The 264,968-nt window shown below is 36.3% G+C and overlaps 11 protein-coding genes across 28 annotated transcripts in view; 7 read left to right on the top strand and 4 right to left on the bottom strand.

The window, feature by feature from the left end:
• Positions 1–7,160: 7,160 nt before the first annotated feature.
• Positions 7,161–25,324, bottom strand: LOC117322916 (leishmanolysin-like peptidase 2). 2 transcript variants are annotated; one of them, XM_033877881.1, is made up of 18 exons: positions 25,207–25,324; positions 24,125–24,200; positions 23,410–23,778; positions 22,921–22,999; positions 22,602–22,656; positions 21,438–21,593; positions 20,975–21,103; positions 20,633–20,711; positions 19,677–19,825; positions 18,946–19,017; positions 18,656–18,758; positions 18,189–18,258; positions 12,495–12,582; positions 11,327–11,422; positions 10,659–10,784; positions 10,000–10,093; positions 8,177–8,264; positions 7,161–7,320 (listed from the first exon to the last, which is right to left on the bottom strand). In XM_033877881.1, exons 3-18 carry the CDS (start codon positions 23,708–23,710, stop codon positions 7,191–7,193), a joined length of 1,815 nt encoding a protein of 604 aa, XP_033733772.1. In that variant the 5' UTR covers positions 23,711–23,778; positions 24,125–24,200; positions 25,207–25,324; the 3' UTR covers positions 7,161–7,190. The 2 variants fall into 2 exon arrangements, with proteins under 2 accessions (XP_033733772.1, XP_033733773.1); XM_033877882.1 differs by lacking the exon at positions 24,125–24,200 and having other exon boundaries at positions 25,207–25,317.
• A 3-nt stretch (positions 25,325–25,327) lies between these two features.
• LOC117322917 lies at positions 25,328–27,118 on the top strand. The gene is made up of 2 exons (XM_033877883.1): positions 25,328–25,599; positions 26,614–27,118. Exons 1-2 carry the CDS (start codon positions 25,374–25,376, stop codon positions 26,703–26,705), a joined length of 318 nt encoding a protein of 105 aa, XP_033733774.1. The 5' UTR covers positions 25,328–25,373; the 3' UTR covers positions 26,706–27,118.
• A 2,927-nt stretch (positions 27,119–30,045) lies between these two features.
• On the bottom strand, positions 30,046–58,161 carry LOC117322915. The gene is made up of 16 exons (XM_033877880.1): positions 58,063–58,161; positions 55,106–56,035; positions 52,340–52,414; positions 51,218–51,330; positions 50,475–50,502; positions 49,531–50,134; positions 48,294–48,444; positions 46,060–47,234; positions 42,547–42,598; positions 42,141–42,227; positions 40,683–40,885; positions 39,978–40,131; positions 38,659–38,766; positions 37,728–37,834; positions 36,821–36,932; positions 30,046–30,934 (listed from the first exon to the last, which is right to left on the bottom strand). Exons 2-16 carry the CDS (start codon positions 55,968–55,970, stop codon positions 30,593–30,595), a joined length of 4,176 nt encoding a protein of 1,391 aa, XP_033733771.1. The 5' UTR covers positions 55,971–56,035; positions 58,063–58,161; the 3' UTR covers positions 30,046–30,592.
• A 3,242-nt stretch (positions 58,162–61,403) lies between these two features.
• On the top strand, positions 61,404–80,554 carry LOC117322914 (basal body-orientation factor 1-like). The gene is made up of 11 exons (XM_033877879.1): positions 61,404–61,554; positions 63,723–63,839; positions 64,221–64,344; positions 64,714–64,923; positions 65,675–65,755; positions 66,162–66,232; positions 66,515–66,728; positions 67,670–67,941; positions 72,449–72,601; positions 77,924–78,106; positions 78,937–80,554. Exons 1-11 carry the CDS (start codon positions 61,508–61,510, stop codon positions 79,064–79,066), a joined length of 1,602 nt encoding a protein of 533 aa, XP_033733770.1. The 5' UTR covers positions 61,404–61,507; the 3' UTR covers positions 79,067–80,554.
• Positions 80,555–88,028: 7,474 nt separating this feature from the next.
• On the top strand, positions 88,029–102,032 carry LOC117322913 (DDB1- and CUL4-associated factor 5-like). The gene is made up of 10 exons (XM_033877878.1): positions 88,029–88,386; positions 91,827–91,970; positions 92,821–92,857; positions 94,408–94,547; positions 96,333–96,462; positions 97,055–97,268; positions 98,345–98,411; positions 99,014–99,132; positions 99,454–101,938; positions 102,007–102,032. Exons 1-9 carry the CDS (start codon positions 88,110–88,112, stop codon positions 100,759–100,761), a joined length of 2,436 nt encoding a protein of 811 aa, XP_033733769.1. The 5' UTR covers positions 88,029–88,109; the 3' UTR covers positions 100,762–101,938; positions 102,007–102,032.
• Positions 102,033–104,799: 2,767 nt separating this feature from the next.
• Positions 104,800–135,742, top strand: LOC117322912 (vam6/Vps39-like protein). Its single transcript, XM_033877877.1, is given in 27 exon segments — positions 104,800–104,990; positions 105,848–105,916; positions 106,185–106,249; positions 107,273–107,315; positions 108,261–108,355; positions 108,544–108,615; positions 110,093–110,131; positions 111,736–111,828; positions 112,506–112,689; positions 113,922–114,042; positions 114,382–114,499; positions 114,731–114,860; positions 120,691–120,833; positions 122,950–123,009; positions 123,011–123,085; positions 123,842–123,983; positions 125,408–125,494; positions 125,775–125,848; positions 126,858–126,956; positions 128,009–128,126; positions 128,685–128,813; positions 129,923–130,025; positions 130,573–130,618; positions 131,399–131,548; positions 132,051–132,185; positions 133,241–133,332; positions 134,321–135,742. Coding segments are annotated over 27 exon segments (2,637 nt in total). The 5' UTR covers positions 104,800–104,917; the 3' UTR covers positions 134,403–135,742.
• A 19,042-nt stretch (positions 135,743–154,784) lies between these two features.
• On the top strand, positions 154,785–229,302 carry LOC117322910 (spectrin beta chain-like). 15 transcript variants are annotated; one of them, XM_033877863.1, is made up of 48 exons: positions 154,785–154,913; positions 168,310–168,464; positions 174,192–174,343; positions 174,567–174,740; positions 175,024–175,196; positions 187,616–187,731; positions 189,807–189,919; positions 190,951–191,138; positions 191,499–191,681; positions 191,816–192,073; positions 192,620–192,758; positions 193,255–193,420; positions 193,869–194,113; positions 194,796–194,996; positions 195,260–195,376; positions 195,916–195,993; positions 196,895–197,059; positions 197,340–197,542; positions 198,177–198,273; positions 198,573–198,701; positions 198,953–199,069; positions 199,409–199,684; positions 200,064–200,153; positions 200,982–201,059; positions 201,504–201,530; positions 204,813–204,985; positions 205,247–205,337; positions 206,019–206,165; positions 206,350–206,613; positions 208,195–208,325; positions 208,550–208,736; positions 209,387–209,419; positions 211,140–211,340; positions 212,178–212,386; positions 212,609–212,813; positions 213,276–213,539; positions 213,829–214,184; positions 214,563–214,701; positions 215,211–215,295; positions 215,541–215,632; positions 215,785–215,889; positions 216,490–216,617; positions 217,368–217,486; positions 220,783–220,902; positions 222,003–222,107; positions 225,791–225,884; positions 226,442–226,649; positions 227,452–229,302. In XM_033877863.1, the coding sequence occupies exons 2-48, from the start codon at positions 168,338–168,340 to the stop codon at positions 227,605–227,607; spliced, it is 7,224 nt and encodes a 2,407-aa protein (XP_033733754.1). In that variant the 5' UTR covers positions 154,785–154,913; positions 168,310–168,337; the 3' UTR covers positions 227,608–229,302. The 15 variants fall into 15 exon arrangements, with proteins under 15 accessions (XP_033733754.1, XP_033733755.1, XP_033733752.1 ...); XM_033877864.1 differs by lacking the exon at positions 222,003–222,107 and adding an exon at positions 224,697–224,783 and having other exon boundaries at positions 220,780–220,902; XM_033877861.1 differs by having other exon boundaries at positions 220,780–220,902.
• LOC117324560 (zinc finger protein 862-like) lies at positions 165,414–167,585 on the top strand. The gene has a single exon (XM_033880478.1). The coding sequence runs from the start codon at positions 165,414–165,416 to the stop codon at positions 167,583–167,585; it is 2,172 nt and encodes a 723-aa protein (XP_033736369.1).
• A 1,729-nt stretch (positions 229,303–231,031) lies between the features above and the next one.
• Positions 231,032–246,040, bottom strand: LOC117322908. 3 transcript variants are annotated; one of them, XM_033877857.1, is made up of 8 exons: positions 245,914–246,040; positions 243,115–243,223; positions 242,234–242,567; positions 241,436–241,657; positions 236,701–236,815; positions 235,653–235,698; positions 232,883–232,937; positions 231,032–232,576 (listed from the first exon to the last, which is right to left on the bottom strand). In XM_033877857.1, exons 3-8 carry the CDS (start codon positions 242,547–242,549, stop codon positions 232,308–232,310), a joined length of 1,023 nt encoding a protein of 340 aa, XP_033733748.1. In that variant the 5' UTR covers positions 242,550–242,567; positions 243,115–243,223; positions 245,914–246,040; the 3' UTR covers positions 231,032–232,307. The 3 variants fall into 3 exon arrangements, with proteins under 3 accessions (XP_033733748.1, XP_033733749.1, XP_033733747.1); XM_033877858.1 differs by lacking the exon at positions 245,914–246,040 and adding an exon at positions 243,312–243,329; XM_033877856.1 differs by lacking the exon at positions 245,914–246,040 and having other exon boundaries at positions 243,115–243,402.
• A 2,080-nt stretch (positions 246,041–248,120) lies between these two features.
• LOC117322909 (spectrin beta chain-like) lies at positions 248,121–251,392 on the top strand. The gene is made up of 4 exons (XM_033877859.1): positions 248,121–248,244; positions 249,277–249,370; positions 249,799–250,006; positions 251,228–251,392. The coding sequence occupies exons 2-4, from the start codon at positions 249,288–249,290 to the stop codon at positions 251,342–251,344; spliced, it is 408 nt and encodes a 135-aa protein (XP_033733750.1). The 5' UTR covers positions 248,121–248,244; positions 249,277–249,287; the 3' UTR covers positions 251,345–251,392.
• A 4,231-nt stretch (positions 251,393–255,623) lies between these two features.
• LOC117324559 (apoptosis-stimulating of p53 protein 1-like) overlaps positions 255,624–264,968 on the bottom strand; it is a 16,710-nt gene continuing 7,365 nt past the window's right edge. Inside the window, 8 exon segments of the mRNA XM_033880476.1 lie at positions 255,624–257,336; positions 257,877–258,076; positions 258,695–258,861; positions 259,278–259,381; positions 259,383–259,412; positions 259,920–261,718; positions 262,111–262,311; positions 262,612–262,885. Of these exon segments, the coding sequence (XP_033736367.1) occupies positions 257,292–257,336; positions 257,877–258,076; positions 258,695–258,861; positions 259,278–259,381; positions 259,383–259,412; positions 259,920–261,718; positions 262,111–262,311; positions 262,612–262,885 (2,820 nt within the window). The 3' untranslated portion in view covers positions 255,624–257,291.

The raw sequence follows: 264,968 nt of genomic DNA, 5'->3' as shown, positions 1-264,968 counted from the left end.
AGAAAATCTGTGCATGCTACAAAGTTGTTTACATGTGCGTCATACGGGAACATGTGTAATACAACGTGTGTAATACGTGTGTAATACAACGTGTGTAATACGTGTGTAATACAACTGTGTAATACAACGTGTGTAATACAACGTGTGTAATACAACTGTGTAATACAACGTGTGTAATACAACGTGTGTAATACAACTGTGTAATACAACGTGTGTAATACAACGTGTGTACTATTACGTGTGTACTACAACGTGTGTAATACAACGTGTGTAATACGTGTGTAATACAACGTGTGTAATACGTGTGTAATACAACGTGTGTAATACAAGTGTGTAATACGTGTGTAATAGAACGTGTGTAATACAACGTGTGTAATACAACGTGTGTAATACGAGTGTTATACAACGTGTGTAATACAACTGTGTAATACGTGTGTAATACAACTGTGTAATACGTGTGTAATACGTATGTAATACAACGTTCCAAACACGTGTGTAATACGTGTGTAATACAACGTGTGTAATACGAGTGTAATACAACGTGTGTAATACGTGTGTAATACAACTGTGTAATACGTGTGTAATACGTGTGTAATACAACGTTCCAAACACGTGTGTAATACAACGTGTGTAATACAACGTGTGTAATACGAGTGTAATACAACGTGTGTAATACGTGTGTAATACAACGTGTGTAATACAACCTGTGTAATACAACGTGTGTAATACAACCTGTGTAATACAACGTGTGTAATACAACCTGTGTAATACAACGTGTGTAATACGTGTGTAATACAACTGTGTAATACGTGTGTAATACGTGTGTAATACAACGTTCCAAACACGTGTGTAATACAACGTGTGTAATACAACGTGTGTAATACGTGTGTAATACAACTGTGTAATACAACTGTGTAATACAACGTGTGTAATACAACTGTGTAATACAACGTGTGTAATACGAGTGTAATACAACGTGTGTAATACAACTGTGTAATACAACGTGTGTAATACGTGTGTCATACAACTGTGTAATACAACGTGTGTAATACGTGTGTAATACAACGTGTGTAATACAACTTGTGTAATACAACGTGTGTAATACAACGTGTGTAATACAACCTGTGTAATACAACGTGTGTAATACTAAACGTGTAATACAACGTGTGTAATACAACTGTGTAATACAACTGTGTAATACGTGTGTAATACGAGTGTAATACAACGTGTGTAATACAACGTGTGTAATACGTGTGTAATACAACTGTGTAATACGTGTGTAATACGTGTGTAATACAACGTTCCAAACACGTGTGTAATACAACGTGTGTAATACAACGTGTGTAATACGAGTGTAATACAACGTGTGTAATACGTGTGTAATACAACGTGTGTAATACAACCTGTGTAATACAACGTGTGTAATACAACCTGTGTAATACAACGTGTGTAATACAACCTGTGTAATACAACGTGTGTAATACGTGTGTAATACAACTGTGTAATACGTGTGTAATACGTGTGTAATACAACGTTCCAAACACGTGTGTAATACAACGTGTGTAATACAACGTGTGTAATACGTGTGTAATACAACTGTGTAATACAACTGTGTAATACAACGTGTGTAATACAACTGTGTAATACAACGTGTGTAATACGAGTGTAATACAACGTGTGTAATACAACTGTGTAATACAACGTGTGTAATACGTGTGTCATACAACTGTGTAATACAACGTGTGTAATACGTGTGTAATACAACTTGTGTAATACAACGTGTGTAATACAACGTGTGTAATACAACCTGTGTAATACAACGTGTGTAATACGTGTGTAATACAACTGTGTAATACGTGTGTAATACGTGTGTAATACAACGTTCCAAACACGTGTGTAATACAACGTGTGTAATACAACGTGTGTAATACGTGTGTAATACAACTGTGTAATACAACTGTGTAATACAACGTGTGTAATACAACTGTGTAATACAACGTGTGTAATACGAGTGTAATACAACGTGTGTAATACAACTGTGTAATACAACGTGTGTAATACGTGTGTCATACAACTGTGTAATACAACGTGTGTAATACGTGTGTAATACAACGTGTGTAATACAACTTGTGTAATACAACGTGTGTAATACAACGTGTGTAATACAACCTGTGTAATACAACGTGTGTAATACGAGTGTAATACAACGTGTGTAATACAACTGTGTAATACGTGTGTAATACTAAACGTGTAATACAACGTGTGTAATACAACTGTGTAATACAACTGTGTAATACGTGTGTAATACGAGTGTAATACAACGTGTGTAATACGAGTGTAATACAACGTGTGTAATACAAGTGTGTAATACGTGTGTAATAGAACGTGTGTAATACAACGTGTGTAATACGTGTGTCATACAACTGTGTAATACAACGTGTGTAATACGTGTGTAATACAACGTGTGTAATACAACGTGTGTAACACGTGTGTAATACGTGTGTAATACAACGTGTGTAATACGTGTGTAATACACAACGCGTATAAGATGCTTCCTCACACGAGTAATACAACGTGCATTACACGTGTGTGATACATATGTAATATAGCGCTCCTATTCGATGTATTTTAATACATGTGTTAGGGTGAGTAGATGTGCTTATATAGCGGTTACCATTTCATGTTATCACCGAACCATCGCCACATGTATAGGTGATCAAGTAACATTTCCCGTGACATTTTGAGCTGGCACAGCGGTAATAATGTAATATAACTATCCTTTAAATTCGGTTATCATTAACAACCGTCAATCACAGCAAGATGTGTAAAGGTTTTAGAGAGTTATTATAGTTTCCTGATGGTACCCATCATCTTAAAAATATTGTTCGTTAGTTTTGTTTGTTTTTAATTTGAATCCAATTAGCAAAATACATCGTTATACTTTAAATTTTACTCTACGCCGTTTTACTATAAAAGAAATAATTAAATACTAGTTTTTCTGTAACTTTTTAGCAGAAAATACGGCATCTAGTTGGAGAAATTGATTGGATACAAGGAGATGCCTATATCGTCTGGTAGTCATAGTGATAATTGTCAGACAATTTCCCGTCAACCAAAGTATTCAAAAATTTGATGCTGTTCTACGATACATTTGTAGCAACATTTGTCTCAAAGAGGTTGTTTTCCGATGCCGTCTTGGGAATATTGGCGTAATGGTCACGCAAGAAAAACACTTTATCATCACGTGATATTTTCCCCATGACGTATCACAGGCGTCCGATAGTTAGAGAAGTGGCTATTTTTATTTCTATGAAATATTGACCAGAAGCAGACGCATGTGGACATATGTACGTATTTAAATCTACCTTATTGTTTTCATTAGAAATACGAATGGGAAAAATAATGGGTTACTTTTGGCATATTTGATTCCGACTTTTGGCGGGATTTGCCGAGCTTTTGCGATTGGATTAATACAACTGTTTCGCTTCAGGTTACAAATCCGTCATCTTTCGTGACTATAATGGTTATAAACTTTCATAAATACTATCGTTATATTCCTTTAAAAGCAATGTATGCTTCAGAGCAAATATTTCATGATATGCGTAAGCGTGTGAAGTCTTTTCTTGAGTGCTTATTGATTCACCAAAGATATGGTTGAAGCCATCACTGTGTATCTATGCTAACCTGGACATAACGTACACTCGCTCGTAACCACTTTTCCGTAAGCCTGTGTCATATAAGCATAATCTGTTAAACCCGATATGAAATACCTGTTCCTTTCCTTATGCATTTCTATGTTTGTATATAAAATAATTCATAAAATACAAGTAATTTTGTCAAATACCCGATATTTCCACTAGTGACATGCATAAGAAAGAACATCATAATGCTGTGTTCCATCTCGTAACAATATAAAGCCTAAATGGTGATTGGTCTTTGCATGGGTTACAATGTGTTGTGTTTTATAATACACACGGCGATGTACTAATTACTGTTCATGTTCATATTTAAGTGGTAATTTTATTTTAGCGCGAAGCATTGCACTGAATCATGATTGGTTAAAAGTACTGTTCATTTATACTGTTTTCATTAAAGATTAGCTTGGATGAGCCAATTCATCATTGCGCTCATCTCTTAAAATTTGTTTCAAAGTTTAAATGCCTTAGATTTGGTTTTTGGATTTAGAACTTCTCTTGTTTGGTTAATCTCGTGTTCCGACATGTGCAAAACTACATCAAATCCAGCAATAAACTTTCTTACACACCTGTGTCTATGTTAAATATGCCTATCTCATTTTTTTCATGTGATGTATTTGTATAATGGAAGAGGGCGTACATAAGTTGAAAAACCTAATATTTTGTCTCAATCTAGTTGGCAATAAAATATGTTTAAAGTCAAGTTGAAAGTAAAATTTGGAAATGTGCTAAAACGTTTAGTTTAACAAGTGAAGTGTTTTATTTCTACATTTACAGATCATTAACGAAAACATTGGTCTATATATATACCTTCCAGATATTTAAATATTTATTCAATTTACGTTAAATGACACCATTTTTACTCAGGAAAATGGGATTTTAATCACAATGATTGCCCCCCAATTATCTCCCTGTCATCCACTGTCCCGAGTTTTGCTGTTTTGTGGGACGAAATGGGCCAACTGCGGAGATAAACAAAAACATTTGTCATGACACCATCTAAACTTGCCCTGTTACTTTTAAAACCTTATGCCATCTGTTAACCAACTATGGTGTTTTCCAAATAACTACAACAGGAATTCGGCAAATGAATATCGACTGCAGGGATTATTAAGAAAAATATAATGATATTGTTCGTCGTTTATCTACTAAGCATGTTTAACTGTTCCATGTTCTATGTCTGTATGTGAATGTTGTTAATTTATTGTGTCGTAATAAAGGGGCGGATTGCCTCGAAAATTTGTGTAATTGTTCACGTAGTAATAACGACAGTACAGACAAGTAAACTGTCAATTCTTTTAGGCAATCAGCTCTTTTATCAAGCTAGTGCAATACTCTGAAGGTCCTGGTTCATTCTGTGTGATTTAGTGTGGCGACATTTAAATCTTACGTACAATTCTTTCAATGCGCTGACTTTCAGCATTAAATATAAAACAGATATTGTATCGCTTCAAAAAAAAGAGAAAGAAAGAACATTTATTATTGTTTACTACATCAAGAAGCAGTAAACTGTGATCTTGAAATACCATGTTAATTTTAATTTAAACAATAAGGTTATCAATTTTGAATTAAGGAAGATTTGGTATGAATTAGGGAAGATGACATGACATAGTATCACACCAGTGTCCCTCCAAAGACCTGAGAGTTGGACACTTTTTTCAGTTTTAAAATCTTTTTATTCATCCTTTTGCATATTATAAGTACATGGAATACATAGAAAAAAAAACATCAATTATAGATACAGTTTTACAACAGCACTGGATCTGCATATAATATAAAAAGGTTAATGAAAGTAGCTATTGTTATTTATTGATTTATGGCATGTACTTATATAAGGCAAGTAGTGAATATCGTAATAAAACAAGAAATAAAGGATTTTTTTTCTTATTATTTACAACATTTAATACAGCTTTCACACTCACTTTCACACATTTACTGAATGCATGTATATATATATACTTATACAAATAAAAGGTGTATTTTCTGTAAGAGAAAAAAAATCTATTTTATATGGACCATTTATTTTCAAACTTATTGTACTCCATCTTATTTCTAAATATTACTTTTTCTATTTTCAGGTAAAAATCTAATTCGTTTTTGAATCCATTTATATTAGGAAGACAGTTTCTAAGTTTGTAAATATGAAACTTTGCTAATAGAAGTAAAGTGTTGAGATATTTTAACTCTTGTTCCTTGGGTAATTTACCCAATATTACATCAACATTTTGTAGTTGTATAGTTCTAGTTGTCTTATTGTATATCCATACATTTTTAAATCATCCCAAAAGTTTTCAACTATTCTGCATTCCCAAAACATATGCATAATTGTTTCAATGTGACGGTTGCAGGAAGTGCAGAGAGCGGAGCCTTTTATGTTGATCATATGTAAAAATTTATTTCTACTAATTATTCTATGTATTATTCTGTATTGAAACCATTTAAGTTTACAGTCTATGGTGGATTTAAATGGGATGATATTAATTTTTTTCCACCATATTGTGTCCTTCACCAAATCAAGTTCTTCTGACCATTTAGTAATGTATTTGTTGTTTGTTTTGACATTCTGAGAGTTGGAAACTTGTTATAGGTTATGTTGTATTGCTTGTTGTCAGTTCGAGTATGACACCTTATGGTGCATATAGCCCACTTATAAATATACGTTTGAAAAGGAGAGAAAAACTTCTGATGGCTGGTATCATCAAAATTTGTTCTTTTAATATATTAGTCTACACACCAGACTTAAAACATATCGAAGTTGTCCAAAATATACCATACTTTTAACATTGTTGTCCACGAAACCAGATTTTTAACATATTTGTCTCTAATACCAGACTTTTAACATATTTGTCTCTGATACCAGACTTCAGAGGCTGTGCAGGTAGGACGTAAGAATTGTACCTACTGCCCTCTTGATCACTGCATGATCGTAAGAGGCGACTAAATTTGGGATCTTATCTTTTCTTTCTTACTATCTTTTTCTTCCTAATTTCTCCCTTGACAATGCCTCACTTTTGGTCTTTACTTGAGCATTTGCCCCTGTGAGGAAGGTTTTGGGTTCTGTCCCCTGGTCGAGACATACCAGAGTATTTAAAAATGGTAGTTGCTACTCCTGCTTAGCGCTCAGCATATTAGGAGTTGGACGACTGGTTCACCTGACGTCAGTATAATGTGACCAGGTGTGGTGTCCTGCTGTGTGTCTTCGGCAGTATGCCTCAGTGAAGTAGCACTATAACTAGGCAAAAAATCCGGCCTATCACAAGGAGACTTAACACAAACATACAGCAGCCTCCCAAAACACACATATACACTCGATCACCACACGCATGCATATCACACGCACAGGGGACAGTCCTTAAATGACTTTAGCTGTTGATAGGACATTAAACAAATCAAACCAAACCAACCAGACTTCAGAAGCAACCATGGTTTTTATTTAACTTTATTCAATGAAAATATAAAACAAAGTTCTGTAATTTCTTTTTTATTTAATTCTGGTCATAATATACAAAATGAGACTCTGAAGCACCAAAACATGAACATTATGGAATGAAGAATAGTAAGTAATGTCTGTAGTTTAAACTTCCTTGTAGAAGCAGACGATACTGCTGTATATCCCTTTGTCATCCTGAAAACAAAAATGTTTTTTTTCAGTAATCCTGGACCTTAAATCAAAATTCAATTTAATTTTCAAACCATACAGTACACATAACACACAAAAGCCCAATGGGCCTGTATCACTCACCATGTAATGCAACATTAAGGTCTTTTATGCAGATACTAAGTTGATTACTAATTTATTGAAATATAAGATTAGACTTGTTTTATTCATTTCAATCAAGTTTGTAGCTGTTTATTCCACATTACTACTGGCCCAATATCGGGTTTCTGGGTCTCTTGGTTATTGAGAAAGCTTTGTTTAAACAAGAGACCCAATGGGTGAATGCTGCAATTCAATACAAGCTCACTTGTCGTTTAGGGCAGGCAAGCTAAAAATTAGCCTATTTCACCTGCTATTTGACCCCTATTACCTTGAAAAAAGGTCGAGCCATTCATTTGAACAAATTTTGTAAACCATTACCCTAGCATGATACAAGCTCAACATCAGATCTCTGTGCCTCTTGGTTACTGAGAAGAAGTTGTTTAAAGATTTTATCCCATTTGATCCTGTGACACTGAGTCATTCAAGGTCATTCATTTGAACAAACATGGTAGCCCTTCACTCCAGCATGCTACAGGCCAAATACAGAGTGTATCAGGCATCTGGGACCTCTTCGTTACTAAGATGATGTATTTTAAAGATTTCAGCATATTTGACCTCTTTGACCTTCACTTGGTTGCTGTTAGGTGAATACTGTACCAATTCAATTTTAGCTACATGCATGAACACTTCTTGAAATCATTTCACAACTCTAAAAGGAAATACAAATTTATGTTTGATTTTATATTATGGACAAATTGTGTGTTGATAATGAAACACATACTGTAAGTCGACTGATTTGGTAGATGAAATACTGAGATCTGATGAGGTCTTGCTCCTAGTAGTAGTTGCAGGTGTTGTGGAGGTGCTGACTGAAAGTAATAAGAAGTAAATGAGTCTTAACAGTCACCTGAATTATTTCAGCAAATTTGTCCCTTTTTGGCCCCTTGGAATATGTCAAGGCCATCAGACAATCACACAAACCATCGAAATGACATCCCATAATGATAATTCAAATCAGGAATGTATTATTTCGAATGACAAATAAAACATGCTCATCACAAGGCACATAGGGCCTGCATCACTCGTCTTGATATTTCAGTAATCATGGCAAAATACTCGCATTTAAGTTATATTACAAATATTTTCATATGTTTTTAGTTGTCTCTCTAATCTATACCACATTCAATCTCATTTCTCCATGAAAGGTCAAGACCAAATTTCATCAAATTTCATTCAATTGTTCGACAGGACTAGTACAGATTTAAAGGATTTACCTCAGTTTCCCTAATTGGCCCCAATCCCTTCTGGCCCCAAGAGAGCCACACCCTCTGTTTACTTTATGCACCATTTGATCTCCTTTGGCCAATAATGCTCCAGACCAACTTTTATCAAAATCAATACATTCTTTCATAAAAAGTAACAATTTTAATGGTTTATCTCTTTTTCCCTATTTGGTCAGTCCCTCTTTCCCCAGGAGAGCCATACCCTCTGTTTAGACAATATTAGATCTCATTTGTCCAATATTAGTCCCAACTAAATTTCATCAAAGCTATTCAGGCGTCCAGGACTACAAGTAAATTAAAGATGGAGGACGACAGACGGACACCATGCCATGCCATAAGCTCACTGGCCTTCCAAAGATCAAATTCATGGTTTTGTCTGATGTTGGTATTGAGAAGAACATTTTAAAATTTTAATTTTGACCCCACCCAGAGCATACAATCAAACCATCATACTAATAATTCTAACCAAGTTTCCCAACTTCATATTGCATGCTACAGGACCTCGTGGGCTTTCTCTGGGTAATACGGTCTCCTCTCACAGTAAAACAACCTCACATGCTTCCACATAAACCCAACAAGAGTTATTAATATAAACTGGTATAACTTGTTTTCCAATTGTTGTAAAAATAAAGTTTACAACTAAAACTTTCATTATTTTTGGAAACCAAACAAACAACATAATTCTGGTTGATCATACATCTCCACGCTTCTATAGCAGGAAAACCTTCGACACTGTAGTCTGCAGAAACTGAGGGAGTGATATTTCTGCTTTCCTTTAGAGACATACAAGTTTGTTGGTTAAGAGTACCAATGAGAGGAATGACAAGTGCAATCAATGATTGCGAAAGCTCACCGGCGGCAGCAATCACACTATGCATTCATTTTTTATGCATGTATAAGCATGTCATTTTGAAATTGTACGTCACATAATATCGCTCCTAGACCTCTAATGGATGTATAAACCAAATAAGAAGGGTGTGGACTTACAAGCTTTCCAAAACTAACCCCTAAAATCTTTAAAACTGGGTTTTTGTGTCAAAAAAAGTAAGTCCACTAAATGGTAAAATGACGAAAAAAAAAATCACAAATTTGTTTTACATGATTTTGCCATACCAACACTCCTAGACCTCTAATGAACGTATAAACCAAATTAGAAGGGCATGAGGTGTATACTTTTGGACTTACAAGCTTTCCAAAAACTTTAAAGTTTTGGGGTGGGACGCCGACGCCGGGGTGACAGCATTAGCTCTCGGTTACTCGTAACCGGTGAGCTAAAAATAAATCCCTCAGAAAAATTCTGATTTTACAGTATATAATTTACCTTGTACTGTTGTTATAGCAACGGTCTCCTCCATCAATGGACATACAATGTCTCTTACTTCAGGACACTTCACATAGCCATGGTAACCTGACACCTATCAGAACGGAGAAAATTAATTAACACTGTATTACAACTTTACACAGATACTAAGCTGATTACAACTGTATTCAAACATAGAAGTAAGCTGGGTTTATACATTGAAATCAATTCTGTAGCCCTTCATCCCAGTATAATACAGGCCCAGTTTCCCCTTGGTTATTAACAATTTTTTTTTTTTTAAAGATTTAAGCATATTTGACCCCTGTGATATTTAAAGTAGGTCAAGGTCATTCATCTGAACAAACTTGGTAACCCTTCAATCAAGCATGCTACAGGGTTCAATATTAAGTCCCTGGGCCTCTTGGTTATTTATTAGTTGTTTCAAGATGTTAGCCTATTTTAACCCTGAAGACCTCATCTTGGTTATTCATTTTAAGTTTAGTAGCCCTTCCCCCAATCATGCTAATATCGGTCACTTGGCTATTTGGTTATAGACGGATGGATGGATGGATGGATGATGGCTAGAGGCTTGGACAACGGTCAGATACCACACAACAGAATCAGCTCATTTGCCCTTCAGGCAGGCAAGCTGAAGGTCACTGTAAGAAAAGGTGACTTACATTGATGGTATCACCATAGGGACAAACGATCCAGTCTGAACTCTCAACTCTGACGTGCAGTGTTTGGTTGAGGTCACATCTGTGTTGTAAGCATATTCCTTCCAATGATGAGACACTTTCGTTTTCCTACAAATTATAAAGACCTTATCAACATAATTTTCGTACTAAGTATATCATTTACAAGTATCGAAACTGACCATCAAAGCAAGACCCATCAAACATACTTATGACAAAACAGGGAGAAACGTAATTCACCCAAGTGCCCTAAATTTCTGGTATACTTCCTGGCTCTTCATCTAATCCAAAGCTCCGTCAGCGGAGTAACAGAGGCTGTCAAAGACTATATACCATACATACCAAACCGATCTGGTCCTTTAACACACAAATCACTTGTAAGAGAAAGAATGGCTTTGATAAAAAAAAAAAAAAAAAAAATCACTCTAAAATGATCTGATTAATATAAATAGCTAAATAATGTATGTCTGAAATGTCTTTCATGGGTCAACATAATGTGGCAGAACAATTATTTGGTCATTTTAGTCAAAATTCTGGACTGGACCTTTCCCAGTTTAGACAGAATGCCTAGTGGGTAATTTGTTTATTTTGAGCCAATATTGGTTATTAAGCTTAATCTTACTTATATCAGGTCACTTACTACACGAACTTACCAACATTGTGAGGTTTGACATGAAGCACAGACTACACTCGCTGTACTTTTCCATCGTTGATGTTTTCATGTTGTTATTAGTCTGAGAACATTGGTCCTAAACAAAGATACAGCATTATATAACACATTAGGAAGTCATCTACTGTAATCCACCCTATTTTTGTGGTGACTTAATTTCATGTTTTCATGCCTCATCTACTGTAATCCACCCTATTTTTGTGGTGACTTAATTTCATGTTTTCATGCCTCATCTACTGTAATCCACCCTATTTTTGTGGTGACTTAATTTCATGTTTTCATGCCTCATCTACTGTAATCCACCCTATTTTTGTGGTGACTTAATTTCATGTTTTCATGCCTAACAACTTTTTCAAGGCCATTTAATTTCACGATTTACAATCATAAAGACCTACAGTATCTGTTATTGAAACTTTTCTTGAGACCATTTCATTTTCGTGAATTTTAATCACTCATGAAATATGCAAAATATAATTGCACACTAAAATAAGTTAGTTTACAGTAGTAAACACAGAGACATGGCAAAATCACTCTCCCTATAAACCCTCCCTATAGTCTATAAACCTAGATAGTATACAGCCATGGCAATTCAAGTATGCTTGTAGCTTCCTTTTAAAAGCATTTATGTTTTCAGAAAGCCAGACTGTCCTTGTTACTGATTAATGATTTTGATACATAAGTGAAATGAAAGTGAAAGAAATAAGTTTCTTTTATTACTCATGATAAATATATTGATAACTTTGAGAAAATGTGGGGAGCAGACAGGGGGAGGTTATAAAGCCTAATTAATTATTTGTGTCAGTGCAGTTATTAAATGTGGAAATTTAAACTCTGAGAGTCAGGGAGCGAGTTGTTGAGAATTAACAGGTGTTGAGTGCGACCAGGAGGAGTAGACAAAGGCTGGTGTGGTGTCAGACTGAGAAGATGTACCCAAGTATGAGAATTGAATTCATGCTTTGGACATATGTAAATTGTTGCACATATTTTACTGTAAATAATCCGTACATATGAAGAAATGGATTATATCAGCATTAAAAATACTACTGGACTCTGCAAATGGCTCTGTCACTCTCAGATATCAAATCCTTGTGTTCACAGATAGATTAAGGATAAATTCACTTAGAGTGACCTCCCTTTTCTGACAGACTTACCCCCTGGTCAGTCTCCACTACACCACAGTGTCTGTCCACCATCCTACACTGACCTTTGTCCATGTGGAGATAGTGACAGGATTTATGTCTGTAAGAGTCATGCATTTTTAAGTTATGAACTTCCCATCACATGAACATTACCCAAATATATAAGTATAATTACATGTATACATAAAAAGATTTATCAAATTGTACACAAAATGAAAATTGTTATGCATTTACATTCATTCCATTCGTTCACCAAAGAAACATGTTTAAATGTCAAGATATTGACCCCTAATTGTACAATTTGCAACTGTCATGTTGAAATTCCAAGATATTGACCCCTAAGTGTTGCATATCTTTAGATTTTTTTCTTCTTTCATGACAGCACTACTAGATGATGGAATGTTCTTATCAAAGGATTATTGATTGAGAAAATAATACTGTAATTATATCAACGTTAATATTTCTAACGCCTTATTTCGGATAAATGACGCTCATTTCCCAGCATATTTACTTCATTAGTATACATAACGGCATGTCATGTGATTGTTCTGGGCCAGTGAGCTTCCAATATACAGGTCGAGGAAATCACTACATCTGGAATTAAACAGACAATCATGCAACAAAATGATACCCACAATGCATTTTCCTGATCTAAGCAATCTCTCATGATTCTAGTGTAGTCAAATGCACTGTTTTAATATGTACATGTATTTACAATACACAAACACATGCAGAAACATGTTTTAAAAAAATCAGTTCTCATTTACTGAAGGAGGTTTCAGACCAAATTTGGTCAAAATCCATTCAGTCTTTCATGACTAGTAGTGACGTTTATGAATATTGATGGGGCAATTGATGGTGCACCACTGCATAAACTCATCAGTTCTTTGGAACAGGTATGGCCTGATGGTAATTTATAAGAAGTTGTTCAAATATTTTAGCAAATTCAATCCCTGTGACCTTAAAAGTAGGTCAAGGTCAGTCATTTAAACAAACTGTGTAGCTCTTCATTTCAGTATGCTACAGGCAAAACATCAGTTGTTTGGGCCTCTTGGTCATTGAGATGAAAGTCTTTTGAAGATTTAAGCATATTTGACCCCTTTGACTGTGAATGAAGGTCAAGGTCATTCATTTGAATAAACTCTGTAGCCATTCTCCCAAGCATGCCACAGGTCAAATATCAGGTCTCTTGGCATCTTGTTTTTTTAAGAAGAAGCTGTTTCAATGAACAAATTACCCCAGAGGGATGCTGAGGCCCATATTTCAATCTTCTCAATCAATCTTAAAATTGAATAAGCACAAGGGAGTAAGGGGAACCTACACATCCAAGTTTCAGAAATAGCCTAAGTACTTCACAAGAAATAGCAATAATAAACTTCAAATATCAAATCCCCAGATGGCAGTCTGTCGGTCACTTTTTTCCAATCAAAAGTCAAAAGTGACTGGGCAAAACTAATAACGAAACGGAACCTAAATATAAAGTTCGAGAAATATCCTTCCAATAGTTCTCAAGAAATAGTGATAACAAACTTCAACTGTCAAAATCAAAGATGGCTGCCTGGTGGCCATTTTGTTTTCTAGATCAGACTCAAAACCAAAAGAGCACCACCAGGGACCAAGAGAAACCTACATGTGTGAAGTTTCTGTAAAATCCTCCTGGTTCTTCAAAACAATTGGCGATAATAAACTTCCACTGTCAAAATAAAAGATGGCCACCTATCACCCTTTTTGCTTCTGGAATATGCTTGGTCCCTAGTTGTGGCCATTTGACTTGAGTGTTAACCTACAATCCTTCCAATAGTAAAATCTTTACAGTACGTCTCAAGAAATAATCTCAATTTCAGAAAAGTTCTAGTTTCTGACTGCAGTATGTCTTAAGAAATAATCTTAATTTCAGAAAAGTACTAGTTTCTGACTACAGTATGTTTCAAGAAATAATCTTAATTTCAGAATAGTACTAGTTACTGACTATCTGGTTCTGAAAAAGAAATGAAATTTCAGCTAATTTGACTGTTTTTGACCCCATGCCTTAGTCCCTGAGGATAGGCCTCATCACTGAACAACATGCCGGAAGCCGATAGCATGCTATCTAATGCAACAGGAGTAAGATGTCTAACCTAAAGACACAACCATGACAGCGAAGATAGTCTGTGGTCTCAGCTTCCTGAGAAACACAAACTGCCCTGGGCAAGCTTCCCTGCGAACAGCCAGGGATATACTGAGGCACGGGATCTGGATTTAGTATGCAACATGCTGCTATCCAGAAAACTCATGTTAAGGATTTGGCAATTACAGGGTTCTCTGAAGGGATGCTGTACACGTAGAAATCTTGCCTTTGGGAGACAAACAGTCCTCACAAGGCCATGCAGTGTTAGTTACTTTAGTCAGTCAAGTTTTAATTGAACCTCTACACATGCCATACTGAAATAAAGTAAAAGTATGGGGAAAAAAAGTACCAAAAGGCACGAAAAAATACTTTTTTTTTTTTACTTATTTCCAAAATGAGTCAAACAAAATACAGAAGTACAAAAAGTATTATGAAAAGTTAACTTTTAGCACATTTTCAAATTGTTATATTAGATTATAGAAAAAGCACATATAGTACACAAAATGTACATTAGATCAAAGTACTGGAAGTCCTGTAAACAAACATTATTGTAAAGAGGAAAAACGGCAAACTTGTTAATTTAATGATTGGAAGTTCTTTTGTTTTGAGGTGGTAATATCTGAATGTATAAGGATGTAAAATGGTAAATAAAGCTGATGTATATCAATGAAACTAATAGACGCTTGAAATACCACTACACACTGCAATATGGCCAGCAGGACTAAATGTTGAATTAGAGGGCTAGTATCTTCAATGCAGAAACTGACAAAGGGCATGTACTTTTACTGTAGATTCAACCATTTTCAGAAGTACTTAGAAATGAATGCTATATTTCTTAACTATTGAGAAGTAATGCAAATTGTACCCAGTGGACACAAAACGTTCGGAGAACGTCCGGAAAACGTCCTATTCAGGTCACAACGTCCGGGACTTTCCTACAACGTTGTGAGAACGTTTCATGTCAAACGTTAGTACAACGTTAGCTTTTGACGTTGTAACAACGTTGTAACAAGGTTTTAATGCAAACTTTGTGTATTTGTTGTTAATTTTAAACGGCTTGTAAGTTTACACAAATGCCAAAGACATACCGAACGAAAACATCAAATTTCATGATAAATTTAATTATCTAATTGGCTCGAAATTTTATTTGTCAATAATGAATATGTTTAGATTAGTTTAAAAGCAACCTACGTCGCCTATAATGTGCCCTTATAATATAATATCGATCATTGATCCTTTTCTGATCCAATTTTGCTGTTAGACCTCCTTTTATACCAATAAATGTGATCAAACTCGAACTTACGGGGTTACGATAACAAATCGGTGTTACCTCCCTTTATGTTGCAATATATATCCGTCAGGGGGCAATAAAAACATTCACATTCATTTCAAAAACATTTTTTTAAACGACTTTAATTTCAGTTTTAACTACATGAAAATATCATGTTTTGGTTGAAACCGTTGCAATTTTTTTCGGGAAAAGAAATAGATAGAGAGAAGAAAAAACAGTATTGATATTTGCGCGGTAATTTTAACTTCCAGTTCTTTTGTTCTGCAAACACACGTGGGCCGTACACACACACATTTCAATCGGACTGTTGACTTGCTGTACTGGATTATGCATTTGCTTTCAAAATAACATATGGAATCAGCTTTCTTCCCGAATATAGATCAGTAATTCAAGGTAAGTTCTATATGATTTGTATTTTGTTTATTACACTGCGTTTGATTTTGTCTTGTGTTTATTTACAAACAGATCGGACATGTTATGATTTATCTTCACCTACGTACGTACAACGGATGTACGTTTTTGGTATCACCGGGCATAAGTTTAGTTTTACGCATATTTGTTAACCGAGCACGTTATGATATATTGTCGAAAAGTTTACGGTATATCAATAATTATTGTTTTGATTTACAGATTAAATGGTGATAACTGGATGCACCGAGGTAATCAGAGACATCAGATAGGAGTGATGGGAGGAGTGCAAGCACATGGACACATGGAAATAAAGACATTAAAATACTGTATAAAACAACTTGAGTCTTTGTTGTACATAATAGGTAACAATAGTAGAAATTGAAATAATACGACATTGTGACAACGTCTATACAACATAAATAAAACGTTGCCACAACATAACTCAGTAACGTTGTGGTAACGTTGTGGTAACGTTGTATGAAAACGTTCCCCAAACTTTCATTTGCAACATTCCTACAACCTAAATGCAACGTTGCATCCTGACGTAACTGCAACGTTCTCCAGACGTTGTGTGCCCACTGGGTAACAAGAATTCCACGGAAGTGGATGTGTCGTCTGCACAGTAAGCTAGGATTTGAATTTTAAAACAAGCAAGCACTTCCTATAAGAAAGTAATGCATCAAGTTTGAGTTTGATTGGCCCAAGGGATCTAAAGTTATCGCAAGAAAACCTATTATCTATTCATAGTAGCAAGGACCTTTGACCTTTGAACCTGAAAAGCAATCCTAAGCAATAACTTGTGGTAAGGAAGCACTGTGTGAAGTTTGAGTTTGATCGGCTGAAGGGAACTTGATTTATTGCATGGAAACCAATTTTCTATTAATACTTACAGTGACCTTCACCCAAGCACTTTTGGAAAGGAAGCACTGTGTGAAGTTTGAGTTTGATTGGCTGAAGGAAACTTGAGTTATTGCATGGAAACCAATTTTCTATTACTAATAAAGGTGACCTTGACCTTTGACCTTTGAACCTGAAAAGCAAGCACTTTAAGTAAGGAAGCACTGTATGAATTAAGTTTGAGTTTGATTGGCCAAAGGGAACTCAAGTTATTGTACGGAAACCATTGTGCGGACGACGATGACGGCACCGACATAGTTATACCTATATGTCACCTTTTCAAGGCGACACAAAAATGTGTAAAATCTATTTACAAGAAAAGGCCCATAGGCTGCAACAGTCACCATTCAGAGCAATAGGATGGTATTTAGATTTTTCTTATCCATTATTAACAAGGCATTGCAGGTGAAACAATGTACTTTTAAGGATGGCAGACATGCTGGCCATCTTGGATTTCATAAAGGTCACTCGAGGTTCTGGAGTGAAGTAATAGATATTTTACTTTCAGAATGTTTTTAATAGATCTTTAGAAATTTCATATGTTTAGCAATGACAAACTTCAACTGAAAAGTTGTTTTCTCATCATTCTACAAATGAAATTTGAGGAGATCTATTCAGAAATAGAGGTAACAATAATTGTTTTCAGGCAGAATGAAGGCAGGCCATGCACGAAAGGCAATTTGAATAGGCCACCATCTTATGATGGAGGGTTAAAAAGTACATTGGATCTGTTGGTTTGCCTGGTAAAATACAAAAGAAAAAGTTTATTTTTTTCATATTTTCCTAAAAAGTACAAATTAGTTCCTACCAAAACTGGCTTAAAAGTGTACAATCTTTTGGTATGGGACATGCTGGTCACACGTGAATTATTTCACATCTGAAAACATACTTATTTCAGTATTAATGGTATTATGACAATGTCATGCTGAATTACTTTGATTTAATTTATTTTAGAAATTTTGACAAGCATACACATTTCTAGTTTTACCAACTGACTTACTTTCCAGTCTTACAAAAGAACTTAGAATCTTTCTGACAACTCTCAGGTGACCCAAATTTACACCCACCATCTGTTCGAAGGAAAAAATGTCATTCAAGTGAATTTTCAACCTACTGATTATAATTTTCCAGAAAATTGTGTTTCATCATACAACGAACAAATATATTCTAAAAACATCAACCGGCACACCCGGGTAGAAGTCTTGTTCATCATTCTATATCAAACTCAAATCAATAACGTGAAAATGTCTTAAAATATAATGGTGCTATCTGATGACCTTGACCTTTGATATGTCAGTGTTTAAGAAGGAATAGTCATTTGAAGAAATTGTTGACATATGGACGAAAGATGACCAATAGATGGACGGACGGACGACAGACACCACAGTATGGCATAAGCTCACCTTGATCCTTCGGACCGAGTGAGTTCATAAAATGTAAATATTCATTTGAGTGTGCTAAACTTACCTTTGCCCCACTGATAGAGTCCAGCTTGACTATAGTCCACCTTATACCATCCAGTGTCCTCAAAAAATGCCAAGGTCAATGGGTCAATCACTGTTTGATGAGCCTGAGAGAAAAAAAAAACAAAGTACAAATTTGTTTCTATCAAAACTAAATTAAAAGTATATTTTGGTGTACAATTTGTTTGGTATTGGAAATGCTGGTCACAAGTTATTTCAAACCTCTAAACATACTTATTTCAGTGTTAATGGTATAATGTACTCACCATCCCTACAGCACAATTGTGTACTCACCATTCCTAATTTTGGGGCCATAATAGAACCATACATTGACTTCTGACTCCAATGAGACAATACCACTCCGTTCTGTAAAGTTGAATATTACTGATATCTAAGGTTTACACAATCATCACTTCAAAAAAGTTACAAACAGACTGGTTTTACAGTATATTAATGTTAATTTTTATTACATTTTTACCAGTGAAATATCAAAAATTATTCATTCTATAAAAGTGATATCTTTCACTAGTGAAGAATATCATATTTTTCACTAGTGAAAAATATCACTTTTGCTGATTTGACCAATCAAATTAATGATTAGAAAATACCAAAATAATTGACCAATCAGAAAGCCCAACATATATGTCAGCACCTGGACAGGGGAAACTACTTTTTTTGTTTACAAATTATCGCTGTAGTCCTAGTTAGCATACCGGGTAGGTTTTTCATTGATAAAAAATGTAATAAACAGAATATCTAACAGTGTCTTCAGTAAAACCAAATTTATTTCACTCGTGCGGCTAATATTTTGATATTTTTCACTCGTGCTGCGCACTCGTGAAAAATATCAAAATATTAGCCCCACTCGTGAAATATATTTGGTATTACTGAAGACACTGTTAGATATCCTCTATATACTTTACTGCTCTCAGTGATTCAAAGATGATCTTTTATAGATATATATAGGACAACCCAATGAGCATCTTATTACAAATCTTTGAGACGTCTTGTTGTGGACACCTTACCTCCACCTGTAGTGGTACCCCAAACCTCTCCTCTGTCCGACAGCTGAAGTGTTCCTGAGCACGATTTATGACAGCTGACGTGACTAGACGTGTCACACCGTAGATTTGTCGTACCACGCGTGACTTACGTCGAGGACATTCTCCACCAACTGTAACACAGATTTACATCTCCATGCTAAACGCTCTCATTTCGTTATAACCTCAGTAAACCTACCAAGGACTGTCCAATACAGATCTATGTCTATATGGGCTTTGATATTTGGTCGGATCATTTAATTTCTTAAATCAGAATAGATATTATAACCGGTCTGATCCAAACCCTATCTATCTTGAAAACCAGTCAACACAGTCAAGGTCAACAGGTCCACAAATACAGTACCAATGTAAAGGTCTTGTCACGCGGAACACATAACTCAAATATCCAAGCTGTTTCCTTACAGGGAGTTTCCTACAATTTTTCAACTGGGTCCTGGGTCTACTGAATTGGGAATTTCTACGCGACAAAATGTGACATTGGGAAAAACAAAAAATAGTGAAATTTATACAAATTTCAATTTTCCTTTGATGAATATTGCCTTTAAATTATTTCTGGTTTCATTTTGTTATCTATAGCTGTTTTTTTTATTTTTCAAAGTACCTTAGTATAGGTCTTTGTAGATAAAACTTACATAATCATTCAAAAGTGACCTCAAAATTGGGAATTCTTCAATCAGTGGCAATTTGGGAATTTTCACAAGATTTTTTTAGGGGAATGGGTCCTTTTAACGGACCCTGTTTCTATTGTAGGAAAATCTTTGCCTTACAAGTATAAACACAACACTTTAACCGAGCTGTCTATAGATGCTGTCACTGACACCAATGATACCTGGGATATAACAATAGCTTCCCTAGACTTCGTCCCAGCGAGGTAAAAAGTGATTCTGAGCTGAATTATAATAGATTTTGATTAAAATTACCTGATTGAGAGCAGTCCCTAAACTTGTCAAATAATCCTTTGGAAAATCCAAGTGCATGGAATAATTCATGGACTACACTCTGAAAAACAAATAAAATACAAAATCAACTGTCTTAAGGAGGTATGCTACATCACTGAGAAATGGTTCTGCATTGTAAGATTTTCACGGAATAAATCTGAACGATATATTTTTCATGAATGTTATTTGGACAGGGTTCACATGCTTGAAGGGTAAACAACAATTGATTAATTTGAATACATTGACTTTATAACTCGATCACAAGACAGCTTTAACACACTGTCAGACAACATGGAGTACATTCCAGGTTACATGTAACAGTACCATGTATACTTTTTGCTGCGTCATGTTGGTAGCTCTGATGAGGTACGGACAGAAGTTGATGTAACCTGCTATGGGGCGATCATACTGGTCAAGTTGACAGTATCCAGCGTAGGCTAGTACAATGTGGTTCTACAACAAAATAAAACACAATGGAGCTCTTTCTTAGTATTAGGTTTATGAACCCAGACATCGAACTACCAAGTTTAAGGGTCAGAGTTACTCATGCCTGTTATCATATACAACGAACAGTGAATCAGTATCTATATATTCTTCATCCCTAAAAGGTGGGCAGTGTCGGTTTCAACAATATTCCTTTACTTAACATTTGTCGTAAGAAATACTTAAGCTGAGTTCTGCAAAAATTATGAAACCTAACACTGACAAAACCAGACCATGGCTATAGGCTTAACACAGTCACCTGTATCATATTTTCCAAGATAGGGCCTTTGTAGGTTAAACATACTTTCTTTTGGAAACATGTCCTGGTTGTCTTTGCTGTGATATATAGGACTGTGTCAGCATCCGGGACGCCCTCACCCGCGGGAAACACCTCCTCACCCTCCGTACTCTCCTTGTTAACTCTCCATACACTCAGAGACCCCAGGTGAGCCTCTGGAATCTGGAAAATAAATCATGACAACAGGATCCATGGACCTGCATTGCTCACCTCATATTCACTTCTTTGATATGATTCTCTGCCTTTCATTTGATCAAAAGAACATGAATAGACCTTGAATAATCCTTTCAGAAAGTTAATCAGAAGTCTTTCATATGTTTGAACAAATTTGACCTCTGAGACCTAGAATACGCTTCAAGAAAATTTCTTTTATGCAAACTTTGATGGCTCTCTACCAGGAGAATATCATGAATCTTAAAGGTCTTTGGATTTGTGAGAAAGAAGTCATTTGAATATTTTAACAAATTTGACCCCTCTGACTTAGAATATGGTTCAAGGTCATTTCTTTTCACAAACTTTATGGTGCTCTATCCTATGAACTTACCAGCCACGTCAATATCATGATCTAGGCTTTTTGTTTAACCAGAAAATTAGGTATTTTTTAAAAAGTTTTAACAAATATGACATCTGTGATCTTGAATATGTGTCAAGGTCATTTCTTCTTGAAAAGTTTGTCGAGCTTCATCTTAACAACCTATCAGACAAATATCATGATTACAGGCCCTTTGGTTTTTGAGATGACATTATTTAAATGTTTTGATAAATTTGACATCTGTGACCTTGAATATAGGTCAAGGTCATTTCTTTTCCCAAACTTTTTAAGGCCTCTTTCCCAACCAAATATCATAATTCTAGGCCTTAATCTTGCAAACATAGTGTTGAAGTTCAATTGAATTTCAAACACTTCATCAATGGCTGATTATGACGGAATGAAATAGTGTGTAATTATAGTTTGTGGTATTTTCTTTGCAGGTAGGTAAAGAGTCCAAATGGGCCTGTATTGCTCACCAGCTCCTAATCCCAACATACTGCAGGCCCAATATCAGGTCTCTAGGTGTCTTGGATTTTGAGAAGAAGCCATTTAAAATGTTTAGCCTAATTGACCTTTGTGAACTTTAAAATATTTTACCAAGTATCTGCTTTTGTATAACTTATTGGCTTATAACGTACCTTCACAGCATCGTGACAATATTCCTCTCTGTAGGTCTTGTCTAATACGGCACACCTGTAAACAAAACACATTCATGAACAAATGAATTCCTGTATGATTTCCATATACATATATATATGTAGCTTTAATGAAATTTTCAAAAGCTTGTTTTGATTTAATGTGCTATATACCACAGGCAGCTGTAGTGGAGGGCAAGTACATATGTAAATGAAGGTACATGCATATGCCTTTTAGAAAAAGCATAAAATATTACATTTAAATTACCAAGAAAAAAAATCATGGGGAAGTAATGTTCTGCGTTTATCATCATACACATACTTTCCTGCATTTGGTTCTTTATGCCAAGTCCTTTGACACCCAGTCCTCTTAAGCAGCAAACTACCATTTACTGGTACAACTGTAAAGGAAAAATGACGGCAAAAGCATAAAAAACAAATTCCTTTAAGAAATTTACATCACAGTCCACTGATTTATCTGACACATTTTGACCTTACACAATTTGATTAGATTGATTACTTTGGTATACCTATGAACTTAATGAAGTCTTCAAATTTTATTTATCCAAACTCAAAGACACATTTTAATGATTCAGTATTTAAAAAGTTATATTGGGTTATTGACATGCCCCTATGCAGTTATTATCTTAAATATACTGGAATTTGCCGAAAAAATCTTACTTTATGTACACGTCCAATGACATCGCCATGACTGGCAGCATGAAAATATCCACACCACAAACAGATTGGAGGCTGACTAAGCGAAAATTTCAACGCGTTAAAATATCCACTTTTACAGTATACAATTTACCTGAAAATGTATCTTCTATAAAGTTGACAGCATCAGTCAGAGCTTTGTTTATTCTGGCTTTTTCCTGCTGTGTCAGCTCAAAGTCAAAATCAAGCTTGAAAAACTTCAGTCTAATTGGCTTGTAGCTGAGGTTGGAACTGGTCGACCTTTTTGATTTGTGGACATTCTTGGCCAACACACGTTCATGGTAAGCCACCTGAGATTTTACTGGATCTGCTGACTGAACTTCATCATGAACACAGCTTGTGTATATGCCATGTGTCAGGGTAACTATTATGATGAACATGTGACATTTCATCATAAATTTACACAAAGACTGAAGATGGATTTAATCAGTGTTTCTTTCTCATCCCTCTGATTAAAAAGATACTGAAAGAATAAAAGATAACTTTGTTTTATACACAAAAATAATCTCTGGTACCTAATGAATGAATGATTTAAATATTTACTAAGCAGCTATAATTAAAGTTACTATGCAGACATTAAATCATCCCCCTTAGTTGGTTATAATTATGCACTGTCAATAAGTAATTGAAGTAGGAAATCTATACTGTACATCTGAACCACTACCATTAAGATGAAGATAAAACTTACTGTATATAGTTTTTAAACACACAGACTTCACAACATGTTCAGAAAACTACACATCTATATCTGTTGATCTTGATGAGTTTTAACAGTATAACAACTAATATGATCAAATATATATCCATACCCTGCCTAATCTGCTCTCCAATGACGATGATTCACACCATCTGTCAGAAATCGTCTGGTCAGCTACATTTTCACAGCTGTAACAACATGTATATATGCAGCTGGGTTTAAAATGTTATTTTCTATACTGTAGGTATTCAGATTCTTACATATGCATGCCCATTCACATGCTTTTAAATCCAAATATTTTTCTAATTTACCATCCTATCATTACCGTCAATTCTTCTCTTAATAATATGTTAACACATAGACTACATCACAGATTATTTTGTAATGAATACTACCGGAGTACCTTACAATATAATTATTTCCAACATTTAAATTTGCTGAACTTGCCCCATGGAGTTTAAGGTTCATGACCACACTTCTGACATAAAATCCCTGATGATCAGATTTATTTAACCTGTAAACCCAGGGGTTCTTACGAAGCGACTACGGTAATCACACCTGGCCGTATATGCCCAGGGCTACTGAGGCAACCGTCTATTCACAGGTGCCTGACTCGTTTTATAAAATAATAACATATATAGTACATATAAATGAGATCTCATTTATATGTACTCTATATGTTATTATTTTATAAAACGAGTCAGGCACCTGTGATTGAAACATGTACCTACCCCCTCTGAAGTGGTACATTGTACATGTAGACTATGTTGTTACATATAGGGTAGGTGAGTTTGCAACACTAAAAAGTTAAAATCTCGAATGTATTTTTAGATTTCAAGCATAGGAGTACCTTTGTAAATGTCATATGGTTACCCATAGAAAAGTATGATTTCGTACCGGTTACCTATTTTGAGATAGATGTTGTAAACGAACAAACCAGTTTGGTTTATTAGGAAGAGTTGGTAGGCCTTTGTGAATACAAGAGTGTTCCATTTTCAAAAGGAACACAGGTAAAACCATAGCTTATCTTGCAAACACACTGGTGTTTGTACAAACTGTACTGGAAGTCGGGTCATGAACCTTAAAAAAGTTTTTTAACTGAAATCTTTGTATTCCATGACTGCATATGGAGTCTACGTTGAGATTATTAGTCAAATATCGTTTTCATCAAGATTGTCGTGCATTTAAACTTACGTTTGGATAATACTCAAATCGGTGTGATGTGTTTACAACCCAAAAGTTACATTGAAAAACAGCCAACCACACGAAAGAAAGCAAATCTGAGTGAAATCAGTTTCGGAGTATTTTTCATTTAGTGCGCATGTGCAGTGAAAGCACCGATATCACTTCCTGTTTGTAGGATGGAAATGTCAACATCCAACGAAGTGAAGCTGATTCTGTGTCTTAGAAATGGTCAGCAAGTTGAATTCGTTAAACCAGGCGGCGTAACAAATGGCGATGTTGACTTTGCTACATTACACAAAGCTCTTTGCTCTGTACAGCAAGAATCAAATGAGTTTTTAACTACCATCGTTGAAGAAGAAAAGGCTTGTGCACGTGGTACCAATCTGGCTACAACAGGGGAAGGTAAATAAGCTAAATTGTGATTAAACACCATTCTTATGATAATTAAGAATCGTCCTGGTATTTATAAAATGTAGTTTACGTTGCATTTGTTCCAGAAGTTATTCTGGTATGGAAAGTCATTAAATTTAATTGTCATGGTCAGCATCATTTTGGTGTTCCTTTCCAACCATAGGTACTATTGTAGCGGAACTGGACAGGGTCGATCATCGGTGACCAGGTAGCTCAATCGGTAGAGCATCCGGCTAGTGTTCGGAGGTCCTGTGTTCGAACCCCGGTCTGGCCGTGTATTTTTCCACTCCTACTACATTTGGTGCCTGTGACCAAACCTTGTTTCAAGTGAGGTGAATACTTGGCAAGGGGATACCCGAACCTGGGTTTCGAGTTGTTAGGTCTTCAGGGTCAAATACTTTAAAAGGGAGGGAAGAGTTTAGAGGAACTGGACCGGGTCGATCATCAGCGACCAGGTAGCTCAATCGATAGAGCATCCGGCTAATGTTCGGAGGTCCCGGGTTCAAACCCCGGTCTGGCCGTGCATTTTTCCACTCCTACTACACTATTAGCCCGAGTTTCCTCTGGCCCTGACACCATGTCTGGTGCCTACATCAGACATGGTGTCAGGGCCAGAGGTAACTTGGGCTAAGGAACTATATGTTTCCTACATGTACGGGATCGCAGGAAACATTTACCTTCACATCACTTATACAATTCATTATTATTTTCATATATTTACTTGATCCACCCAGAGACGTTATATATTTGCAGAACACAACATCAACCATCTGTCAAAATGTCAAACATATCTGTTTCATTAGACAGAGGAAGCTATTTGTGCTTCTCTTGAGATGTCTTGAAATACTTAATAAGTACTAGTTTACAATATAAAATGTACCATCGTCATTGTTTCATATTTCCATATTCTTGGTCTTTGAATCTTCCTTAAACTTACTGTCAGAGATAAATTCTTAAAGATTAGTCATCATTTACACAGTTTTTGCACTTTGTTTTAATTTTCAGATGAAGAGGATGAGGAAGATGATGAGGAAGACGATGATGGGAGTGGCGATTCTTCATTAAATGGACCTGTGGAAAAGAAACAGAAAATTTGAAACTGAAAAATGATTAGATATCTTTCTTGATCGATTATTTGGTGCCTGAAGTCCATAAAAACTTTAGAACCTAAGAAGGCTTGAAGATGGATTTGATTAGCATAATAACTAATAATAGTGAACAATGGATACAAACTTGTGTCATGAAATCCATCTTCTGCAGAAAGTCTACTGAGATATATGCTGTCACTATTGTTTTATAATCCTTTGTGAAATTCTGCTGGATAACAATGCATCTTGGTAGCTCTCACAACAAGGCAGTGTAAATCTGATGGAGTGGTCAACGATTCTCTTAGAATTTGGCAGTGTGATTGATTGACTGGTTGAATATCTTCGTTGATGTGTAACTTTATTTTTACATCCTTATACTTTCCAATTCCAATTAAAAATGGACGAATACTCGTCAAAATTCATCACCTTTCGATTTGGCTACATTAGGAATTATCTGCAGCTAGAGTACTGTTTCAAAATTTTCTCAACATGGACAGGTCTTCCTTAGCCCATCTTCACAAAGTTCAGTTTCTTCCTCATGTTGATAGCAATCATCCTTTGTCGCCTTTGTTATATCTTAGTGTGTGGATCAGGTGTCGCAACAAACTGATCCATGTACAGGCGGGAACTGCCTTACACTAGAACAGTTATCTTACCATGACAAATACAGTGCACATAAAACAGGGCCAAACTATTAATTAGTGTGATATCAATTACCAGTCTGTCATGGCTCTGTCTGAGAATTAGATAATTAGTGACCTTAGGTTGCAGTCACATCAATTAAATTATCCGGTAACTTTTAGTCTGGTAACACTACAATAACTTAATATGCCAGGTTTTTCTATCTAAAACCAGAGGCCCAGAGGGCCTGCATCGCTCATATTACAAATATTTTCCTACTTTTTTAACTTTTTTAACTGCTGCATTTTTAAATGTGGACAAAATTATGTCAATCTTGAAAAAATGAATTTAAATAATTTGTTTTATTTACTCCATTTGCCGCCTCATTTCAGCCTCATGGGACCCACATTCCTTATTTATACAATATAGAATCTCCTGTGGCCAATAATGCTCCAGATCAAAATCCATTTGGCTGTTCAAGATTAGCAACGATAAAAATAATTTATTTCAATTTCCCCTATTGGTCCCTGCCCATCCGGCCCCAAGGGAGCCACACTCCCATTTATATGGCAATGGATCTTCTTTGCCCAATAATGTATCAGACCATTTAATCAATATCTATTTAGTCATTTAGAACTAGTAGAGATTTTCAGGATTGATCTCTATTTCTAATATTTGGCCTGCCCCTCCATCCCCAAGGCTGCCACATCCTGCATTTATATGAAATGGCATCCCCTTTCCCCAATAATACTCCAGGCCAAATTTCATCAAAATCCATTCAGGTGTTCAGGATTAGTTGCAATTAAAATGATATGTTGAAGGATAATAGACAACAAAAGGACAAGGGACGATGGACGCTGCTCCATGGTGCATGCTGAAAGGCCCTTCTAGCCAGGTGAGCTTATAATGAAGAAGACATTTCTGAACTCATCAGAACAGTTACAAAAACAAGATCAACTCCCTGTGCCCTTTGTGAATTGAGATGTCGTTTGTAGATTTTAGACTATTTGACCCCTGTGACCTTGAATGTATGTCAACGTCATTCATTTGAACAAACTTGGTAGCCCTTCACCCCAGCATACTACAAACCCAATATCAAGTCCTATGGCCTCTTGGTTATTGATAAAAAGTCGTTTAAAGATTTATGTTTGTTTGTAGGACAAGGTCATTTATTTGAACAAACTTGGTAGTCCTTCATCCAAGTATGCTACAGGCTCAAGATCAACTCCCTGGGCCCTTTGGGTATTGAGGAGTCCTTTCAAGATTTTAGTCTATTTGACCCCTGTGACCTTGAATGTAGGTCAAGGTTATTCATTTGAACAAACTTAATAGCCTATCATTCTGGCATGCAACAGACCCAATAACAAGTCCCTTGATTTCTTGGTTATTGAAAAGTTGTTAAGATTTTAGCATATTTGACCCCTGTGACCTTGAATGTAGCACTGTAACAAATTCAAGAGTTAAAATCCAAGATAACTGCATTAATATTTTGGCCTTTGTTTTCCTGATCAGTCTCAGAATTGAGCCAAAAGTAAGGCCCAAGTAAAGGAAACAGACATGAAATTTAGGAAAGATTCAAATTGCCCTGTGTCCGTGGTCCGTCATCCGTCCGTCCCTATGTAAACATTAATTGTTATCACTATTTCTCAGAAAGTACTGAAGGGATCCTCTCAAATATCTTATTTAAGTTGCCCTTGGTCCCTAGTTATGCATATTTCATTTTGGGATCAGTCAGAAAACAATATGGCCGACAGGCAGCCATCTTTGGTTTTGACAAGCAAGTTTTTTATCGCTACTTCTCAGAAAGTACGGAAGGGATCTTTCTGAAATTTCATATGTAGGTTCCACTTGGTCCCTAGTTGTGCATAATTCATTTTGGGACCAGCCGAAAAATAACATGGCCGACAGGCAGCCATCTTGGATTTTGACAGTTGAAGTTTGTTATCTCTATTTCTCAGAAAGAACAGAAGGGATCTTTCTGAAATTTCATAAGTAGGTTCACCTTGGTCCCTAATTATGCATATTGCATTTTTGGACCAGTTGGAAAACAGCATGGTTGACAGGCAGCCATCATCGATTTTGACAATTGAAGTTTGTTATGCTCTTTCTCAAATTTCATATGTAGGTTCCCCTTGATCCCAAGTTGTGCATATTGCATTTTTTGGATTGATCAGAAAACAACATGGCCGTCAGGCAGCCATTTTTGATTTTGACCATTGAAGTTTGTTATCGCTATTTCTAAGAAAGTACTCAAGGGATCTTTCTAAAATTTAATTTTGGCCGTGTTTTCTAGTAGGCTAAGGTGGCTTCCTATCAAATTCGAGATAAAGTCTTTTCATTTTACTTATACTGCAAGTTACTTTACAGATTTAGTACTAGTATAACAAAAAGCTCATAAATTAGGCAATCTAGGACAAAAAGAAATTATTAAATACATTCAAAGAAATAAACTTGAGCATATACAAATCACTATAGGAATGGATCCACCGACTGTTTTAAAAGTCTCAACTTTTTAGCCAATGCAGTTCAGGGCTTTGGAGGCATGGTTGTACCTGGTGACCAGTAAAACAGGGAAGCATTTCAGAACAGAAAGAATGGCCTGGGTCAAAGACACCTACACCATGGCCTCAATCCTGATGAGGACTCAGTGAGAGAGTCCAGACCTCTTGCTTGTGTATAGATAAGCATACACTGTTATATACTTACATACAAAACAACAAACCGACTTAAGAATTGTACAATTTATTTCTTATATCATCCTTTGTTCAGTTAAAAAGATAATGTGATCAAAAACGTCACAATTCCTCCATTAGCGAAATTCATTATCTGCAATAGACAAATTTAACAGACATGCATGGAAGAACCTCAATATGATTCAATATGGATGTTTATTTAGAACTGCAAAATGTGAAAATGGTCATTTTGCAATATATTTAATGAGACTTCATTTAATTCACCGACGTTAAAAAATTTATTTCTGACAACACAAACACTAATCGTCATTGTTCTTGGGTTTAAAAAAAAAAAAAAAAAAAGGTGTTTAAAACGTTCTGGCCAATGGTCTCTCACAACAGATTCTACAAAAATCTTTCTGGATGAATAATTAGCTTTCCAGAAAGGTCCGTATATATTGTTACCGTTTTTACGGACAACTGTCCATTAGACAGACTCTGCTGTAGAAATTCTGTTCAAAGGTTGGTACTTTATTAGCCTTGACCAATGGTGGGGCATGTTGCATTGTAACGAGATCCAGTCCTCTCCTAGAGTAATTAATGCTAGCTAACCACATTTGCTTGGAACTGTTTGGGATGTAACAGATGTGTACTGAACACATTAATATCTGTTGTTGGGTGGATAATGGCAAGTTTCTCGGTAAACTGGTGAACACTCATAAACTGAACAGAGGAACTGTCTGAGATGTCTACTCCTTCAGCCGGTAAACCTGCCGACAGGAATGGAATCCATTCGGCCTGTGCCTTATTGTGAAGATCTGCAGTGTCATCACTTTCAGCTGCCACAGATTTGTCCTGGTCTTTCACAATTCCCCACTCCAGTTTTTTCAATTTTGCAAGTCTTGACACAACTGCCAGTACGTGGGAATTCACTAATGCTGCTGGCTGCAAGGAAATAAGCTAATCAATTATTTCAATGAAAGAATTTAGTATTGGATTTCTATAATGCATAAAGAATTTAGTATTAGATTTCCTTAATGTATAAAGAATTTAGTATTGGATTTCTATAATGCATAAAGAATTTAGTATTGGATTTCTATAATGTATAAAGAATTTAGTATTGGATTTCTATAATGCATAAAGAATTTAGTATTGGATTTCTATAATGCATAAAGAATTTAGTATTAGATTTCTATAATGCATGAAGAATTAAATTTTAGATTTCCTTAATGTATAAAGAATTTAGTATTGGATTTCTATAATGCATAAAGAATTTAGTATTGGATTTCTATAATGCATAAAGAATTTAGTATTAGATTTCTATAATGCATGAAGAATTAAATTTTAGATTTCCTTAATGTATAAAGAATTTAGTATTGGATTTCTATAATGCATAAAGAATTAAGTATTAGATTTCTATAATGCATAAAGAATTAAGTATTAGATTTCTATAATGCATAAAGAATTAAGTATTAGATTTCTATAATGCATAAAGAATTTAGTATTAGATTTCTATAATGCATAAAGAATTTAGTATTATATTTCTAAAATGCCTAAAGAATTAAATTTTAGATTTCCTTAATGTAGAAAGAATTTAGTATTAGATTTCTATAATGCATAAAGAATTGAGTATTAGATTTCTAAAATGCATAAATAATTAAATTTTAGATTTCTTTAATGCATAAAGAATTTAGAATTGGATTTCTATAATGAATAAGAATTCATGATTAGATTTTTAGCCCACCATCATCAGATGGTGGGCTATTCAAATCGCCCTGCGTCCGTGGTCCGTCGTCCGTCCGTCCGTCCGTCCCTCCGTCCGTCCCTCCGTCCGTAAACAATTCTTGTTATCGCTATTTCTCAGAAAGTACAGAAGGGATCTTTCTCAAATTTCATATATAGGTTCCCCTTGGTGCCTAGTTATGCATATTGCATTTTAAGACCTATCGGAAAACAACATGGCCGACAGGCAGCCATCTTGGATTTTGACAATTGAAGTTTGTTATCGCTATTTCTCAGAAACTAATGAAGGGATCTTTCTGAAATTTCATATGTAGACTCCCCTTGGTGCCTAGTTATGCATATTGCATTTTGAGACCAATCGGAAAACAACATGGCCGACAGGCAGCCATCTTGGATTTTGACAATTGAAGTTTGTTATCGCTATTTCTCAGATAGTACTGAAGGGATCTTTCTCAAATTTCATACATAGGTTCCCCTTGGTGCCTAGTTATGCATATTGCATTTTGTGACCAATCGGAAAACAACATGGCCGACAGGCAGCCATCTTGGATTTTGACAATTGAAGTTTGTTATCGCTATTTCTCAAAAACTAATAAAGGGATCTTTCTGAAATTTCATATGTAGGTTCCTCTTGGTGCCTAGTTATGCATATTGCATTTGGAGACCAATCGGAAAACAACATGGCCGACAGGCAGCCATCTTGGATTTTGACAATTGAAGATTGTTATCGCTATTTCTCAGAAAGTACTGAAGGGGTCTTTCTCAAATTTCATGTATAGGTTCCCCTTGGTGCCTAGTTATGCATATTGCATTTTGAGACCAATCGGAATACAACATGGCCGACAGGCAACCATCTTGGATTTTGACAATTGAAGTTTGTTATCGCTATTTCTGAAAAAGTACTGAAGGGATCTTTCTCACATTTCATATGTAGGTTCCTCCTGGTGCCTAGTTATGCATATTGCATTTTGAGACCAATCGGAAAACAACATGGCCGACAGGCAGCCATCTTGGATTTTGACAATTGAAGATTGTTATCGCTATTTCTCAAAAACTAATAAAGGGATCTTTCTGAAATTTCATATGTAGGTTCCTCTTGGTGCCTAGTTATGCATATTGCATTTGGAGACCAATCGGAAAACAACATGGCCGACAGGCAGTCATCTTGGATTTTGACAATTGAAGTTTGTTATCGCTATTTCTCAGAAAGTACTGAAGGGATCTTTCTCAAATTTCATATATAGGTTCCCCTTGGTGCCTAGTTATGCATATTGCATTTTGAGACCAATCGGAATACAACATGGCCGATAGGCAGCCATCTTGGATTTTGACAATTGAAGTTTGTTATCGCTATTTCTCAGATAGTACTGAAGGGATCTTTCTCAAATTTCATATATAGGTTCCCCTTGGTGCCTAGTTATGCATATTGCATTTTGTGACCAATCGGAAAAACAACATGGCCGACAGGCAGCCATCTTGGATTTTGACAATTGAAGTTTGTTATCGCTATTTCTCAAAAACTAATAAAGGGATCTTTCTGAAATTTCATATGTAGGTTCCTCTTGGTGCCTAGTTATGCATATTGCATTTGGAGACCAATCGGAAAACAACATGGCCGACAGGCAGCCATCTTGGATTTTGACAATTGAAGTTTGTTATCGCTATTTCTCAGAAAGTACTGAAGGGGTCTTTCTCAAATTTCATATATAGGTTCCCCTTGGTGCCTAGTTATGCATATTGCATTTTGAGACCAATCGGAATACAACATGGCCGACAGGCAACCATCTTGGATTTTGACAATTGAAGTTTGTTATCGCTATTTCTGAAAAAGTACTGAAGGGATCTTTCTCACATTTCATATGTAGGTTCCTCCTGGTGCCTAGTTATGCATATTGCATTTTGAGACCAATCGGAAAACAACATGGCCGACAGGCAGCCATCTTGGATTTTGACAATTGAAGATTGTTATCGCTATTTCTCAGAAAGTACTGAAGGGGTCTTTCTCAAATTTCATATATAGGTTCCCCTTGGTGCCTAGTTATGCATATTGCATTTGGAGACCAATCGGAAAACAACATGGCCGACAGGCAGCCATCTTGGATTTTGACAATTGAAGATTGTTATCGCTATTTCTCAGAAAGTACTGAAGGGGTCTTTCTCAAATTTCATATATAGGTTCCCCTTGGTGCCTAGTTATGCATATTGCATTTTGAGACCAATCGGAATACAACATGGCCGACAGGCAACCATCTTGGATTTTGACAATTGAAGTTTGTTATCGCTATTTCTGAAAAAGTACTGAAGGGATCTTTCTCACATTTCATATGTAGGTTCCTCCTGGTGCCTAGTTATGCATATTGCATTTTGAGACCAATCGGAAAACAACATGGCCGACAGGCAGCCATCTTGGATTTTGACAATTGAAGATTGTTATCGCTATTTCTCAGAAAGTACTGAAGGGATCTTTCTCAAATTTCATATATAGGTTCCCCTTGGTGCCTAGTTATGCATATTGCATTTGGAGACCAATCGGAAAACAACATGGCCGACAGGCAGCCATCTTGGATTTTGACAATTGAAGATTGTTATCGCTATTTCTCAGAAAGTACTGAAGGGATCTTTCTCAAATTTCATATATAGGTTCCCCTTGGTGCCTAGTTATGCATATTGCATTTTGAGACCAATCGGAATACAACATGGCCGACAGGCAGCCATCTTGGATTTTGACAATTGAAGTTTGTTATCGCTATTTCTGAAAAAGTACTGAAGGGATCTTTCTCACATTTCATATGTAGGTTCCTCCTGGTGCCTAGTTATGCATATTGCATTTTGAGACCAATCGGAAAACAACATGGCCGACAGGCAGCCATCTTGGATTTTGACAATTGAAGATTGTTATCGCTATTTCTCAAAAACTAATAAAGGGATCTTTCTGAAATTTCATATGTAGGTTCCTCTTGGTGCCTAGTTATGCATATTGCATTTGGAGACCAATCGGAAAACAACATGGCCGACAGGCAGTCATCTTGGATTTTGACAATTGAAGTTTGTTATCGCTATTTCTCAGAAAGTACTGAAGGGATCTTTCTCAAATTTCATATATAGGTTCCCCTTGGTGCCTAGTTATGCATATTGCATTTTGAGACCAATCGGAATACAACATGGCCGATAGGCAGCCATCTTGGATTTTGACAATTGAAGTTTGTTATCGCTATTTCTCAGATAGTACTGAAGGGATCTTTCTCAAATTTCATATATAGGTTCCCCTTGGTGCCTAGTTATGCATATTGCATTTTGTGACCAATCGGAAAACAACATGGCCGACAGGCAGCCATCTTGGATTTTGACAATTGAAGTTTGTTATCGCTATTTCTCAAAAACTAATAAAGGGATCTTTCTGAAATTTCATATGTAGGTTCCTCTTGGTGCCTAGTTATGCATATTGCATTTGGAGACCAATCGGAAAACAACATGGCCGACAGGCAGCCATCTTGGATTTTGACAATTGAAGTTTGTTATCGCTATTTCTCAGAAAGTACTGAAGGGGTCTTTCTCAAATTTCATATATAGGTTCCCCTTGGTGCCTAGTTATGCATATTGCATTTTGAGACCAATCGGAATACAACATGGCCGACAGGCAACCATCTTGGATTTTGACAATTGAAGTTTGTTATCGCTATTTCTGAAAAAGTACTGAAGGGATCTTTCTCACATTTCATATGTAGGTTCCTCCTCGGTGCCTAGTTATGCATATTGCATTTTGAGACTAATCGGAAAACAACATGGCCGACAGGCAGCCATCTTAGATTTTGACAATTGAAACTTGTTATCGCTATTTCTCAGAAAATAATGAAGGGATCTTTCTGAAATTTCATATGTAGGTTCCCCTCAGTGCCTAGTTATGCATATTGCATTTCGAGACTAATCGGAAAACAACATGGCCGACAGGCAGCCATCTTGGATTTTGACAATTGAAGTTTGTTATCGCTATTTCTCAGAAAGTACTGAAGGCATCTTTCTCAAATTTCATATGTAGGTTCCCCTCAGTGCCTAGTTATGCATATTGCATTTTGAGACTAATCGGATAAACAACATGGCCGACAGGCAGCCATCTTGGATTTTGACAATTGAAGTTTGTTATCGCTATTTTTCAGAAAGTACTGAAGGGATCTTTCTCAAACTTTTTTGTAAGTTCCCCTTGGTCTGTAGTTCTGCATATTGCATCTTGGGACCAATAGGAAAACAACATGGCCGACAGGCAGTCATCTTTGATTTTGACAATTGAAGTTTGTTATCGCTATTTCTAAGAAAGTGTCAGAAAACAACCTGGCCGACAGGCAGCCATCTTGTATTTTGACAATTGAAGTTTGTTATCGCTATTTTACAGAAGGTACTGAAGGGATCTTTCTCAAATTTCATATGTAAGTTCCCCTTGGTCCCTGGTGTTGCATTTTGGGACCTATCCGAAAACAACATGGCCGACAGACAGCCGTTATCGCTAAATCTTAAATTTTATATATAGGTTCCCCTTGTTTGAAAAGTACTAGAGGGCTGTTCTGAATTTACACAGATAAGTAAGACTTAGAGAAAGGGAAAAGTAGAGAAAAGATCAATCTGACATGGAACCTATAAAGATCATTCAATGGTGGGCGCCAAGATCCCTCTGGGATCTCTTGTTAATTAATCTGTTCAATCAATTTTAATTAAAAGTCAAAGAAAACAATGCTCCAGACCAAGTCTTTATTACATGTCGGAATCGGTCTTTTCAGAGATGACAGGCAGTCATTCCCGATGTAGCACAAAGCAAGAGGTCTAAGGGGCCTGCATTGCTCACCTGGATGTATTGGTGATTATGGCAAAGCACTTAGAAGTTATATTACACCCCAGCATGCTACAGACCCAGTATCGGGTCATTTAGACTTTTATGTTTAACAATTTTAGCATATTTGACTAGTAGCGATTTAAGGGAAATGTTACAGACGACAGACGCTGTGCTAGAGCATAAGCTAAACAGATCCTCGGCCAGGTGATGTAAAAATCTCTCAATATAAGCAGCGTGGTACAAATACCTTAAATCCAGATACTCACCTGACTACTTGTACTTGGCCATATGGCTAGATGACTAAGTTTTGGTAGCTGGCTAAGGGACAAATGTACCGACTCGGCAATCACAAACATCATCAATTCCAGTTTCTCCAGTCTGTAGAAAAAGTGAACCAAAATAAGGCCAAGAATCTAAATATAGAAACAAAAAGTATGTTCTACTATAAATAATGATCACTAGCCATTTAGAAAACTTATTCTGTCAGTAAATGTACAGGAAATACTCAATGACTCCAATAACTCCTGACAGACAATGTCATTAGTTCAAGGAATATGAGGTATTTCAGAAATCAGACCTCATATTTCAGAAATCCGACATTATTTGAGACATTTAAGGTAATAAGGGGAGAGGTATTGATTATCTGCAAAATAACCAACAAATCATTGGAATAAACTATCCTTTTGCTAGCCGGCAGAAGTCTAGTGGTGATTTAACAAACTTTCAGATATGGCATTAGATTATGGAAAAGAAAGATTTGTAACAATGGATTAATGAGGTTGGCAGTGAAGAATCACAATAAGCTATTCAATTAACCCTTTCTAACTAATGAAGATTATTATACACGCTCATGTAGTGTGGAATCTGCTTTTTCTTCCACTTTGTGTTGCCATTCCATATTTTGGTTTTACACAACAATTAAGAGGCACAATGAGCCTGTATTACATATCCAGGGGTTCATGAGATATTGTGGACACAATGTTATCAAGGACACCAAACACATGCACTATAATTTGGCAAATTTGACAAATTCAAGTAAGTTGAGTTCCCCAAATATTTCAAACTGACTCTCAGGTCCTTAGTTGTTTACGTGTTTGTGAAATTAACATAAAATTAGTATTCTTATAGAACCACATTGTTCAACGTAATGAGCTACGAATTGAAACCTCTTACTCTTTCATATTGAGGAGACAATCACCGAGACCAATGTCTGGTATCTCTCCACCACTCTCCAGACGCAGACACTTGAGCTGTTTCAGCTGTCCCAGGTGGAAGTAAGCCTGCAAAACAAACAAGTCAGCTGGAGTTAGTATGAACGGATGAGTAATATAACATTTCATATCAGGATTTTCAAATAAAGTCCTGCCTTGAGACCCCAACATTACACACATTAGGCCAAGTAGCATCACTAAATTCAAATCTGAGAATGTTTTTGTGAACAAAATGTATGCCTTCCCTTTTCCCTTTATAAGCATTGAATGTTTTGCACTCAATTGATCTTTGATCTTAAGGTCAAGGTCACAATTATCCTATAACAGAGCAATGCATTTCTTCAGTTGGGTGATAAAAAGATACAACAGCTTTCATTGACCATATCTTAAATGGTTTTTAAAGTATTAAATCAGCGATGAGACATTATTTGAAAACTTTGCACCTTGGGAATAACATCAAAGTGACTTTATGGCAGAGCATTACACATCAGCTTTAGGTAGCGCAAGTTTACTGCAAGATATCTTCAATAGCTAAGAAGTTATGGCCCGGAGGAAATTCCATGTATTTAACCTTTGACTTTGAGATCAAGGTTGCGATGACCCAATTACAGAGAAATGGGCTTTGTCAGTTGGTAATAAGGTTATTCAGCAACTTTCGTTATGATATCTTTCATGGTTTACAAGCTATCCCCTTGGCAAACATTGTAAAACCAGAACTATCGCCTGGACAACCATTGTAAAACCAGAACTACATAAACTATAATTAAGTTTTCCCCAGGGAACAAATGATCTATGTGAAAGACCGATGGTTTACAGAAGTCAATAAATCACATGCTTAACTGTAGGTAAGCATTTAAATTTACATCATAAACACAAAAACAAAAGTCACAAACCTCTGATGACCATGTGGAGCAGTGACCAAGCTCCAGAACCTCCAGATTTGTCAGTTCAGCCAGGAATCCGAATTCCTGATCACCCACATCTTTTAAGGATGTCAATGACTGAAACAAGGACAAAAAACATTCCTTATTGTTACATAATCTCATTACAGTGAAAACTTTGGTACTGAATAAATCTAACATCTTAGTCATAGGATCTATGATAGTCAAGTGAAACAAGTGGCCCAATGGGCCAGTATTGCTCACCTGCTTCAAATGCAACTTAATTCAAATATATGAGTAATGAGAAGTTGTTGTTTAAACATTTTTTGTACATTTGACCCCTTGATATTAAAAGTAGGTAAAGCTCAATATTCATTTGAACGAACATCCAGTATACTACACATACATTAACTTTCGCCCCCTCCCCAGGGGGAAATGCCAGACCCCAGGGTCATGAAATTAACAAGGGGCCCATAAGGCCTGCATCACTCACCTAGATTTCAGTGATTATAAATACTTTTCCCAGTTTGCCACTTCTTACAATGAACTGCAGTCAACAAATTCTTTTAAGTTTCAAAGCCGATTATGTTGAAAAGCACTTAAAAGGATTTATCTATATCATTCATTTTGGGCCCTACCCCTCCAAGTAAATGGGGATCAAGATCCATTGTTTACAAACATTAGTAGTTCCCCTTCACCCAAGGATGCTTAAGCCAAAATATGGGCCAAATCCTTTCAGTCCTACAGAAGAAGGATCTTTACAAATTTGCTATATTTCCTCTATTGGGTCCTGTCCCTAAGGTTCCTTGGTTGCTAGACTCACTGTTTATATAAAATGGATTCCCTTTCACCCAGGATGCATCAGGCCAAATATGAACCAAATCTTTTCATTCCTACCCCCTGGGGTGTCAGCCCCACCATTTGTACTTTTTTGAATCCCCACCACCTAGATATGCTTCAGTCAAATATGAACGATATCCAGTACATAGTTTTAGAGGAGAAGTTGTTTATAGCAATATAGCCAAATTACCCCTTTTTGACCCTAGAGGATCAGCCCCAACATTTGTAAAAGTTTGACTCCCTACCACCCAGGGATTCTTCTTATCAAATAAAGAAGTAGTAGTTTGATGAAATTGTTGATTGACAGATGACAGACACACATCCAGAGGATGCCACTATATGGCATAATGTCACCTTGGACCTTCAGCCAAGGCGATATAAAAAGTTGAAAAGTAAATGTTTAGACAACGGATGCAGCTCCATGGGCAGGTGAGCTAAAATATCATCAGATATCAAGCACAAGACAGACAAGAGCCTTCTAGTGTACCTACCAGTGTTGTGAGATTCTTCATGGTACCGAGCTGAGCCATTCCACCACTGAAGGAAAAGGAAGGGAGCAGAAGGCCAGCCACTCCACGCAGTCTCAACTCTCGAAGCTGGGTCAGAGCTGAGAACTTACCTAAATCAAGTTTGGTAGAAACAGACCTGCAACAGGTTTATAATGAACAAGTTACAGAAGAGCTACGGCCCAAGTCAGTAATGAATATGACATACACACAATATTGTTCTTAAAGTCAATACCTTTTAACATCATCTAAATTTCACTAAAATCAAACATCTTAGTTTCAAAGTCAATAAATGTAGTAGAAGATCTCCAAACATCAGTTTATCTGGCCAGCCAGGCTATGGATGCCTCATCTTGGCATTTGTTATTTGGGCAGATGAGCTAAAAATGCCTCAGATAACAGTTGTGTAAATTAGGGAAACCTGCTATTTTTGACAATCTATGTATAATAACTATAAGCTTAGTCTTGGCTGACAAATTTCTTGAAGTAGAGGCTATGGTCATTTCATGATTTGTTTAAGATCTGCAGAGAAGAAATGAAGTTTCTGGTGAAGACACAGAACTGTGACATGGACAGACATATATATGTAAGCCGCCAATAATTTGACAAGGGTATGTTTCTATGTCTGTTTAACAGATTCAAGTAATGAGAGAATCGAAGATTTAACAAGCTACAATATATTCATCGTACCACATTTCTTCGTTGGTCATGTCGGTTATTGTCTCCGCATTGAACACCTCCAGATACGGCATCTTCTCACTGAACATGTGTAGCACTGAAGCTGGCACGAGGCCGAAGGAGATCTTTCGCAGACACGACAGCTTGTGGATTTGTGGTATCATTTGGTGCCACGTGCGGTTCGTGTCTCCGTTATGAAGTAGCCCATGTAGGTTCTGTGTACAATGACATTAACAATTATTTGATGATGACAGCTTGAATATTTGAAGTCTGAAATCATCTCTTTTGTGTTATTTCAGTTTCAAGTAACAAAAGGCCCAAGGGCCTTATCAGTTCTGATACCTAAGCAGATGATGTTTTGATTTCAAACTAACAATTAACACTTATCATCCCTATGACTGTGAAAATAAATCAAGGTTTATTGTTATGGATAAGAGGTCCATGGGCCTTATAGGTCATCTGACTGACCCCAGTACTATTGTAGTATACATATACAGTAGCAAGTGTAGTGGTACTGACAACAATTGGGATCGTGCAAAAAATGTATGTTGCCAATGGTGGCCATCTTGGATTTCTGAGCAACCCGAAAAATAACAACACTTGGTCTGAACCATCTCGTAGTCATTTCAGGCAAGTTTGGACTGAATATCCCCTGGTGGAATTTGAGATATTTGAAATGTGTTCTTTAAAATGGCAGCCATGGCAGCCATGGCAGTAATCTTCAATTCCAAACCGACCTCAACAATAACAACACTTTGTCAGGACCATCCCAGGATTATTTCAGGCAAGTTTCAAGATGGCGTCCATCTTGGAATTGGACCAACCCCAAAAAATAACAACACTGAGGGAAGATGATCTCAGGATCATTTCTGGCAGGTCTAAGCCGATTCTCACTGGTGGAACTTCGAGAAGAAGCTTGAAACGTAAAAACTTTATGCAGAGAGGACAAGGATTGGACGAAGCACCATGGACATAGGTATGGGTTTCAGAAAGTATTTCTTAAAATTTCAAAAACTTAGGAATTATATAAACATCAGAGGAATATGCATTATGAATTTCCTTTATAAAAAGTTGCATTTTGAATTCATTTATAAAGAGTTAATGTTGTAAGAAATATTACATGAATATTTATTTCTTTAAAACACGTTCTGTTAAAAGTCATTATATAACATATAACATTTCAATAAGAGTTACAGTGACTACCTGGGGTTCTGAATGAAAGTCGTCTTAATAGTGGGGTGGTGTTGATACTGAGGTTGACTTGCAGATTGATCTTTAACTATTCGATAACGAAACTCTGTTTGATAGCAGTAGTAGAGTAAATGTGTGTACTGCCCATGTACCACTTGAAATGAATGACTATTGCTTTTAATAAACGACTAAACTTCCGAAATCGTAGTAGTTAAAACCTGCCTATTCTACCTTCAGACCTAGTCAGCCAATTTATAAATAGTCTATCCACAAACTTACCAGCGACTGTACAGCTCGTAGTAACATGAAGTCAATGGCTCTCTCCCAGTTCAGGATCTTCAAACTCTGAAGTCTCAAATTTCTCCACTGTTGACAAGACATTAAGTTATAATTAATGTAAATACTCTTCAGAAAATAAGCCTAAGTTCAAACTAACCAAGTAGATATCGGCAAAATTCTCCGGCAAAGATCAATACAAGACACAAGCACATACCTGGCATATTCAATGTAAATCTGATATGTAACAATAATGGCCTGAACAATGACATATTTATTCGTTGTCCACGGATAGGGTTCAACACCAGTAACAGGGTGTTACATAGAAACTTTACAAAGGTATGAATCTGGTTAGAATATAATTGATATAGAGAAAAAACAAAGAAATCACAAACTGTGCAATACCTACATGACTGGGGTGCATGGCTAACTGTCTCCATGTTCTGCACACCATGGCAACCCTAAACAGGAAGACAATGAATTCATGTAAAACAGCCATATAATCATTTATAAATCAACACTATTACAAATACCAAGACCAAAGGCCTTGAGAAAATCAGGCTTTGAGAGGGTAAATAAGAATCGACAATTGCTTGCATACATTAGACATTAAAATTGAAATGGGGTGTCCGGTTCTTGGATTATACATAAGCCTGAAATAGGCAATTTTACATGTTTTTATAATTAATATAACATCAACTGTTGTCAGAAATTTAAAGACTGTACCACCATCATAATTAACTGAAGATAAATCATGTCTGAAATGTTCTATCTATATTATAAGAAAAAAGAGATCCCAGAGGGATCTTGGCGCCCACCATTGAATGATCTTCATAGGTTCCATGTCAGATTGATCTTTTCTCTACTTTTCCCTTCATTTTACTAATCTGTGCAAATTGAGACATCCATCCAGTACTTTTCATACAAGGGAATCCTAGCTATATAAGAAATCTGAGATTGAACGATAATGGCTGTTTGTTTGCCAGGTTGTTTTCAGGACAGACTGGTCCAAAAATGCAATACAAGGGACCAAGGGGAACCTACATATGAAATTTGAGAAAGATCCCTTCAGTACTTTCTCAGAAATAGCGATAACAAACTTCAATTGTCAAAATTCAAGATGGCGGTCTGTCGGCCATATTGTTTTCCAATTGATCTCAAAATACAATAAGCATAATGAGGCACCAAGGGGAACCTCAAAATGAAATTTGAGAAAGATCCCTTCAGTATTTTCTCAGAAATAGCGATAACAAACTTCAATTGTCAAAATCCAAGATGGCTGCCTGTCGGTCATGTTATTTTCAGATTGGTCTCAAAATGCAATATTCATAACTAGGCACCAAGGGAAACTTACATATGAAGTTTCAGAAAGATCCATTAAGTACTTTCTCAGAAATAGTGATAACAAACTTCAATTGTCAAAATCCAAGATGGCTGCCTGTCGGCCATGTTGTTTTCAGATTGGTCTCAAAACGCAATATGCATAACAAGGCACCAAGGGAAACCTACATATGAAATTTGAGAAAGATCCCTTCAGTACTTTCTCAGAAATAGCGATAACAAACTTCAATTGTCAAAATCCAAGATGGCTGCCTGTCGGCCATGTTGTTTTCAGATTGGTCTCAAAACGCAATATGCATAACTAGGCACCAAGGGAAACCTACATATGAAATTTCAGAAAGATCAATTCAGCACTTTCTCAGAAATAGCGATAACAAACTTCAATTGTCAAAATCCAAGATGGCTGCCTGTCGGTCATGTTGTTTTCAGATTGGTCTCAAAATGCAATATGCATAACTAGGCACCAAGGGGAACCTGCATATGAAATTTGAGAAAGATCCCTTCAGTACTTTCTCAGAAATAGCGATAACAAACTTCAATTGTCAAAATCCAAGATGGCTGCCTGTCGGCCATGTTGTTTTCAGATTGGTCTCAAAACGCAATATGCATAACAAGGCACCAAGGGAAACCTACATATGAAATTTCAGAAAGATCCATTCAGTACTTTCTCAGAAATAGCGATAACAAACTTCAATTGTCAAAATCCAAGATGGCTGCCTGTCGGCCATGTTATTTTCAGATTGGTCTCAAAATGCAATATGCATAACTAGGCACCAAGGGAAACCTACATATGAAATTTCAGAAAGATCCATTCAGTACTTTCTCAGAAATAGTGATAACAAACTTCAATTGTCAAAATCCAAGATGGCTGCCTGTCGGCCATGTTGTTTTCAGATTGGTCTCAAAACGCAATATGCATAACTAGGCACCAAGGGAAACCTACATATGAAATTTCAGAAAGATCCATTCAGTACTTTCTCAGAAATAGCGATAACAAACTTCAATTGTCAAAATCCAAGATGGCTGCCTGTCGGCCATGTTGTTTTCAGATTGGTCTCAAAACGCAATATGCATAACAAGGGACCAAGGGGAACCTGCATATGAAATTTGAGAAAGATCCCTTCAGTACTTTCTCAGAAATAGCGATAACAAACTTCAATTGTCAAAATCCAAGATGGCTGCCTGTCGGCCATGTTGTTTTCAGATTGGTCTCAAAACGCAATATGCATAACTAGGCACCAAGGGAAACCTACATATGAAATTTCAGAAAGATCCATTCAGCACTTTCTCAGAAATAGCGATAACAAACTTCAATTGTCAAAATCCAAGATGGCTGCCTGTCGGCCATGTTGTTTTCAGATTGGTCTCAAAATGCAATATGCATAACTAAGCACCAAGGGAAACCTACATATGAAATTTGAGAAAGATCCCTTCAGTACTTTCTCAGAAATAGCGATAACAAACTTCAATTGTCAAAATCCAAGATGGCTGCCTGTCGGCCATGTTGTTTTCAGATTGGTCTCAAAACGCAATATGCATAACTAGGCACCAAGGGAAACCTACATATGAAATTTGAGAAAGATCCCTTCAGTACTTTCTGAGAAATAGCGATAACAAGAATTGTTTACGGACGGAGGGACGGACGGACGGACGGAGGGACGGAGGGACGGACGGACGGACGACGGACCACGGACGCAGGGCGATTTGAACAGCCCACCATCTGATGATGGTGGGCTAAAAACCTAGATATTTACTACAAGTATACGTATACGTAGGGAATCATAATGTAGGAATCTGTAGTTGTACAATATTAATATTAGTAAGAAGATCGTGGCATGACAAGAAAGTTCTCCATACACTTAAAGATTCAAAAACTTTTAATGTTATACATGTACAACTTCTTTTATGTGGTAGTGTACCAATGGCGCTGAATTTAAGACTTTCACTAGATACAAAATTAATTTTGATCCATGAATCGTGTACAGCTTTGTACGTAATGTGGCAATTCAAGCTGACAAATAACAGTGACAGGGAAAATTCATCTGATTTTAGGAGAACCTACATGTGGAATCTGAGAAAGATCCATGAAGAACTCTCAGAGAATTATAGAGATAACAATCTTCAAATGTCAAAATTCAAAATGGCCGCTCATCGGCCATCTTGTTTTGATATCAGTCTTAAAATGGAACAGGCATAACTTGGGAATATGGGAAACCACAAGTTAAAATTTGAGAAAGATCCATGAGAAATAGCGATAACAAACTTTACCTGTCAAAATTCAATATGGCTGTCTGTCAGCCATCTTGAGTTCTATAATGAGTCAAAAAATTTAAACATACAAAACTTGGGACCATGGGAAACCTAAATATGAAATTTGAGAAAGTTACATTTGCCCAAAAATGCCACAGACCAAACTTTGACACAATCCATTCAGCTGTTCAGCACAAGTAGCAATTCAAAGGAAATGTTGGTGTAATATTGTACAAACGACTGACGATAACCGAACACTGCCCCATAGCATTAGCTCACTAGTCATTCAGACGAGGTGAGCTAATAAAACAAAGAGAAAAAGGAAAATTACCTGAGCAAGTCTTTCATATTGAGATACTGGAAGATACAGAACATGCAGTCAAAGCCACCATACAGTTTTTTCACATAACACATGCCTGGGTTGATCCCAGTTCTCCACCGTGTGGAACAATGGCCTGTGTTGGCCTTGGAGTGGACTGTGGTTTGAACGGTATCACCAGTAAGGGGTTTGATACATCCGAGTGCCGAGCTGTCTGACTGGTCTGTATTGATGTTAACACTCACCTCCGGCTGAGAGGCATTTGATTTATCGTTTGTCACAGTTACACTCAACTTGGCAGTTTCTCCTAATTGTAAAGGAAATGTCTTTGGGGGCAGGAATAATTTGAGACCATCTGTCGTGAAGAGGAAAGACGAGGGAGGCACAGTTATCTGAACATTGTTAATTTTGAGTGCTAAAGGCTGCTGCAGATTTAACCGCTTCGCCACAGCACTTGGAAGCGTCAATATCTGACCTGTTTTTCCATTTAGTTCTGGTGATGGGGTTTCATTCATCAAATTTGATGCAATTGGTGGCGTTTTGTTAGAATCCACAATGATAACAGGTGGTGTTTTGGGTGCTGCTATTAGTCTTGGAGGCATCATAGATAGGACCGGTGTTCTCAAGCTCGGTGTAGTGGGGGTCGGGGAAACATACTGCATATGAGGAACTGGAGCCACCAGACGTGGCAAATGTAATGTTGATCCTGCTACCTGGGCATTTGTCAAAAGACTTGTTCCAGGAACTAGCAAGGTGTTTGGATGACTCTGGGGAGTGTTGTGGGACACTACCCCTGAAAGTGACATATACACTTTTCCTTGTACATCAGCTCGCCTCACTGGATCCGTGAGTAATGACAATTTTGGAAGGTTCTGATTGGATGGACTGACTACCGAACAGGATACATCTTGTCTCGGCCCAACTATAGCGGCCCGCACAGGAGACAAAATTGATGCATTGTGACCAGCAATGGTCGAGGGAACTTGTCGCTCCAGTATGCTAGTGCGTAAATGTTCGAGTAGGGTTGGGTTGACATCCTTCGGCGTAGGATGATCGGGGTCCACCGGTTCCTGTTTGATGACTGGAGCAGATGTACGGGGGGAGATAGGAACCGGAGTGGCTGGTGCAACTCTCATCACAGTTATGGCTTTAGTTCGTGGCTGGAGTTGAGATGGATCATAACATCTCTGAAACAAACAAATATTAGTTTAGTCTGGAGTACCGGAGGTGTTCACATTCCAGGATCACATAGACAATATAAACAATACAATAATTAATTTGTTTCTACTATCACAGACTTCCTAGTCATAATGCTGCATAAAGGTCGTTGGATATGGCATTTATCTTAATTATGTTCTATGACCAACCAGATATTTGCTGACACATGAAAATTAGGCAAAGTGATATTATCACATGTAAACGTCCCTTATTAATATTCAAAATTAGATTTTGATAAATAATTCATTATTTTTAAACTTATTAACGCAGGGACAACTACAATGTAAATGATATACCCATGGAAGTTCTTTGTTTTTCAGACTTAAATATCGGCATTTCTTTAAGCCCAAAAACTATGCAATCACTGGCTTTATGCACATATCTAAATGGTACTGTGGTGCAATCTAAATGCTTTCTGCCAAGCAAGAGGCCCACAAGTCTCAATGCCCGGCTTTTGACAGGGCCAACAAAAGGCCTAATGGGCCTGTATCACATCAAGCTGAGAACTGGGTTTAAGATCTAGGTATCAAAGTCATTCATTTGAATATCAATGCCCTAGGTTGGCTGTCATTCATTAAAGCATATCACTGACCAAATGCCATCACTTAAAAACTTTTGAATTTTCAGAAGAACTTAAAAATGCAATGCAATTACAATTGAATGTTGGTCAAAGTTCTTCATTTGAACAAATTTGGTAGCATTTTCAGTCCACCAAATTTCAGTCCAACATGCTACAGGCCCAATTGGCAATGTTTAAAGATTTTAACACATCTGACTCTTTCATTGAAAGTGGGTCAAGGGCATTAATTTGAACAGACCACATAGCTATTAATCCACTTCCTTTCACTAACATCTCCACCGATTTTCAGCTCCATGACACTAATCGATTGCTAAAGGGCACCCACATTTCTATGCAGGTATACGTAGCCCTTACATAAATCTTATACATATATATATTAAACCATAATTTCTACAATATACTCCATCACTTAACAGGTTTATAAACTGTGTTAAATCTTGGTCATTACCAGACAAGTGAACTCTTGGTTATCTGAGGGAGTGAAGGCAACACAGTGTGGGTGGAACAGACACAAACATACAACACACTGGAGACTCGGTGGAATGTTTTCCTGGCCGGGACACGACAAAGTACACAGGGTCTCTGGTCCTGTTTTTTGACTGAAAAACAAGCATAGAAGGAGTTAATTGTGCTTGATCCTCAGAACAATTATCAACAAGAGGCCAAATTGGCCTGTATCTCTCACCTGGAATTCACTTTTTGTATGGTTCTCTACATAATCCAAAGAACTTGATTCAATGACGGTACTGCATCATGGCATAAGCTCGACAAGCCCTTTGGGCGAGGCAAGTTAAAAAGTATGCTACTTATCATATAGAGGATATCTAATGGATTTTTTTTTTAAAGTTCTGTCAAAATATGCCAATGGTATGTTTTTCCACCATTCAAATTCTTAATGTTTTCTTGTTGTATAAGTTTCATTTTTGCACTCACTATTGGTTCACACCATTAGATAATTCAATAATTATGACAATTTACCAGCAGAATAAGGCATGGGTTAATTTTAAAAAATGAGTTTGGATGTGTTGAACTCGGACTGGCTTTTGATAGGTATTTCTAGAGAAAATAGCTTGATGGAAGGTACAAAAGACTTAATGGGACATCTGTTTCACGCATCTACTTCTAATGCAACTTTGAAGTTGATCAAGGTCATAAACCCCCCCCCGCCTTTGTAGGTGCAAAGCCGATTACCACTTTGTTCAAACACAAGACAAGAGGTCCATGGGCCTCGAGTTCTGAAATACATACTGAAAGATGATATTTTTGTTTTTACATCTGACCAGTGTGACCATGAAATTTTGACATATCTGTGACCCGTCAAGTAAGGTCAAGGTCATTCATTTGAACAACTACGGTAGCCCCTTCATCCCAGGATGTTATAGACATGATCTGATCCAATTCCCAATTTTGAGTTTGGTTGACATTTGGGTATGGACGGTTTCTGCAAATTTCATTGAAAATGGTTGAAGTTAAAAATGTCTATGGAAGCAAAACGACGGACAAAACAAGATGATTAGAAGAATAAGTCACTTGATACTTTTTACCTTCAGTGTTCTAAAACTGAAACTGTACACAAAACATGTCAAATGATTCAGGGTCTGCAGGCATCATTTACAAATAATCCTGAGGGTCCTTTTATACGCCAAAATTGAATAACAGTTCCAAGAAATAGCTGTTTTATTTACCTAGAATTTTGAGATGGGAGTTTGAAATACTTGTAACACCTTGGAGTTGTACTCTTTCGTGCAGTAGCTTTGAATCTCTTTACTGGGGGCATATCGGATGTGCTGGAGTCCTCTGTGTCACCATCTTGATTAGAAAAATCGGGCATTGTCACTGTAACGTCTTTGATCAGTGTCTCTGTGTAACCATGTCCATGTTGCTGTTTGGATGAATGCCGATACAAAAGATTTTTTGTTTTTGTTAAATGTGGTAGTTTCTTGTTTTTCGGAGGTCTCCCTCTCCCCTGGTACTTGAAAGTGGGTCTCATTGGTGTTATTTTCATTTTTGCATGTTTTGAAATGGTCGACACAGGTGTAGATTTTATTATTTTTTTATTTTTCTCTACTTCCTCAATTTCTTCTTCCTCCTCCCCCTCATCATCTGCTCTTTCTATCACAACTTCTGGCTTGACCAGTGGCGTATCAAATGAGGCATCTTCCTCTTTCGAAAAAGATGTTCTCCCTTTTGATTTCCCCGCATTTCGCACTACCTCATATGGAGGCTCAGATATTGGACGTCGCAGAAGTGAAAAGTTGTCTTCTGTGAAGGGAGACCCTGTCGTTTTTACTGAAACAAACAAACTTAAATTAGCTACAGATATGTACAAACCCTGGATATTAGACCATGACCAGGGAAACACAAAAAGTATTGTATAACCCGTATCTTTGAACTTTTTTGGAAAACATTTTGTCAAATAGCGCTAACCCACATCATCAGACAGGAGGCATTATTTAATGTTTTAAATCATAAAGTCTGCATGCAATACATAAGAATCTACTCGACATAAATATAATTATTGATGCTTCATGATCAGGACCAATACATGTAGACCATGTTATGACAAAACAATGGATAAATATTTTTTTCTTTTGCACATAAACTTAGTTGTCACATATGACATACTTACAGTAATCAACAATTTCTTTCATGGACCTCTGAAATGCAAACAAATACAAAATCTGATCACTTAATGATTTATCACATAATTAATTATAATTAATGATCTGGAGGAATTCAACTATTGCATTACAATTTACCAAACATGTCACTCTACTTCTCAACTTCATCAATACAACAACTCATCCATACCTCCATAAAGATGAAAAGCTATGATAATCATTGTGATAACAGGAGGTCTTGCATGATCAGTTTGGCACAAATGACTCCATATTATTCAGATTTATACCAGGGTTTTTTGGGGATGTTAATGGGGGCGCCCCATTCCCAACTGAAATTATTTCACATTAAAGCCAAATTCCCAAAATTTGCAGTTTACTCCTGTAAAAGTCTTTCCCAATTCACCAAATTTCTTCTCAAAATGAGACAAAAAGTATTGCCAAGAATTTTAAGGTTTTAAAGAGTGTTCTGGTCACTCCGATGAATATAACGTTACTTAAATGTTCCTTCATCTTTTGAAATGTCATGGGAAGGTCATTAGCCCAGGGCTCGTATGGCTGTAGTTCTCACTAGCCCAAGCAGAAAATTTGACAGCCCCAGATCTAGATGTCAGACTAGTTGATTTTTATACCCTGAATGGTAAACACAACCTTGAAACACAATTAATTCTGATATATTCTTCCATTGGTTATTTCTGATTAAGTATTAGGTATAAATGTACAAGGTTTTCAGCTCACGTTCATGAAAACTTACAAGCTTCTTTCCTTTGGGTGGGTGGTAGTAAACATCTGCTGGTGTTTGTTTAAGTCCTCCCACCGAGGTAAACTTGTCAAAGACATTTCGGATCACCACTTCTCTTCTCCATCCTTGAAAAAGGAAATCCATCAACATTAGCAATACAAACTTAGAATTGCAAAATTGCAATTGCAGAAGTCCCCGTGGATAATGCAGTGATTATGGCAAAACTTTCTACAGAAGAAGGATTTCAAAGGTATGATATAATTCAAATTTAATTCCACTACTGGGACCCCACCCCTCTGGCTCCTGGGGAGCCAGACAACCTTTAATATCAAATCAGTTCCCCCTCATTTCTACAAAAGAAGGATTTTAAAGAGTTTGCTTTATTTTCCCTATTGGATTCCAACTTTCAGGCATTTGGAGACCATACACAGTGTTTTTTCAACAGCCTATGCCTTTTCAATTGGGAAAATAATTGCGGTGTCTTGTGAATTTGGGAAAATAGCAAATAATGACAAAATACTTAAATAAGTCAAAACACTTCATTTATTGGCTTTTCTAGTCTGCCTCATGATATGAAGAGTCAGTAGCAAGCATCCTGGGTTATTACTTAGACTACAAAACAAAGGAAGTTTTCTTGTTTTCATCTTGGTGTTTGTCTACGGACTCTCTGAAATGCTTGCCTGCATGTCATTTGTGGAAAGCGCAACAGTGATCAGGATTCGAGTTACCTCCCTTATACCGTTTATACGACTAATTGAGGCCAACTTGCCTATCGCGGAAGTAAATTTGTCAGTCTACTGTTCACGTGTATGATGATCAACTATCGTACCATAATATTCACATATTCTAGGAATGAAATTCAATACAAATTTTTTTTTTTTTTAAATTGGGAAAATACAACTTTTTTTGGCAAGGGGAAACAGCCTAAAGTCGGCTGTAGATCTGGCCAACCCCCCCCCCCCCCCCCCCCCCCCCCCCCCCCCCACACACATTAACACATATTATTATTCTACAACTACAAAATCTGTAAAACACCAATATACTGATGCACATGAAAACATCTTTAAAAGATTGATACATTAACACAATGTGACTGCATTAATACACTTTTATGTGCATATATATATACCATACCTTGTTTTAATGGTAAAAGGACTTTTTCTTCATCAAAGTTCTTAGCTAAAACTTTCCTTGATGCTTTTTTTCTACCTGCAATGAAGAAAATAATTGATGATCACATTTGAATGATTTAAAAGATAAAATGTATTTTTTTTTTATCATGACTAGATCACTGGGAAGCAAATTGTTCCTGTGACCCCGAAAGAAATATCTAACCCTAGAGCCTGAACTCCCATACTTATATACATGTCAACCTCTGGAACCTCTAATGAGGGAGATCTCCTTCATTCCACCACATCCAAAATGAAGAGAAATTAAAATATGTGAAAAATATCATACAACATTTTATGTTGCACAATTACAAAATGTAGGGGATGTTCCACGTGAGCATGGGTAGGTGAAAATTACCAGGTTATTCATGATCACATTTTTTATATTAAAATTTGACAACAATTGTTGATTTTAAAGAAGAATAATAAAAAAAGAAATAAAAACAAATAACTGAATTCTTTAATTTAAAAGGTGTTTTAATCAAGTAGAGGAGCTATATTTCATGAATTATTAATGATATAAAGTCACTTGAAATCTGCACTAGATGTTTAAATTTATTAAATTATCTCCCTTCCTTTCTTAAATGAAAATTGCACACTAATTAATTGTTAATTTGTTTGTATTAAATATTACTACTAGCTATTCTGTTGTGACATAAAACAAACTTCTTAAAAGTTTCTTTTTTTTCCCTGACCAGAATTAATTGAAATTTGATTTTTGATGACATCAATTACAACTGTAGCTCGGGTCAAAGTTCGAATTTTTGATGAATCAAAAGACCGGAAGGTTATATTATAATAAGTGGAATATAGGGGTGTAACGGTTTACCGCGGTGAAACTGAACCGCAATAATATTCTTTTGGTTCGGTACACGGTATAACAACGGCAAATTACAGTACATGCACCATGAGCAGTAAATTTTTATATGGATGTCTATATTTCACTATGCACCGGCCGCGGAGAAAGCTTAAGGTAGGCCGACGATATATATAAAAGCTGGTTTCTGATTGGTCAAGCAAATTTGATGAGTCCTAATTATAATCAGAAGAGGCCTTACATTAAATTTATGTTTTGTCATTAAACCTCTATGATTTGAACTTTGTTGATTCAATTTTCTCGCTGTATCAAACTTTTTGCTTTTCTCACTATATAACGCTATTAGTTCATATATAACCTATATGATTCTGATATTTACAAATCAAAGTTTTCGATGTATCCAACTTTTGTTTATGGACCGTTAGCTATATATAGGTAATCGACATCTCCGGATCCTGATTCGAACAGAAAATTTACCTGACCATGCCACTAGAGAGGTATTTGTCATGACCCCTACGGCAAGACTTCACACCTCTCCCACCAACGCCCTGACTGTCAATAGGGATTCAATAGCGTGTGTTGTTTGCTACCAATCATGGGGTTAGGCCCAATTTATAGATTAGCTGTATATTTAATCACTCTGGTAATTTACTGGTATACGTAGTCGTCTTTGATAATTGCCAGCGCCGCTGCTATAAGAATCAGTGGTCGGTGATCAGGGTATTCTTTCACAAAGCTTTGTAACTTACGAACGTTCGTAAATATCTACGAAAAAGTTACGATTATCAAGTTCGTAAGTGTGTTTCACAAAGGTGTTCATAACTTTTTTTCGCATCTTACATCAAAATTGTACGTTCTCCTAGTAAAAATATACCACTCTCTAACTTGGAGGTAAAAAAGGACGACACTTTTGAGGTGAAAATTAGACGACGGTCCTATTCCCGAGTCCCGAACACAGATTATGAACTTTATTTTGTTCTATCAAAACAACTGTATTATTGATAAAAGATCAAATTTTCTATAAAATTCCAATTTCATATTGTTTATCATGCGGTAAAACAAACAGTAACAATGCAATTTTAACAGATTTTGCTCAATGTTCATGTTCTTAAAATAGACTGACAGTCTACGAATATGCGTACCTACAATTAGTTGCATGACAATGTGTATTTTGCCGGCATCCCTCCTTGACTTTTCACCTCGAAACAATCGCTCACAAGGCATATAGTCGTACTCTTATGCTAATTTGTAATCGAGTATGATGTCATTTTCTGTTCAAAAGGGCATGCTTGCGCTCAATTTTTAAATTGTTTTCGTAAGTAATAACAGGGTGGATATGGCGTAAATTTACGCAAGGTTTTTGTGTCTAACTTACGAACGTTCATATGTTACGAAGTTTTTGTGAAACACTTACTATTTCGTAAATGTGACTTACGCAAATTTCGTAAGTTACGAAGCTTTGTGAAACAATTCCCAGGATCGTTAATTTTACTGAACAGGTGCAAGCTTAAAGTGCAGGGCTTTTTCTCACTGACAAATGACAAAGGAAGACAACTTTATGACTCATGCCCTGATCAAGGAACAGGCCTCGAACTCACGATCTACAGCACCCAATTGCAATCGACTAGCTGGAAATACCTGCAGCTTATACCACTGCACCACATAATATTATATCCTAGTATATATGTGACAAATAAGGTAACATTATAGCATGCACACATATATATACAAAAATGAAATATTGATTTAAACAATAGATTTGATCTTTCCAATGTACAAACATATAACTGAAATATTGATTTAAACCATTAATTTGATCTATCAAATATACAAACGTAAAACTGAAATATTGATTTAAACCATTAATTTGATCTATCAAATATATATACAAACGTAATACGTCAATAGACATACCTGGACTTGAAAGTGTTCTTTTATTTGGACTCTTTACATATGGATTTTTGGCATAGTTTTGTTCACTTCTCAAGGTTCGATACCGAAGAAATAACAAACCCTTTCCTTCATCATCTTCCTCATCAGACATATTTTCATTGGAATTTTTCTCAGTTTGTATGCGCTTTCCTCGACCATACACATCAGCAGCCGTTACGATGTCTTTTTCGTTGATAACTATTCCATTTTCTTCACCATTCTCCATTAAATTATCAGTGATAGAATCATCATTAACTGTTATATCATAAGAAATATTTTCGTCTTCAGAAGCACTATCAGTTACACTGCCAGTGTTGATTCCGATATCAGCAGCGTTTTTCGTGTTACCCGATTCCGTACCTAATATTACGGGACTGTCACCTGGTTTTTCTACGGGACTGTCACCTGGTTTTTCAATGTCTTTGTTTTCTGTAGCACCACCATCACTATTAGTTTCATTCGGTGTATCTATCAATGAGCGAGTATTTGTATTTTGGTCATCCTCAGTATTTTCTGATATTGACATAGGTTGGTGATGTTCAACATTTTTGCTTGCATTGTCTTCCTTTGACATTTCAACACTTTCGCTATCATCTTCAGATAAAATACCTTCGTTGGGGTGTAATTCAATGATATCGTTCATGTCTACTGGAGCTTCATCATTATCAGATTGAATATTTTTCTCCGTCACTTCCTCGACGAGCAACTCAGGAGAGTCTGTGCTCACCAACTTTCCGAGTGATTGGGAACAGTCGGTGGTTTCTGACGCGAGTTCTGTCAATGACGTGTCCATATCATCATCGTCTGTCTGTTGCTTTTCAGCAATATTTTCATCTGAAATATCCATGTTTAGCTGCAAGCGTCTTCTTCACTTCAGATACATTCCCTTGGTTCTTCACATGTTTACATCCCCTAGGAAGAAAAATTGAATTAATTAATGATACATGTTACCTTTACCCAACTAAAGACCGAATATTAACTTATTAAGTACATTATATGAACTTGAATTATTGTGGCATTAAAGCCACTCACCATCGACAGTCAAAAGTTTGTGGTGCGTGGGCTAAACATAATTCAGTTTTCAGGCCATCATTTGTCTATTACTGCCAGCAATTATAAATTTAGATATATGACTCAAACCGATTTCCAGATTTGATATTCCATTTTGAACCATTGAACCATAATGCAAGGAAAGTTTTGGTGCATTGCACATCACAGTTTTCATCAAACAACGCGCAACTGTGAATATCCTCTCGGTGATTTAGGATTGGAAGATGATGTAAATCTCCTATCTCCACTGTACCAGATTATATTGATTATCATCAAGCCCATATATGACATAAAACCAAAGCTAAAATTGCAAGTAAGTTTAGCAGACACTGCAGAACACGAAAATTCCAATGTTTGTTGCTTGCATCTTGCATTTGGATACTGTTAGGAGAAAGACGTTCTTCCGTAATTTAGTGATGGAAGTAAATAAATAAGAATACCAGAAAAATATGGCATGAAAGTTATTATCGGTACATAAATTGGAAACATTGCATCAAAAAACGAGATCCAAGAGGGATCTGGGTGCCCATTGTATTGCATCCAGACCATATTTCATCGAAGTCCATTCAGACGTTAATTCCCCTATTGCGGCCCCACCCCTCAAGCCCATAAGCTCACTGGCCCTTTCGGGCCAAGGTGATGAGCTAAAAGTAAGATCCAACCAACCATAAAAATTCCTATAGTTACTTTGATACAGTTTGACGCAGATTCTGAAGTCTGATTGAACCTGTCTTAAATAAACAAATTCTAACAAATCATGAAAATTTTCTTCATTTGCCCTGAAATAACTTGACTGCGACTTTGAATCCTGCCTGAACCATTCTGACTGCATAATTGGAAACAATCCAACAAATTACTACATTTACTTCCGGGAAGTTCGCAAACTGTATGAAGTTGATTTTGCAAACCAATCTAAGGCAATCTTATACCACTTTGCAACAAAAAATAGGTTAAAAACTTATAATTAACCCCTGACGATAACATTCTCCATTGGTCTACTCTATGTAAAACGTATCAAAAACCAAAGTCATGAATATATATACAAAATTTCATTAAACGGGAAAGGTGTCAAAAATATCCATTAAAAAAGTTGAAACATGCAATAAAAATACAAACTGAATTCATTCTTTTATAAAATAGCTAACGTCGTTATATGGTAAACGACGTTATAAAAAGCAAGTTTACGTATCTATCGATTTCATAAACCATCGTTTACAGTGAACTTATCGTCGGACGGCGCGAAATATAAACCAAATTAGTTGTACGATAGCGAAGATAATATGAATGCATATTGTGCATTAAAACTGCAGAAAGGGAGATTATTTTTACACTGAACCTTCCATTAAGGCGCCGCCTAGTGGTGACCTAATCACGATAAAAATGTCTGCCATTTTGTTTTTCCCCAAACACAAGGCCTCATCTTGCCATTCATTAACAAACATGTGATAGAGGAGTATACAGATATAAACAAATGTCAACATGTGCCTTGTAACCTCGTGACTTCTATCACACCACAGTTGTGTTCTAATTTTAGCTATAGTATCAACACAACACATGCTAAGCCTTGAAAACCGTTCGTTTACAAATGTGTAGCACAGGAAGTTGGTAGATCGATCGTAGTTAACATGTCAGAAAAAGCAGATTTAGACTTTCTGATGCATATGTAAACCTTGTTTTCAAAGTTAATGATATATATACTTTTGGATTTCTAGAGCATGCATCCCTTAGTTAGCTTCAGCGACGACAAATAGCTAGAATTGCAGTCCACGAACTTTCATTTTTTTCACATTAAAACGCGATAACGATGTTGACAACAGACAAAAATGCATCAATTACGTTAATGTGCCAATATACGACACGTGCATTATATAGAGTACCTGCTTACTCACCTTTCAACATAAATCAACAGGTAACATGAGAACCACATGAGACAATAATGAAAATAGCGAATCTCCTAATAATCGACACGATAGCGCTTAGATAAGAAAGAAAACGGACACAATAATATCCGGAATTGGAGCAGCATCCGTAGTTCTCCCCCAAAACCGCAAGAAAACGAAAACTTTTTAAAATATACATTTTGTTGGGCTATTATGCATACACTTTTCTGAATATTTGGGTTTTTTTTTCATTGACCGGATAATACAACTGCGTTTTTTGCTCTTTTCCGGATTTTTGAATTGTCCAGTATATACTATACATGTAGTATATATGCTGCAATCTCATTGACATTTTCAAAATATACTATAAAATACATTTAAATGAAAAAATGTTTTATTTTATTTCGAATCCTTGTCCACTGACAACAATATCAAGAATTATACTTGTTTATACTAATTTTTCTATGCCGCAGACGTAGGTCTAAGAATCAACCGAAAGATTCAACTGAAATATTTTAGACTGACAGCAGCAGAAACATGCAAGATTTCTTTTGATGAAATCTACGTCCGAACAAGGATTATATGAGTGTGTGTGCCTACTTGTAATTAAATTAACGCCGAAATGTACAGAAAAATGACAAATCATAACAAATACCGTCTATTTTTTTGCGGAAATTATTGATACTTCGGGGAGAATTAAGAATTTTTAGGAATAAACACTTGAAGAACTTCGGTTTACTTTGCGATATAACCTGTCGCATTTATGTGAAGATTATAACTTTTATTATTTGGTAAAATACATATTTTCCATTAAGTTCCATTTTGACGTCCTAAACTTTATTCAAACGAAGGAATGTACCTTTAAAGGGAAATCCATACCGATTCATTTTCCTACGAATTTTATCACTGCGAGGAGAATTGAGAGTACAGAACGAAAATCATTTCAATACACCATTCAAGACTTTTCACGTCACATGATGCTTTCGTAAACCAGCATTTCTATGAAGTATTTTATTTTAAAATTAAGTGAGAAATATACTGTTTCGTGTGTGAACAAGACAAATCAAAGAGATCGAAGCGTCTACCATTGAAAGTTCATTACTGTTTTTTTTATAAGATTATTTTTTCTCTTCTTTCCCCCTTTCCTCATATTTTACTCGTATTGACAAACAATGATGTGCTTTAGTTCTTCGGTCCAATAATTGGTGATGAAGACAAAATACAAATGGCATCGGATTGATTAATTTCTCAGAAATTGCTATTATTAACTTCATCTATCAAAATTAGATGGCCATTGAAATTATATATTAATAACATTATACTTGCATGCTCCTATTATAACTTTGATTATTACTATTTTTGAAGTCCTATTATTGTAGCGTTTCGATAAGTGAAAATAGCATTGATAATACTGCGGCAGGTCCAACTACATGTAGACTGTCCCTTTACCCACAAGTAGGGCATAATTATAGTAAGAGGCAACTAAATTTTGGATCTTAAGCGACTGTTTCAAATTAGACTTCAAATAACATAACAGCAATTCTCAAATAAATTTTAAGTACTGATTAAGATATGAAGGAAAATAATAATCATTCGTAAGATATACCAGCTGAACGTGCCCCTATTCAGAAGGCCGAACGCACGTAAAGCACCTTATTGTGTATGGGGCTTGGAATGGAATTTATAAAATTGATTTCATATTGTAATATATTAATTAAAGCCAATTATCTTATCCAATGTTGTTACGGTCTCCTAAATGTTCAAAATATAAAAATCACTCCAAAAATCTTACAGAATAAGTGTCGTAAATGGAACTACACTTTGTAGCGCGGGAAGGATGTCATGATTAAATATTTTTGCCTAAAAAAATTATTTTTGCCCAAGGCAGAAATCGAGTTTTGCCTAGGCAAAAATAAAATATTGCCTATAATTTTGCCTAGGCAAAAATATTTCTGCCTAAGCAAAAATAATTTTACCTAGGCAAAATTCGATTTCCTAGGAAATAATCGAAACAAAATTATTTTTGCCTAGGCAAAAATCGAATATTGCCTTTTCTGAAATATTGTTCCCTAAGCAATATTTGATTTTTGCCTAAGCAATATTTTATTTTTGCCTTTGCCTAGGCAAAAATATTTATGGCATCCTTCCAGCGCCATAAATGGCGTTTGCTAAGAACTATGCGACACTTTCCCGCCAAAACGGACGTTCTCTCGCCGACGTTACTCCCGGATACAAAAGCGTGAAAAATGTTTTTACAGATATAATAGAAAAAAAAGCATAATGTAACATTTATGAGGTCATAACAGCAGTGGCTTTCCGGACATATTTACCTCAAATCGCTAACACGATTCATGGAATATGTACAGAAGCCAATTTTGTTATGACCTCTTGAATGCTTAAAACGTAAATTTCATTCCTTAATACAATTTTCATATTTGCATAAAATTTACATGCACCTATATATTTAATCTATGAGATAGATAAGGGAGAGGAAGAGAAAAAGAAAGAAGAGAAAAAGAGGGGATGAAGGGAGAGAGATACAATGTAATTATAAGTCTAAATATTGGGAGGGAAGTGTAGGCGCGGGAAGGATGTCATAATTAAATATTTTTGCCTAAGCAAAAATAAAATATTGCCTAGGCAAAAATCGAATATTGCTTAGGCAAAAATATTTCAGCCTAGGCAATATTCGATTTATGCTTAGGCAAAATTATTTCTGCCTAGGCAAAAATCGAATTTTGCTTAGGCAGAAATAGAATTTTGCCTAGGCCTAGACAAAAATAATTTTGCCTAGGCAAACATATTTAATTATGACATCCTTCCCGCGCCATAGAAGTGAAGAAAATTCAACTGTCATCGTGTTGTGTTTTGTTTTGTTATTAGTTTTTTTTAATCTATTGCTTGTTTTAATGAAATTTTGAACATGCAAGAATATTTCTGAATTTGAAGCAAACGACAAAAAGTAAATATGAGTCACAATTTAAGGCATTTCTAAATTCATCTTGTTGTTGTGTTTTTAATTAACCAATTCGAGATATACGGGGCATATTTTGCACGAAATCTCCTTTGTGCCACTCGCACAGCCGGTGAATCAAAACCGGCCGATCTGGCGTACGCCTGCAAGTCCCCGATGCAGAACCAACTGGCCTCGCCGGTCAGCCGACGGCCGGGTACTCGCTGAACTTTTCATTCGGAAATGACGTCATATATGGAGCATATCCGTACCACAATAATACATGATTGTATTTTTGTTATATGTTTAGTGAATAGAAAACTCTCAAATTATTTAATAATGAATAGTTGTAGTGGTCAAAAGTTGTTCTATTTAAAATTTCCTAAATATTCTCTGGAGGATATGCTGTTGCCATAACACTGTCAACAAAGATGGCCGCCAGTAGAAACTAGTAGGCCTAATATCTCGATAGTCCTACGACTCGACTATCCGATTATCATCATGCCCAAGAAGGGCAAAAAGGGAAAGAAGGGGAAGAAAGGAAAGGGGTACGTAAGAAATGTGCTTATTGACGACCAGATATACTGAATGTATATGTATTAAATTAAGACAAAACCGTGGAAGGGCGCAGCGCCTTTGAACAAAATACAAGAAGTTTTAAATTTTAGGCCTATTTAAAGGTCGGTTATATCAAAATAGACAACATGTGCTTCAATTCCTATTTTCCAACAAAATACATGTATTTAACAATTACCGTTTAACAGTTAATGGATAAAACGAATGATATTATATACATAATGAGTAAGGAAATGTACTAATGGACATAAATAAAAATAACACGTAAAAAATCCTAATGTATGACATCAGGAACACTTCACCACAGCATAAGATATGATCAGAGCATGTTTGATAAGTGTATGGAAGCATACGAAACATGTAATTATATCAAAACTAGTGACCGTATGTACCGTGATGTACATGTATACACTATACTGTAAAACTCCTCTTACTCGAATACCCCCTGTTTGTCAAACTGTTTGCAATTTATCCTGACTGCGTCCTGACGTATAAGTACTGAAAATATCTTTGTAAATAGACCTTGGATAACTCAAACCGCTATTTGTCGAACATCCCTTGAGCTGTTATGTATTTCCCTTCCTTCGTATTCATTGTATTACTCCTATATATCTACCTACTCATCGAATAGGTACCACACACAACAATTTTTTACCTGTGTCACACATGGCTTTTTCAGACCTCAGGTCAAGGCAGTCAATCTCACATGTGTTTATGCAGGTGTATGGTCAAGACTGCAGATAATTACAAAATTAATTGGTGTCATGATTACATATCTACGCTATCTAGTTTTATATTCATTAAAATACCAATTACATGTATAATTGTTGATATACATTTAACTTTCCAATACGTCAGTATTGTTTGTTGACATGTGAACCTCCAATCGCTGTATCATACCCATAAAACACATAAATGAAAATGACATACATGTATACATGGATCTATCAATAACAAGTAAGCGTGAAACACTAATTAGTTATTCTATATTTCTACCACAATGCCCTGTGTTATTCAACTCTCAGACCATCAGTTAATCATTACAGCTGTTGATTAACAATCTGTTTATACCACACGTGGTATAAACTCTGTACGCATTTCGATTGGCTAACACGATGAACTTTGACCCAAGCTGCAATTGTTATTGACGTCATCAATAATCTAATGACGTCACATCACCAGGTCCCGGACGTAACCGGTACACTTTATTTACATACGCGAAATTATACTTGGCCACATTTCCCTTTGATTCAAGCCGATATTATTGTGGTAGAAACAGGTCACACGACTCGAAATTGTTGGATATGGAATTTATTTCACACGAGTAAGTTATTTTTTAAAAGTTGCAAAAAACACTCGCTAAAGCTCGTGTCTTTTGTAACTTTTAAAAAATAACTTACTCGTGTGAAATAAATTCCATATCCAACAACCACTCGTTGTGTAACCTCTATATATGCTAACCTGTAGGACCACTACAGATGGCACTGAGTTACAACTTGGTCAAAGTTTTTATATGAACTTTCTCAAAAGTATTTAGTCATATACTTTCTTGCTATGTGTCTCATTCATTTTGACAATTTTTCACTGCATTTATTTTTGTGTCACACATGACTTTGTTGAACCTAAGGGTACCAATACAGTTATATCAAGTCATCAAATATTTAGATAACTACCACATGGTAGTTTTGTGACATAAATAAGTTCACCATGTTGAATTTTATTATTAATTATTTATATTTTCAACTTATTTTTTACTGTCAATTACCCTGCCTTCATTTTCAGTTGGAAAATAAATATCTATTGTTTCTTCATAATAATATTCAAGTAATTTGCTATTGTATATAATTATGATGGAAGAAAAATAAATAAACAAGAAACCAAATTTACTACATCACCGTACTCCTTTTTTACTTGCTGTACCACAGGTAAGTAAGTAAGTAAGCAAAAAGTGACCAATATGTTATAACCCACATGAAAGTGTCAGATTAGACAGGTTTCTGTTAGTCGGACTATGACGGCTATTAATTTAGAATGATACAGAACATGGCTAGGAGAATATATTGCTGAGTATATAAATAAATCAGTAACACATGTGTACTAAATAATGAGAATACAATTATAAATGATGTCTTACTTACAGGAAGAAAGGAAAGAAGGGAGCAAAGAAAAATGAATCTATTGCAAAGTTAGCCATCGCCAACTCTAAAGCATGGGAGGCCAGGTTAGAGGTGGCAGAAGGTGCCAAGCAGGAGTACCGGTAGGTTAAATTTACCACTTTGATTTTTGAAAAGTTAAATTGTTTAACTAAAAAATTCAGGTACATGATATTGAGCAGTAAAATATGTACCTAATTTACACTTCACTCATAATCACTCATATTAAATTATGAATATCATGTCCGTCAGATAAATGTGTCCATATCACTGTCCCTCAAATAAATATGTACATATCACTGTCCCTCCGATAAATGTGTACATATCACTGTTGCTCCAATAGATTTGTACTTGACCACTTTCAGGATAAAAAGCTTGGGTACAAGATATCTCCTAAGCTCCTGAACTTATTTCCTATATTACAGGGAGGGTATAGTGTGAATTATCTATGTGAACCCTTGCTAACTTTATTTTTATATTGACAGAGAACATGCAAAGAAGTTGATGTTGGAGAACGATGGCCTCCAGAGTACCATGTTAAGGTCGGAACAGGAGGCCATTGAAATCTTCACACTTTTACAGAAAAAAGATGAACAAAAAAATAACTCTGTAAGTACTTGTAAAAATGTTCACTTGCTCAGTTGCCACAGTAGTGAAATGGGGGCCTCTGATTGGTCAAAATTTAGAAGACATGTTATTTTACAGAAAATTGGTATAATATAGGGGTTTTGACTTCCATTTCTGGATTTAAAAAAATGGGCCACCAATTTGAAAACATGTTCAATTTTCATGAAAGGTGTTTAAAGGTAATATGAATTAAGTAACAATATTGTACTTGAATTATGGTTTCTTTAAATTTTGTTTGCTACAGCAGGTTACATGTAGTTTCGGACACTACTGTGACAAGCCCAATTAACACTTGATAAGATGTGTTTTGTGGCTAGGTTTTTTATCTAGAATATGTCTTTTGTGTTTCAGCTGGAGAAACTCCAGCAGTCCATCCGAGACCAGAAGAAGGAACATCGAAAGGACAAAGAGAATATTGTGGAGGACTTCAGTCAACAAATTAACGAGTTGGAAGAACGATTGTCTGAGCGTAGTCGTGAAGTTGACCTTCTGCAGACAGAACTCAAGCAAGTCAAAGAGTTTCGACGGAAAAGAGGACAAATGCAGAAAGATCTTGATGAAGTAAATTCATAAATCTAATACACACTAATCATTAAAGATTCAGTTTCCTCATTTTAAATTCATTTCAAATTTGTCACTAGTATTTTTCTACTGGTTGTGAATGCTCAGCATAGATGGGTCCTGTTACTTGTGCATGCTACATCTTAAGTTGGATTGGATATCTAACATGGCCACCAGTATCAGATTTAGTTTATTTCACTACTTCATATTTCAAACTTCATATTTTGGTGGTCATGGGTCAAGGTTATACAAACACACCAAAACACACACGGAGTCTGCCATATTTTGTTTAAAACGTACTGTTCGTTTGTTTGCTGGGACTATCACCCTGTGTACAGCCAGGGTCATTTTGAGGGCGATGTCTCCTTGTAGTAGTTGGTGACTACCTCACTGAACAACATATGAGAGGCCTGTCGCATGTTATCCAGAGCAATTAGGGTAAAGTGTATTTGCCAAGGATACAACCATAAACTGCCATGGGTATACAGAGCGTTTAACAAATGCACTTGGGGCCTTCACCTGAGTTTACATGGCTGGCGCTCTAACCAACTGAACTATCATGGCCCTTTATATAATGAGAAAAGAACTCTAAGGAGTTGATACAAATTATCCTTATACCCACCTTATTATGTCACATCTCTATCGTTATATTATAATCAAACGATTTGACTCTGTTTTAACAATATTTTTAATATAAATGTATGATTTGTTACTTAACTTGATTTATATTGTTCAATGTTTTACATTTCAGATAAAAGAATCTATGTACAATGCCAATCGAGATCACAAATCTACACTGTCACGGATGGAACAGAAATTTTTTGAAGAAAAGGTTTGTGATTTCTTTATTTTAGGCACAACAAACCTAACTAGTAAAAGGAACTTCTACATACACTTAACACCTTTACCTATTATTTGACAACGCACACTGTACACTTTTATAAGACAATGGTGAAGAGTATCAAAAGTATGGAAAATAATTCATAATTTGAAGGAAAAAAAAATTGACAATATTCTGGTGAAAACAACAGGAGCATGCACCTTTGGCAAGCAGCAACGAGTGCCAGATTCCATACTGGGAAATTATTTTTTGGTATAGCTTGAAATGAGAGTGTTTTGTCATAATCACTGAAATATCCAGGTGAGTGATACAATACAGGCCCTCTGGGCCTCTTGTTTGTGCATTAAAGACTTTCTGTTATTTAATATTCAGTCTTCATTTGTTTGCTATATTGTAGATGAGACTTCAACAGGAAGCAAATCAAAAGATTGCGGAATTGGCTGAGCGAGCTCATACTGAAGCAATAACGTTAGTATTGTCATCATTGAATGTATTCGAGAACAATATTTAACAAAGTTGGTCAATTTCAAGGGGCAGTTTTCCTACAGGAAATTAACTCACAGGAATTAAATCTCATGCGATGATTCTCCTATAGTCAAAATTTCACAGTTAATACTGTATATATATCAGTTACCGTATATTTCATATAGAAATAGATTAAAAAGTCCTAAATGCAATTTTCATAATTACAAGGATGTGTATTGTTTTTCAACTGGTTCCCATGGTAACAATTACTCTATATTTCTATAGGAATCTAGATGAGACAACAAAGTCAGTGTACAAGGAGAATGTCAGATTGTCGGAGGCCTTAAATTATCACATGAAGGAGGGAGAAATACTGAAGAAGTCTAAAGAGAAATTATTGGATGAAAACGAAAATCTGTCAGGGGAAAAAGAACTCAATGATATGATCGTGCAAGAAAAAGTTGTACAGACAAAACAACAGAAGGAACTTATACGACAGGTAAGTTGTACAGACAAAACAACAGAAGGAACTTATACGACAGGTAAGTTGTACAGACAAAACAACAGAAGGAACTTATACGACAGGTAAGTTGTACAGACAAAACAACAGAAGGAACTTATACGACAGGTAAGTTGTACAGACAAAACAACAGAAGGAACTTATACGACAGGTAAGTTGTATAGACAAAACAACAGAAGGAGCTTAAACGACAGGTAAGTTGTACAGACAAAACAACAGAAGGAACTTAAACGACAGGTAAGTTGTATAGACAAAACAACAGAAGGAGCTTAAACGACAGGTAAGTTGTACAGACAAAACAACAGAAGGAGCTTATACGACAGGTAAATTGTACAGACAAAACAACAGAACGTTTGAAGGGTCTTTGATGAAATTTGGTCGGGAACATTTTTTGGCTAAGGAAATCTACTGTTGTATAAACAGGGTATGGCTCTCCCCTGGGGTTAAAGGGGTGGAACCCAATGGGGAAAAGAAGTAAATCCTTTAAATTGCTACTAGTTCTGAATTACATTGTAGATTTTGATAAAATTTGGTCTGGAGCAAAGGAGATCCAATGTTGTCTAAACGGAGGACACATCAGCTCCTTTGGGTCGGATTGTCAGGGCCAAAGAGGGAAAATGGTGGTAAATCCTTTAAATCTGATCTTTTAATTAGACCAAATTTGAAATTTCGTCTAAGCATCCTGGGATGAAAGGAAACCAATAGGTTTGTATAAAGGTTGTGTGGACCCCATGGGCTTGTGGTGCAGACCTCTATAGGGAAAATTAAGCAAATTAATTCTTTGAAATCTTTCTGTTGAAATGTAGAATGTATTGCCATAGTCACTGAAATATCCAGGAGAGTGATACAGGCCCTTTGGGCCTCCTGTCTTACAGTAGTGATATCAACTGTTGAAGACATGCATTTCTTTTTGTTTTCAGCTCAATGAAAAGGTACAAACTCTGGAGCATTCACTTAGTCACATGGCTAGAGAGTTCAAAACTGACAAGAAGGCGGCCATGGAAAGGTCCCGTATTGAAAATGAGGCTGCAAAGATTGAGATTGCGAAACTCCAGAGAGTTATAGAACTCAAAAATAAAGAGATGAATAAGATCAAAAAACTTGCCAAAAACATTTTGGATCAGAGAACAGAACTGGAAAGGTTTTTCCTGGAGTCACTTGAGCAAGTTCGTCAGGAAATTGCAGCCAATCAGTAAGTGTGTAGTGTAAAACGGCATACCGTATTACCATGTAGTGCAGAAACTATCCAGACCAGTCATTATTAATAGAAAGGAATTTCCTTAATTATAACACCCCCCCCTCTGTAATTAAGTTAGAAGGGTCACTCCTGAACGTATTGTAGGTAGGAAATGCTGGGATGTTGCTATCTAGAAATAGAAAGTTAACCACTGGGAAATTGATAGCATCATACTTACCTTACAGCTTAGTTGTAAGATGTCCCTGTTGATTATGTTGTAATTCAAGATCTTGTGTCTAATCTATTTTGCCATTTTAAGGCAATATACTATGTTTTAACCAAAGATCGAGGTCAGCAGTTGATGTTGAAGAGTCTCTAGTGTCCCTTATTTCAAGTTTGACAGAGTATGTCTGATTGACATGGTCAATGAAGTTTCTGTTTTTGAAGGCTAAATGAAGTTTCTGTTTTTGAAGGCTAAATGAAGTTTCTGTTTTTGAAGGCTAAATGAAGTTTCTGTTTTTGAAGGCTAAATGAAGTTTCTGTTTTTGAAGGCTAAATGAAGTTTGTTTTTGAAGGCTAAATGAAGTTTCTGTTTTTGAAGGCTAAATGAAGTTTCTGTTTTTGAAGGATAAATGAAGTTTCTGTTTTTGAAGGCTAAACATTCGTAAAGGTGAAACTGAAGGTCTGTATGGTCTATGATACCTGTTCTGATAAGCTCTTCAATATAATCAGTTTTGTATTAAAACAAAAACAAGTCGGCCACTAGAAGGGCACTGTCTGTACCTATGGTTATGCCAAGAGTCTGTCGGAAGATCTGGTCACCAATCTCAACAATGATGTCATCAATCAGAATTCAATAATTCTCAGATTTTCAATGTACAATGAGAGCCCTAGTTATATGTTTTATGAAATATGCTCCCGTATATTTCACAACTATTTATTTTGTACTTATATCGCCTTTTGCCTTTCTTGGAAAAGGAAGCTCTCATTACAAGAGAAGAAAGGCATTATTTAAATTTGGAAATGAATGATAGTGTAAAGAGTTAAAAAAAAAAACTTTTTGAGAAAACATAATGTAAATGTGAACTTCATTTATTTAACAACTGTGAAACAAGTTATATCAATTCATATTGAATATGTATGTTGGCAATATGGAAGCGCGCAAGGGTCTTAGTGTAGAAGGATATCCCGGAATACCTGAGAAAAACCACATGGTCAGGCAGGTGACCCCGTACCTTTTTCAGATTGGGGAATTTGACCCTGATTGCGAAGGTGAAAGGCAAGTGTGTTACCACTGTGCCACCCAATCACTGTAAAGTGGGGAAAAATTAGGTTTTACTTAGAACTGAAAAAGGCCATTCAATTGTATACCAAGATCCCTCTGGGGATCTATTGGTTAGTGACGATGATGACATTTTTACAATGTAATGAATGTGTAATTTATTTACGATAATGATGACTTTCCATATTATTGAATCCATTTTGATTTAAACATATTTTATTTGTAATTTACAATTTGTTACAAAGGGATTGGGCACAAGTTTTCCAACTTATATTAAGCCCTCTCCCGGAATTGAATCCATGTCTTTGTGCCAAAGCATATTGTAGAATTTGGCCTTTTTTGTTGGTAAGTTGTATATTGTTAAACTTTTCTAATGTAAAGTGTTGCTTTACCTTGCCAAGTTTGCCAGTGGATTATATACTGAGGTTGATGTGGGTAGGTAAATCCTAAATCGCCCACCATCACAGGTAATTTGTGACCCGTGTTCCTCTAGCATGAAAATATTTTCGTGGAGTAATTTTTCACCTTCATCAATTTATATTTTAGCTCACCGATTCAAAGATGGCTATTATAGTCACTTTGTGGCAGTGCCGTCTGCCTCCATTTGTTGTACAGCTATTAAGTTTTTTTAAGCACTACTACAGCACAAATGCCAAATGGCTGTTGTTTATCAAATAACCAATGCATTAATGTAAATCATTGTCAATATGCTGAATCATGAATACTATATTTTTAACGTTAATCAAGCCAAGAAAGGTTTCATTTGACTTGCTCAAGTTTTTAGCTCACCTGGCCTAAGGGCAAGAAAGCTTATGCCATGGTGGATCATCCGTCCTCTTGTCTGTTCAGCTGGCTGGCCATTCAGCATTTTTTTTCACTTTAAGCAGCTTTTTCTCTAGTTATGCATATTATTTTTTTTGAACAATTCTTTCTTTTCCTCTTAAAAGTGCCAATTTGTTAAAAGCTGATCTGTTTGATTTAATATCAAGATGTAATAACACATGTATACGTTTTAATTCCATGTTTTAATATCAAGATGCGATAATATATTTTATTCCATCACCTTTCAGTCATATACAAGTATTTTGATCTTATTTTTATATTCTTGAATATTTTTATATCGTTATTTTTATTCTTATATTTTTTTGTTTACACACTTGACATACATGTGTATTACACTTGTGGCTTCCAATATTCTGTCACAGAATAGCTTACCATCACCGTAGTGGTGGACACCTTCAGAACAGCACAATTCAGCATTAAGTGTCTTCTCGGCTTCCCACAAAACTATCACAGCAGACGGTAACAGCTGTGTATTGGTTCCGGGTAATATACCCTCCGTTACACAATTTTTGCTTACAATTTTGAGGTCAGCAATCACGTTGATAAGTTTCATGAGCATAATATGGCCGACATCAATAATAAAAACGTCAAAAGGAGGTAGAATGATTAAAATACACACTACGCAGACATTTCATAGTTGCAATCTTATGTTTTACTTTATACTAAACATAGCCATACCATATTTGCCCTGGAACAATTTGTGTTCTTTTTCTAACATTCTGACCAAACTTTCGAATCGGAAAAAATTCTGAGAATGGTGGACTGGTGCAACATCACTTGTGAGGATTAAACGTATTGTGGAAGTGTATTTTTATACAAAATCTAGATTTCAAACTGAATTATCTCTCATGAACAGAACACAGGAAGGCATTCTTTATTTTTGACCTTTTATCTAATAAATAGAAACATGATTTGTAAATATGCTAATACTTTTTTTGTTTTAGTACTAAATTTACTAATTTCATGAAAAAATTACTCTGAAAAAATTTGAAAATTTCAACAAAAAAGATTTGATGTATGAATGTCTCCATACCTTTGGTTGCCTTACTGTATATATATATATAGGTTTCATATGATAGTTTTTGTCTAAGCATATATTGTAAAACCTACAAAATATAGATCTGTACAATACACCAGTCCACCATTATCAGAGAATACAATTTCGAAACATTAGTCAGAATGTAAGAAAAAAACTTTTTAGCACATTTCAGGAAGTATGGATGTCAACAATATAGTAGAAGATATGCTTGTTATATGAAATGTCAATTTAATGAATATTTTCATTGTCCTTCCTCCTTTTAACCTTTCATCTCTTGTATCAGCCATTTTTTGTTTGTTCATGATACTTACCAATTTCAGACCATGTGATTCCTGACCGTTATATGATGCGTTACGATTGTGCGTGATCCAGTATCGCAAAGCATCAATGTATTTTTTTTTCTATCGTTTTTTTTTTCATATTCTACACAATGAAAACATATCATTCTGCACATTATAAATGGATATTTGTGTGTATTTTCATACTTAGCTAAACATTTGATGTATACAGATATAACTGGTATTAATATTTATAAATTCTACTCCTTTGTCCATGTAAAATGTTGTGGAAGATCAAAACATGTTACATTAAAATTGTTGAATGCATCTGTATATCCCTAATTTAGTCCTACATATCAACTTGTTCCGGGTATATCTGTGGGAAGCAAAGGCTGTAAGATGGCAGGTCTGAGCATGTATTCCTACAAATCTAATGGCTAGACTGTAATGTCATTGGCTGAAACCTACCCAGGGTATTGTTTCACAAACAAAGCCTTTTAACATAACAGGTTAGGAGAAGATTGTCTGACCAAACAATAACCTTCCATAGGCCAGATATTTTTTCCTATTGCCCCACACATGACATGCCATGCTAAGCTAGACAAGGCAGATGGAAGGGGATGAAAACTGACCCCAGTTTTACGTAACTGATAAACGACAACCCTATCTCATCTCAATACTGTATTAATTGCTTAATGCCTTCATGGTATCACTGGGAACTTTGAAAAATAATTGCCTTCCAAAGACTATACACATGTCTATTGCACAAAATGTTATATGAACTAGCAGACAATTTTAACAAAGTGTGTAAGATTGGACCCTGATATTTCTGAAAACTTCAATTATCTTATGTACCTAAAATTTTATTAAGGGTCATTAACTATTTTAGACTTTTCTCACTCATGGACAAATCAGCCGTCCAAAATTTCTTTATCTACCAATTTCATCACATCAAACTTTTTTTTTGCGGAGTGTTGAGCGGGTTCGGTTTTATCATCAATTTGATCAAATGTTTTAAATGTAAACCACAGTAAACACACACTATCTGTATATAATCAACAAGCTGATGATATTTTCCAGAGCTCAATATCGCCACGATGCCCAGGGCGCATATCAAGAGAGGATGATGAAAGCGTTCTCAGGAAAGGGAGATTACCCTAGAATTAGGACGTTCAATAAATCTGACCAGAGCACAAACAGTGTATATAAGGACTTAGAAGCTGCCGAAACATTGTAAGTATCTTCATCATATGTTTGTGGTTACATTAATCTTCATCATATGTTTGTGTGATTACATTAATCTTCATCATATGTTTGTGTGATTACATTAATCCTCATCATATGTTTGTGATTACATTAATCTTCAGCATTTGTTTGGAAGTGATTACATTAATCTTCATCATATGTTTGTGATTACATTAATCTTCATCATATTTTTTTGATTACATTAATCTTCAGCATTTGTTTGTAAGTGATTACATTAATCCTCATCATATGTTTGTGATTACATTAATCTTCATTGCATGTTTGCAATTACATCTACATTAATCTTCATCATATGTAATTGGTTACATTAATCTTCATCATATGTTTGTGATTACATTAATCTTCATCATATGTTTGTGTGATTACATTAATCTTCATCATATGTTTGTGTGATTACATTAATCCTCATCATATGTTTGTGATTACATTAATCTTCATCATATTTTTTGATTACATTAATCCTCATCATATGTTTGTGTGATTACATTAATCTTCATCATATGTTTGTGTGATTACATTAATCTTCATCATATGTAATTGGTTACATTAATCTTCATCATATGTTTGTGTGATTACATTAATCTTCATCATATGTTTGTGTGATTACATTAATCCTCATCATATGTTTGTGTGATTACATTAATCTTCATCATATGTTTGTGTGATTACATTAATCTTCATTGCATGTTTGCAATTACATCTACATTAATCTTCATCATATGTAATTGGTTACATTAATCTTCATCATATGTTTGTGATTACATTAATCCTCATCATATGTTTGTGATTACATTAATCTTCATCATATGTTTGTGATTACATTAATCTTCATCATGTGTTTGTGGTTACATTAATCTTCATCATATGTTTCAAAGTGATTACATTAATCTTCAGTTTTTGATAACTCAGTAAGAATGTTGAAACTCATTCTTCATGTGACTTTAACCCGTGAAAGATATTATGAAAAAAAAATTTATTGAAATTAAACTATGTAATAATTTCAAAGAATTTGTAGTGAAATAAGCTGTCACATTTCTAAAACAAATTAAGACTTTGGCTTCATTTAAATATCTAAATGTATGTTTAGTTTTAAAACTCACAATGTTTAGACATTCCATAAGAGAGAATATCACTAATACAAAACTGTCCGAAATTTTTTAAAGGATTTTAAGAAAGATGATTTTGAGCCAGATTAAGAAATTTTCAATTTCTTCAACATTTGTATCAAGCCTGCTTTTCTGCTTTATCCTGAGAACCCCGTAATATCATCATACTAAAATCTTTACATGTAGGGAGTCAGTAATAATTGTTTTAATTTGACAATGTAAAAAATTCTGTCTGTATGTGATCCGCTTTTGGTAGATTTCATAAAAACCAGAAGATCCATTGAAATATTGCTCTTGAAGTGAGTGATTTTTTTTGGTCACCTGAGATGAAATCTCAAGTGACTTATTCTAATCGCCTCTCGTCTGTTTTCTGTCATACGTTGTGCGATGTATGTTGGATTTATCCAAGTGACCTGAGTAATATGAAGGAAGTCACTGGTTAAAAAACATAACATTTTAGCTAAAGTTACATATATGTAATAGGCGAAGTCGTGCTTCTTCATTTTTTATGAACATTTACATATGTATGATTTTTATTTAGTTGGATAACTTAGTTATCTAAATTTCATGATTTCCGTGCATTTAGATGATCTACGATCTAATGCATATAGCCACAGCTTACAGTTTACCTTTATGATACTAGTACCACACCTGTCTGATCCCATAATAATTTACCTTTGTAATACCACACCTGTCTGATCCAGTGATAATTTACCTTTGTAATACCACACCTGTCTGATCCCATAATAATTTACCTTTGTAATACCACACCTGTCTGATCCAGTGATAATTTACCTTTGTAATACCACACCTGTCTGATCCCGTAATAATTTACCTTTGTAATACCACACCTGTCTGATCCTGTGATAATTTACCTTTGTAATACCACACCTGTCTGATCCAGTGATAATTTCCCTTTGTAATACCACACCTGTCTGATCCCATAATAATTTACCTTTATAATATACCACACCTGTCTGATCCCACACAATTTTTTACCTGTCCTGACATATCAGTTGTACTTTTATTAGCTCACATCAACAAAGTAGAGAAGAGTTTTATGTTATTTCCCAGATATCAGCTTCTGGTGATTAAGAATAGTTAGTTTAGATTTGATCACAAGCGGTACTTCAACCGAACTTACCTGATAATAACTTGATCGTATCCTTATTGGAATTTGCTGATTTTATTTTTAAGTAAAAACAAGTGCTACATCATGATGCTGAGCACATGACTTGACATTTTGTAATGCCAATGAAACAAACTTAATCATATAAAAAGTCATCTTATCAAAGTTCCAGGTCAGTAGGTCTAATGTCATGGTCAAATTTTGTACCTATTAACTGGCTCACATATTGTTCTATCATTATGATTGGCTGGGTTTATTGCCCTGTGAACAGCCAGAGTCAATTTGAGGCAAATCTCCTTGTAGTAGCTGGTGACTACCTCAATGTCTAAGTAAACATTTTGTTATGACATATGAAAGTGAACTTCGATGGAATTAAACAGACAGCTTATATTACGGATAAGAGGTGAGGTATGGAGTCTGTATTTACTGTATGTAGAACACAACAACAAAGTCTTGAGCAAACTGTTTTCTTTTTTTTTATCATCTAACAGGAAGAAGGTCAAGTAAGTGCTTCAATATTGTGAGGGTTGAAATCGACATTGTAAAAATGTTATACCTCCCATTAACCTTTACCCTACAGCCATCGCCTAACATTGTAAAATATTTGTTGTGGCTTATTGAGAGAAATGTTTAGGGCAAATTCAGTAAATCATCACCAAACGCCGTCACAGAAATGTTGTAATATTTGGGCTTTACGGATTGAAACAATCAATTTTTCAATGATTACTTCATTGTACACTTATCTTGTAAATTTAATCTCAAGCCTCCAGGAATATCTGTATAGACACAAAATAAGAAAGTACCAGGTATATATATATAAGGTATTTGAAAATTGGAGCAACAAATATAAAATGAAATAACTTGTTCAATTAGACCAGCTTAATTTTAAGCTGCATGAAAATTGCTCAAAACACAAATTTGATGCTATCCATAATTAATCGGCGTCCGTCATCCAAACAGGATAGAAGATTCAATGTTGTATAGAAGAAATGTGTGAGTTCCATTTGAAACACAGGGGAGGGGTCCAGAAGGGGGAAAATAGGGGCAACCTTCTATTGTCTTTCTTTTGTGTGTTTTTTTTAAAGTTTTTTTTTGTCTGGAGCATCAGTAAAGAAAGAAAACTAAATGTTGTATAAATGGAGGGAATTAGAAAAAAAAACTCTCCACGGTCAGTGTGCAGGCGAGACGCAAAAGGGGGAAAAAGAAGCTTTCTTTTCTGAATAGATTAGGATTTTGATCAAAAGTCTTTCCCCATCCCTCTCGTTCTTGAAATGTTTTTTCCGATGATCACCGAAATATCTAGGTGAGTGATGTATGCCCCTTGGGCCTCTTGTTTAAGGTCATTTTCATATTGTAGGGATTTTTTAAATTTGTCCTCACATAATGATATGGTGTTTACCCATGTTCATTGTTGTCTCTATTAAGATACAATGTATGCTATAAATATTATAGATAATCCAAGATATAGAGGTGTTCAGTATGACAAACACGGTAAAATCTCAAATATATTGGTCATTATTTGAGTCAAAGAAGTAATATTAACGGTAATAATCTGGGTAACAATGGATCCTTGCAAAGGGTTGTCTGCAGGATATGAATTTGGCTGTAGTATGGTATTTGATTATTTTTTTTTTTTATTTTTTTTTATCGTTTTATCTATTTTTTTCAACGGTACATGTAGATATGTTGTTGGTCAGTCCATCTGTCAAGGTAGCTTTATTTGTTAGGCCTTCAAATCATGACGTACTTGTATTTTCCCGAGTTGCATTTTGATTCTCTGTTTGATTCAATATTTGAAACCTTTAACAAATCCCTTTTGAAATTAGGTACACTTTTAATCATAATGTATAGTGATGTTTTTATTTGCAGCATTTTGATTTAAAATTTTTGCCAAAATTATGGTGAATATGAATCATATAACTTGAACTTAAGTGACCTTGTAGAACATTAAACAATTAAGGCAACCAAGCTTTATTTCAGGATGTTTAGGTCATCTCACCCAGAAGATCAGAAACATCTATAGTCACCATGTCTGTGTTGATCGTTGTCTGCCATGCTTAAACTTTTTACATGTCAAACTTCTCAAGTACCATAATTGGGATTCAACTCAAACTTTCCTGAAATAATCCTAAGATGGTTCTGACCAAGTGTTCTTGATTTTTGTTTCAATCCTAAATTCAAGATGGCTGCCTTCTTGAAAAAAACATGTTTTAAACTTCTTCTCCAGTTCCACTGGTGCCATTGAGCTGAAAATTGGTGAGGATGTTAAATAAAAGTAAGCCGACAAAGTGCTATTTTTTTGCCATTTTATAACATACTTGCCTATCATAGTCTTTAAATCAAATTCCAAAAGTGACATCCTAATGGTCCTAACTACATTTTGTAAGTGGTTACTTTTCGGGTCAGTCTGAAATCAAAGATGGCACCATGGCTGCCATCTTAAAAAGCACATTTTCAAATACTTTTCCATTTCCACTGTGCCAATGAGCTACTTGGTGAGGAGGTTGAAGAAAGGAAGCCGACAAAGTGTTTTTCGGCCTAGGAGAAATTTTTATATTGCACTGGGCAGCTATGCAGCCATTTTATAACATGATTGTTAAATCATGGTTTTCCTGAACAAAACCTTTCTAAACAAATTCCACCTGTGGTATTTAGCTCAAACTTCCCTGAAACGATCCTGAGATTCTGACCCAGTGTTGTTATTTTCCAGATTGGTCAGATATCCAAGATGGCCGCCATGGCCAACCATACATACCACTATACTTAATAGTGTATGCTACAATAATAAGTACTAGGGTCTTTAAAGTCAGATGACCATTAAGATGAATGGGCCTCTTGTTTATCTTGTCTGCAGATTGTCTAACATTAAAACCAATCTCTATGTTAAGCAGTATCTTATATGGATGTCTTTTGATAGAAACCCTGTCACTTTGGCATCGAACATGTTTAGAATTGTTACATGGAAGTAGAGTACAATGCAATTCTTACAGTAAAACAATGGACTAATTGGTTTTAAATTTAACAAAGCAAAATTTCCTTTGTATTTTTTTTTAGATATGACATATCGGGTAAAGTTGACATTGGGGACCTCACTTGGGAGCAAAAGGAACGAATTCTGCGATATTTGTTTGCTAGAATGAATGGAACTCGGAAAAGAGAGGGCAACACTTTCTCTGCGCCTCCCCTCCCGTCCATCGAACAGAGACAGCACCGACTTAGCATCACCCAGGGGGATAAGTATGTAGCATTATTCTTATTCAAGAATTATTATGGAGATGTTGGCCAACATGTAGAGGTCGAAATGTTACATGATAGATGCTTTATTTAGAAATTTAAATTTTTTTACAGAAAGTTACAGGCATACATGTAAATATATATATAAGCATATCATGGTTAACCATAATCTATACATTATGCACGGACACAGGCTTACCGCATCTCATATCAGCTGTGAAACGGGTGCAGTTATGTAAGGGTTATAAATAGATTTATCACAATACATACACACAATGAGATTAGTGATCATTTAACTGATTATCTGTGACCTCCAACAACTCTTATCAGTGACCTCTGGTCTCTTGCCATATTTTTTTAGGATATCAACTATTACCTTATCCCTGGAGTAGCAACAGACCTGTAAATTATTCAGCTCCTAATAATTGTTGCATGCTTTAGCATTATTGTATTTCATTATTATAATAAAGCTCAAATTTGAAAATTAAATGGATACATTTGGATTATCATCACCTATTCATTACATGAAAGAAAAAGAAAATACAAATGGGTAAAAATTGGAGAAAAACAGGCCTAGATATTCATTTAATAATGAGACATTAACCCTTTCAACCCTAAGAAACATTAATAGACTCTGCCATCCATTAATCATTTGAAGTCCAATATGGTCAGAAGGGGTGAAAGGATTAAATTTCCTGATTCAGATTAAAAAGGAGAGGGAAGGAAAATCAAAATATTTTGAAAATAGAGAAGGGGGAATTAGTTAACAACCCTGGCGCGAGTTCTGGTTTGGTTTCCAGAGATGATTTTCTTATGTTTTATCGTGGTTTCAGGACCGAAGACGATGCCGGTGCTACCTTCCTCACCCAGGCTCACATGGACGCGGCCCCAGGGCAGGATGGTATGCCAGAGCTACAAAAGGCCTGGATGGAGCCACATCCTCCGCCTCCAGTGGCTTCATAGACATTTTTCAGGCAATCGTGATACTTCATAATGTTGATAACCCAGGAAAACATTGGAAACATCATGACAATCTTTATAACTTCCTGTTTGGTGTTGTCTAGATCTGAATCACAGATATGCTCTTGATTAAATGCCAAACATGCATGGCCTGTACATGTACTTTTTAATGGACTGGTTGAACTTATTATTTGGAGTTTGGTGAAACAAAACCTTCATTATATCTCCCACAATGAGTTTTCAACAAAAAAATTATCATAACTGCCCTTTTAACTTTTGCTGGGTGTTATTTCTTTTCCATTAAGACCATTTTTTAAGGATTTGTGTCCCTTTATTGAAATACTAAGTTAGGCCTTGTACAGGTTATCTAGGTTTTGCTTGCTAAACCTGAAAAATGTTTTGCTGAAGTTTTGAGAGATTCTGAGTATGAGTGTTCCATTTGCAATAATCTCATTTGACAAAATGAAGGACTTTAGTTTAAAGATTAAGTTAACACCCACAAGGGATATTAGTTGTCATTGAGATGACTATTCTAGGTAGTGCCAAAAATGGAATTAATTGTGATATAAAATTCTTAAAAACTTTCTTAAAATACAATATCATGTTTGCTTCTGTGTAAACTTGCTGCTGTTCAATTGAAAGGTTTTCACTGCAAGACATTCAGCAGGAATATAAAAAAATATCTTACCTTTGAAAGGAAAGATTTATAGCTTTTAGCTCACCTGGTCCAAAGGATGGATGAGCTAATGGTATTACCATGTTGCTACATCTGTCGTCCAAATTCTTCTCAAACCAAAAGGCCTACAATCAAAATATTTAAGTGGTAGGTTCCTGGGATATAGCCCAGCAAATCTGTGAAAAGAAATGCCTTTGACATAAGGTCAAGGTCACCTCGATAAAATTTGTTAAAATATTCTAACAACTTCTCACAGACCAAAAGGAATATAATCATGGTCGATTCCTAGGATGAAGCCAACAAGGTTTCCATCAAGAAATGGCCTTGAACTGTTTTCAAGGTCACAGAGGTAACATTCATAAAAACATATTTAAGACATCTTTGAGGTATATCATTGGTATTAAGTAAAATTTCAACTGCCTGCAACAAGAGAGAGATACCAAAATGGGAAAAGTATTTGTTGTATAAAATGTAACTTAAATGAGAAAATTCTGACATAATCACAGATATATCCAAGCGAGCGATTAAGGCCCTTTGGGTCTCTTGATATTTAGTTCTCTTATATGTATGTTTGTGCTATATATATATATTTGTTAGAAATACAGTGGGAAAAAGACTAATCGTATTAAGAGAGAGAGAGTGAGTGTAGTATTGTGTGTTACGACCAGTATTTATAGATTTATGTATTAATGAATGAAGAAATGATTTTGCGTTAAAAGATTGTACATCGTGATAAGACCTTAAGGTTATAAAAATACAAAAACTGCTGTCTTTTTATGTAAATAACATTTTATTTCATTAAAAATAGAAAATGTTCTGTTCTTGGATATTTTATTCAAATAAAATAAAATTGAAAGAACTGATTATGCATTACAAGATTGTGTTGTGATAAGACCTTATAAAGTTATAAATATACAAAATCTGCTATCTTTTTATGTAAGTTACATTTTTACATTAAAAATAGAAAACGTTCTGTTCTTGAATATTTTATTCAAATTAGATAAAATTAATAATTTTGTCATCCAGTTGTTTACTTGAAACTGACTGAAATTCTATACTTTATATACATGTATAGCCAACCACAAAAAATCAAAGTACTGAATGTACTGTTAAATCGAGGAACCTTGATAGTACCCTGGTAAATCGAAAGTTATTGTCAAAATATTTTGGGAAGGATATGGAAAGGGGCATGTCAGACAACTAGAGAAACACTGATGTTTTACGTTTATGAAATGGAAGATCACAATGTGTCATTATTTTTGTCCTCTTCAAGTGCTCATAATGATGACCAAATTTGCTGCATAGTAAAATGATTGCGCAATCATGTTTTTCCTGAACAGCACCTATTTTAGACTACTTCTCAAGTTCCACCAGGCGGGATTCAGCTCAGACTTGTCTGAAATGGCCTGAACCAAGTGTTGTTATTTTTCGGGTTAGCCCAAAATCCGGTATTGTTACCATGACTACCATCCTAAAGTACACATTTTGACTGGTGCCATCGAGATGAAAATTGATGGGAGATGTCGAGGAAAGGAAGCCAGATTTTCTCTTGATCCCAATACCAGATGTTAGACATTTTGAGGCCAGACGTCCGTCAAGAATTAAAATATCTGACATAATGATGTTGGTTTGGCATATGGTTGACCAAATCTTCCGTGTCAGTGGGTTTGGAAAATATTTTATTACAAAAAAAGAAAGAAAACATCAATGGGAAAACTTTCTAATTATGAGTAAAACATTAACAATAACATAGTTTACATAGAAAGACATGGAATATCAAACAACTAGACCATGACTCGAACCAAGAACCCTGAACTGTCATTGGAAACACAAACTGTTCAGGCTACAATATCAGTCTGTGAATTATTGCAACATTATGTAAATTTATTAGTCTGCATGGTGATGATAAAAGGATCAATATCAAAAAAGATTTATCAATATAAAAAAGGTTGAAAAAATGCCTGAATGTGTCTGACTGTTGACCATCAGTGACGACTAAAACAAAAGTTTGTGCAAGCACAGGCGTCTGCTTCTGGTTAGTATTAATATTTTTTATTTATTACATTTTTACCAGTGAAATATCAAAAATTGTTCATGCTATAAAAGTGATATCATATTCATCACTAGTGAAAAATATCACTTTTGCTGATTTGACCAATCAAATTAATGATTAGAAAATATAAAATAATTGACCAATCAGAAAGCCCGACATATATCTCAGCACCTGGACAGGGGGAACTACATTTTTTGTTTACAAATGATCACTGTAGGCCTAGTTAGCATACAGGGTAGGTTTTTCGTTGATAAAAAATGTAATAAACAGAATATCTAACAGTGTCTTCAGTAATACCAAATATATTTCACTCGTGTGGCTAATATTAAGATATGTTTCACTCGTGCTGCGCACTCGTGAAAAATATCAAAATATAAGCCCCACTCATGAAATATATTTGGTATTACTGAAGACACTGTTAGATATCCTCTATATATAGCCTTAAAAAAAAACCTATGCCAACCCCCCCCCCCCCCCCCCAGATCCCTCGCCAAAAAAAATTTCTGGACCCCCCCCTTTTCAAATTCCTGGATCCGCGCCTGCATTAAAGTCATTTCCTCAAAAATGGCGGAAATCTTATTTGAGATTTTAAATCAGCATGGTGAAATACAATAAATAAACATTTTCTGATAAAAATTATTTTCCTTTTCGTTAAATGTGATCAATCTGAGGAACACTTTGTTAGTGCCTTGTGTCCTAACCTTAAAGCATTAATGATAATAATAATATAGAAATATAATACTATTTCTTTCCACTTCTCAAGTCCCTGTGGGCAGGGAACTCGTGCCAATTCCCTGTGTATTTAAGGAGAGACTAGACTGGATTCGAACCAAGGGTCCTGAGCTGTAGATAGATAGTCTAATCAGTTGAGCTACAGTAGTGAGTCTGTGAACAATTCCTGCGTTTTTTCAACTTTTTTGTTTGTGTTAATTGTGCCCGCGTATCAATGTCAGACCAAAAAAAAGGGGGGGGGGGGGGTCATAAAACATATGAATGATTCTGACTATTGACCAGCAGCTATCTGGCAATCGGTTCCAGGGTATGGCTTTCAGCCAAGTCCAGTTCATGGAATTAATAGATAAAAAAAAAGTATTCTGACCGTGCTAGGGCTAAAACTGGCGACCTCTGCTCAAGAGAACAGACATCATCAAATAAAGTATAGCGGTTGGGAGTGACAGAAGAGGGTCACAGAACACCGCAGGGAAACCAGCGTTCCCACTCCTTTGCGATACAGATCATCAATGTTCTAGACCAGGACCCGCGCTGGTTCCAGAGAGAGGTTAAAGAGGCCATCTACATCTCGGCATCTAGACCCGCACTGACTCAACCAGGACGGGGACGCTACCATCTATCACCGGTCTACGCCAGCCTGATTCAGTCACATGACTTAGGATTAATCCCTGGGTCACGTGACTGAATCCCACACCAGATTAGTCTGTAGCCCCTGACTAACCACGGTTAGGGCTGAAGAAGACCACCAGATAGTGGTCGAAAGCTACCCGTGAGTAGAATTTATTTGTTGAGTGACATTGTAAAAAGATTTCATTTATTATATATTTTTGTTAATGTTTCCGCACGAATATATGACCAATATTTGGTGAATTGTTCTGGAGAAGAAGACGTTTGATAGTAATACAGCCACAGACTGTCCACCTTTTGCCTCTCCATTCGGCCCCCGGGGAGTCAGTCCAACCATTTGAATAAGTTTGAAACCCCTCCACCCAAGGATGTTTTCAGTCCAATTAAGTTAAACTGCAATTAGTGATTAAGGAGACGAAATTGTTGAAGGACGGACGACACCGTGAGATTATGTGTCGTCCGTCCGATTCGGTTGAATACAAAATGACAGAAACAAACGTTTTCGCAGTCAAGGAAACTAGGATAAATGCAACTTCTGAAAAACAAGAATTCTAAGAACACGAAAATATCAACAAATGTACCGGTCAATTGAGCAATACTACTAGGATTTCGAATCGTATCAATCGAGGACTCTGGTCACAGAAACAGAGGTTTGTAATAACAAGAATTCCAAGAATACGCAGCAAGTTGAGTGATTAGGAGGAAGACCGGCATCACTCAAGTATGTGCTTGGAATTCAGAAATACAGAGAATACAATATCCGTAAATGAGCATCGAACTTGATCGGCCCTAAAGAACTGGAGTTATTACAAGAAACATATTTCCTATTTTTAGTAACAGCGACCTTGACCTCTGACATTTAGACCGGTAAAAAAACTATCCCATGCAAGCACTTGCCGTAAGGAAAAACTAAGTGAAAAATGAGTTTGATGGGCCCGAAAGAACTTGAGTTATCACAAGAAAACGAATTATCTATTTTCAGTAACAGTGACATTGACCTTCGACCTTCGGACCTGAAAGCAGGAAGGTCTGCATGAAGATTGTGTTTGATCGGCCCAGGGGAACTTGAGTTATGGCACGGAAACCTCTGCAGTGCAGACGACCCCGCCGTCGCCGACATAGCGATACCTTTTCGAAGGCGACACAAAAACGACGCCTTATTTCTCGATTCTTATTTGTTTCGTATCACCAATTATCAATTATTTTTCGGTGTATCAAACAATTCATGATCCTTGTTGCAGGATGACATAAAAGTTTGCTTTCCTCGGGTATCTCATATAGATAGCAAATTCGTGTAATTAAACCTTCATATCATCTTGCAACGAGGGCTATTAATGCATTACAAGGTATAAGATTTATTTCTGTAATAACAGGCAACATTCGTTTCCAGAGATATTTTCCATCAAAGCAATTCTTTAACAAGAAATATAAGAACTGTTGGGTCAAGTAAGCTCACTTTTTTATATAAAGACAATAAAAAGGTTATGGACATTATAAAAAAAATCTTTAAAACCCATGATATAAGCAAAATATGCGTGATGTGAAACATATACTTATTCATGCAGACTACATGTAGAAGCAAATATAAGAAAAAGTATATATATGACCTCATTACACAAGCCTCCGAATAAATATATATTAAATGCTATGACAGATTTGTATTAGGGCATCGCAACCAATTCTCCTCGCGTGTCTCAGGTTGTCTGTCGTGCAATGATCCCAGATGACCAATACAAATTGTTACGCCAATAAGGTTGGCTATTTGTTGTTATTTTCACCGAACTGCAATGGCTATGGGTGGACTTCTTTCCAGATATGTGCTTATTGGCGATTAAAATACTGGTATATCTTGTTATCCTTAAGTACCTAATTATACATAACTTAATTAAGCTGCTTAGTTTCCTGATGATTAATGACTAATACAGTAATTAGAACGACGGCAAAGATTATCTTTATACGATATATATAATTAGCCCGAGTTTCCTCTGTCCCCGACACCATGTCTGGTGTAGGCAGATCTAGTGTCAGGGCCAGAGGAAACTCGGGCTAATATATAATGTAACACAAAGTGTCCTGACCGGGCCTCGAACTCGCGTATAGAACCGTGACCTTCACCGCGCCACCATTAAACACGATCTCATGTGCAGGGAGCAAAATTGAACATACCCCTAGACTGTCGCGAATTGGTATTCACAAACATGACCAATATGTAAAGTTTTATGTAAAACAAATGACGCTGTTACAACGATGTCAAACTTTTTTTCTATAAATAGCATAGTAATGCTGACCTTGACCTCGGTACCCTAAAACGTGAACCCATTCAAGTTATCTAAGTCTTGACCAAGGTATTAAGTTGTATCCAATTCGTTTGAAGATTAAGAAACTACAAGAGCAACGACAAAGATTTTCTTTAAATGACACTGGTAGCATCGTCCTTGACCTTAGCACACTGAAACATACCCGTGTTCAATGCATTTGCATAATTGATCAACGTTTGAAATTTGATCCAAATAGTTGATTTAGTTTCTACCTGAGCAATCACAATAAGGGAGCGTACATATGTATAGACGTGAGCGAAATGCTCTATCCCCCTACCGGCCCTCGTCTCGAGGAGATAATAAAGGTATGTTTAGTTGAACCAGTAGAATCTTCTAAGATGTATGTACTCCTCATTCAGTAAACCCAAACTCGGAAGTTTCACAATGTTGCGTGACTCGTGTTGACAGCAAAGGAATCCAACTTCCTGTACAACTAGTGTTAGATATTGATGTTTCTAAGTGAGAGGGGAATTTGATTAAAGAAAAAGAAAAACAAGAAAATTTAAAGTAAAAACTAAATCGTTCAGTAGCATGCTAAAGGTATGTTGCCGTTAATTCTTTTTCGAGTGTTTTAACTTCATAGATAGGCTAAATTCATCGCGGGACCTTTATGTTGCGGTTAATACAATTTGAAAGTGCTTGTTTGTGATTATCTGATAACCGCATAAATCATTACTCAACTCCGCATATCATATTACCAATGGTATTTCTCGGTCGCAGTTAACTTTAACTAAGGCTATTACGACAACTTTTTTAAAAGCTGTGTAACTATGACTGTTTGAAATACTAGTATAGTTGTGCTTATCGTACATGTAGGCGTGTTTATAACAAATGTATTTGTTTATCAAATAATATACGAAGAAACCTGGAAGAACTGTCGAGAAAATATGCTTGCATGTGCATGGAAAAGTGTTTCTTAATGCAAATACTCGTTGTCAGTGTCCTAGAAAGTTGTTGTGAAAAATTTCAAAGCACAAGGACCACAGCAAAAATGAAACTGTTAATTCTGACCTCTCGAAAATCCTGTGTAATATTTTCCAGTCGTTTCTTACATTACAAAATTGCACAGAATACAACAACACCGCACCATAAAGTATTTTACAAAACCGCACATTATATTACAAAACCGCACAGTAAAATACATGTATATTACAAAACCGTACATTATATTACAAAACCGCAAAGTAAGTATTTTACAGGACCACATATTATATTACAAAACCGCACAGTTAAGTATATTACAAAACCGCACAGTAAAATACATGTACATTACAAAACCGTACATTATATTACAAAACCGCAAAGTAAGTATTTTACATAACCACATATTATATTACAAAACCGCACAGTAACGTATTTACAAAACCGTACATTATATTACAAAACCACACAGTTAAGTATTTTACAGAACCGCATATTTTATTACAAAACCGCACAGTAAAGTATTTTACAGAACCACATATTATATTACAAAACCGCACAGTAAAGTATTTACAAAACCGCATATCTTATTACAAAACCGCACAGTAAAGTATTTTACAGAACCGCATATTTTATTACAAAACCGCACAGTAAAGTATTTTACAGAACCACACACTATATTACAAAACCGCACAGTTAAGTACAAAAACCGCACATTATATTACAAAACCGCAAAGTTAAGTATATTACAAAGCCGCATATTATAATACAAAACTGCACAGTAAAGTATACTAACAAAACTGCACAATATATTAAAAAAACCCGCACAATTAAGTATTTTACAAAACCGCACAGTTAAGTATATCACAAAGCCGCACATTATATTACAAAACTGCATAGTAAAGTATACTACAAAACCGCACATTATATTTCAAACCGCATGTTATATTACGAAACTCTTGTGGATTACACGTATGTACAGTGTTTATATAGAAATACAGAATTAAACTATCTACGATCCATTGCAATGGATTACCAATAAATGACACTCGATTTGTAAATTTGTTTTACTTTCCGGTTAGGGTTTGGGCGATTCCAAATTCAGGGGGGGGGGGGGGGGGGGGGGACAAGAACAAGAATATCTAACTCTTCAGAAGTATGGTGAGCCATTTAAAATATATGTATTACCAGGGACATATATATTAGTATACGTCCCTGGTATTATCAAATAAGAAAATTAAATAAGATAGTTTTTTTACTGAAGTTAAAAAAAATCACTTAATTAAGTCAAAAACTTAAATAATTCATATTTATTTCACGCTAAAATCTATTTAACTTAAGATAAAACATCAAAAATGCAAGGGGAAAAAAAGAAGAAAAAAACTTGTTAGAGGAAATCAAAAACCTTTATAGCTTAGCTATGGCTAATATATTAAAACTGCTTGCCATACAGAAATGACGTTAATTTACAATGACGATTTTATGTCACTAAATTCTAGTTCATATTTCTTCTTTCTTTTTTACAGCAATTAGATATATTGTTAAATCTTATATCAGTTCATGGCCTTTAAAAACACCATTCTAAACACCTTTGAAACAGGCCTATCATGATAACACTGTCTCAGGGGAGATAACTACCAACTTCCTCCGAAAATTACCGAAGAGAGCCATTCAGCTTCGGAATTGAAAGCTGGATGTCACCTGTCAAAACAGTCTCATATGAAAGGAAAGGGGCATCGTCTGAAAGTTTCTAGTCTTCAGCTATATCTTAAGATGCCAGGGCGTTCGTCTAAATGTGGAACAGGGATCGTTTACAGCCCTCTCTCGTATGTAGACGGTCGCGGAACAGACAAGAAGTGTAAAGAGCCCGAGCGGCTGTTGATGAGAGATCGAATTCGCTGTGCTCGGGGACTGTACCGACGCGATCTTAAAGAGCATTATGGCTGTGTCAACGCTATAGAATTCTCTCATGATGGCGGAGAATGGATTGCCTCAGGTAAGCAATGTCGATGGAACCATATTTTAATTATTTCGAAAATTTCTTGCGAATGACAACTAACAATTTCGGATGTTGACGTCATCTCGAGCCAAAACTGTTTTCATTCTTGATGTCAGATAAAAACATGAGAACGCAATATAGGATACAAATGACGTACTCTTGTTTTCATCTATTTGTTACAACGTTTTCAAAGTGACAAGCGACGATTCCCCTATTTTTCAAAAAAAAAAAAAAAAATGGTTCAGAGAAAAAAAAAAGATTAATGGGGGGGGGGGGGGGGGGGGGGTCATATGGGGCTCAAAGGGGGAAACTGAAGTTCTTTTCAGGATTACTGACCAATCACTGGGAATAAGTACAATATTATAAACAAAGTAAGGCATGCTCCTTATATTTCATAGGTAAAGGTGACTTAATTGTTTATTTATTTCTATAATGATTTATTTAGATTGACACATCGGCCAACTCGTACAGCTAGCTACTGCATGGCCATTACTGTTCGTACCATTACTGAAGAACTTGTATACAACTATTCGATTTTGGTACTATGGATATGTCCCCTCATTTAATGCTAATGTTCTTTTTTTCCCCACACCAAATGTAACGCATATATAGCTTGATGAATATTGCATTTCTGAAGATGAAGTGGTTGAATCCATGTTTGTTTACGCTATCTCCAGCTGTTCTAGTTATTATTACATGCAAGATATATTATATACAGTCAAACCAGCTCTAACGACCGCCTGTCTATAACAACCACCTGTTTATAACGGCCAATTTTAAAGGCAACCTGTCTATAGTGACCATTTTTCTGCCTCCCCTTGGGCGGTCTTTATGGACAGGTTTGACTACTTCTTTTTAATTGTGTGAAGCGTAATACGCCGGAAGGGTCATTTGGCAGAAATCGTGAGCACTGTCACTTGTAAATTATTATCTACAATGACTTCATTACCAGTAATGTAGTGCAAGACAATGCATTTTCATTAGCAGATGTCATTTCATGTATCTGTAATTAACATTAAATTAATTATAACCACTACTATAATTAATTACAATTCATCTGTACATATTAAGATATCTCATTTAGATCATATTCACACCATACCCTCTGACCTGATAGATTTTGGTGTTTACCACTCAGGGTTAAGGGTCAAGCATCACATGTACTTCATCACTCTTGTGTACAAGATATCTCTTGAACTATTACAAAGGGTCAGGATGACCGATAGCCATCATGCTTCATCTGTCGTCGTCCACCGTGCGCCGTCCGTAAACTTTTCACATTTTAAACTTCTTCTCAAGTTCCACCTGTGGGATTGAGCTGAAACTTGCCAGAAATGATCCTGAGATGGTCCTTATCAAGTGTTGTTATTTTTCGGGTCGATCTGAAATCCAAAATGGCCGCCATTTTGAAAAACACATTTTAAACTTCTCAAGTTCCACTGGTGCCATTGAGCAGGAAATTGGTGAGGATGTTAAGGGCTATTATTTTTCAGCCTCGTAAAAAAACTTTTACATGGCAGGCACGACAGCCATTTTGTAACATGATTGCGTAATCAGCATTTTCCTAAACATTATCTATTTCAGACTTCTTCTCAAGTTCCACTTGTGCTATTGAGCTGAAACTTGCCTGAGATGATCCTGACCAAGTGTTGTTATGTTTGGGGTGGATCTGAAATCCAAAATGGCCACTATAGCCGCCATCTTGAAAAACACACTTGAAATTTCTTCTTAAGTTCCACTGGTGACATTGAGCTGAAAATTGTTGAGGATGTTTAGGCAGGGGAGCCAACAAAGTGTTGTTATTTTTTGGCCTCATAAAAACTTTGACATGGCAGCCACACTGGACAATTTGTAACATGATTGCGCAATCATAGTTTTCCTGAACAACGCCTATTTCAAACTTGTTTTCAAAGTCCGCAAGTGGGATTCAACTATAACTTACCAGAAATGATCCTGAGATGGTTCTGACCAAGTGTTATCTATTGGGTTGGTCAGAAATCCAAGATGGCCGCCATGGCAGCCATCTTGAAAAACACATTTTAAACTTCTCCAGTTCCGCTGGTGCCATAGAGCTTAAAATTGGTGAAGATGTTGAGGAAAGAGAGTCAACAAAGTGTTGTTATTTTTCGACCTCGTAAAAACTTTGATATGGCAGCCATGGTGCCCATTTTGTAGCATGATTGCACAATCATGGCTTTCCTGAACAACACCTATTTCAAACTTTTCAAATTCCACCAGTGGGATTCAGCTCTTACTTACCAGAAATGATCCTGAGATGGTCCTGACCAAGTGTTGTTATTTATCGGGTCAGCATACTACAATAGTATAAGGGTCTTTAATTTAGAGTCAGATGACCGTTTAGGCCCTTGGGCCTCTTCTTTATTTATTGTATTTGTTCATCAAAGACAAAAAATCAAAAACTATAAAAATTGGTCCATCCAGTACCGAGCGTGTGATATTGATCCCCAGAGTTCTTGATACGCACAGGTAATCAGCTTATTGGTCACTTGTGGAGAATAGGAAAGGACCTTTCCTGGCTGTGATGTCATCACCATAGCAACCAGTTCAGTAGGATGTGATAGCTGGTCTCACATTCCACTGTGATGCAATGAAGAAATTCAGATTGTATAGAAAGTGTATATTGTAAACTTTTGTATGACAGTGTGGTACAATAGAATAATAATGTTGTTGATAACTCAGGGTTTGTACATACAGAAGAATTTTAAATAGGTCCGTTATGGAAGATGTTTGCCCTTTGAAGTTAAGAGATCTATATTCATAATAAAGAAAACCTTAAAAAAACATGAAAACATGTCATCATCATCTCCAATTTCTCTCTCGCATCTCCCAGACACTGCTAAGCTAGTTTGAAGAAAAAGTAAAATGGGTTGCAGAGATTTTTACTGTAAACTCAAAAGCACTATATAATACATTCAACTACAAGTGAAAATTGGAATAAAATCTTCTGTGTTCATAATGTTGCAGATGATTGGAAGCAGGTCGAAGGGCCAGGCTGACTTTCAGCCATCATGAGCTTCATCTGTCTTCCTTCATCGGCTGATAACTGAACTTCTCAAATTTCAGACTTCTTCTCAAAAACCACTGTTGAATTAAACTCAAACCTGCTCAAAATGATCCTGGTTCTAACCAAGTGTTATTATATTTCAAGTCTGTTCGAAATCCAAGATGGCTGTTGCCTTAAAAAACTTCTTTTCGAGATCCACTGGTACCAATGAGCTGAAAATTGTTAAGGATGTTAATCAATTTAAAGTTAATCTCAAGTTTCACCTCAAATTTTTCTAAAATGATCCTTAGATCTTCCTGACCAAATGTTGTTTATGTTCGGGTTGGTTAGAAATCCAATATGGCCACCACGACCAACAGTACCACTATGCTTGTTACTGAGTATGTATACTACAATTAACTCTTTCCTTTAGGTGGTGATGATCGTCGTGTTTTACTATGGAATGTCCAGAAAGCTCTGGATCACATTGGTAAACCTGCCTTCATGAAGGGCGAGCACAATAGCAACATATTTTGTCTCGCCTTCGACTACGAAAACAAAAAGATATTTTCTGGAGGTAAGACTAATCTTAAATTAAAATTCTGTCTTAAGATAGATATACTTATGCTGTCTCTTTCTCACATTTTGTTCCCTTAAACTCAAGTTTTTTCATTTCCTACTATATCTCTGCCATTTTCACTGTGTACCGACCGGTATGTGAATTTTCCTAGCTATAACAAAACATGTGGTCCTTCGTTGACGTCACTTGACGTATCAAACATGACGATTTTGATCAACAAGGGACTTGAAATGGAATATCTAGTTTAGATCATGTGACAGTTTGACTACCAGCTTCAAGGAAAATGGCACAGTGAGCTTCCACAAGATTTGTTATCTATGTCACACTGTGTAAACATGGCTACTGTTCTATTGGGACATTAAAAAAACTTGGAATCAAATTTTCTCATTTTAATTTGCTCAATTAGCCCAAAGCTCACCATGGCACAGTGTTCATCATCAGTCTATCGTCTGTCAACATTGCCTTTAAATATCTGATAGGATTTTGATGAAATTTGGTCTGGAGCATCATTGGGCAACAGAAATCCAATATTTTAAAAAAGGGAAAGGGGAGGGGGGGGGGGGGGGGGGGGGGCGGGGCGGAGTTGTGATTGACCCCAGTGGCTGAGGGGCAAGGTTAGAAAGGGTTAAATTGACCAAGATTTCAAAAATCTTCTTTTAAATATAAAGATATGATTTAATTTAATACCCGTAGATTGAGGGGTCTTAAGGTGCCTGCATCAAATATTAAATTTCATGACCTGGGGTATCATGTTCCATTTTTAAGAACTCAGGAATCGTATAATCAGTACTCAAATGATATTTTAATTAGTTAATGAATTTTATATCTTGATTACTTTTTTTTGTAGGAAACGATGAGCAAGTCATTGTACATGATATTTCAACGTAAGTATACCAAATCATACCTTATTTGGGTGGAGATGATAATAGCAGGTTGTTTGTGGTTATAAATAATGTGGGAATTTAACAATGATCATGAATTCAGTCGAGAATGTCTTCATGACCACATGGTCTGACAAAAACAGCTTTGTCTGACACTTCCTAACGCTGTATGTTTCCGGACATGTGAGACTGAACTGTATCGTAAACTGTGAAATGACATTCTTTATTCTAATATAAATGTTGGATACAGTCCAACTTCCCAAAACCAATCCTTCTCAATTCCCGTGCGTTACCTGTGGGTCTGGTAAAGTTTACAGGTGCAATGCAGGTTTACGATTTAAGCAAATTTCTTTGTCTTCATCTGGATTTAATTACCATCATTGCCTTTATATAGTGATACCATATTTAGAGACTCTTTGGAGAGTTGCCTGCCTTTATCAGAATGGAAGGTAGAAATGAAAGAGGCATACATGTACATGTACAGTGTATATACATATGTAATTCACAATAGTTCAAATATATATTATAGCTTGTAAAAAGCATAGCATGCAGTTCATAGAAAAGCTATGGATAATTCTGCCATATAAAAGCACAGCTGTCATTTGTGCTCTGAGAATACATTTTAAATGTATTTCTGTAAGCTGGTTATACATTTTTAATGTTTTTGTAACCTAACAAAATTTCTTCATTCAGTTGTAATACAGGTAAAACTAAACAGCTATCTATTTTACAAAAGTGAATTCCCAGGACAATCAACTAATTAGTGTCATGTTGTTTTTAATGATTAATCCTCTCCGAACAGCCTATGGCAGTCACATTGTTTACAAATTATAATTAAACAACGACCGTGTATTGCAATAAATGGCGGTGCACAGGACATTTGGTGGTTTTATGACAGTATGGAATGGGAAAATGTGAGGACAGTATGTTTTATAATCAGAGACATTTAAAGAAAGGAATAAATTAATTGATGTCAGATAAAAGAGATAGAATGAAAGACAGAATGTTAAGAACAGGGTGTTATTGTGAGATAATGTATGATATGTAAATAAAAGAAAGAAAGCTGAATCAAAATAAAGTTAACAAAAGGGTGTATTTCAAATGTGCAGCAAAACTTGATTTACATACAAAAACCACAATATTGCCACAATATAGCAGCATTGGTGCCACAAATAAGTGTGCTGCCTTTGAGTAGCAAACTTAGTGTGCACAGCCACAATATTGCTGCAAGTGTGCACCAGATACTACTCGTATTTGTAAGGGATAGATGACAATATCATCAGTAAATTTATGCTGGGCATTGTAATAGACCTTAAATTGATGTCCCGGATTAGGTCACCTGTAATGCACAGTAAAAGAATACTTTTAGACTTATATCCTCGTCACTTTTGTTCAGATATTGAGAGTTAATTTGCACTAGAAGTATATCTGAAAATAATCATCTGATGTAATAAATACAACATCTCTTAATATGATCACCAAGACAATGAATCTATTATCTTTTTCACTGTAACCTGTTAGTAAACCATAAATACGACCTCTATACTTTACAGAGGGGAGACTTTGGACGTGTTTACACACGAGGATGCTGTGTACAGTCTTAGTATTGACCCAAACAATGTCAGCGTGTTTGCCAGTGCATGTGATGATGGCCGCATTCTTGTGTATGACATTCGTGAACCGCCCAGCACTGGTGAGACGATTTTCTTTAGATTTCGACTTTTTCATGTATATAAGGAACAACAGGTAGTGATGAGGTCATAACATTAACTATTTTGTGAGTTGATCATGAGCTGTCAAGAAAAAACGTCAAATGAAATATTTTTTTCGGCGTCAACTTTTTCATTCAAACGACTTCTCCTCAATAACCAAAAGGTCCAGGGACTTGATATTGGGCATGTAGCATGCTGGTGTGAAGGGCTACAAAGTTTGTTCAAATAAATTACATTGACCTTCATTCAAGGTCACATGGGTCAAATAGGCTATAATCTTCAAACAACTTCTTCTCAATAACCAAGAGGCCCAGTGACTTTATATTGGGCCTGTAGCATGCTGGGGTGAAGGGCTACAAAGTTTGTTCAAATAAATGACCTTGACCTTCATTCAAGGTCACATGGGTCAAATAGGCTATAATCTTCAAACGACTTCTTCTCAAAAACCAAGAGGCTCAGGGACTTGATATTGGGCCTGTAGCATGCTTGGGTGAAGGGCTACAAAGTTTGTTCAAATAAATGACCTTGACCTTCATTCAAGGTCACATGGGTCAAATAGGCTATAATCTTCAAATGACTTCTTCTCATTAACCAAGAGGCCCAGAGACTTGATATTGGGCCTGTAGCATGCTGGGGAGAAGGGCTACAACGTTTGTTCAAATAAATGACATTGACCTTCATTCAAGGTCACATGGATCAAATAGGCTATAATCTTCAAATGACTTCTTCTCAATAATCAAGAGGCACAGGGACTTGATATTAGGGATGAAGCATGCTGGGGTGAAGGGCTACAAAATTTGTTCAAATAAATGACCTTGACCTTCATTCAAGGTCACATGGGTCAAATAGGCTATAATCTTCAAACAACTTCTTCTCAATAACCAAGAGGCCCAGGGACTTGATATTAGGGGTGAAGCATGCTGGGGTGAAGGGCTACAAAGTTTGTTCAAATAAATTACATTGACCTTCATTCAAGGTCACATGGGTCAAATAGGCTATGATCTTCAAACAACTTCTTCTCAATAACCAATAGGCCCAGTGACTTGATATTGGGCCTGTAGCATGCTGGGGTGAAGGGCTACAAAGTTTGTTCAAATAAATGACCTTGACCTTCATTCAAGGTCACATGGGTCAAATAGGATATAATCTTCAAACGTCTTCTTCTCAATAACCAAGAGGCCCAGGGACTTGATATTGGGCCTGTAGCATGCTGGGGTGAAGGGCTACAAAGTTTGTTCAAATAAATGACCTTGACCTTCATTCAAGGTCACAGCAGTCAGAAAGGCTAAGATCTTTAAACAACTTCTTCTCATTAACCAAGAGGCCCAGGGACTTGATATTGGGCATGTAGCATGCTGGGGTGAAGGGCTACCAATTTTGTTCAAATAAATGACCTTGACTTACATTCAAGGTCATGGGTGAAATCGGCTTAAATCTGTAAACAATAATTTTTGCGATAGCCAAGAGCCTCCAAGACCTGATATTAGGCCAATAGAATGCTGGAATGAAGGACTAGAAAATTTTCAATATGAATAAAACTAGCTTACAATGATATTTGAATAAAGAGGTAATCAACATAGTATCTTTAGAAATGACCTCAATCAACTTCAAAGTTTTTGAGTCAGTGGCATTTTAGATTCTGATTTACCAACATGTTTTTCTGAAATGTCTTAATTCCTAAATTACAATAATTAATTATTTGTGAAGATTTATCTACCCAGAGTTTCTGATATTGCTAATATGGCATCCATTTCTTTACCCTACAGACCCATTTTGTCTGGCTAACTACACCTCCTCCATGCATGCTGTGATGTACAACCCTGTGGACCCCCGTCTCCTAGCAACAGCCAATGCAAAGGAAGGGATTGGTCTGTGGGATATCAGAAAACCTCGGAGGTAAGACATGTAGATATTAAGTTGTTTTGTGGAATGTTTCCATGTCTTCTTAAATAGTCAGTGTGCATTTCAGTTGCATATATGGAAGTATGTAGTAATATGTTGCTTGTGTTTTGGTGATCAGCCATATATTTCATAATCTTTTGCCTTTCTTTTGTTGTAGTGCTGAATTTTTGTCCCTCCTACATCAAAATTTTTTCATGATTTTCATAGCAGTATGACCATTATATTACAACTGATTTCATATAACTCTGTTTGTTTGGAAGAAATGTTATTTTGATATTCAGTTGTTCAGTTGTTCAGGACATCTTATAAGATTTCACTATGCAGTCCGGAAAGTTTATTGAAAACTTTGGAGGCAAACCTAAATAATGCAGTATACAGGTAGATGGTATGATTTTTATCAGAATATATGCGATATGCGATGCAGATGCATTACACAAGGCGCTGAATTATACAGGTAAAACATATGTGAAACACATTAAGAGGATTAATATAGTAAGGCATAAAGACAACAGAACATTCAGGGTGACACGTAGATGTGACAGTATCATTCATGAACAGCCGATTATGACAGTTTCTTTGTTCCTAGCTGTCTGTTGCGGTATGGAGGAGGCTATGTTCAGCAGAGCTGTATGAGTGTAAGATTCAGCCAGTCGGGGGAGCGTCTGCTAGCCCTAAGACGTCGCCTTCCTCCTGTGCTCTATAACATAGCCAGCTCACAGCCTCTGTGTGAGTTTGACCATAGTGGCTACTACAACTCCTGTACCATGAAGAGCTGTACCTTTGCAGGAGACAACGACCAGGTAAGATCAATCTAAGATTCCATTCAAGTTTCTGTAGGAAGGTGATGTAGTAGTTAGTCTTACACAAGTCCAAGTTTCTGTAGGAAGGTGATGTAGTAGTTAGTCTTACACAAGTCCAAGTTACTGTAGGAAGGTGATGTAGTAGTTAGTCTTACACAAGTCCAAGTTTCTGTAGGAAGGTGATGTAGTAGTTAGTCTTACACAAGTCCAAGTTTCTGTAGGAAGGTGATGTAGTAGTTAGTCTTACACAAGTCCAAGTTACTGTAGGAAGGTGATGTAGTAGTTAGTCTTACACAAGTCCAAGTTACTGTAGGAAGGTGATGTAGTAGTTAGTCTTACACAAGTCCAAGTTACTGTAGGAAGGTGATGTAGTAGTTAGTCTTACACAAGTCCAAGTTACTGTAGGAAGGTGATGTAGTGGTTAGTCTTACACAAGTCCAAGTTACTGTATGAAGGTGATGTAGTAGTTAGTCTTACACAAGTCCAAGTTACTGTAGGAAGGTGATGTAGTAGTTAGTCTTACACATCTAGTCCAAGACTTGATCATAGTTAAACATTCTAGGACAAGTACTAGGCTGATGACTTACTCATCATAGGACAAGTTAATTTACTTGAATATGTTAGGGTTATGTGTCAAGCGGTTTATGTGTTAAGTGGTTAACACGTCGCTTCGAATCTTCACTCTCCTGTATCATACAGAGGGTTATTTCATAGAAAAATATAACTACCATGTAAATTGATTGAAACAAGAAGCTACATTTTCCTTTTGTTTCTTACTTAACAAAGTCAAATATTTAAAACTTCTTTTGAAAATCTTCTACTTGTGTTCTAAAATACCCTGGGTACTCATATTTGGTCAGTAAGTTTTTACTAAATTCAAATTTAGTTTGTAGCTTTATTCTGAAAAAGGAGAGCAATTGCTTTATAAGCATAGCATGTATGTGGCTCCCCTCGAAGTGTAGGGCTTAATAGGGAAAATTAGAGATAATCATTAATTTACCACTAGTCCTGCAAAACTGAATGGATTTTGATGAAATATGATTTCAACTTGTATCAATGTTTTTGTTTGTTAACAGTATGTCCTATCTGGATCTGACGATTTCAACCTGTACATGTGGAAAGTACCAGAGAATCTATCAAAAAGTATGTTCAAGGCCAGTCTGTTTGTGTTGCCAGCTTGGAGGAAAATGAAACCATCATTAAAATGTTTTTCAGGAATATAAATTGTTTACTTTCACAAATATATTTTTAATGACAGTTTCCCATACTTTCAAAATTGTATTTCAAACGACAAAATACATGTACTTGGTAAGAAAAAAAAGATCGCTTGTAAAAGAACAGAAATATGTTAGGTGTAATGGGTCTTTGGGAGTGGGAGGGGCAGGGCCCAATAGGGGAAATAGAAGAAATATAAGAAAGTCATTGACTCTAAATTTGTACTTGTCATTAAAGACGGGATGAAATTCGACCAAATTTGGTCAGAAGCATTGTTTGAAGAATTAAAACAAGGCCCCCCATGGGTCTTTGGGAGTGGGAGGGCAGGGCCCAATAGGGGAAACAGAAGTCTGTCTTTCCCTCTCTCTCTTTCCTCCCCCCCCCTTCATATTTTCATAATAATTGCCTTAATCACTATAATAACCAGGTGATCAATACAGGCCCTATGGGCCTCTTGTACCAGAAAAGTGTATTGCTGCATTGACTACAGTTAAATTTCTTGAGATCATGTCTCTCTCTGTTCATTTCAGGGCAATATATAAATGATGCCCACATGATACTGAAAGGTCATAGGTCAATTGTAAACCAGGTGCGATTCAACCCAGCAAATCACCTCATCATCTCTTCTGGAGTAGAAAAGGTTGTGAAGGTATGTTGACACCTATCTTTGAAGACTATCTGACAATGAATCCCTCAGAGGATGTTTTTTTTCACTGTCGGATCTCTCTTTAATTCAGTCTATAGATATTTCTAGATAAGGAGGGTTCATGAAAGATGTAAAATCATAATATGGCATTGTCTGTTCGTCAATCCGGCATAACCTTTTGTTTGTCTCCTAAAATTATTTACCAATCTTTTTGAAACTTTGTATATTTAATCATGATATGAAGTTATGGCCCTTTGTTTACTTCAGTAAATGTATTTGATTTTTGTCCGTGCAGTATTCAGTCACATGACATTTTTATTTCAGGTGTGGAGTCTGTTCGAGATGCCCGGATGTGAGGGCGGCCTTGGGGGAGAAAATCCTCCACCTCCGACTGTAGGTGAGAGATCAGTTTATACCCACGAGGAGTACATCAACCTGGTCCTTCAGAGTGGACATGTGATGACCCACGATTACTCGAGCCACTCCACCGAGGAAGACCCGCGCATGATGGCGTTCTTCGATTCTCTGGTCCAGCGGGAGCTTGAAGGCTGCTCGTCTGAGGAAGATTTGTCGAGTAGTGAGCAAGAACTGTATGAGCGAATTATTCAGTTGTCACACTCCGACATGTCTAATGGATCAGAGTATGAATCTGGGGCGGATGTCGGTCAGAGCGTGACCAATAATAACACTAGCGATGTTAACTATGAGGAAGACTCGGCATTCAGCCCGTTCAGTATTGCGTTTGCAAGTGTGGTTGCAGTTCAGACATCTCGCAGTATGGAGGAGCAGTCGTCTGGTATTTCTTTAGATACGTCATTAGACACTTCAGCTAACCAAAGTGGAAGTGTTTCAGATGGGAATGCAAACTTAAGTAACACAGATTCAGGCTCACAGAGACCAAACAGCAGTACCGGTAACACTAGGAGAAGCATCTCTGAGCTCATAGTAAAACGTAAAGAAGTGAAGAGACAGGCTAGCAAGGCTCTGAGGAATAAACAGAGAAAACGCAAAAGACCCAGATCATCTAGTTCTGAGTCCAGCGATGGAGAACAGAATAAAAATTCGACCAGCACTGGAATCTCTACTGGCCATCCAGAAAATGTGCTTTCTTCACAGAAACAAAGAGCTCAGCTCCAGCTGAAACGGCTTCAGCAACTTAGAAATAATATCTTAAAGAGTGATTCCGATAATAGTGACAACGAAGAGATTTCTGTGGCTGAAACGTCCTGCAAAGTCTTAGAGCAGAATAGTTCAGACAGGAATGTGATTTGTGCTGGGAAGGAATCGGGTGAGAAAGCTTGTAAAGAGGAAACACAGACTGTTGGTTGTAGTAAAGCAGGGACAAGTAAAAGTAACTCTGAACTTGGCGCTTATCTGCATGAAACAGATTTCAATAACCAACCCTCGACATCCGCAAAGATCGGGATTATGGGTAATTCTCATATACACAACTCCTGTGACAAAATATCGGTGACAGTCTCAAATAGCAATAATGAAAATGCACAGTGTTCAGCCTCTGAAAACTCTGGAGGCAGTCATTCCAATTTTACAGAATTCAAAAGATTCAAGAAACGAACAAAAGCATTAAAGCGACAGTATCGCCAGCATGGATCAGACAATGAGGATACATAAGTGCTTGGTTGCATGTGTTCCAAATCAGATGTCTCTTATTCCCGTCTAGGACAATGTGTTGTTAAGTATCAACGTGTTATCTATACTTATTTACCCTAGCTTTGTAATTCTTCTGGTTTTAAATTTTACTTAAAATATCTTAATTATTTCATAAAATCATTTGAATCCATTGGAAATTTTCATTGTGTGGAAGAAATATACTATAATAGTATACAGAAGTATCAGATAATGGTTGACTTACGCAGTCTGACTTGAAACACACTAGTGCTAGAAAACTTGTGATATTTGTCTGTCAGTGTGTGATATATAACATGTAAAGCAGAAGTATATGACATGGCATGTCACTAGGCCAGTTAAATCAACTGACCCCTAGTTGGGAGTGATCTCCCTTTGGTTTATGGATTGACCATGTGATCATGTGCTGAGAATGTTTCTCTATAGATTAGACCCAAGGATCTTGTATACCATCTGTGCATGCATGACTACTTAAAAGTAATTGCTTCTTGGAAATTCATGTATGGTAAATAATTTATGATCAAACTTCTGTTCTTGACCATTTCCTACATAATCAAACTATGTTCATTATATAATTGAATGTGATGGTTTCCTTGTAGTTTTGTATGAACATATATATACCTGTATTTTTCATATTTACCATCATCGGAAACCCACGGTTGATTGCACTATGCTACGCTACACTTATCAAGTGATAAGTGTAGCGTAGCGTATAGTGCAGTCAACCGTGGGTTTCCGACGATGCATCTTTACCAACTTGTAACTATCACTGTAGCTTCAGTGAATGTCCTTATTCTTTGCCTTCATTAGTATTAGCTGTTACCCTTTATCATTTGCTACTATGATTTCATTTCTTGGTTTATATTTAGAAAAAGTATGTGAATTAATATTTCTTTAGTAGGTTTAGTACAACGTGATTGTAGTTCAAAGAAATTCACTATAGAAAGTCTTGCCTCCGTATTTCATGGCTATATTGTATATTGTATACAAAATCATTTTTACCGATTTCGTATATTTACACTAAACTGCTTGTATCTTGCATTGTACTGAATTCATCTGTCTATTAATTTGCCAAGTAGGTGAAAATAAAATCATGTGAAAATTTGTGTTTATTTCTCATATCGTTATATTTCACAAATGGTAGATTCCTAAATATGTACAGGTGAAAATTAGATATTTATTTCTCATATCGTTATATTTCACAAATGGTAGATTCCTAAATATGTACAGGTGAAAATAAAATCAAGTGAAAATTTGATATTTATTTCAAATATCGTTATATCTCACAAATGGTAGATTCCTGAATATGTACAGGTGAAAATAAAATCAAGTGAAAATTTGATATTTATTTCAAATATCGTTATATCTCACAAATGGTGGATTCCTGAATATGTACAGGTGAAAATAAAATCAAGTGAAAATATTCTGCGAGAAACGTTGATTTGAGATTTACATAATTAATTATGAAAATAATTTTATCGTTATTCTTTAGTGAGTAAATTATTTCAATAATAATATTTGGAGATCTACCGACCAATGATTCTGTTCTTGCTACTTCTGTATCTGTAGCTTCGAGTGAAATGAATAGGAATATGATGTTCTGATTGGTCAATATAAAATTTATATATCATTTAGTGAAAAAGTTCACTTAATAAGGTTCATAACATTTATTAGTTCACCTGGTCCCAAGAACCAAGGTGAGCTTGTGCTATATTCTTGCATCAGTTATCAGTCTGTACATCAACCATTTTTCAAACAACTTCTTCTTAACTACTGATTTGAATACCGGTATAATCTAATTTGATGAGAAGCATCCCTGAGTGGTGAGGATTCAAAATTGTACAAATGATGGGGTTGATCCCCTAGGGGACTGAGTGGCTGGACTGAAAGGGGACCGAGTGGCTGGACTGAAAGGGGACTGAGTGGCAGGGCTGAAAACGGACAATTTAGCTTTATTGCTATCAATTACTTCTTCCCTAAATGACTGACTCCTGAGGGAGCTGAGGGGTGGGTTCAAAAGGAGGCAATTGGGTTATATTACTATGAACAACTTCTTTAGAACTATGCACTGGATATCGCTATATTTGACTGGAAGCATCCAAAGAGGGTGGGGATTCCAAATTATACAAATGGTAGGGCTTACCCACCAGTGAACTGTGGGGTGGGTCCCAAGAGTGGAAATACAGCAAAATCTTTAAAATCCTTGTTCTGTATGAATATTCAATTGACCAAAAATCACTGGGTCAAAGGTCATGGACAATATGGTTCTCAGACATTGACCCTTGCTGTTAGTGAGGGAGGTAATTAAGGTTTAGATAAATCAAAGCTAACATGAGTATTATAATTGTATTTACATTTTCAGTAGCCAAGCAGATATGGAGTCGCATAATAGTAAATATACAATATATCTATTTTGCTTCCTTGCACTGAAATCCCTGAAATATCAAGGTGAGCAATGCAGGCCCTCCAGGCCTCTCGTATATGTATTATGTCATCGCTTTGTTGGAGTCATAATGTTCTGGTCTCAACTATTTCTATGTAAGAAATTGCTAAAGAGGAAAACATAACTTAAATCTGTTTTCTTACATTGGTATCGTTTTTGAGATACACTGGTGGACGATGGATGCTTGGCCATAGCATAAAACCTTTCATTCAAATTAATATATTTACCATTGTATGGCACTGCCACTATATAACCCTACCAATTCAGTTGCGAGTTCACCAGCCTATGAACTGCCAACAGGAAGTGATCTCTGCTACTGGTAGGCGCGGGAAATTTGAATTTGAAAATTTCAAAACAAAAATCGCATGAAAAAATAAAAAATCGCAGATGGTAAATATAAGAATTGAACGGCTTTCAGTTGGCATTCATAGTCAATATGAATTCCAACTGGACAGAGGCAAATTCAACATGAAGCGCGCTAGCGCTTCATGGAATTTGCCTCTGTCCAGTTGGCATTCATATTGACTATGAATGCCAACTGAAAGCCGTTCAATGCTTAAATAAAAATAAAAAAAATAGCAGTAATTTTGATGGGATATTAAATATGGTTGCTGTCGAAAGTCAAAAACAAAATGAATTTATTGCATCTTTATTGGTTCTGTAACTTTGATCTTTACTGTATCTAACTTCTTTTTCCTCTAACAATTACGTTCTATTGATATGTGGTACTGCTTGGTATTCACAAAATATGACTGTCTTTCTGGTCAGTCCCAAAATTGAAAATGAAAATTGAAGAAGCTACAAATACATACCATGAAGTTTAAAGATTCATGTTATTATACAGAAAAGTACTTAGAAATCACCAACTTAAACTGTAAAATTTCAAATTGGTTGACATCTTTATTTCCCTATCAGTCTCAAAACTCAACATTCACCAGAACATTTGTGAAGAAGGGGTCACAATCATGGAGGCTTGATTTGAGGAAGATTCCTTTGAAACAGCGATAGCAAATTTCATTTGTTTCACTTCAAAATAATCAATTATTAAAATGTTCACACTCATAGCTAAAGCCTAAGTAGGAATTGAATACTCCGGCTTTCCTCCACTTCCAACTTCAAACAATCCATTTAAGTCCACACTGAAATGAGAAGCCAAACTTCTATTATCAAGATCATTTAGATCTATATTATAATGCATTTGTTACGTGGTTTTATTTATGTTTGTTCTCCACATCAGATAGCAGATGTGACATGTTCATGCAAGCCGCGGCTCGTGGATATAATCCCCTCATTGCCGGTAAGTGGCCTTGGTATTAGGCCTAGCAGACGATGCAGCCCGTTTGTTCCCCGCCCCTATCGTACCAATATCCGGTGTACGGGTATTTACAAGTGTTATTTATTGATAAAAACTGAAGCAATACGTTAATGATCAATATAAATTTGACCCAACTGCTGCGTTATCACATTGGATTTGCCTTAAATCATATCAAGGATTATATTAAGAAATTCAAGAAGTTTGAATAGAATTATGAAAATGCATCTAAACGGAAGTGGAACTCTTTACAACTGAGTTACAAAATTTCAGTCATGTGAAAACGAAAGAATCGTCTTGAGCACTTCTCCTATTAATCACTGTGATATATTCAGTTTACCTGTATAATTTTCACGATGTACGTTGTTAAATAGAAACCGATTGCGATGCATGACGCGTACGAGGCCATTCCCATCCTGGAGAAGCTTCCATTGAAAATCGAATCTATAGAATGTTACGGTAAATAGCTCTGCATGACATTTCCTCATAAAAACGTCATTCAGTTGTTTTTGTTGGTTAAATGTTTGGTTGATTAACATATTACCCCGATCTCTTAAACAACAAAATTCCACATGCTGACGTTTTCTTTAACCATGCAGTACAGCATTATGTGCCATAGCATGTCTTAAACTTCTATTCGGTTTGAAGTCTGTTTAATATGTGTACTGTATATATCCATTTCTTTGACCCAATAACCTTTTCAATGTTGATGTACCGTCATTATTAGATTTTATGTGTGTGTTACCCATTCCCCTGGCGGCGATGCTGACTCGGGAAGCCACTGCATGTCAGTGACAATAGACAGAGATCGGTCAAGAAAGATGATTGTTTACAGTAGTGAATGTCCGCAGTGAGCTGATTTCTCTAAGCAAGGTGATTGTGTCGGGTCGTCCTGAGGGTGTCTACACCTCGTCAAGCTGGTATACAGACATCTTATTTTACGTACCCACGCAAGACATGATCATAGACTACACTCGTTATACTCAGCATATCACAGCATGTTGCATGCATATTGTTAGCTGCGATAATGTAGCTCTGGACGACGGACGGACAATTTCTGACAGATGGCTGTCGTCAGAGCTACGATTCCCTTCCATTGACGATAGTGTTACAAAACAATGAACCTCGAAAATGCAACTAAAATCAGTTATTTTCATAACAATTTTTCTGTGTACAAGATAAGATGAATTGTTTATATACTTGATGCTTTAAATGATATGTAAATTACTGCAGAAATCACTGAAACTATATTTGATGAAGCAAGTACAACCGTACATTTAAATTGATGTACTTATATTTCCTTCCTAACATTTCAGATGACACATTGCTTGTTGGAACAAAAGAATGCCATCTTTTACAATACAAAGTGAAAACGCACAGCAGGTGCAGGTAATATAGAAATATCTTTATTATTTTATTGTTTTTATATATAGATTATGTAAAATATAAATATGTACACAATTGACAAAGAAAAAGCATTTTTCTTTCACAGCCTTTGTATCATGACTAGATATTGTTGTGTTAGGGACATATATTGTATCATGGCCAGACGTTGCGTTGTGGTAGTTCAGAGGACATTGTTTTATCATGACATATTGTATCATGTCTAAACAATTTAATGCGTGTGTTGTGTATACTTGCTTTGTTTTGTAGATCAAAAAGCAGAGGTGAAATTAGAGAGATCATACAAGAATTTTGCCAGGAAACCCATTTTACAGGTATCCCAATCTTAGACAATTAACTCACAGAGAAACGATTTAATGGGGCAAAATAATTTATCAAATTAAAACATAAAAGGTGCTTACACACAGCATCCTTATTTTGTGTAGTCAGTTGACATCCTTTTTTCCTTTAAGTAGTTGACATCCTTTTTTCCTGTTACTAGTTGACATCCATATTACCTGTAGTCAGTTGACATCCTTATTTCCTGTTACTTGTTGACATCCTTATTTCCTGTAATCAGTTGACATCCTTATTTCCTGTAGTCAGTGGACATCCATATTACCTGTAGTCAGTTGACATCCTTATTACCTGTAGTCAGTTGACATCCTTATTTCCTGTTACTAGTTGACATCCTTATTTCCTGTAATCAGTTGACATCCTTATTTCCTGTAGTCAGTTGACATCCTTATTTGCTGTAGTCAGTTGACAGACTTATTTCCTGTAATTAGTTGACAGCCTTATTTCCTGTAATCAGTTGACATCCTTATTTCCTGTAATTAGTTGACATCCTTATTTCCTGTAGTCAGTTGACATCCTTATTTCCTGTAGTCAGTGGACATCCTTATTTCCTGTAGTCAGTTGACATCCTTATGTCATGTAGTCAGTTGACATCCTTATTTCCTGTAATTAGTTGACATCCTTATTTCCTGTAATTAGTTGACATCCTTATTTCTTTTGGTCAGTTAACATTCTTACTAATCAGTCAGCATCCCTAGCCTATTGCCAATAATCAATTAACATCCTTATTGCCAGTAATAAGTCGGTATCCTCAACAACAACAAATTGCCAGTACAAGGTTATTGGCATCAGAGAGCAGTGGTTCTTATGAATAGATTTGTCTCAGTAGTTTCAGTAGTATCCAGTCTCCTACTGTATACAGACTTTTCACCATTTATTGTGGTATCAGGATTTGGTGAGAGATATAGGGCTATGCATTGTTTACCTTACTCTGTCTTTTCTATGTGATGAGAAAACAAATTTGTATCAAAAATTGTACGATATCAATTTTCTAATTTCAGTTGGCAGTTGTGCCAGAATTGTTCCTGCTCATCAGTCTTTCAGGTAATGTTCTTCATATGAAAGCGAGTATTGTACTCCATAAGCCTTCCAGTAGTGCCCTTCATATATATCCCGGCAGTGTAAGTCATATGTACTCTGTAGTAAACTCCATATATATCCCGGCAGTGTAAGTCATATGTACTCTGTAGTAAACTCCATATATATCCCGGCAGTGTAAGTCATATGTACTCGGGTAGTAAACTCCATATGTATCCCGGCAGTGTAAGTCATATGTACTCTGTAGTAAACTCCATATATATCCCGGCAGTGTAAGTCATATGTACTCGGGTAGTAAACTCCATATATATCCCGGCAGTGTAAGTCATATGTACTCGGGTAGTAAACTCCATATATATCCCGGCAGTGTAAGTCATATGTACTCGGTAGTGAACTCTATATATATCCCGGCAGTGTGAGTCATATGTACTCGGGTAGTGAACTCCATATATATCCCGGCAGTGTAAGTCATATGTACTCGGGTAGTGAACTCTATATATATCCCGGCAGTGTAAGTCATATGTACTCGGGTAGTAAACTCCATATATATCCCGGCAGTGTAAGTCATATGTACTCGGGTAGTGAACTCCATATATATCCCGGCAGTGTAAGTCATATGTACTCGGGTAGTGAACTCCATATATATCCCGGCAGTGTAATTCATATGTACTCGGTAGTAAACTCCATATGTTACCAGGCAGTGTACTCTATATGTGCTTTGACAACCTTCTCCATATGTTCTCAGACTGTGTACTCCACAAATGTACGGGGTATATGTAACGTCCTCCATATAAACTCTGTATGTCTACATATATATGTACGGGGTATATGTAACGTCCTACATATAAACTCTGTATGTCTACATATATTTGGGAAATGTACTCCGTTCAAACTCCGAAATTATCCTCCATATGTAATCTAATTATGGAACTTCACCTTTTTTTCCTGCAGATAACATCATCAGTGTACATGAACTGTCGACATTTGGTCTAATAACATGTATGTCCAAAACAAAAGGAGCCACACTTTTTGCCATAGGTGTTCAGGTATGCATTCATACATTTATGGGGAAATATTGTTAAACTGGAAATTCAATTTAAAAGTGATTTTGATAAAAATGTGGTTAAAGATTCTTTAGCAATATTCCATTTTGTTGTTAAAGTCAACATGTTTAAACTTGTTTTTGTATTAAAACAAAACCTGGAGTGACTGAGATTTCTGTTATAATTTACAGAGGACGAAGTCCTTAAGTGGAGAGGTCGCTTGTACACTCCGCCTGTCTGTTGCCATAAAACGCAAGATACAGGTATGTATATTTACAGACCCATACAATGAAACCTAGCATTGCTTTTGATGGAACAGTTATAATTTAGTCATAGTGAATTTGAGAGTTCCAATCTAGAAAAGAAAAGAGCTCCACGAAGTATGATAAAATATCAGTTAATTCTGTGAAGGTAATGAAATATGTAAGATATTCATTTGAAAACCATTAACTTTTCTATAACATTTTAGATACATAGAAGGAAAAAAACATTACTTTATTAAAAATGTCACAAATAACATGTAGTCGTAAAGTAATGGGTAATTGTAAAGTAAAGGGTAGTTGTAAAGTAACGGTAAGTAAAAAAGTAACAGGTCGTATTAAAGTAACAGATAATAGTTAAGAAACGGGTCGTTGTAAAGTAACGGGAAGTCGTAAAGTAATGAGAAGTTGTAAAGTAACGAGTATTCATAAAGTAAAGGGAAGTTGTAAAGTAACGGGAAGTCGTGAAGTAATGGGAAGTTGTTAAGTAAAGGGTACTTGTAAAGGCACGGGTAATTGTAAAGTAACAGGTAATTGTAAAGTAACGGTTATTGGAAAGTAACGGGTGCTTGTAAAGGAACGGGTAGATGTAAAGTAACGGGTAGATGTAAAGTAACGGGTAGTTGTAAAGTAACGGGTAGATGTAAAGTAACGGGTAGATGTAAAGTAACGGGTAGTTGTAAAGTAACGGGTAGATGTAAAGTAACAGGTAGATGTAAAGTAACGGTTATTGGAAAGTAACGGGTACTTGATAAGTAACGGGTAATTGTAAAGTAACAGGTAATCGTTAAGTAACGGGAAGTCATAACATCACGGGAAGTCATAACATCACAGGTAGTTGTAAAATAACAGGTTATTGTAAAGTAATGGGTTGTCGTAAAGTAACGGGAAGTGGTAAAATAACGGGAAGTCGTAAAGTAACGGAATTCGTAACATAACGGGAAGTCATAACATCACAGGTAGTTGTAAAATAACAGGTTATTGTAAAGTAATGGGTTGTCGTAAAGTAACGGGAAGTGGTAAAATAACGGGAAGTCGTAAAGTAACGGAATTCGTAACATAACGGGAAGTCATAACATCACGGGTAGTTGTAAAATAACAGGTTTTTGTAAAGTAACGGGTAGTCGTAAAGTAACAGGTAATTGTAAAGTAACGGTTATTGGAAAGTAACGGGTAATTGTAAAGTAACAGGTAATCGTTAAGTAACGGGAAGTCGTAAAGTAACGGGAAGTCATAACATCACGGGAAGTCATAACATAACGGGAAGTCATAACATCACTGGTAGTTGTAAAATAACAGGTTATTGTAAAGTAATGGGTTGTCGTAAAGTAACAGGTAGTTGTAAAGTAACGTGTAGTTGTAAAGATTGTGCTTATTTCATTTCAGGAAACAGAAAGCACTGTTCTGATGGTTAATTGTAATTTCTTCTACTTAACCGGTGAAAATATGTGTATTACTAATATGTATCTTTCTGTTGCAGACTTACTACTGGAAGAACCGAGATTTCATGGACCTCCAGGTTTGTCTTAATATCTACCAGAGTCTAATTTATTTAGATTTAATTAATAATACCAAAATTGGAGAAAACAAATTAGGGAGGGGATATAGTGTTCTGTGAGTATATACATAAGTATATTTGTAAGCTCACCTTCACTCGGCACTCAGTATGAGTATACCTCAAACAAGACCATGTTTCAAGCTGCTAAGGTCAAGGTCATGGTCATAGTTGATATTTATAGAAAATCTTTTTCAGCACTCTAGCGACTTCATTTAATTTGAATTAACTTGATACATTGGTCAAGTATCAGTATACTATTAGTTCAGGATACCAAAGTACTGAATTGCCTGGTTTTGATGAAATTTGACACGTGGGCAAATAACAGTTTCGATAGCCCAGTTGCCATGGTAGTGAAATGGAGTCCTGTGATTGGTCTAATTTTCGACGATATGTAATTTTTGCCAAAATTGGTACAACATAGGAGTTCTAACTTCCATTTCTGGATTTTAAAATTAAAATGGTCACCATTTGCTAGCTTCAGATTGGTGGAAATTTTGATGTTCTATTTCGATGTGAGGTGTTTAAAGGTATTATCACTAAGGAACGATATTCTGGTTTCTTTAGGCTTCATTTGCTGCTTTAGGCATTGCCCATATTGTTTGGGACTTATGTAACAGGTCTGGTTGCAATTAATACTTGTTGTTAATTAAAACCCAAATAGGTGCATATGATTGAAACATACTAAGGCCACTTTCTCTTATCACGTTAGAGTCCAAATGGTTTGATTGGTGGGACCTTTTTTTAAATGGGTTGATTGATGGGACATGGGTCATCACATTCAAGTCCAAATGGTTTGATTGGGTTGGGACATGGGACATGGGTCATCACATTCCAGTCCAAATGGTTTGATTGGGGTGGGACATGGGTTATCACATTCCTGTCCAAATGGTTTGATTGGGGTGGGACATGGGTTATCACATTCCAGTCCAAATGGTTTGATTGAGGTGGGACATGGGTTATCACATTCCTGTCCAAATGGTTTGATTGGGGTGGGACATGGGTTATCACATTCAAGTCCAAATGGTTTGATTGGGGTGGGACATGGGTTATCACATTCCTGTCCAAATGGTTTGATTGGGGTGGGACATGGGTTATCACATTCCAGTCCAAATGGTTTGATTGGGGTGGGACATGGGTTATCACATTCCTGTCCAAATTGTTTGATTGGTGTGGGACATGGGTTATCACATTCCAGTCCAAATGGTTTGATTGGGGTGGGACATGGGTTATCACATTCCAGTCCAAATGGTTTGATTGGGGTGGGACATGGGTTATCACATTCCAGTCCAAATAGTTTGATTGGTGGGACCCGGGTTATCACATTCCAGTCCAAATGGTTTGATTGGTGGGACATGGGTTATCACATTCAAGTCCAAATGATTTGATTGGTGGGACCCGGGTTATCACATTCCAGTCCAAATGGTTAATTGATTTGGGTTGATTTCTGATGACACTTGATAAAGATGTTCAACGGCTGTATTAACATCTAAGGGAGGTAATCAAATACAACTTCCTGAGGGTCCAGGTTAATTGAAATTAATAGGAACTATATATATTTTTTACAGCCTGAATTCAACATGTACGACGTTCCCAGAGATATGGTGTGGTGTAAGGATACAATATGTGTTGGCTTCAAGCGGGACTATTTCATCGTTAAGGTAGACGTCAATTATTTTGTGTCTGGAAAAGGAGATCATGATTTTACTTTTCCAGCGGGAACTATGGAAACATCTGCATTTCACTTATAGGATTTGAAATATCTTGCTAAAAAATAATTAGTCCAACTTATATACCAGACCTGGTATAAAATCATATAATGGACAAAATATCATATAACATCTTTCTTAGATTTCATACCTAGGTCTACCTTGTTATCAACTGACTAAAAGGAAAAGAAAGATAAATGAAAAGTAGGTGAAAATATCAGACTTTCATAGGACAAATAAAAATAATTCAGTTGTGAATGCCAATTAGGATCTTGTTGCTGTTGATCTCATTAATTTCTCTGGGCATACCAATTTTAGCATTTTTTGGGGCTGCGGTGGCCGAGTGGTTAAGGTGTCCCGACACTTTATCACTAGCCCTCCACCTCTGGGTTGCGAGTTTGAAACCTACGTGGGGCAGTTGCCAGGTACTGACTGTAGGCCGGTGATTTTTCTCCGGGTACTCCGGCATTCCTCCACCTTCTAAACCTTGCATGTCCTTAAATGACCCTGGCTGTTAATAGGACGTTAAACAAAAACAAACAAAAAAACAAACAAACAATTTTAGCAAAGTCCTAGCTATGTGAAATGATAAATATTGTTCAGATCTGTAACTTATAATTTCTCTTCAGATTAATACAGGGAACACTAAAGAGCTGTTTCCTGTAGGAACCAAACAACAGGAACCGATCGTAACACGACTGGAGAATGATACTCTTCTTCTTGGGAGGGACGAAATGTCCATTCTCATTGACGATGAGGGTAGTCCTACGCAGAAATACCCAATAAACTGGACTGATATCCCAATACAGATAGGTGAGGTGTGATGAAGTGGTATAAAGTATGTTAAAACTAGGTCAATCTGATCTAGCTATATATAGTTTTACTAACTTATAAATCTCACACCATTCCTTTTACCTTCGTGAAGGGGCCGTGGTGGCCAAGTGGTTAAGGTGTCCCGATACTTTATCACTAGCCCTCCACCTGTGGGTTGCGAGTTCGAAACCTACAAGGGGCAGTTGCCAGGTACTGACTGTAGGCCAGTGGTTTTTCTCCGGGTACTCCAGCTTTCCTCCGCCTCTAAAACCTGGCACGTCCTTAAATGACCCTGGCTGTTAATAGGACGTTAATCAAAAACAAACACACAAACACCTTTGTGAAGTTGATTACTTATTCCTTATTCTATCATTACATATTCGTTTCCCCATTTACTAATTAGCACTTCAAATGGTTCAAAACTTATCATTAAACATTCCCGTTACCCATTCGACCATTCCATTCATTAGCCATAACTTATTTCTTATTCAGTTCCATCATTACTTATTTGATTCCTTCATTACTTATTCGTTTCTTCTAATATTGTATAACAAATATTTTGTCATTTTTAGAGATTAATATGAACATCATTATACACAAATTTCAAAATTATGTTTAATAATTAGTTTTGAACCATTTAAAGTGTTAATTTGTTAGGAAGAAACAAAAAGTAATGAAGGAATCGAATGAGTAATAGAATCCACGTTATCACTATTTCTTAAGGAACACTGGAACATTATTTATCAAGTTTGATGAGTAGGTTTCCATAAGTGGTTAGTTGTTCCCTTTCAATTTTGAGCCAGATCAGAAAAAAACAAAATGGCTGGCAGATGATCTTAAATATTGACAGTTGAAGATTGTTTTCACTATTCCTTGAGAAGTACTGAAAGGATTTTTCTCAAACTTGATGTGTAGGTTCCCTTCTGTTGCTAATTGTGCTCATTCAATTTAGAGAATGATAGAGAAAACAAAATGGCCGACATATGGCCATCTTGTGTTTTGACAGTTTAAAGATTGTTATCACCATTCTTGAGAAATACTGTATGCCTATTTTGGAAACTTGATTTGTAGGTTCCCCTCGGTCCATAGTTGTGCCAATTTAATTTTGAGACTCATTGAGAAAACAAAATGGCTGACAGGTGGCCATCTTGGATTTTGACAGTTGAAGTTTGTAATCACTATTTCCTTATGAGATATTAACTAGGTTAACACATTTCTTTTTTTTCCTCCAGAAAATCACCCTCCATATCTCATAGCCTTATTACCTAAACATGTGGAAGTCCGAACGATATCCCCACGTCTTCTCATACAGAACATTGACCTACAGAAAGCTCGCTACATCTGCCAGGGAAGGTAATATTTAAAGAGTTGATGATAAAGCAAAACAACATCTATCCGTCAAATCAAAGCAATATAAGATCACTTAGTTTGTTTTAGGATTCCCTAGTTGAAATTTAAATTGCATGCTTGTCAATATTTCATATTATCCTTATTGAATTTTGTATGAGAATTAATATGGTTGCTAGGAGACCTGGTAAAATCTTGTATTATTTTGATTAGTGAAATGACGCTTTGTGAAAATTGGAAGTAATTGATATGACAAGCTGATAGGTGTTGGAAGTCATATCTCAAAGCCTTAGGGAGTATAAATAGAGGTTCAACACTGAGAATGTTTTTTTGATTTGTTTGCAGCGGTTGTATATATGTGGCCTCCTCTAACTATGTGTGGAAACTGAACGCCATGCCTATAGCTTACCAAATACGACAGCTGCTGGAAGCAAACCAGTTTGAACTAGCTCTACATCTCGCTGTAAGTATCAAATTTCTTTATTTTATGTAACTATTTTATATATGACTAAAAAATGTACTAGAAAATGTATGTAAATCGAAAATGGATTTTACAGAAGAACACATTTCTAGTTTTACACTTGTTTACAGAAGGTAACCTTTTGTTGATTATTTTGTCTATATTTAGACATCTTGGTTTCTTAAGCTTACTACGTTCTAGTATCTGATTTGCATACTGTTGGTAATGTTTCAGGATATGACAGAGGAGCCAGAGGATGAAAAACAGAACCGAATTAACAGAATAAAAACTCTTCATGCATTTAATTTATTTTGTGAATGCAAGTTTGAAGAATCCATGAATATATTTGTTAAATTAGGAACAGGTAAGTGTTAAAGATCTTTTATAGTAATGATAATAATTTGAAGTTTTATATATTGCTCTGTCACAGCAGTAAATCTGATTCAAAGCAGTTAACAAGTCTTATCCACGGTTACAGGTCCTTAGCAACCAGCCTACATCTTTCTCAATTCCCTTTGGAGCAAAATATGAGGCCCAGTTTTAGATTAAATATCTTTGGTCGGAAGTCATGAACCACTGAATGGATTTTGACCAAACTTGGTCAAAAGAATCTTTTGGTGAAGAGAACCAATTCTTTTAACAAACAGTGGTTCTGTAACTTTTCACTGTGGAGCATTTTGTCATGATATTATGGGCCCTCGCTGACCTGTCAGTGTTCTAGTTTGGTTGGAATTTTCTTTTGAACCGGAATGCAAAATTCAGTTGAAGGAAACAGTTTACAGAATTACACAATTTTGTGTGGAAGATCCCAAAAAGGGAATGGTATTTCTAATATAACTTAAGAGTTCTTTTCAATGATTACTGAAATAACCCAGGTAAGCGATGCAGGTCCCATGGGCTTCTTGTTGATAAAATATGAATATTTGTCAAAGATGTAAATTGGAAAATTTGACACTTAATATAAAATGGGTGTTATTACAGTAGTCTTTCATTGTAAATCCAGCTATGATTAATCTGTTTTCTGTAATGAGTTGAACTATTACAATTTCAGCCTCTGTTATAAACATTTTAAGCCGCTCCTGTTGAGAATAGAGTGGCTTATTGGTACTGTCCAGGATCTAGATATTGGACCCACTTCCATTCACTGTGCTTGTGCAAAATCTTCGGAGACTCTTCCAATAATTTAATTTTGTATATAACACGCATTTTCATTGGCTGAAATAATTTTGTTATACCTCCATAACAAAATTTTTGACATGCGAAATGTAACGTCATTTTTGATTGGCTGATGACGTTGCGTAATAATTTATCACAGAAAAGAGTTCGCCAAAGAAAGTGAAATATCTTGGTGTGTATAAGACGAAATTAAATTATAAGAATTAACATAAATTATTTTTTCTGTTATACAGTCATAACAGAAAAAATAATTGATGTTAATCCTTAAATAATTAAACATAGTTAAGTGGTGTGAAAATCCATACTTTTCATGTTGTAAATAATGTTTTTCAGGTGAAAAAAGTGACTCGCTGATGGTACTCTTGTGCTATCACTTATAGATGTTTTAAGACTTTCAAGTTGATGGAAATATTAGAAAGTGCAGCTAATGTATAAAATAAGGTTAAGAAAGAGTAAACTTACTGTAATACTTGACTAAATGGTTGACTTACTGTAATAATAGACTAAATGATTGACTTACTGTAATACTAGACTAAATGATTGACTTACTGTAATACTAGACTAAATGGTTGACTTACTGTAATACTTGACTAAATGGTTTTATTTTGTTACCTGTAAAGCATGGCGGATAGTTAGGGATCGCTGTGTCCATCATCACGTAAAGCATGGCGGATAGTTAGGGATCGCTGTGTCCATCATCACGTAAAGCATGGCGGATAGTTAGGGATCACTGTGTCCATCATCACGTAAAGCATGGCGGATAGTTAGGGATCACTGTGTCCATCATCACGTAAAGCATGGCGGATAGTTAGGGATCGCTGTGTCCATCATCACGTAAAGCATGGCGGATAGTTAGGGATCGCTGTGTCCATCATCACGTAAAGCATGGCGGATAGTTAGGGATCGCTGTGTCCATCATCACGTAAAGCATGGCGGATAGTTAGGGATCGCTGTGTCCATCATCACGTAAAGCATGGCGGATAGTTGGGGATCGCTGTGTCCATCATCACGTAAAGCATGGCGGATAGTTAGGGATCACTGTGTCCATCATCACGTAAAGCATGGCGGATAGTTAGGGATCACTGTGTCCATCATCACGTAAAGCATGGCGGATAGTTAGGGATCACTGTGTCCATCATCACGTAAAGCATGGCGGATAGTTAGGGATCGCTGTGTCCATCATCACGTAAAGCATGGCGGATAGTTAGGGATCGCTGTGTCCATCATCACGTAAAGCATGGCGGATAGTTAGGGATCGCTGTGTCCATCATCACGTAAAGCATGGCGGATAGTTAGGGATCGCTGTGTCCATCATCACGTAAAGCATGGCGGATAGTTAGGGATCGCTGTGTCCATCATCACGTAAAGCATGGCGGATAGTTAGGGATCGCTGTGTCCATCATCACGTAAAGCATGGCGGATAGTTAGGGATCACTGTGTCCATCATCACGTAAAGCATGGCGGATAGTTAGGGATCACTGTGTCCATCATCACGTAAAGCATGGCGGACAGTTAGGGATCACTGTGTCCATCATCACGTAAAGCATGGCGGACAGTTAGGGATCACTGTGTCCATCATCACGTAAAGCATGGCGGACAGTTAGGGATCGCTGTGTCCATCATCACGTAAAGATGGCGGATAGTTAGGGATCGCTGTGTCCATCATCACGTAAAGCATGGCGGATAGTTAGGGATCGCTGTGTCCATCATCACGTAAAGCATGGCGGATAGTTAGGGATCGCTGTGTCCATCATCACGTAAAGCATGGCGGATAGTTAGGGATCGCTGTGTCCATCATCACGTAAAGCATGGCGGATAGTTAGGGATCGCTGTGTCCATCATCACGTAAAGCATGGCGGATAGTTAGGGATCGCTGTGTCCATCATCACGTAAAGCATGGCGGATAGTTAGGGATCGCTGTGTCCATCATCACGTAAAGCATGGCGGATAGTTAGGGATCGCTGTGTCCATCATCACGTAAAGCATGGCGGATAGTTAGGGATCGCTGTGTCCATCATCACGTAAAGCATGGCGGACAGTTAGGGATCACTGTGTCCATCATCACGTAAAGCATGGCGGACAGTTAGGGATCACTGTGTCCATCATCACGTAAAGCATGGCGGACAGTTAGGGATCACTGTCCATCATCACGTAAAGCATGGCGGACAGTTAGGGATCACTGTCCATCATCACGTAAAGCATGGCGGATAGTTAGGGATCACTGTGTCCATCATCACGTAAAGCATGGCGGACAGTTAGGGATCACTGTGTCCATCATCACGTAAAGCATGGCGGACAGTTAGGGATCACTGTCCATCATCACGTAAAGCATGGCGGATAGTTAGGGATCACTGTGTCCATCATCACGTAAAGCATGGCGGACAGTTAGGGATCACTGTGTCCATCATCACGTAAAGCATGGCGGACAGTTAGGGATCACTGTGTCCATCATCACGTAAAGCATGGCGGACAGTTAGGGATCACTGTGTCCATCATCACGTAAAGCATGGCGGACAGTTAGGGATCACTGTGTCCATCATCACGTAAAGCATGGCGGACAGTTAGGGATCACTGTGTCCATCATCACGTAAAGCATGGCGGACAGTTAGGGATCACTGTGTCCATCATCACACATAAATGTTGTCAGTCACACTTCAGTCCTCCAGACTTATCTTCCTTACCGTTTACCACATCAATTTGATAACTTTTTTTTTTCCATAATTCTTTTATTTTTTGATGATTTTTCACATATTAAACAATATAACAGGCTTATATGACAAAGGCAACAACATACACACACATACTCTCACACTTACATGCTGTGTTATCATCATCATCATCATCATCATCGTCGTCATCGTCATCGTTGTCGTCATCGTCATCATCATAATTACTTACATACATTTTGTACTGGTAACTTAGTATGTGACTTTGTCATAATAAATTACAGTTTGAGTTTAAACCCTTTGTCAAAATGCAAATTCGCATAATAAACCATTTTCCTGATTTTTAGCTCACCTGCCCGAAGGGCAAGTGAGCTTATGCCGTGGCGCGGCGTCCGTCGTCCGTCCGTCGTCCGTCCGTCCGTCCGGCCGTCCGGCCGTCCGTCCGGCGTCAACTTTCCATTCAAGCAACTTCTTCTCAATAACCAAAAGGCCTAGAGACCTAATATTGGGCCTGTAGCATGCTGGGGTGAAGGGCTACCAAGTTTGTTCAAATGAATGACCTTGACCTTCATTCAAGGTCACAGGAGTCAAAAAGGCTAAAATCTTCAAACGACTTCTTCTCAACAACCAACAGTCCCAGGGAGTTGATATTGGGTCTGTAGCATGCTGGGGTAAAGGGCTACCAAGTTTGTTCAAATGAATGACCTTGACTTTCATTCAAGGTCACAGGAGTCAAAAAGGCTAAAAAAAAATTAGACGACTTCTTCTAAATAGCCAAAAGACCCAGGGACTTGATATTGGGTCTGTAGCATGCTGGGGTGAAGGGCTACCAAGTTTGTTCAAATGAATGACCTTGACCTTCATTCAAGGTCACAGGAGTCAAAAAGGCTAAAATCTTTAAACGACTTCTTCTCATTAACCAAGAGTCCCAGGGACTTGATATTGGGTCTGTAGCATGCTGGGGTGAAGGGCTCCCAAGTTTGTTCAAATGAATGACCTTGACTTTCATTCAAGGTCACAGGAGTCAAAAAGGCTAAAATCTTTAAACGACTTCTTCTCAATAACCAAGAGTCTCAGGGAGTTGATATTGGGTCTGTAGCATGCTGCGGTAAAGGGCTACCAATTTTGTTCAAATGAATGACCTTGACCTTCATTCAAGGTCACAGGGGTCAAAAAGGCTAAAATCTTCAAACGACTTCTTCTCAATAACCAACAGTCCCAGGGAGTTGATATTGGGTCTGTAGCATGCTGGGATGAAGGGCTACCTAGTTTGTTCAAATGAATGGCCTTGACCTTCATTCAAGGTCACAGGGGCCAAAAAGGCTAAAATCTTTAAACGACTTCTTCTCGATAACCAACAGTCCCAGAGACCTAATATTTGGCCTGTAGCATGCTGGGGTAAAGAGCTACCAAGTTTGTTCAAATGAATGACCTTGACTTTCATTCAAGGTCACAGGAGTCAAAAAGGCTAAAATCTTTAAACGACTTCTTCTCAATAACCAAGAGTCCCAGAGACCTAATATTTGGCCTGTAGCATGCTGGGTGAAGGGCTACCAAGTTTGTTCAAATGAATGACCTTGACTTTCATTCAAGGTCACAGGAGTCAAAAAGGCTAAAATCTTTAAACGACTTCTTCTCAATAACCAAGAGTCCCAGAGAGTTGATATTGGGTCTGTAGCATGCTGGGGTAAAGGGCTACCAAGTTTGTTCAAATAAATGACCTTGACCTTCATTCAAGGTCACAGGGGTCAAAAAGGCTAAAATCTTTAAACAACTTCTTCTCAATAACCAAGAGTCCCAGGGAGTTGATATTGGGTCTGTAGCATGCTGGGGTGAAGGGCTACCAAGTTTGTTCAAATGAATGACCTTGACCTTCATTCAAGGTCACGTCGATCAAGTATGCTTAAATCTTTAAATGTCTTTTAGTGAAAAGCCAAAGTGCAGAGAGACATTATATTGGTCCTGTAGCATGCTTTCAAATAACTGCAGGATCCATATATGAAAAGATCACTGCATTGCAGGTGAGCGATTTGGGCCCATTGGGCCCTTGTTTCAATACACTGTTGTATCATGTAATCAGATACCATCCACAGATGACCTCAGATATAATGTTGACATTGAGTTCCATCAACCAACAACCAGCAACAATGTGTGATGCTTTTCATCTGTCACAAAACAATTTTCAAAATGACACCCTTTCAATTAAGTGAGCACAGGTGACACATCCACTTCTTTGGAATTCTAGTTTGACAAAGGATTTTTATCTCACCTGACTATCTATAGTGAGTGGTTTAAATATCACACTGACATCATTCTAGGTTCTGATTAACTAATTAATGTTTTGTTTTGAAGATCCATCTCATGTGATAGGGCTCTACCCTAATCTCCTACCCAACGAGTACCGAAGTCAACTGGAGTACCCTAATCGGCCTCCGGAGCTGGAGGGGGGAGATCTGGAGAAAGGTCTCCTGGCCTTACAGGACTATCTTACTCAGGTAGGACAGGACTTCCATGTGTGTTCGTGAGGATGTAAACTCGCCCTATTATTAGTTCACTTAATTCAAAGGACCAGTGGGCTTATACCATGTTGAGGCTTCCTTCAAACCATGGTCCTTTCATTTAAATTATTACTAGCCATTGAAGATGAATACACCCAGCAGGACACCTCACTTGGTCATATTATACTGTCAATGGGCCAACACATGACCCCATTCCCTAAAATTCTGAGAACTTAAGCTGGAGCAGCAATTTACCCTTTTGAGACCACTGTCATCGAATGGTGGGCTGTTCAAATCGCTAGTTGTGCCATAGAATATAGTTCTTCAAAATCTTTTCTCTTTTCTCTAGGCATTTCATCCAAAGGTGGTAAAGCCTCAATTGGAGAAAAGTAATATGTTTTGGGTCTTGTCCACTTTGGGCCTAAGGTCCTTATCGTTGGATAATGATATATATCATTATGGGTATCTTTGAATATACAGTAGAACTTTGTTAACTCAAACTCGACGGGACCAGGAGAAAACTTTGAGTTATCCGAGTGTTCGAATTAAGCAAGTTGTCATTTTTGGTGCAAAGTTTGGTCAATATTTGTCAACATTATAGAATCATTATGACTCCGCTCTGTCGCTCATCAGTTCAGTGTCAAGACTTGTCAATACATGTAAATGTATATGTAATATTTTGTTCTATCACTCGTAGTTTGGTGTAGTTTTGCCGATATAGAGTCTCGATATAGTTTCTTTCGCTTAGTCACTTCAATAACGATCTGATGTTCATGTCATTTTGCAAAAGGAATAACGATAAAATGGAATTCAATCGACTAACAATTTATTAATGTTATATCAAATAACCGTTTAAATTCAACACAGATTAAACATATGTATGTAAAACGTAACAGAACCATTACCTTATATTGGACATATAAAAAACTGTTTGATAGTCCAACTTACGTTTTACCGATAACCATGCCATTTCCATGTGTATTAGCACAGGAAGTTGGTACTGCGCATCTGCGTATAAAATGTTACTGTTACTGAGTTGGCGCTTTATCCGATTTAATAGACAGCACTGATCGTAGTACTCTGAACACCTCTGCAGTAATTACGCTATTGTTTCAGCAGTTTACAGATTTAATAGGCACCGGTTACTGTTCATTTCTACACCTGTAAAAACAGCAGCCGAGTAGATCTACCAGTGTGTCAGAGATTAGTTCCGCTTGAGCGAGCGGGTAGATGAGCTGTTGACTATCGTGTATACTATTATCAGCAACCGCCTTAGGAAATTACCTGATGTAAGTTAAACAGTACCGTTGATCACCGACAGTTATTGTTATAAGATTCCACCAACAATTCCACCAGAATTTATTAAACACTTATAATCGCTTATAATAATCGGTAGAATTGTAGTGCCGATACAAACGGAATTTAGATGTTGAAAAAATGTCGGCGTTTACAACCGATCGTTGTTGGACACAAAAGCATGATACTTCGAGTTATTGGATCATTTTATTGTTGGGACCAAATTTTCACTTCGTATTATCCAAGTTTTTCGAGTTTTCCGAATTCGAGTTTTCCAAGTTTTTTTACTAAGATAAAGAGATAATTCGGCCGTGACTGACGAAGTACTTTGAGTTAAGCAGGGTATTCGAGTTTTCTGAGTTCGAGTTAGCGAAAGTTTCCACTGTACAAGATTATGCAAATGACAGGTATAAGGAATAGTGTCCTAGTAGGGGAGGGGAGGGTTGCCATAGCTCAGTCGGTTATAGCCAGCCATGTAAGCTCAGGTGAAAAAGATATGAGGTGTGTGGTTCAGCTCTCCCTATACATGTCACTGTGTTTCTTGGGAGGATGAGAACCCGACCTGTGGATGCTCTCATAGTTGTGTCCTTCGGCAAGACACTTTACCCTAATTGCTCTGGCTGGCATGCGACAGGCCTTCTGTATGTTGTTCAGTGAGGTAGTCACAAACTACTACAAGGAGACTTCACCTTTAAAATGACCCTGGCTGTTCATGGGACGATAAAGCCAGCATGCAAACAAAGTCCTAGTGGGATGGTGGTATTAGTAAGCTTCCAGCTTGTGTGTTACTTTGTAATCTGTTTATTTTTTGTTGTAGAAAAGGGTGGATGTTTGTAAGGATATCAATAAAGAAGTTCAGACGACGGCCATCAAGGAAGGGAAACAAGACCATCAAGTCTAAACGTCAACTCAGTCAGATTATAGACACCACCCTGCTTAAATGTTATCTACAGGTAGGTCAAAGGTCAACTCAGGGATGTCAATCAACTCAGATAGATCATAGAAATCAGCCTACTTAAATGTCATATACAGGTAGGTCAAAGGTCAACTCAGGGATGTCAGTCAACTTAGACAAATCATAGACACTATCCTACATAAGTTTTATCTATATGTAGGTCAAAGGTCGATTCAGGGAGGTCAAAAGTCAACAGCTTGATACGTACATTTGTATCTCAGATGAATGAAATTTGCATTCATGTGTGCATTCTATACATAATCGTATATATCTCCAAACAACACATTCCATTTTACTACTTAACAATAAATAACCATTGCAAAAGTAATTCAGGGTACCCTTTAAGTATTTGATCTACAATTGGTTTGAATCATTGTTGGGAGAGGCAGTTCAAAATATTTCAAATTCTTTAAAATCCTTCTGTAGAAATGTAGAGTGGCTTTGTTATAATCACTTAAGTGGGCAATACAGGCCCTCTGGGTCTCTTGTATAGATTTTACCACCACATTATTTATATTCAATATCATTATTATCATTCAAACACACAAATACTTTTAACAAATATCAACATTGCTAGAACATTGCCCTCAGCATACTCTTGGTGTAAAGTTAAGTTGAGAGGGACCATGACTTCTTAAGGTGAAACCAACTATACTAAAACACCTGTTCATACGGCTTTGCTGAAGTATCTTACAAATGTATCTTATATTTATTATTAACTAGTGTTGATGGACTTTATAAAAACTTATTACAGACAAACGACGCCTTGGTGGCGCCACTGTTGAGAATCAAAGACAATAACTGTCACGTAGAGGAAAGTGAAAAAATCCTAAAACGTAAAGAGAAGTTCAGTGAACTCATCATCCTGTATGAAAAGAAAGGACTTCACCAGAAAGGTAGGAAACAATTGATCACAGCTGTATGTGTAGATATAGGACACGATAGATCACAGCTGTATGTGTAGATATAGGACACGGTAGATCACAGGTGTATGTGTAGATGTAGGACACGATAGATCACAGCTGTATGTGTAGATATAGGACACGGTAGATCACAGCTCTATGTGTAGATATAGGACACGGTAGATCACAGCTCTATGTGTAGATATAGGACACGACATATAACAGCTGTATGTGTAGATATAGGACACGGTAGATCACAGGTGTATGTGTAGATATAGGACACGATAGATCACAGCTGTATGTGTAGATATAGGACACGATAGATCACAGCTGTATGTGTAGATATAGGACACGGTATATCACAGCTGTATGTGTAGATATAGGACACGATAGATCACAGCTGTATGTGTAGATATAGGACACGATAGATCACAGCTGTATGTATAGATATAGGACACGGTAGATCACAGCTGTATGTGTAGATATAGGACACGGTAGATCACAGCTGTATGTGTAGATATAGGACACGATATATCACAGCTGTATGTGTAGATATAGGACACGGTAGATCACAGCTATATGTGTAGATATAGGACACTATAGATCACAGCTGTATGTGTAGATATAGGACACGATAGATCACAACTGTATGTGTAGATATAGGACACAATAGATCACAGCTGTATGTTTAGATATAGGACACGGTAGATCACAGCTGTATGTGTAGATATAGGACACGGTAGATCACAGCTGTCCATATAGACCCTCGCTTTAAGCTGGTCAGAATTTCACACTGTTGACCTGCCATTTTGTGAGTGACAGTACAGCTAACCACCTAAATAGGAAGGGAATGGACCAAAAAGACCACATATCAAATTATTATGTTTTTCTTCTTACATAGTTTAAATAAATAAAACTAAGCTCATTAGTTCCCAAAAGTTCAAAGGATAAATTTGGTATCTTTTCATTGATGAACATTGTTTATGCCATTATGAAGTTAAGATGGTCAGAATTAAACAAGAAGTCAACTGACCAGAGATCATCCTCAGCAATATGGGCAGATGGTTTCTGATGATTATGGGGAGGTATAGCCACACGGTGGGGCCCTTACTGGCCTGTCAATGTTCTAGATTTATTGATGAGGGTAATGGAAGGTATGTATATGCGTACCCCGGTCTCTCTATATCTTCTTAACAAATTTGGACCAAATTCCATAAAATTGTCCAACATGTTGTCTTTCAGAAAGCTGTGATACTTGTTTGTTGAGTTCTTTATGTATCATTAAACAAACACCAAATCTCGATCTTTTCCTTCAGTTGAGATGTAATAGACCAGGTAGAAGTGATCTCATTACTTGCTTACTTGCATCATTTTCATATTAAGATTAACAATGATAATTATTTTTTTCTTTCCCTCAGCCCTAAATCTGTTGATGAACCAGGCTGCCCGTCCCAGCTCCCCACTCAAAGGCCATGACCGCACAGTGCAATATCTACAACATCTGGGTATGTGGCCAGTCTAGAGGAGATACCCGAGACGAGTACTGTCTAAGGGGGGTAACTCCTGTTGGTATTAAACCATGCATATTTACTTATTGAATTAACTATATCATATTGATATGATCATTTTGTCAATAATCAGTCATAATTTGCTGAGATTTTTTTTTTTGGCTTTTCATACAACTAATTGAGATTTTTTAGAGATTTTAAGATTTTGAAGAAATATATAACAATACTGACCTTGTAGTTTACCTGTATATCTTATTTATGTTACTGTGATATACAGGAAGGGAACACCTAGACTTGATATTTGAGTATGCTGAGTGGGTGTTAAAACAGCATCCTGAGGATGGACTCAAAGTAAGTGTGATTTCTGACATCGTAACTACTAATTCATTATTGATACCTGACATCATACCTACTCATTCAGTATCGACATCTGACGTCATATCCACTAATTCAGTACTGACACAGTTTTAATGGCACATGGTGACCTGCCCTTCAGATAAACTCTAGAGTTCAGGAACTTGGTGTATTACACTGTATAATTATACACCTTTATAATTAAACCCCCGCAACGAAGTTAGGAGGGTATACTGGAATCAGGTCTGTCCGTCCGTCCCTCTGTCTGTCTGTCTGTCTGTAACACATTTTGTCCGGACAACTCCTCCTAAACCGATGGGCCGATTCCATTGAAACTTCAAACAAATATTAATGATCATGATTGTGTAGATGTGCATGCCACGTTCTTTTCCTCAAAATTATGGTTGCTATGGCAACTGGTCACTATAAACAGGTTTTCTGATAAGAACCATAACTTGAAGTTTGTCTGGACAACTCCTCCTAAACCGAAGGGCCAATTTCAATGAACCTTCACACAAATATAGAGGACCATGTGTATATGTGCATGCCACTTTCTTTTTCTCAAAATTATGGTTGCTGTGGCAACTGGTCACTGAATTCTCTTTATTGTGAACAACACATATTTCAGACATTCTGAATTTCAGAAATATTGGCATGCATGGGTTATCTTAGTTAGCCTCTAATTAACAGTTCCAATTCACCATTGACTCATGCAGATTGCCAGAGTATTAGTCAGCCATCCTGGCGACAGTTCAAGTTCTTAACTATTTTTAAGTACATGTATGTAATTGATAGCCGAAAACCTTGATCTATATATTATATAGGGTTGATGAGACAAATTTCTGTATCTGAAGGCTTTGATTGATATAGATCACCTCTGTAACAGTATCACTATTGATTATTACTGTGTGTTGGTGCATGTTGTTAATATATATTATTATATTCCATTATTATATACATTATAATGTTACATTTTTACATTATTATACATTTTTGTTGTGTCCAGATATTTACTGAAGATTTAACTGAAGTAGACAGCCTTCCTCGGGATAAAGTTTTCAAATACCTTGAAAAAGCAGCAAAAGATCTCGCCATTCCTTATTTGGTGAGTTGGTGATTGGAGTCCGAGAGGAAAGATTAGATAATACACCATAAGTGTTTCAGTATTTTTACACCTCACTTTGCATGAAGTGCCGATGAGCACATTTTATGGTGAGTGAGGATCCATCGTCCATTGTCAACTGTCTGTCGGTCAACTTTTAACTTCTAGAAAACTCTAAGCATCTGAGTATTGATATATGGCCAGGAGGTACATCGGGAAGAGTACTATGAAGTTTCTTCAGTATAGATGTCTTTGACATATTTTCAAGATCACAGGGGTCGAATCTATTAAAAACTTCCAAAATGACATATCTTCAAGGTCACAGGGGTCGAATCTGATAAAAACTTCCAAAATCTTCTTCCCAAATTCCAGAAGACCCAAAGGCCTAATATTTTTTCCAGCGGATACCTTAGACAGAGTGGTATAATGGTATGTAGTTTTCTCATATAAATGACCTTGACCTATTTTCAAGGTCGCAAGGGCCATATACTTAAAAATTCATTTGTGAATCTTTGGGGTACTCATCTTTGGCCAGTAAGTACCTGCTATGGAATGTTATGAAATTTCCTCACACCAATGACCTAGACCTATTTTCAAGGTCAAAGAGTCAAATATGTTAAAAAGAACTTCCTCCCAAGTTCCAGGAAGCACAGCAGCCTGATATTTTTTCCAGCATGTACTTTGCACAGCGTGTGTTTAATCAAACCTTGACTTAGTTTCAAGGTCACAAGAATCAAATAAATATGTCAAATATTTCAAGAATCTTCTTCTCAAGTTCCAGAAAGCTCAGTGGGCTGATATATTTGCCAGGAAGTACCTAGGATAGAGTCACAGGTTTCTGCTATAGAGTGCTAGAGATGTCCTCATATAAATGACCTTGAGGTCACAGGAGTCAGATTGTTAGAAACTTGAATGATCTTTTTACGTTTCAAAAGTGCTATGATGATTCAGCATATAAAAGACCTTGACCTATGTCAATTTAAATGTAAATTAATGTTTCATAACTAACCATGAGTAATATTTATATAACTGACCATTTCAATCTGTTGCTATAGGAACACGTAATTTTGGAATGTGAAGACCATAATTCTGACTTCCACAATTCCCTGGCTCAGTTACTTCGTGATAAAGTCCAGACTCTAATGGCGGACTATATCCAGTCACTACCTGAAGGTACATGAATGTTTTTAATGCTTTTGGAAGCTTGAGTTTTTATTTTCACTCGTAATATCATGAAAGATGAAGGACAACAGGTTCATTTTCTTTTTGTTTTCTCTTTTTTTTAAATTTCTTTACTGGTTCGCTAATTTCAAATATATTTCGGAGAGTCATGTGACACAACATGCAGTTTTAGTGTCAAAGGTCAGAGGTTTGATACTACAGTATAATCTCTCCAAACTGAATGTCACCGGGACCAGTGTATAGGTGGGTTAACTCAGGTGTCCCGTTTTTACTCAAATTGAAATCAACGAAAATGTTCAATCAAGCAATTTAATAAATCTCTGCAACAAAGAAAAGTCTGCTATTTTACAATGTGGATTTATTATTTACAAATGCACATAATTCGAGAAATTATTCAACTTTGTCCAAACAAATCTTACATTATTTTTTGTGTGTTTTACATTGTAGAGTGACTCCCACTTGTTATGATATTCTTCTTTCCAGATAAAAATGTTTTAGTAAGTGGGATATTTTTTTTTATTATTCATTTCTTCATTCCTTTATGACCAGGGCACCTGCCTAGTAAGGCTGGACAAGAACAAGGTGAACTCGGAGAGTACCGTAGGAAGCTGATCAACTTCCTACAAATGTCACATGACTACATCCCAGAGAGATTGCTGACACGGTTCCCATTGGACAGTATGTATAATACTCCGACACGTTTCCCATTGGACAGTATGTATAATACTCCTGACACGTTTCCCATTGGACAGTATGTATAATACTCTGACACGTTTCCCATTGGACAGTATGTATAATACTCTGACACGTTTCCCATTGGACAGTATGTATAATACTCTGACACGTTTCCCATCGGACAGTATGTATAATACTCTGACACGTTTCCCATTGGACAGTGTGTATAATACTCTGACACGCTTCCCATTGGACAGTATGTATAATACTCTGACACGCTTCCCATTGGACAGTATGTATAATACTCTGACACGTTTCCCATTGGACAGTATGTATAATACTCTGACACGCTTCCCATTGGACAGTATGTATAATACTCTGACACGCTTCCCATTGGACAGTATGTATAATACTCTGACACGTTTCCCATTGGACAGTATGTATAATTCTCTGACACGCTTCCCATTGGACAGTATGTATAATACTCTGACACGTTTCCCATTGGACAGTATGTATAATACTCTGACACGTTTCCCATTGGACAGTATGTATAGTATTCTTCCTAATGTAACTCCCAGGAATTTGTGTGGTTCAGCTTGAATTCTTTAATCTCAAAGATTTCTATAATGAAGTGATCTTGGAAAGTGTGTATTAGACTACATTGATATATATTGTAGTTTTTATCAAATTATATTTGAAAATAAGCTACAGATGTGAGGACATCTTTTATAGATCCAATGGGTCAGGCACAAAAATGTAAAAATGTGAAGAAATATACCTAACTAATGTTTAAATGTGAATGCCAGGATGTGAAGTGATAAGGGGCCGCGGTGGCCGAGTGGTTAAGGTGTCCCGATACTTTATCACTAGCCCTATACCTCTGGATTGAGAATTCAAAACCTCTATCGGGCAGTTGCCAGGTACTGACTGTAGGCCGGTTGTTTTTCTCTGAGTACTTCGGCTCTCCTCCAACTCCAAACCAGACACGTCCTTAAATGACCCTGACTGTTAATAGGACGTTAAACAAAATCAAAATGAACCAAAGTGAAGTGATACATATTGATATATAGAATATGGTTTTTCCAACATTTCATTTTATTTGGATATTCCAGGTTTCTATGAGGAGCGAGCCATTCTGTTGGGGAGGCTAGGGAGACATGAGTTGGCTCTCGGTATCTACGTCCATATCCTCCACGATACACCAGCCGCTGAAAGGTAATGTCGTCAGAATCTAAATTGTTGCCTTAGTGATTCCAGCTCTCTAAGAAATGTACCTATTGTTTAGAATGCTATTGAAGCAAATTTGCTAAAAAAAAAAACTTTTAAATTTTCTTTCAATAAGTCCAGACACCTGGTATTTGGCTTGTAGAATTCACATGCTCTTCCAAAAGGTAAAATCTCTTTAAAACAAACTTTTTATAACAAAAAAATAATGCATTTAGTCATGATATTGGGCCATATAGATGCTGAAATGAAGGACTACAAAGCCTTTTTCAAATCAATGACCTTGACATGCTTTCAAGGTCAAAGTAGTCAAATGTGTATAAATTCTGAAAAGCATGAAGACCAGGGTCATGATATTGGGCCAGTAAAATCAACATGGATCATTGGACAGTAAACTTTAATGTTACATCAGGTGAGTGATGCAGGTCCATCAGGCCTCTTGTTATGAATTGTTTTCTTAATGTTAAAATCTGTCTTATATATTGTCAATAAACAAATTTGATATTTCTGTACGTAATAAATGAGGATTTAACTTCAGGTATTGCCAGGAATACTTTGAACGAAACAGAGAAGAGAATAGAGATGTAAGTAGGCTCTTGTTTCTGATCCTTGGAGACATGGTGTAATCAGTAGACCAATGGAGACTCTCTCTCAGTAGCCTTGACCTCTGTTTGACCTTTATAGACAGGTTAGGACTGAAAGGTTGGGCCTATAAGTGGATTTAGTTAATGGAAGGCATGCACATATCAGTAAATCAATAGCTAGGATTATCTCTCAATTACTCACCTATCTTACATTAAAAAATGAAAACAGGAAATTGAGAGAAAAAAGAGAGGGTTAGGGATGGGTGGAAAAAGGAAAAGTTTGGGTCCAGAAGAGAAGGAATGCTAGGGGCTAGGAGAAAAAGGAAAACTTAGATGATGGAAGAAAAGAAATGTTAGGGGCTAGGGAAAAAAAGTGTGCTAGGGGCTGGAAGAAAAGAAAATGAGAGGATGGAAGTAAAGAAATGATAGGGGCTAGGGAAAAAAAGAGTGCAAAGGGCTGGAAGAAAAAAGAAAAGTTAGGGGCTGGAAGAAAAGAAAAGTGAGAGGAGGGAAAAAGAGAAAGGTTACAGGCTTGAAGAAAAAGAAAGTTTAGGAACTGGAAGAAAAAAAAAGCTAGGGGTTCGGGGAAAAAAGAAAAGTTTGGGGCTGGAAGGAAAAGGAAAAATCAGGGGCTGGAAGAAAGGAAAAAATTAGGGGCTGGAAGAAAAAGAAATGTATAGGGCTGTAAGATAAAGAATAGTTGGTAACTGTAAGTTGGTAGAATGTCCATGAGTGGTTGGGAATAGAAATGCACCTGTGATGGTTTTACTTGAATTACAGGTGTACCTCGACTTGCTGAAGATGTACTTACAGCCCCCATCTTCCTCAGCCCTGGGGATCTCCGCTGGTCAAGGGTTTACTCCTAAACCGAGTATGGAGGCTGCCCTACGGCTTATGAAGGAGCATGCCTCTAAAATTGACTCTACGAAGGTAATAAAGGACCTCTCTCTGTAACAGGACTGAATTCAAGATTACCTACAAACTACTACCCATTAAGTTAACAATAGCATAACAAGACAAGAGTATTTTTACCAGAGTTATGCCCCTTTCATTGCCAAATATCGGCATTGTGTAGAAAAAAAGTTTTCTATTTCTTATTCAATTCCTCAAAGTTTTTGTTCACTACTACAAGAAACAATTATGTTCAACATATGTTAGGAATTTTTATACGCCTGTCAACGACACTACATTTTCCTGTGGTAGTTTTTACTTTTTCCAGTGACAGGCGTATGATGTTCCTGCTGGCGGAACTCTAATTTGAGTTTGGTAAAAACCAGATTTTCAGAGTTTATGAATTTGTGTAAAACATGTAAATGAGGAAAACTGAAAATGAACGGACCAGGATTCAAACACGGATCCTCCAAACTCTAGATGGACATAACATGCAAGCTACTGGAGCTCAGAACCTTTATATCATCATTTTTTTTTTCAGGCGCTAGAGTTGTTGCCAGCAGCGACTAGAATTGAAGAAATATTAAATTATTTGGAAAGTGTGATGGAACACCAGGCAACTGTAAGGCGGAAGAATCAGGTCCTGAAAAGCATGTTTTATGCTGAAAATTTACAGGTAGGAACCAGGTCCAAAAGAGCATGTTTTACGCTGAAAATTTACAGGTAGGAACCAGGTCCAAAAGAGCATGTTTTACGCTGAAAATTTACAGGTAAGAATCAGGTCCTAAAGAGCATGTTAATGCTGAAAATTTACAGGTAAGAATCGGGTTCTGAAGAGCATGTTTTACGCTGAAAATTTACAGGTAAGAATCAGGTCCTAAAGAGCATATTAATGCTGAAAATTTACAGGTAAGAATCGGGTTCTGAAGAGCATGTTTTACGCTGAAAATTTACAGGTATGAATCAGGTCCTGAAGAGCATGTTAATGCTGAAAATTTACAGGTAAGAATCAGGTAAACATAAAAAATCTTCCTTCGTCGTGAGCTGATAAATTCTCAGGAAACCTCGTCCTGATGTTGTTCTGAGGTAAAACAAGATATTTTGAACAATTATGTCAACAGAACACTGACTACAATCGTTGAGATGACACCTAGCAAGGGATGGAGTCATGTAGGTGGTAAACTGGTATCTAACTACATAATTGTACTATTATAATAAAACTAATCTTAACCTGATCAGTGATGTTTAAGTTGTCACACTAGATATAACTTTACCTAGACATAATGGACTGATGAAGTATGAAATGTTATATTGATTGCAATGTCTGATATAAGTTATGGAAGTTACCAACACAAGGAATTTATTGTATCCTCCTCAATGAGTTTAATTGTTTATGTGAATATCACTATCTGTTTAACCCAGATATACCTTATCTCGTCCTTTCCTTCTTGTCTCTTCCTTCTCGTCCTTTCCTTGGTGGAAAATGAAGAAATTTTATAATTTCAAAAATCTTCATTTACATTGTGTCTGACAAAATGTTTTTAAAAACATATCATTATGTTTAAACATTCCACTTTCAACTGACACAAATGATATTTGTTTCTCCAAATGAAAAAGACAGTTGCTGTACTCATTACTGGACAAGTTGAAAATAATTTGCTAACTTAAAATCATCATCATTATGGAGTAACCTCCCTTCCATTAATAACTTAAATGGATTTTTTTTTTCAGGTTCATGAACAGACGATGTTTTATCACAAACACAAAGTGGTTATCAATGATGAGAAGATGTGTAAAGTCTGCAAGAAAAGAATTGGAAACAGGTAATATCATAGTTATGGTGTTATACATGTACGATCCATACCAGTGTATAAATAACATCGATTCTGAGGAAATTGTCACTAGTGTTATTAAAAGGTTGTCATCACCCACACTATAAAATATGGGGGGAATATCAAATTCCACACAAAACATTTTGCCTGCAGATGTCCATTCCTTATTTCATGGACTTTATTGGACAGTCCAGTGTCCAGCTGGACCAGGAAAATACCTTCCTATAAATAGTCCTCTCCCTGGCAAGATTACAGTACCAGGACTGTGAGCTTTATTTTTATTTCAACAAAAACTGCTGATGCATGAATGGCTTTATTAAAGATCAAATGTTTATTTTAGTTTTTTTTTATAGAAAATTGGATTTTAACTCATCAAGCTCTTATCTAGATGAATAAAATAGTATGTTCATATATAGTGCAGATATAAGAAAGTGATAATAGGCGGGCCATAGCATACTAAAAAGTAGACTTTCACCTACCTGTACCAGGTACACTACCTACTGCGTTATAGTCAAACCAGAATGACCTTTTGCGTTGACCTTTTGGTGGAATATTCAAAGTGGGTAGTTCTTTTGTTAACAAAACATATTGATTAGGAATACTACTGTGTCAAGCAGGGTGCTGTTTTGGACCATTCGTTTTTGTTACAATTTTATATTGACAACATAGGGATTGTATCATTTATTTTTGATGCATGGTTTACACATATTCAAGTAACTATGTGATCAATTGTTCACATGTCAACAGTTTTGTCGCTTAATCTAGACCTGTATAAATACAAATGATGCAGCTGATGATAAGGTTTGTTACATTATAAACAACTAACAGATATACATGTATATATACAAAGCACCTATTTTTCCTGAAATGACTATAGACTCGTCTGTAATCGTCATTTGCTAATCAAAGTTCAACACGACAGGTCATTCTGGCCGGACTATAATGGTATCTGTTGTTACTGTGTTGTGTATCATTTCAGTGCGTTTGCCCGCTACCCCAGTGGAATGGTCGTCCATTACTTCTGCTGTAAAGACCCTAAAGTCAACCCGCTGGAGAAATGACGAGGGACACTTACATAGACGTTAAATTGTGATAGATACACATTCCTAAAGAGGATTTCAAATGCCTGAATGGTCCTATGGCTAGTTAGACATTCTGAAGGAGACTTTGGAATACAAATCAAAGATTTCAGTTAACACTGGATAAATTGACGGTTGACAGGGAGAGAATGAGTGCAATATTATGGAAAATGCAGCATGATTGTTTCTTTGTGTGAAAGAAAATGTGTTTAAGGCCGACCGGAGTATCATGGAAGTGTAAGTGGTTTCTCAAGCTTTTATCAAAATATTCTTAAAATTAGGCTCCAGAAACAGTCGAATTGATCAAACCAGTTAAGTTGATGGCTTGTTAACAATTCTACAGATTCCTCAAGAAAATGTTCCAATTTGCTTCAAGTATCAATCCTGAATTTGTCTTAACTTTTGTTTTTTATATCGTTTTTTTATAAAACCAGAGACATACAGCCTTAATGTAAATAATATTTTTGAGAAAAGTTAATGAATTGGCAAATCATAAAATTCATATCAAGAACATATTAGATAAAATGTAAGTAATCAATGATTCAAGAAAGATGATGCTAGTATGATGTCCATGAGGGAATATTAGTTATTCTGCAAATGTCAGTTCTAGTTGTTTGTAAATCTGTTGATGACGTCCCCACAGCCATCATATTTGTTATCTCAGAAGAGATTATTTTTGTACGTCAGAAACATCATTTTCCTGGTAAATTTTGCTTTTGCTATATTTATTTTGTAGATAAATTACAGCTTTTGCCAAAACATCTTGTCTGATATTTGGGATAATACTATCTTTACTGTGCCAACCTTACTTTGTTTACTGTACAGGAGATCTATAATTGCTGTGTGTTTTGGTACAGTAGTTCATGTGTAAATTGGATTTATGGTGATATGACAGGGTTAGGAAATAATGAACCGGTTGTCATGGAAATTGTCATGAGTGATCTTTTTTTCAAATGTGCCATCATTTGTTTTGTTGCAAAACTTTACTATGCCATTCCATGCTGATTTTCTTGATATCTAGACTTTTACGGAAAAGCATGCAATTTTTCCAAGAAGTTATTATTTCAAAAAAGGAATGAAAAAATGCCACAGTTCTCTTGAAGTGTTTAGTGGTTACAGGGAGAATCCTGTTTGAGCTGTGAAACTTTATCTACAAGGAACAGTTTTTTTCAGGACATTTCTACTCACCAAAATATGGAAATTTGATCATTGCAAAAAAAAGTGATTTTGTCCTGAATCATATAACCTTTCTTGCAGTTATATATTAGTAGAACATGAAAAAATCTTGACATTACCATGGAATTAAAAATGATACAACACACGACTTTAGTTTTTACTCTTTATCTCATATGAAAGGGAGTTATCCCCCCTATATATTTTTCCCATTTCCGGTGTCACAGCCCGTTAACAGGGGGGAATAACCCTTACAAGCTGTACTCAAACATAGGTCTGACGTTCAATTGGAAATCTTTTCTCGGGAGATTGATTTCTACGATTGTTTCATAACTCATTAAAAACTTTTTTTTTTGCTTCAAGACTTTCCATGTTTATAAATGTTGAGGTATATATTGAGATTTATTTATTATATCGAAGTTCACAAAGGATCGTATTCAACAAACTTAACATACTGTCCAAAAACAGATAAAACCCTTTTAAATTTGTATTCACATCTTTAAAATTATGGTTTTGTTGTCAAGTGTGAGATAAGCTTTATGCATATTAAAGATTTACAGTTCTAAATACAATGCTATTTTAAAATTCCATTCATGCGGTCAATGAAATTCTCAAATACTTACCAGTATGTAAAGAAAAATATCTCGTGTGCTAGAAATTAAAACGTACTTTTCTTTTCACCAATATACCATTGCTGATAGATAATAGAAAAAATACAGTTGGCACAGTGGTAACTCACTTACCTTTCATGAAGGCAGCAAGGGTTAAAATCCCTAATTCTCTGGGTATTCTGGTTTCTTCCGACAGTAAGACCACTCACCTGCTTCCGTTCAAGCCAACAAGAGGGGGAAATGTCATTTGATAGAACTTGTTTCTCAATTGTTAAATATACATTGTTTACATTTTACAATTCAATCTGGAAATCTAGTCAAAGTGTTAGAATGTTTACTTTATTAAAAGGTATGTCCTGTCTAAGACTGTTCCTGGTATTTATGCAAAGATCTTTGAAGGTCTCCAGAATTTTTGGTATATGCGTTTCTGAGTGATCATGCTCAACAAGATTCTTTGACTTCTGTCTCCTTCACTTCAGCATACTTGTCAAACGCATTGGTGATCTTATGTAAGTTTACTCCTGCCACAGCAAGCGGTGGAATTCATGTGTGTAACATAAAAGAATAAATTGATTAATATGAAATAAAAAATAATAATAATCAACAGATTTTGTAATTCTGTTAGCTATAATGAAGTTCATACATATCGAAATCATAAATATAAGTACAACAGGTATATACACTGTAAATTATTGATAAGGTCCAATTCACCAAACTTCACCAAACTAAGGAAAAAGGCCCTGCACGTGGCATCCCAATGATTCTCAGATCCACTTTACTGCTGTTTTGTTTCATTCAGGGGAACCGGTTTTAGTCACCTGCTATGATAGCATACAGGTGGGATACATACAACGGCCTTTTTCTAGGGCTTTCCAATGTCCCCTGAACCACAGGTGCCCCGACTCATTTTATAAAATAATAACATATAAGAGTACATATAAATGTACTCTTATATGTTATTTTATAAAACGAGTCGGGCACCTGTGCCTGAACAGAAGGCATTAAACCTCCCCCTTTATACACATAATTGTTAATAGCCATTGGCCTCCTTTTCAATATCATAAAACTTCTTTGGTATACGCTAAAATTAACAATATCCCTTTGGCTAAAAAACATAACCTTATCCCCAGTTCAATGGAGACAGAATCGTGGTTGGAACTGATCGTAGGGCGTAGTGGCAACGTTATTTCCTTTAAAGTTTTTTCCCCAGAGCTGCAATTAAATTACACTTTAAAACAGGTTATTATCCAGCGATGCTCTCGGTTCTGGAATATCTGTAGGGTGCCAAACAAATGGTGTCCCATGGCGATATGTTCAGAATAGCTATGGATGACAACAATCATTGGGTGACATGGACACCATGCAGGTGAGTCCAAAAAATAACGTAATTGCCAGGATTTGAAATGTCTCATTTTTCTGAATGAAGACATACCGGCAGACACATGGCAGATGTTCGACAAAGCTTTGATTAGATTTACGTATACTGTCCGCTTGTCGGGATAGCAAGGAATTTCACATCCATTATGTTCTATTACAACAAAGACAGTTTCAAGGAATAGGAATTACACTGAAGGACGGCACTTCCGTTCGAAAGAGGAAGCGTCATTGTCACATTATATTTCCAGTGTTACTTGGACAAACATTAACCTAAAATTCTTTGTAGGATGAGCTACGTCGAAGTTAGACATGAAAAATGAAAGTACACCAAAGAGATAGGTTCTACTTAAATCGAGCTTGGGGTTTATTCAGAAACATTCAAATTGGTACGATTTATTGAAATCGGGAATGAAAACCGTAGCGCTCATATTACAGAAAGGAGATCTTTCAGTAAACAGTGTTTCGGACATTAATGTAGCGGCGGCATTTGTTAGCAGAGGAAATCTTAAAACCGCGGCCACAGAACAAGCCATAGAAGTCAAACATCAGTCGAAACGCAAAGCCCTGCGATCAGCAACCAATGTCCCCTCCGGGGAGGACAAGAAGAAGAAAACCAATCGTTTTAACATAGTAGTATAGATAACCACACTTTCATTGCGACCTTCACATAGTAGTATAGGTCACTACACTTTCATTGCCGACCTTAACCTAGCAATATAGGTACCTAGTTAGTTACCTATACTACTACGTGAAGGTCAAGGTCGGCAGCTCGCTACAGGCCCCTGTGGAAGAGATATTTGCGAAGATTGATCCCATAAAAGGTTATATAATGGAAATGTTTTTACTTTGTTTTCCATTCTCTTTAGTACTGGCATAAGTTTCCCGTAAATGTGTCAAATTAGAATTGATTGATTTGATTCTCCCCCACTCAAACCAACGAATGAGTACATCAGATAGGAACGGTCACCTCGGTCAATGGTGGTGGGCTTCTAGACGTTGCTGAGTTATGGACCAGCGGCCAGAGATTCCCAGTTGACTAACGTGGTTTGGTATAAAAATATTCGGAAAAAAATGACACGACAAGAGAGAACAATTACGGGGGCGTGAAGGAGAAATTATTGTCAGTAACGATTCAAACGGTCGAATTAATGGGAACTACTTACCGCACTTTTTTTCAAAGAAATGTATTTTATCAATAACGTAGATGTAAAGATGACGCCTAACGAGAAGCAAAGAAGTCTTTGGGTTGATTGGAGAAGTGGGATGAATTCAAGTGGTCATCAACGACATGTATCTCAATTTGAGTAAAGTAAGACTGGACACATTGGTCAAGCGAGCTCATGCAAAAAGCTTTGGGAAGGGCGCCTGTCAAAATCTTTCAGAAGAATCGAAATTAAGGTGTTCCAGTTCCTTGAGGGAACCACAACATCGTCAAGGGCAACATGTTTTACGACAATTGCCAAAAAGATTGTTTGTCGGGAGTGAAGACAGTGGTGCCTATAGGCTAGCGGAATCAGTTTCATTTCAATCATTTCAGTATCAACTTTGTTGTCTTGAACATGACTGACAAACAGATATCCTCGAAATATTTACAGCCCTATTTCACCTTCAAGCATTTTATCATAAACTACATGGAACTGTTTACGAGTACGAGTACTGGTAAATAGGTCAACCGGACGAAGACAACAACATTTCGAGAGATGACTACAGTACACGATATTCGCTGTTTGGGTTTGAGTTAACGCCAGATCTGTTGGAAATGGGCACCTTTCATCTGAAAACAAGCCAACCAGTCTGAGGAGTGTATTTCGGCGAGGCCTTCCCCAATAAGATTAATGTCGTTGTCAGTGCAGAGTTTGAGAATATCGTAGAAATCGATCGTAATAGACAAATCTTATTAAACATTTTGCCCTGTTTCAAATGGGTATATGCAAGTACGAGATTGCCAATGTATCTATTAAACGTTCTTGTCATATATCGGTCTGTAATACCGATCACGAGAGTCAAGTTGATATCGCCATCAGGGGTCATTCGATGTTGTTCTTGTTATTTTGATCAGAACTCTCTTGAATCTGGTTCCAATGTTGGTTTATTTCACTCTCCGATACACCTCAGAAGCAATCATTTCCTCGGGACCATCTCAACATCTTAAAACCTAGGGTAAAATCATGCTTCAACGCCTCAGAAAAAAAGGCAACATTTTGGCAGTCATGTGGAATGAGACATCTTGGATAGATAAAAACTTACCACAGACAACATCTCATCTCTTTTCCATTTGTTGTTAATTGTGTTTTACGTAGGAGAGCTTGACTAGTTTAATTGTAGTTAACTTGTGCTGTGTTTAACATATATAGAGATAGTCTGGTTCCCTGACCCGTATTTCCGTTTCCGTTGGACTACAATATAAAACTATTATACCTCCAATATAGGGACCCCATATTGTAGTCCAACGGAAACGGAAATAAGGGTCAGGGAATCAGACTAATACAGAGTGAGAATATCCAACAGTGTTTTCAGTAATACCAAATATATTTCACGAGTGGAGCTAATATTTTGATATTTTTCATAAGAGTTCGAAAAATTTCAAAATATTAGCCACACAAATATATTTGGTATTACTGACGATTCTGTTAGATATTCTGTTTATTACATTTTTATAGCAAAATCTACCGAGGCAGCTTCAAAGTCATTTTTTTTCGTTTGTAAGCAGTAATTTGATTGGTCAAAAAAAAGTGATATTTTTCACTAGTGAAATTTTTTATCGAACGAATGATTTTCGATATTTCACTGGTAAAAATGTAACAAATGTGTTTACTAAAGTCACCAGTACGGAACACGAGGGTTTGTTTCAATTACGTCACAGAGTATCCTAAATTCAGCGATCTTACAGAAATAAAACGCCTATAAAATTGACGATAGTTATATACTGCCATCCGTCGTCTCCGGCATTATCAAACGAGAGGTTGGTGGGGCATATTTACTCACAGGCATGTATATTATAGCTTTGTGTACATGATGTTTGTTTACGTAATGTTTGTGTGTATCTTTGATGTTAATTGTCAGCCATAGAGAACACAGAGTTTCTGAGGAGTTACGCTATCAGGGTATATAGTGATAGGGACATTGTGATTGTCCCGACGTAACAAACATCTCGGTGTGTAAGGACCGGGCCGGGGGATACCGTTGTTCATTTCGTCTGATGCCAGTATGTCAGATATTTATATGTAAGTCTCAGAGTATGTGTTGTACAGAAATGATCTGCCATGGGTGCAAATTATAAACACTTTTGTACCCATCTTTGTTCACCGACACTACATTTCTAGGCCATAGAATTTAAATAACCATGACACCTAAAAACTCGTCAGTGTCAATTTCATGTACGGAAGTAGTCAAAATTCATGCTTAGTATCTAACATCAGTTTTTAACATCAGAAATTTCTTTTTTATTTATAAGAAGAAAATCAGTAGTTTGTTCCATTCTCTATCCACAGCACAACAATATAACGTTTTGTTACAACTTTTATATAAAACAATAATTCTTGCATGGAAAGCCATAAAATCGACGGATGTAGTACAGTTATAAAGAGTTCTGTCTTACGCTCATAACTTCACCATACAAAGCAGTACCGTAGTTTTAAAGATCCACACCGTTATTGCGTTGTGATATCCCTGAGAATTACAAAAATGGTAGCCCGAGTTTTCTCTGGCCCTGTCACCATGTCTGGTATAGGTGACAGGGCCAGAGAAAACTCGGGCTACAAAAATGGTAACGATAATTTTATCCATTGATGTCAACAAGTTAGGTAATTAGTTGTTATAACCTATTTCATGTATTTTGATTCGTGGCTCAAAAGAATAAGCTTTCCACCTATTTTTAATATATAAGTATAAGTTATCATTGTTTAAATCTAATGTGTGAAGCCGTTTTTCTCTCTTTCCTCGTCCATTTACACAACCTATCCATTCAACCAAGAAAAACAGCACAGCGCCTTCCTGTAGAGGTCTCCACAGCGTATACAAGCCTTTTAGTTATAAATTCTCTTAAATATCATTGCATGCGCAGCATACAGTATACATAACTATCAAGTTTGAATTAACATTCCCTTCTGCGCGTGACTGTAAGTACGTGCTTGATATGATATGCATACGGGGTGCTTATCGCGATTCGATCTGAAGCCAACACGCGACTTTTGTTTTTTACAATCTGTTTTTTTTCTGCATATCAACCAAAAGTCAGATAGGGTCTGCATTTTTCACTGTTCAAAAGCATTTGTCCATTCAGTCAACGGGAGGTCGCGGTTGTCCATTCAGTCAACGGGAGGTAGCGGTTGTCCATTCAGTCAACGGGAGGTCACGGTTGTCCATTCAGTAAACGAGAGGTAGCGGTTGTCCATTCAGTCAACGGGAGGGAGCGGTTGTCCATTCAGTCAACGGGAGGGAGCGGTTGTCCATTTAGTCAACGGGAGGTAGCGGTTGTCCATTCAGTCAACAGGAGGTAGCGGTTGTCCATTCAGTCAACAGGGGGTAGCGGTTGTCCATTCAGTCAACAGGAGGTAGCGGTTGTCCATTCAGTCAACGGGAGGTAGCGGTTGTCCATTCAGTCAACAGGAGGTAGCGGTTGTCCATTCAGTCAACAGGAGGTAGCGGTTGTCCATTCAGTCAACAGGAGGTAGCGGTTGTCCCTTCAGTAAACGGGAGGTAGCGGTTGTCCATTCAGTCAACGGGAGGTAGCGGTTGTCCATTCAGTCAACGGGAGGTAGCGGTTATCCATTCAGTCAACGGGAGGTAGCGGTTATCCGTCCATTCAGTCAACACGAGGTAGCGGTTGTCCATTCAGTCAACGGGGGGACTGAAATTGATTGCTTGATCAGACAAACAAATTGCATTGATTGGTTAGAGAAACCAAACTTGTTGTCATGGTCAGGTCATACAAACAGTCTAGTTTGTAGTTGATATATTTTTATCAACATTGATTAAATTTTTTGTCTGCTACGCCAATAATGCTTTCCTGTGTAATTGGACGGAGGCAAAGAGAGGCAGGATTGAGTCAAATTACAATGATACAGCATAGTATTGTATACTGCAGTATAGCCGAAAGCGACATCGATCTCCGAAATCGGATACAAATCGTATACACGATTCTACTGCTTATTTGTGCCATTTCGTCTTTTCGACTTTTCGTCCAGCCAACACGAAAATAAACAAACCTAAATGTTCGTCCTTTCACCCCGAATTACGTTGTGTGCCTCTGGTAAGCATACTGAGTGGGACGGAATAAATCGGCTCATTTTTGCCGGACAAAAACTAGAACTGTCGTCCGGGGACCAACTCATGCATCCCCCCGCCACCCATTCAGTTATTTGTAGGATAATGAAATTAATTGTATATCCTTGTAACACAGGGTCGGGGTCAATTTAGCTTTCCGAAACGGGATGGTTATATATAACGCACATCTACAATGTATAAGTATTATTGTTGGTAAATTTAGTTGAAATCCCATTGCATTTATATGACAAGGACTTGTAAGCACGTGGAAACCATTACAGGAGTCCCCCAAACGTCTTTTCTCCGGGAATCCTAGATTTCGTACGGCGAAAAATGTCCTTTCGGCTTTTCGTAGATATGCGATTAACAGTCTATATATATCTAATTAATTGTCTTAAGCTATGTAATTTATGTAATTAGCAGTTTCTATGTGTGTATATATATATATGTGTGTGTGTGTGTGTAACTAACTGTCTATATATCTATGGATTTAGCAGTATATATGTGTGATTGGCAGTCTATGTAATATGTATGGTCTAGCTGTTCGTACTTCATTTGATTTCATACACATTGCGAGTTCGAAACCTACGTGGGTCAGTTGCCAGGTACTGACCGTGGGTCGGTGGTTTTTCTCCAGGTACTCCGGCTTTCCGCCACCTCCAAAACCTTGCACGTCCTTAAATGACCCTGGCTGTTAATAGGACGTTAAACAAAAACAAACAACCCGTTCTACACATATATCACGGCACATCTCACCTATTGAGTAGGAAGGAAATTCTTTACGGAGATGTCTCTGATGGAGAGTATCATATGCCGATACATGTTTAAATGATGTCATATACATGTACATGAATTTGATTTTGTTCTCAATGTTGTTGAAAAAAGTCAAAATTTTGACATATTTCTTAAGGCTGTCCTAAAAAATTAAACCGTATATCTCTCAATGATATAATATAAAATAATGATAGTATGTAGACTTTATCGAAAGCAAGTATGTACGTGTGTAAGGGTGTGTGTTATTGCACATGTGTATGTACGCGATCTAATAAATCCCGTACATTGATTATATGCGTACAGAATGACGACGACGATGATTTCATGACGACGACGACGATGATGTCATCATCATCATCATCATCATCATCATTTTCTCCCAAATCTGGTTACAGTGAGTGCATAACGAAAATTCTGAAACCACAACTTAAAGTTAGGCGGAGTGTCTTAGCCACCTTGACGTAATATTACCCACGACACATCCTTAATTTGTTTCCGTTTGGAAGTCGCCTGTAACTCCAGAATTTGTTGTATCAATTTTGTCGAAGCTCCGGTCTAAGTCTGGTCAGTTATAATATACCACCCCTGCTGGGCCGACACTAATTACATGTCAATTGTCTTACTCACTCGACCGTAGCGAAGTTCAGAATACAATTGACAAGGTCTAATGGTCAGGGTCGAGTCCTACAACAAGTTTAGGTTTTGGTTATATTTGGAACAGCCAATACGTTTTAAATGAAAGTCATTTTATGCAAGTATATGTCCAGCGTGTTCATGATGTATTCATTCAAGAATTACGCAGTGCGTTTGATATATCGTCGAAATGTTATTTATACAAACATATTGTGGATACCTTCAATACTCAATTTTATCTTATTAAGCCAATTGATTATAAATTTAAACAGTTATTGAGTCAATTCCGTATGCAAGGACACAGTCTTATTATTGAATCTGGGCGCTACAATAAAATACCTAGAAGTCAAAGAATTTGCAGTTTGTGACAAAAATGACGTCGAGGACGAAGTACATTTTGTGCTTCTTTGTCCTGCATATTCTGAACTAAGAAAAACATACATCAAAGAGTATTATTATTCTCGTCCAAGTGTTTATAAACTGATAGAATTATTTTCCAGTAAAAGTGTTAAAACTTTGAATAGATTGGGTAAATTTTTGTTACATGCCACTGCAGAAAGAAAAACTCTCCTTGTAAATAATTAAATTAAATGTGTTTTCATATATAGTGTTCTTGTGTATATTTAGAAAGTATGTTACTTATATTGAATAGTACATGTTTAAATTATGTCGTCATACTGTCATGACGTCATAGGCATGCAATACGTAAACGCTGAATTGTTATGCATCAGTTACAAGTTTTCAAAATCATTATGTTATTCATTATTATGTGTCGTAAGTATATTGCCTGTGTTGTGCCCTCCGCCATCTTGTCATTCAAGATGCAATATGAATACATATTATATGAATATTGTGTTATCCTATATGCTGTGTTGCATTTGGAATAAATAAATTGAACAACGGTCTGAAAACTTTACCTGTGACAGGACTAGCATATTATATATATCTATTATATATCTTTGAATACGTCCCTGGCTGTGATTATGTTTTTTTGAATTATTCCGGGTTTGTTCATGATCATTCAAAAAGGTATAGATATCATTATATTGAGCGACACCAATGATTTTGTCATTTATGTGACATAAATAATATTGAAGACGAGTTCCATTTTGTATTAATGTGTCCTCGTTTTGCAAATTTAAGGAAAACATTCTTGAAACGGTTTTATGTGACAAATCTAAGTGTGTACAAATTAGTAGAATTGCTTTCTACAAATAGCCCTAAAGAATTGACAAGTTTGGGTAAATATATAAAAGTTGCTAATAAGAAAAGTTTAGAATTATTACGATGAGATATTTCGTTTGTATACATACTGTTTAATATGTAATTACTTATCATAAATTCATGATTTAACGAATATATAAATGCACCCTCCAAACATTGTTGTGTTAGCGGTTCCACGGCTGAACCTTAGTATATATGTATATATGTTTTCTGTGAAACCTACTCCACCGTACATATGTCTGTACTCTAAACTGATGAGCTAATTAGCTCAAAGTAACAAAGAACTTGTTGCGTACTCTAAGAGACAATATATTACCCGGTTATTAACAGCACCGAACACAAAGACACTCATGTTTCATCAATTTTCATAAGTTTTGTAACATAGTTGTACGTCTGTGCCTTCATGAATTTCTTTAACTTAAAATTTCCATTTGAAAAGTATCTTATTAAGACCTGTATGTTCCATCATGCATTGAATGGTTCCATGTTTCCTTGTGACAAGTCCTCTGTTTCCGTCAGCCTGTTGGTCAATAAGGTGAAAACGACAACACATAAACCTACACTGTAAACACAGATGTATAAATTCTTGATATGGATAGTGATCTTGATATTATTACCAGCATTTTGTTATCAACAACTGCATTTTCTTTACCATAATATTTATCGATCCATTTTTTTTTTCATGATAACTACATATATGAATTTACCATCTTTATTCATTTCGTTGTTCTGTCCTAATTTCGTCTGTCATTTGATGTGTATTGGTAGTTGAACAGTATATTGATATGCAGGTCAACTTCTGACAAATCATTATTGTTTAGATGTTCTTGTAGTCCAGTAATGATTACCGACGGGGACGATTATGGCGATCAATGAAGTAGCTAGTTTCCTAATCCAAATATGTTGTCCGATGGACGTTGATGAGACCAGGGCGGTCGCCGACAGGCACAATTCTTTCGGTGACTCCATAGGATCTCACAGGTAAGCTACAGGGAGTCCCTGTAGAGCCGCGGGGAACTACAGGTATCCCACTCTCCAGCTGTGATGACACCCCAGAGGGCCAATATATTGACATTTCCCAACTTTATATATAATAGAGTCAACCGTTTTCTAACCAAGGCTTGTGATCTAGATGATTCAGATTCACACCTAGTATCACTTGGTCAACAAAATACCTTACCTGTATACCTCAAAATTCAGAATATTGGCTAAGTGGGAAGATACCATTCAGAGTACTTTTCGTCTTTTTTTGGTGTCTGGTTTATAAAAAAACTGGCGTAAACAAAGCCGGTAAACAATCAGAATCGTTCAGTTTAGATACAAATAAATACGACAACATTGGATAGTATTTTTTTTTCTGAAATATTCGTAATTCAGCTATGGGATGAAACAATAAGATTCAAACAATGGTAATGATATTGTAAAACATATAGTAATACAATTAACTAGCTCACTGAGACAGTGATTGAACAATCTCGTCAAATAATCATTAACACAGCTGTGGTTAGGTAAGAAATATGACTAAATAGACAATTTAGCCACACTAACGCGCTTTCCTATCCCTAGTGCACGCGCGGCCTACGCGACCCCCACCTCGCGGTAAAACGGCCTTACCTAGATATTGTTTTAAATATGGTAGACACCAAGCCAAAAAAGCAACGGTTAATTAAATTTTCATGTGTATTAAATATGTTTGTTTTTATTTTACTTGTTTTAAGAAATAATTATATAAAAGCCAGACGAACTGGTGTGTGTTCCGCCCACCTGTCAAACAGCGACATGGAAGTTAATTAATTGGATAATAAAACAAAATTGATTCCATTTGATAATGTTTATTTCCATTATCATCATATTTGAGACGTTGCGGGCAAATTTATCTATGAGTATTTAAAGTAAAATATTCCACCTGCTAGTTAAAAACTTTATATTTCTTTAATTAGAACACACAAACGTTAAATATTTCTTAAAGTTATAATTCATCAACATTGTCTGTTACAGGTTGGCACCATCGGCTGGATGGAAAATCTGGACACGCCAACCTGCTGTTCTGCCTGGCGGTTCTACTCCCGCTGAAGGAAGCTTCCCTGGTAGGCACCCAGATGCGACTGTTGTCAGAGAACGCCCTCTAGCGACACCAAAGGACCCCCTACCAGAGGGTCCAGGGGAGACCAGCGGGGGTCGGGGTCAGTATGGTGACGATGTTATCGTTCTTCAAGAAACTGGGTCAGATACACGCTCAGAAATTCGTGGCTTTACATCGGAATTTCGGAATTTACGTACATTTGTTGATTTGATTATGATGGCAATTATTATGCTGACTTTATTTTGTGATTATCGTGGGCATTGTTATTCGGATTTGATACTTTTCTTTCGGACGATTAACGTTTTGTGATTTCTTTTTTAGCACATATACATTTGCGTGTCTTTTGGAGAGGGCCTCCACGTGACAAGAGTTGAGCTGTCACAGCGATGGCGGTTTCATCGTGGACAAATACCATCTAATAAACAATTTTTTGATTCATTTAATTATCAAAACAATTAAAATCTAATATATGATATTTATTACATTTTTACCAGTGAAATATCAAAAATTATTCATTCTATAAAAGTGATATTTTTCACTAGTGACAAATATCATATTTTTCACTAGTGAAAAAATATCACTTTTGCTGATTTGACCAATCAAATCAATGATTAGAAAATACCAAAATAATTGACCAATCAGAAAGCCCGACATATATGTCAGCACCTGGACAGGAGAAACTACTTTTTTTGTTTACAAATTATCGCTGTAGTCCTAGTTAGCATATGGGGTAGGGTTTTCGTTGATAAAAAATGTAATAAACAGAATATCTTACAATGTCTTCAGTAATACCAAATATATTTCACTCGTGTGGCTAATATTTTGATATTTTTCATATATTTGGTATTACTGAAGACACTGTTAGATATCCTCTATATCTTTACAATACAACCTGGTAACATATAAGAACAGTTCGAGTAGAGTCGTGTAATTGACGTCTCTCCTATAATAAACCATTCATATAACATAACCTGATCATGATTGATAAAACAATGAATTACAGGACCACCATCAAAACTCTAGTAGAAATATTTTTAATCCAAGGTAGCGCAAAATCATTAACTGTATTTTCATTCCTTATCACTCTTCTACACCGCAAGCTTGTAGTGATGTTTATTGACCGTTTCGGAACAGATAGTAAGTAGTACAAGTGAGTTTATGTCAGTATGTGCCCGTGTCATTTTTTCCATTCTTCACACTAACCAAGACTCTCAGAGTCATGATATTTAGCTGATAGGTTTCTTGGATTGGTGAAAAGAAATGACCTTGACCCATATTCAAGGTCAAAGTTGTCCTTTGAACGACTTCTTCTCACTTACCAAGACACCCGTTCGCCCCTGTGAGGAAGGCTTTGGGCCCTGTCCCCTAGCCGAGACATACCAGAGTCTTTAAAAATGGTAGTTGCTGTTCCTTGCTTAGCGCTCAGCATATTAGGAGTGGGACGACTGGTTCGTCCGTTGTCAGTATAATGTGAACGGGTGGGGTGTGCTGCTGGGTGTCTTCGGCAGTATGCTTCAGTGAGGTAGCACTATAAATCGGCAAAAGTTCCGGCCTATCAAAAACAAGGAGACTGAACACGAACATACCGCAGCCTCCCAAAACACATACGCACTCACCACACGCATGCATGTCGCACGCACGGGAGGCCGTCCTTAAATGACCTTAGCTGTTAATATGACGTTAAATAAAATAAACCAAACCAAACCCCGGAATTATGATATTCAGTTGATATGTTCCTTGGATGAGGCCCGACAGAGTTTGAGAAAAGAAATGGTATTGGCCCATATTCAGGGTCACAGGGGTCAAATCTGTTCAAACATATGAAAGACTACTTCTGATCACCTGAAAGGCCTAGAATGACGTCATGGCGTATTTGTGGATAAGCGAGGTGAGCCCAATGGGCCTCTTGTGCATTTGAAAGTATTGTTTTATCGTCGCTACCAATAACGTTTAAATTTAATAATAAATGGATACTTCAAGCAATTGGTAAATGTTAATTTTTTCTATGAATCTGCATGGACATTTCTAAGTACATATAATCCAAATGGCAAGTCTTATTTTATATTTTCATTGTCCAAGTTTCTATTATTTTTCATCGGGAGAAACAAAGGTCGACAAAGAGGAGGTCCAGCGCCCCCGTCTCATGGAGCACTTCCGGTAAGTCGGGATGAATCGTGCGCTTTACCAAAGGAAAACGTCCATGGATAGATTAGGTATGGTAATTGGTAGTATAATGCTATGATAACTTGTAAAGACAAAGCCACAGCCGTTTATTCATTGAACAAACGTTTATTGTTAACTGCATATTTGATGTGTTTTAAGGGTAAGTTGAAAAGAAAAAAATGCACAAAATTTTCCGAAATTATATATGTTATTTTTATGTTTTCAAAATTCATAAAGTTTGTATAAAATAGCACACATGAAAGTATTTAAAACAATTGCTGCAGCAAACAAGGCCAACTACTAAGCATTGCTATACGTACCTACTTTTCTGCGTCTGGTTTTTGATATGCCATGTCAGATATCTTTTAGGAATAAAGACCTCCCTACAGCACTTATCGCAAGTGCCGTAGATAATTTGTGTGTGTGTGTGTGTTTTTTTTTTTTATTTGCAACACTTATGGCGCTCTTCCAGATTTTAAAAAACTCTTTTCAAGCAGTCTGATATTCTGGGTTTTTTTAATGTCTTATTGCTTAGAGCAAATATCGCACTGGACAGAATGGCCTAAATGGTTATACCGAATATGTGAATTCATAGCATTTGCGCTTCCAAAACTTTTATCACAATAATGGCATATCTGTTTTACATTGAGCTTGTATTGTGACTATGTGTGCTGTTGTGGCTGTGTGCTGTTGTGGCACGTGCTTATCAGCGATATTTGTGACGAATGTTTTGCATTCATGGCCTTTCATTCAATCGGTGTGAAGCCCGGAGTGCCTTTTCAGGGAAGCTTGAGATGGCGCTGTTTTCCCACTCTTGTCACATTATCACACATGCGATCTGCGCCATTACCCATCTCCTCTTTATGGCCATTGTCCATACCCATCTTTCACTCTAAAAATTAAAAAAAAAAAATTAAATTAAAAAAAAATCTATAAACAAAAATACGCCATGACGTCATTATATACACGTCCAATGCCAAAAGGAAATGCAATGTTATATCAAGTGAAAACATATACTGAAATGCAAGATTTATTGTCAAAGCTAAATGCCAAGAAAGGAAGTACAATCTCATGTCACAGCAAAGCCTACAAAGTCCAAAGAAAATGGATGAAAACTTGGGGTAGGTATCTACAGAGATAAAATTGTACGGGGCAAAACTTTGGCGACAGTAGTCGAATAAAAACACCGTTCAGGGAAGCACAACTAGGTAACATGACTATAAACCCTACTAGGTTTCAAAGACACTGTGTATACTCGTACACAGGAAATTGGTACTAAGGATGCGGACAAGGAACGACACACAGGTAGGTTTTGCAAAGATTTGCAGTACATTGTGCAATTACACCTTAAATAGCTGTTGATCCTCTCAAACCAGTTACACGCGGAACATATCTGACTCCTAGATCCTCTGTATCAGCCATTTCCTTGAGAAACTCGGGTATCAAAATTGGCAAATGCTGTCTGGTACCGCAATTACAGTGACAGTTGAATGTGAATGATAATGGATGCTTGGAACTTCCCTGGTGATAATATTAACGTTCTACGACTCGCTTGTGACATATACATTCAATTCGTGCAATGATAACCAATTGTGAGATCAGATAGTTATGAAAATCGATATAAGTTTGAGTTGTGTCTAGCTGTTTGCTTTAATCAACGTGCCGTACATCTTCTGATTCAAAACGACAACAAAGCCATCAGACACACACAAAGACTTATATACAATCACACTTTTCAATAACATGAACAATGTAATCAGAGAGATGTTAATCACCCAATATCATAAATCATCGTCAACTGTCGTTGTGATTGCGGTACCAGCAGCATGTTTTCAGCACTTATACACGTCCAAAATGCGATAGGGGCAGGGGGCGGCTAAAGATTCATACACTGGTTTGAAATGGACAAGAGTTACATACGGTATAAATGCATAAAATATTGCAAATCTCGCAAAATCTATCCCTATGTCGTTCCTTCGCCTCTTTCTTGATTAGTACCAATTTCCGGTGTACGGGGAAAAATATATATAAATGAGAAGATATCCAAACAACAAAGAGTTTACGCCGGACAAACGAATGGATATCCCGTCAGTATTTTACGGTCGTGTAAAATAATTACACACTAAATCTACTGAACTGTGAATGTGAACATTTTCGTCGGTATCATGTATTTCATGTAAGGTAATTTGATGCTACATCTGTGAATGTTGTATATGCGAAGTCGGCCCTACCGTACAAATTAACCCAAGTTTGATATTTCTAACGAGATAGGCAGGGGTTGAATTGCATTTTATCATTCCTATCTCCTTTCCGGACCTCCAAACTCTAGCCGGACGCTCTAACCAATTTGAGCAGTGTTCAGTCCAGTTCAGTTCCGCTACATTCCTCCCTCCTTTGACCTCGAAGACACACGATACCCATATACCACACCCGTGGGCGCAAAATATAACAGGGGACGAAAATGAAACGAAAGACCGGTACTCGAACTCGGGACCTCTGGACTCTAGACGGACGCTCCGACTTATTTGAATAAAAAGTAAAACGGCGTTCAATTTGAATATATTTACTCTGAAATTCTGCAGCCACCGATGGACCATAATATATGAACAGATGTTTGTTCCGTACAAAAGTCGACTTGCACAGCATGTCTCTATTAGCATTTACAGGGACGTACATATATATATATATTGTACAGATTTTCAGGTCCCTGTGATATTAGAAGCTTAAATCACAGGGACCTGGCAATCTGTACAATCTATTACGCATATTTTGTTGACTTTAACAAATCTTTTGATTGTGTATGCTAATCATGGCACGGGAAAAGACATGTTATCAGCGACATATATTTATAATCATTGAAAACTAATTCCTCATTGAAATTAAGAAACATTGCCACAGAATATTTCAATATTTCTCGTGGAGTGAGACAAGGCGATAGTCTCAGCCCATCGCTCTTTAACATTTGCATTAATGAAGTTTCCGATATACTGATAAATAACCCTCCTAAGCTAGGAAATACGAATATTGGGAATCTTTCCTTGTCAGATGATCAATTGATATTGTCTTAATCTGTAGATGGCTTACAGAAGTCTTTACGTGAGTTAGAAGAGTATTGTCGTTAATGGCTCTCAATCATTACTAATAAAACAAAACAATGATTTTCCAGTCTAAATGTACATCCTCAAAACTTGATAAACCATTTATATTTAATAAAAGCCGAGAACTAGACCAGGTTACAGATATTTGGGTGCAACACTCTGCTCCGATAGTACACAAGCAGTGAAAAACTTGGTACAAAATGTAGAAAGGTTTTATTTGCAATCAAGCAACACCTGCATACTATTCCTGATATGCCAATTTGGCTTTGGAAGAAATTGTTTAATTCGTTATTGAGACCAGTGTTAACATATAAATCATAAATTTGGAATGCCGACTATTTCGAGAAAGTTGTCAATGCCATTTAGAGAGCAAATTTGCATAATATAACCATGTATACCTTGTCAATACTCGACAAAACTCCTGCGGAGCAAATTAACCTAAAATTTTATAAAATGGTCCTAGGAACTAGGAAATATTCAAGTAACATAGCTTCTAGGGCAGAATGAGGCCAATATCCATTGGATTGTTTATAAATAAACAAGCACTTTGTTGTTTATATAGTATATATCACAAAATGATACAAATGATCTTCTAAAACAAGCAGGAACTATTAGTAAACATATGCGCGAAAATGGTGTATATATATACGTACATGGTATACATATATAGATCAAATGAAAAGTAGTATTAACGGTCCATACAATTTTGAACATGAATGTTGTTACACAAAAATAAATCCAAACTAAAAAAATAAAGCTTTGATTCAAGCAGGGACATATAATATATTATTATATGTCCCTGATTCAAGAGAGATTTGAAAACTAATGTAATGCATAGCACTTTTGAAAAAATAGGAAAACCTATCATGAAGAATCTTATTATTTATCACTGCTATTGAACAGAGGCAACTTCTTACAAAAATCAAATTAAGTAACTATATCTTAGAGATTGTGACTGGTAGATATAAAAAAAAGATCCCTCGACAACTTCGATTATGTAAAAGTTGTAACAAACTTGAAAATGAGGTTCACTTTATTTTACACTGCATTTACAACTCTTCCTCTAGAAAACAGCTTTTTGAAAAATATGTAATAAAAACAAGTCTCCCCGATAAACAAAATTTATATATATGTCATCCAACGAACCACTGCTTTTGCGCGATATTAAGCCTCTTCATTAAAAAGTCTGTTGAACCGAGGAAAATAGGCTTACAACGTGCTTTAGTATATATACCAGTGTTCAATCTTTAAATGTATGTATTATATTCAATTATGTCAAATATACATCCTTGATATATATATATGATATTTATTTGTTTGTCTTTGGTTGCATTGTTTGCAGTTCGATCCATAATGTGTTCTATTTTGATGTAAAATTAAAAAAAGAAGTTGATTTGAAAAAAAAAAATGTATCTGGGCCTTTCCTAGGGTGAAGCATGTTTTCAGACGTGGTAGGGGCTTTGATTTCGGGGAAAACGATCCCCTCGGATGTGTCATTGATAAGAAATTTAAACCAGCTTAGATTATTTCTAGATGGTAACGCCGTAGATCTGAATTAATGTGTCTCTTGAAATAGAAAAGAATCATATAGTCTAGACATAAGATACGGGCAAATAAAGTGATGTTCAGATTAATCAATCTATAAATAGAGTAAGCTAATTATATCGTCATTTACTTTTGGGTAACCCGTAGGAGCTTTACGGTAAGCTATGCCGACGGTCTCCATCCCATAATGCTATGAGATCATAACTCGCACTTTTCGGTGTATTCCTGCGCATATAGTAAACAGACGGCTTTCGAAGTGAATCAATTACTTTTATTTCACTAACGTTTTATATAAGTTTATATGTAAGTTTTGTAACGAATTACGGACATTTAATACATTATGAATGAAATAAAAGTGATAAGTTATATAAATATATTCTAAACATTACAAATATAGCGGACTATTTTTGTTTGGATTGATTATTCGTCAGGGCCGGGTTCCAGCAATCTTCAGCAGCATAGCCGGTAGACACTTAACACTTAGTGCATACATTCGACGGACCGATTAATACTGTTCAAAATTTTGTGGGAATATCCATCTGCACAGGTATGTTGAGTTGTATATCTTTAATCATGTGCAAATAGCGTCTGTGATTTCTTTTCCTGTGAACGATCTCGGATTATGTAGGATTGGACAGCGGTACCATTCCAATATGGCGGGATGTATTGCTAATCAGGCTGGTCGATTGGCTGGAACTAGGTCCTATGTCTTGCATATATTGAATCGAAGTTATAAATACAGATTTCTCGGCGAGATACAGGATGACGTACATATAGACAGAAAAGTATAAGCTATTGTGTCGCTATTCAGTACATCCGATCTTCAGGTTTCTCACCTGTTCACTCAAGCGTACAAAACATCAACAATATTCAACACGTTTCATTCCATTGAACATCTCTCTACGCGAATATTTAGAAGAATTCGGTATGAAACGTTCGTAATCAATAATGGGTTGCCTGCATTATTATTGCATTGCACGTAAAATATGTAGGTTTGCATTGGTGTTGTTTGGGTATTTGGATAACACCCAGAATCTGGGTGACTGGCGGTGTTTGTATGATTCACACAAGTACAGATGAGACTGTCTGACAGTGGTGATGCTGGTGCCATGAATAATGTATTGGTAATACTTATATACATTTATCCAAACAAACTAATGTGTAATCATGTCCCATTAAATGACGTAAGACAATACACACATTTTCATATTACAAGATGTGTGTATAACCCATCCCAAGGCTATGTATAGTGCAGAATGAGATATGGGATGCTTATAGAGGAACCAAGATATTTAGATAAAACAGTTCAAGAACACTTAATTTTTGGCCTTCCTGTGGTGGAGTATGGACACCAAGGTTCTGACCTGATTTAACTTAAGATTAATAATAACATTGATCGAATAGATCCCAGGAGAATGTTTTGTAAACATACTTACACCGCTTTTGGTGGAATTGCCAGTAAACAGTATAAATCAGATTACTGACAATTACCGAAATAACATTTTCTTTATCATTGTAAATAAATTAAATATTATAAACAGTTTGGGGATTGATCGTAGATCATGAGGTTGTGATCCAGTCAGGACACGAGTCATAATATTGTCGTCCTCCGTCATTTGTGATAATAATACAATATTATGTAAATATAAGTAAATATATAATTAAAAAAGATATATTTAACTAAACCTTCAAGGTCATTTTAGTTTGTATCTATGATTAAAAACATGTAAACATGAAACCCCACACAACTGGAACTCATTAGTCATTGTAAGGGGGTGGCGGTTGGTGGGGGAAATCCCCATTGGTGTGCAGTACACCATCATTTATGAAAACCACCAAGATGCCTCTACACAAGTCTGTCAAGGACTTTTCATCAAGCTGCCAAAACACAGAATTACCGCAGATGCTTGTTTATTACTAGGAACTAAAATATTTTGTTGAAGAACAAGATGACCTACCTGATGCCCGATCCTAACAACCTGTTTGATTCACAATGTACTCTCAGAAATTACAGTGCACTTAATTGTAAGTCACGGCACCTAAGAATATAAAAACTAAATATAGTTTGGGGCCATGATAGCTCAGTCGGTAAGAGTGTCAGCCCACTCAACCTCAATGTAAAGATCCAAGGTGTGGTTTGTGTTTCTTAGGAAGCTTTGAAAGGAATTCATCTATGTTGTTGTGGTTGTGTCCTTGGGCAGGACACTTTACCCTAATTGTTCTGGATGACATGCGACAGACTTCTGTATGTTAGGTAGTCACCAGCTACTACAAGATCTGCCTTAGATAACAAAGGCTGTTCTCTTGGAGAAAAAGTCAACAAAAATAAACATGGTTTTGAAAAATGTACACAGGTTTGATTTATCAGAACTCTGCGTAATTCTACGGTGATATATTTATGAATGAAGTGTCAGGAATCTTGTAATTTTTGTATAACTAATGTGTGATTTTAAATTTCTCTGTGACATTTCAGTTTTCAATGCTAAAAGCTTATTATTTTCACTAGTGTTGAAGTTTCTTTTCTGTTGAAAAATTGATGTAACACTGATCTTTCTGGTAAGGAATTCATTAAAAGCATTAGCTATTGTGACATTTTGTACGTGAATCATATTTGAGCTGGAATGTGTAAGTGCAGCTGTTTCAAGATTTAGTGTGGGTGTGGTTCTGTATTGCTTCATATAAGTGTTTGTGTGGATCCGTTGCATCAGATTACTCTAAAATGAGTTGTAAATTGTATGTCCTGTGTTATTATAGACCATAATATACCTAGCTGTCCGTCCAATGGATGCGTCATATTATTTTAAGTTGACCATTGCATGTTATATAAATAGCATCTTTATTTTAATGGTGGGCTGATCATCGATTGTTATTGATCGATTGGAAATGATTCTAGCCACATTGATCATAAACTATCATAATCGATCAGTGAAATTTCATCCTGAATTTTCGCGTATTCTGGAATTGTTCTTAGATGTTTGGTTTCTTCATTACTCCTTACATGATGGGGTCCAGTAGACACTTTGATTGCAGCCTATATAGCATTAAGCATCTCACTAACCCGAACTGTACAAACGGTATCATAAACGATTTTCACAATCATCTCGGTGCAAGTTCTTCAAAAGTTTTGGGTTACTTTCGTTTCAACATGTTCTTTTAATTCTTGATAAAGATACAGAAATAATAGAGCATGAATGTTGTATGAACTTTTTTTGTGTAACCTAAGAACAGTTATCACAAAATTTACCATCAGGTAAGAAAATCCGAATATAATTGATAATTGACCGGAGGAACGTTTCAATTAATTGATTACAAAAATCTCATCTGGCTCCAATCACTACTTGTATTGTCATTGTTAATTACTTGCTAAACTGTAAGATTTTTGGCGATAGATTTACCAGATTTAAATTGATCTTGGTTTCATAATATACAAATCTGTTTTTCACAGTAATAATATATATATATAAAAGATTGTTGATCTCTAGCATTCTCTTGTTCTGCCAGTCTTCTCCCTCCATCCTTTCCCCTTTGGTCTATATTCCATTCAGAACATCCCATATAACCCCCTAAACACTATGTAGTACACACAGGTCATTTTACCTGTTGTCTGTACACTAGCTGTAGACTATTATAAATACTCAGGTAACATAGACTATCCTTAAATAACCTATGGACAGGCTGCTCAATCACTTATACACAACAACATTGGCCAGCTACCAGTAAACCCAATAAATGTCATCAAATACTTGTTTTACATTAACAGTTTTTACATTATAAAAAGTCATGTTTATTGCAACAATAATTATTTCAATAAGGAACAATAATTAAAGTAGATATTGTATCTTATATTGAAATTCCATTTGGATGTTTGACCAAACCTTAAGATCCACTTACTTTCAAGTGACCTAATAGTATCTTTTCCTGTCATAATGTATATATCTTTATTTGATAATGATGAATTTAGTACAAGCTACAAGGTTATTTTGGAGAGTCTAGTGTCATATTAGCATCTCTAACAACAATAACCTGATTGTCATTTCCAGGAGGCGAACCTGCCTTGTAGAATATCAAGGTCATAATTAACATATTAGTACCAAATGCCAGCCAATATTTTTACATAAATTTGATATGTATCATACTGTCTGTCTGTCATCACTTTCCAGTCCACACCAATCATAGGCATATATACACAGGACTGTCTGCCATAGCATACAACAATGATTCATGTACTGTTCAACTTCAATAATTTAATGAAACATTTTTGCTTTTTAGTAGACAAGATATTACATAGATAAGCGATTTTTTGTGTGTATTACATTGTAACTACTTGAAAGTAGAAGTTGTTTGTGTTGCTCATTCAGTTCTATGGTTGAAAACATTTTTTGTTATTTTGCTAAATTTATAGCAAATTATGGAAAGTTGCCAGCATTTTCTACATTTAAAATGTCTGACTAGATGTATTTTATTTTGTTGTGTCTGTATATTATGCAAAACTGTGCAACCCATTCCAAAAGTCATAATTCATCTTTTGAATGGTGCTACAGTATTAGCATCAGAACATTTCCTTGTGTTCGTTTTGTTATGCAAGTGTTGTTATGAAATTTTAATGTAGCATGGCGTTTTTTTCGGTGCAGGCAGCTGTCTGGATCGAACTGAAGATGACACTCGATTAAAAGTCGTATTCGTGTGTAGTAAACTGTTGTACCATCTTGCATAAAGCAACTATTATCATCATTAGTGTGTGCAGTGAGGCTATCTATGGTATTTAACTATTTGGTGTAGTACTGGAATGCATTAGTTGTTGAAGAGATACCACATGAGATAGGTCTACATTATGCTGAGCCTGGCATCTGTGAGTAAGAGATCTAGACTGGCTGACTGAGTGGGCCTACTGTTACACACACACTCGAATATCTCCAGTTGGCTGGCAGACTGGCAGGAGGAGTAGCAGCAGCGCTCCATCAGCAGCCCCATGTACAACAGGATGATCTACTGAGGAATCACAGGATCTGTGTGTGGAGCATTTCTCTAGTGTTGGATACATATGTAAGAGGAACATATATATATGTATATATATTGTCTATTATACTTAGGTGATGAGGTAAAATGTGGGTTTGAGGTAGTTCTAACTAATGCAAGAGGATTTATATTTGTTGTGTATACCGTGCTTCTCCTTCCAGTTTGTATAGAGGGAAAGATGCCAATGGTAATTGAGGTGTGGTTACCTTGTACAGTGTAGGTACCATAAGTTTGTAAGAGGTTTCTTCCTACACTACAGACATTCGTGGACTATACAACCCTGGTATTACTTATTATGCTAAAACCTCTAAGAAGACTTCTACATTATGCTAACGCCTTTCTGTTAGGTTTTGTTCAACCAGACTTTAACGATTTACTCTGCAGTGGAATGGAAAGAGCAGACGACCAATTTACTCTTTATTCCATGTTTGATTATCCAAGTTTATGTATGCTAACACAATGGAGAATACAGCATTTATAATCTAGTCTCTGGATTTGCTTTACAGAAATAATCTGTTGTGTCTACTTCATTGTGACATACTGATCATAATATTTCAGGGGATGAATGTTTCTTGATGATGGTCATATGTGTTTATTAGTCGATTGAAGTGAGGTTGGATGCCATCTTGAGCTCGCATGTGGCAGTTGCCAACCTTTACTTTCCTCATTACCCAGACCCCTGCCTTATTGTACATTTTTAAAGCGAACACTTTATATGCAAGAGGCTGTGTGTTACACCCAATCATACCTGTAGAAATCCCTATCTGTTGTTGAGGTGCTACAGAAATGTTACATATTTACAGAAGTGTATTTCAGACACACAGCAGGCTTGTATCTCTACATCGACACATATATATGCATAAGCACACATATGCAGAGAGCCTAACAGGTATACCTGCTTGTGCATGCGTAAGATCCAGGATTGAATGTGATAAAATGATAGCTAATAGAAGGAGTGGTGTACATGTTGTGTATGTGTGTAGGTATAGCTAGGATGTGCATCGCCTGGAAAAGTGTGATCAAGTATGAAATGGTGTACATACAATATTTTTATTTGTCATTTGAACAGTCTCAAATACCAGTTTTTGTAGTCTAGAGGATATACACTTTATATTCATAGGATATATAGATGTATACTGTGTAATTCTAGCCAAGGATCACAGCTTGTGTAGGAGACTGGTGTACTATTGATTGGGAGTGTGTCAGGACCCTCCTGGGGATTACTTTATGGCGGACCACATGTGGGGCCAGATACCAGATGGATCGGGTTTAATCCCACCTTTGTGAATAATAGTGTAATTATATCAGAGACATTACTGCTGTGGTAACCACTGGGTTATTTTTATAAAGTGATATACTGTGACACAGTTTGTGATGCCTCATCAATAACGAGTGTCCTGTAATTCAATACACTTCAGGTAAACTATGGTACACTGTCACAGTTTGTTCTTCTGTGGTACTAGATTAAATCTGTTTCAATATATGTAGAAAGAGGTGCCCAGTAAGTGGCTAAAACCACACAGGAAATACTGCATTAACTGCTGTGTTAGTGATCCTGCTCATTGGCTACTGATGACCTCACCACTGAGGGTACTGTATGAAGTAAGCGAAAAATACACCTATTTTGTTTTAAATCTTCTTTGAGCGGATGTTTGCAAAAGAGAGAATTTTTTTATAGGGAAAATAGGAAATTACTGATCACAAATTTAGCACTGCTGTGCTTTCGGAAATAAGTGTAGCAGAAAATCCAGTTTTGTACAGTAGTTTTATGTAGTGTTAACCATATATAATTTGTAGAGGCCATATGGGAGGAATAAAGTCTGTACAATTCTCTGTTCTTTCATAAAATGGTTTTAATTTCCAGATGTTCACAGTGCAAATAGCCATGAATTGACCATTAGTAACTGTAGACTGTCTGTTACTGTGTATTGACTTTTCCCTGGCAGAATTAAATTGCTGGTGATGCAGAATAAAGATGGTTTGAAAACTGTCCATAATAAATCTGTTCAGCCTTGATGGGTATATTCCTAGATAATAGGATTTCCGTGTTTTTTCAGCGGTAGTGATTTCTGGTACAAATCTTTAATCCTTTAACATTGCTCTGATTGTTAACTTAAGTGGACCTGGTAAATGGATTATACTAATCTTGTACAGCTGGTACTTTTTTGGTAAGTCGATTTCATGATATTTTATTTTTAGCACATGATTTAAAATTTTCTTTAATAGGCTACATATATATATATACCGTACTTGTTCTGGTGAGCATTTATATGGATTGAGAAAAATGAAAATCTTGCAGTTTAGAAAGGAAAAATGAATTATTTTCTTATATATATCTATCATGAGATGTTTTTACTGTTCAACAGTTTTTGTGATCAATGGCTAAATAAGTTGTTATCTAAGAGGCACATTCAGGATGAACATTGAGTGCTATGGAGTTTGGCTGGACAGATACAGCTGCACGCCTGTTTCCCATTACAGGGGTATGGATAAGATGTCTTTAGATAAAGATAATTAACCATTTTATGACCAAGTATGACCATGGGGTCTTACATTTCCCCCTGTGGAGAGGGTAAACTTTGGAGCATCAATTGTTGGATTGCCACTGGCAAACAAAATTTTTGTTAGAATTATCAGTATATGATGGCAGTTTGATCATATATATGCACATATTGGCCATGATTAAATACTCCCAAACCCCCACTCCGACCCCCGGGGCTGATCCCCGGGTCAAAAACACCATATTATAATTCATTTTACAGCAAACCTTCTCAAGACCGCTCTACTGGTATCACACTTGTGTGAATCTCATGACTCTGGGGGTCTCATGTGACCCAGAGGGCCTGATGGGCAAGTCCAGAAAGAGCCAAAAATATTTCAGAAGTCAGGGTGACAGATAAGCCCTTCTGAAGTCATGGCGCCTTGAGATATCACAGAAAAGTACTGTTTTTATCTAGGACATCACTTTGAGAAAAGATGTACTTAACTGATCATCTTATAATCTGTATGTTACATATAATTGAAAAGTGATGTATGCAGAATGTACATCTTTGCTATCTTGCATTAGCTGCCTGGACAAGGAAGCTATATTAGCTAGATGCAGATCAATTAAAGATGTACCAATTTTCCTGTTTGTTACCTAACTTGATAAATTGATGCAGGATAATTAAAAGTTTTGAATGATCTATGGAGGAGCGGAAGACTGCCATTATCAGAGTAGTGGTAAAAATTGGAGATAATTGGTGTCGAGGTGCTGACTTCCTGTCGACCAGTTTCTTTATAACATGTCATTATTGTAATAGTATGTAAAAATCTACATATCAGCACCCTTCAAATATCACTGACTGGAGAACTTGTCTTCTGGAATGTTTCATCAAAAGTAGAGATTAGAGCCATGAACAAGTAGTTGTTATAAGTCTAAAAAATAAGTTAAATACCTCAGCAGTATGATATGGACATATCGAGTACATATTCCTTTTGCTTATTAATATGAACAAGACAAAGCAGAATTAAACGTAAGAAAATTTCTAATAATTTACCAGGGTATGCTAACATCAGGGACATTATCAGTTTGAAAGTATTGGGTCATTTTTAGGTCATGGGAGACCAAGTCTCATGTGACCTATTCTAAGTGCATTTTGACTTTTTCTCAGTTACCAATCAACCAAATTCAATAAAATTTGGCAGAAGTCTTCCATTACCAAATATCAACCAAAATTGTGAATAATATGGTCCCTGCCATACATAGGCCTGAGGGGTGGGCAAAAAGGGGTCAAATTGACTGGAATTTCAAAAATTTTCTTCTCAAGAACTAAATCTGGTAGAATTAAATACTCTTCATGGATTGAAGGGTCTTATAGGCACTTTACTAAAGTTTTGACCCTGTGGTCTTATATTGCCTACTAGAAAGAAGGGGGTAAACTTTACTATAATGGGTCAAAATTGACTGAAATATTTCTAAATCAGGTGACTGCTTAGGCCCATTGGTTAAAAGCTGAAGTAATCAATTGATCATGAAACTGGGTTAATCAAAATACAATTATGAAACAGTCAGAATTAGTTCCCTCCTTTTTTCGAGAAATATTGAAAATAAAGCACAACCGATTGAGTAATATGGAACCCGTATATAATACAATTGTGTTTTTAGAACAACAAGTATGTCAGATTTTGTATTTGAATATCATAAACACTTGGATTTCAATTTTCAGTAAATGTAAGTGTTGCCCTAGTGTCCTGCCTGTGACGGTTATCTCTGTGTTCATCTGTACGTACTGGTATATAAATGGGTGTGGCATATAAAGCATGAGAGAGGCTGAACTGAAGGCAAAGAAGAATCTTTCAATTTTATGAAATGAAAAACTTTGTTGTAGCTACTGTAGAATATGAAATATATAATAATGAACAAATAATTTCAGTACCCTTGGCAGTCTTAAACTGTACAAATATACCATCAAACCGAATAAAAAGTTGATAAGATATATTCTGTGCAGGATATTGAGATTTCAATATATTCTGTGCAGGATATTGAGATTTCAGGTGTTCACAGGATGGCCATGTGGTTAATATTGGAGATATCTTAAAGTGTTATCAAATCTGATTTGCTTCTGCAGCATATGTATTGAAGGTGAATGGTGATGGAGATATGTGAGCTTTCTGTTAATTGTTTTATGTATTGATACAAATGCGTCTTGACTTTGCTTGGGTTAATTTGTCGTAGATAATTATGTAAACTGGTGTCAGTTTTGGTTTACTGTTTCAATCTAGTTTTCCGAACTGTTTCTCAAAAATGAATTTCCTTTTAAAAAACCAGTTGGCATGCATGCATTCAAGAAAAATGGGAATGGATCACACATTCAGTATCTCAAATTTGGACTTAAATTTTATGCAGAGCGCTAGCTCATTCTCCTAGTTTAAAGAGATTAAAATGTTTATGAAAAGATTCTAGATCAATGAGGACACATTTGGTGCTCTGATTAGCATATGATCGACTGTAAAGGGGAAACTAAATACTAATACCAGTTATATCAATAGATAATTGAATAAGATGTATAAATATGTAAATAAATCAAAATGTGCTCATGTCAGTTCACAGGATGGCCATATGTCTTATCAAACATTTCAATACATAGTGCTGCAATGGTAATCTGTGGGATGATATATATTGATGTAAATGGTTACTGTATTTTTTTCTCTTTAACTCCCACGGTTTTAAGGATCAGACCGTTTCTGGGTTTCTGTGCAGTAATTAGTACCACCCAAACCAGCATGGTGTTGTAAGCTCTTTCGTCAAGTGACTGTTTAGAATTGAAAGAATCGCCTGCTTCATTATATTTAGTTTGTTTATTATTTGTTAATTAAATGTATCCTGATACGTAACTTATCATGAGACAGTATCAGGATAATTATCTACCGTGAGAGAAGCGTTTCATTGCAGCACTACAATACACAGTTAATTAATGTTAAAATTGCTGTCTAATGAGAACATCAGTTACCGATGGAGAACATCCTGCAGTAGTTTAATGTCTGCTATCATATTTTGTCCTTTAAATCGTAACAACCCAAACCACACAATAGGATGTTTGGATTGGTTTAAACAATCCAGTTTGAGTTAACACACAACACTCAACAGATAGAAAAACAGTTTAAGTTTAAACCTTGTTTGAAACTGGTTTATAAAACAATCAGGAATTTGAAGTTTGAAGAAAACAAATTAGCCCATTGATTTAGGTAGTAATACATACATATACAGTGTTCATTTTAGGCCGCGCCATCACGCCATTGGCGCTATTTTTTATCACTAGGCGCATAAATTGATGTTTCACGGGGTCCTCGACGCAACAAAAAATATGGACCATTCCTTAGCGAAAGTCAAAAATATCTGCCGTATCATCGATCTCCGTTGTTGTTTTGTTGGTTTTCATGCCGAACGCGCCTCGAGTGATACAACGATGTATTTGATTGGTCGATAGAGACATGTAACCTAACGATGATTTTGATTGGTTCGGATCGTTTCTGTAGTAAACATAAAAAAATGTCTTCGGGAAAAAGAAAAACGCCGTGTGATGGGTCCGTGAAAAGTAAAAAACGAACTGTATTACACTATTTTTCGGTGAGTCAACGGTCAGATAATAACAATGACGGAACGATCGATGATTCCACAACGCAATCGGACGGTGCTTCAGTGAAAAATACGGAGCAATCCGACATTGAAATTACTGAATATAAGCCGGTGGACCAAACGGAATCATCGACATCGGGCCGCGTGTTTCAGAGCAAATGGTTTTCTCTCTTCTCATGGGTGACATTTAACGAAGAAAAAAATGTGATGCAGTGTAGTTTGTGTTTAAAGCATCGGAAAGTAAACACTTTGACCGAAGGTACGTCCAATTTCCGTACTAGCACTCTGACTAGGCATGCTGATGGAAAGGATCACAAGGCTGCGGTTTTAGCAGAAAATATGAAATCCGATTTTGTCACAGCAATTAAAAACGTTACAAATGAAAAAGAAAATGCACTGTCGGTAGCTATGAGGTCTGTTTATTGGCTTGCAAAGGAAAACTTACCCCTTCATAAACATTCAAGTTTGATGGAATTTTTGAAAATAAACGACTGTCCAAACATTGACAAACTATCTCAAGGGCATGTTACATACACTTCTGATTCAACAGCTAATGACATGTTGGAAACACTCGCATCATCAATTAGAGGTAACATAAACATGATGTTAACAAAATCACCATTTATCAGTATTTTTGCTGATGAGAGCACAGACATTGGCATGCAGAAGAAACTGGTAGTGTATGCTCGTGTGTTAGACCCGGACACTTATAAGCCCTCTACCCATTTCATTGAAAATGTGAAAATTGCAAATGGAACTGGAAAAGCTGTTGCAGAGGCATTAATATCTTGTTTGGAGGAAAGGGATGTTCCCATGAGTAAAGTTATGGGATTAGGGAGTGATGGGGCAAAAGTCATGACTGGTAAAAAGGAGGGTGTAACTGGTTATTTGATGAGGAAAAACCCAATGATGTTAAATTTCCACTGTATTGCACATAGACTTGCACTTGTCAGTTCTCAAGCAGCAAGTGATGTACCCTACATAAAAGAATTCCAAGAGACACTTACAGGAATGTTTTATTTCTTTAAAGCATCTGCAAATAGGTGTGAGAAGCTGGCATCTATACAATCACTGTTAGAAGAGCCTACATTAAAGGTCAGGGAAATCCATGAAGTTCGATGGATGTCAATTTACAAAGCAGTTGAGTCAGTATATAGAACACTAGATTCTCTTATCACTTTGTTTGCAAATGAAAAGGATGCAAAGGCTAAGGGATATTCAAGGAAATTGGCCAACCACAAGTTCATTGCAACAACATACATGTTAATGGATATCCTTCCTATCATTACTGAAATGTGCCTAGTGTTCCAAAAAACTGACTTGGATGTTGCGATGGTACAGGTTTCTGTAGACAACTGTATTGCTACACTGGAGAAGTACAAGAACGGAGATACTTTACAGAACACATATCTTGGGCAGCTTAAGGAACACCTGATAGAAACTGATGGTAAAATGTACTTCAAAGGACATCTGATAACAAAGACGCCACAAGATGTAAACAAAAACAGAGTACAATTTATTGAAAGCCTGATCGCCAAGTTGAATGACAGGTTCCCAAAGAAAGACAGTAACATCATGTATGCATATGGTGTCCTTGGATTGAGACCTATCTCATTTCTCAGCAAGTCAGATTTGGAGGCATGGGGTAATGAGAAGATAGAGGTCCTTTGCACACACTTTGGAACCACCCAGCAGCACGGAGAAGGGGAGACTGATCCTATAATTGATACAGAAAAAACTAAACAAGAATGGAACCAGCTGAAACCTCTTGTGCTCAATTCAGGGTATCCCAGGGACAAACTGTCTGTACTGTGGAGTCTTATCAACTCTTACCACAAGGATGATTTCCCCAACTTGTTGACCTTAGCTGGCCTGGCATTGACAGCTCCCATTCACACTGCTGACTGTGAACGTGGCTTTAGTGGACAAAACAGAATCAAAACTAGCTACAGAAACAGGATAAAGCCATCTACAGTTGATGACCTGTTAACTGTATCACTTGAAGGACTGCCAGTTAAAGAGTTTAACTTTAGTGAAAGTGTTAAAATCTGGAAGGCAAAGAAACAAAGAAAAATCTTTTCCTAACTTGAGGTTCCTTGTTATGAAATGAACTAAGCAACTCTGAACTGTTTGATCATACAATAGTGATGCCAACTTTTAAGTTTCTGGATCAGACTGGTCCTTTTGATGAGTTCATTGTTCCTGGATCATAATGATTCATTTCATTGATGTGAAATTGTGTGAATTTTGATGTGAAAGATTAAGAAAAAAAACAACAAAACAAATTATACTGGTAATACTTCATTACTTTTATTAAATGTTTCTTGATGTGATATTGACTGACATTTGAATTTTTGATGTGCATGTGAAGATTTAGAAAAAAAACAAAAAAACAAACAATTTATAACAGTACTAGTGGTCAGACTAAAATTATTTTTCGTGTAATTTTTACCTTGGCCCTACTTTTTTGGCCAATGACCCCATTTTTTCAACCCAAGGGGGCCCAATGGCCCCCCTTTTCACAAATCTAAAATGAACACTGCATATAGCATACATGTTATAATTAACATCCAACAGATTTCATATACATGAAACCAATTCAGGTATGATATTGTATTAGGCATAGAAATTAGAATATGTAACATATATATTCAAGTTTTAACAGAGGTCTGCTGGGACATATATCTTGCTGCATGATGATTTTGAAAGGAACCGATGAAGATTGTTATGTGACATGTTAATAAAGATAACAACTAGATGATATGTATTATTGTTTTGTGCCTTATTTTCTGATAATTTTGTGTTGTAGGAGGTTGTGGTAGTGGTGACCCTCCGCCATGACTGAGATTGAGAACTATAACAGTAATGGGGTCCGATGGGATCCCGGACAGATGGAGGAAGATTTTGATGCTGGCAACAACTCCTCCAAGCTTTTTGAGCGCTCCAGAATCAAGGCTTTGGCAGGTCTGTATTACTACAGTAACTCTGCATTCTAGTCCAAAGGGACATGTCAGATACGGGGTGGCAGGTCTGTATTACTACAGTAACTCTGCATTCTAGTCCAAAGGGACATGTCAGATACTGGGTGAATTTTGGTGTATGGTCATTTATGAAGATAAAAATTGTGGTTGAGGGATCGTAAAATTATTTATATATTTACAGTGAACTCCTGTTAATGTCATGTCTGTTAATATAATGTTTCATTGACCCACAGCATTCCTCTATAATATAAGTAATGCTAGTTCTGTAAACTAGCATGCTAAATCTTTTTGTGGCTTAAATAATATTATGATTTGGATCTAGAATAATTATACTATGTATCTTGGTACTTCATACAACATAAAGTACCAACAGAAAAAGCTATTGAAGAAAAGCCTGTGTTTAAGCTTTATAATACAATTTAGATTGAACTCCCTGATTGGCCTCTGTCCATGCGTCTATCAAACTCTGATTCTGAAGTGCAACTCCGAAACAGTTTAAGATAGCAAAATCTGGTACATGCATTGCTCTGGTAGTGCCTTTTGGTATGTAGTGCTTTGTATTTTGCATAATTTTACTGTTACCATGGAAACAAATTGTGGAAACCCTAACGATTGCAAACAACCAAATTTACACATGTATTGATGGTTTCCATTTCTCTAGCAGGGTGTGGGGGATATTAACTGCTACATCTTATTTCAATTGCTTTCAACTGCCTAATATCACTTCATTTATGCTGTCATCACAAAAATATAATATATAATATACCAATAGGTGATTGAAGATAAAGTCCATCAATTCATACCCTTAGAGTCGGGCATCACACCAGGATATGTTATGTAAATGTCACAGCCTGATGGATCAATTACCCACACTTAACTTTCCCTTATATCTGATATTTATATTAAAGTTAGTAAAGAGCAACTGTCCCTCATATCTGATATTTATAAGTTAGTAAAGAGCGTTTATAAAACCAGTGATAGTGATAATTTCATAGTTACTAAAGGTAAATCATCCTTATAACACAAACGTCATCATTTACAGGTTTTAAGTACTGAACAATGTTTCAGCTGTGTTCTGCTTTAATCAAATCCCTCTTCATCCTTTGTCTGTGGTCTGTCTGTAAACAGTCCTTGTAGTTGCGATTTCTAGGAAAGTACTTGAAGGCAGTTGTTAATGATAGTAACATTGTATCCATTAATTTTTGAGTCTGATCCTGAAAGCAAAGTGTCAGACAGACAGCTGTCTTTGGTTTTGACAGTTGAAATTTCCGGTCTAATATGGTGCATATATATATATATATATATATATGAAATGAACATATTACACTATCATGTGTCAATCTACTGTGTATTATTACCATGTATTAAGTCTTGTCTTCATTGAAAAGTTAGCTCTCCTAGCATCCCATACAGATTGTCTCTATGCTCTTAGCTTACTGTGTATATATAGGTAGATGTACTGGTGTGTATAACTTCACCACAGAATGTGGTCCTGTCACAAATGGCCAATCAACCTTAGAATATAGTCTTTTCTCAAGATATTTCCAGATATGCAGTCAACCGATACATTAATTTTACGATACTTACAAATAAATTGACTGCTGTGAAACCTGCTAAATATCACTTTTCATTTTGTCTAAAGACGCAAGCAAGGCCCATGTGCCGAAACAGTGATTTTACTTTAATTGTGGAATACACATACTCAGTAACAGTATAGTAGTACTGAGAATGATTGTACAACACTTAAAATTACAAAAAAAGAAAAAAACGAAAAAAAACCCCACATAGTCCGGACTGTTTTGGGATAATTCCTAGTAAGCTTCATGTAAATTTAATTTATACAGCTGAAGAAGTTCAAAATGTTTTTTCTAAATGAAAATTATGATTGTACAATCATGTTCTAAAATGGCCTCCACCATATTATTCCAGTCATTTTATAGTTGAACCTTTAACTTATTGCAAAAGAATTTCATACAGATTGGTATATATACTTTTTAACCAGGGGCGTGGCAAAAATGTTTCAATGTACTTGACAGATGGACAAGTGCCCTTCTAAAATATACTTGTCCGGATTGCATTCCCACTTCATTTTATGCTGTATTTTTTTTCTATTTGCATACTGACATGTAATTACAATTATATTTTCAGCCTTTTAACCAAACATATTAATTTCCTTATGAGGGGGTGAACTTTACTTCAAACATATAACTATTTGTTGAGGGAAAGGGCAGGTGGGGGGCAAATTGAAATTTTAGGAAACATCTCATTAGCCAGATGTGGTACAATCAAATACTCTTCCTGAATGGAAAGAGAGTATTTTATCGAAATGGTAAATGTCATGGACCTAGGATTTCTCCCTGTGGATGGAGCAAAATTTAGTCTTCTAATATCCTTCGCCAAATAATTCTAGGCATATTCCATGGGTGTAAAAATTGACTTGCCCGACGTCAATGTCTTGGGCAACCAGTGAAATGTTTGTTATGTATTGCTATCTTAACATTACACTGTAGATGGTCAGATGTTTAACTCAGATGACCATCAAGGGCTATGAGCCCTCGTTTAGGTGACCATCAAGGCCCATGGGCCCTCGTTTAGGTGACCATCAAGGCTCATGGACCTTCGTTTAGGTGACCATCAAGGCCCATGGGCCCCCATTTCTGTCTAGATATTATTGTTTTTGAGTATTATTTAGTATTTACCATATTGTTTTGAAAATTGATAAAAGAAGAGTAAATATTTACTGACATTTGTCATAAGTCGTAAATAGGCAGCCAGCTGTATTACATACAGTAATAGGAAGTAGACTGCAGAGAGGCCATATTGATTCCTAACACAGGTTGGCTCTTATGCGTTGAGTAAGGAGGCCTGTTAAATAATGCCTCTATGTCTGCTCTTACATTGATCCATACCTACTTTGGGATTACACTGTTCACAATATCATAATGTTGCCCTGAGGTTGCTGAAGGAACATTTTATATCTGCCTATGGTTTTCTTGCAATGATTAAATTATCATATTCTAGATAAGTAGATACCATAAATGTCAATAATTAATCTAGGCCCTCTTTTTAGGTCATCTAATGGTGCAACCACCAAGGGGAACTGGGTTTGACACCACAAAGGGTGCCGGTCATGTGGCTCTTGTGCCACTTTCTGGTGGTGCCAGGTGTGTGACACTTGCCACCACAAAGGGTGCTGGTCATGTGGCTCTAGTGCCACCACTTAGTGGAACTGGGTTTGTGACCTTTTGATACCACAAAGGGTGCTGGTCATGTGGCTCTAGTGCCACCACCTGGAGGTGCCGGGCATTTGACCCTTGTGCCACCAGGGAAGGTGCTGGTCATGTGGCTATTGTGACACCATGAATGACGCTAGTCCTGTGGCTCCTGTGCCACCTTGAAGGATGCTAGTCATGTGACCCTTAGCTTGTGCCACCCATATTAGGTGCTGGCGTGCATTAGGTATACATATACTAAAGGTCTGAAATGTGGCTTTGCAACATTGGCATTATAAACACATTTCATGTTTGGCTACAATAATACATGTTGACTAAGTCATTTTACATGATAATTAAGAGACATGTATGGTAAAACTGTATGTAGCTTCATGTAAACTGGTAATGACTATTAAATGGAGGGAATTTAGATATTCTTTTGTAAAATTTTATTTCAGTTTTCCAATATTTGAAATTATCTTGAGAATGTTTGAGAATTATTTTGAAAAATAATGTTTTAAATCTTTGCCTCAGGGTTAGTTTTCATGCATAATTAGACAATGCATACACATGTACATTGAAATAGCCTCGAGTCATCAGGGAAGTATTTGGAATGCTAGCTGTCATTGAGTGCTCTACTTAAATTCATTTACAGGTTATGATAATCTCACTGTGCATATGATAAATTTTTTTGTTTATACTGACTCAGATGAATCATCTTTCATTAATGAAAATAAGAACATACCTTTAAAAACTGCCAAGCTGTTTACTCCTTAGATTAAGTTCTCCAGGTTATCCAATGTCTTGTGTCACACAGGTCTTTTCTGTTCAAGTTCTGAAGCCCCTGTCCTTTATCTCCGATTTCTAGGTCTTTCAGATTGTTAGCGTAACCTTGACTGTCCTACAGAGCAATGTCCACACCAGATAATAGTGTAGAGTGTCTCATTGTTTTGTTTGGCTGCTTATCAATTCATCACCCCAAAAAATCTTTCCCATTTAGGGCGAGTCTGTTGTCGATGTGTTTGTTTTCTTCACAGAGATATGTGCAGAGTTGTATTTTATAGACTGAATTAACAGGAAGTTGTCAGGATTACGACGGAAATCTCTGGTTTGTCGAGATACCATGAAGGACATGTGTGTGTGCGACAGGAAAACTTAAGAGTTTAAAACTTGTATATATATATATATATATATATATATACATAAACGACTTCATGCATAATTTTACTATGTGGATATAGTTTGAAGGGCATAGTAACCTGAAAGTCGAAGGACGACTGCTCAGGGTGTGGACCTGTCGGCCATATTGATATTTGCATGACTGCAAAAAAATTGGCATATTCAAGGTTACATCAGAGATAGTGATTAAGACTTTGGAACAAACATGTCAAATCGTGTGGCTATAAATATTCAGGAAAAGGGGATTCGGGACAAAATTAAACAGTTAGCAGGTAACCTCATTTTGTTTTTACAGCTATCATATGTATTTAGATATTAAACTTGACTTTGTGTTGTATAATATATATATTTTGTCCCTAGCTGTAAATCTAGCCAGTTGATTTATTGAGCAGCTCTTAATTACCATACCTGTGTCATGACATAACTCCTGTTTCCAGAGTTGATAAATATCATATATTAATTATTATCTAGTCTAGGCAAGTATAATGAAATGAAATCCCATATAGAATTTTCATTTCAGTAGTGATTTTACCCTATAAAAATTCTCCACCCCACTATGTAACATTTCACTTGAAGCATGTAATGGGTCATATTAGTTGATTAAACAAGTAGTTGCTTAAATTTGTTGTCACATGGTGTAATAGAAGTAAAAATGAATCAGAAAGTTCAAGTTATTTGACCTATTTTTGTGAATATTGATTTTTAATGCGTCAATGCTTTGATATGTGTATTGCCAAAACATTTCAGGAGTTGCATGAAAAAACTACAGGATTTGATAAGTCTAATGTTCCATGGTATACAAATTTTTGTTATATTAGAAGGAAAACTGGAAATAAATAGAAAAAAATATCAACACAGTCTGAAAATACTCTCTAGAGCGATTCCTCTGTGGTACCACCTACACCTTGACTGAAGTAGTATTAGCCTGAAACACTAAACCTTATAGTTTCTGGTATTTAGGTCACCTTTAAACATCATTACAATACTGTTGACAGGAGTATCATGTTAGCCAGTCTTCTCTGGTTACCTAAGAGCTTGATACGCCTTTTAATTGTTTATAAAGATAAATATCTTATTTCAATAGCATGCTTTCATTTCTGCATTACCAATCCAAGTCTTTGGCAGTCTGGTTCTGAATAACATGTGATCAACAGAAAATAAGTCCTGTGAGATTTATGAAGTATGACCCTCTTTTATTTTGCTCAGCAGGTGCTGTGGTCATCAAAAAGGAAAATCGTTAGAATTGTTTCCTACTTATAAAGTATAGTATGCTGACTTTATGTTCTAGATTTAATGAGATTTCAATTTTTTATTTGCAGACGAAAGAGAATCTGTGCAGAAAAAGACTTTCCAAAAATGGGTGAATTCTCATCTTATTCGCTTCGGGTGTCGAATCTCCGACCTATATATAGACTTAAGAGATGGAAAGATGCTAATGAAACTGTTAGAAATCTTATCTGGAGAACGTCTCGTAAGTATAGAATACCATGAGATTTTTTATTTTAATATGTATTGCTTGTCATACTAAATGTACAGTCACATTTGCTCTCTTGAAAGATAAAAAATTATGAATGTGCAAAGAAAATTCTTTTAATTTTTGCAATGTCTTGGTGTAACGTAACAGAGCCTTGTAGTGTTGATGTTCTTGATGCAAAGGAACACCATATAAATTGATATGACATTGGTTTTCACAGCCTCGACCAACAAAAGGAAAGATGAGGATTCATTGTTTAGAGAATGTGGATAAAGCTCTCCAGTTTTTACATGAACAAAAAGTCCACCTTGAAAACATGGGTGCCCATGATATTGTAGACGGAAGCTCTAGACTCACTCTAGGTTTAATTTGGACGATTATCCTAAGATTCCAGGTACGTTTTGATAATCCTTTCTAATGTAGTTACATTTACTATTTTCAAATCTATACAGACGTTTTGTCAGGCTTTGAGTATTTGGGCCTGTCCTTTTGGCTGCTAAGTTAAATTGTGACAATAATTTCACTTCATATTATTAAAGTCTAAACATTTGTGGAAATTCGTAAAACAACATCTTGATATTTTTACTGTCTCTTTTGTATAAAGTGACCATTCTCATGTAGCTTTGAGTATTAATGCTGTAAGATTGAGTACAATAATGTTGTCATCTATTCTAAAGATCCAAGATATTACGGTAGAAGAATCAGACAACAGTGAAACTAAGTCGGCTAAGGATGCGTTGCTGCTATGGTGCCAGATGAAGACTGCAGGATACCCGAACGTGAATGTGCGAAACTTCACAACAAGTTGGAGGGACGGCTTGGCTTTCAATGCCATCATCCACAAACACAGGTGAGTGTTGCTTGGCATCCCCAGTACCATAACAAGCTTGGTGGCAATGCATATATTAAGCAAAATATTTTGTGGTAGAGTGTCTTTCTACTAGATGTGGCTACCTCCTTAGACAACATACAGGAGGCATGATGCATGACATCCAGAGAAATTAGGGTGAAAATTCTTGCCAAAGGACACAAGGAAGAAAACACAGACTGTTTCTAAACTTGTTGAGAAACGAGGACTGCCATGTGAAGGGAATCACATCCTTCAGACCCTGAAGATCATGTGGCCGGCGCATGTGACCGAGCTATTGCGGCCCCTGTTTTGAAACGTGAATGACATTCTATTTACTGTGGTCTGATCTATAGACCGGACACTTGGTTTAACGTGTCTGATGCAGGAAAAGGATACAGGGGCCCATTGTTGATGCCGTGGTAGACATGTTTTCAAAATGATGAGGGCCTAATTTGAAAAAAATACAAACATTACCTTGGTCATAGTCCAAACCGTTACAATAATATTGTAACACTGGAGATATTTCTGAGTACAACTTACCTTGCAACCAAGACATCCATGCATTTTCCAGGTCCTGAGTGTTTCAAGACCAGAAACGGGTCCGAACATCGTTACCATACTACTATCACGACAGTGACTAAGGAATATACAATACATGCCCTAGTGTATTCCTCTATATACCCATAAAGTCACTTGTACGGTGTTTATGCTAGGTATCAGTACCTCTACATCCTATCTGTGGCAAATTTTATATTAGAAGATTTAACCTTGCTGGATTCAATTTGTGTGTATGTGTGGATGCGGGATGTGTATATAAAATCCATTGCCATGTGTTTGTTGGATGAGGACACATTGATTTCTAGCTCCAGCATTGAGCTGCATGTCTAGAAATCTAGTTATGTTCAGCTGGTTGTTGTAGGATTAGAGCTGCATGTCTAGAAATCCAGTTATGTTCAGTTGGTTGTTGTAGGATTAGGGACTTAAACTGCTTGTTGTCATATTGCATCAATGCCAGATGTTTCTGACTGAATATGCTGACCGATGTACTTATTGAATGCTGATTCATTTATGTAATATACCTACCAATACTCTTGTATTGTCAGTATGTTCCAATTGTCTGAAAATATTTTTATTATGAATTTTTTTTTATCTTCACTAACGAATATGGAGAAAAGCAATGTAAATTGTATTTCATGAAAATATAGCTGAGATGTCAGACAAGATTAAATGTACAACACAATTTTGATTTCCAAACAATGATTTTGATTCTGTGACTTAATATGTTCAATAATGTTGCCGACCTTGATTTAAAAGGAAGGTTTTTAAGCTCACCATCTGATGCTATTCAGATCATCGTCCGTGGTCTTTGGTCCATCCATAAACAAACCTTAATATCACTATTTCTTGAGAGGTACTTCTCCCGCTTCACAAGTCCCTGGTTGTGCCAATTCAATTTCAGAAATCTAGATGGCCAAATTATTTCTATCTTCATGTGTAGGTTCCCGTTAGTCTGTAGTTGTGCTCATTCAATTTTAAGGTGGATCTGGAAATCAAAAAGGTGGAAAGGTGGCCATCTTGGATTATGACAGTTTAAATTTATTATGAACTATGTCAGAAAGTTCCTGGATCTTTCGTTGACTACAATTTTCCTCAGGTTACCAAATGATTTAGAAGAAGAGGGGAAAGAAGAGAAAAGATCAGTCTTTCATATAACTGATAAAGATCATTCAATGGTGGGGCCATATCTCTTGTTTGGTTTGCATTTACATAATTGCTAGCAGGGCCATGTACAAGACTGCTATATATTGATTTGACGGCTGTGGTAGTTAAAACCATCAGGTAGGCTGCCTACAGATGTTCGCTGTGTTGCTGTGTCAGTAAAATCTTGCTTGTAATTGATCATGGTATAATATTAGTTGGTCTTGCTTTTACTGGGTAAATCCTGGTTGTTATGACCTGAAAACATTGCTGGATAGTAACATCCTGGTATAGATTAAATGTTGTTGTGTCATAAAGGATATCCTGTACTTGGTAGGACTGGGAAGGTTAACACCTCTTCTGCTACAACTTGCATACTAAACGGCCATTGATAACATTTTAGACAGTTCAGTTACAAAATGAATGTTATTTCTGAACAATCATACAACTATTTTGTAATAAATAAAAAAATGTAATTATCTGTTGTGTACTAAAACTTGTCACCTTCAGGCTTAAAATAGAATAATTCAGACTCTATATTGAGATTACAAATAATACCGTGCGATATGAATAGGAGATTTTCTGATGCCAGGTGGCATTTCTGTAACGCTTACACAAAATCAATATACGTTCTCATAATAGTCTTTATAATAGGTTACATAACCCTTCAACTCATGAGTCATGTTGATGTTCTGATGGTGATGTCAACTGATTTGGCAGACAGGGATTTGTGGGTGAGAAAATACAGAGTTATGATGATAAGTGTATGATGTTATGATTGATGAATGAAGCGTGAAGTTGATGTAAGAAAATTCATATCAAACTTTGTTTTCTCAAATCAACCACATTGAGAGATCCCATGAGATTTCATAGACATTACAATAATACATGGGAAAGAAACAACAACCAGCCGATGATATGACCAACAACATGTAATAGACAAACGACTGTATTGTTGTAGAACTGTCTGAAAGTCGTCATTAGACCAGCCCGCAGCCTTCACAATCTGCTACAGTGGTATCTGTCTCTTGGCTGATTCACTAGTTGCTGCCTTGTACGGTGTGCCACAAATTCTGACACATTGAACTAATCACAATCATTCCGACTGGTCCTTGTTCACATGCATGTAAAGGTTCAGATTTATCCAAATATTCTAACATTGTATACACATAAAGAAGGTTTTTCATGAAATTTATACACATGGATAGGAGCTTGGTTTTGAAGTTTTCAGAACTTTGACAGTATATAAGATCATAACATCTGCAGTCTCCAGTGGAAAGTGTTCATAACAAGCTCACCAATCTATGGTCAGATTTAGTAAAGTTAACATATAAAGTGGATAGTGTTTGTTAAAAAAAATCCTGATACATTACTAACATTCCAAGCTTTTGTGTACTTGAGGAAACTAGGCCTACAGGCAAACACACCTAAAAACCTACGGACTAATGGATAATTACCTACTGGATCATTTGATGACATTTCTACAGAAATAATTGCTGACCTAGCTATATTGATGGCCGAAACCTTGCTGATGTAACCCAGTCAAATTCTAACACTTCCTTATTTGTACAGAGGGGGAATAGGCATTGATTTTCCTCTCATAGCAAAATTGCAACCATCTTTCGAGATAACACCTATAGTGTTTTTGTGTGTTATCTTGTCACAACGTAGAGATAAGGCAGACGTCTCCCGAAAGTCCACACTTCTGCAGCACAGACTTGATACCTGGAATAACCTGAAAACAATTTCATTGGATAGTGCAGACTCCTGTGGGGAATGGCAGGATGTATTTCATCCTAAGGTGGAAAAAGAATAAAGTTCATTGCGCTAAGCATCTACTGCAACTGCCTGTGGATCAGGAATTTAATGACGGACCCGCACTTGGCACCTGCGCATGAACACAGAACCCTGTGATGTCACCAGTGGAGTTGATAAGATTGGAAGACTCTTGGAAAGTCTGTAGGAGGCACTGCCCCTTGGGCAGGCACTGATACCATCGTTACGCCCATTATACACAAGGTAAACGAAGACAACATGTGCTTAGTATTTGATACCATGAAAGCGATGCCAAAAAAGTCGCTAAATGCCTAAATGCTCAACTATCAGATCAGTGACAACAAGTACTTTCATTTTAGCTCTTGCCTTGAATGCTAATAATCACTTTAGCTCTCACCTTCAATGATAATCTCGTGAAAAATGATGATGAAATCTGAGAATGAAACACTTAGCTGAATCAAGTGGTGCGAATGTACTGAATCATATATGCATGCACATGTCATCTCAAGGGATCCCTCATCGTGGTTGATGTGGGAAAATAAAGAGTTTTACGACACGTATCTGAGTCATGACTCAGGTTTAGCAGGTTTTGTTGTTTGCTACACCTGAGTGACCACGAGCAAAACATCACTGTCTAGAATTCTGCTAATGTGGTTGAAAATATGGAAATTGCAATGATGTTACAAACACAATTTTAATTAAACTTTTATCATAGGTCATTAAACAAATCTTTCAGGTAAGGATAAGAAGCTGATTTGTGTACAGTATGTTACAACTTTTTGCTGAAATGGTTTTTAAATCAGTGGTAAGTTGTTTAAATCACTGATGAGGAACAGCGTACAAGGATCTACAAAATGGTTAAATCTGACTAAGTGTGGAAAGAGATGGGGGGGGGGGGAGGTAATTTCAGTAAAAAATGATTGTTCAACAACTGAATTTAAAAAAAATAACTGACATTCAGTCAGCCTGATTGTTCAACAACTGAATTTAAAAAAAATAACTAATGTTCAACAACTGAATTTAAAAAAAATAACTGACATTCAGTCAGCCCGAGTTCTAACCACATTTAACCAGTCCATGTCCCCACTGACCTACTTAAGAGCACTGATGAAAGTTCATCAAGGATAAATAATTTGTTGACATTTAATATGTATGTAATTTCTTGTGTGTACTATATGGTAGCTAGGAAACTATAGGTATATCCAGCCATGAACTAGTACCAAACCCACTCCTATAACTAGCTACTAGTCCAATACTTGGCTCACTACATGGATATTGGAATACATTTTCCCCTCGTAATGGAAGTTGTCATGAGGAAGAAAATAGGAATTATAGAATTCTGGGTAGAAATTAAATCTGTTGATCACCGATATTTTCCCAGTGGAGAAGCATGTTGGGGATGTCGATTTTCCTACAGGAGATGTTTGGATGCTGAAGGGTCCTGTATTGTTTTTTTGTGATGATGAGCAGATGGTTCTGTCTGCTGCTGATCCAGGCAGGACACTGTGCTTGGATAACTTCCCATGGGAAACTCCATGAAATGTATGTCAGTCAGCCTGTAGTAACGGAATCAATAAACATTAGATAATGGTGTATGTTGGGAGATCCTCTCAACAGAATTCTGTCCTTAAACTACAACCATTCCAGAACACTCCTGTCATCTGGTGATCAACCCATGGATGTTAACATGTTAAATGGCTGGATAGTAAATCTTTATTTTTCCTCTCATCAGGCTTCAAAGGAAAAGGATTTAATCAATTTACAAATTTAAAACCAATATTCTATTTTCGAACACTGATTTTGTTTTATAAGGAAATTAAATTTAAAACCAATATTCTGTATCTGAACACTGAATTTGTTTTATAAGGAAATCCGATGTATAAGGATTTTGATAATTTTAAGACTATTTGAGGAACTTGTACACAAAAGATGATTGAGTCACATCTGTCTGTCATTCATGGGGTTGCATTACTTAGAAAACATTATCTACATGACCAGTACAATAAAACATTATCTACATGACCAGTACAGTAAAACATTATCTACATGACCAGTACAGAAAACATTATCTACATGACCAGTACATACCAGAGTGATAACTAAAGATGGGATGGTGCTTTAAAATTTTGTGCCAAGTGGAGAAGGGCGTAGTACGGAATATCTGATTCAAGGGGTTTAATAATGTATGTAGAGTACTTGTTCACAAAAATTTAAAAAAATTATCTTAGAGGACAATAGCTGTATTCCTTGCTTCATTTCTTGACAAGGACTCAATTAAAGTGTTCATAAGATACATTTCATTTATTTTTGATGCACACTATTTGTTACATAACATTGTTACAGTAATCTAGGCATAGGCCCTTAAACCTTGTGGCCAGATGATGTCATACGTTACTAATAGATAGCTATTGAGCTATTGATTATCTTTTAAAGAGTTATGTCCCTTGGATCCTGCACAAGGCTAATTAATCATTATATTTACTAGATAAGATGTTTTAGGTAGAGAAGTTTTACATGTGTGGTATGGGCTGTTCAGAACCATTGGAATGTTATCCTCAGAACTGTTGATATTTGCTTCAAATGTGGTAGAACATCGTGGCTGTATGGCTCAGCGCCCAGCCTTTGCGCCAGGCTATTTATAGAGACTGTAGCATACAGAGAATTTAATAGAAGGGAGTGTCTTTTAATAACTAAAACTTGATGGTTTGGTGAGGCTAATTTAGGATAAAAGATGAGGTATACAGGAAGAAGAGGCTTGAAATTAGGTGTGAAATAGGTTGATAGGGCACATTTTAAAGGGCATGTAAACTAGAATCTTGATATTGTTTGGTAAAATATTTTCAGTATGAAACACATATGCCTGGCATAATTTTGTTTGAAGGAGAAAGAGAATATAAATGAAGCATCGTGGTACAGAATATTATATGTACAAGGATGAAGTACAGTTTATGAAAGTGCTAGTTTTCTGTGACAAATTTGAGGATAGTGTAGGGGATGATGGAAATGAAGAAAAGTAAAGCGAAATTGAGGGCTGCAGAGATACTGAATGAGTACGGGTTGTACATATACCTTAGAGTCAGGAAATGTTTTTTTATCAGTTGAATGTTTGCCAGATTTCTTCTGTTGAGAATGTTCGTTTGAATAGGATTGTGTAGCATGCTTACAAACATACTTAGGTTTTGTTCAATTTATACTTGAAGGAAATTTACATACTGGGCATTATATGGCAAGTTATAAAGACATAAAAACTACTTGTGATCAAAATAGATGTTATCAGCTTACAACAAGGCCTTAAGTAGTGAAACATGCTGGAGCTTGGTGATTCAGTTTCCCATAATTAAATCATTGGCAGAAAACGTGTGTAAAATGTGTTGCCTGAAGATTGAATATCTAAGGTAATTTAGACAACATTGTGTTTATGTGTGTTTGTAAACAACTGGCTATGTTAATGGTATCAAAATGGTCGTACATGAGGGATAGGATTTCAGATGGCTGGTAAAAATGTTGTATTTACTGCCATGAAAATGTGTCTGGAATCTCTAGTTATCATGAAAATTGTATTATCTGTAGGGATGATGTGTAGTCTGGTTCTCAGCTGGTCGATGTGGTGGTGTAGGGCTGGGTGGGGTTCCTACAACATTACATTGTCATTTGTCATAGAACAGCAGCTCTACCAGTGAGCTCCTCATGAAGATCTTTAACGCTGTCCAATGCACCATTAGTTTTCCCCCATACTACTTCTAATGAACACTCCCTCTCCCCAACATACACACAAACAAATATGACCATTACAGAAACCTGTGACTGTTTTCTGCATCGCATCATCTGTAGGTTTGCCTTATTTTTTTGGAGGAAAAAAAATCAAGGTAATATCTTTTTCATGGATTTGAATATGAAGGCTGTGTTAAAAAAACTTGAATTTTGAAAGACAATGTTCTTGCTCTAAGAGTAATCTTGGGATCGGATTCTGGGGTTAAATATTTCTGGGTCATAGAAATGTATCAAGCCCCTGTGGTTATATGTTGTATATATATACTATCAACGTTTTTTGGAACAAACTTCAATCAGTATTGAAGTGAACCCAACCCTCAAGACCCCAGACTTTAGGGGCCATGTATACTCTTCTTCATCTAGTATGCATGGCAAAGGGCCAGTGTTAAAACGGCCATTATCATTGCCACCTGGTATGTGGCTCCTAACCCCAGCATGTCTGCACAGGAATGTTGTAGGTAGTACTTAGTTATTCTTGGTTTCCATGGTAACGCCTATACTTTGCTGGAAGTGGATTACAGTGCTCTACAGTTGGTGATGTGTATGATGGGGCTTGTGTAGTCCTGTTATCTCGTCCCCGTTAGTCCTCCAGTACATGAATGGGAGGAATTCTCTCCTATAAGCAATATTGTATGTGTGATACTACACCAGCAACAGCACTCGATTAAATGTTTATTTAGTGTATCAGATTATTATATGTAGAACAACTTGATTCTGAGATAAAGAAAAAAATTCTGGTTTGTTGGTTGATGCAGCCCCACAGCTGACACAGTGTTTATCTCTATAATCTAGAACTCGGTGTTACTACCATGGATGGTGGGTAGCCGAGGGTACATGTATTGCTTTAGCAATATACTCTGTATGCTTGTTAGTTCAATGTTAACAATGTATATTACTTTGTATTGTTGTAAAGCATCAGGTCACATGATACTCCTTGATGGACTAGGTAGTGTCTTGTTTACCATATTATATACTCATTTACATCAATGAATGACCAAAATAATTCCTTGTACAAACATAAACAATAGATTTTACCAGTCATCATAGTTCATTGCTTATAAAATGTAATATGGACAGCAGGTATAACAAATAAAATCGTCCATTGAGAAATGCTTCAATGTAGAAAAAGAAGGAATTACATGTATTAGGAAAAACGTCTTCCTTAAATAAAGAAGTATCAGAAAAATGGTTGTGATCTCTATCGAAAACTACAGTTGTAGAGGTGGATGTAGCGTATACTTCACCACAAAATTGGTGTTTACATGATGCTTCTGGTTGATTAGACCCACTGTGAATGGAATGTGTCCCAGTGGGGTTTTATCATTAGGTTTGAAGCAGAGGTTTGGTGTAGGGTTTCTTCTGTACAATCTGGCCATGTCTGTTCTGTCTCTGGTATTGCCACAAACTATTGATATAGATTGTGCTGAGGTTGGGCCTTGTTCAGTTAGAAAAAAAGAAATGATAGTGAGACTTTTTAAAAGTGATTTTGAGGATCTAGTTCAGCCTGACATAGCTCGATTATGTTAGGATATAACCAGCTTGATTATCACAAGGTTCCCTGCTATGTCCCATAGTTACAATCTAAATGTTTAGACAGATGCCATCCTGTAGCCATACTTCACAGAGGAATGTTTACCAGCTGACAAATTACTGGGGAGACTGTACAGCATTCTTTTATTTGATAATAACTTGTGGTATGATAACAAATTTTCATGTAAATAATTTTGGTAATAAGTATGTACATGATATATCAAACATCCTGAGCACATGACTAGTTTTAAAATAATAACAGTGGATGTATACAAATGGATTCTATGACATTTACCACATCAACAGTAGGCATATTAAAAACCATGTTTAGTTTGAATAAGTGTCAATTTGAAAATGTCCGCCAGTTTATCAAACAGTTTTTAGCTAACCTGGCCTGTCTATCAACTTTTTGTAAAAGATATTTTCTAGTCAAATTTGGTTTGAAGCATTCAATCACTTTTGTATGAATGATGTGTCAAGCCCTGGAAAGGCCAGGGGCATGGGCTGAATAAGGGAAACTTGGTAAATTCTTTAAAATCCCTCTGCTTCTATAGGAATTAAAGGATTGAGTCAATATTTAGTATTTAGTCTGAAATATCATTGGAGGAAACATCTCTCCCCCCCCCCCCCCCCCCCCAGTTGCATGAGCAGTAGGGGCCTAATAGGGGAAATAATATATCAAATTCTTTCAAATTCTCCTTCTGTAGAATATAGTTTCCCCATGATAATTTCAATATCCAGGAGAGCGATACAAGCCCTCTGGATCTCTTGTTTCCCTTTAATGAACACTTACACAAATGTAGAGCGAGCAGCTAGAACATAGACCCTGTAATCTCCCTGTACATCTGGGTGTGTACCAGGTAAAAATAGACAGCAGTGTTGTTGTCTGCAAGCTGTTCTATCCAGCTGTCGGACAAACTGAGTAGTTTTACTTGCATGCACAAGTTTGTGTGTATTTCTAGCGCTTCAAGTAGAACATCTCCGATCCTCCATACAGCATGAAGGTAGTAGTTTTTAGTTCACCTTGTTTGAATATGCCCTGGCATTGTGTCCTTTATCTGTCCGACGTTTGTCAACTTTTCCTATAAATCGCTACTAGTCATGAACGACTGAGCAGACTTAAATCAAATTTGGTCTGAAGCATTGTTGGGGGAAGGGGCTCCAATTTTGTATAAATGGCTGGTCTAGCCACCTGGTGAAGGGAGGGGCAGTGCCTGACAGAGGAAACATGGCTAATTCTTCTGTAGAAATGAAAGGTCCATAAATAGTTGGTCTGGAGCATACTTGGGTTAAGGGGAACTCATTTTGTATAAACAGTGGGTCAAAAAGGTTCCCCTGGTCTGATGTATCATGCATCCTTTGGTGAATGGGAACCATATTTTTATAAACTGGGGGCCTAGCCTCCAGGTGCCTGAGGAATGAAAGGATTTGATCGATATTTGATCTGAAGCATCATCAATTTTGCAAATATTACCTGACCAGAAGTCAAGGACAAAGGTTATGGTCAGGGTCAAATCTTTACACTGGTTAACATTTTGGTATTTGTTATGACATTATGAAGCAAAAGTTGGTTGAAATTACAGAAAGAATCAACTGACCAAAGGTCAAGCTTAGCAGGTCAAAGGTCAAGTTAAAATTTATTATCTTTTCACTGAAGAACAATTTTGTGATTACATTATAAAACAATGTTGGTTGGAATTTAATAGTGGTTCAACTAAGGTGGATATCGCTGGGTCAGAGGTCAAGGTTAACTTTGAAAAAAGCTTTCACCGAGCTTTCACTGGTGAACATGTTGTGATGACATTATGAAGCAAAAATGGTCAGGAATTAAAGACAGTTGTCACGGTCAGTGATTCAAAGGTCACTGTTTGGATTAAACAAGATGTCAACTGACCAAGGATCAAGGTCACTGGGTCAGGTTCAAGGCAATCTGGGTCCAAAGGTAAAGGACTAATTTGATCTCTGACAATGACCCCGGAAAATATAAACAAATTGAACCTTGCAAATGAGTATTATAATGGTATATCAAGGAGGAAGGAGAAAATGTTTGTATGCTGGGTTGTTCGCTCCTTGAACACTCAAGGTCATTTTGAGGCGGGTCTCCTTGTAGTAGTTGGTGTCTACCTCACTGAACAACAGACGAGAGGCCTGTCACATACCATTCACAGCAATTAGGGTAAAGCATCTTGCCCAAGGACACAACCATGACAGACGTTTCTCAGCTTCCCGAGAAACATCAAACAGAAAAATCCTTCCAGGGCATAGGGAGGCTGTTAAGTTAAAGCCTGCCAGGGTGTAGGGAGATGGTTAAATCCTTCCAGGGCATAAACTGACTAGGTGTTCGAAGTCATATCTACCTAATCCTGTGTACTTAGCCAAGTGTTTACTCATGGCATCTAGTCAGGTAATAACTGTCTGGCTATGTCAGGCTTACCACCATGTAAACCTGTCCTTACACTGTCCCTCAAGGCTCTTGGTGGATAAAACAATCTCAAGTGTGCCTATTATCCTCGGTTATGGTGCGTTAACTGAATTAGCTTTACTTCATTGTTTGAGCTGAGTGTATCTGTATTTGGTTTATAACTTGTTGTTTTGGCCTATAACTTGTATGGTCATTTCCCTATGTCCAGAGAAGCATGATAGTTGTAGAATAAACCATCAGGTGATATTTGTATTTGTTCATATTTTTATGTTTTCTTCATCAATATGTATGGTAATGAGAGTGTAGTAGTCTGTGGTTGATATGAATGAAGACTAGAGTGAAGAAGTGGGACTAGTAAAGTATTGATCTGTTCTGTCTAAAGATAACCTACCCGGCTCTCTGACAGGTATCCTTTGTTGTCTGACACCTGTTGACAATACACAGGTATGATATGTAACTGTGGTTAATGATACAGGTGTGTGATGACGAGGCTGGCTCGGTCCCCTGTCATCTGACCCATCGTTAGACACAAAACACAAGCTGAGGTAAAGCCCAGCTATACCTGACCTATATTGAGATACCTGTCTGGTTATCACAACTAATGTATTCTGTACAGGAACCTCATTATGTCTGCCTTTACACCAATCAATATCCAGGCTTTAAACCAAGCAGCCATAGTTACATGTACCAGTCAATGCTGAATGTAAACATTTAGGTCAAAGTGTTTCTTCATTCTTTGCACAAATTCTGATGTTTTGCATTGTTGCATTGCCATTTTATAATACTTTCTAGTTTTAGTTAATTCTGAATGCTGGCACAAGCTGCCTCCATATTCAGATCCTAGTCAATATAATACTGAATTTCCTGTGAATGATAATGATAGCAGAGATGCAGTGATTTATATATATTTAACATTGAATTAGTATTTTATCATATCTTATTCATGTTGCAAGAAAGCTGTCAATGCAGTTCATATGATAGGATTAAAATTAGGATGTTTAGGCTAAAAATAGAATGCTGTAAAATTATCCTGTATTGCATAAAGTGCAAACGAATGTGTGTTAAGATTGAGGACAATGTTAAAGTGACAATTAACTTTACTGATGCACGTAAAGTGTGTATATTATTTATTTCCCCCAGCAGATAAATATGGAATGTCTAGATAGCTGACTATATATAATGCTGAGAAACAAATATCTTATGTTGATGTTTTCTGTTTCAGACCTGACCTTATCAAGTATGAAAAGTTGCAAAAATCCAATGCACTCCACAACTTGGACAATGCATTTGAAGTTGCTGAAGAAAAGCTGGGCCTTGCCAGACTTTTGGACCCTGAAGGTGGGCTTCCTTTCTGTTCTTTACTAACATTTCTTCATTTATTTCCTGCCCCTTCCCCCCCCCCCCCCCCCCCCCCAAAAAGTGTTATTTCCTTAGAGAAATCTAATTGTTTACTTTCTGAGTTGGCTAATCATTGCTGTGACAATTCTAAATTTTAGGTCTATAAACATCCTAATAGCTCAAATTCTTGCTGCCATTGGTCAACATTCAGTAGATCAGATAACTTTTTCTGTTCTGTCTTAATCTTTCATGCATCGTTAGTTAACATTTTCACACCAATGTAGGGATTTAAATAAAGTCTTGTAGAAATGTTCTATTGGAAATTTGAAATGATGGATACACCGTTACAGAATTGCCTCATGAACCCCCTGGACAGATTTAGTTCATATCAACACCATAACATAACGCCATCAAGGTACACATACTAAGATTTTGGTAGTCATCGGTCAAGGTTAAAGGTCAAAGGTCACTCTTGACCACTTTCGAAATAAAAAGATCGGGTCACAGTAACAGAAAACATTGATTGGTATATCAGAGCTCGGGTGACTTTTAAAGGCCTATTGGGCCTTTTGTTGCTGTCTGGTAGAGAAACTACACTATGTATATACGTAGGAGTTATTACATTATTAATGACCACCGTAGATACACGGTGAAGATCAGTGGCGACTTCTTACCTTGCTTCCCTGCTAGTGTCACTTGTGTATAGCTATGTGGCACTTACATATTCATGAAACATTCATTTTAGGCTATCATCTGGAAGTCGTTACTCACAAATGACAATTTTATTTTATGGAAATCTTATGACTCATCATGCTTTAAAAGTGTAGTTAAATTTAGGATTTATGCAGGTAATGATAGGCTATCCGGTTGAGTAGAACAAAAATCTTTGTTCTGTTCTTGGACCATAATATCTCTGTCAAGTTGGAGTTTCAGGGTTTTTGGGTCAAGGTCACTGTTACTATTTCTAGCTTGGGTTGGTAGGAGACATGTATTGCTTTTGCAGTATGCAGTACGTTTGTTTGCTTTGATGAGAAAGTTATCTTATTCCTTGAGAAGATAATCAGAATTGTAAGAAAATTAAAAAAAAAACACAAAAATTCTAAGAAAACTAAAAAGTCCACTGCTATTACTGTCCACCCCTATCCCATCTGTGGTGAAAAGCTGTTGGTGTTTCTCACTATGCATGTTTGTCCCTGGTTCTATATCCTGGTCTTCCGTCCTCTAACCAATTGATAGCCAAGCCAGACAAGACAATTACACTGAATCACATGCATGTGTTGCGGGTGACCTTTTGCCAATGGATGTGAGAACAACATGGCCGATTACAGTAGTGACATATTACTTCATCCCACCAGCTTAACAGTCACACGACCCTACAATTGAGGTCGTGCAATAACAGGCTGCAGACTGTCACATTATAATAATGCACATTTGGATGAGCATGGACGCACATAAATGGATACGGAATCTTTCAATCAGTAAAAGTTGAAAGCATAATGGGTAGTGTAGCCTTCGTGTCGTCATTGATTTTCTGTGAAGATTCAATGATTCTGTCTTATTTGAAAGTGGAATGTGAAGATCAATACTGCGTTGTGTACCCTTCCCACTGTTTCCCTCTCCTTCAATGTCTCGCTATGGTAAATCCTCGCAAACGAAAAAAAACAACACACAAACAAAAACAAACAAAATATCATTGTAAGAATATATAGTATGGTAGATACCCTCAAATATGAAGAGAAGTGTCAATTGTTTCAGTATGTACACAGCCTCTCATTTTAATAAGAGTTCCGTTAGCAATACACGGATCATTAAAATGATATGAATAAATTATAATCTATTGAAGGTTATGTAGCATCTGTAACAATGTTTAATTGATTGGTATAAAAAGTCAGATGATAAGAAGTCTTGTTTGTGTTGTCAAATTGTCCATTATCGGTTATGATTTATCTTGTGAAGTTTCTACTGTACTCTCTATTGATGTACTGTATCTTTGTTGTCAGTAAGCGTTCTTTATGTAACTATGTTGGTATGTGATGATATTGCTAATGATGGTTATTCTCTCCTTCTTGTTTCAGACATCAATGTTGAGTTCCCTGATGAGAAGTCAATTATTACTTATGTTGTTACCTATTACCATTACTTCTCCAAAATGAAGGCGGAATCCGTTCAGGGCAAGAGAATCGGAAAGGTAAACCCGGGTACCGAGTCACTTAGGTTCATCGCAGTCTGTTTGGCTCAGCTCACAAACTAGCTAATAACACTTCATTACTTTCATCTGCATTCATTTAAGAGCAGTCATGATCAATGAGAGAGTCTGTAATAAAACAGTCCTTTAACCAAAAACAAAAAAAATCCAGAAATATGGTAAATATCCTCTATGGAAGATGCATGTTTTGGTCTCAAAAATATGTTTAAATAGAGTTTAGAGTTCAGTTTGAATCTAAGAAGTATCTTGTGTGGTAGTTTGTCAGTGTAGACTATCGAGGTAAAGTTTTTGTGAAGCAATAGCAACATAAAAAAACAATCGATCAAGGACAATAGATTGATGTATAGTGAAAAAGGAATTGGGGGGGGGGGGGAAATAGATTGATGTATAGTGAAAAAGGAATTGGGGGGGAAAAAAAGAAAAAAAAAACCCTGCTTTTCAAGTACATTTGTACTAAGGAAGTATATGTCTGCTACTAATGCAGCGAAAAGAAAAAAAAAAAAAAAACTTTTTCACTTTTTTCACTATGCTAAATTAATAAAACAATCTGAAACTAGATAAATAAAACAATCCAAAACTACCTTCACAAGAAAAAATATCAGCAGAGCCAGCCAGCCAGTGTCAGGTTGATTTCATAAGTCCCCCTGCATTCTTCAAACTTGTTAGCTTAAATGCTTTGTTAAATCCAGTGTTTTAGATACCTGGACAGAAAGTTATTGTATGGAGATCAAAGACACACATTTCATTATGATAAGGCATATGAAAAGAATGAATAAAGATAATGGCAAATTCATGTACCAAATTCTAGGGCTGTATTTCTCCTGTAACACTATAAACTCTGGTATTTAGACTTATTGGGCTGTACATATACTGGTGTGTTATAAAATTTGATCACATATAACATCAACTTTTATGTAGAGTAAATATAAAACACAGATGATAGAGGTTTTCTGGCCTGTATACTGTACCCAAAGGATGTTGTAAGGAAATACTTACCAATGCTGTATTTTTAGGTTATTGACAACGCCCTGGACTCCGACAGACTAGTGAACGACTATGAGACATTCACATCAGATCTGCTTGAATGGATTGAACAAACCATTGTTATCCTCAATGACAGACAGTTTGCCAACTCACTCACAGGGGTTCAGCAACAGCTTTCTGCCTTCAACACATATAGAACCAGAGAAAAACCAAAAAAGTGAGAGAAATTGCTGATGGTTAAGGAATTCAGACAGAATTAAAACTTGAGATTCTTATGAAATTTGAATTTTTAATGTCAATGTTTAAATGCTATAATTTCCAAATGTTTTTACTTTCAATTAATACAATCTTACTTAAGATTTTTTTACCACATCAATCACTTAAAAATCAGTCTTAAGTGATGTATTCTGTATTCTGGAAAGTAAAATATGTAGAAATGTATTCAAAAATTGTATTCTGAGAAGAGAAAAAAGAAAGCTGAAAGTTAAAACATTTCTTTTCTTTATGGTATCAATGGTACATATCCATTAAAAAAAAAGAGAGAAAAGATGAACAAAAATGTCTTGTGTTTTCTCAGATTCGATGAAAAAGGAAACCTGGAAATTCTACTGTTCACACTTCAAAGTAAAATGAGAGCAAACAACCAAAGGCCATACCTTCCCAAGGAGGGCAAACTTATCTCGGACATCAACAAACAGTGGGACCGTCTGGAAAAAGCAGAACATGAGCGAGAACTTGCCCTGAGAGAAGAGCTGATCAGGTAAGACACCAAACTGTCGATGTATTGATATACTGAACTCCGTGGCTTGTTGATAATTATAATGTGTACTACTGTATTAATGTGTTACCTGTAGACCAGGACATTAACTTCTGTTTATGTGTTGTTCTTTGTAGACAGGAGAAACTTGACCAGCTTGCGGCCAGATTTGACCGTAAGGCGGGCATGCGCGAGACCTGGCTGAGTGAAAACCAGCGCCTTGTCTCCCAAGACAACTTCGGTTTCGACTTAGCAGCTGTAGAGGCTGCCACCAAGAAGCACGAGGCTATCGAGACCGACATCAATGCCTACGAGGAACGTGTCCAGGCAGTCGTCTCTGTGGCCACTGAACTGGAACAGGAGAACTACCACGACATTGACAGGATTCTCGCCAGGTATGCTTCACTGACTTCATCATACAATATTATATAATGTTATTCAAAATGGCCACCACAGGTTCTGATTGGCTAAAACAGTTGGAGCAAAAAAACTGTTGGAGTTAGAATCAAACAAGAAGTCAACTGACCAAAGATAAAGGTCAAGGTCATTTCGGTCTATAGGTCAAGGACAAAGTGGATATCTGATTAGACCCTTGCTCTTAGTGGGGAAATATTTAAGGCTTTAATGAAATATATCAATGCTAACAAAAGTGTTTATATTGGTAGTTTCATTTCTCTAGTCTCAAATTTTGAGGTGGATGGAAACAGGAGTGGCATCATAGTATATTTATAATGTGTATTTGGCTTCCTTGTAGTAGTTTTAAGCCCAAATTGAAGATTCTTATTGGATAATTAGTTACGAAAACATTAATTTTACCCATTCATTTTGATGTGAGGATTTAAATATTGGGAAGGTGTTATTATTTAGGAAAGATTATTTACAATATATATGTCTGTGTGCAAGTTTTTAGAATTAATGGCCAATGTCATGGTGTGTTATAGAAAGAACAATGTTTTACGCCTGTGGAACTACCTACTAGAACTGCTGCGAGCACGTCGTATGAGGCTAGAATTATCCCTCAACCTCCAGAGAATTTTCCAGGAGATGTTATACATCCTCGACTGGACAGAGGAAATCAAGGTAAGTCTCCTCATAAGTTGTACAATGTCGTGGTTTGGGGTGTAACAGTTGATAGGTCAAGATATTGTGACAGTTGTGTTAATTAGAGGTCACCTTGAAAATTAGCTATTGATAAATATCGCAAAAGTATACTAAAATATCAAAAGTTTTGATTTTCTGATAATATGAAACAAATTTTTAAAGGCAGTTAAAATAACAAAATATCTACATGCAGACATCAAGATTCATATAGAATTTATAACACAGGCCAGACAATTACTAATGGATTGAGAATTTACGATCAAATTATTGAGTTCATTTTAATTGAATAATTAGACAAATGAAATAGCATTTGTATTATTATAAAAAAGTATTTCAGAAATAGAACAAATGACGATGCTAGGCTAGATTTATAACTTTCCTGATCTGTTAAACTGACTTGAAAGTTAAAATTGTCTGACTAAAATTTCCAGCAATTTAAACAACTTATTTCACTTTTACTGTTTCAATTTTGTAGGCACGATTGATGTCGGAGGACTACGGAAAACATCTGATGAGTGTGGAAGACCTGTTACAGAAACACAGTCTACTGGAGGCTGATATCCATGTCCTTGGAGAGAGGGTCAAGACTGTCAACACTCAGGCCGACCGATTTGTCAAGGGTGACTTCTCTGATGCAGGAGGTAAAACATCCTACAGTCAAATGCAGTAAAATTAGGGTTCTAACAGTTTAATCATTTTTTCATGCTGTCCCCTTGAAAAGTATTTCTGTTTGATTCGGTATGTCCTTATGCTATCAATCTCACAAACAACATTGACAATATTTTCTGATGGCGTCTGTATAGTAAATAGGTAAACCAGTAGTTCAGGGTAGTGTGGCTCCCTGAGGCTAAAGAGAGGGGCCCAATAGGGGAGATATAGCAAGAATGAAAGGATTTAGTCCACATTTGCTTGAACCAGTGTTGGAAAAAACAGCTTAAAAAGTTGGAAAATATTTGTAATATAACTTCAATGGAAGTATTTTGCGAGACCCTCTGGACCTCTTGTTAGGTAACTTTAGCCAAAAGTTTAATGCTGAACGGCTTTATTGTTACATTGACATAATTCTAATTTTTATGAACTCTTTAACAGGATACAAACCATGCGAATCAGAGGTCATTGAGGAGCGTATGAAGACACTAGAGAACTCATATGCAGAGCTGCTGAACCTTGCAGCTGAGCGCCGCGCACGACTGGAGGAGTCGCGTAGACTGTGGCAGTTCTACTGGGACATGGCCGACGAGGAAAGCTGGATCAAGGAGAAGGAACAGCTGATGTCTTCACCAGAACTAGGGCATGACCTTACCAGTGTACATCTGCTGCTTAACAAACAAAAGGTGACTGTTCTCCCCCGAATGTGTGTATTGTAACCCCTGGGTTTAGGGGATGAGGGGGGGTGTATGTTACATCTTTGCTTTATTTGTTTGTGGACAAAATCAACATTGGATATTAAAGGTAATACAACAAAATTCATTTCCTGTTCAGGATAATCCTTGCTTTGATATTGAAATCGAGAATAATAATAATAAAAAAAAAGAAGTTAAATTGAAAAACAAGAATTTATCCCTAGCTCTGCGGCCATCTTGGATTTTAACAATTGAAGAAAGTTATTGCTTTTTCTGAAGAAGCACTGGAGGGATATTTCTAGGTATACATTTGCCAGAGTGATGGAAGCATATGCCTGCATCATCTCACTGCATGTTGATCTTAGAAGGCAACTAAATGTGGGACCCTAAAGAATCGGGGATTTTATTCTATTCAGGAACTTTGAAAAGACCAAAACAGATCTTCTGTCCCCATTGCAACACTTAGGATCTTAAATCTTTCCTTTCATTACTCACTGTTAGGATCTTAAATCTTTCCTTCCATTACTCACTGTTATGTCTTTTTGTGCTTTATTTTCTTCCATAAGAAGCATGTCCTCCTATGACTGTCTGTTTGGAGGACATTAAACCATTGAAAACAAAAACAAACGTTTTAAACATGATGACAAATTGTATGTGTTTATTATATTTCTAGGCTATGGAAGACGAGATGACAGCCAGACACACCCACTTACAGTCGGTTCTCCAGGTCGGCAACGATCTCATCACTGCGGGCAATTTCGGGGCAGATAGAATACAGGAACGTATTGATGAGATCAACCAACAGTGGGAGACACTAATTGACCTGGCCGCCTATCGCAAGAAGAGGCTCAACGAGGCGGTAGACTACTATCAGGTACCCAGACACAACATGCTTCAATAAGGAAAAAAATTCTTTCATTGTTTTCTTTCATAAAATTTATTTGTAAAAAATATAATAATTTGTATGAAATATATTATTTGATTGTATGCAGTTATAAGAATTAATGTGCAAAATTTAGAAAATATTTAACCGATAAAAAGTTTCCTGATGTTTTATTATTCCAAATTTTCTGATGCTTGCAGAATATATAAATGATAGGTCATGGATAAACATTTTGCTCCTATATGTATTTTCAGTTCTTTGCTGATGCTGATGATGTGGACGCCTGGATGTTGGATACTCTTCGCCTGGTGTCCAGTGAGGATGTCGGCAAAGATGAGGCTAGTGTCCAGTCTCTCATCAAGAAACACAAAGTAAGTCCGTGTTGCTCTCTCTTCCCAAGTCCAGGGAAGTGTGATTGGATATTGTAAGGTATCGTCCGTCTGTAAACAATTTACATTTTTGACTTCTTCTCAGAAACTCCTGAACAAATTACAATGAAATTTTGCAGAAACCTTTGTGTCCAAAGGTGAGTTAAAATTGTGAATTATATGGTCCCTAACCCCAATGACTGGGGGGGAAGGGCAACTTGAATGAAAAATTGATTTAAGACCAAGATCAGGTAGAATCAAATACACATTGTAGATGTAAGAGTTTTGAGGTGCTTTAACAAATTGTGAATTTCATGACCCTCAGTCTCGTGTTTCCTATAGTTTTTATGAAGAATTTGAAATTTTGATCATCATTTGGTTGATTCCCATTAGAAATAATTCAAACTTGGTTTGATGGTATGCACATATTGGCCCTGGCTGACCCCTAGGAGCTGTAACATACCAGGGTAGGATCAAAGTGTAATGAATTAGTTGACAAAAGGTTCAAGACATCTTTAAACAAATATGCTGTATACTTACAGGAGGTAACTGATGAGCTGAAGAATTATGAGAGCACCATCGCCGCTCTGCATGAACAGGCAGCCAACCTCGGAGAGCAAGTGAGTTAATCAAATTCAGCAACACTGATTAAAATGAAACATTCCTCTTGTCTCAGACGCAGTGGTTGGTAACTACTAATAGAATTTCCACTGAATTATATCAATAATTTATCTTCACTATATAACTTGTCAGCTGAAAGGCGTAAGGCCATAATAGACACGTAAAACCCATCAATAAAAAAAAAAATCTTCACTATTGTATTTAAGATTTCGTTGTTGTTAACCGAGGCTGTTATAGAGTATTACTTAAAATCTTTAAACAACTTCTTCTCAATAACCAAGATACCTGATATTGGGCTAGAATGAATAAACTTGGCCTGCTCTTATGTTTGAATGAAGAGGTTAATCTCAATGTAGTAATTTCAAAGTTACATTAGAGTGATAAATCTACATGCGCATCCCACTTGCAATTTCGATGGGTCTTGCAGAATTTTCGGAAATAGTTAAATTTGAAATTGTGGGTCTTGTTTTTAGCAATATAGCTGAAAAGGATTCATTGAGATAAATTTCGAAATAATCACTGGGTTAGCTATATAAGCCCAATGGGCCTCTTGTTTATGACTTGTGTAAATACACACATCAACTGAATAATTTAGCAAAAAAAGAAAGGCTGACATCTTTTGCAGCACATGTAAGTAAAAAAGGAGAATTATTAAATTTTCTCTAGGGTTTTCTAATTTTGCCTGTATGGGCATTTTTGAGGGCTTTTTGCCGATTATAGTGAAAGGATACTAGTAATAGTGTAAGGGAGATAATTTGTGTTGCAGTGAGTCATTGTAATCTCAAGGATGCATATTTGTTGGTTTTCCTATCATTACATTAAAGACACTGCAAAAAAAGTTTTATTTGTTTCTTTTCCTGGAAATAAGCTCAGTACTGATCTGCTTCCTTACATTTACAGGATCGTGAATCTCCTGATGTACAGAACAGACTTGGAAGCATCGACAGACGTTACCAGGAACTTCTAGAGCTGGCCAAGCTCAGGAAGCAAAGACTCCTGGACGCTCTGTCCCTCTACAAGCTGGTTAACGAGGCTGATGGTGTTGACACCTGGATCGATGAGAAGGCAAGTATAATTAAGGATAGTTGATTGAATTAGGCATTGTAGTACTTTCAATGCGGCTGTGAATTTACAAATGTTCCTATAGTCATATAAATTTTATGTAATGTACATTTTTATACCCATTCAATAAAGTAATTTTTCAGTAAATATTTTCAAATATTTTTGGTTAACATGTGACCTAATGTGGTTGTGGCAGATATCTTCGAATTCCTGGAGATGTTTTGATTTGGTTGACAATACCAAGGTACATTTGGTGAGTTCTGTTTCCTTCATGTTTACACAGGAGAAGTTCTTGACCACAATTATCATCACAGATGATATTGAGGAATTAGCTATTATGAAGCACCGTTTCGACAGTTTCGAGCATGAGATGAACGCTAATGCCTCCAAGGTGGCTGTGGTTAACCAACTTGCACGTCAACTTCTCCAAATAGAACATCCCAACGCCTCAGAAGTCATTGCCAGACAGAACCAACTCAACGGAGAGTGAGTAGCACTAAACCTTTTTATTAGCCCAACATCATCAGATGGTGGGCTATTCAAATTTCTCTACATTAAAGGTCAAGTAAGTGCATGTTTTGTCCAGACCACAATTTCTTAACTGTTGGAAGATATCTTGACAAAACTTGTACTTGCATAATTTGTGTAATGCACTATCATATAGTCACTTTGACCTTAATCTCGGGATCAAAGGTCGAAGTGCATATTTTTATACCCCCGCCATACAATGGGGTAGGCATATAGTGTTACCCATGTCCTTCGCGTCCCGTCCCACCCTATCCCGTCCTGATGAAATGTAACTAGCTACTCTCAGAAACTGCTGATGCAATTCTCACCAAACTGGTTGGGGTGTCAAGTGACAGTGGGGGCTTTCATTTCTTACAGACATTTTCTAGTTCTAATAATTTCTTGACTGGCAATTACATTTAAACCTTTAAAGATATCCAAATGAAAGTCACTGTATACCTTTATCAAACCACTGACAAAGTGCAGTGTGACCTTGAGCTCGGGTCAAATGTCAATGAGTCTAATGGAGTCTGTATAGTAAAGGAGATGGGGAAACAAATATTTAAAAAAAACTAGTTTGTATATTACTTATTTATGTCATTTTCAATTTCAGATGGAACAATCTCCGTGACCTTGTGGACCAAAAGAGAGAAGAAATTAACCTTGCACATGGCCTCCAGAACTTCCATATTGAGTGCAATGAAACTATTGTAAGTTGGGCTTGGTGTATTGCAGAAAGTAAACTTGGAAGTAAATGTAATAATGACCAAGGGTATCAAATCCAGATTTTAAATTGGTAGTGAGTGACCCATGTTGAATGTTTAGAACAGAGTTAGCAAGATGTTTCACAAAAACTGGATAAATTGACACCCTTTGTGATAAAACAAATACAGGTCTGAGAACAAAGCTTCAGATCTCTTGATGGTTAGTAATGGCACTGGGAATTAAGATTCCACAAGTTCACATTATCATTAAAGTTATTTTTACTGAGAATTTTCTTGTTTTACAGAGCTGGATCCACGAGAAGGCAAAGGTGATAGAATCCACGGACGAGCTGAGTAACGACTTGTCTGGAGTGATGACCCTCCAGAGGAGGCTTAGTGGAATGGAGAGAGACCTTGCTGCCATCCAGGCCAAGGTAAACATCTACACATAATATTTATAGCTCAACAAGCTTTCTACAGATACAATATGATTAGTATTTTTAGGTGCTGTAGCTTTAGCACCTAAAAGCTAGTGAGGACCAAATCATTGAGGTACAAAAATAGTGTGGCTGTGCAGATTTTTTATTTTCAAAGCTAAAGAAATTTAAATTTTGGTAGAGTCTTACAACATATTGTCAGTATGGACAAAAGGCATGAATTAACTAAGAAATATGTTATATTTTAGTTGGAATCTCTCCAAAACGAGGCAGAGAAATTACAGGATGACAAGCCAGATGAGGCAGCAGCCATCCGTGAGAAGATTGCTGAGATCAACAATGTCTGGATGGATCTCAAGGATATGGTGAGTTTTGGTACCAAATGGAGTGACAATTTCATTAATGATCAGAATTGCCTCTTTGAATTAATAATTAATAAAGGAAAATCAATGCCACAGTTTTATGTAGATTGTGTGGAATAAAATGAAATAAGGGATCAATGTTTTTCTGTTTAAAGAAGATGGAAAATTAATTTGAATAATTACTTTCTAATTAGGGGAACTTAGTGCAAGGAGTTATTTACAGCAAATGTTTTGTATATAAAGTTTGTGGTCAGTCTAAGTATTCACAGAAATCTGTGTACCGATTTAAATTTGTGTTATTTCTAAATTTGTCTAAACTTGTCATGGCTTTGTGTGATATAGTTGAAGGACAGAGACGAGAAACTTGGAGAGGCTGGAGAGCTCCAGCGTTTCCTCGGCAACCTTGACCACTTCCAACAGTGGCTGTCGAGGACACAGACAACAGTTGCTTCAGAGGACATTCCCAACAGCCTGGCTGATGCTGAGAAGTTGCTTAACCAGCACCAGCAGCTCAAGGACGAGATAGATGCCTACGCACCAGAGTATGCCAAGATGAAGGAGTTCGGGGACAAGGTCACTGAGGGACAAGATGATCCACAGTACATGTTCCTTAGACAGGTATATAAATCTGTTATTTCAAGTTTTTTTTAAATAAACAACAAAATGAAGATAAATATAGCCAAGAATGGTTTGAATATTGATTACTCTAAGGCCTACTTCATCTTCTGCTTGTAAAGAACGAGGGCAAATTCATTGAAATTAGAGTTGGTGAATGATCGAAATATATTAACATGCAGTTAACAATCTGAATGTTAGAGAGATTTTCTTTGCGTAAGTACGGGTCTATATTTAGTAGAAACCAAAATAATTGTTAAGCTTTAGAGAGGTATGATTTATAATAAGATTTAAGTAATCCAGTCATTAGTCACATAAGTTGACAATGTTAGATTGTTTACTGCTCAGCAAGTAAAGACAACTGATGTGTGTGTTTATACAGAGACTGCAGGCCCTTGACAACGGCTGGGAGGAACTGCTACAGATGTGGGAGAACCGACAGCACCTACTATCTCAGAGTCTCAACTTACAGGTAGGACTCCTGGCAACTAGAGACAGCAGAAACCATACTAGTGAAATCCACATTTTGTCAGGAATTTCTATTTCTTTGTGTAATTAAATGTATTAATCAGTATGGCAGAAAATCGTCAAAAGTAATAAAAATCTGCAAACTACCACCATACATGGACCAAAAAACTTGGACAGTTGACAACGTCTTCCACCTATTATAGCTTAAGTCACATTTCATTCAGATTGATTTTCTAAGAAATATATTGTGTCACCTGCAAAGAATGGCAGACATTTAGGGATCACTTGGTCCATCGTCAAGTGTTGGCAACATTGTCGTCAGTCACACTTTAATTTTCCACACTTCCTTTTCGCCTTCGCATTTGCCACATCTGTTGTAACGTAGTGTGTGGCTTTGTCATAATGAATTACAGATTAAGGTTGAACTCCATGTCAATATTCCATTTTTTTGCTGGAGTATGACCCTTAACACATAGGAAATTCTCATAATTACCTGTATTTCTGGACCTTATTCACTACGATTGCTACATCATTTTGTTACTTTGTATGTGGCTTCAGCATATTAGATTACAGATGACTTTGAAACCATTGTCAAAATTAGATTTTTTGCTGGAGTTTTGGCCTTTTACACACAGGTAATTATCAAAAATTAACAGTTTTCAATTTTTTCTGCGTTATGTCAACTGTCCCAACAACTTTTGTCCACATACTGTATATCAAATGTTATCTTAGGAAACCATTTTGTAATCATTGGCAAACTAAAGAAAACTGTCAATTTAAGGTGTTTTCATTGTAACCATGGTGACCTTTGTTGATGTTGGTAATGTTACAGATGTATTTGAGAGATGCCAAACAAGCTGAAGTATTACTGAATCAACAAGAAAACTTCTTGTCCAAGGAAGAAGTGCCGGTAAGTTGACCTTCAAGCATGTACTCAAATTATAAGAGTGAAATAATGGAAAAGAATGTGAAATAAGAAAGATTATAGAAATCATACATACTGCGATCATGTGTAGATTTATCTTGGTTGTAGTATATACATCATCATCCCTTCATCATGTGCCCTATCGCTGTTTCCAAGGCAGATTCACTTTCCAATATCATAAATATTACAATAATTTGACTTCGTAAAAATGAACATGAATGCGAATTTATAAGGACTTCCGACCGATGTGTAAAGTTTTCTGTGAAGAACGACTAGTTTACTTTCAGATTTTTGAAAGTTTCAGGCATATATTTTCTTCCCCATTGGACTTCCACCGGAGGTCATGATATGAATCTGCCTTTCCATGTCGACTTTGAGCTTGTTTTCTTGGCTGACTATGTTTTAAATGTCCCTTGTTTTGTCATACAGAGCACCGTAGGACATCTTGATAAACAGGTAAACACTGATTCGTGTGATTGGCTGGCCAATCGCTGGACAGCATGTGGTTGATCGTCCAACCGCTGTACAGCATATTGTACCTCCGGAGTAAATTTGTGTTTATTTTCAAACTGGATATTGGTAGTGTATTTTATATACATAATATTATTTGGTGTAGATTTTTACATGTAGTTATTTTTTATTTTGGTGTTTTTGCTTTTTTGGATTATTTCCTTTTTTTCCTGAATTTTTATCAACTCCTGCTTCATCTAGATGTGATCATTTTGTCTGTACTGGTACCTCCATCATAATGTAGTTGTTGCTTACTATCACATATTGATGTCTCATTCTGTTTCTTTCATGATAAAATAGTTTCGTGATGTAAAACATTCTGCTGTATATATTATGGTTGTCTGATCTTTCACCAGTTCCGTATTCTGAGTAAAAATCCTTCTTCACTGGATTCTTCATCACGAGTACTAAATCTATTTCATGATTAATGTATAGTGATAGAAAAATGTTGATATTTAACTCACTGAATCTTTGGTCAGGATGACCTATTACTATCATCTTTCCTTCATTGTGTGCTGTCTGTAAACTTAATGAAAGTCAAACGAACCGGTTTCGATGAAATTTTGCAGGAAAATTGAATTTTGGTCAAATTGGACCAAATTTCAACAATCAACCTTGGACCTCATGAACATGAATTTTTTTCAGATCAGATCATATTATGTTTTGGTATTGAGATATTGGCAGTTGATGAACTCATTTTCATAAATGAAACTAGTGGTGTCATTAGATATAATTGAGATTTGTTTAACACAGACATTTGTTTTTCAATGTGATCTGCTTTCTGTTGTCTACCTACCGTACTAGTGTCACGTTATGTGTTGTTACACATTAATATCGACAGCCTCACCAGGCACGGCCTTCTATATCTTAACCACTACCACTATTAATTGTATTAGTATGTGTAAATTGACATACAATTTTTTACACTCTTAATAATACTGTTCTCACCTCCATGTAAAATGCACAAATTATTAAACCTGATGAAATCACTTGTGCTGATTAGTGGAGAATGACACTTTCAGTGTAAGTTACATAGATTATCATTAAGTTTTAGCTCACCTGGTCCGAAGGATCGGTGAGCTCATGTCATGGAGTTATGTCCATCGTCTGTCTAGCAACTTTTCCTCTTAATTGCTGTTTATCATAATGGAATAAATAGATTTGGACCAAATATGGTCCCTTTGGGGAAGGGGAACATTTGGCAAGGCCCTGTAGGGGATGTAAAGGCCTTTTCATTAAATTGCTGTGGGGCCAAAAAGGCGAAATGTAGGGAATTCCTTTAAATCCTTTATCTGTAGTAATGAAAGGATTTGATCTTTATTTGGCCTGAAGCATCCTTTGGTGAAGGGGAACAATTTTATATGAACTGTGTGCCCAGCTTTTGATTTCTTCCTGTACTTTTGGGTGAAAACCTTAGATTTTGAGAAATTGATAAAAATCTTCATTGCTTCTCCAATTGATTTACAAATAAGTGTATTGTCAAATTGGTGGGAATTCTATAATCAATCAGACAGGAGGGCAGGTTCCCAATAGTGGAAATAGCAAATTCTTTGAAATCCTTCTTCAGTAGAAGTGTTTTGCCATAATCACTTCAATATCTAGGTGAGTGATACAGGCCCTTTGGGCCAGGGAAAAACATTTTTCAGATGAAATATGCACATTGATTGATAATGAAGAGAAATGAGAACTGGATTGTTTGTGTATACTAGGATATATTTGCTATCAGATAATGCAATAAATACATTCAGGTTTTTCTTAAGGCAAAGAAAAGTCTAAATTATCAGCATTCCAGCTGTTTGCCTTGGGAACATGCTACTTGTCTACATGTGTAAATTATGGGTGTTGTTGGACAGCCAATTCTAATTAAAAGGTCTGCTAGGACAGACGTAGTTTGGGATGTAGCCAGTATTGACACACCACCCAATGATGCCTGTTGGCAGAAACATCACTTTAAACAACACACATGACACCTCAATGTTAATTAGACCAAAGAGTTTGGATCACTCCTGTATCAGATGTGACGCAGCCAAAAAAAACAATATGCAATACTAAAGGAACTTTTTTAGTAACTCTACAAAGCTATAACTTCCCTGCGCATTCCTCCCCAATCCTGCCTGCCTGGTTTGGGTCAACTTGGTCGGGGTAAAGCGTTTGTTGTCTGTTTGCCATCAAATTTTTCCTTGAATTGACTTCTTAAAAACTGAAAGGCCTAGAATCAAGTTCTTTTGATTAAATGAAAGGCAGCTGAGAATCTTAAGAAGAAAATAACAGGTGAACAATGCAGGCCCATTGAGCCTCTTGTTGCTCGAGTTGGAGATATGTGAACATAGAGATAAAAACAGAATAGAACCTTGTTTGATCTATTATGTGCTTATTGAAATCTGTTTATTACATCCGAGTTGAAATGGAAATATGTAAATTGTGTCTTTAGACCTAGGTTGAATGTCAACAGTCATGTTTACGAGTGTTATGAGAATATGATTTCATACTGTAATTCTGGACTGAGGCGATATGAAAACTACTGTATAAGTGTTCAGAGGTTACGCAAGTCATCGAGTGTTGTCAGGTCGTGGTGTATATTTAGCCCTGGTAATAGACATCACCTACACGAGTGCCAGACTAGTCCCAGTCTGACACAGCTGGAATCGGCATATATACTACCTCATTCTGGACTAGTGCCAGGCACACAGCTTCCTAAAGCACTCCACAACTGTATGGTGTACGAACTAGTTTATGTTGGCGACTCACCTGAGGAAATTGTCCACTGCTCTAAATAGGATTTTCACTACTTGTTCTAAAAAGGATTTTGCTACTATAAGATTGGAAGAATTTTTGGGACGTTTACATCAATTAAATATGCCAGTTTGTGAAGTTCTGTGTTTGATCAGGTCTTGATCTTTAAAAGATCAGGTGATAGGAAGTATTCAGGCTGTTAAGTAGTTACAGAAGTACACCAGTGGCATCTCATTAGTGGAGTTGGATGTTTCTACATATCTACAGTGGGGGTATAATTGTTCATAGTGAAAACCGGCATTGTAGTTTCTTGACTACGTGCTTGAACTGTTACTAAGCAACTTGCTGGTTGTAGACAAATAATTTTAAGTTTAGTGAGCAATATTGAACTGAACCCGATAGGAATCAGTTAAACAGCGATAACGTCAGTAGTGTGTGAATGGTCAGGAGAGGTGACCAGTGCCCAGTTTGTATTATGGATGTGTATTTTGACAGAACACACTGGAGGCTGCCGAGAACCTCATCAAAGCCCACGAGGCGTTCATCACCACCACAGATGCTAACGATGAGAAGATCAATGCAGTATTACAGTTTGCCAACCGTCTGATTGAGGACAACCACTATGCTGCTGATAAAATTCACAAAAAGGCTGAGAACATCAATGAGAGGTGAGATAATGGTCATACTGCAGTATTCAGTTTAGTATTACTAATCTTCGTTATTTCGAAGTTTGTAAACTTCAATCCGTAACGAAAGACATAAACAAGTATTGTCAATTGAACTGTACGATATTAGAGATAAAACAGTTAATGCTGTTTTTGTGACTATGTGTTTATTATATTGGAAAATTGTTTTCATTTTAATTTGTTTATATTTTTAATTTAATTCATTTATATTTGACAATTAACAGTTTATTCTAAAAATTTCAGACGTGATGTAAATCGGCAGCGTGTCTACGAACAATTAGAACGTCTCAAAGACCAACTTCTGTTACAACAGTTCTTACAGGAATGCGACGAGGTAAGATGTCACGGGACAAAGTAATGTTAAGTGTTTGTATTGTAGGTCCTTAACTGTTGGGTAATCAATTCCAATTTGGATGGTTTAAATTTTGTACTATTTCAAGTTGGAGAGCTAATTTAGAATACATTGTAAATGGGAAACAGGATAACTAAAGATATGCAATTTTGCTTTACGGTAATTAAAATTTCTCTGACAGAATTGGTAGGGTAACTAAAATCCTCTCAGACAGAATTGGTAGGTAACTGAAATTCTTCAGACAAAATTAGTTGGGTAACTAAAATTCTTCAGACAGAATTGGTAGGGTAACTAAAATCCCTCAGACAGAATTGGTAGGGTAACTAAATTCCCCTGACAGAATTGATAGGGTAACTAAAATTCCCCTGACAGAATTGGTAGGGTAACTAAAATCCTCTCGGACAGAATTAGTAGGGTAACTAAAATCCCTCAGACAGAATTAGTAGGGTAACTAAAATCCCTCAGACAGAATTAGTAAGGTAACTAAAATCCCTCGGACAGAATTGGTAGGGTAACTAAAATCCCTCAGACAGAATTGGTTAAATATAGGGTAACTAAAATTTCTCAAACAGAAATATGTTAATGATAGGGTTAATAGATTTCAATTGCCAATTTAATTTTTCTTGAAAGTTTAGTCTCACAGTGGTGGTATATATTTTTCAGCTGCGAGACTGGCTTCATGACAAAATGGCTGCCGCTCAGGATGAGACATACAGAGATGCCAAAAATCTGCACAGTAAATATCTTCGTCACCAAGCCTTTGAGCGTGAGATAGCTGCCAATAAGGAACGACTTCAACATCTCATGGAGGTATGTCTTAGAATCATATCACAAGATCTGTTCCAGTCTGATCACTGACATTTATGGGCAAATCATTTGGAGTTTTAGTAACTGTCATCATTGGAAGCAAAATATACAAAGTGAAGAAAATATAAGATATCGCGAAATTGTCAAATTGTTGTGAAATAAAGCATTACTGTGTGTTTTGTTGTAGTCTGGAGAAACACTGCTGAAGGAAAAGCCCGAGACACGGGAACAGATCGAACCAATTCTGGCCAGTCTGTCTGAGCAGTGGGACGAGCTGGAAACCACCACCAAGTCCAAGGCCGAGCGTCTGTTCGACACCAACAGGGCTGTCCTCTACCAGCAGAGCTGTGATGACATCGACGGCTGGATCAACCAACTCGAGACTCAGATCATCTCTGAGGAGAGTGCCAAGGATCTTACCACAGTTAACCTTCTAATGCAGAAACAGAGTGTAAGTTAGATCACAATTCAGTGAATCTGGACTGGAAACGGGATCACAGTTGATTGCTCTTTAGTAAAGGTCAAGATTCAATGAATCTGGACTGGAAATATAGTCACAGTTGATTGCTTTCCAGTAAAGGTCATGATTCAATGAATCTGGACTGGAAACAGGTTCACAGTTGATTGCTTTCCAGTATAGGTCGTGATTCACTGAATCTGGACTGGAAACAGGTTCACAGTTGATTGCTTTCCAGTATAGGTCGTGATTCACTGAATCTGGACTGGAAACAGGTTCACAGTTGATTGCTTTCCAGTATAGGTCGTGATTCACTGAATCTGGACTGGAAACAGGTTCACAGTTGATTGCTTTCCAGTATAGGTCGTGATTCACTGAATCTGGACTGGAAACAGGTTCACAGTTGATTGCTTTCCAGTATAGGTCGTGATTCACTGAATCTGGACTGGAAACAGGTTCACAGTTGATTGCTTTCCAGTAAAGGTCACGATTCAATGAATCTGGACTGGAAACATTATTAATGGTTATTGCTCTCTGGGATAGATCACAATTCACTGGATAATGACTGGAAATGTGATCACTGGTCATTGGTCTTCAGGAAAGATCACGATTCAATTTTATCATTCTCGGAACTGATGTTATCATAAACACGTGTCATTGTTGAGGAAATTAGGCTTCTTGTACAAACACTCTTGATTCAATGTACTTTCTGTACATGCTTAGCCTTTGATATGGTCACATGTTTGACAGAGGAACCACTACAAAATGTTGTCTTCACTAATAGCAATATGATGGTACTTGATGTATTACAAAAACACAGAGTATTTAAAAGTAGAGGAGAAAGTGCTGTTTCTGGATTTTTTTAGCACATAAGAGATAAGTTTTGGTAAAGGATTTATGTTGTTGATCTGTCGTAAGATTCTAGTGTTTTTCCATAACTATAAATCTTTTTCCTTCACATAGGTTTATGTCTGTTTATCGAAATTGATTCCTAGTTTTCCTCAGACAGTAGTCATTAATCTCTCCAGTGGTTCTTGATGATGTGAAGTATTTACATGAAAATTGTCTCGTCTGTCTGTACACAGGCATGTTGATGATTCAGACTTTGTTACGCTGTAATTTAATTTCGTTTCATGTGTCTGTGTTATTAAGTGGGCAAGTTTGACAAGCTTCTGATGGCTCGGTCATTAGCTTTCAAACTCCTTCATTTCGACATTGACAACTCTTGAACGGTTAAGTACCAACATGCTTGTTTTACAATGATGTGCTGTACTCTTCTAAGATGAGGAAAATCAAAATAGAATACACTGCTGTTTTTATTAGCTTATATTACGTGCAGGATAATTTCATGGATCAAAACAAAGTTCTGATGCAGAATTTAGTATTTATTTTTGGATGGTAACATGTAGCTACTGTTTTTTTCTGGTGAATCCCTTTAATGAATTTGTCTTAAACATATTTGTGGAAACTTAATGGTTGTTTATACTTGTTTTTAGTATCTGAATAGGAGAACGTTTAATCCGAATGAAGATTTAAACATCATAGGAATATTTTTGTTTTGTTTTTCAATTCCAGCAACTTGAGACTCAGATGAAGATGAAAGAACAGCAGGTTACAGAGTTAGATGAGCAGGCCATCATCTTAAGACGTGTAGATCCTAAACAGGAGGCGGTGATAGAGGCTAGGAAGGCAGCCGTGGCAGAAAGGTAAGTTTTGTCCCCGGACTAATCAATCAACAGGGATCATGGTTGGACTATGTGAAAATAGTTGTTGGCTATTGTTGAAGTTATAATGAAGAGACTGTTTCAGATTTTTTCCCTGATTTTTCTAACTCTTCCTCTAGTACTGATATTGCTTTTCATAATTAAATATTAATTTAGAAGTATTGCTCAATCTCTGTGTAGTACAATGAAAAAACATGTCATTTTAGGTTTGCCCACATTCAACAACCACTAGTGAAGCGAAGGAACGAACTGGAGAAGGTGAAGCGTATTCATCAATTCATCCGTGATGTTGAAGATGAAAAGCTTTGGATAGACGAGAAAATGCCTATCGCCATGTCTAACAATTTCGGAAACAGTCTCCTTAGCAATCAACTGTTGACAAAGAAAAATCAGGTGAGTTGATAAACTTCCTGGTCGCATCACGGACAGATTCTTACTCGCCTTTAAAACTGTGGGATTAATTGAGAGTAAAGATAAACTGTTAGTATCTAGTTTTGTTTCAGTTTGGATGAAAAGAATTCAACAAATTTAACAGTTGAACAGTTCATTTTCGAACCATTGTCTAATTTAAAAAATACATCATATATTCTTAAATACAGCCGTTACCATGGAAACAGAATGGAGGCTTTCGATGCAGTTAAAAAAGTGCCATTTGGTAGCAAAGTTAACCTAAAAGAAAGCTTATGATTGGAGGAATCTTGTCTAGACTACTTTTGACAAATGTTTGTTTGGAAAGGCATTTTTTTTTTTTTTTTTTTTAAGTATCTTTTATTCTCCTAGCTAAATCTTGGCCTTTTACCAGAATCTTTTTTTGTTTTTGTTAATTTTGCTCATTACAATGTATAAATACATATTGGGGATGAGAAAGATCTGTTGGCATTGATAAGAGAATATGGGTACACGTTGGCTGTCCAGGTGACAGCTATAATTATAATTAGCTTGAAGATCAGCTATAATTTTAATTAGCTTGAAGATCAGGATTAAGGACATCTGTGTATTAGGAATGAGAGAATTGTGTTTCACTGAATTTTATCTGGTCACAGTCGCCACCAAACCGAGGCAGTGGACGCCATTTTGTACGTAAGATATACAGCTGTATAACTTAATGAAGATTTCATGTAGACTGTTTTGTATATATATATATATATCTACATGTAGCGCCTGCTATGTACAGCACACCATGTTGAGGGGTAACATGCAGTGTCATCTTGTGAAGATTTATCATTACACAGGAGCTACTAACAAAATTCATGTTGAGCATTGTAACACTTTATAACATTCACAGCCATGGAAAGATCTTGCAACTGAAAATTTATATAAAAAGCCATGGAAAGATCTTGCAGCTGAAAATTCATACAAGAAAGGATACTTTTTTGATTTTGACGGAATATTCCTAATTGTGAAGGAGGATGAAAAATAAGCCAAAACATTAGGGATTTCTTTACGTAAAATCTTATGTTGGTCTTTCTGTGATAAGGTGAAATATAAGGTAATATATCTAAATTTCATTAAAAGACCTATTTTTTACAGTATTTTAGATTTGCTATCCTCTTGATTACATGTTGATTGGCCAGATATTTATATTTGGACTGTTTTTCTAACCCATGTAATCTTATATCAAATGCTATGCTATCACTTGTAAAGGATTCAAGACATTCAGCAAATGTTTCCAGTAATATCTTTCTGTATAGACTGGATCAGTTTATAAGTTCAAGGTCAATGAACAATTGATAAAAGATTAAATATTTGGAAGAAAATCTTGATGACATCTTGAATCCTTTTTATGCAAACACAAAATATATCGTTATATTTCAGAATTAGTCATCATTTATATGTATATAAAGAATCATTTGGATTGGGTGATAACATTCATACATTCAGATTGCTGTAGATGTTCAGCATGGGCTCGGTAAACTTGCTGGGTGTTGAAAAATTCATTGATTAAATTATTTTTGTTGTCAGAATGTACTTCAAAATTTCCTACAGTGATGTTACCAAAGGAATAGGTCATGTCATATTTTTACTATACATTTCATGCATTTTGGCAAATATTCAATAACTTTTTATGACTTGCAGTTCATCAGGAAACCTATGGTTATTTTGACATTTTTTGGGTTGTGAGTAACCAAGTCATCACAATTCATTGAAAATTTGTCAAGATGTATGAATTATATAGTAAAATCATTATGTGACCAAATACATCCGGCATGTCACTGTACATTCAAATGGGAATTCTTGATATGTTTGGCAAACATTTGAAATTTACAGAATCTGACTAATTTCCAGAATTCATCAGTTTAACTTGCTTATATCTTGTAGTATTATCAGATAAAATTTTTATCATTATGACTATTTATCTGTATGACTAACATTTTAACATACACTAAGGTTATTATATATATTGAAAGATAAATTTTTGACAGAAGACTTTACCCAAGTAACATTTTGTTGAATTATTGTAAACATTTTCATTTTATTGTTAACTTGTCAAGATGCAAGTTTTCTGATTTATTTGGTTAAAAATATCTTAAAAACTTGTTTTCACTTCAATTGAGATTTTATGAATCTCTTCACAAAATTTTAATTTTTGCTAACCAAGGCTCGCAGAAATAAAAACTTTTGAAGATTTGATTCATAAATCACATATGAAATGAACACTCCTTGCTATCACAATGAAATGAACACTCCTTGCTATCACAATGAAATGAACACTCCTTGCTATAAGATCCTACATATTTCTGTATAAACATTCATTGACTATACCAGTGATGTATGATTTATCTCCCCTGTTTTTAGTCTCTACAAACTGAGATAGAGAACCATGAACCTAGAATTATGTCAGTGGTAGATGTGGGACAGACACTTATCGCGGAGGAACACCCGCAGTCGGAGGAGTTCAGGGCACTCATCGACGATCTCCTCAAGCGATGGAAAGACCTCAATGATGCAGTGGAGAAACGCAAGGACAGGCTGAATCTCTCAGACATCGCACAACAGGTACATGTCTCAAGACTTCTGAAATAAGTGTTATTTGATGTTGACTATCTTCAGTGCAAATATCAGGTGAAGAACATAACATAAAATATTTTGTTATCTTGGCCAGAAATGTAATTGCAAATTCATCGAGAACAGATCAGGACATCAGTTAATTTCAGTAAATAAGGTTCTTTAATTGATGATAATGAAGTATAATATAGAACAAGTATAATGCACTAATCATCGAATGATACAAATATAATGTACAATTTCTTATACACATATAATGTACAGTTTCTTATACAAATATAATGTACAATTTCTTGTACAGATATAATGTACAATTTCTTATACACATATAATGTACAGTTTCTTATACACATATAATGTACAGTTTCTTATACACATATAATGTACAATTTCTTATACAAATATAATGTACAATTTCTTGTACAGATATCATGTACAATTTCTTATACAGATATAATGTACAATTTCTTATACAGATATCATGTACAATTTCTTATACAAATATAATGTACTATTCTTGTACAGATATAATGTACAATTCTTATACACATATAATGTACAATTTCTTATACAAATATAGTGTACTATTCTTGTGCAGATATAATGTACAATTCTTATACACATATAATGTACAATTTCTTATACAAATATAGTGTACAATTTCTTGTACAGATATAATGTACAATTTCTTATACAAATATAGTGTACAATTTCTTGTACACATATAATGTACAATTTCTTATACACATATAATGTACAATTTCTTATACACATATGATGTACAATTTCTTATACACATATAATGTACAATTTCTGATGTAACTTCAGTACTATTACGATGCATCCGAGGCCGAGGCATGGATGAGTGAACAAGAACTCTACATGATGGGAGACGAGCGTGCCAAGGATGAGATCGGTGCTCAGAACTTCATGAAGAAACACCAGGCACTGGAGAATGCTGTAGAGGACTACGCTGATGTGGTCCGGCAGCTGGGTGAGAGGAGTAGGAACCTCATCGAAACGGAACATCCAGAAAGGTGAATTAACTTAGACATCATCTCAAAAGCTTATTCTGAATTTACATGAAGGAAAAATTATGTGGACTAGTATAAAGTTTTAAAGCTTATTCAGGATTTACATGAAGGAAAAATTTTGTGGATTAGTATAATGTTTTACTTGCAGTTTCTTTTTCGAATCTGTTGTCCCCATTTTAGGTTCTTGTAGTTACCAGTATTAACTGATTGTTGTGTTGATTTCAGTGATCAAATAGCTGTGCGGCAGTCTCAAGTCGACAAATTGTACGCTGGTCTTAAGGACTTGTCACATGAGAGGAAGAGTAAATTGGAGGAGGTTCTCAAACTGTACGTGTTACAGAGAGAGATAGATGACATCATGCAATGGATCGCTGAGCGAGAACTAGTGGCAGGCTCACACGAACTTGGACAAGATTTTGAACATGTGTCTGTGAGTAATAAACATCGAGTAGTTACATACACATTAATCTGTTTTTGTTCTAGATTGATGTATGATAATTTTGCTAAAATATTGTTTTTAGATCACCATCATCGTGGTCTGTCCACCTGGAAACATTCCTTGTTATCGCTCTATCTTGAGAAGTACAGGAAATATATTCCATAAACTTCATTGGAATATATTTATGTTTGAAATTTTTTCTCAGATTACATGTAGGTTCCACTTGCTTTCAAATGATTAAGAGAAAGAAAGGAAAGATAAGAAAGTAGAGAAAACATCAGTCTTACATAGACCTAATGAAGATCATTCAATTGTGGGTGCCAAGATCGCTCTGGTATATCTTGTTATTACAGACACCTTTAAAACATTTATAAAAATTTGGATAAATTTGGCCAAGTGTAGATAAATTATTGTTAGTATAGATAACTTATTGCCTGTTTCTCGTTGTCACAGATGCTGAAGGAGAGATTTAAGGAATTCGCTCGTGATACAGAAAGCATAGGAACAGAAAGAGTGTCAGCAGCAAATGAGAATTGTGATCAGTTAATAGCAGCTGAACATTCTGATGCAGCCGCTATCGCGGAATGGAAGGACAATTTGAATGAAGCATGGAATGATTTATTAGAACTTATTGATACAAGAACACAAATGCTTCAAGCTTCTTGGGAACTTCATAAATTTTACTCTGAATGTAAAGACACACTTGAAAGAATTCTGGTAAGTCTTCAGTCGCTGATTCCAGATTTTCTCTGTCCTAGACAGAAGGGGATTTGTGTCTCCTGAATTTAGAGATCTGAAGGTGAGGAAGGATTCTTTTGAATTAATTGATTTGTCATCAAAATAATCAATGTACAGGTAGCAAGTATTATCAGTGTTGATGAGAAAGATGATAAATTGATAGAAGTTATTATTTTGACATTTAACTCTAACGAACATGTAATATCATTAACATATCTTGTATTTGTCACATTACATGATCTAGCATTCCGCTCATTCCATCCAACAGGAAAAACAGAACCATATTCCAGAGGAACTTGGAAGAGATGCTCAAAGTGTTGCAGCCTTACAAAGAAAACACGCTAACTTTGAAAACGATCTTGTCACACTCGGTGCCAATGTACAAACAGTGCAAGAGGAATCTGTACGATTACAGGCAGGGTACGCTGGGGACCGCTGCCTTGAGATCCAGAACAGAGAACGAGAGGTAGTCGAGGCATGGAAGAACCTCCACTTCCGCGTACAATCGCGCAAGGCAGACCTAGCTGACGCCAGTGATCTGTACCGCTTCCTGATGATGGTGAGGGATCTCATACATTGGATGGACGACATCAACCGACAGATGAAAACACAAGAGAAGCCTAGGTACGTCACTAGTAAAGATTATCAAAAATATTCCAAATCAGATATCGGGGGGGGGAAATCAGAGACATCTTTGATTGATAATTTTAGTGGTATAAGATGTGCTGATAAGCTATTGTTTGTAATTTTGCATTTTCGTATTTAGTAGCAATGGTGATGCAAACATCACCTGTCAGATAAGAATATCTACAGCGTTACCAGAACTGAATTTATGTCGATATTATTTGTAATGATGAAAAGAAAAAAGATTATTTCCACAAAAAAGGTAATATTTAACGTTTGTTTGATGTAATTAAGCTTGTTAATACTCAAAAAAGTGAAGTCCAAAAATACAAAAACCAAACTGTTATGAATTAACTGATAATGGCACATTCTGTACAGGGATGTGTCGGGAGTAGAGCTTCTCATGAACAACCACCAGAGTTTGAAGGCCGAGATTGATGCTCGTGAAGAAAACTTTGCCATTTGTATCAACTTAGGAAAAGATTTATTGGAAAGGAATGGATTCCGAGTGGAGGAAGTAAGTGTCGGATGACAAGAGAAATATATATTTTATCTGTCCAATCTGGTCAAACAATCCATGAATTTTTCGAAAAGGAAGAAAATCCTTTTGCACTACTGAATCAGAAATGCAGATTTGAACCCACCATCATCATCTTGGAATTTGTTGGTTGAAGTTTGTTAAAGCTGTATCTCAGAAAGTTCTTCTTACACCTTTGTAAAATTTCAAAGGAATATTTCTGTGGTTATCAAATGATTAAGAAGAAAAGAGGATAAAAGGGAAAAGTTGAGAAAGGATCCGTCTTACATAGAAACAAGTAAGATCATTCAATGGTGGGTGTCTGTCCCACTGGGATCTGTTATGATTGACTATTTTTGTTGTGATTGACTATTTGGAAGTTAGTTGAAGTCAGTTGTGATATTTGTGAGGCATAAGATGTGCTCAGATAGCTTTATTATGAGAATGATTTCTTACATTCAGTTTCATTATTTGATTGGTTAGTGTAGAGACAATGGGTGTTGTTACAGGTACGAGAGAAGTTAATACAGGTGACGACCCAGCGACAGGATATGACAGACCAATGGGAGGAGAGATGGGAGCACTTACAACTCAGTGAGTAGTAAACCTCATCCCAGTTTTATGTAGACACAATGATTGTACTGCCTACTCTCACTGGATTATGCATAGATTTCAGTGTGTCTCTTTGAATGCCATCAAGTTCCATAATCACTGACCCAGCATCCTGTTTTAATACAGTGAACATTGAAATGGTATCTTTTTGATAAATACTTCAGTTAGGTTCTTGCCAGGGTGTCCATAGAATGTGAATGAATTATGATAATTGATATTGTTTACAGTCCTTGAAGTGTACCAGTTTGCCCGTGATGCTGCTGTTGCTGAGTCATGGCTGTTAGCACAAGAATCTTACCTACAGAATCCAGACTTTGGCGTAAGTAAAATAAATGCATGACCTACATGCATCTCTATTGCTTCTGTAATGGTATATTGCGATCACTTCTGTAAGTTACTTTATTGTTTTGTATGTATAAGTTCTTATTATAATGCATTGCTTCATGATGTACACAATTTTCTCTCTTGCAGGATACATTAGATGCAGTTGAAAACTTAATCAAGAAACATGAAGCATTTGAAAAATCAGCTTCAACGCAAGAAGAACGATTTATTGCTTTAGAGAAATTAACATCAGTGAGTACCATTATCTTTTATATTATCGTGACAAAGTCGGTGGACATAAAGCTTTCCATACTTATTGCATTCACCTTTCGTAATTGTCATATACCCACGGTTGATTTCAATGTACTTTGCTACACTTATCAACCGTGGATCATCACAGTGAAAAATATTCTTCAATGACATCACTCTACAAATAGAAACCAATCAACATCATCCTTTCAGAATAAGAACTCTTCAGGTTTGGAGGGGAAAATATTAAAAATTAATGTTACAATATGCTCACGAAGATGTGCAGATTCTGTAGTAAGCATATGGTGGACAAGAAGTCCTACAAGTCTTTAGTGTTTTCAAAAAGATTAACCTAGGCGATGTGTTTGGGATGTCAGCAACAGCCTGTAATTTGTTCGTAAATAAGCTTAACAGAGTATCGAAATTCAACAATGACTTAGCGGTGTCCACAAAGGCTTTTCCTACCACCTAGGTCTGTTTTCATTGATAAGAAGACATCTCTGTTAGATAATAGGGCATTTGCTGAAATGATTCAAATCTATTGATGCTGGATTTGAATTGTAAAGACGTTGGTTGTTTAATCTTTACTAATTTCATTCACAGTTTGAAATGAGAACCAAAGAGAAACGAGAGGCAGAACAATACAAGAGTGAACATCCAGAGGAAGTCGCTCGAGAAAAAGAAGAACGTAGGAGAAAATTGATTGAAGAATTCTTACCCCCAGAGCAACCGTATGTATACATTCTTACTCTCCAATAACTTGATTTATTGGATGACCTTAGACCTACTTAAAAAAAAAAATTGAATGGTGGTCATAGTTTTTGTATATTGACCGTACAAGATAATGCTTACATATTTGACAGTTTATTCCTTGTGACAAAGTTCTATGGATGCTGAGCTGAAAATTAGAACAGATGTTAAAGAAGAGGAGTCGACAAAGTGTCATTTTTAAGCCATGAAAAACACAGCAGCCACGATGGCCATTTTGTAGCATGATGGGACAATCATGATCTTCTTATAGTACCACTTGTTGGATTCACCTTAAACTTGCTTGAAATAATCCTGAGAGGGTCCTGAACAAGTGTTATTCTTTTTTGGGTTGGTCCGAATTCCAATATGGGTACCATGTCCGCAAACTTGAAAAGCACATTTCTAACTTGCCATGTTCCACTGGTGTGATCAGCTTACACTTGTCGGAAATAATCTTAGATGGTGTTTAAGAAGTATAGTTATTTTTCAGGTTTGTCCAAATTCTAACATGAATGCTATGGCAGTCTTTTATAATGTAATGAACACACATTTTATACTTCTTCTTTAATTGTGTCAATTACTTCAAGATGAAACCTACTAGGAATATTCCCAGCCAGGTGTTGTTATTTTTCATGACAACAGACAGTATTATACAGTCTTAAAATGTATTGAGCTTATAAAAGTACTGGCGCTGTAGTATTCTCACACTGGTAGATTCTATTGTTACACAGACCTACGCCTGAGCCCGAGCCTGAAGTCATAGTACAGTCGGATGTTGTGGACGGAGAACAGCCTGCCGTCGAGGAAGGACAGATTGCTGCTGAAGCTGAACCAGTTGCTGAGGCTGCAGGTATGTTTCCTCGTACAGTTTTACTTGTCATCTATCCAGTATTGTGGTCAGTTATCCACTGTATTCCTGTTTTGTGTAGATACATTGATTTCAGCACTAAGGTAGACATTAACGAAGACCACAATAGAATTGTGTGTCAGTATTGTTTTAAAAGCATGTTACCAAAACTTGATTTCTGTAGTTCTTGTAATATATGTTGTAATAACTCCAGTAGACCTTACGTTACTGTTTTACTTTATTTCAATTCAGTTTTGTTTAGTGTATTTTGACATACTTTCTGTTGTAGCATTTGTGTGCATTATACAGAATAATAGACTTATCAGTTTTACAAAATGCAAGAAATAGGAATTTATAACCTTGTACCAAGCATAACTAACCCTGTAGCACTAAACCCTGTATTTATGAAAAGTCTGTACACTGTAACACAAGCTTGTTGAATGATAAATCTATGATTATGACATATATACACACCCCCTGTATCATACTGTAACACATTAAATATTAAAAGATATATTTTTCTCTTAACTTTCTGACAGTTAAAAAAAACTTTTATTACAACTGAATTTTTTTTTCTCTGTTAGTGTATAAAAATGTATGTGTACTCTTTAATATGTCTGAGGCTATGTCTGTGATCAAATGTAACAAGCAACCATAATCCTGATTATGAGGCTGTCTGCCTGAGCGTCATTGTCGCATGTTGCTGACTGTTGTTGTGTCCAACAGGTCAATCGGGACGGTCGACCTTGCCAAGGTCCAAAGGCGTCAAAGGTGAACATGCATCCCCCATTACTGTGTGGGCGTGTGTTGTAGTTACTATACTGACCATTCATCATATCACGCATCATGGAAACCCTATTGACATTGCATGGCCATATACCCAGTATAACATAAAGTGTACCTTGTTCTGTAAAAGTACTGTTCAACACTTAAATATCTAACATATTACAAAATACCATCCATATTTCACTTTCTCATTCCTAACCTATCCATCTTTATAATCCTTAATTATTTTTGATTCTAAGTATTTATTGTTGGATTTAAACTAATATAATGTTTAAATGCAGAGCATTAATGGTAAAACAAAATAAAATTCCCTGTAGTAAATTCAAACAAGTTTCTGGACTAGTTTTTTATCAGCCCATCATCTGATGATGGTGATCTATAAAAATCGCACTTTCTCTGTGGTCTTTCACCTGTCATGAAACAATTCCTGTTATTCTATTTATTGAGATGTACTTGATGGATTTTGGGACTAAAAAACAAAATGGCGACAGATGGCTATCTTGGATTTTGACTGTGGAAGTTTGTTATCTATTTCTTGAGAAGTACCAAACAGATCTATCTCAAGTTTCCTCTGTAGGTTCCCTATAGTCCCCAGTTGTACTCTTTTGATTTTGGGACTGATTAGAAAAAACAAAATGGCTGAAAGGATGCCATCTTGGATTCTTGGATTTTGACAATGAACGTTTGGTACTGCTATTGTTTGAGAAATGCTGAATGGATATTTCTCAAATCACCTTGGTCAAAAGATGTGTCTTTCAATTTTTAGTGTGATCAGGAAAACAAAAAGGCCTGGCAGACAGCCAGCTGAGATTTGGAGCTGAAGTTTGTTATCACTGTTTCTAGGATTTCTTACATTTTATATGAAGGTCCCCCTTGTTATCGAAATCATCAGGACAAACAGGAGAAAGAAGGGGAAAGTAGAGAAATGATCAGTCTTGCATTGAACAAATAAATGTCATTCGATATGGTGTGTGCCAAGATCCCCTCTTGTATCTTTCGTTGTTCACCTAAATGGAATTCCACTAGTGTAAGAATTTTCCTAGTTGGCCTATTAATAATGATTTAAAAATTAATCCTGATACTGGTTGTGGCTAATGATGATTATCTGTGACAGGAGTCCTGCTGGGACCGTCAACTCTGCCCCGTTCTCGGGGACAAAAAGGTGATTCTCAGACTTTGGTCTTTGATGTGAGCCCAGCCTCCTTGGTTTTTGATCACTTCCCGCATCCTGATGCTACAGGCATGAAACTCTTATCTAGGGATGTTGAAATTCTATTCTCAATTTCAATATTGCACAGATCTCTTATAGATTTGAAACTAAAAACTCAAAAGTAGGTTCGAAACTAAAAACTCAGAAATAGGCCAAAATTTTGAAATTATTTCATCTTGAGAAAAAAACTAATACAACATCAATGGAATAATTCTGGCTTGAAGCTAATTCTCCAAATAATTGTATACAAAACAAAGAAATATTTGTTATTGTTGCCTTTCAGATTATTATGATGATTTCAGTATGTACCAATTTGTTTACTCTCTGGAAAGGGTCGAGATTTCCTTCTGGAATGTTTATTTTTTTGAGGGGGAAAAGGTTACAGTAACTGATAATTCAGAAAACCCATCAGATATAAATTCAGGTTGTTTTCATTTCACAGCACAATATTACCATTTGTGCAACAGGTGCTACAAAAATATGCTTACCATTTTCTATGTTGGAAATTTTGAAAGAAAAGTGACAATTCTGAAATATCTGATGGGATGGTTTCATTAATTTACCAATATTATTGACTAACTAATTACTAACCCTATCTCTTGCATTTGTTGTTTAGAATTCAGACTTATTTCTGTTTTAGTTAACATGTGTGGTTTAAAATCAGCTGTATAAAAGGTTCACATTGTTTTTCTTCATTCAGCTTCCTAATACAATATGTTTTGAATTTAGAAGAAAAAAAAAGAGAGAGAAAAAGATGCTCCCCTTTTATACAGCTGTCACTTTATGTTATTTGAAGTATTGAATGCTGTTTGACATGAATCAATATAATTTAATTTCTCAGATTCAGCATTGGATGTCTCCTAATTTTTCAGCACATTATACATCAACAGGAAACCACAATATCTGATACATACTAGTGTAGTGTTCATATGTTAACTGTTGACAGTCATGGACAATTTAGCAAAATTACAACAGTTTACTATCCTCTGAAGACAGGGACTAAGAATCTAGTCCAACCTTTACCGAAATGATAATTTCTTATCTCACCTAGGGTGGAGAAGTGGGGGTTCCGCATTCTTAACTATTATTGTGATGTCATGGCAACAAAACAATGACAAGTCACAATTCAGTTATGACAAAAATTTTCTCCACTCAGTTGGGGTTCCCAGCTCATTCTCAAAAGGGTTGGGGTGGGGTGTAAGATTTAGTTCCCACCTTTTCCTGTTGGTGTATATTGTGTGTTTAGGTGTTGGTGTAACTGTTTAGTTTAGCTGGCATGTTGTTTTGTGTTTTGTCACAGTAGAAGGACAAGCCCTTATTACTGCCGATCAGGATGAGATAACTCATGCTGAGCCGTCAGCAGTCGAGTCTCGTCCAGACCGACCCCACCTATCACCGGAGGATAGAGGGTCCGCACAACAAAGTAGGTTAACAACCATCATATTTTTCACTTTACCACAAAAAAGTAGGTTAATAACCATCATATCTTTCATTTTACCACCAAAAAAGTAGGTTAATATCCATCTTATCTTTCCTTTTACAGCAAAAAAGTAGGTTAATAACCATCTTATCTTTCCTTTTGCTACACGAAAGTAGGTTAACAACCATCATATCTTTCATTTTACCACAAAAAAGTAGGTTAACAACCATCATATCTTTCATTTTACCACCAAAAAGTTACCATCAGAGACATATATATTCTCTCATTGTAGTTAGAATCTCAGAATTACTACAGTATTCAGTTTTTAGCTCGCCTGGTCATTCGGACTGGTGAGCATAGCCATGGTGTGGCACCCGTCTGTCATCTATCGACTTTTACTGAAAATCTTTTCAAGAACGACTGAATGGATTTTGAACAAATTTGGTTATGGAGCAAACTTGTGTGAAGAGGAACCAATTTTGTATAAACAGTGGGCTTTTCAATGCTTTTCAACTTTATTGGCTTTGAATATTAAAGGAATGTGTTGACTGCCTTGCATGGTACTAAGTGGCAAATCCATGACTGGGAAAAGTATTTGTAGTATTACTTAAAGGGTTTTGACATAATCACCGAACTCCAGATGAGCGATGGAAGCCCCATAGGCCTCTTGTCATTCAGTTATTATAAATTCTTAATAATACTGAACTGAGTAACAAATTAAAGATAAAGCATTTATCTATCTGTTGAAAATATTTTGCATTATGTTTTTGAGATTTGAATTGATTTGAACAGAAAATGTTTTTGCATGCTGTTATTTTTTGCTTGATAGTTTTCTATTTCATTTGCCTGGAATTTAACTTGCAAAATATTAGTTTTGTTTTTAATTGCACAGTAGCTTTGCTTTAAATTTTGTTATTGTCACTTGTTCATGTTCAATAATGTTCGTGTTCAATTTTGCTTATAATTTATTTTTAGAAGCAAGAACAGTACTTTCAAATGCTGGAAGTATATTGTGATCTATTGATCCATGTTTATAATGCTTTGGTCAGAAATGCCTGGTTTGGGCTCATTTGTTAAGTTTTTGGGGTATGTTACACTTTCAGTAGGAATTGAACGTTTGAGTGCAGGGCCATCACGCGCTCGGCCTGGGCGAAATAAGCAACAACGTCTGCCGAGCCCTCGTTATGAGAGTCCTCGTCAGTCTAGAGGTGACTTGTGTCAGTAGATGGCGCTTGTGTAGACTTATATTTTAGCTAACTCTGTAACTTATCTAACATCCCTCATATCATCCATATATACATTAAACTCGCATTTTAATCAGCTAATTAACTTTTTTATTTATTGGCCATATTCTGAATTAATCTTCAACATTTCATAGCCGGTTTACCTGTGAATCATGGTTACAGAATATCACATATTTCAGAAGTAGAACTTTGGTATACCTTATCTGAAAATGTTACTACAGCATCCATAGACAGAATTGTAACAATACATGTATGTTTTGATGTAATACTTTCTTTTGATCATTACTTTTATACAATTAATAAATGGATTTTGAGATAGCAAAGTTCTACTCTATTGTGAAGTAACGAAAGTGTGAGTGTGATTGGTACCTGCTTAACTTGTAACTTATACAGACTGGGTCACTCAAGGTCAACTGAACTCTTGTTATCCAGGATGTAGCGCCAGTATATCTTAAACAGATTATAGGTTTTTGTTGTGATGGTGCTTGGTAACAGAATTGCGGAGTGATAATGAAATGGTTGTAATAACAAGATGAATGAAAGATTTCAATTACTGTATGGTTTTTAGCTCACCTGGTTCAAAGGAGTCGTCCATCAACTATTCTTAAAAATTGCTACTTGTCATGAAGGAGTCTTCTTAAATTCTTTTTAAATCCTTCTTCTATAAGAATAAAAGGAATTTAGTTTGAAACACTCAATTTTGTGTAAATGGTGGGTCGGGCCTCCAGGGGCCTTCAGAGCCCAATAGGGAAAATAAGTCCTAAATGTAGATTGTTTCCCCATATTTACTTCAACATCCAGGTGAGCTATACAGGCCCTCTGGGCTCTTGTTATGTTGTGAATGTTGAAAGTGAATATGTCCAGCATATGTAAGTATTGGTTTGAAAAACTTCCTAGTGCTGTATATTGAGAAATTCTATGTTATGAGAAAAAGATATTATGAGTTGAGGATGATTGGGGAGTGCATTTGTGGAAATTTTCTTTTTGTTGTCTTGCCTGCTTGTGAAGCAAGACTAGGGTGTTAGCTTTCCAGCAGGAAATTGGCGATGGCATCATCAGCAACATTTCACTTTAAAGTTTTAGTTTTGCATTTAGTTCAGTTGCTCAATAGTCCAACTATAACCAAACTTGGTATATAGAAAGATCATATACTGGACATCTCAACACATCGTTCATTTAGAGAATATCATTCAGAATGTACCGTCCATTTATACAGGGATACTGGGAATCTGGTCTTTGTAGTTTTGTGTTTAGCTCAAACAAATGGTTAAAAACCTAAGGATAGCTCTTCATGCAAACAACCAAATTCACACACATGTATGAGTAGTTTCAATTTCCGGGGACATTGACAACTATGTCTTGTGCATTTTCAGTGCACTAGTCCCCAGGCCATGAACCAAGTAAAATATGGTGACTTGATTACGGGATGTAGTCGCTCTTTTTTGGTGTTTATTTGTCACGCAGTTGGTAGTAAGTTGATAATATGATACTTATCGCCGCTTTGTTCACCAGTTGGTAGTAATTATAAGTTGATAATATGATATTTATCGCCGCTTTGTTCACCAGTTGGTAGTAATTATAAGTTGATAATACGATACTTATCGCCGCTTTGTTCACCAGTTGGTAGTAATTATAAGTTGATAATACGATACTTATCGCCGCTTTGTTGGTATTTATTCATCACCAGTTGGTAGTAATTATAAGTTGATAATACGATACTTATCGCCGCTTTGTTCACCAGTTGGTAGTAATTATAAGTTGATAATACGATACTTATCGCCGCTTTGTTCACCAGTTGGTAGTAATTATAAGTTGATAATACGATACTTATCGCCGCTTTGTTGGTATTTATTCATCACCACTTGGTAATAACTTTATCTGGGGTTATTTTCGCTGCTTATTTATATCACCTAAGACAAGGTCTTGAGTGACCTATTCTAATCGCCTTTTGTCTGTTGTCGTGTGTCCGTAAACAATTTACGTTTTTGAATACTTCTCCGAAACCACTAAATAAATTTCACTAATTTTGAATGATAAGGTCCCAACCCCCTACAGGCCTAAAGGATGTTGCGTGCAAAAAGGGGTCAAATTGACTAAAATTTCAAAAATCTTCTTCTCAAGACCCAAATAAGGTAGAATAAAATACTTTTCATAGATAGAAGTATCTTAAGGATCTTTCTCAAAATCGTTAATTTCATGAACCCTGGATCTCATGTTTGCCCCTGGGGAGTGGCTAAACTTTACTATAGTTTATATAGGGAAATCACATTTTGGGCATGATTTGTTTAATTGCCACTGGAAATAATGAAATATCTCAAAACTCAGGTGACTGTTATTGCCTATGGACCTCTTATTTGGTAGTGGTGTATTAACGTAGAGCAAGCTTGAAGGCAAGCTTGGGTCCACAGTTGCATGACAAGCACAACCCAAGGTAGGTGTACAGCACATGCCAAACCCTGCAAGGGAGTTGGTGGCTTCATGTAGTACAGCGGTGTACATAGCAAAGCAGGGGAGGTCACTCTAGTCTTAAATATTTCCGTTTCTACATTAAAGAGAGGAGGTCTCGATCCAAATCGCCTTTTAGAAAACTGTTTTCTCGTAAACGGCCAGATGATGATTCTGAAGATCTACCTTTCCCAGGTAAATGTGTAGAAACTATTATGTAATGGTGAAGCTCTGGAACAGTACCTTGTTTTAGTTAATTGGTTTGTTCAGGATTTTTACTTTAATTGGACATTTTCCAAGGCTGAAATAGGATTAATTTACAATTATTTGTATCAAAATGTGAAGGCTTGGAGAGAAAAAGGGTTGTTTTGTGTGTGTGTTGGATGGTGTGTATGTTTGGTTGTGTTTTAACACGTGTATCTGGCTCAATGTTTCCATGTTTCTCAAAATTCAAGGAGATGTAATTGTATACAGGTGTAAGTAATATTATTACAAGATGGTTACTATGGATATAAAATCTGGTATTCTCTTGAAAACTTGAGCCAGCAATTATAACTAGATAAATACCCAAATATTTTTGATGGACTAATCCTATTTAAAGTTGATAACACATAAGTATATTTATTTGGTTATCAAAACCCTAATAATTGATTATCTACATTAAGTAAACTTACAACCATTGTAAACTGCCTTGCGGACATCTGGATGATCTGTAGAGCTGCTGGATCTGGAATCTTCTGTAGAAATGTATAACCAGAATCTACCTTGTGTGTCCCAGCTACAGCTAGACTTTGTAGAGCTCAACTGAATACTGATAAATATCAGGCATTACTTATATTTTCATTGAAGAATTTAGAACAATTTTGTAGCATTTGTTGTTGTTTAAGTACTATTTAATTTGTTAAAGTGTATATTGACTGATTTTTGTGATAATTCCATGCACAGTGTAAGTGGTTTGGGGTACAGTTTAAGTGGTTTGGGATACAGCATAAGTGTTTTGGGGTAAGTGTAAATGGTTTGGTCACAGTGTAAATGGTTTGGGATACAGCATAAGTGTTTTGGGGTAAGTGTAAATGGTTTGGTCACAGTGTAAATGGTTTGGGGTACAGCATAAGTGTTTTGGGGTAAGTGTAAATGGTTTGAGGTATAGTGTAAGTGGTTTGAAGTGCTGTGTAACTGTATCTTGACATTTATCCTTACAGCTCAACCATCGACGAGTGCAGAGGCAGTCCATCATGAGGGTTTGTTGACACGTAAACATGAATGGAAGAATGACGAGGAGAAAGCCACCAACAGGTATTTTATCTACCAAAATGTACATCTCATGGACTCTAATGCCAATGTTCAGATTGAGAAAGTGATTGGAATAGCAATACTTGGAATTTTTTACAGTAAAGTTTTAGGAGTGACGTTGGTTTATTGTTGCCAAAGGTCCAAATGGGCTTGGTGTGGCATCTATCGTCAGTTTATATATTCAAATAACAAAGATATTTAAAATCTGTTAACAACTTCTTTTTGAAAGCAAAACGACCTAGATGTGTTCCATAGAATTTGTTTGTTGCTTATTGCATTCATATATGATATGTCATCAATGTACATTATCCTCCAAACAGTATATCCGGAAATGAAACTCACAAAAATCAATTATCATTGACTCATAATACTTATCAAATAAAAATATTTCACCTTAAACCCACTTCCCTAAATCAGGCCAGGTGAGCAATACAGGTCCTTCGGGCCTATTGTTGCCTGTGAATCTGTATGTGAACCTCTGTCTATCAATCGAAGTTAAATGGTGCGAGATCAAACTTTTGAAGTAATAACACTAATGTTGTACCATTCTGTTTTTACAGGTCCTGGGACAAAGTGTATGTAGTCCTACACGGTAACACTTTGTCATGTTACAAGGACAAGAAGAAGCAGGACCGTATCCACCATGAGCCTGTACTGAGTCTGGCTAGTGCTGCCTGCCGCAAAGCCACAGACTACACCAAACGGCCAAATGTGTTCCGTGTCAAGCTTGCCACTGGTGGCGAGTACCTCTTCCATGCTAAAGATGAGGTAGGTCTTTAAACCCCCTGCATCTAAAGGGAGTATACTCTGCTTGTCTGTACAATTTTTTACTGCCTACTCCAATGTTTTTGTGTCTTCTTGAAAGCCATTCAGTTCCTTCAGTTTTGGGGCCTGCCCTTTGACAACTTCTCATTGCCATTTCTCAAAAAAAAAAAAAAAAAAATCTTTGTGGATCTTTCTTAAATGTGGGTCCTCCTTCCCTTCATCCGTAGTTGTGCATGTTCCATTTTAAGACTGATCAGAATACAAGATGGTTGACAGGCAGCCATTTTGAATTTTGACAGTTGAAGTTGATTGCTATCAATCAGAAAGTTCTTCATGAAACTTTTATCAAGTTTCACATGCATGTTCCATTTTGTCTTCTTCATGGATTTTTCCTAAATTTCATTCTTCTTTCATTAGGTGAAGTTTTTATCTCCATGTCAGAGGTCTTTGTCAGGCTTATTATTAGGGTTGTGGTACAACAAATGTGTCATTTCCTGGAATAATACAATATAAATAACTTTGACAGTGTAAAATTTGCATTATGCCAACCCTTGTGAATCTTAGGTCACTTGTGGTAACTTTAGGTTGTTTCAATTCCAATAAGTTGGTGTTGTATGTTTATTTTTCACCTGAAAATAAGAATCAAACCACATTATAGATGGTTAGAATATGAAACCATGAAGTAAAACTGGTTGAATAAAAGTGATTCCATCTATTTTGAAGATTCCATTTTCTATTCTGGAGATTCACAAGACAGAAAAGGGTTTAAAAAAATCTTTATTAATGTATTACTTTTTCTTTTCAGCCGGAGATGGAGACATGGATATCTCAGGTTGTTTTGGTAACGGGCACAGAACCCGCGAGTGCCAGTGGCCGCTCTCAAACGATGCCGGCTAGGATGGAAGGATCAGTGGAGAAAGAACACAAAAAGAAAGGATTCTTCACATTAAAGAAGAAATAAATGTCAAAACTATTGGAGCTCTGTAATCAAGACAAGAACAGAACAAAGTTTTCCTAGAATGCTTTGGATGGAATCTCTTGAGTTGTTAGCCAATTGTGGTATCTGTGAGCTGGAGCGGGGTCACTGGGTACAGAAGGACATTCCCAGCAATAGGTTTCTGACCAAATGTTTGAAGAAAAAAAACTATGGTCAACCAAAATTTGTGATCATTATAAACAAAACGGTAACCAGTTTTTCCTCTTTCATCTTTTTTCCTCCACAGCATATATATATCTAGAAAGAAATTCATGCGCCTTATCGCTACTACAGTGAAATTGTTCCTCCTTTTTCCAGACGTTTTTTTCATGCATCAAAGATATGAACCTCATCGCGGCTTCCGTGTCGCTTTACATGATACATAGCTTCATCAATCCATCACACTGTGTTCATTGTCAAGATTCTTATCAAAGCTTCCGATGTGTTTTCACTTTGTTTGTGGACAGGATATGGCTGGGGAAAAAGTGATATTCTGCATAATGTGGGAATCTTACGCAAAATATATATATCCCTTCCATCTGTGACCAGTGACTTTCGCATTATTGCATTCCATCTATGCAAAAGTTAATCTATCCTGCGACTGCCTATAAGGTGATTGTCGCGTGGTAACATGTTAAACGACCAAATTGAATGTGTCAGAAGAATGGACAAAAAAATTGGCATACCGCCTGCAGACTATTCTGAATCTTCAGAATGGATGGAATCTATGGCTACTAGTTTGGGTTGTATTTAGATTTATAGATCCCTGTTAATTTTGTTTTTGTTCTGATTATCACCACAGCTATTTTGCTAGTTAAACAAAACTGCTAGTAGCGCAGGTTGGTGACAACTGTGCAGTCTTGTACGTTGGTGAGCTGTGGACATGTTGATGTGGTTGAGATTTCACCCTTTGTCCAGAGTTCATCACCTAACTACTACTACCAATAGTACGGGGACAAAGTGCATTATAGTACATGTATATCATCCACTTTATGTTTCTCACCATTAACCAAGTGATATCAGTGTCATTTTTAAATGTATTTGTCAGTTGTAGGCCTTAATGTTGAATAGGATGTAGAGAATATTGGTTTTTAAAACTTCCACTGCTTTGCCATGTTAATGTTCAATAATTTTGCCTTTTATTTGCCATGTAGTTGTTGTGCTGCACTTCTAAGTCAGTTGTAGTTTTTCCTGTACAGAGTAATCCCGTGCTTGTTAATACTGTTACATAATTATTTTCTCTCTGTTAAATTAATTGCCCTATTATAAAAATGTATTTAAAGATGTTAACTGTTGTTGTGCAAACATTGATTAGTGCAGCTAGTGTCGTCCTTTGTCAGCAGTTTACACTCGTATACTTATATAGAATGTAAAAAAATCAATTTTCCTTGATGAACTTTCACACACGACCAAGATAATGTGCTGCTCCGTAATTTTTTTTTAATTTGTACCAATTTTCACCCAGTATTTCCTCCTCGCCTTGTGGGGTATATGTTATACGTGTGCTGGTGACTGACTGGGGAGACCCAGGTTGTTGTGTCGTCCACCGTTAATGTCCCCTACTGCATCTGTCACTGTGCTTGTACATGCTGATCTCTCCAGCTACAGGGGGTTCAGCATCATATGGGGTTTGTATTGCTTAAATCATGAAAAGAACAATAATAAATCTCTAAATACTGATGGATGAGTTGTGTCATTTTTAGCCCTCCTGCCTGAAGGGCAAGTGAGCTTATGCTGTGGTGTGGCATCCGTCGTCCATATGTTAACAATCGTTGTCATCACCATTTCTTCAGAAATAACTGGAAGGATTTCTCTCAAACTTAATACGTAGATTCCCCTTGGTCCCTAGTTGTGCACATTTGATTTTGTGTCTGATCTAGAAAACAAAATGGCTGACATTTGAAGTTTTGCTATTTTCTCATTCAAAGAAAGTTCTTAGATTTCATATGTAGGTTCTCCTTGTTATCAAATCATTAAAGTAGAGAAAGGATCAGTCTTACATAGAACCAATAGTGATCATTTAATGATGGGTGTCGTCCTTCTTGGATCTTGTTTTAAAGAAGAATAAAAAAAAAGATGAATCAGAAAGCAACATTCTGCTTACAAACAGCGAATAAGAGGCCCACTGAGCCTACAGCACTCACCTGGTATTCACTTCTTGATTATTCTTTTTTTTTTCAGTTAGTCAAAAGAACTTGGCATTTAAATTAGTCAGAAGAAGTCCTTTGAATGTTTCAACAAATTTGACCCGTGACCTTGAATATGTGTCAAGGTAATTTCTTTTTACAAATGATGTGGAGCCCATCCCAGGAACCTATCAGATAATCGAACTTGAGCTAGGGACTTGGGTAATGAGTCTACAAAGCAAGTTTCATCAAAATCTTATCATTCTGTCAAGAGATATTGTGCAGAAAGCAACCGGGTAAGTAGGTCACAGCAGCCTCATTAAATATGCACGGAATATGCCGATAATCAAACTTGAACGGGGTTAAGGTGATAAGTCTACAATTTGAAGCAAGTTTCATCAAAATCCTATCATTCTTTCAAAAGATATCGTGCGGAAAGTGAATCAGGGTGGAAGGAATCCATTTGTATATCCCTCGCCCAATCTTAACTTAGTGGAATGCTTCCAGTGCGATAAACGCTAAAATGTGATTACGTTGTACTGCTAAAATATGCATATTTACAGTAATTTCTAGGATTATTGTTCTTGTGTGTATATTCTCTAGAATTGTACTGATTCAACAGCAAAGTACTGTAGAATTAACACCAGCTAATTCTCCTCTGGATAGACAGTAACTAACTAGTACTCCATAAACTTAAACGAAAATATAGGTGTTTTTTTTATCATGCTTCGTCCGTTGTCGTGCATCGTGGGCTGTCCGCCGTGCATAAACTTGTCACATTTCAAACTTCTTCTCAAGTTCCACCATTGTCACATTTCAAACTTCTTCTCAAGTTCCACCAATGGGATTGAGCTGAAACTTCCCTGGAATGACCCCGAGATGGTCCTGACAAAGTGTTGTTATTTTTCGGGTCAGTCTGAAATCCTTGACCAACATTCAAGGTTACAGGGGTCAAATAAGCTAAGATATTTAAGCAACTTCTTCTCATTAACCAAGAGGCCCAGGGACTTGATATTTGGTCTGTAGCATGCTGGGATGAAGCGCTACAAGTTTGTTCAAATGAATGACCTTTGGTGAAATAGGTTGAAACCTTTTTAACGGAATCTTCTTAATAACTATTAGGTCCAGGGACCTGATATTGGATCTGTAACATGCTGGGATGTAGGTATCCCTTCACCATAGCATGCTACAAACCCAATATCATTTTCAGGTTGGGAGGCGCGCTTGGTTTTTAATATAGGTACGGTCAGAAGGAATGTTGGTGCGAAATGAAATGCAAAGTGTATTTTCAATCAATTTTATTCAATAAATGCCGACTCTCTCCATGCTAACGGTCGAGCAGCTAATTGCAAGGCAGATGACCTAAAAACAAGGCCCTTTCCATTAAAGAAAACAATTTCAACTTTACCATCATAACATCAGTTGTACCATGACAACAGAATGAACAAGATGTTTTAATTAAAAATGACTATTTAACCATCTTGTACAAAACATAACTAGGTACATGTTCATCAACCCACATACTATGTCTAATTAGTCATGACTACATAAATAACAAGATGTATAGTCCATAAGACAAAGATGCTTCAAAATCCCAAATCCAAAGATCTGCATGTATACCCTCTGATAATGGAATTATCCCTCAGACCTGGTCTTCCATATAAGACCCTGGTATTTACTTTACATGTGATGATGTTATACACAGCAGTTGAACTGTGATCAGGTCAAAATAAAAAATACAGTTGGTTTGGCATAACCCTTTGGGTCATATGACCTAAAAATGATATTGTCATGACAATAGATTAGGAAAATACAAACACATGAACTTACCAAAGAAATAAAAATAATACAAATAATACAACACATCATTGTCCTTTTTCTTTCTATCACACAAAAGGGAGTTATCTCCCCTATACATTTTGAATCTGTATTTTATTTATTAACTTCAGATTTAACACTTGTCTGTTATATGTTTATGTCACCGCTGTATTGTTTCCGAAAAGACAACGTCTTGAAGCTGTGATTAGCAACAAGGTCAGGTTTGCTTGGTTTGTTTTTGTTTAACGTCCTATTAACAGCCAGGGTCATTTAAGGACGTGCCAGGTTTTGGAAGTGGAGGAGAGCCGGAGTACCTGGAGAAAAACCACCGGCCTACGGTCAGTATCAGGTAACTGCCCCACGTAGGTTTTGAACTCGCAACCCAGAGGTGGAGGGCTAGTGATAAAGTGTCGGGACACCTAAACCACTCGGCCACCGCGGCCCCCTAGCAACAAGCAATATTCCAATCATAAATGTGATATACTGTTCATGTATGTTGCATTCAGTTGTTGTTACTTTAAGCAAATAATGGTCTAGTTAGCTGTGATGACTACAATCATAAATAAGGTTATAATCATGGTATGTACATTATTTATATCAATGAACTTATCTCTGTTAGTATTCATGAAGATGTAAGAAATGACCTTAAATATAAACCAGTATCGATTAAAAACTAATAACAGTAAAACACCATTGTACTGTTCTTGTTCATCAATAAAGATGAGCATAGATAAAGTTACGTTAATCATCTATAAATTTTAGAAATGAATCGTTTAGATTCTGATGCAGATCTCCCACTTCATAAGAATCATCCTCGCCCTCATATAACACCTCATATTTTGCATCAGGCTGACCGTCCTTGCCTTTCAAGACACCAAGCACTTTACCCTTATACAATTTCATAGATCCAGTTGCTTCATCTACACACCACTCGTGAAGTATTTTTCGTCCCACAAACTTGGTAATTTCTGTTCGAGGATTTGGAGACACTTTTTCTAAGCATCCTTCACCTAAGAAAATTAAAAACAAGATTTTCTTATCATGTAACGCCTTATATATAATATATGACTTTCTGTTTGGGGCTGAAGTGTAGTTCTGTCCAATTACAATAAATCAACATGGGCCATGAACTCTACCAATACAAATACATTATTATGATTCCAAAGGCTAAACCATTTTTCGTATGCTGGTCACATTAAATTGGTTTGAAGACAATGATAATGACTCAAAATAAAAGAAGATTTGGAAGACAGCCAGGCACTTGGTTGCTGGACAATATTTTATAATACGTGAATAACAAGAGAATATTGTATTACTTTGTGGTTTACGTGTTGCTGCTGGGTTTTTCCTGTCGCCTGTTGTGTTTCCAACCTGAGAAAACATAGAAACATTTCACAAATAAATAATGAAGCAATGTTCCACAATCATGCAATGACATTACTCAATTTGCTAACATGAAACGGTATTAAGATCCCATCAACTGTCTGTGTTAAGATCCCATCAACTATCTGTGTATTAAAATCCCATCAAATATATGTGTGTTAAGATCCCATAAACTGTCTGTGTTAGATCCCATCAACTGTCTGTGTATTAAGATCCCATCAACTATCTGTGTATTAAAATCCCATCAAATATATGTGTGTTAAGATCCCATCAACTGTCTGTGTATTAAGATCCCATCAACTGTCTGTGTATTAAAATCCCATCAAATATATGTGTGTTAAGATCCCATCAACTGTCTGTGTTAAGATCCCATCAACTATCTGTGTATTAAAATCCCATCAAATATATGTGTGTTAAGATCCCATCAACTGTCTGTGTATTAAGATCCCATCAACTATCTGTGTATTAAAATCCCATCAAATATATGTGTGTTAAGATCCCATCAACTGTCTGTGTATTAAGATCCCATCAACTGTCTGTGTATTAAAATCCCATCAAATATATGTGTGTTAAGATCCCATCAAATGTCTGTGTTAAGATCCCATCAACTGTCTGTGTATTAAGATCCCATCAACTATCTGTGTATTAAAATCCCATCAACTATTTGTGTATTAAGATCCCATCAACTATCTGTGTATTAAAATCCCATCAAATATATGTGTATTAAGATCCCATCAACTGTCTGTGTATTAAGATCCCATCAACTATCTGTGTATTAAAATCCCATCAACTATTTGTGTGTTAAGATCCCATCAACTGTCTGTGTATTAAAATCTCATCAACTATTTGTGTATTAAGATCCCATCAACTATCTGTGTATTAAAATCCCATCAAATATATGTGTGTTAAGATCCCATCAACTGTCTGTGTTAAGATCCCATCAACTGTCTGTGTATTAAGATCCCATCAACTATCTGTGTATTAAAATCCCATCAACTATTTGTGTATTAAGATCCCATCAACTATCTGTGTATTAAAATCCCATCAAATATATGTGTATTAAGATCCATCAACTGTCTGTGTATTAAGATCCCATCAACTATCTGTGTATTAAAATCCCATCAACTATTTGTGTGTTAAGATCCCATCAACTGTCTGTGTATTAAAATCTCATCAACTATTTGTGTATTAAGATCCCATCAACTATCTGTGTATTAAAATCCCATCAAATATATGTGTGTTAAGATCCCATCAACTGTCTGTGTTAAGATCCCATCAACTGTCTTGTGTATTAAGATCCCATCAACTGTCTGTGTTAAGATCCCATCAACTATTTGTGTATTAAAATCCCATCAAATATATGTGTGTTAAGATCCCATCAACTGTCTGTGTATTAAAATCCCATCAACTATCTGTGTATTAAAATCCCATCAATTATTTGTGTGTTAAGACATTTGTGTGTTAAGATCCCATCAACTGTCTGTGTTAAGATCCCATCAACTGTCTGTGTATTAAGATCCCATCAACTATCTGTGTATTAAAATCCCATCAATTATTTGTGTGTTAACACAATCTGTTTTACACAATATTCATTTGAGGTTCCATTGAAACAATTTCGAGAATATTTGACCCGAGAATACAGACAACTTTTGCCTTATTTCACCTTCATTATATTGCCATAGTACTTTTATTCTGTTACTGACACAATTGCTGCCACGTTCATATCATTTTCAATGTTCTTCGTTGTTGATTTATGATTTAGATTACATCATTAATAAATAACATGTTCCTAACAATTTCTCAATCATCTGCACATCAAAAGAAATTGATGCTGTATTGGAAATCGGCTTCAGATTTTCTTATTGTTAATTTGTGTATGCAAACTTTAATCAAGATTGACATATTTCCAGTTTCCTGCCAATTCGAAAGCTGTTAGTTAATTGAATCGTCCGTCCCTGAGTATGAAATATAAGATTTACAACTTTTGTTCTGAGAAATTTACAGGTTTTTTTTTTTTAAGTTTTGACCCTGCGTACAAAAGGTAATGTATTACTCCAAAATATGTTGTTAAAAACTACTTCAGTAGACAACAATATCTAAATAACCTTGGTTTACCATCCAGCATAACCCAGACAGAAATTGTAGTGTTCTTTAGCATGTTCTTTTAGATGCATTACTGTGAAACTGCCGATAAGTGGATGAGGTAAACCCAGTGCTATTTGTACCAAAACAAACTTTTTCCTAGGATTAAAAGGAAGAACTGAAACTGTCTAGATCACGATATTTTAGAGTTTGGTCATTGTGCCCTCAACATGGTTGGGGTCAATAATGCCCTCAGGGATTCCAAACTACCATTAAGCGCAGCCCTAGAAACCATTACCTCATGTTCGTTTGGTACTGCATATATAATAGTCATTAGCTACACAAATCTAGCACACTTCAGGTTTAACCACGTCATACCAATCTGATTTAAAGTGGCAATTGTTGCTGTATGATTTACAAAATCTATCTTTTGTTTGAAAATTCATACCTTACTAAGCTTCAGATGTTTCTGCATCTGAAATTGTGTCTGATAAGGTTCCTCGACAATGGTAAGTTTATCATGAGAGGACCAACCCCAAAAATGTACCCCATCAATGACGTTTAAACATTTTTAAAACATTTAAATATACAATATGTACTGTATTTTAAATTAAATTATACCTTTTTTTTCTGCCGGGTCACTTGGTGTTCCGGTTCTGTCGACTGGCTATTACATACAACAATGAAAAACAAATACATTACTGTGAAATATCTATGATGTAATTACAATGTATGTTATAATGGGCGTTATGCAATTTGTTTGCTAGAAATACAGGACAATAATTTTCCAAAGAAGGCGAAATACTGAAAACTATAAAATAACGAAAACAAACTTCAAATGCCAAAATTCAAAATGGCTGCCTGTTGGCCATCTTGTTTTCCAATAAGTCACAAAATGAAATATGTAGAACACGGGGCCATGGGAAAATCAACCTACTTCTGAAATCTTTAAAAAGTTCCATCAAGAACTTTCTGGAAATAGTGATAACGAACTTTAAATGTGAAAATTCAAGGATTGTATACTTGTGGACGATGGACCATTAAAGAAGGGTGATTTTAATAGCACACCGTCTGGTGATAGTGTTTTCTGAAGGTGGTAGGCTAAAAAAAAACCAGGTGAATACTATATCGATTGTTTAGAGGAACAAGGACGTATCTCCAACATGGAGTGCCTAGAAGTGAATGGTCGTATCTCAAATTCATCAATTTTTAGATTTTAATAAAATTACAATTACGAGTTAGCTTTTCTTATAGAATTTGTTTTTTATATCAATGCAAATTATCTAATTCTTTTGACAGAACTAGTCCATTTCAATTGATATAATGTACAAATTCTATAAACAAAATTCACTTGTAATTGATTAAAATTTAAAATCAATATATACATTAGAATATGATTTTAGTGATAAATGAAGTATTATTATGTTTTGCAATTAATGAATATCAAAACTACAAAATAAAACTGTTTTATGTATTTTTAGAAGTTGTCGGTGATGTAAGGTTAAATTATTTTAAGAGTATGAAAACCCAAGCGATTTCTATTCATATGAAATGTCAACACATTCAGAATATGTATACAAAGATCATTCAGCATATAAAACAATCTAATGTATATATGTATACCAGACATGATATCAACATCTTCAGAGTAACAAAACAATAAACGCACCAGTCGGATTGTTTCCTTTTCCGACATGTTGACGGTTCTTGTTTATTGGTGTCTATTCCTCTGGATGATTTTGGGCGTAATTTCCGTCTGGAAACTGTGGTGTCTTCATCCGAGTCTGGAATATACAATGATTCATCCTCTAGATACATAATACACTGTAGATTCAACTTTTACCAGGCTAAAGTATTTTGAGTGTATTTTGATAAGTACAACTTAGAGCAATACTTTCAGACAAAATGTCTTAATTACGAGTATTGCATGTTTTACCTGTGCATTCATGTTTTTGTTCCTTTCCATTTATATTGTTGATTTACTTCAATTTTCAAGATGGACGTTATTTTTTTATCTTCACTTCATTTTGACAAAGATAATGGATATTTAATGTATCCAGATGGATATAAAATGTATTCTATTTTTTCGAAGCTGCTTATTTCATACACATGAGTGTAACTGCGAAAAATCAAAGTACTGGAAGTACTGTAAACGAACATTATTGTTTAATGCAAAATCAGTAATCTTCTTAGTTTTAAGTTGATAAATTTACTGATATCGGTTTAGGAATTAATTGCAAATAATTTGAAATGTTTGCAGCTGTTCTGATTTGATTGTACACATGCATGTTTCTGTAAGGTCCTAATTGAAATTGGAAGTTTGTTGATCTATCTTGGATCGATGAAAATAAAATATGTCTTCTTTCTTTCGGGAAGGCATCATCAGTTATAATACAGCTAGGACTCTGTGACCTTATTGATGCCAACTTCTAATATGCACTAAATTTTGGCTAGTTCCATCGTTAGTTTGGCATACATAGTTGTATTTCAACTAAATATGATGAAACACACATAAAGAATTACTGAAAACCAAAACCAGAGCTGCTAATCAAGGCCCGAATTAGGAATGTATCCTATTGAAACTGTACTCAAGCATTTATGGTACTTCAAAACAAAAAAAACCTGACTCCTTTTGTTCAGGAATCATTTGATGTTAATAAATCTGTATATGAGAAGATAAACTTCGGTTATAATTACAGTATTGTAAACAATGTGATAAAGAATAACAACCAGATAAAGACTATCTTCATTGAATAATTCAGCAAACAGGAAAAGAAAACTTCAAGATTCATTTTCAACTTCAAACCTGATCACAAAGATTACAGTCCATTCGATGGGATGACACATTCCCTATTTATTGTCCTTTTCCAATGTTGATCATCCAATCATACTGAACCACACAATTCAGCAATGTAATTGCACAAATCACACCTTTATGTGGTGAGAACATTTTTGGGGGTGTTATAAGATTCCATAACTGTATGCAAATTTGTGAAGCATTCCATATCTATGTAATTATATACCGTACGTGTAATACTGTATATATTTACACATATCAAAATTGGAATGACACTGGAGATTTGCAAGTTTAAGTTCACCATCAGTCATGGGAGGTTTATGTAAAATGTTATATTTACCGGGGTAATTAGTAATTTTGAGAATATATTTATGAAGCTCTATTCTGTACATTCTACCAGTTCTTAGAGAATGGACACAATTTTATGTTCTCCAATGTCAAAATTAATCATATGTAAAATATTAGGGGTTTATTCGCCATTCTAGGCCTGATTGCCGTCATAGTAAAATTACCAAAATGGACTTGAAATCAATATTTTTAAGAGAATGATCTATGACTTGAATATTTCATAAAAATAATGTAATACATCGTTTATTCACTTCATTCAGATCTTCAGACACCACATAATTTGTGAAGTCATATATAGAAATATATGAACCATTTTGTTATTATTTATAGTTCACACAAGTAAGCACTAGATGTAAGCAGTAAATATATGTACCGCTATCTACTGGCATGACTTTGAGTACAGTAAACTACACTCGCTTTGTGGATATTGACAGGATAACATATATTTACATACTAATTCAATTTTAGAATTGTAACTGAAATCTTGTAACAGCATGGCACAAATAGTCATCTGAACATGTTGTTGTATATTGAAAAATTATTTAAGGTAAATTTTCAGTTTATCAATTCATTGATTACTCCGTGTTTGAAGTATGGTGTAGTGAGAATATCAAGTCTTGATCATGATTTGATGAAAATTTTGAATTAACAAATTATTAAAATGAATTTGTTTGAAAAATAACACAAGTTCCACAGCAATATTATATAGAGAATCAATCACAATATATCAAAAGTTATAAAACTACAAATAACAATTAACGGCTGAATATCAAATTAAGTGAATATCACAAGTCTTTTTGCATTTGTTTTTAGATAATCCAGATTTCGGTTTTCTGGCTTTAAAAAAAAACCGAGAAGTATTTTAATTGCTGTTATAGTTGAATTACCAAAATGGACCTGAAATCAGTATTTAAAAAAAAAAGAATGATCTATGACTTGAATATTTCATAAAAATAATTTAATACATCGTTTATTCACTTCATTTAGATCTTCAGACACCGCATAATTTGTGAAGTCATATATAGAAATATATGAACCATTTTTGTTATTAATTTATATTAGTTCACACAAGTAAGCACGAGATGTAAGCAGTACGTATATGTACCGCTATCTACCGGCATGACTGAGTACAGTAGACTACACTCGCTTTGTGGATATTGACAGTATAACATATATTTACATACTAATTCAATTTTAGAATTATAACTGAAATCTTGTAACAGCATGGCACAAATAGTCATCTGAACATGTGTTGTATATTGAAAAATTATTTAGGTAAATATTTAATTAACTCATTTGCTTGACTTTTAGAATTGTAACTGAAATCTTGTAACAGCATGGCACAAATAGTCATCTGAACATGTGTTGTATATATATACCGGGTAATTGAAAAATTATTTAGGTAAATATTAACTCATTTGCTTGACTTCAATTTTCAATTTATCAATTCATTGATTACTGTGTTTGAAGTATGGTGTAGCGAGAATTTCAAGTCTTGATCATGACTTGATGAACGTTCTAAATTAAGAAATTATCAAAATGAATTTGTTTGAAAAATAACACAAGTTCCACAGCAATATTATATAGAGAATCGATCACACTATTTCAGAAGTTATAAAACTACAAATAATAATTAATGGCTGAATGTCAAATTAAGTGAATATCACAAGTCTTTTTGCATTTGTTTTTTGATAATCCGGATTTCCGTTTTCCGTCTTTGAAAAAAAATTACGTAGGCGTATTGCATAGTAAACGTAGCCATATGTACATATGTAACAGCTGATTTCAATCAGATTGACTTAACATGAACTTAACACCGTCTCAGTAGTTCGTCACAATCGAAAATTTGATCGTGAATTCGGTATTTTGAAAATTCTTTCAAAATACTTCCAGGTAAAGGAAAAAATGCATATGGTCTCTATACACACACCAAAGATTAATAGATCCTATATTGGGTCCATTCTCTCTTAAAAATATCGATTTGGGTCCACTATCGGCCATTTCGGTAATTCAACTCTAACGACAATCGGGCCGCGATTCGCAAATGAAAAATTAATTTAAAATTCGTAAACCTCTAATATTTTACATATGATACAATTAGGCATTGAAAAACATATATGTGGGTCAATTCTCTGAAAATAATGCCAATTTATATTATAATTAAGCCCCATTTTTCTTCGTTTCGGTATTTCCAAGTCTGCTTCACCTGTGGTCCGTTTCAGTAAATATTCTCGACTTTGCCGAAATAAAAACAAGCTATATAATTGTTCATTTTAAACATGACAACTGCCGACCACACGTATCTAAAAGTGTTATTGTTGATATCATCTGAATATTGCCGTAGTTATCTGTCACTTCGATTGTAAACCCTTTGCCAAAGTCATGGAAGAATCGACCAATCAAATTGGTTTAACGTTTGATTTCCGTAATCTTGCAGTTACCTCCCTTACAACAGTAAATACGTTCTAAGTATCGCCTACAACAACCAATCCTGTGCACATGGCAACAAGATATTATCATTTGCATTTGATTTATTGGTCTTTTTCGTCAAAGGAAAATGGAATATGGAAATCGATGACAATGTTAACGCTATGACCAGTCACCCTGACCACAAATGCCACCTAGTATCCACCTTTCTCGCAAACATGTACTGTACAGTAACCTATATAGTATGATACAATGTATCGTCTCGTATGCCGTTGTTGATATATTTCTTTCTCTAAATTATATAAATACTCATCTAGTTGATAATGATGTAACATTCTAGAATATATATAATACACATTTAAGTAAATTGCGGACATATTTGCAGACCGATGCTATAATGTCAGCCGTTTTGGAATGAACACGGAAGAGCAAAACTTTCTAAACATCCGGAGACGAATGCGCCTGCGCAATATTTGTTTACATAAATATAGGCCCTATTGACCTGGAGTTATTCGCAAAGTTCAGGTGCAGTCTTCACATTTCGCTAGCGTTATGCATTTCTCAAATCGTATGCATCTTGAAAACATCTACTGAATACATTTCAACATTTTCGGTAAAACTACTACATAAAACGAAGATGTTTTTGCAAGTAAACTATTTGAAGTGTAAGGCAATGGGGGCAGCCATATTTCATTGAAACAGACAGTAGATGGCGTATTGGTGAATGTGGCTACCAAATATGGTCATATTTCTCAGTCCAGTTCTTGATGGCAATAACCGAACATTAATGTTCGTTTAAAAATCCATTCAACTAAAGAAAATATGTACTTACACAACACATCCAGCACAGCATCATCTTCATTTTTTCTTTTTTCCCTCTCGACTTTCACAATGCATTGGAAGCAATCTTTGTGTTTTGTTTTCCTTATGCTTTTTATAACGAGAGAATGTGGGTGTGGATATCCAGAAAAGCGTTTACCATTGTCTATACGGATCCTCACCCCTGGCTTTGAGAACAGATTTAATTCCTCCTCCAATGAATTTGTGGTTCTTTCTGTTAACAAAATATCCATCTATTATTAGTATTATCATTACAAGCTACATACATACATGTAGCAGGAACTGGGTTCTTATATTTTTTCTCGTGGAACAGACAATTGTACAGATTGAGGGCTATACGTAGTTTCATCCAACTGATTAATCAACCACTCAGTAAAATACTTTCTTTTTAACAACAGTTATGCCTGCAAATAATCACACTACTTCAAAAACAAAGTCATTTAAGAAAATCATAAAAACTTTTGATTAATGTAACATTGTTTTTTGACAGACAAGATGGCGACCACACCTCACGTCCGATAAATTCTCCGGTGGAAAGTTTGGTAGGGACTGGTCTCACCGGTAGGTGACTACTAATTGCTCAGAACATTTGATACATCTTAAGTCGGAGTTTGAAAAAAGAAAAAAAAATGAAAAAGGACGAAAGCTGAATTTGAACTTCTCTTCAATCTGCAATACATCTTAGTTATGTGAAATACTGGACAGGCTACCAAGATTTGCACTGATAATGACTTACGGGTTTCCTTAAAAGGACCATTAGTTTATTTTCCATAGCTTGTGTATAGCTTACCCGTTTTATTCCAGTCGATGATTCTGTTAATTTCTTCAGAGTACTGTTTTACAATTGAGCACAGGGATGGTTTTATTTTTTTCAGATTTGTTAAGAACTCTCGATAGTTTCCATAGCCAATGTATTCATGATCCATGAGTTTAACAAACAGGTCCTGTAGTCTTGTTATAGATGCAATCTCCGCTAGTGAGCAAAGTGGGTATCCACGGAGAAGGTCTATCAAGTTTGTAAAATCTGACCGATTCATTTTTTGACTTAATTCAAAAACCATATTGTTATGGCTGGCTATTGCTTCAACAGGTATGTCTGTAGTCATGCTGGAGTTATTTTTACTCTGAAAGCAAGAAAATATCACAATACACTGTATTGTTGAAGAACTGCAGCCCATAAGCATCATCGGTTTCTTCAGTTCTGATGTACAGATGACTCAAACTTGTAATAACATAAATATCTTCAGTACATAATATACTTTTATAGCAACTATTTATTGGAACCAACAATATTTTATAGTTACAAAGTGTTAAAGGTAGAGAAAGTGAGCATTTTCGCCGACACCCTTGATTGGCATTTGGGTAATTACAGCATGGTCAATATCCCTCAGCAGATTCATATCAGGTAGGCAAAATATGTAGCTGTGATATCATTTTTTTCATTCTGATCTTATTTTTGCATATACATCATTAATTTCGTCATTATTTGACATTTTACATAGCTGGAGTGAGCTATTCAATGGTGGTGTCGAAATGAATGCATACTTTTGAAATTGTGGCGAACTTACATTTTAGTCGGATTTATCTTGAAATATGACCATTAAGTACGGTATGATATTCAAACTTATGCCAGGCAGCTCACAAAAATATGTTGAATGACAGAATATTTACCCCAATGATGATATGATGCGAGAATCAATACCGTAGTTCCTCGTAATTGCAATTAAAGCGGAAAACCTTTCACTCCTGTTTGTTGAAGACTTCACCAACATATGCCAAACTATAAATTAAACAATATTGTAATTAAAAACCAATTATCGATTCAAACCACTGGAAGTACTGAAATGCAAAAATGAAAAAAATGTTACAGATTAATAGCCTTTTAATTAGAAACAACTATTTTTAACGTCAGGGTGCCTTTGGCACCTGCCATTATAGGCGTGGTGGGAAAATGTTGTTACTGATAGATCTGTTCCGGCTAACTATTCCTCATTTCTGTCATACAAATGATATACATCCGCAGCCTAATATAGTTTCTATTTTGATAGCAATTATTGACACAATTTAAGTGATGTAAATCGTGTTTACTGCAATTATTTAAAATGAAATGTTAATGTTTGGTGTTCTAGATTATTTTAGAGTATAATTATTAACCTTTTTCCTCGTCAGTATATACAATTTTGTTGGCGTAGGATTACGTAGTTCCGTCTCGATACTGCCTTGAAAACGAAAGTAGAAAAATCAGTTTGATCGTCGTAGAAATTTACATGCATTCACACAGAAACTATCCACATCTGTTCATCCTGAGTTAATATGCAGGAACATTTTATAGCTTAAAACCAATCCTATTTACGTAGTCAAATGCACCCGAGCATTCCACGAGATAACTTCAGCTGTCACGTGACTCTTCACGACACTAGTCAGCCAGACTGTAACTAAACCAACGACCGTTCGCAGTTTCAAATTCATTTGTCAGTCGCTAGAATACGCATGAAATATGACCAGGAATTGAGGGCAAGTTGTAACAAACTACATTGCCGTTTTTTGTGAGGATTTTATTAAATAAGGTTATTATTTGTTGTTTGAAAAGAATCTAATGATTATGATCCGTGACTGATGTACTGGCGGTGTCAAAACTAGATATGTCTCGTCGGACAACGCGACCGCAATTTTCTATCAGAGTTAAAATGTGTTACCTAAGGGGTCATAAAATAGATGTTTGATTAATAAAATTTAAAAAACTTCGGCTGTGTACATCTTGGATTTTATCTTTAGTTGTAGTTACTTGACAACATATTCTGTTAATAGACCGATTTGTCGCTCAGTTGATTCTTTTTTCAAAGTTTACAAGCAGCTTTACTGATTCAGGAGTATATCAATAATCTTCCACAAGCAATAACGAAATCAGGAAAGAACTATACTCAGCTTTTGTCAGCTGATATATATGTTATAAATGTTTTCTTGAATATATATATAGAATAGAAATACCAGGGCCAGATGAAGACATTTCATCTGATGCAAATGTAACTGTCTGACTATAAAATCCAATTTTAAATTTCTTATAATATGACCTCAGACCCTGACGTTTCTCAGGGCCTTTGGCCCTTTGATTTATGTTGTTTTTATAGTGTTCGCAATAAGTTGCCATTCTGCTAAAATCAGCTAAAAGAAAGCAAAAAAGTGTTTTTTTTGTCAAATTTTACCTACATGGAAATTTTGAATGAGTTCTGACTGATCAGTAAACATTCCACAGCAGTCATTTCGTCAAATCATTAAGACAAAGTAATATAATCAGCTAAAAGAAAGCAAAGAATTGTTCACAACTTCAACTGTAGAGAAAATGGAGCCCATAATCAACACCTCCGGAAGTGGTTGGGAGTTCCCCCAAACTTCCCTGCAGAAGGCCTATACAGCAGGACAGCAAAACTCCAACTTCATCTCTCTTCTCTAGTTGAAGAGTTCAAGACAGGCAAGGCAAGACTCATCATGACCTTGAAAGAATCAAAGGATGACAAGGTTCGGCTAGCCGGCGTGGAAGTACGAACTGGCAGAAAGTGGTCAGCATCAAGATCAGTTGATGAGGCTGAGAGCAAGCTGCGAGACAGACATCGTCGGAACAACTGCAGTAGGAAGACAAGGCTTAGGACATCTAAAAGCACCTTCTGGAAAAAAGCTGATGCAGAAGAAAGGCGTAGGATGGTTCAGAAAGAAAGAAGTGAGCAACAAATAAGGCAGACCAAAGCAGTTGAACTTGGAGTTCAGAGAGCATGGACTAGGTGGGACACAGAACCGCGTGCACTGTTCTGGTCGGAAGTCTGGAAGTACCCTTAATTCCAACTGCTGTTTCTCCTTCGGTCTGTGTATGACGTACTACCAACACCAGCAGATCTACATCATAGGGCAAGAAGGAACATGGAAATGATTTTGTCTTTCTGTAAAACCCAAATGATGTGAATATTGTCATGTTCCATTTCAACTATTACTTACTTTACTTATAGTTACTTATAGTTGTTTTCCAGTACAGGAATTATGATTCCTCTTCACCGGACTCAGTGGTAGCAGAGACCTATATTAAAGTATAGTATATAGGTCTCTGGTGGTAGTTATAATATTATGTCTGTCACTTCTCTGTAACTTGGTCTTTCCATAGTCTGTCTAGCCTATTCTTAAATGTGTTGGTGTTTTATTATATTTCCAAATTCATATTCCATCATATCATCCTTGACCGGTTGCAAATAGTTTTTTTCCAAAGGACCCCATTAGTAAAGAGCACAGGGGCATGTCTAACAGGCCTAGTCTTATATTAGGACTAACAAATAGCCAGAAATAGTTTTTTTCTAAGACACGCCCCTGTGTACGTACTGCAGTACAGAGGTTATAGAGATACATATTCTATATACAATGTTATTTTAAGAAATGTGCTATAATTTAATGATTTCATTGAATTCATTGATTTATGTATACGCTTACATGTAAGTTGTTGCCTTTTACTTCATTTCCCTCGACGACAACGCCATTTTGTTTGTTTTTGGTCCATTTATAGACATAGGTATTTCCTGTATAGATTGTCTAACCGGGTATTTCCCGTTTTCACTGCAAAGTAGGCCGCTTTCGTTTAGGCACGGTTTCGTTCCGCATCAAATCAAGATAGCGGCCAAATTCTATTTTGATTTTGGGCGCGTTCTTGATCTAAAACGTTTATTTTAGGTAGTAACGAATCTACCGACGAAGACGACATATTTACGTAATAAGATAAGTTTTATTGTGATTCAGGACTACATAAAGTCCTCTATACCAGACTCACAATAGATACATAATAGATCAATTTAAGTGATACTGAGATGTTCTATACATTGTTTAACACTGAAAAGAGTTAATAAATATATCAAATAACGCCCTCTTTTTATTGTAAAAATACATAATAGGACTATTTCGTATTGATATATTATTTATTTTATTATATCCCAGCAAACACACAACGTTTTAACGTTATGTCGAGAACAACGTCAATGAAACGTTTTCAAAACGTAATATTGCTTCTTTTAACGTTATTTCGATGTTATCAAAATACGTTTTCATCACGTTGTATGAAGGTGCTGACCAAAACGTTTACTTCATAATGTTTACTGAACGTTATTTAAACGTTATATAAAACCAAAAAAACATTCACTTTAAAAAACCTTTACACTACTTTGCAGTTTACGTTTATCAAACGTTATTTAAACGTTATCGTTAACGTTATTTGTAATGTGTGCAGAAAACGTTAATTTATTATGTTATGTTAACGTTGTACAAAGGTTTGAAATACAACGTTGATTAAAACGATCTATAGACGTTCTTTAAACTAACGTTATTGTTAACGTTTTAATAATGTACCCAGTAAACGTTAATCTGTCACGTTATGATAACGTTATTTTAAGGTTTCAATAAAACATTAACAGAAAACTGCTGATACACGTTTTCCGCACGTTTTAAACACAGGGGCTTGGCACGATTTTCCAAATGATGGTCCATATATATATTTATTATAGTGACCTTGCCCCTGTGGTTTTAAATATGATGTTTTCAACTGATCTAGAAATGTCACATATCTTCGCATATTGACAGACGTTGTAAAGACGTTGTCTCGACGGTTTTGTTAATGCTTCGAATATCCGTCATTATAACGTTGCAAAGAAACGTTTCACTAACGTTATTGTTAACGTTTTAATAATGTACCCAATTACGTTAATCTATCACTTTGTGATAATGTTGTACAGATATTTGAAATGCAACTTGAACTATAACTAACTTGAACTATAACTATCTTTACATGTTTCAACTTGAACCATAACTATCTTTACATGTTTCAACTAAAAGCAATGTTGCTATGTATTGAACAACGTTGTTAATATGTTGTTGTCACATTTAGGTTGATATTTCACAAACACGTATATACATTGTATAACGTCCGATTTTTAAAAAGCATGTCCCAACTTGAATGTGTTCCGAAAATTACGTTTACTCATCATAAGAATCCTTTACATTTAACTGTGGCCAAAAAAAACATAATTGCATTTTCAATGTTAATTTTGTTACAAAATCATTGATATTTTTATGACAACGTCATGGATTTCCAACTGAGCTACGATATGAAATATTAGTTTAATCATTGGTTCAAGTTCAAGGGTGTGGGGTATTCAAATTGTAAATAAAAACATTTACATGTTGATACGTGTATTTACACAAAAAGACGTGTCCAAAACAAGATGTTAAGCCTCTAGAGATCTATTTTCTGATAACACTCAGGTAAAGTTATTAGCGATTCACTTCAGCGATTGTTTAAATTTTCACTGACACACTGAAATTGTTAGTGCATGTCTGTGTCTTATTGAAATATTACAGCGAGTCTAATGGTAAAATGTCATATTTGCCCCATAAATGCAATTTAAACAATGCCCATAAGCTCATTTCTTAGCCGCTTTAATATTACTCAACCACACACGAGCAATACACTCGCGGTTTTGTAATGTAAAGCACATGCAGCATACGTGTTCGATGCACGGGACGTCTCACGGTTAATGCAAATATATAATTAATAATCATATCATCGCTCGTTAGTTAAACGAAACTCTTCAGATAACGAACCGTTTTATTGATGCACGCGGAAAAGTCTCTAAAAAGTGCAGCTAGCGACCGCATGACCTTTCAACCCCGTATGTAAATGAGGATTCTGGAGAGGCTGAGGGAGCAGTTCTTGTTGGAGGAATTCGGCGATGTCTCCACGGTGTTTGGATGTAAAAAATCGTAGTTAGTGACACGGTAAGTTAATGATGGATGTTTCTTGATGAAAGTCGTATCTAGATCTGCAGTATGCACCGAGTCAGTTTGAATAAATTTGAATTTTAGTCGAAGTGAAGTAGGGTGCCGTTTCGCAAGTACCGGTGTTCCCACCTTTTGCTTTCCACAGTAACAATGTTTCCATGTTTCTCCAAATTCAGTGATGTAAGAGTTATGTTATTACAAGATGGTAACCATGGATATGAAATCTGGTATTCTCTGTGAAAATTTGAGCCAGCAATTATAACTAGCTAAATACCCAAATATTTTTTGACGGACTCATCCTTTTGAAAGTTGATAACACATAAGTATATGTGGTTATCAAAAACGTAACGACCAGTGTAAACTGCCTTCAGAACAGGCTCTGGAATCTATATATAGAAATGTATAACAACCTCCTGTGTCCAAGCTACAGCTAGACTTTGTAGAGCAGAACTCAATGATATGTAACATTCGTTATTAAGGGTTGTATATTATTTGATGTTTGTGATGATTTAATGCACAGTGTAGGTGGTGTGGGGTACAGTGTAGGTGGTGTGGGGTACAGTGTAGGTGGTGTGGGGTACAGTGTAAGTGGTGTGGGGTACAGTGTAGGTGATGTGGGGTACAGTGTGGGTGGTGTGGGGTACAGTGTGGGTGGTGTGGGGTACAGTGTGGGTGGTGTGGGTACTGTGTAGGTGGTGTGGGGTACAGTGTAGGTGGTGTGGGGTACAGTGTAGGTGGTGTGGGGTACAGTGTAGGTGGTGTGGGTACAGTGTAGGTGGTGTGGGGTACAGTGTAGGTGGTGTGGGGTACAGTGTAGGTGGTGTGGGGTACAGTGTAGGTGGTGTGTGGTACAGTGTAGGTGGTGTGGGGTACAGTGTAAGGTGTGTGGGATACAGTGTAGGTGGTGTGGGGTACAGTGTAATTGTTGTTGGGTACATTGTAAGTGGTGTGTGTAGGATAAGTGGATTGTGGTACAGTTTAAGTGGTTTGAATTGCTGTGTAACTGTATCTTGACATTTACCCTTACAGCTCAACCATCGATGAGTTCAGAGACAGTCCATCATGAGGGTTTGTTGACACGTAAGCATGAGTGGGTGAATGATGAGGAGAAAGCCACCAACAGGTATGTTATCTACCCAAATGTCCATCTCAGGAACCAATGTTCAGAAAGAGAGAGAAAGTGATTACTGATATTAAGAATTTGATGCAGTAAACTTTGTGTAAAGGAGCCTCGATAGACCATAGACATTTTTAGCTCAAAATATTTTTGAAGCATATTCAAAATTATCAATTTATGAGCCAGAATTTCCTTGGGAATCAACTATCAGTGACTTCCATTTTACAAAACAAACTCATGATACTTATCAAATAAATGTTTCACCTTTTAAAACCCACTTCTCTATTTTAGGATAGGTGAGCGATACAGGTCCATTGGGCCTCTTGTTGCCTGTGAATCTGTATGTGAACCTCTGTCTATCAATCAAGGTTAAATGGTGCGAGATCAAACTTTTGAAGTAATAACACTAATGTTGTACCATTCTGTTTTTACAGGTCCTGGGACAAAGTGTATGTAGTCCTACACGGTAACACTTTGTCATGTTACAAGGACAAGAAGAAGCAGGACCGTATCCACCATGAGCCTGTACTGAGTCTGGCTAGTGCTGCCTGCCGCAAAGCCACAGACTACACCAAACGGCCAAATGTGTTCCGTGTCAAGCTTGCCACTGGTGGCGAGTACCTCTTCCATGCTAAACATGAGGTAGGTTTTGCAGGGGCCTGTCCTTTGACATGTTATCGCTTGAATTGAATTTCATATAAATTCCTCTTTTATTAGTTTTTTTAACTCCATCTCTTTGAGTTGACAATTTTGTTTTTTTCATGGACATTTCTTGAATTATGTTCCTCATAAAGATTTATTTTGTAGGTTTCTCTTTTTTTTCACATTGTTAAGAGGAAGAAGAGAAAAGATCAGTCTTACCGAGATCCAATAAAGTTCATTTTGTGGTGGGAACCAAGATCCATCTGGAATCTCTCGTTTTAGAAGTTTTGGTTGTTATGGTAACCATGTCACTTTACACAGGTTGTGTGTTTAATAAAACTTGGTCGAGTGGTGTAATTTATTAATGCCTATTATTCAAGACATCAAGTGTCAACAAAACATATTGTCTGATTAAGCTGAAAACTGGTTTACATTATATACAGATTTTGAGGGATGGCAATTACAAGGATACTATTTTCCTAAATGATAGATGTCATTGTGTTGCCATGGTTACCATTCATGTGGTTGCCTTAAAACCAAGAAACTCTATGATAATATGTATTTTCTCTGGACTACTCCTCCAGACTTGTTGAGCCAATTTCAGTAAAACTACAAAGGAATGTTAGAGACCATGTATAGATGTGCTCTTTGGAAATCAAATTATGTTGCCATGGTAACCAAGTGAGGAAACACAGGTTTTGTGTACTAGCTAATATTTCATCAGTCCTTAGATAAATTTTATCAAAACTTGGTCAAGTGGTGTAACTTATAAATACCTATTATTTGGGACAGCAGAAATAAAATGCAGTCTTCCGATTGGTTGAAATTCAAATATTATATCATTAAGCTGAAAATTGGTACAATGATACAATGGTGCTATCCAAAACAATAGATGTTATTTGGTTGCCATAGTTGCAAATGAGGGGTAGAGTTTAGTTTTCTTATTGTGATGGAAATCTATATATGTTGAAGAGTTTTGGTATAATAGATTTATTTCCTTAAATAATACACTATAAATAATAATGACAAGTTATTGGTTAAGGTAAGTTTGTCTTAATTCCAATAAGTTAGTGTTTTATAATTATATATTTTTCACCTGAAAATAACCTTCAAAATAGTTAGAAGATGAATCCATGAAATAAAACTGGTTGAAAATATTTACAAGACAGAAATGGGTTTGTCAGGATAAAATCTTATCAATGTATTACCTGTTTTCTTCAGGCAGAGATGGAGACATGGATATCACAGATTGTTCTGGCGACAGGCACGGAACCTGCGAGTGCTAGTGGCAGCTCTCAAACGATGCCAGCTACGATGGAAGGATCAGTGGAGAAATAACAGAAAAAGAAAGGATTCTTCACATTAAAGAAGATATAAATGTCAAAACACTATTGGAGTTTTGTAATTTCAGGTCCAAAGGTCAAATGTCAAAGTCAGTTTCTAAAAATAGAAAACTTGTTTCCTTGTGTTAGCTGAAGTTCCTTTGAGCCTATCAAAGTTATTTTTAATGCAGTTTTTCCTTATCAAATGTTCTTGCATGGGATTGTTTTTAGTGGTCCAATGGAGGTCACTGTTTCTATAAATAGAATATATTATTCTGTGCAAAAACTCAAAATTCTCTTGGACTGATCAAGCTCAAACTTCATCAGGTGCTCATTTACCGAAAGTGCCTGCTGTTTATTAAGTAATTCCAAGCATACTTGAGTGATGCTGGTCTTTCTTACTTTTACCATTATTGAAATGATAATTTGATTTATTATTTTAGTTGATACATAACTTGAATCTTCTTTCTGACTTAGGATATTCATCTTCTAATATAGCTGTACATATTTGTTTATGTGATCATAAGTTCTTATGTATCATTTTTTGAGGAATCAATAATTATACATATATTATTGTTTTCCAATATACTTTATAGTGTTTAAGTGCAATTATAGTTAAAGTATGTTTTGTTGTTATTCTTTGATTGTGTTTCTTTATATTTTATGTTTGTCTCCGGGTACTACGGCTTTCCTCCACCTCCAAAACCTGGCACATCCTTAAATGTCCCTGGCTGTTAATAGGATGTTAAAAAAAAAAAAAAAAAAACCCAAACCAAATATTTTAATGCTGCATTTGTTTATTTGCCATGTATGGTTATATCAGTATGGGTACATTTGACGTATCAATTGGAGGGGTACCTGTATTGATAAGCTTCAGTTTCAATTGTACCTGTATGCGAAGTCGAATGTTCTTTATTTACTTTCATCATACCCGATCTCCGTCCCCTACAGCATCGTAATTTTTTATGAGATAACTTGCAATTGTACATATATATTCACTTTCTCTTTTATGTAATTGGGCTACTCTCACTCTGTTAGGGGCTTTTAAAATGGCTTTCAAATTTCTCGGGTAATTTTTTCCACAAATTTGTTTAGTAAAGTATATCTGTACATTTGTTTTAGTTAATTACCTTCTCCAATATAATTCTCTGTATATGGTCGATTCTCTAGATCCACTCAGTCTTGTGACTTTTGCAGGTTCCTTGGAGTCTATCTGGTTACATACCTTTCTTCTCTGTCACCTAAGAGTCTAGCTGGTTCTCTGCATCATCAGGGTCCGATTGTGGCTCCTCTCAAGTTTATTAATGATCAGAGTTTAGCAAGGTTTTTAGCTTCTCTTACTTGTAGAGTCTATTTATTTCTCAGGGGTTACTTTATGACCCTAGTGACCCCTTTACATAAGAATCTAGCTCTTGTCCTAGCTTTATATTTTTGTATAATCATTAGTTTGGGATTTTTGTGTGTTAGAGTGAGTAGCCCCTAATATGCCAAAATATAGTTGTTCTCGAGTTTTTAGTTTGTTCACATTTATGCTTTTTGTGTACTATTCAACTTGTACATTTAAGCATTGAACTGCTTTCAGTTGGAAGTTATGGGCTGATGAATGCCAACTAGACAAAGGCAAATTCAACATGAAGTGTGCTTCATTAAATTTGCCTTTGTCCAGTTGGCATTCATCAGCCCATAACTTCCAACTGACAGCAGTTCAATGCTTATATTTACATGTGACAACGATTTTTAAAGACTATATTTCAGGAATTTTGCTTCTACGATGAATAAACAAATTATTATCGTCAACAGCCTTTTCAACTGCCATCTTACGTTATCGCCGATGATGCAATTATGACGTCATAATAAAGATTTGGAAGTTATGGACTTGTAACCTTCAAGTGAGCTTCATTCTTGGTAAAGTTATATAGTGGGGCTGCAGTGTAAATGTAAATATATGTTATTGTTTTGACTCCAGTAATAAACAGGTTAACTGTTTCCTTGTGTGGTGGCGATTTATAACGTGAAAAATGTATTTTTTTTCTTTTGTAATCATCCAACTTGCTACGTGGTCGACACATCTGTGGAATTCTTGTTTAATTTGTACCAATTTTCACCCAGTATTTCCTCCTCGCCTTGTGGGGTATATGTTATACGTGTGCTGGTGACTGACTGGGGAGACCCAGGTTGTTGTGTCGTCCACCGTTAATGTCCCCTACTGCATCTGTCACTGTGCTTGTACATGCTGATCTCTCCAGCTACAGGGGGTTCAGCATCATATGGGGTTTGTATTGCTTAAATCATGAAAAGAACAATAATAAATCTCTAAATACTGATGGATGAGTTGTGTCATAGTTAGGTCACCCGAGTATAGCTCATGGTGACCTATTGCTATTGTAGTAGGAGTGGAAAAATGCACGGCCAGACCAGGGTTCGAACCCGGGACCTCCGAACACTAGCCAGATGCTCTACCGATTGAGCTACCTGGTCGCCGATGATCGACCTGGTCCAGTTCCGCTACACTATCATGTTTTGTCTGGCGGTGTCTGTTATTGTCATTATATTTTTGACTTTTTCTCAAGTACTGATGGATGGATTTCAACCAAACTTGGCAGCAAGCATTCCAATACCAGGTATATAACATAGGTGTGGATTGTGTTGAATTATTTTAAATGTAGTAAATGTGAACAGATTTTGAAAACTAAATATCAAACGCATCATAAATTGATATTTGATTGGTATTGCATTTAAACCTTTATGTCTTTGTTTACTAATGTCTTCATTTAATTTTCCTCAAATCTGCTTAGGTATGTAAACGATTCTGAAGTATAATATGCAATAAACATCTAAAAATAGAATATGACCCTGATTATTCTGGATAATTAACAGAAAAACATGGGATTGATTATCATAAACTATGAGGTTTCATTGCCAATTCATAATGGCTTTTCACGTTTTACCAATCTTTTATTTTAAGTTGACTCTGTAAGTTTAAGATGATGTGGTTTCGCTCATTATGTTTATTAGCAGCAACCAGTACGGCTGATCGACCTTGGGCTTCTGGTTCATGGCAGTCTGCCATTCTTCAAAACAAATCAGTTGGCGCATGTGATGTATATATTTTTCTGCGGCTCATTGAAATAAAGAAAGTGGAGCACTGCATGAGAGATTCCTTATAATAGTTTCCCGATTTTAATTGCAATTATGAAAACTACTGTATTCATTCTTACATATATCATCATTAATTTATATTACCACAGAACACTAAAAATTGACGTGTAGGATAAATTTCATTTAGATTCTTCTGTTACATGCTAAGTTAACTGTATTTCTCGGAGAGTTCTTGAAGGATCGTTTCCAGGCACATTTTGTAGGTTCTGCTTGTTTTCAAATGATAAATAGCAAGAAGAGAAAAGTAGAGAAAAGATCAGTCTTACTGAGATCAAATAAAGATCATTTGATGGTGGATGCCACTATCCCTCTGGGACCTCTTGTTAAAACATTACATCCTATTAGAATAAGTTGTGCTAAAACCCAACCGTAACGATAGAAATGTAGGCCCCTAAAAGGATAGAGACAGGCAGGGAGCAGTGGTTGACATACAGGCCCGTGTACATATAGGTATACCCCAGATCTGGTTCTTACCCTTGTGATTTATTCTAGTAGTGTTCATGGCAGCCATGTAAGGGGAGTCTTTAGTATCAAACATATGCATGTCGGGGCTTTTTCTGGGGGCTTTTGGTGCCATTAATGGGCCCCATTCCCTATTAAAATTATTTCCATATTTAAGCCAAATTCCCAAAATTTTCATTTTTCTCAAGTTTACCAATTTTCTCTCCAAAATGAGACAAAATGTCCCAAATCAGTGAGAAAAGGCCCAGTATCCTTGTATAAATCTAACAGGCCTTTAGACTAGGGAGCCCGCAGCCCCCAGGAACGCAGGCACAAAACACAACACAAGAAGAGGCGTCATAAACAATATATCCATGTATGTATCCCCCCCCCCCCGGCGACATTTGTAAATTGACAAATTAGGAAAGTCACCAGGATGGTTAATTACAGTCTGTCACTGTCCCTAACAAGTCTTGGCAAAACAATTCTTGAATTCAATGACAAAGCCCTGAATTTGATAACCGATTTCTATACTGTATGCATCAAGGGAAATAACTTCATGTAAGAAAGAAATACAATGTATATCCGTTTCACGTAACATTTATAGTTCTTCCAAATTAAAACTAGATGAGGATGTTGTCGATCCTGGCCCTGGCACCAGTGCAAGATAACTCAAATAAAACAAAATCCACAAGTAGTTTCAGAAAATTTTATCTATTTTCTTTGTTTTACAAATATCATACTGGCATCAACAATTCTGATGATGTATACACAATTAATACTAAGAAATACTTGTAGAGAAAGTTATCATGTACTTCAGTACATAACTGATGTCTAAATATATATTGTATACAATGAAAATATGTAGAAAGAATGTAGCAAGCACCATCACATGTATTCACCATTGTTCAGAACATCAGCGTCCTTATTCTATCTACAATATAAATCTGCCCATGTCACAAAATTTCTTCAAGATATCGAAAAAATTAGTCAATAAAATTGCATTCAGTAAGTTCTTAAAGTTTTCTTCCATAAACAAAAATTTTATGGAATTTTCAATGTAATTGAAAGTGAAACTTATCAAATGGCACAGAAATCAATGTTTATCTTAAATAGCACCCTTTTTATGATGAAATTTTCAAATTGTAAAAATTCAAGGTGAGGAGTAACAAGGGTCCTAATGAATGTTCCCTATTGAACCCTACATTTTCAAACTTTCAAAAAATCTAAGAAAATTGTTACCTTTCATTTTCAAACTTTCAAAAGAACTAAGAAAATTGTTTTAAACCTATCAAATGAAAAAAAAAAAGTGCAATGTTTAAGATATTTTAAGAACTTTGCAAATACATGGACTATAGATATAGTTCAATATTCCACTTTTAAGAAGTGATTTTAAAATCTTTTTATATAGCAAAACAATACAAGTATTCTAGTATATCGGTAATGCTGTTGTACAATGTGTATATGGAGTTAAAATCTCTCAGTTTTTCTGGTTTTACAGAGATTCAGAATATAATTGTTAAATAATGAATATAATAAATGAACATTGGATGTTTTTTAGAAAATAAAAAACAAGTAACATAAGCACAACACTAATGAGGGTCGATAAACATAATACATTATGGATCTATCTCAAAGTAGAAAAATACTAAGTTTTAAGTGGAATGAATATAACAGATTTTCTGTACAATATTTACAACATAAGATATTGCACTATTACTTGACGTGACAGCACTGTCGCTGTCAGCCACACACACACACACTCCGTCATTATTATTTCTCGCTCCAATAATTTAACATAAATGAATAAATACTCTTCAAGTCACATTCGTCATCTACAACTTGAAACATATCGAAAGTTTTCGAAACGAAAAATTTGAAAGCAGATCTTTGATGCATTCTTGGTAATGTGTTTCAACTAGAAATAGCCTTTTTCTAGTACAAAGTATTGCCTTAATTTAAATTAAATTCGTTTTGGTTTGAAGGGAAATATTACCATTTACAATCATTTACTTTTCTAGCTGAAAATTTTCTCTAGAGGATTGTCAGTTTTTTTACAAAAATATATAAAAATAACTGACAATTCACTGGCTTTTAGAAACTCTTGATCGATGATTTTCATTTTTTAAACATCAAATTGCAGAAAGAGAAACTTATGTCTGATATAGTTGATAAATGTAACAATGGCTAATATCCTTGATTGATTGGATCCCTTCATATGTTCACAGTACGATGTTATGTTGTGAAGACAGGTTTGCCTGCCAAACCAAGATCAGCACCCTATCAAGATCTGCTTTCTGTGGCCCTATTATCATTTAGCACTTAGCAATTATATTGCAATTGTTATTTTGACTTTCCTCGTCTCAGCTCTCCGACTCCCCTACTTGTGGTATTACGCGAGGATAAAGCTGCAAGAAAATAAAAACGGATATTAACTACAGCAAGCTTGGTAAGACAGAACATCTCGATTAGGATATCGTACATCCAAGTGACACAAGAAAAGAAATTGTCTGTATCACAACACCTCGCCTATCTCATCATTGTGTTACTGCAACTTAACTGTGTTGGTTTTCGAAATGGTATAAAAACAAACAAAATCTAAAAAGTCATGTAATGTCAAAGTAAAAGAGGAGAATCAACAGAGGAAATGACTTCAAAAACAGTAGACTCCCAAAAATCACAATAGTAAGTTTTGACAGAAACCGAAAGAGGCACTTTGAAATTAGATATTACACAATATAAACATATATGAAATGGCTTACAGAATCATACATCAACTTACATCAAATATAGATAATTAAAAATATAAATATTACACAATTGAAAATATAAGTGATGGCTTACAGAATCATAAGTCGACTTACATCAAATATAGAGATCCAGATTCTGATCCCTAGATAGATGACCCCCCCCCCCCCCCCCCAAGTATGTTAGTTAGTTTTACTCACCCCTAGTAAATTCCTTGGTATGTAGCCTTCCTTTTTGACCATCCTGGACCACCACCAGTCTTTTTCTTTTTCGTCGCCCTTTCTCAAGATCACAATTTCGTCCCCAATATCGAAGCTCAGTTCATCGCTGTTTACAGCCTCGTAACTAAAAACTGCCCACGTAACTCCATTGTTCATGATCCCCAGTTTCTCCTGAATACCTATAAAGTTATCAGATTGTTAACATAAATATTACATCTACAAACAAAATCAAATGACATTAAGAACATTTTCAAAGGTAATTTCAAAGAATATTTGAATATTCTATATTTCAATATTAAAACATAAATATTACATCTGCAAAAAAAATCAAATGTCATTAAGAAAATTTTCAAAGGTAATTTCAAAGAATATTTGAATATTCAAAATTTCCATATTAAAACCACTATCGGCATACCAAAGGGAGATAAATCTTGATGCTTTACTCATGAAAAGGCTTCACAACATCTTATAATTTTTACTTTTTCCAGTATGTGAGAAAACTAAAGAGTTCGGCTGGACAATACTCGGCAAGTTGGGATTTAATTTCCTGATTGAATGCAAAAAGGTCTGAGGTTAACTGAAAATGTGGTTTTTCACCAGGTATAATAGAATCTTACATGGGTCTGTGTGTGTGAATTACATGGTCAGGGTTATGTAAAATTAAGAGTAAGAGTTTGGCTGGCCAGCACGAGGCTTAATCTAAACAAAACATTTCCTTTGTTTTCCATTGTGTAACTTAAACACTTGCGTATTAGATGAATTGATAGGAAACCAGAGACCAAGTGTGTCCCACTTACTGTATAGATATTCAGAACAGCCATCGAAGCCGTCCTCTTCCTCCTCGCACTTCTCGGCAGCAGTCTCTTGATCACTGATGGTCGTGGCGAAGATACAGGCCCCATGCTCCACCAGAAACTTCACCATGGGCAGATTGTTACACGAGGCTGCACAGTGGAGAGGCGTCCTGGGAAGAGAGGTACAAATCAATGTTATAACTACAATATATACCCTGAACAGTGGAGAGGTGTCCCGAGAAAGAAGGGAATTAACCTAATGTTACTAACCTGGATATTAACCTAATGTTACTAGTCTGGATATTTCAGTGATTATGGCAAAACACTTTCATTTAAGTTATACATTACAAATCTTTTTCCAAGCTTGAGATCTGCCACTCAGTACCATGCATGGCAGTCAACACTTACACCTAGGGATGCTTACAGTCAAATATCGCCTTGTTCTAAAGAGGATGTAGTTTATAGTTATGGAGACAAATTGAACCCTTTAGGCCTAACACCTCAGTCATTTGGCATATTTCTATGTTTATCAAACAAGGATGTGTTTTACATCCACCAACATTTATCTTCTGGTTTGATTACTTACCAGCCGTCACTGTCAGGCGAGTTGACATCACATCCAAACTCCACCAGGAATTTAACGATGGCGTAATGGCCTGCACAGATAGCATTGTGTAGGGCAGTGATTCCCCTCGTCATTCGGCTCGCTCACGTCATGTACCTGGAACAACAAATTCAGATTGAAATATACTGACAATATTGACAGTTTGATTTTCTTTTTACAGCTCTTGACTATTTTAATCCTGACTGATTTTTGAAGTGCATTACTTCCTCTCATCAATGATGTTTTGAATGTACAGAGTTGAAGATATATCGGTAAAACTAGGCTTCCTAAGAACGTCAGAATGACATTAGTATGTAGTAGTTTACTTCTGTACCACTGTACGATATTTACCTATACATGTATAACGATATACGGATACTATGACATAATTCTCTATTATAGTAAGATATTTACTTGTATCAGGTTGTTACCGAAATTGATAATTTCTTCCGGCGATGTCAAGGTTTTATAATCATAGATGTTAAAACTTATGATCCTTAATATAAACTGTTATCAAACAAATTTCAAGAACAGCAGATTGTCAGGAAAATGCACAGATATTAATAAGGCCGTATGACAGGACACGACATATAGATGAGGTTGTATTAATGACAAAACACCTACCTGACTGGCACACCTCTTCACCAGCTCCAGCTCCCCCTCCAATGAGGAGTCCAGTAGGAGGGCCAGAGGATCAAAGCTCACGCGGTTCCCGGACTTTTTAGAGTTACGACTCTTCAAGTTCGTCTTTTTCTTCAACACAGTTTGATCTGAAGTAACAACCTGTACACTGACGGGACTAGAAGATTTACTTCCATCCGAGCCGTCCCCCGTTTTCACCTTGTCTGAAACGTCGATCAGGTTACCCATTCCATCCACAGGGACGTCCTCGGGGACCTGGTCCTGGAAGGACGTGGCTTGAGTGTCATAGCCCCCTATGTGAAGTCCCTCCCCCGTCTCCTGGGGCGTGTGGCCCGACTGGTTCTTGTAACGGTCCACATACTTGTGAAGTAATTTCGTGATGTCTTCGTTGTCGCTGTCGGAGTGTCGTCGGCGAAGGTTTACGTGTTTATGCGTGTGTCGATTGTGACTGGCCTTGTCAGAAGCGAGGTCAGGGTACTGTGGAGAAGTCGGAGATGAACTAGATTTACCTCCCTTTGGTGAGTTGGCTGGTGGTGACAGTGATTCGGAGGCTGACGGTGGTGACTGAGCACTGTTTGGTTTATTTGATTCTGTGTGAGATTTATCCTCATTACCTTTGTTTGTTTTCCCACCATCCTTTTTAGAAATATTTGTATACATCATCTGTATATTTTGTTGGTATTTTTTTAAGGCCTCTGGACCAAGCTTGCCCATGTAGGTGTTGGCTATCACGTTTTTGGAAGCATATTTATATTTGGGCTGCTGTTTAGAACCGTTCCCGGAATCACTATTGAGGGAGGAATCTGATCCATTATTACTGTTTGTGTCCTTCATGGAATCTGTTTGATCACAAGAACGTACATTCTGCTGCACATGGGGGTAAGGAGGGGGAGCCCCTTGATGCTTATTTGGGGGCACAGAACCCCCTGGGTAGGGGGGTGGGTGTTTATTTGGCCCCCTATGATGTGAATTGTTGTTATTATTATTAGTGATATGATTTGTTCCATTTAGCACAGGATTCTGTTTCTCCGAATGATTTGTAGATTGGTGGTCGGAAGGATAAGCACTGTTTTCCTTCAGAGAACTGTCACTAGAAGCTGGCGAGCTTTGACCACTGCCCCCAGTCCGTATGTCCTCTGCGATGGTAATAGTAGGGCCACCCTGTTGGTCCCCTGGGCCCCTGTTAAGGACAGACGTACTGTAGGTTGTCCCAAACGGCCTTGGCGTAAGATATGTTAAATTTGTTGTACCTGCCCGAGCAGGGATCGGGGGCGGATGTTTTCCTTGCCTTGTTGAATACTGAGGTTGTGATGCCGGAGTGTGTCCTGAATCCTTGTAAACATGTTCCGATGGGACATGCCCATTCTCTTTTGGCACAGTTTTGGAATCATTTTTTATCGTCGTTGTCCTAGACTCTGCGGGTCCTTTCATGTCTGTGTTATTGTTGTTAGGTTCATGCACATTTTCGACACCTTTAAGAGGTTTTTTGGAGTTTTCATCAGACAAATTCATCACAAACTTTGAACTCACAGGTAACGACTGATATTTAGGATCCATTTTATGAAAAGTAGAATCAACATTTCCGTTGAGTTTGTCTTTTGGCACGATTTGTACATAGGGTTCCACAGCAGCCACATTGTTCCGCGTTGCTTTGTTCCCCGATTTGTTATCCGACTGTTGATTAGATTGTTTTTTCTGCTGATCGGCTTGCTGGGCACGTTTCTTTTTCAATCTTTGTTGTAACTCCAATATTCGGTTGTCCATTTTTGATATTTCCTCATCTGAAAATTAGAAAAGTTGTATGAATTAAAACGCTAAATAACTCTGTAGGTATGTCATTTCTCTTTACTTTTCTTTATGTTGAAATATTTATTTGACATATTTAGCATTTAAACCAGCAACAGCTGTCAGCTTGAAGCTAAGAAATATCTGTTATTTCATCATGAAAATATGTAAAATGAAAATTAAATGATGGATGATAATGAAATCTGATACAAGACAGAACATTGACAGGGACCGTCGTATCTGTATATGGCTCGAAGGCTCAAACCCACAAGTCATAACCTAATTTTCTCTTCCAACCAGAAACCACGCCAGTTATTCTATATTAAGATTTCCTCTCATATCCGACTAATAAATACATTTTGAATTTCTTTGATTTAATTCTGTAAACCTTGACAACTTACCATGAGTTCCTTTTTGAGTTTGTCCAGTTCGAGTTTGGCCGCACTTTGACCAGCTGTCTTGTTGACGGATTCCTTGTCGTGTTGGACCTTTTCTAGTTGTCGAGTCAGCTCCTCCACTTTGGCTACAGCCATGACCAGTTCTTTCTCCTTCTCACTGAACAGGGATTTTACACTCTCCAACTCGGAATCTGTAATAAACGACAGTTGTAGTACTAGCAAATTCAAACACCTCCATGGTTTATAAGGAAGACATTTATACTGTAATTTTAAGCCACATTTAAATCTGACAACAGACAACTGACCACTGACAAAGGGTATGTTGACTCATGCAGTATGTCTATGTGCGTTCCTCTATATTCCTAAACACCGGGGAAATATTGCTGTATCTGCACTTTATTATAACAATACTTGTTTTCTAATAGCAATTTTTTACAACCTATTCCTCAAATTATATATACAGGTATCATTAAATCATTGGAATCACTTACTGATTGATCCATTCGTGTTTTTATATTTCTCAGCCTCTCCACGCAGAGCTCGCAGCTTTTTCAACTTCATTTCTTGATTTTCAACCTTTTCCCGCAGTTTCTTGAGTCTGTCGTTTTCAGCGGCCATGTGCTGGTGACGAGCCTCCTGTTGTTTGAGGTACTTGAGGCGTTGTTCCTTGGCGACCAGGACCTGTTGTTGGTGCTCAATCTGCTGTTGTTGACGCGACGCCATTTCCTGCAGCTCGCTCAACGTCAGGTCAACGCCTCCCGGCAACTGGAAAATATAAAACATGAAAATATAGCACAAAATGATAGCAGAGTTATGTACCATTGTGAATCTTGAATTAAGGATCTACTGATGTTGCATAAGCTTTTGTTTTTGTGTGGATTTTTTTTGTTCTTAAACAGTATTTTTTCTTATGCTGCCATACCCTGCGAAACTGTTTAGTACTCTAGATCTGCAACATTAATAAATTCTGGAATATCCACATAACCACAATGAAACCTAATCACAAACATATCTGGTGAACCTTATATGTTTTTAAACTAGTAATAACAAGAAACACACTCAGTACAACATTCCGCACGAACTTGTCAAACCGAACTTTTCAATCTCGACCCAGCTGGACCACCACAGAGTCACAGTCACATATGACAGAAGGAGAGTCATTCCAATACAAGGCTATGTACACGACTTTTCTAACTCACAGCTACGTCAATCCTCGGGGAGAAGTTCCAATACTGTGATGATGTTGAGTAGTAATTACATTTACTAGCGTTCAAAGCTACGTAAGCTTAGCCATATGTAAACTAAACTAAAAATATTAACAATACAAGATGATGGTATGTTTAAATTGTTTTTCGTGATATATCATTATAAGCCAATAACATTAGAATTCTTTTCTTAATTTCAAAATGTATCACAATGATAAATTACTAGTCAATAATAGGTCATGAAATATCGTACAGGATGCTGTTACTGCGAAGCTATGTATATATTGGATGATATCATTACCAAGGGGTTCATGTATAGGTGTTCGGCTGTCAATGGTAATCAATAACTCTCCAATAACATAATCCTCCCACGGTTGTCAATTATTTCATTAATTAATTAAACCATTAATTGATGACCTTTGTGATTCCATCCCTAAGGCTATTCAACTGCAATCGATACTGACAGGACCGGGATCACCAACACTGTTACAATTACATCTATAGACTTTGTAATATCAGGATGACAGGAAAAAAATTGTTGACAATATTTGCTGTACATGTGTTAATGTCATGTTGTGACAATATTTGTTGTGTGAAGATGACACTATGATAAATTTGTTGTGTTGAATGTCATGATCATGTTATTGTAAATTTGCTGTTTTGAGGTCAATTGAAGTGAAATACCATCACTATAGAAGTTATACAACCACAAATCAAATTAGTTCTTATGTCTCATCCCTTGACTCAGTTTAACTAGACTGTCCTATTGGTTTATTTTTATTGTACCAGCTTATTTAGTATTTAGTACACAAAACACGAATCAACACAAGCAGAATGACAACAATGAAATTTCTGACACCAATGACTTAACACCAACATATGAATTACAAGATACAAAAAACTTTATTCAATGTCGCATAGAACATTAACAATGAACTATGTGAGCTGTTTTTGCTCACAGTATAACGAGCAGCTATAGGCGTGATCACAGATAAACATTATTTAGATTAAAATACGCTCAAACAGGATGTTAGATAAGATATCGCAATTTGATTTCTAGGAGATTTCTAGAAAACACACTTAATAGAGCAGGTGATTTGGCGAGCCCTACCTAACAAGCTCTCTGACTTGTACATGTGACTGGTCAGAGAGCAGTTGATTTGGAGAGCCCTACCTAACAAGCTCTCTGACTTGTACATGTGACGACTTGTACATGTGACTGGTCAGAGAGCAGTTGATTTGGAGAGCCCTACCTAACAAGCTCTCTGACTTGTACATGTGACTGGCCAGAGAGCAGGTGATTTGGCGAGCCCTACCTAACAAGCTCTCTGACTTGTACATGTGACTAGCCAGAGAGCAGGTGATTTGGAGAGCCCTACCTAACAAGCTCTCTGACTTGTACATGTGACTGGCCAGAGAGAAGGTGATTTAGCGAGCCCTACCTAGCAAGCACTCATGACTCGTACATGTGACTGGTCAGAGAGCAGGTGATTTGGAGAGCCCTACCTAACAAGCTCTCTGACTTGTACATGTGACTGGTCAGAGAGAAGGTGATTTGGAGAGCCCTTCCTAACAAGCTCTCTGACTTGTACATGTGACTGGCCAGAGAGAAGGTGATTTAGCGAGCCCTACCTAGCAAGCAC

This window comes from Pecten maximus, chromosome 3, assembly GCF_902652985.1.
Source record: "Pecten maximus chromosome 3, xPecMax1.1, whole genome shotgun sequence".
Taxonomy (NCBI): domain Eukaryota; kingdom Metazoa; phylum Mollusca; class Bivalvia; order Pectinida; family Pectinidae; genus Pecten; species Pecten maximus.
The sequence above is the reverse complement of the archived record's forward strand: the minus strand, read 5'-3'. Positions and strand labels throughout refer to the sequence as shown.

Coding starts and splice junctions, on each gene's coding strand:
- LOC117322916 (XM_033877881.1), bottom strand. CDS start 23,710: ATGATGAAATGTCACATGTTCATCATAATAGTTACCCTGACACATGGC. Junction 22,657..22,920: donor AAAGAACCAAATGCAGGAAA/GTATGTGTATGA, acceptor TTTTGTTTACAG/GTGTGCCGTATTAGACAAGA. Junction 8,265..9,999: donor TGCTATAACAACAGTACAAG/GTAAATTATATA, acceptor TATTACTTTCAG/TCAGCACCTCCACAACACCT.
- LOC117322917 (XM_033877883.1), top strand. CDS start 25,374: ATGGAAATGTCAACATCCAACGAAGTGAAGCTGATTCTGTGTCTTAGA. Junction 25,600..26,613: donor TCTGGCTACAACAGGGGAAG/GTAAATAAGCTA, acceptor TTTAATTTTCAG/ATGAAGAGGATGAGGAAGAT.
- LOC117322915 (XM_033877880.1), bottom strand. CDS start 55,970: ATGGATATTTCAGATGAAAATATTGCTGAAAAGCAACAGACAGACGAT. Junction 50,503..51,217: donor CACCCAAAGGAAAGAAGCTT/GTAAGTTTTCAT, acceptor TTTGCATTTCAG/AGGTCCATGAAAGAAATTGT. Junction 38,767..39,977: donor TGAAGAATCTCACAACACTG/GTAGGTACACTA, acceptor TCCTTGTTTCAG/TCATTGACATCCTTAAAAGA.
- LOC117322914 (XM_033877879.1), top strand. CDS start 61,508: ATGCCCAAGAAGGGCAAAAAGGGAAAGAAGGGGAAGAAAGGAAAGGG. Junction 72,602..77,923: donor TTAGAAGCTGCCGAAACATT/GTAAGTATCTTC, acceptor ATTTTTTTTTAG/ATATGACATATCGGGTAAAG. Junction 78,107..78,936: donor AGCATCACCCAGGGGGATAA/GTATGTAGCATT, acceptor TCGTGGTTTCAG/GACCGAAGACGATGCCGGTG.
- LOC117322913 (XM_033877878.1), top strand. CDS start 88,110: ATGAAAGGAAAGGGGCATCGTCTGAAAGTTTCTAGTCTTCAGCTATAT. Junction 92,858..94,407: donor ATTGTACATGATATTTCAAC/GTAAGTATACCA, acceptor TATACTTTACAG/AGGGGAGACTTTGGACGTGT. Junction 94,548..96,332: donor TCGTGAACCGCCCAGCACTG/GTGAGACGATTT, acceptor TTTACCCTACAG/ACCCATTTTGTCTGGCTAAC.
- LOC117324560 (XM_033880478.1), top strand. CDS start 165,414: ATGTCTTCGGGAAAAAGAAAAACGCCGTGTGATGGGTCCGTGAAAAGT.
- LOC117322910 (XM_033877861.1), top strand. CDS start 168,338: ATGACTGAGATTGAGAACTATAACAGTAATGGGGTCCGATGGGATCCC. Junction 199,070..199,408: donor GGATGGATCTCAAGGATATG/GTGAGTTTTGGT, acceptor TGTGTGATATAG/TTGAAGGACAGAGACGAGAA. Junction 208,326..208,549: donor AAGGCAGCCGTGGCAGAAAG/GTAAGTTTTGTC, acceptor ATGTCATTTTAG/GTTTGCCCACATTCAACAAC.
- LOC117322908 (XM_033877857.1), bottom strand. CDS start 242,549: ATGACTACAGACATACCTGTTGAAGCAATAGCCAGCCATAACAATATG. Junction 241,658..242,233: donor CATCGACTGGAATAAAACGG/GTAAGCTATACA, acceptor TTTTGTTAACAG/AAAGAACCACAAATTCATTG. Junction 235,699..236,700: donor AAAAGGAAACAATCCGACTG/GTGCGTTTATTG, acceptor TGTATGTAATAG/CCAGTCGACAGAACCGGAAC.
- LOC117322909 (XM_033877859.1), top strand. CDS start 249,288: ATGAGTTCAGAGACAGTCCATCATGAGGGTTTGTTGACACGTAAGCAT. Junction 249,371..249,798: donor GAGGAGAAAGCCACCAACAG/GTATGTTATCTA, acceptor CTGTTTTTACAG/GTCCTGGGACAAAGTGTATG. Junction 250,007..251,227: donor TCTTCCATGCTAAACATGAG/GTAGGTTTTGCA, acceptor TGTTTTCTTCAG/GCAGAGATGGAGACATGGAT.